This window comes from Cricetulus griseus, chromosome X, assembly GCF_003668045.3.
Source record: "Cricetulus griseus strain 17A/GY chromosome X, alternate assembly CriGri-PICRH-1.0, whole genome shotgun sequence".
In the NCBI taxonomy this organism is placed as follows: Eukaryota; Metazoa; Chordata; class Mammalia; order Rodentia; family Cricetidae; genus Cricetulus; species Cricetulus griseus.
In genome coordinates this window covers 12,322,839-12,591,914 of record NC_048604.1, presented here as the reverse complement: position 1 = coordinate 12,591,914, position 269,076 = coordinate 12,322,839, and the positions used below count along the sequence as shown (strand labels likewise).

At 38.6% G+C, this 269,076-nt stretch overlaps 3 protein-coding genes and 2 non-coding genes across 8 annotated transcripts in view; 1 reads left to right on the top strand and 4 right to left on the bottom strand.

Annotated features, from left to right (window-relative positions):
* The window catches only part of Mcf2 (MCF.2 cell line derived transforming sequence), a 95,823-nt gene extending 94,631 nt beyond the window's left edge, over positions 1-1,192 (bottom strand). Inside the window, exon 1 of the mRNA XM_035450134.1 lies at positions 1,168-1,192. Within this exon, the coding sequence (XP_035306025.1) occupies positions 1,168-1,192 (25 nt within the window). The remainder of the gene's footprint in view (positions 1-1,167) is intronic.
* A 46,795-nt stretch (positions 1,193-47,987) lies between these two features.
* Atp11c (ATPase phospholipid transporting 11C) lies at positions 47,988-227,551 on the bottom strand. Of its 4 annotated transcripts, none has more exons than XM_027433416.2 (30): positions 227,313-227,551; positions 154,561-154,680; positions 145,755-145,844; positions 142,881-142,961; positions 140,590-140,697; positions 133,262-133,390; positions 131,024-131,127; positions 128,553-128,603; positions 127,074-127,138; positions 126,669-126,750; positions 125,533-125,683; positions 124,701-124,898; positions 111,506-111,667; positions 110,704-110,855; positions 110,091-110,162; positions 108,637-108,710; positions 107,156-107,259; positions 106,333-106,514; positions 101,647-101,910; positions 95,121-95,295; positions 91,103-91,205; positions 89,663-89,808; positions 79,325-79,384; positions 76,011-76,138; positions 72,718-72,853; positions 70,389-70,454; positions 64,865-64,968; positions 61,782-61,935; positions 61,597-61,662; positions 47,988-50,512 (listed from the first exon to the last, which is right to left on the bottom strand). In XM_027433416.2, exons 1-29 carry the CDS (start codon positions 227,337-227,339, stop codon positions 61,633-61,635), a joined length of 3,318 nt encoding a protein of 1,105 aa, XP_027289217.1. In that variant the 5' UTR covers positions 227,340-227,551; the 3' UTR covers positions 47,988-50,512; positions 61,597-61,632. The 4 variants fall into 4 exon arrangements, with proteins under 4 accessions (XP_027289217.1, XP_027289215.1, XP_027289216.1 ...); XM_027433414.2 differs by lacking the exon at positions 61,597-61,662 and adding an exon at positions 53,909-54,013; XM_027433417.2 differs by lacking the exon at positions 47,988-50,512 and adding an exon at positions 53,911-54,013.
* LOC113837800 lies at positions 87,178-87,281 on the top strand. The gene has a single exon (XR_003488506.1). It is a non-coding gene; the product is annotated as a U6 spliceosomal RNA (small nuclear RNA).
* Positions 221,438-221,516, bottom strand: Mir505 (microRNA mir-505). Its single transcript, NR_105251.1, has one exon. It is a non-coding gene; the product is annotated as a microRNA mir-505 (primary transcript).
* A 34,080-nt stretch (positions 227,552-261,631) lies between the features above and the next one.
* CUNHXorf66 (chromosome unknown CXorf66 homolog) lies at positions 261,632-266,790 on the bottom strand. Its single transcript, XM_035450133.1, has 3 exons — positions 266,666-266,790; positions 265,960-266,094; positions 261,632-262,595 (listed from the first exon to the last, which is right to left on the bottom strand). Exons 1-3 carry the CDS (start codon positions 266,788-266,790, stop codon positions 261,632-261,634), a joined length of 1,224 nt encoding a protein of 407 aa, XP_035306024.1.
* Positions 266,791-269,076: the final 2,286 nt, after the last annotated feature.

The following is a 269,076-nucleotide window of genomic DNA, read 5'->3' as shown; positions in this document are numbered from 1 at the left end:
GTGTGTGTGTGTGTGTGTGTGTGTGTGTGTGTGTGTGTGTATGTGTGTGTATGTGTGTGTATGTGTGTGTGTGTGTGTGTGTGTGTGTGTGTGTGTGTGTGTGTGTGTGTGTGTGTGTGTGTGTATGTGTGTGTGTGTCCCTCCCAGGGCATTTCAGGATTGCACACAGTACCAGACTTAATCTGTCTCTTCTTGTTTTATATCTTGAGGCCTCATTTGCATCTCTCTTACCTTTTCTCTTTTTTAGTACTAGGTAAGGACTGAACCCAGTCTCAGACCCAGCATCACCCTATCCATTATGTTTTAGGTTTGGGCACCATTGTGAAAAAAAGGATTAGGACCTAGAAAGATGGCTCAGCAGTTAAGAGCACTGGCAGCTCTTCCAGAGGATCCTGGGCTGTTTCTCAGAATCCACATGGCAGCTCAAAACTATCTGTAAGTCTATTTCCAGGAGATCGGATTCCTTCTTCTACAGGTACCTCATGTATGTGGTATACAGACATCCATGTAGAGAAATCACCCAAACACACAGAAATAGTAAGTATAAAATGATAAATGGCCGGGTGTGGTGGCATGAACCCTTAATCCCAAAAATTGGAAGGCAAAAGCAGATGGTGCTTTATGACCTTGAGGCCAGCCTTGTTTACAGAGTGAGTTCCAGACCAGACAACACTACCATAATAAGACTCTGACTCTAGTTAGGTACACAGATAGACAGACAGACAGACAGACAGACAGACAGACAGACAGATTCATAGATAGAAACATAGATAGATACATAGATGGATACATAGGTAGGTAGGTAGGTAGGTAGGTAGGTAGGTAGGTAGGTAGGTAGATCCACTCCACACCCTTCTAAGACAAATACATTCCCCCATCATGTGTGTCTGAAGACTTAGTCTAAAAGTCAAGTGTACAAGAGTGCTAAGATTGGTCTTAATGGCATATTCAAAACTGTTGAAAAGTCCCTAATTATTCTGAGTGTCCACTTGTTTAGTGATTAGATGCCCAACATATAAATGATTATTACAACACTCTTCAATCTAATATATGCTTGTTTATATGTGTGTGTGTATAGATAACAAGCTATTTATGTAAGTCGCACATGAACTCGTTGACCAGTTCATGTATTTATCTGCCCTTAAATAAATGATGCAGTTTGCTTACCAGACAGGAAGGCAATGTCTTGCATTAAGAAATGATTGATGTCCTTTAACTGGAGGAGGAGCCCAGTTTCTATGACAAACAAGAGAAAAAAACAATACCAATGTTGAAGTGTAGCTAGAAGCATACAGAAATCTTCACTGTGCCCAAAAGAACTCTGGGCCTTTACAGATGTGTGCATACAGACATGCCAGCAATCATCTCATCTTTCCTCCCTCAGCTATAAGGAAAGACAGCCATGTTCTTTATGCCATCACAGGGTATATAAAACCCATGACCCATTTTAAAGAATCTATGTCGGGAACAAAACCTACTCTCACTCCTCAGAAAACTAAGAACAAGGTACAAAGAGCCCTGGCTTCTTTGAAGTGTGGTCACACACACACTGCAGCATAGTGTCTGTCTTCCACTCCCATAGTGACTTGCCTGCCATAGAACGCTAACAGCAACAACAAAGCACCTTTAGGGTTTTTATAAAAATTGTTTGGGATCCTTAAAATACCCCAAGGCAGGTATTATTAACCTGATTTTAGGAAGATTAATGGTACAGTGGTTCACAACATGTGTTTCTGAAGGAGAAAGACTTCAATTCAAATCCCTCTTACTGCACTTAGTAGCTGTCCAGACTTGAACAAGCCAGTCGAATAGACTCATTGAGACTCAGTTTCCTCAACTGTAACCTGGGCATCATAATACCTACCTAACAAGAAGCTGTGAACTATAATGTGAACCAACTCACAAAACAGTAGATACCTAATTAATAACTGCATTTTAAGTCACTGCCCCTGTATTATTTCATATAATCGCTTTAGTTGCCCTAGATCTTAAATGCTAGCTCACAATGCTCAAATATACCAAACACTACAGGGATCAAAACTAAAAGTCCATTATCTACCTCCAGTCCATGAACAAGGAAAACATTTGAAAAGAAAATGGGTCATTGAACTAGGGGATTTTGGACTGCTGATTTAATGCCTGTGGTTTCACATCTCTTATTGAAGCCACATTTTTCACTTGCTTTCTGATATAAAGGACCTTCAAAGTCATCATATTTGGTGGTGTCAGGCTGATGACACACCCTTCGTAGTGCTCCTGAAATCATTACATACAGAGGTGCTTTATCTAGAACAAGACTCCTTGTAGGGGAACCTGTGTAGCCACGCCTGCTTAGGAGCTGGCTACAGGTCTGCTTGACCACACCCTCGCATAGCAAGGAGAATCATATTTAAGCGAGGGAGAAACAGGAAGGGTCCTTTTTTCCCCGTTCGCCTCCCCCAACGGCAGGATGTGAGCCACCGGCAAGGAGGGACACCAATAAGGCGTCCGATAAGATAAGTCTTATAAAATATATAGATGTATGATAATTAAGACTGAGCTAGCAGATGAGAATCCTAGTCATTGGCCAAGCAGCTTTGAACCTATATTTATTTTCATAAAATACAAGTCATTAAAAACATAAGATTGAGGGCCCACAAAATGGCCTGGCAACCTGAATTTGGTCCCTGGGACCCAGATGGTAGAAGGAAAGACTGACTTCTTTAATTTGCAAATTGTCTTCTGACCTCTACATATCCACTGTGCACAAAGTAAATGCATAAACATGTACTAAACTTTTTTAATGTGATTGGTCAGAACATAAATTTGATTCTTAAAATTGTCTTATAATTAATATATATATATATACATATATGCATATATGTATAGATTTATATATATTTAGATTCCTGGCATGTCCCAAACCAAAACACACACATTAGCATATGAAATAGTTCTTTCAACACTGTGGTGCCTCAAATAAAGTAATGTTTATAATAGTCAAAAATGTGTCACACATTGGCAATTTTAGACACGGAGATACAGTAGAAAGATCACAGAATGAAAGACTCGATTTTCCTCTGTCCTCACATGCTTCCAAAAGTAGTAATGGCCCAGGGCTTGAATAAAAGAGCATTAGAAGCAGGTGTGGTGGCACACGCCTAGAATTTCAGCACTGGGATGTAGAGGCAGGTGACTCTCGAGTTCAAAGCCAACCTAGTCTACATAGTGAGTTCTAGGCCAGCCAGTGCTGCATAGAGAGAGCCTCTCTCAAAACAAACAGCATTAGAACATAGGGGCTCTTTATAAAATAAATCCAGATTTCTTTCCCTGATTTGAATAGAAAGAATATCTATTGAAATAAATTGATGGATTTTATGTCAGATGGCAAACTGGAAATAATACATATGCAGCCTGATTAGTTCTGTGCCATTCAGAATCTTGAATAACTATAAAAATTATTACTTCACAATTTAGACATTCACATAAAAAAAGCATCCTTGGGAATAAAACAAAAGGCTATTGGCTAACAATAGGAAGACCAGGATTTCATTTTATCTCTGCCACTGAGTTGCTCTGTAACCCTGAGCAAGTCACTCATGTACACTTCCCTCCATTCCCTCCATTTTAGGGCCATATGGCAATACTTTCTAATGAACCTAAATTTTAGGAAAGCCAACAATGGAAAATCACATACATAAGTAAAATATACTCATATTTTTGAAGCCTAACATGTCATCCCATTAAGTAGCATTTTCAAGCTGGGTAGTTGCGGCACATACCTTTAATCCCAGCACTGAGGAGGCAGAGGCAGGCAGATCTCTGTGAGTTCAAGACCAGCCTGGTGTATGGAGAGAGTTCCAGGACAGCCTCCAAAGCTACACAGAGAAACCCTGTCTTGAAAAAAAATAGCATTTTCATACTAAAAAGGGATGGGTTAAAAATTAGTCTAGATTATAGTAATTAATAAAGTCTTTTTTTAAAAAATAGTGTAGATTAACAATTGACTAAAGTCAGAGGAACTAACAATGGAAAGGCAAGAAAAGACAGATGGCTGACACAAAGCATCCAAAGAGGATAAGGTAAGACTGTTGCTAAAAACAGGGAAGTAGAGAACACTAGATTCTTAGATTCAGAGAAAGTCATGATGCTGAGTCGCACCCTGTTTTGACTCTGAGGTTCTTGCATTCCATGAAGATTTCCTCCTGTGATACAAAAGCGAAAATGAGTATGAGTTGTGTTTCTCTTGCAGACTCCTAAAACTTTTTTGAATTTCAAAGCATAAGAAATAAAAATATTGGAGACGTAGTTCAGTTGGTAGCATGCTAACCTAGTATGCAGGAAGCCCTGAGGTCCATTCCCAGCAACACAGGCATCTTGGCACACATTTGTAACCCCATTCTGCACTAACACAGGAAGAGGAGGAGGGAAGAGTACAGAAAAATTGAAGTCATACTTGACTACATCAAGATTGAGGCCACCCTTGGCTGCATGAGACCTTGTTTCAAAAACAAAACACCAGAGCTGGAGAGATGGCTCAACCATTAAAGGCTGGTCTCACAATAAAAAACAAACACAACAAACGCTTTTTTAAAAACTTCATCAAAATACTGGACCAAATTCACATTATAACATCTTCCATGACAGGAAGCTGGCCAAGCTACTCCATTACAGACAAATAAAAAAAAAAAAAAAAAAAAAACCATTCATTCTTCTCACTTGAAATATACAGCAAACCTCAAAAGGGCTTGGTGGGAGCTGAAAAGATGGCTCAGTGGTTAGGAGAGTATACTGCTTTGGCAGATGACTCAAGTTTGGTTCCAAGCTCCCAACTGCCTGCAACTCCAGCTCCAAGGGATGCAAGGCCTCTGAATCCTTGTGGGTATTGTACTCATATTATATGCACACACCCACACAGAGATACACATATACACATAATTAAAAGTAATAAATCTTCTCTGCTAAAACATAAACCCTTGTTTATATATAAATAATCAGGCAAAAAGTGAAAACCAAAGATGAGCAAATCTCTAGTACTTCACTCACATATGATAAGAAACTTCAGACTCTTAGTCTCTTTTATTTTTAAATGTGCATGATATTTTGCCTGCTTGCTTGTATGTGGACCATGTGCACATAGTACCTGCAGATGCCAGAAGAGGGAGTAACATCCCCTATAACTGGAGTTCTAGATGGTTATAAACCACCATATGGGTATAGGAACTGAACCAGTCCTCTGCAAGAGAAGCAAGAGTTATTAACAACCGGGACATCTCTCCAGCCCCTACTATCTTGATCATCAAGTTGTATACAACCACTAATTCTTTTATTGCAAATGAGGAGTAAGGTAGAATTCAAAGATTTTTTTCAAATCCTACAAGGTATCTCATGTAGCCCAGGCTGCCCTTGAATGTCTTATCTTCCTGCCTCTGCCTCCCAAATGTTAGAAGGATATGTTTGTGCCACCATGTTGGGCTTGCTTGTTTTTCCTTCCTTCCTTCCTTTCTTCCTTTCTTTCTTTCTTTCTCTTTCTTTCTTTCTTTCTTTCTTTCTTTCTTTCTTTCTTTCTTTCTTAGTTCCTTCCCTCCTTTCATTCTTTTTTTAAGATTTATTTATTTATTTATCATGTATACAGTGAGTGCCAAAAGAGAGCACCAGATCACATTACAGATGGTTGTGAGCCACCATGTGGTTGCTGGGAATTAAACTCAGAACCTCTGGAAGAGCAGTCAGTGCTCTTAACTCCTGAGCCATCTCTCCAGCCCCCCTTCCTTTCATTCTTTCTTTCATCTTTTTTGTTGTTGTTTGGACAGGGCTTCTCTATGGAGCCCTGGCTGTCCTGAAACTCACTCTGTAAACCAAGCTGACCTCCACTGGAGAGATCTGCCTGCCTCTGCCTCTCAAGAGCTGGGATTACAGGTGTGTGCCACCACGCCTGATTATGATTGGCCAAATACCACCTACCATTTTGGATAGATGTTCTAGGAAAAATTAAAGAATCAAATAAACTTATGAAACATTGAAGATTAAACATATTGCCATATTTCTTAACAAAGACACCTAACTCCTTGGATACAGGCCATATGTGCAATGTTCTCATTAGCTATCTGATCAAGAATTCCCTTGGTTGTTTGTTTGAATAGTTGGGTTTTCCTCTCAGGACAAAAAGGCCAACAGAAAGAGTATTGTGCAGAGGTACTTAGTTCAAAATGTCAGAACAGTCTACAGGCAAAAAGGCTACCTTGCAAGTTACAGAAGACCATTGCCACAGTGCTGTTAATTTCAATTTTCAGAGACCAAGCAGCTCTGTGGAGAATTGCTACAGGAGAGTCAATGTTCTTAGAGCTCTAATTTCTGAATGTGTGCCTAAATGATAGGAGTATAGATAACCATTCCAGACATTTCAGTTCTACTGACCTGAGTAATGGTCCCTAGAGAGAAAATTAGCATTTAAATAAGTAAGTAATTGATATGTACAAGCTTTCTCATTTTATAGAAAGCATTTGTATTTCAGATCCCAAATTATAATGATAATAATTTCCAGCCCTGGGCTTCTTTTCTTTTTTCTTTTGTGAGCATTTGTGCTCTGTCAAGGGTTTCTGTTCATATATGATAGACAAAACTGGTTGTGAACTCACTCAACATACATGACACCCAGCCAACACTAAAGGGTCAGGGCAAAGAAACCGCTTTAAAGACCAAATGCTTCCATTCTCATGCTTTCCTAAAAATAAACAGGAAGCAAAAGCAAAGCACATGTGAAAACACAAAAGAAAATTAATGTCAACCAGGAAGACCATAGCAAGCAACCCAACTGCCATCAAGAGGACAGAACTAGGAAATAAATGGAATCAAAGGTTAATGGTTCATGAGCTATTATCATGAAGCTCTTACCATTTGTCAACCACTGCACAAGACATTTAAATGCTATTTTCTGGTCTTCAAAACAAACCTCCAAAGTTGATATTAAAAGCTTCATCTTTTAAATGTTTTCATTAATTTATTTATTTTATAAGTAAGGCTGTTTCTCTGCATATATGTCTATATACCTCAAGTGGGCTCAGTGCACAGGAAGTACTCAAGAAGGCCTCAGATCATCTGGGACTAGAATTACAGATGTTTTGAGGTGCCACGTGAGGGCTGGGAATTGAACCCAGGGCCTCTGGAAGAGCAGCCGGTGCTCTTCACTGCTGAGCCATCTCTCCAGTCCCCAAAGCCCCATTTGAAGATAAAGAAAAGGGATTCAAGGCAACATGCACATATTCACTCAAGAATCTCCTATGAAATAACCACTAGATGCCAGTCACTGTCTCAACCTGCAGCAGAGTCTAGCATGGATTCAGATAAGGTTTCAGGCATCATTGGCCTGCTACCCTAATTTTTGACCAAGAAGCTAAAAATATAAAATGGAAAAAAGAAAATATGTTCAACAAATGGTGCTGTCAACACGTAGAAGAATTCAAATAGATCCATATCTCTCGCCATACAGAAAACTCAAGTCCAAATGGATCAAAAAGCTCAATATAAATCTATCCCCACTGAACCTCACCGAAGAGAAAATGGAGAATACATTTGAACGCATAGGCACAGGAGACCACTTCCTAAATAGAACATCAGTAGCACAGACTCTGAGAGCAACAATTAATAAATGGGACCTCCTAAAACTGAGAAATTTCTGTAAAGCAAAGAACATGGTCAACAAGACAAAATGGCTCCTTGCAGAATGGGAAAAGATTTAAACCAACCCCACATCTGACAGAGGCCTGATCTCCAAAATATACAAAGAACTCAAGGAGCCTGTCCTGGAACTCACTGTGTACACCAAGCTGGCCTCAAACTCACAGAGAACAGCCTGCCTCTGCCTCTCCAGTGCTGGGATTAAAGGCGTGCACAAGAAACCATGTCTTGCAAAAAACAAAACAACCTTTTTAGAAATATATGTAAAGAAAAATGTATGCATGTAAATATATTTTGCAAATATATGAAATACATATAAACATAGATTTGAATGGCATCATAGCACCAGCATTACCACAGGATTATGTATGTATCTGGCTGCCTTGGGTGACACACATAACATTAAATGCTGAGGCTTTGTTTGTTGTGCTGGGGAACAAACTCAATGCTTTGTGTACTCTAGAGAAGCGCTATCCCACTGAGCTGTATGTCCAGATACAACCTGCAATTCTTCAAGTAAGTGTTTCTCACATAAGCCATACCACATAGTGCTCATGAACTTGCACTCTAGGGGACAGATTGCTGGCTTCAAACTCTAGCTCTATATCTTTCTAGAGAGCAGACCTTCAGGAATGAGGTTCAGTGGTAGAGACCTTGCCTCGAATGCATGGGTTCCTGGGTTCCACCCTCATTAGTCCTACTAATAATGTTTTAAAGGGGATGGGGAGGCTATGAGATTTTCAAGTGTGAGAAACATGAAAGAGCTCACCTTATTGGTCATGTGGAACAATAAAATCTTCCTGCTGCAAAACACAAGGTGGAAAACAATAAAATCAAAGCCTTTTTAACGCTTACCTGGGTTGGTAGGAAAACTAAGAAAATCCTTGGAGGCTAAAACTGCTATGGGCAAATATACTGTGGGAGAAGTCAGCCAGCAATAGCATTTGCTTCATGGCACATCTGTCAATTCCCAGGTGACTGGAAGCTTGTGTTGCTATTTGTGTTTACAATGCTGTAGCATGAACTCAGGTGAAGCTCTGTACCACTGAGCTATACCTCTATCCCAAAAGCTTGGTTTTAATGGACACACACCAAAGGATTTAAATCCTTCATCTTTGGGAACTAGAGCAGAAAAAAATATAGGATATCATCTGTATAATCTATAGGGATTTTTTTCTTATAGAATGAAAAACACAACATATAAAAGAAATTCCTTTCACCAAAAGTCCTGATTTAAAAAAAAAAAGTGATGAGTGGTTTGAGAGTGTAGCTCAGTGGCAAACAGAGCACAGGAACCCTGGGTTCAACCCTCAGCACCAACATAAAGGAAGGTTATGAGGCAAGCCACAAACTGAGTGAAGATGGAAAACTAACAGAAAATTATAAGGATGTAAAGGAGTATAAGTCACTAAGAAAATGACAAACCTAATAAACAGGAAAAAACAACAGCCATTAAACAAAACTACTTGAAAAGATGCTATACTGTATTTGTAATGTAAATTTCAAAGGCAGTTCAATAACCATTGTATTATGACTTTTCTCAAAATAGGATCTCTTATTGCAGGGAAGGACCCATGCCCAGCAATAGCTGGCCAACACAATGAGATTTTTGGTCTCATTTTGCTTTGTTTATATTGATTTCTATTTTTCGGTTTGTGGAGTTTTCTGTACATATTCCTTATGCTTTTGTTTTGCTTTTGTTTGTCTTTAGGGAGTGAAAGAAAGGGAGGGAGATGGGGAGAATCTGGGACAATACAGAGAGGATCAAGCACATGATCAAAATATATTACAAGAAAACAAATGTTTATAAAAATAAAACTTTAATTCAAATCAAGACAATGCCTCATGTAGCCCAGGTTTGCCTTGAACTTACTCTGTAGCTCAGGGTGGCCTTGAACATATATGATCATCCTGCCTCCTCCACCTTCAGTTCAGTTTATGTAGTGCTGAGGTGTAAACAGAGAACTTTTTGCTAGCACTCTATCAACTGAGACATCACCAGCTCCAACTCAACCTTTCATGTGACCAGTTAAACAATGCTCTAAGCTCTTTAAGATTTTATTTGTTTTAATTTTTTCATTTTACATACCAACCCTAGTTCCCCCTCCCTCCCCCTCTCCCATCCCCTTAATCAAGTGTATACAAGTGTGTGTGTGTGTGTGTGCGTGCGTGCGTGCGTGCGTGCGTGCGTGTGTGTGTGTGTGTGTGTGTGTGTGTGTGTGTGTGTGTCCCTGGAAGCTAGAAGAGGGCGTTAGATGCCCTAAAGGTGGAGTTATAGGTGTTTATGAGCTGCAGATATGGGTGGGGGAATTGAACTCTGGTCCTCTAGAAAAGCAGCAAGGGCTCTCAACCACTGAGCCATCTCCCTAGCCCTAAACAGTACACATATTTTAATCTGTCATTAGCAAGTACCTATATATGCAATATGATCATTACAGATGTATTTTAGGGTTGGATGTGGCTCTTACTACAGGATTCCTTTGTATTTTTCACAAAGCATGTATTTTGAAAGACAAAATTATTTCAGTGATTACCACAAGAAAGTATGAAGTACATACTTAACAGTGATCAAAATTAGGAATCAATACTGCTTACATAATATAAACAGTCTAAAACAGGGAGGAAATCCTTAAATGTGACAACTACAAGATCAAAGAAGTTCTGAGATAGCCTTCAAGCTAAGCATCTCCCAGCTGGGTACAGTGGTGCCTCCATTCCATTTTAGCAGTAATTGAAAGGAGGAGGCAGGCTGAAGCACAAGACTTTCACAAGTCTGAAGTCAGTCTTGGCAACAGTGAGTTCCAGGCCAGCCTGAGATGCTGAAAGCTTGTCTTTTGAAAAGAAAAAGTCAGACATCGTATCAAAACAAATGTCTGCAAGTGTTGTCTGAGTACCTGCTATGCAAATGCCATCACTGTACCACCACACCAAGGCTTATGCGGCATACAATAAGGAAGAACTTCCAAATTTGGGAAGGAGATGTTCAACCTTTATTTGTGCTTTGAAGGAATGAATCAAGGGATTGAGTGGAATTCTAGTGAAAGTTGAGGAATGGAAGGAACGAGAGAGATGATAGAAAAAATAGGCTGCAAGGCAGTAAGTAGTTCATCTTTTCAACACAATTCTGTTGTTGTTTCATGTATCTTTCAGCTACTCTAATAATTCATGTGCTCAAAGCTAAAACCAGGTCCCGTTAATGTCAGTCTACAGAAGCCAGTTAGGCACCAACCTAGTTAAGGAGCACTCTTTCTCTAGAGGCAATTCCGGCCCAGAGTGATGAATGTTACAATTGTACAGATTGTAGGGTGCAGGGAGTACAGAAGAAAAGACATCTAGAACGAAACCGATAAGATACTCATGCAGAAAAAATGAAAAGCAACCCAATTTTCTAGCCTAGTCCTTGAGGACCTGGGGGAGGAACCCTTTCAGCAGCTCAGGACTTAAAGGATTTGAAGGTGGTCCAACCAGTTATCAATCTGTCCTGGGCCAGACACATTTGCATGAGCTGCAAGTGAAAAGGTAGTCTTTGCTGGCACTGATATTCACATGTATATGCGTGCATATAGTGCAATCAGATGCAAATATCAAGCATTGTGATTCAAATGGTCTGTAAACCCTTGAAAAGGCTAAACCCTCCACTGACTGGAGTTTTCCGATTACTCCCCTTCTAAAGCTCTTTTGCAACTTGATCAAATCTTTAAAATTGACAGATGATAAAATCTTTGATAAATGCAACATCTATGTTAAAAAAGCATTTTTTTTCAGAAATGTGTTTGCATCCTCTTCAAAATGATTATCAGGGAAAGGGTATTTTTATTGAAAAGAATTTGCTTCCTTGCATAGTTCTGAAAGCTTGCCTTAAAAACAAGTTAGGCACCAGTGGCTGCTATTGCAGCATTACTGAGGGCTGAGATGGGAGGATTTCCAGGCTAGTCTGCACTATAAAGTGATATCCAGGTCTGCCTGAGCTTCAGTGAGACCCCACCCCCAAAAACAAACGCAAAGCAAAACAAAAGCACCAAAGAAAGGAAAAAAATAGAGGAAGGAAGAAAATAAAGTAACAAAACAAAGAAAACTCTTCAGTACACAATTTTATTTATTTTTGCTACTTTTGTTTGTTCCTTTGTTTTTTTGAGACAGAGTCCAGCTAGTCTTGGCTGTCCTGGAACTCACTATGTAGATCAAGCTGGCCTCATATTCAGAAATCCAACCACTTTTGCCTCTTTTACATGAGCCACCACACCTGGCCAACACTCCTTACATAAGCCACCACACCTGGCCAACACTCCATTTTAAATGTCACAGAGGGTTCCTTAGCAATATACATTGAGAATGAAAAGAAAAGCCCTTTAGAGCCAGCAAAATGGTTCAGCAGGTAAAGGCACTGTTGCCTGCAAGCCTCAAAACCTGTCCTGTGTTTCTCTCCTAGAAACAACAGAAAGGTAGGAGAGAAATCTAATGCCATAAAGCTGTCCTCTGATCTCCATCAGTATGTGCCCACACCCACACATACACACAAGAATAAACTTTTACAGAGAAAATTTTTCATATATATATATATATATATATATATATATATATATATATATGAGGTTTTGCTGGCACGTATATTTATAAACCATGTGCATGCTATGCCTAGTGTCTCTGCAAGGCAGAAGAGGTCGTTAGATCCCCTGGAAATGAAGTTATAGCTCCCTGTGAGCAGTCCTGTGTGGCTACTGGGAATTAAACCTGGTTCTTCTGGCAAGTGCTCTTAACCACTAGCCAACTTCTCCAGCCCAGGAATTCCCGTTTTTGTAGTTTTTCAAGACAGGGTTTCTCTGTGTTGTTCTGGCTGTCCTGAAACTCACACAGATCCGCCTGCTCTTCCTCCTGAGTGCGGGGATTAAGGGCGAGTCTATGGATTTCCTCTCCTTATTCATCCGAACCAGCATTTGCTCAGTATCCACAGTGCAAATGAGTCTAGCCATGCTCAAAGATGAGCTAGCAGACGTAATGATAATCATAAACATGATAGTCACTGCCATGAACCAAGCGTTCTAAATGTATTAAGTGTTTGCATTCACCTCTTTTTATAATTTTATTATAACATCTGACCTTTTGAAGACGGCTATTTAAAGAACAAGCTATAAAAGTATACAAGATGGCCCACTAAAGTCAGAACCCACAATATCCATGTAGACATATAACTAAATGCCAACTCTCTTACTCCGTGGCTATTCATCACTTCTCAGGGTTAGAAAATCAAATTTTGAAATGCACAGCATCTGCAACAGTAAATCCAATTAAAATGGTTTACTTTGGTTTATAATTCGTGCAGGAGAACACACAATATCTGTTAGTGATCCTTCCAAGGTCACAACAAAGGAAGCAAAACTGACCCTCTTTTGTAAACAGTGCAAAATGATAGATCTAATGATGTGGCTTGCAAATGCAAATTCAAGAATGTTCCATCATATGCATAATCCTTCTAAGTACCATCAAGAAAGCTAAGAATAACTATACCTCATCACACCAGTTCGTTTTTAATACAGGAAGTCTTTTTAAATAACTCTAAGGTATTCCTTGTCAACACACTAGATACTCCATAGCTAAGGCGTCAGCTAATTAACCAATAGGCACAAGACTGAAAATGAAGAATCTAAGCAGCAGAGAACTTGCAGTGCCCCTGAATATAAACACAGGACTTGATGCTAACCTAGCTGAAGGATTATTTCGAAGGGGCAGGCAGCTCAATGTCTATCAGACTCCCCAGCCACAGAGATTTTCCAAATTCATCTTCTAGCAGAATGTGAACTTTCTCTTTCACCTAGAAACTTTGCAAAGAATCAGCAATAAGTTACTAAAAATAAACTCTGAGCCAGGAAGATGGCACAAACCTAGGATCCTAGCATCCAGGGAGGCTAATGAGAGGACAAGAGTTTGAGGGCAGCTGCTTTTTGGGACCCTTCCTAAAAAAAATGAGGAATATAATATATAGTTCCTGTTACATATAAGGCATAATTTAGTGGCATGCCACAAGCTTGGCATGCCCTGGGCACTGATTCCACACCACTCCCAGCATGCAATAAAGAAAAGAAATTGATGTCCATGAAGAAAACTACAGAAAAATGTTCACTGCTTTGGACACAAAACAAGTTTGTTTACTTATTTGAGACCTTGTCCCAAATAAATAAACAAACAAACCCACTAAATTGACCTGTATTCTAATCATAGCCTAACTAGATTTTTTATATACAAACTGACAAGCTAATGATAAAAAATAAAGTTCTAAAGATTGGCAAAGGACCTAGAAGAGCCAAAATAATGTTTTTATTAGTTTTACTTTTATTTATTTTGAGTGGAGCTGGAAAGATCGCTCAACAATTAAGAGCACTTCCTGTGGCCAGGCATGGTGGCACCTTCAATACTAGCAGAGGCAGACAAATCTCAAGGGAGTTCCAGGGCAGCCTGGTCTAGACTAGCTGAATCCATGGGCTCTGGGTTCAAGGGATCAGTGAGAGACCCTGTCTCAGAAAAATAAAAAACAAGGTGGAGAGCTACTGAGAAAGATGGCCAGAGTCAACATCTGGCCTCCATCTGCACCCATACAAGCATACAAAGTTCATATGTGTTAATAAAGGAAGACTTCCCAGACTAATTATTTATTTGTTTCTTTGTTTGTTATTTTCAGGTAGTTCTGCAGATTTAGGTTACAATGTTCCTTAGCTTAAACAGCACTTGAAAATGAACAGTGGAGGATGGAGCCTGGAGCAAGAGACAGTAAAAGACAGCAGAAAGAACTGACAGCAGCAAGAAATGACAGCTAACAGAGAAGGGATATATGGAAAGATTAGACAAAGCAAACATTATAAATTAAAAGGCAGAAAGATGTGGACACATTTGCCATGGAGACAAAGAGCCTCCACTGGAAGCCCTGAGCACGGCACACATCATGTTAAAGTAACTGATGCTGTCCTAAGAACAGCCTTGAGTCATCAGGAAAGGATGCAATGATTTCCAGCTTCAGGAGTCTGGAAGGTAAGTAATCTTTTTGAAAACCTTTCCATCTGAAATGCTTAGAAATTTGAGAAGAAAAATAAACCAGGCACCAAAAGTGCTCATGCACAGTTTCCCAGAGAATGCCTGGTTTCCCACAGAAGTTTGCCATGGGAAATATTCAATATAATGTGGTCTAGGGCTGGGGAAGTAGTTCCATCCGTTAAGTGCCTGCCTGACATGCATGAAACCCTGGGTTTGATCCACAGAACCACATAAAAAATGGAATGGTGGCTTATACTCGTAATCCCAGTACTGTGGAGGCGGGGGTAGGAGCACCATGAATTCAAGATCACCCTCAACTACACAGAGCTTTCCAGGGCAGCCTGTGCTACATGAGACTTTGTTTCAAAAAAAAAGTTTAGCCTCATAAAAGATCCATTATCACTGGAATACATTTTACAACATTGTGCAATGTACATCAAATAAGTGTTGTCATTTATATTCTATTTGAGCTAAAACTTAACGATGCCAAATTGCACTTGAAACCAAATTTGTACATGAACAGGTTTTCACAGCTCCTTAAATTCTCAGTTGGGTGAGGTTCTATTAGATGAATAGAGTTTACATTCTTCGTGGAGTACAACATATTTTTCCCTATTCATCGATAGGTAAGATAGCATGGGAGAAGAGAAAACTGTAAAAGCAAGCTCAAATGAAAAGTTATAATAAATGTGATTATTTATTATTCAGGCTGTGCTACCTATCAAGATAGCCCATGGGGAAGTATACTTAAGAGAAGACAAGAAGAAACAAGGTTTACTTCTCACTACTTCTTCCCAGTTCCAGACTTCTTGGCCAGTTCAACTGGAATGTTCCACAAAAATCACATACTCAATACTGAATCCTGGGGTTGGGAATGTTGTCTCAGTGGTAGAGCATGTGTTTAGCATGTGTGAGGCTCTGGGCACCATTCTGAACACTAAAAGAAAATGTTAAAATCAGTTCAACCCCAACTTGTCCTTCCTCTTCTATTCCCAGTCTTCTGTTTGTTTAGTTGGTTTTAGGTTTTTTGGTGTTTTTTGAAACAGACCCTCACTATGTAGCTGGCCTCAAACTCAGAAAGATTCTCCCTGCTTCTCCTTTCCCAGTACTGGTATTAAAAGTGCACCACCACCTGGCTTCCATTCCCAGTCTTTTCCTTTTTTCCCTTGGCTTTTCAAGACAGGATTTCTTTGTGTAACCATGGCTATCCTGGAACTACTTTTGTAGACAAGACTGGTCTCAAACAGAGATTCACCTGCCTCTGACTCTGTAATGCTGGTATTGAAGGCATGTGCCACCATGCCTACCTACTTTAATCATTTTTAAAATCATATACAATTCTGTAAACCAGCTATGTTCTTCCCTTTCTGCTTTGTCTTTGCAGAGGACAAGTTTACTTCCTATGCCTGGAATACCTTCTCTGCCTCTGCCACATCCATTCCAATCCCTGGTCTACCCAGAAAAATTTTAATTCCTCATGCCTTGTGCATATCTAGCCCTTTGAGACCTTCCCTCTCCAGAAGCAAAAGTCTATCAGTCATTTCTGGGCTGCCTCTGAAGAGAATCTGTGCACACACATGTAACTATGTAATAAGTAATCTTTCAAAGGGTTCTTTATGGCTGTACAAAGCTTCCTAAACACATCTGTAGATTATATTACTATTTTAAGTATATGAAATCTAGCCAGGCGTGGTGGCACAAGTCTTTAATGCCAGCACTTGGGAGGCAGAGGCAGGTGAACCTCTGTGAGTTCGAGACCAGCCTGGTCTACAAGAGCTAGTTCCAGGACAGCCTCCAAAGCCACATAGAAACCCTGTCTTGAAAAACAAAACAAAACAAAAAGTATATGAAATCATTTTTTACATTTAAAGTTATAAACTAGGTATGGTGGCACACACCTGTAATACCAACATTTGGGAAGTGAAGGCAGTAGGATCCAGAATTTGATATCAGCTTTGAGACTGTCAAAAATCCAAAAAAGGGCTCGTGTGATAACTCAGAAATTAAGAGTGCATTCTGGCAAGCCTGACTACCTGTGTAGCCACGTGGTGGAAGGAAAGAACAGATTTTTTTCAAATTGTCCTTTGACCTCCACTTATGTGCTAGAGCGCGCATGCTCCCATATACATGCACACAGAAAAGTCAAAATAAATAAATGTAATTTTGAAAATATCAAACTAAGGTTATAGTACAAGCTGTATGTGGTGTTACAAACCTATTGTTTCAGTTACTCTGGAGGGTGATGCAGGAGACCATTTCAGCCAGGCATTCAAAAGCTATCCCGGCAAAAAAAAAAAAAAAGCCCATCTCAAAAACAAAACAAAACAAAAAACATTAAGGTATAATATCCTATAGTGTGTGCCCCAGCCACAGGAATACTTTTCTCTGTGGGCAGGTAGAGGTTAACTGCTGAAAACAGTGAAAAACAAGTAAGAGCTTCCAGCCCCTCTACCCCCTATTCTACCCTAACTCTGTCCCCACTAAAGCACAGCAGTGACTATTATCATTTAAATGCCAGGATATGTTGCCATGTCTTACTGGCTGAGGAATGGCAGCATGCTAGAAACTTGCAAGGATCAAGAAAGTAAACCTAGAAGGAAGAGAAACACCTAGCAAAAAGAAATGTCCACTTGTATTTCATTCTTGTGATGTGGAGGGTTGTAGCAATGAGGTAGAGCATTTGCCTAGCATCCATCACAGGTCCTGGGGTTCAGTCCCCAGAACCTCTTTTTCTCACATACTTGTGCGTGTGTGCGTGCGTGTGTGTGTGTGTGTGTGTGTGTGTGTGTGTGTGTGTGTGTGTGTGTATTAAGAATAGTGGTTAACATGGGGGTGTACTAATCACAGCACTGAGGCCATCCTAAGCTACATAGTAAGACTTTGTTATACTTTTTTAAGTGTTTTTGTCTTATGAAGTTAGTTTTTAGCTCTCACTACACACTGCACGTGCACATAAAGTTTCTTTTGTACCCTCCCAAATCCATTTAAATTGCTCTTAAACCCCGAAGGAGTTTGCGCCCCATCACCACACTTCCCTTAATGATTTATTATTACACACAGAAAATAACTCTGACCACTTCCAAACAAAATACTCAAGACCAAAGGGTTCTTTGTTACCAAGAAGCTTTAGACAGAGCCCCGAGTTTCCTGTGGTTTAACCAAAGATGTCTGCGTGACCTCCTTCCAATATGTGGACAGCTTCGAATAAGAAGTGGAATTTGGGACACGCGCTGTGGCTACTTGATTTTTGAAATGAAAAACTGCACCAAGTTTAGTTTTCGATTCCCAAATTCCCATTACAAGAAACATCAGAGGGTAAGCACCACAGAGGCACAGAAGACATGGCCGGCAGCTGTAGCACCTGGCAGATATTCCCGTACTACCAGTGTTCCTATGTGGAACTTTAAGTCTTGGAGCCTCTGCATGCCCCGCGACACACCAACTCTGACTGTGTACATCAACCCCTGCTTTGCACTACTTTCAATCCTTTATCAAAGTACAGTGGCAGCAGCGATTTGTTAGCTTCAGTTTTGTCCCTCCAAGAAAACTAAGAAAGAGCTTCTGCCTTTGTAGTAAGAGCATCAGTGAGGCAGAAAGCTCGTGGGACCAAGCTGGAAAGATGTGGTGGTCCTGGCTGATAAGCGCAAATCCTTGGCAGCAGTTTGCCTACAAACTCCTCCTCCAACTTGAGGCCCGCGGCTTTCGGAATCCCAGCTCCTTTCTGACTTAGCCCTAGCACGTGTTAATGAAACAAACAGCAACCACCCACAGGCGTAAATAAACCTAGCTTTTTTAACTACAGGGAGTAGTACAGGGAAGTACATCCCCCGGGAGGTTGGTTCTGGGGTGCGGGATGCAGAGTGGGAAGATCCCTTGGGTTCTCCACTCCACCAGGAGGCACCTAGACCGGTGGAAAGTGGGTAGGAGTTGTGGGAATGTCTCACCTTGCCTGGCGGGCTTCTGGAAGTCCACCCAAGAGGCTTGAGCAGAGTTGAAAGTCATATAGACCTTCAGCATGGCAGCTAGCAGGAGAATGAGGACCACAGGATGGATGGCTCCATACTAGAGCACCACAGCAGTGAGTAGGGGCTTATAGAGTGAAGGGGGGAGGGAAAGAGGAGGAGGGTACGACAAACACCCAAACACTGAGAGCAAGGGGAAGACAAAGTGCACCCGCCCTGCAGCAGGCTGGGGAGGGAGCCGGGGAGAGGGGAGAGCTGGGTGTCCCAGGCCGCTGGGTGGGAGTGCACCGGGAAATGATACTCACCTGCAAGGAAGACTGCCTGCAGCAAGCAAAGGTAGTTCTTCCCGTATTTCTCTGCAATCCTAACACGATGCAGGGCCATGGCCATGTCAACCTGCACCGGGACTGTCTGTGTGAAAGGCACGAAACTGCAGCCGCTGCCGTCCGGGTTCAGCAGGAGATTCCCAGAACTTGGCGCCTGAGGAACAGTCCCGGGCAATGGCCTGTACGAGAGCCATGACGCGGCTGAAGCAGGAATAAGAGGGGACCCCGCTGGAGAGGGGCTTGCTTCCGCCATCCTCAAGACAGACTCTTGGTCGGGGACCCCAAACTCAACCCGCTGCTGCCGGGCTCTGGCCAGGGAGCAGCCCGCCTGAGCAAGCACAGACGCCGCCGGAAGGGTCACAGCCTGAGCAGTTCTGAGGCTCAGAAGACTAGAGCCCCCTAGCTGGGACCGACCAGCTCCAGGACAGAGAGCGCAATGCGTCCAGAGCCCAGAAACTCAGAGACTTCAGGACTCTGGCAGCAAAGTGCTTCTGGCCTCAGCCACTGAGAGTTGAGAGCAACTCCGCTCCCCCCCCCCCCGTGGGCGTGCACCCACATCCCCGCCTGGTTTCCAGCGGGATGAGCAGGGGCGGGACACTAGGAACCAGAGGGGACAGCCCCCGCAGAGACTCCCACGGAGGAATAGGGAAGGCTGGCGCACGTGGTGGTGGGAGGGGATAGCCCAATCTGGCACTGTGGGTAGTGGAAGCTGGAGCCCAGGTTCCTTGCATCCTGTTTCCTGGGGCGGGACAGGGGTGGAGTAGAGGTGCACAGTGTGGGCACCTGCAGATGAAACTGTTAAAGCACTTTACTGCTGCCAAGAGAGAAGCCCTACATAGTCAGAAAGGGTGGATGCTCTTATCGCCTGCAAGGGCTCAAGCACACTCAGTCAATCTCCACCCTTGCTTTCCAAGAGCTAGGGTCCTGGGAAACCTTGTGTAATACACTGAGCTGCCATCTTTTAAGGATTTGGAATCGTGGCTTGCTTTAGCAAGAACACAAGAAAACAGAAATGGGCCAATAAGATAGCTCTGAGGGTAAAGACCTTTACTGGGCTGGGCTTTGGTGCCATGCCTTTAATCTCTCACTGTAGAGGCAGGCAGATCTCTGTGAGTTCGAGGACAGCCTGGTCTACAGATTGAGTTCCAGGACAGCCTCCAAAGCTAGAGAAACCCTGTCTCGAAAAAAAATTTAAAAAATCAAATCAAATCAAATAAAAAGACACTGGGCATACCTAGTGATCAGGGTTAAGGGAATCCATGCAAGTTAAAAGAAGAAAACTGACTCCACAAAATTGTTCCAACTTCCACACAGACTGTGGCACACACAGACACACAAAAAGAAGTAACAGAATTAGAGCTTGGAGATAGAGGTCAATTGGTAGAGTACATTCCTAGTATGCTCAAAGCCCTGAGTTACAGCCTTCAGGAGATGGACTCTGGATGATCAGGGTTATCCCCAGCTACATAGCCCATTACAAGCCAGCCTAAGCTACAAGAAACTAAGTCTCAAAAATCGCACACACACACACACACACACACACACACACACACACAAAAAAAAAAAAAAATTAAAGGGAGGACAGCAAGAGAAGGCCCCTCTTGAAAAACCAAGTGGGAAAGGCTAGGAGGTCCCAGTCCTTTCCTAGTCCTGGGCTTGGACATCTCAGGGCTGCAGTAGGAAGAGTGAGGAAGCTATATAGCACCATGGATGTGACGACCAACAGGGAGGAGTGTAGGGGAGGGTTTGGAAGGAGGAAAGGGGAGAGAGAAATGTTGTGATTGAACTAGCATCTCAAAGGTAAAAAACTAATAAGAACTATAGCAACTGAAGTTATAAACTATGGAAGTGTGATCCTGTGGCTAAGTATGATGACTTGCTCCAATTTTACTCCAATACTGGCAGGCTTCATGGGAATTACAAGCACCACTCTTTTATTTAGCTATTGCCCTTTTCAAAATTTTCTGACAGGAGAATGTACTGTTACATAGACCAATCAATGTAAGTGGGTTTATTTTTTTAAGTGCTTTATGTATGGGGTACCACTGATTTGTACCTGAGGAGAGGCAATGAAGGCAACTATAAACTTTGGAATCGCAACTCCTGCCTCTTTCGTGTTAGCCTAAGATTAGTCATAGAGATTTGGTTTTAAATAGTGAAGTAGGAGTGTGGTAATGATTTCTAAATTTCTGTCATAAGAGTTCACATCATCCACCCAAGTCTAAACATCACTTCTTTTAGGTAGGTCAGAGGAAATTAGAATAAGAGAATATTATTGTATTGTGGTTTCCCCTACCATGCTGAACTTGTAGGCAATAAAATGAAAAGCTATCCTTGCTATCTGTACTTTGCAGAGGTGCTACAGAATTCAAGACATCTCATAATATATGAGAGGGTTACCAAGTAAAAAGTCATTTTAGAACAGGGATAAGAGAAACTTAAAGATTTTTGTAATTAAAATTTATTGATCTAAGCCGGGGGGTGGTGGTGGCATACACCTTTAATCCTAGCACTATCGAGGCAGAGGCAGGCAGATCTCTGTGGGTTCAAGACCAGTTTGGTCTACAGAGCAAATTCCAGGACAGGCTTCAAAGCCACAGAGAAACCCTGTCTCACACCCACCCTGCCAAATTGATTAACCTAAAAAAATCACATCAAATTCTTGGGCTGGCTTTTCTGCCATAGATGTAGGGAGCATCTTTCACTTTTGCTTATCTATTTAGTATCTCCATCCTGCAATATTCCTATAGAGAACCCGTTTGTCCCACTTTAGGTCCTTGTGACACAGCTAACAGTGTGAGCAAATCCTAGATTCAGGATGGGACTATGGCAATGGCTTACTAAATAATTGGAGTCTGTCTCCTTGGTCACTGAATATTTTTAAATCAAAGAGATATTTCCAAGAACTTTCTGGAATTAATAGAACTTTTTCTTCACTGGGTGGTTATAAAGTAAGCCTGAGGTTGCAGAGACATCTTACCTAAGTGTAAGGATGAGTTTTCTGGCCTGGCAGATCCTGAGGCCCTTGAACACCAAATGAACACCCAGACACTATATTAATTATGAAACTATTTGCTGATGACTAGGGCTTCTTATTAGCTACCTCTGTCTTAATTATTAACCCATTTCTATCAATCTATGTATTGCCATGAGTCTGTGGCTTACCCCGTAATGCCCAGCATGGTGTTATTCCTCCAGCAGCATGGCGACTCTGTCTGGTGGGCTCACTCTGCCTACCTTTCCCAGAATCCTCCTCCTCTCCTAGCCCCATCTATCTTCCTGCCTTGTCAATCAGTGTTTTATTCATCAACCAATAAGAGAAATATATATAGAAAAACATCTCCCATCACCTAAGAATGCAACCTAAACATGAAAGCAGTGCTGAGAAGAGAAAGAAATTGATCCCTAATAAAAGTACTTAAACATTCAGAGCCAGCCATTCCTGAAGAAATTCTCTACCTCTTTCCTAGATTTTTCAGTTATATAGATTGTTACATTTTCTTTTGTGTTTAAACCCATTTGCATCTGGAGTTCTATTGTTTGCAACCAAAAAGATGCCCTACTAATACATAAAGCAACATATAACTTCATTTAATTATACACTAGTAGAACCTTGGTAGGGGGCTGTTGCTAACTTCAGGGAAGTCACCTTGACACAATGTGCTAAGCATGCCCAAAGAAAAGAATAAGCCAAATGATCAGATACAGACACAATGTTTCTTCCTTCTCTAGAAGATCCTCAGGAAACATATTCTCCTCACTTGTTTTCATTTTTTCGGTTCCATATTTTGTGACTTTAAAAGCCAAAACTTTGCTTTCTGTGTAAAGTACTGTTTCATGGGTCAGTTTTTTTTTTTTTCCTGATGGTCATTAAAAGGAATGGGTCTTTCAAAACTTGCTCTTCTGATGATCACATATTTTAAGAACAGTTCCACTGGCACTGTACTTGTAGGGAAGAACTCTCTTCCACAAATGTTAGCAGTCCTTTCATGAAATGCTTTGAGAACGGTGAGGATATATCCGAAATGGAAATAAATGGAAATTCTACTGCCTGAGGAAAAGTCGACTCTAGAGTAGTATTTGAAATCATAACTCCCGACTCCTTCAATTTTTAGCTACAATTAGTGATGGAGCATTTAGCTCTAAACAGTGAAGTGAAAGTAAACAGGGTTGACTGCTGAATTTCTGTTATGCCCAAATAATTATTTACTAAGATGAATTAGAACTCAAGACTGGCATTTGTTAATCAGTGTAATCTGAGAAAAACAGTGTGACTACACTGGTTATGTAGGTTACCTGACAATAAAAAAGTTCACAATTGATAGATCTAAAGAAAGTACTATTGTTGTGCATATTACAAAGCTTATTTATTATAACACACACACACACACACACACACACTTACACATGCATACGCACACACGCACGCACACACAGCTGGACATAGTGATTTATGCTTTTAATTCCAGCACTGGGGAAGCAGAGGCAGGCTGATATCTGTGAGTTCAAGGACATAGGGAGTTCTAGGCCATATATGTATGTATGTATGCATGTATGTATGTATGTATGCATGCATGCATGTATGTATGTATGTATGCATGCATGCATGCATGTATGTATGTATGCATGCATGTATGTATGCATGTATGCATGCATGTATGTATGTGTGTATGTATGTGTGTATGCATGCATGCATGCATGTATGTATGCATGCATGCATGTATGTATGTATGCATGTATGTATGTATATTCATTCTAGCATCCATGTAGTCAGGCAGCTCACAACTATCATGACTCAGGGGATCCAATATTTCTGGCCTCCATGGGCACCCACCTAATGTACCATGTCCATATACACACACATACACGTATGACACCTAAGCTGATCCCATCCCTTTATTATTGTGAGGTGAAAATAGCAGCAATAATTATGGATATGCATGCAACTCTGTAGTAGAATAATAGAGTCATTTGAATACATACGTAGGAATAATATAATAATATAATATTCTCCTCTCTCTTTGTCTCTCTGTCTCTGTATCTCTCTCTCTCCAGACTCTTACACTATAGCCCAAGATGTTCTAAAACACATTATACAAGCCAGGCTAGCCTCAAACTCCCAGTAATTTTTCTGCCTCATTTTTCTGAATCCTGGGATGACAAGGATAAGCCACTTTACCAAGCATAAATTTCTTTACTGGGGAGCCTACTCCTCTTCTGCTATGATAAGTTTTTCAACCCAGAATCTTGGTTTTCTTTCATCCTATCTAAATAAAGACTATCCACCCCACCACCCCAGACACACAGCTTTATCCAAGCCTCCTACAGTCAGAGCTGCACACTGTCTTATCATGAGAATGATAACCATATCTTAGTTTTATTAGAACACTGATCTGGCACAACTTGAAATAACCTTGTAGCTGAGTGAGAATCTTGCCGAAGCTACCAGAATTGAGAGCAAGCCTGGAGCCAGAAGCATTGTGTGCTCACCTGATGTCTATAGCACTGGGCTTGATGTCTGCCTCAATAGCAGATTCCTCCCAGTTCATTGTGGTTCTCCAGAGTACAAAGAAAGACATTCCTTTCCCTCTTTCCCCCCAGGATTTAAGGGTTTTTTGTTTGTTTGTTTCAGTGAAAAACTTAGCCTAGGTAATGTGCAATAGCAAAAGAAGCACATATTATTTCTATTGTCTTCTTTTTAAATGTATAAACCCAGGGCTGGAGAGATGGCTCAGCCATTAAGAGCATGCACTTCTCTTGCTGAGGCCTGAGTTTGGTTCTCAGCATCCATGCTGGGCAGCTCAAAAGCACCTGCACCTCCAGCTCCAGGGCGATCTGACGCTCCAGCCTTCATGTGCACCTGCACTTAACTGCACCCACACATGGACATGCATACATATTATTTTTAAAATACATAGATTTATAAACTTATTAAGGTTTATAAATAAAGGCCATTGCAGGAGGCTCCAGCTTAGGTAGAGTAGAAGAAAGCCTCCTGAAAAGGCCCATGGACCAAAGGGAGCTAGTGTGATCTTAGATAACCCTGGACATCCAAAAGACTGAGAGATGCTCCATACTGTTGCAGGGCTGGAGGAAGACAAACATCTAAGGACAGTGACATTCACTGACTAACACAGAGAAAGTCTTTTGCATTGCTAGCCACACTTCCTACAGATGGACATTAGCACATTCCCCTAGCCAGAGAGCAGAGACTTCAGCAGGGATTGGGGGTGGGGTGACTGAAGAGCTCCCAGGGAAGGCTTCTGAAATTCTACTATTTCTTGGTTTCTGTTCCCAACATGGGATTCCCCTCTTCAGGAAAGCAAAGGCTGGCAGCCAAGAAGTCCCCTCTTTAAGTTGTCCAATCAGCAGTTCTGGGCCTCATTTTTAAATATAAACAGAGGCAAATCACCAAATGATAGAGGTAAGTCGCTCTGGGGGTTCCTTTTCGGTTTTCCCGGCCTCCCCCCAGCTAGGCCATAGTTATTCAAACACTTAATCTGACTGCTGCCTTGAGGTATTCTGCACTGTGGTTAACATCTGCAAATCAGTTGACTTTAAGCAAAGGAGATAATCCTTGAAAGCCTGGGTGGCCACATTCAATCAGCTGTAAGGCCTTAACAGCAAAACTGAAGTTAGTTTCCCTGAGGAAGAAATTCTGAGGCAAGTCTCTTAAGAACTTGCTTGAGAGTTTGCAGCACATCCACCCTCTAACTGAGGCAAATCCTTGAGAGAATTCCTCCCGCCCCCCACTCCTGCTTGCTCTGGTTTCCAGAGTACCAAGCTGCTTGGCGCTCTCTCTCTCTCTCTCTCTCTCTCTCTCTCTCTCTCTCTCTCTCTCTCTCTCTCTCTCAATAGATTATAGATAGGGTGTATGTGTGTGTATAAATAGACACACAGATACACACACCACAAACAGATTGTTTGTCTGATAGAACTATGACTGACACAAGACACCAAAGGCAAATGGCTGCCAACATGAACAGCAAAACTGATCTGGTCCCTTGCTACACATCTCTCCCACACAGTCTCTTTGTATTTTTTTCTCCAGCCACATTTGTGCCCTTGATAGTCCTGCAGCCTTGATAGTCATTTGCTGTCTTCACGGCAGCATAACCCTTGATGTTTCTCGGCACCATGATTGCACTTGCCTGCTCCTTTGTGGTCAAGTTTGTTTAAATGATATTTTCTTGATGACCCTATTGAAAATGCACTACTACCCACTGCCACGTGCTCTATCCCAGAACAATGAATTGTGTTCACTCAAATCCAGGATGAATTCCTTATATTTGATTATTTGTTGGTGCATTTACTAGTTTATTATCTGAGACTTTTCTTTTTTTATTTTATTTTATTAGTTCAAATTAGGAACAAGCTTGCTTCAGATGTCAATCCCTTCTCCCTCTCCCTCTCCCTCCCCTCCCCCCAACATCCCACCTGCCCCTAGCCATCTTTTTTTATGAGTCTTTGGGAGAAGGGAATTGTTTTGGTTTTTTGAGACAGGGTTTCACTGTGTTGACCAGGCTGGCTTTGAACTCAGATCTGCCTGTTTCTGCCTCCTGAACCATAATCTAAAGCAGTGTCTTGTCCTTCAGAGTTGATATATTGGTGGATGCGTAAGCGTTGGGAAGAAACAAATGTAAATCCAGAACAGGAGAATTTGCAAAACAAAACAAAAAGCTAATGGCTATATATGAAAATATTCAAGTCATTCTCGTAGTTTATTATAATAATGGATTATGATAACCAAAACCTAATTGGAAAATAAGAAACAAAGCTTCTATACCTGGGGACATGATTGATAACATTAAATTTTTTTTCCATGGTGTTGGGAATACAGTTCACTTGGAAGAGTGCTTGGCTAGCATTCAGGAAAACTGGCTTGGATTGCCATCACTGAATAAAAGTGAGTGTGGTGCATGCCTGTAATCCCTGAGGAGAATCAGTTCAAAGTCATCCTCAGCAGTGTGAGGCCAGCCAGTGTTTGGAGAAGGCCCTGACAGGCACAGAGGGAAAAGGGTAGAAGCTAAGCTGTGTCCTTCAGAACCTCCTTCAAAAAAATTCAAGGGTTTACTGTCCTATCCTCTGAGAGATGCCTGAGGCAGTTAGTGCCCATTAAAGATCTCCTCACTGTAGGAGATGCTTAGGTTAAGGTCAGCATCCTTTGACTTCATACCTCCTTGCCTCACATCAGAACCACTGTGAAATATTATCCAGCCTGTAGAACTTCTTGGAGCAGCTAATGGGGCTTCTGTTGGTATCTATCACCTTGGTTGTGACTTCTTCCTCGACTCAACCTTCTTCCCTCTTCTTCAAGATTTAATCTCAGTAACATACCTTAGAAAACCTTGTCTCCCATGTTCAATTTTCATAAATTGAAATGATTAAACAATAGTGGGAGGAAGGGGAGGAGTGGCTGTGGGATATTTGAGGAGAGACTGGGGGTGAATTCATCATTTCACAATAAGAAATTGAAGTTTTAGGAAAGTATATTGGGACTTTATGTGTTGTGAAAAAAAAAAAAAAACAGTGAGACAGTGAATTCAGGGGGTCCAATATCCGGCAGGAATTTGTGAAAGAAGGGAGACAATGGAGAAAGACATTTCAAAGAAAAAAAAAACTCCAAAAGAAAAAAAGATGGCTATTTGTATTTTAAAAAAAGACCTATCTGAGGTTTGGGACATGCCTCAGTGGTAGAGTGCTTGCCCAACAAGACAAAGGCGCTAGGTTCCATCCCAAGAGCAGTAAGAAAATAAAATGGCCTATCAAGTGCAAATATGATACTTAAAAAAAAAACTGTGTGGATACATATGCTTAAAGGGTTCCAGTGGCACAAAAGAACCTAGGTATGTATAGAGGGAAAGAGGTAAAAGCACTAGAAAAGAATACAAATCAAATGTGAACTCCTGGCTAGCAATGCTGGCTTTTAGAAACTAATGGACCAGTTGGATGGAGCTCAGTGAGCAGACTGCTTCTTTACCATGCAGGAGCCCTTGCCCTTCATCACCTGGGATTCTTACTGCACACCCCTGCAATCCTAAGTACTAGAGGAACAAAGGCAGAAGGATAGAGACAGCTTCAGGGTCATCCTTGGCTACATAAGAAGTTCAAAGCCAGCTTGGGTTTACATGAGTCTTTTCTCAAAAAAATAAATGGCCTAATGAAAAGTATAGTTGCCAGGCATGGTGGCACATGTCTTTAATCCCTGAACTCAAGAGGTAGAAGCAGGCAGATCTCAGTGAGTTCAAGACCAGCCAGGACTCAACTACGAAATAAGACTCTGTCGCAAACTAACACCCCTCCCACTGCAAAGAAAAAAAATAGTCATGAAATCATGGGGGAACCAAGGCACTAAGATCCTATCTCAAATACATAAATAAATCAATGCAAATGCTGGAGAAAGGTTTTTCAACTTAGAACTATTTTTTTCTTTTTCTTTCTTTCTTTTTTTTTTTTTTGTGTGTGAGGTAGGTTTTCAAGACAGGGTTTCTCTGTGTAGCCCTGGCTGTCCTTTGCGCTTTAAGACCAGCTGGCCAAAATCTCACAAGGATGGGCCTGCCTCTGCCTCCTGCATGCTGGGGTTAATGGCGTGCATCTCACAGCCAGCTCACAGAACTTCTTCCTGATCAGCTGAAATTCTATATTGAGCCAAAGTGTTCAGGAAAAATAACAGTAGTCAAAAGATTATATATATGCCAAAACACATAAATTCTTTTTGTGGGTGGTTGTCCTAGTCTGCTTGTTGATGCTGTGGTAACAGCATGACCAAAAGCAATGTGGGGAGGAAAGGGTTACTTGGCCTCCATTTCTGTGTCACAGTCAGTCAATAGTCTGTCATTCAGGGGAGCCAGTACAGGAGCTCACAATGTGAACCTGGAGGCATGAGCTGGGCAGAGAGCATGGAGGAAAGCTGATTAATGACTTAGTCACCATGGCTTGCTTCATTTGCTTTTGCAGCCAATCCAGGACCACCTGCCTGGAGTGGTGCTGTCCACATTGGCCTAGGATCCCCCACATCAATCATCTGTCAAGAAACTGTCCCTTAGACTTGCCAACAAGCCAGTCTGATGGAGGCATTTTCTCCTTCCTCTCATATACAAGCTCAGTGACCAAAGAAGAACCAGCACACATATGTGAATAGTCAGAAAGTTGATGATGTCATTGGAAGTTACCAGAGGGAATTCTAGATAGGGGTGTCCCTGGAGACAAAGCCAGCTTAGGTCTAAGTAAGACAGGAAGCTAACTTTGAGAGGGCCCACACTCATTCCTTTCTAGAACTTCCTAAACAATGAGCTTCCATTACGGCCTTTTGGTCCATATATGCACTCTCCAAGAACTTTACAAGTCACAGAAGGAAATAGTGGGAATCTGTACCTTCCTCATTTTTAGAAAGTTGTAAGCTTCCTTTTTTTGGTTTTTCGAGACAGGGTTTCTCCGTGGCTTTGGAGGCTGTCCTGGAACTAGCTCTTGTAGACCAGGTTGGTCTTGAACTCACAGAGATCTGCCTGCCTCTGCCTCCCGAGTGCACCACCATCGACTGGCGAACGTTGTAAGCTTCACAAAACTTTCCCATTCTTTCCACCAGAAACGGTCTGCCTCCTCAAATCTGCCTCCTGGAAGGTTTGCCTCAGGAGAAACCCTGTCCAAATATATGAGAGGTGAGCTGGGTGTGGAGGCTCAGGCCTGTAATGCCATGTACTTGAGAGGGTGAGGTAGGAAATTCATACATGTTTGAAGCTAGCCTAAGGTGAAATATAGCAAAAACAACATGGGAGAAATGTCACCATAATCTTTTAGAAGATTGTCTTCAAGAGGTTCTACTTTCATTTGCTCCTTGGGCCTGCTTCCTACTCACCTTCTGGGGACCAAAGAGAACAGAATGCTCCCCGTTGCCAGGAAAATTGAGCATAAATAGTAGAAAAGTCTTTTCTTCACCAAGAATGTATACTCTAGCATCTAAATGCGCCTAAATGAATGATTAGTCCTATGCAAATTCAGGTAACAGAGAATTATCTCATGGCACAATCATGACAAGGCTCAGAGATAGAAACTTGGATTCCATGGACCATCAGAAAGGTGAAGGCATCCATGTCTCTCTCTCTCTCTCTCTCTCTCTCTCTCTCTCTCTCTCTCTCTCTCTCTCTCTCTCTGTGTGTGTGTGTGTGTGTGTGTGTGTGTGTGTGTGTGTGTGTGTGTGTGTGTAATGTGCATGGTAGGAATGTGTGTATGCTACAGCATGCTTGTGGGAGTCAGAGGATAACTTTCAGAAATACGGTCTTTTCACCATGTGGGTCCAGAGGTCAACTGAGGTCAGGGTCAACGAGTGCCTTTATCCACTTGAGCTGTCTCACCAGCCTGGCAAAGGAGGAGTCTATCATGGAGATGGAATTAAGCAAGTATGGAGGATGCTGTTTTAAATAGGAATATCCCAATACAGGAATATTCTAGTCACGCCCCCATACTTTCCTTACATGAATTTATGGTAAATATACTCTTACCACAAATGTCTGTCCTTCAAACAGTTGTGGCTCATTTTGTGTCCCCTGCCAAAAGAAGTCACTGGACACCGAATCCTGCCCCAGTTAGCTTCACTTGAGATACATTCTTACTCTTCCCTTCTCATTATCATGAAAAAAAGATTTCAAATCACACTGAGAGACCTTGAGCTGAGTACATTCAGGAACAAATCTGACAGAAGCATACACTGTATCGTAGTAGAGGAAGCAGACCTAAAATTGTTTTTATTTACAAGGCCAAATTGGGAAGAAACCAACTAGCTCTGAAAGTTATTTATATACTGAATACATAAAGGCGTTTTACAGTTTAAAAGAAAGACCTCAGGCCAGGCAAGCTATGAATATCGGCAACAGTCTGGAAGCTGAAGAGAGAGAGAGAGAGAGAGAGAGAGAGAGAGAGAGAGAGAGAGAGAGAGAGAGTGAGAGAGAGACATGTCAGGCACTTGCCAGATAAGCAACCCCATGATGGGAAGGGGAAAAGCCGGAGGAGGACCAGAGAAAGTATACTTAGGTGTTGCTTTTGGCTAGCATCCCAAAGAGAAAGGAAAGAGAAAGAAAGAGGAGAAGCAAAAGGGAATGTTACACCTTTCTGAGGAGGAGCAGTAATGTTGTTAAGCAGTAGGTATTGTTAAGACTCAGGACATCAGGGTGACCCAAACAGAACCGAATTTGGCATATTGCCAAATATATCTTTTTAAATTTAAAAACGTTATAGCCAGGAGTGATGGATGCCTTTGATCTCAGCACTATTGAGACAGAGGCAGGTGAATTTCTGTGAGTTTGAGGTCAATCTAGTAGGAGATTTCTAGGTCAGCCAAGGCTACAGAGACCCTGTTTCAAAAGACTATATATGTATACCTAATGGAACGACTAATTCAAACCAATATCTATGTACATAGACACACATACATGCACGTGTGTGTGTGTGTGTGTGTGTGTGTGTGTGTGTGTGTGTGTGTGTGTGTGTGTAGTTTAACAATGCTAGAGATCAAATCCAGGGCATCATGCTTGCAAGGTACTATATCACACTCTGATCTTTCTTCCTGTCTTCTTTACCTTTCTGTTTTTGTTTTTGTTTTTGTTTTTGTTTTTGTTTTTAAATAGACTTGAATGGCCTGGAACTTGCCTCTGTCTCCAGAGTGCTGGGATTAAAGGCATGCCTTTTTGTTGTTGCTTTTGACAGAGTCTCTTAGATGCCATGCTTGCCTTGAACTCCCTAAGCAGCTGGAAATGACCTCGATGAATCACCATGTTTGGTTTCTATTATGCTGAGGATTGAACCCAGGGATTCATGGATGTTAGGCAAGCACTCTACCAAATGAGCCTACAATTGCATCCCCAGCCTACAATTACTATATCCTTTACCTTTTCTAACCTCAGGTTTTGTATTCTGCGCATGTGTAAAATCTACTGTCAGCAGTTTCACCTGTGCAGCACATGGTTACCAACTGTGATCATCACCATGTGAACTTGTTCCTCCAAACTTACTGGAAGTTTCTATCCTTTGGCCAACATTTTCTTACCTCCCTTCCACTTCCAGCCCAGTTAACCATGATTCTCCTCCTCTTTCTAAAAATTATCTGTTTATTTTTAAAATTTGTTTTATTTCTTTTTCAGGCAAGATCTCACTATGTAGACCAGGCTGGCTCCAAACTTACAGACATCTTCCTGTTTCTGCCTTCAGAGTGCTGGGGTTAAAGTTGTTCACCTCACCCTCATTTCACAGAACTTCTTTCTCTACCAAAATCTAAACTAGTACCCATTCTCACTCTTTGAAGGCTTGTGAAACTGTGTATCACTGGCTGGCCTAGAACTTGATATGTAGACAAGGCTGTACTTGAGCTCAAAGCGATCCACCTGCCTCCACCTCGGAGTGCTGGAATTACTACTGTGCAATCCTTTGTTTAGGTTTCTTATTCTCCTGCTGCCTGCTATTATGAAAAACATCAGAAATATATTTGCATTCTTGCCACAATTTTCTTGGTGGCAGGCAGGCATGGTGCTAGAGAAGTAGCTGACAGCTTTACACTTGATTGGTAGGCAGTAGCTAAGGATCAGAAAGAGATGGGCCTGGCATGGACTTTTGAAACCTAAAAGCCCACCTGCAGTGACACACCTCCTCAAACAAGGCCACACCTTCTAGTCCATCCCTAATAGTTCACCAACTGGGAACCAAGCATTCAAATATATGAGTCTATGAGGGCCATTCTCACTCAAACCACCAGTAGATTGTTTAAATTCAATATACTTTTTAAATATATTTTTAGAATATAAGCGCGCGCGCACACACACGCACACACACGCGCACACACACACACACACACACACACACACACACACACACACACACACAATCTTTGCTTTTTTAATTACATGAGTAATACATTTCCATTCTGGGAGCCAAGTGTGGTAATGCACACTTTTAATCCCAGCACCAGGAGGGCAGAGGTGGGCAGATCTCTGTGAATTGGAGGCCATCCTGGCCAACAAGCTTTAGGACAGCCAGGACTACATAGAGAGACCCTGTTTCAAAAAATTAAAAAAATAGAAAAGACTTTTTCATTCTTGAAGATTTGCAAAATATGGAAAAGCATAAAGGAACAGAAAAACAAAACCCAGTTTTAATCCCAATACTCAATGGAAACCACAGGTAATATTAAAGAGAAAGTTCCAGCCATTTTGAGATTATACTGTTTATTATTTTGAGTAGTTTTTAGTGAGAGCTACATTTTAAAATGTATTTTATGTGCATCTTGCCTGCATGCATATCTGAGTATCACTAGAATGCCTAGTGCCCGTGGAGGTCAGAAGAAGGTGTGTGAATCCCCTGAAACTAGAGTACAGAAGGTTGTGAGCTATCAAGTGGGTGCTGGGAAACTAACCCAGGTCCTCTGCAAGAACAACAACTGCTCTTAACCATGCAGCCATCTCTTCAGTCCAACAACAGCTTTTCACATCTCCAGCAGCAAGCAGGACACAGAAATTACACTTGGCATGGCTCCAGGCTTTTCAGCCTCAAAACCCACTCCCACCCTTGGTAGCATAACTTCATTCAATAAGACCACACCTCCCAAGTCTACCCAAACAAGGTTGCCAACTGGAGACCAAACGTCTGTCACCCCTTTCTCATAAGGTCCAAACGATAACCCTAGGCAGGATTCCACCAAGTTCATTCTGGGGAACCAAGGGATTTATTTGCTGGCCTTCCTTACAGAGCATAAATGAAGTTTTACTTACATGGATGCGGATGCTCCTTTCCCAACAGGCAGCACCTGGAAAGCTTTTACCCAACATGGACGAGGACTTCCCCATAGGCACATAGATAGAGCGCCCGTCTCTAGTCATGCTGGGCCTATATACTCTAGTCTCTCCTCCAGACCATGCTCAATTAAGGCCGGGTTGCATACAACAGGTGGTATAGAGCCACTGAATATCATGCCCCTCTGCAGGAAGTGGGCAAATGTAAAGCACCCACAAGCCCAGCTGGGATGATCTTTGAAAGGAGGCACAGCTGAAAGCCTCCAGGTAGCGCTTGCTTGGCTCTGGGGACGATCACTCATGACCTCAAGGATTCAAACATAAGAGCCTATGAGGGGCATTCTCATTGAAATTACCACAGTGCCCCACAGACATGCCCCAAGGCCAATCTTTTGGTGGTAAATCCTCAACTGAGGTTTATTTTTCTCAGGTGACTCTAGCTCATGTCAAGTTGAGAAAAACTAATCAGCTCACTATATATGTTTGTACATCAGGCATTTAAATTCCATTTTCCCTTTTATTTTAAGAATATTTTAGGGTCTGGAAAGATGGCTCAGACATTAAGAACACTTGTTGCTCTTACAGAAAACCAGGGTTCAATTCCCAACACCTACATGGTAGTTCACAACCATCTGTAACTCCAGTTCTAAGGGATAATGATACCCTCTTCTGACCTCTGTGGGCACCAGGCACACACTTAGTATACACACACACACACACACACACACACACACACACACACACACACATGCACGCACACAGACAAAACTCATACACATGAAAGAAATATATACAAAAAAGTATTTAAAATCACACAAATAACGTATTATCCTTTTTCCCTCTCTGAGTCAGGCTTTCTCCGTGTCACCCTGGCTGTCCTGGCCTCGAATTCAGAGATCTACTTGCCTCTGCCTCCTGAGTACTGAGATTAAACGTGTGCACCACCACTCAGCTTCTCCCCCCACCCCAGACAGGGTTTCTCTGTGTAACCACTCTCACTGTCCTGGTACTCACTCTGGAGACCAGGCTGGCCTCGAACTCACAGAGATCCACCTGTCTCTGCCTCCTGAATACTGGGATTAAAGGCGTGTGCCACCACCTCCCATTCTATTTGCCTGTATGCCTGCATGACAGAAGGCAGCAAGGATCTCATTATAGATGTTTGGGAGCCCCCATGTGGTTGGCGGGAATTGAACTCAGGACCTCTGCAGGAGCAGCCAGTTTTCTTTCTTTCTTTCTTTCTTTCTTTCTTTCTTTCTTTCTTTCTTTCTTTCTTTCTTTCTTTCAAGTTTTTCCAGTTTTATTGTTTGATTTCATTTTACATTCCAACCACAGTTCTCCCCCCCTCTCCTAGTCCACCCCTAGTCCACTCCTCCTCACTCCCATGAGGAGTCAACATAGTCTGTCTCAATAGGTTGGGGCAGGGCCAGGCCCCTCTCCCATGCATTAAGACCAAGCATGGCATCCCACCATTGGGAATGGGCTCCAACAAGCAGCTCATGTGCCAGGTTTGTTTCGTGGTCCTACTGCCAGGGAGCCCTCTGATAGTCCTATATGCACAATTTTCTCCCATATGTGGAGGGCCTAGTTCAGTCTCCTGGAGTCTCTGGAGTTTGTAGGTCTGGAGTCATGAGTTTCCATGAGCTTGGTTCAGCTGTCTCTGTAGATGTCTCCATCATGGTCTTGACCTCCCTTGCTCATATGTTCCCTCCTCCCTCTCTTCACCTGGATTCCTGGAGCTTGGTCTGGTTCATGGTTGTGGATCTCACAGCCAGTGCTCTTAACAATCTCTCGAGCCGTCAGCTTATTTTTTAAAAGAGTATTTTTATTTACTCTTTGATAGCTTTACAAATGTATAGCATGGATCTATCATATCCTGCTGAGAGTTGATATTCTCTTTCTTTCCGCCCCTACCCCCAAGTGTCTGTGTGTGTGTGTGTGTGTGTGTGTGTGTGTGAGAGAGAGAGAGAGAGAGAGAGAGGAGAGAGAGAGAGAGAGAGAAAGAGAGAGAGAGAGAGAAAGAGAGAGAGACCTAAGTCACTGTAGCCCAGACAGGCCTTGAACATGTCTCAGCCTACCAAGTGCATGATCCATCATGCCTTGGTGGACATTCAATTTCAATACAAGCTTTAGAAGATTTTTAAATAATTTTTATAATCAAAATTAGGGGTTTGAGAGACATTAACATGGCATCATGCATCCTTTGATGATGCATGGGTGGCTGACAGGAAAGCTAAAACTGCTATGATTGATATATATATATATATATATATATATATATATGGCTAACTTTAAAGATGTCATGTCTTTCTGAGATCTAAACAAATACAATACAATAGATAATTTAAATGTCAGGCGAAGATCTTCAAAAGATTCTAAAAATAATGGGTTGTATAAATAAATTTGTATGATTAAAATTTTTTGTGATTACATTAGCTTTACCTGTTAAATAATAGTACTATCCAACTAAAATGCAAATCAAATTTATATTTACATTTCACTGGTACATGTTCATATTAAAGGTTATAATTTGTTTGAAATAGCAGAACCATCTGTCCTGCTAAACTGTAATGAAATCATATTTTATGCCAATACATTTCTGTCTTACCAGGAAATTACACACTAGATTGATTTCTTTGTGTGTGGATCCACTATTGTATTCAATATTATGTCCTCCATTTTTTTGTAGTATAAGTCACTGGTATCTGTCACTTATTATTTATCATGTCACATATAGTAGTTATTTTATAATTCAATTACATATTTTTATCCTATACACATCTTTTTTGGTTTTCCCAGACAGGGTTTCTCTGTATTGCTTTGGAGGTTGTCCTGGAACTCGCTCTGTAGACCAGGCTGGTCTCGAACTCACAGAGATCTGCCTGCCTTTTCCTCCCGAGTGCTGGGATTAAAGGTGTGCGCCACCACTGCCCGGCTCCTATACACAATTTAAAAAAAAAAGTATTCACTTTTATTTTATGTGGACCTGTGTTTTGTCTGCATGTATATTTGTGCACCATGTGCATACAGTGTCTGAGGAGACCAGAATAGGGCAATGGACCCCCTGAAACTGGAGTTAGAAATGAGGTCATTAGCCACTATGTAGATGTTGGTTGCTGAACCTGTGTCTTCTGCAAGAGCAGTCAGTGCTTTCAACCACTAAACCATTTATTCAGCTCCCATTCACCATTTTTTATTTTTAAAATGTATTTTAATGAATTTTTTGAGACAAGAGTCTCTTTGTATAGTCCTGTTTGTTCTGGAATTTACTATGTAGAGCAAGCTGTCCTTGAACTCACAAGGATCGACCTGTTTTTGCCTCTCAAGTACTAGGATTAAAGGCATGTGCCATCACACCTGGCTCATTCACAAATTTTTATTAAAGGGTCTTATCACATTTATTTATGTATTTATTCATTATGTGTGCTGTAGAGCTCAGAGGAAAATTTGTGAGAGTTGGTTCTTTCCTTTCACCTTTATGTAGCTCTTAGGGATAAAATTCAGGTTGTCAGCCTTGGCTGAAAGTGAGTGAACTCCTGAGACATCTTGCCTTCCTCCATATTTTTAAAAAGTTTTATTTTAATTGTATGCATATGAGTGTTTTGGAGATGAACAAACCTCTACTCACTCCAGATAGGGAACCTACAACATATCCAAATATGGATACCACCAAAGTCCAGCTTGGTGAACCAATGGCTTTTATTGGTGTTACTTACGAATAATATGGTGAGGGATTACTTACAGGAATATGGGTGAAGAGTACAAAAGCAGAAATATCGCAAGGCAGCTGCATCACCAAAGTCCACCCAGCATGGTGACAGCTCACAAAGCTGGGAACCTGGAGCACACTGCACAGTCTGCACGCAACTCAACAGGTTGCAGAGTGTCTTCTGGGTGTCTCAGTTGGTCTTAAACATCTTCCGGAAAGTCCTGCTGGTTTCTGCTCTCAGAGTCTTCTTTGCAGCTTTACTTCTCATTCTGAGGGACTCTGCTTTGATTGTTTACTCAGTCAGGGAGGGTCCTAGTGAATCTGGTCAGTTTTAGGGTCTTCCTGACACTATCTTGAGTTATTTAACTGCCTGCTCAAAGAACTTCCTTGCAGCAAGGAATGTTTCAATCTTGAGGAAACTATTACACAACATTTGTCTGCCTGTATGTGTGAATACCACATGTGTGCAGTGTCCATGGAGTCCCAAAGATGTCAGATCCTCTGGGTCTGGAGTTACATATAAACTGTTGTGACTTTCCATGCTGGGGCTAAGAATTGAACTTGTGTCCTGTGCAAAATCAGCAAGTGTTTCTAACCACTTAGCCCCCTCTCCATGTCCCACATTAAAAAAGATTTATTTATTTATTTTTCTGTGTATGAGTGTTTTGCCTACATGTATGTTTATAGACCACATATGTGCCTTGTTCTCAGGGAACCCAGATGAGGGTACCAGATGCCCTGGAACTGGAGATACAGGTGGTTCCAAGCCTCATGTGGGGGCTGGAAATTGAACCTGGATCCTCTGAAAGAGCAATCAGTGCTCTTAACCCCTGAACCATCCTTTCAGCCCCATCCCACAATTATTTTTGTTTGTTTGTTTTTTTGAGACAGGGTTTCTCTGTGTAGCTTTGGAGCCTGTCCTGGAACTGGCTCTGTAGACCAGGCTGGCCTCAAACTCACAGAAATTGAACTGCCCCTGCCTCCCAAGTGCTGGGATTAAAGGCATGTGTCACCACTGCCCTGGCTCATGTCAAGTTTATAAAAGTGTTTATTGGGGGGAAGATGGATCAGCGGGTAAAGGTGCATGCTGTCAAGCTTGGTGGCTTGAGTTTAATAACCAGAACACACATGATGGAAGTAGAGAAACAGCTCCTGCAAATTATCCTTGGACCTCCACACAAATGCCCTGGCACACATGCCTCCCCAGGAAATCTATAAATGAAAAAGATATTTAGTAAGGATCCTATTGTGCAGCCAGCATTGGGCTGTGTCATGGGGACACAGAAATAAACAAGGCAAGTTTAATAACTGCCCTCAGTGGAGACCACTTACTATCAGGGAAGTAAGATGGTGTACACATGCTTTGGCATTCAGTGGTTAGAGGACAACTTACAGGAGTTAGGTTCTCTCTTGCCACTATGTGGACCTCAGAGATTGAACTCTGGTCGTCTGGTGTTTCTTTGAATGAGTGCCTTTATCCACTGAGCCATTTTGCCAGTCGAGGATATAACATTTTTTCAACCTTTTTTTTTTTTTTTGGTCCTCACTTTTCTTCTGTGTAAAATTAAGGAGTTGAATTGGATGGCTTGAGAAAGCATCCTTTAAATTTTTTTCTTGTCCTTGGTTGGTTACCATTCTATTGTTTAATCATTATAAGAACTTTAAGATGATTTACAATTTCTGGATATCTGGTATGTGCTGATGTTTGGGTCTCTTGGATTTTTAGTTTGTTAGTCTTCTTTTCCTTTTCCCTAGCTGTCTTGGAACTCACTGTATAGACCAGGCTAGCCTCAAATTTAAAGAGATCTGCTTGTCTCTGTTTCCAGAGTGCTGGGATTAAAAGTGTGTATTACGATGCCCTGCTGGTATACAATTTCTAAGGAGAACTTTCACATTAATTTTTATGGTTTATTACATTCAAATATGACAAAACTTCACTACAGTATACGGTAAATGGTATTGTGTATTAATGCAAAGAGTTGCAGAAGCAGAGAAATCTGAGTTCAGATTTTAACTCAGCCATGCAAGTACCAGTTGTAGAATATTGTTTGGTAAATCATAATTTCTGTGAACTTTAGTGTTCTAATCTATAAAATGAGTGGTAGCAAACCTATCCTGAAATGAGAAACTGCTTATATGAGATTATGCTTACTAAAATATCTAGTAAAAGAACTAAGGTGATGGCTAAGTGGGTGAAATGATTGCCCCAAAAGTCTGACAACCTGATTTTGGATTTCTAGAACCCACATAAAAAGCTAAAGAAAAATTGTGAGTTTGAATTAAGCTGAGATGCATAGAAAGTTCTAGGCCAGCTGGTACTATATAATGAGACCCCTTCTGAAAAAATCAAATGAGCTAAAGATGATGCTCAATTGGTACTCTGCTTGCTTAGCTTGTGTAAGATTCTATGTTTGATCCCATTAACACATAAATTGGGTGTGGTGTTGCACACCTGTAATCCCAGCACTTGGTTAGTGGAGGCTAGGGTCATCCTCAGCTGCCTAGAGATCAAGACACTGTCTCAAAAAGGAAGTTAGGCCTGCCTTTATACCCCCTCCCAAGGTCCTATTGGCTCAGGCAGCTGACTCTGCTCTGTTGTCTTTCCTCATTGGCGTCTCTGGGTCAGGTGTCTGTCTGTCAGTGTCTCTGGGTATTGAGGCAGGCTTGGCGGCTTGGCTCAGGGAGGCAGTGCCTGCTATGCATGTGCATTCAGTTGTGTCCACTTGTTAGCCTGACTGTAGCTGAGGTTTGGTAGACACTTGACAAGCTGTGCCCCACCCCCAATTTCTTGAGTCAAGATGTGGTAGAATCTTGACTTGGACTGTGGCTAGGCCACATCAAGCTTTTGTGAGAAGCCCAGCATGCTTGTTTTCCGAGCATACTTTTTTTTTTTTTTCAGGAGAGAAATGTACACAGTTTATGTTGGAAGGATTATTGCCCACTCCTAGGATAAGCCTGGTCCTTTGAGCTTGTACTCTCTTATCCTCATATCCATCCACCGCTGTGCATTGCCCCCGGTAGTTTTGGGTGTTGTCATGAATTCAAGTAAATTCAACTTCAGTATCCACCAAAGCCCACATATTTTGTATATTTGTAGAGGGACCAAGAAATTCCTTCTTTACCATAATGCCTCTGGTTGCTGTGTATGGGCCCCTACTCCTAGGCAACTTTGACCCCCCCTTTCAGAGGAGTAGCTAAAGTGGTTCCCACCCTAGAGCATCTTTCTCCATATCAGGAGGTACACTGGGGGAGTATCTGCACCTTCCTGTCTTCCTTTGAGCTCTCTTATCCTCATATCCATCCACTGCTGTGCATGGCCTCCTGTGGTTTTGGTGGCTTTAGTCTTTCAAAAACAAACAAGCACAGCATTTTGGTTTTTAACACTTTTTCCTTAGGAATTCCAACTCCACATTGTTGTTTTTTTCTTCATCTCCTTGGAACTTTATCACATTAATTGTCTTCACATCCTGGTATAGATGGTCCAGATCCACCAAAGCCTCTCCTCACAAAAATAAATAGTCACATCCCACCATGGAACTCACCAAAACCACTAACACTCCATCCCAGTCCTGAAGACCCCAATGAATCAACATCTTTTTCAACTCTTGGATGAACAGAGTCCTACCTGACTCAATGTGCTGGGTATCAGACATGTTTAAACAACAACAACAACAACAACAACAACAAACACACAAAAAAACGAACTTTAGTTCCCTTACTGCACTTTTTCTTAATTTCCCCCCCTTAATTATCTGACTTCTCTAACTGGTTCCAAGTTTTTGGATCCCAGTAAGCCCAGTGAGGTCTCTTCAGCAGGGTTAACTTGCACTGAAAACCCGAGTTTTGATTAGAAACTCTGTAAAGCCCCTCAGATGGTATCTGGATCTCCCTGCTCTTCACTTCTTGAAATACTTGTTGTGTCTATCCTCTAATGATAACTTGCCTTCCTATTTATTATCTCATTTAGTGCAAACTCCTTGATCCATTTGCCCTTCTCTTTGCATACTTTACAGTAGTGCAACCACCTACCCCAGGCTACTGTCTTTGGCAGCCAGTATGCTGTTTTTTTTTTGTTTGTTTGTTTTTTGTTTTTGCTCCCAGACTTTCTCTTCTCAAGTTAGACGTCAAGTATTGAGAAAGGTTCTGAATAAGGACATCATGAAGACTTATTTGTGTGGGGTGTGTGTAGGAGAAACTGCAGCCATCCTACCCAAGCCACAGTTGCCCTGCCCCCTGGTGCTCAGGCCAGCCTGAATTGTTTTTAACATGTTTAAATAATCCGAGATTTGTTGAAAAAATAGTGCAAAGGATTCCCATATAACATTCACCTAGATTACCCAAAATAAAACAGTGTATATGATCGATCTAACTTCAAATATTAGAAAGCTAACATTGATGTGGGCCTGGGGATGTGGCTCAGTTGTAGAATACTTGTCAAACATACACAAAGTCCCGAGTTCTAGCTCCAACACCACATAAAACTAGGCATGGTGGTTCATGCCTGAAATCTCAATACTGGGGAATTCAATAAGAAGGATAAGAAGTCAAGGTCATGGCCAGCTACATAGGTCAGCAGTTAAAGGTGTTGAGAGGTTCTATAAAATCCATTAACACCTTGAGAATAGCATATAATTCTGATTTTTGGACAGAATTATAAGGACTCAGATCCACTTTACTTAAATTTTCTGATCTGTAACCTGCTTTTTCTGATTTATTTGCATTGTTATAGAATGTAGGGGCTTCAGATATTGGTGTTCACCGTACAATGCAAGGAAGGATCCAGTTACTTCTCTTTATAAATTGAATTCTCTTGCTTTGGGGATATTTGTTGTTAATCTCTACCAAAAAATTACTTCAAGCTCTTTGCTAAGTGGTTCACTTTCTTCCCATAATTTGTCAATTTCATCATTGGCAAAAGGTACTACAATTTCTGCTGGGTCTATTCTGGCTAATTGATGAAGTCTCAATTTTCCTTTTAGAATCAACTCAGAGACCTTTTCCACATAAGTTTCTAATTTTTTACTTGATGTATGTGGTAAGCAGATTAATTCTATGCTATTATCTTCTCTCTGCATTAATATTCCTATATGAGAATGCTTAGAGGGTAAAACAACCAAAATGCAATCTAGCTCTGGATCCAAATGATCCACATGTGCATCCTGTAATTTCTTTTTCACCAAAGCCAATTCTCTCTCAGCTTCTGCTGATAATTCTCTTGGACTTAAATATTTAAGTCCTTGTCACCACCTAAGGTTTTCAACAAATAACTCAGCTCATCAGGGTGTACCCCAAAAGTGGGCCACACATAGATATCTCCTAGCAATCTTTGAAAGTTATTAAGAGTCAGCAGTCAATATCTCCTAATTTTCCCCCTTTTGGGGTCTAATTTTCTGTAGACCTATTTTATATCCTAAGTAATTAATAGAATCCCCTCTTTGTATTTTTTCAGGAGCAATTTATAATGCCCAACAAAGCAAACTTTTCTTTACTTGGAACATTCTTTCTAAAGTAGCTACATTTGAATCAGACAGTAAAATGTCATCCTGCAAAGGTAAATTACAGATAGAGTAAATTGCTTACATATCATTTCCAAAGGTTGCCGTACAAAATATTGGTACAGGGTGGGGCTATTTAACATTCCCTGTAGGAGAACCTTCTATTACTATCTCTTAGCAGGCTGAGAATTATTCTAAGTAGGCCCTGTGAAGGCACATTTTTCTGCATCTTTTTCTTGTAAAGGTATTGTGAAAAAACAATTTTTAAATCAATAACTATAAAAGACAATCTTTTAGATAATGAAGAAGGCAATGGAATCCCAGACGTAAGAGCCCATTGGCTGAATCACCTTATTAACAGCTCTTTAGATCTATTATCATTCTCCATTTTTCAGATTTCTTTTTAACAAAAAATACAGGATAATTCCAAGGACTGATTGATTCTTCAATATGCTGAGCATTTAGCTGCTCCTGTACCAGGTGTTCTCAGGCCTGCAATTTCTCTGTTGTTAAAGGCCATTGCTTAACCCATACAAGTTTGTCTGTCAACCATTTTAAAGGTTGGTGCTTTGAAAGATCAGCAGTTGTGTCCTGCTCTCATAGAACTTGAATGTCCAGTGACTGTTGTTTATAATAACGTCTAATATTTTCCCAGAAACATGTTAATATATGGTTTGTTTCAAAGATTGGAGGAGTGCTAACCTCAGTATTCCACTGCTATAACAAATCATGTCCCTATAAATTCATTGCTATGTTAGCCATTTATGGCTTTAATTTGCCTCTGTTCTTCTGGCCCTATACATTTGACCCATCTCACACTCTGTTTTACGTGAGATAAAGTTCCAATCCCTAAAAGTTGAACATTTACCTCCTGAAGAGGCCAATTTGGATACCAAGATTCTGGTGCAATCATTGTGACATTCACACCTATGTCTACAATCACAGAAGTTTGCCAAAATACTTGCTTTAGGGTATCTCCTGATTTTTTTGTTCTCTCTTTCTATAGCTTTTCTATTTGCAATAGTTTTTTTTTTTTTTGTTTTGTTTTTTTTTTTTTAACAATTGTTCTGGGAAGGAGTTTCCTCCACGATGACAGGAAACAATTGAACCGAATTTGATACGGGGCCTGCAAGAGGAGTCTCCAGATGGCAAAGGGTTACCATTGACTATTCCTTGTTGACCTACTTTCATTTGTCCAATGACTGCCTTTGCCATTCCTTCTATGTAATCCAGAAGGGAGAGGCGTTATGTTTGGATTATGCTTAGAAAAAAACATTGTTTCTAGGAATGCCTTGTTTATAATCCCTTTTTAGGTGACCTTGTTTGCCACAATTGAAACATCATCATCATGGTCATGAGACTCAATACTGATTGTATCTCAGACCCATTCCTCCAAGGGTGCTGATCTTGCCTTTAATGGCCTTATTACCATTTTGCATTGTACATTAGCATTTTCAAAAGTTAGAGATTCAAATATTATTTGTGTATCTTCTGAATTTGGTATCATTCTATTTATAGCTGAAGTCAATCTTTGTAAGAAATGCATGAAGGCTTCCTTTGGGCCCTGTATAACCTTAGTAAATGACTCAATTTTCTTCTTCTTCAATTTGTTCCCAAGCATTCCAAGCTGTGCAGCATAAAGCCAGGGCATGGTTATCATATAGACTTTGCTTAATCTCCCTCTCCAAGAAGTTGGTTTTGGGAAATTTCCATACCTCTAGTCCTTCTTCATTGTTCAATGGTCTTAGCCTTATCTTTCCACCAGGTCCTCCACTGTTTTTGAGGGCCAGGCTCCCAGCTGTAACCAAGTCTCCACTCTCTATGGATAATTCTGTTACACAGTGACCATGAGTTTATCATCTGCTTCTCAAAAGTGAATGCATGCCATATGAGACTATTGATTCCTTGAATCTCCTTAAAATCTAACATTTCTACAGGACTGTAGTGAGCTCTTACACAGGCTTGGGGATATCTGTCATTTGCAAGTTCCTGTAAGGTGAATGGACATATTTAGGCTGGTTGTTTGAAAACATTTGGCCATTCCTCTCTAACCTTTTAATGCAACACTGAAATTGTCTGGGTTTGAATATCTCTATGATCTGTTTTATTTTTTTCTAAAACTTGTATCTTAGCACTCACATTAACCAACTTCTTGGTGATAAAATGACAATGACAAAACTGATGTTTATAATTGACATTATATAAGTCCCATTTAAATTAGTTATCTATTTTCAAACCCTCTACCCTCTATCATATTATCATAGAGATCTAAATCCGTCCATTGTAATAGCAATTCCCATTTTTTTTTGTTTTGTTTTCAAGACAGGGTTTCTATGTATTATTCTGGAGTCTGTCCTGGCACTCACTCTGTAGACCAGGCTGGCCTTGAACTGACAGAGATCCTCCTGTCTCTGCCTCCCGAGTGCTGGGATTAAAAGCCTCTGCCACCAATGCCTGGCCATTTCCCATTTTTTAATGTGGGAAAAAATCTCTCTAATTCCCTCTCTAAGAGTTCCCAATCATTTCACCAAATCTGCTGATGAAGATGGTAGAATTTCAGGCTGCCTAGGACATGTGAATGGAGAACACAGGCAGCAATCAGAATAGTTAAAGGTGCTTGCTCACAAGCTTCCCAATGTGCGATCAAGTTCAAGAAGTCACAAGAGAAAAGTGCCTCACAAGCTGTCCTCTCCCTTCCACACTTGCACCATAGCTCGTGCATATCTATACAACTACATTCAAACATTTCAAAAGCTTGGGGGGAGGGGGCTGGAGAGATGGCTCAGAAGAGCACTGGCTGCTCTTCCAGAGGTCCTGAGTTCAATTCCCAGAAACCACGTGGTGGCTCACAATCATCTATTATAATGAGATCTGGTGCCCTCTTCTGGCCTTCAGGCATACATGCAGGCAGAACACTATACATAATAAGTAAATAAATCTTTAAAAAAATTTAAAAAATTTGAGGTAGCCTGGGCTACATGAGACCATCTATAAATTTTATATTAAAAGTACATATTATATAATGTATTAAGTATATATATATATTATATATTGCAGTCACTCAATTTGTAGTTCTAGATTCAACTAAAATCACACGCTTCATGGTTGGTTTCCTTTATCTGGGACAGTCTCTCAGTCTTGGTCTTTCATGATGTTAATAATGTTGAAGATTACATGTCCATTATTATACATAAGCCCTCTGCTTTGGGTTTGTCTGATGTTTTCTCATGGTTAGTTTTTGGTGGCTTGTTAATTTATGCCATGAGGGGATGGTACAATGATGAAAACACAGTGTCCTAGTTAGGAATACAGACTCTAGCCACAATACCTGGATTCAAATTTTGGCTCTAATAGACTATGTGTCCTTGATTTTTGTGACTTAGTTTCCTCATTGAGCATATGGGAAATAACAGTATGTATCTCCTAAGGGGGTTGGGATTAGTAAACATGTAAAAATGTATACTGTGGTTAGAACACTGTTACCTAAAATGAGGAGCTGGACATTTGATGGTTTTACTAATAGAACATTCATGGCAGTTCACAAAGAAACTAAAACAGCCGTAAGTGATTTGTCTTCCCTACCCAAAGAACAAGGGCCAAAGACTTACTGTCAGGAGGACTTCTGGCATACCATGATGTATACTGTTCATTTTAGCCACCAACTTGCTTCCAGTACTTCCTCCTAAGATCTCCAAGATCAAGGTCTCACTTAACCCATAGAGGAACATTTCTTTAGAACCAAGGATGACTGAACTACGAACTGAGCTCTGCTTCCTTGAACATCTAATGAATGGGAAAATGTGAATAAAAACATAGCAAATTAATGCCATTCCTTTTTTTCTGGTAACTATTCCCAGAACTCTGGCCTTCTGGCTTCATTAGTATGCATCCAGCACTTCACCCATGGATGCATTCACTGAATAACCATAGTGATAACCTCAGGCCCTAACCTTTGCATGTGTTTCTTGCTGAAGAGGTCAAATCACTCAGACCTCACAACAGCCACTGTATTGGCCAATCGAAGGCAAACAAAGCAGGGAGACAGCGAGTGACCCATAAGTTTGGGTGGGGGAAGGGAAGGGATCCTGCAAAGACGGACTTCAGTAAGTTAGAAAGCATGCATTACACATATGTGTAATGTTGGTAAATGACAAGTGTTCATTAACTAGTGTCAGAGCAATAAGCAAGTCTTTAATAGAAGAATAATTATGCTTCTATCTGGGTTGCAAAAGAAATTTTACAAAACAAGTCTGATCTCTTAACTCATTTGACTTCCATCACACTGGGTAACAGTATTTGAAACTTTAATTCAGATCCTGTTTCTGAATACAGCACATTTCTCACAACAATAAAAACGGAAATACAGACTAAACGGAGTACTAACTGAATTGAAAGGTTACCAAAATGAAATGACTGAAGTATAAAATGCAGCACAATTAGATTTAAGTGGGGCAACTGGTTTGACATCTAAGCACTTTTCCATAAAAGGGTCTTCCTCAAGGCTTGAGTGTAGCCTGAGCAATATAGGGAGGCATGGCGGGGAGATGGGAATATGCCCATGTTTGGACTCATTTTCAAGCTACAGTAAAAGTTCATCTCTGGTCACTTAAGAATCAAATAGTTTCAACAGGTCTTAAACACAGATCACACAGAATGTACACCACATTCCTGCCAGTGTGTGGGCAGCAGTAAAAGCAGACCAAGAACACATACATTTATTAAGCTGGTTGGGTTTTATACTTTTTTTTTGGTACTAGGGATCAAACCCAAGACTTTGTGCATGCTTAGTACACACTGTATTCATAGGCACATCCTGGCTTGGTCTTTATGCAACTACAGAATAGGGTCTTATTAAGAATTTTCACAAGTTTCTTACCCACCTCAAATTAGGTAATGCCATAAAACATGAGTTGAATTCACAGAGATGTAGCAATCTTTTGTGAACTGTACATGCAAACAGGAAATTAGAAACTTACTTCCTATCACTAAATTGCATCCATAACATTTTGATATCAAATTGATACTTAAAAAAGAGGCTCAAATATCAATCATATCATACCAAAGTTTATTGATTACATCAAACGAAAATTTTTGTAATGAAAAAGGCAAGTTGCATTCATAAAAGATGGCATTCATGTTCATTTTAGAAAGCAACAAAGTAGATGTAAAAAATTGCTTAAGTGAAAAATGTAATATTGCAGTTCCATTTTACAAGCTGAAAAATGATTTTATCAACATCTGCATAAAATTTGCACATTTATATAATGCATGTTATTAAAAATTCCATCACTAAATTATGACTTTTGCAAATTTAGGCTTACATTTCTACTGCTGCTGGTGTATATGTAGTACATATGGAATGAATATATTCTGTTTAATAGGCAACCTCCTCAAACACTAGACAACAGTTTGGAAAATTACTTGGACATTTTGATAGTTCAAAATTCATTCAAATTATGGTAATATAATCCTACTTTTTTCTGATTTCTTGCCCTGTTCCAATATAAGAGTGGTTAAATTGTAGTGCTAGGAATATTGGATGGCTCATTTCAGGTTACTTCATCTGCTAATCTCATGCTAGCCATGTTTTAAATCACCAATAAAAATCTTTCAAAATGCAAACCCAGGTTCCTCTGATTTGAGCTGAAGTGTACAATGCAATGTGTAACTGAGACATGACCCTAATACAGCTCACTTGCTTATCTAGATTTCTCTCCGCTGCAAAAGGTCACACATATTCAGCTTTATTTTCACTATCCTGGATATCCCGATTATAAAGACTCCTCAAATGTTCTGTATGAACTAAGCCTCTCTATGTGGCTCTTATAGTTATTCACAGTCCTTATAGTTCTGATGTAAAAGTAATAACAATACAGCAGCAACAACAATGACAACAACAACAACAAAAATAACAAAGCTTTTCTGGGTTAGATGTTGTAGCTCTTTGGAATTGGCAAATAGAAAGACTTTGCTTTCAGCAGATCACCTCAAATACAGGCTACAAGAGCACACTTAAGCTGTGAATGACACCTAACAAAATACGCAAATAATACTGATAGACAAGAACAAATTAAATTAAGTAATTATGGTTTTTGATAACTGAAATTATGACCTTTCTAGAATTTAAGAAAAATTACATCTAAACATCAACACAATATATATGGAAGAATCAAATGTGCCATATGGACTATATAAATATACTGGAATAGAATGAACCTAATACTTTCCTAAATCAAGGTACTATATAAACATCATAGTACAGGCATGTCAGAATGACAAAAATATTAGAAAATTATAGAAAAATATTTTCTAAATATCATTTTATCTTAGCTGTCAAATGTGGCCCTCCTATCAAATAAAGACATTCCACACTCACCTCATGGTTTAAGTGAACTTGTTAGGGGTTAAACCCTTTTTTTTTTGGTTCAGCAGTTTGAGGATCTTAGCAAGGTCCATCTCATAGTTTATAATTAGACCACTCCCCTGTCCCAGTTAGCTACAGGAGACATTCATGTCCAAAGAGTCATGGCTCTACAACCTCAACTGTTTTTGGAATGGATCTCTCCCCTACCAAATTGGTAACTTTTAAAAGAAAGTGCTGCATATATGCACAAACACAACCTCTTTCTAATAAAAACCGTTAGTAATTTAAAATAAGCTATTCTTCCCTTCTTTGCCACATAAAATTATAAAATGCCAATGCTAAGAATGGCGCTTATTTTTATATATTTAATCCACCTTACCTCATTACCCAGCAAAATTGACACTGGAAATATCTTTTTATTGCTTAACTGTTTTGAGGGGCTACTACCCATATGACTGAAGTGTTTTATTTTCAAGTTTAGTAGTCTTAAATACATAAGCAGTGTGTAATTCAGAAGGAAACACACCAAATAACCTTTTCCAACCCTGTTTCTATAATAATACCCAGAATTAACACTATCACACAAAGTACTCAATGTATTTTTTGGAAAGGATATTAGACCAAGACAATTAGTCTATGATTGAACAGAAGATGACTGATTTTGTCTGATGCAGTAATATCACTTAGTTTTTCTGTACTTTCAAGTACTTCTTTTGTATTTAGAAAAAATAAGATAATCATTTAGCAGGAATGAGAAATGTGACACAAACAGCCTATGTCTTTTGCCAGGCAAAAAGTAACACTGTATTAGCAAAATCTGTTCATTGCCATTGCAGGACTTCTACTTTATACTATTATATTTAAATCCATTCACAAAGTCAATGGGTTAAAAGCGCATCCATTTCATAATTACATTTTTGCTATCTAAATCCAGAATTATAAGTATGCTTACTTTAAACTTTCATATAATTCTTAACTTTAACCATAGTGGCTACTTACTATAACTGTAAATGGTTACAAGAGTTATTTGGTATTTTAATGGACATTTATTCTGAACCCTATACATGAGAGTGATTTTTGTTGCATATTGAGTATCCTGAGTTAATATCTTTTGTAGCTGTTCCTTCATGCTTTCTTTCTTTAGCTGCAATCAGAGTCAATATGCTTGTAGGACAACAATATGGGCAGTTCAAGATTCAGATTCTGAAAAGGTTAAAATATAGAGTTACAAAATTAATTTTGGTAACAATGTATAGTCATCCATTTAGCATTTGCAAAAATAAACAAAGTAGTAAATTTTGTTATGAGAGTAAAGCAACTGTTTTAACAAAAGTGCCAAGTTTTATTCACATGCAGGAGGGGAAAAGAGTGACACAATAACCAGATTTCTAATTTTTCCTTCATCTGTCAGCTGAATAGTTCAGGCTTGCTCTTTGCTTTTGGATTGCTCCAGGGTTCTCTTAATAGTAGGTTTTCCCACTGGGATTGCCTATTAAGCAGGGGGCTGCTGGAATACAGGAACATGACAGTTTTCTCTCTAGAATCTAGTAAAATGCTTGGGACGTGGCAGATGCTCAGGAATTGAAGAAATAAATTGCATTATCTTTGGGTATGTATGTATGTGAGTATACATGCACATGCGTGCATGAGCATCTAGAGGACAGAGGTTAACCTCTGGTTTCATTCACCTTTTTTATTATTTTGAGACAGGAATTCATTATGCAGCCCTGACTGGCCTTGAGCTCACAGAGATCCACCTACTTTTGCCTTCCAAGTGCTGAAATTACATGTGTACAGCATTACACTTGGCCCTCATATTTTTTTTTTTTGAGACAGGCTCTTTCAGTGTGATGTGGTGCTTGCCCATGTACTGAGCTGACTAGCCAGTTAGCTCCAGGAATTCTCTTGCTTTGTTTTCCAAGGAATCCTTTCATCTCTGCCTTCCCAGCATTACGATTACAAGTGCACCAGCATACCTGGCTTTTTATGCGGCTGCTGGGGCTTGAATTCAGGTCTTTATGCCTGCACAGCCAGCACTCTACTGCCCTATCCCCTGGATTTGTGAAATTTGAGATGTTCAGTTTTGGAAAATTTCTGTGAAAATACTCCTTTACTAAAAGAACCACCACCCATAATATCAAAGTTAAATTTTCTTTTTGGTAGATGATTTACTATTATTCAAATGACTCTTCTTTTTCTTATTTATCATTTATTTAAAAGAAGAACCAGGGAAATTTCCCTAATAAACCTTCTTCTCTCTTCTCTAAACTTCAATGCATACTGTGATCAGGATGGGGTATACTAGACAACTTGACCACTGAATATAAACATTGAAGTTATGTATAAAGAAGAGGGGGCATACTTTTGATTCTGCATGCTAAAATCAAGCTTTAAAGTTTTTAAAATGTATTTACTTAGATGTGTGTGTGCACATGCCATAGTGCATGTGTGGAGGTCAAAGACCAGCCCTCAGGAGTTGTTCCCTTCTTCCAACATGTGTGATTGAACTCAGATTGCATTCAGGTGGTCATGCCAAGTAGCAAGCACCTTTACCTGATGAACCATCTTAATGGTCTATAACTCAAAGAAATTTGAACTACACTTATGAAAGAAGGTCTTTTTTCTGATCAAGTTCTGTTTTTATTAAACGAAGGGCAGAGTTTTTATAGCGGTGGTGGGGGAGGTCTGAAAGAATGTCTTAACTATTTAGTTCCTATTCTGGGGCACTTTTCTTATCATATTGGACTATAAATCCAATAGAATACCCTCAATGTTCTAGTCATGTTCCTCACTCTTCAGGTCATAGTGATGTTAACCAAAATAAGGTTGCCACTCATCTTGAGAATATGTGAAAGATAATCAGGTTGTCCCCATAATTACAAAGGAACAAACAAACAAACAAACAAGTGGCTGAATTGCCAAATACTTTCCTTGGAGAAGAACTAATGCTACATGAAAATTAGTTCCTGGAAGAAATAACTACATTAAAAATTAAATGCTTCTTCTTAACTTCCTAAGTTCTAGATATTGTAGGACTTGAGGCCCTGGAGAGGCCAAAAGCAGTAGCAGTGTCTGCTACTCAGCAGAGCCCCCCAACCACAGACCAAGCTAAAGAAAGCAATCCAGGGGGATACAAAATTAAATGCAAATACTAGAGCTGAGATGCATCTCATGGCTTACTTTGGACAAAGCAACCTGGAACAAAATGTCCAAAGACTTTGGATGCTATTAAGAAGTAAACTCATTATTAAGAAAAAACACATGCAAGTGAGTCATTTAAAAAAATGTGTAACATGCTGACTGCAGCAAAAGAAGTCTGCTTCCAAAATACACAATGTGGTAAATAATAGGAAGTGAAAGAACCAACAGATTTGGGCTGGAGAGACGGCTCAGTAGTTAAGAGCACTGTCTGCTCTTCCAAATGTCCTGAGTTCAATTCCTAGCAACCACGTGGTGGTTCATGACCACCTGTAATGAGATTTGGTGCCCTCTTCTGGCCTGCAAGCATACATGCAGGCCGAACACTCCACACATAATAAATAAATAAATAAATAAATAAATAAATAAATAAATCTTTTAAAAAAGAACCAACAGATTCAATCTTTAAAATGGGCTAAGGTAGAGTAACAGATTCAAAGTAAATTGTTCCACAATATTATTCATATGATCACATTTCTTACGTGCACATTAAAAAACTAGCCCTACTTGTAAGTAGAAAAGTTTATAGGTGAATTACTTAGGAATTACTCCACATTCCCTTCAATGGATAAAATAGCTTTCAGGACCTGGAGTGTCAGAGACCTCTGCAGTAGGAAATACAGACTGCACATGAAAGGAGTCATTCCAAGTTCTAGGTTCCCTCTCATGATACATTAATTACGCTAAAATATTTTTGAGGTAAATAAACCAATGTTATAAAATAAATTTGTTTTAGAAACATGAACTAGGAAACATTTTGTCATTAAACATGCATCCCCCTGAATGGCTAGGAAAGATTTTACCTCTGATAGTTGAAACATTTAGCTTGAATAAAACTTGACATCAAATATGTTATAATTAGAGGACTGGATCATTAACATATATTTGGGGATTAGATGTTTACAAGGACAATAAAAGTGTATACCTACAAACACACAGACACAGCACATGAAGGTACAAACACATTTGATTATTTTCACATAGTTCCCAGAAAAAACATGCAATGCTAAACTGACTTGGTGTTATACAGATGCAGTTTTGGAATATTTGTTTCCAATTTTCCAAATCATTCTTATAAGTCATAATTATATTATTTCTAGATCAGTATGAAGTATTTTCACATAATGGCACCACCATGACAATTTGTCCTTCACAAATTAAATATATAGTATTAATATTCAGCTCTTAAAATGTCAAAAATTTCATTATGAGTTTCAGCAAATTTAAAATATAAATTTCCCCATATTCCAAGCAATGCATCTTTATATGTTTGCAAAGAATAGTATAAAGTTCACCACACCAACAGCAGAGAAAATTTAAAAAGTGATATTTTCATTTTTTCTTTATAATGCTGTTAATCTGTTTCTTTAAAGCCAGCCCACTTGTTTTAACACTAGGTACCTGTTACATTATATTAGATTCGTCTGAGAATGTTCGTAAAAGAAGAGGTCTGACTGAAGGTCTGGCGGATAATGAGTCAGATGCCCCTCTACAGGTCTGATTTCTCTGTAATAGTGAGGCAAAGATACTTAAAGCATTTGAGGATAGGTTAACCTACCTGGTGATAAAAATGCAGGAGAAAAAACGAAATCATTCCCTACAGACTACTTTCCGGGCCCCAGAGTACAAAATATTTTAGTATACAGCAAATGCATGAAATTCAAGTGAATACATTTAAAGGACCAAGAAAATCTCCAACTCGAACTGTTTTTTTGTGGCAGAAGTAAATAAACATCAGCAGTATGTGGCAAACTTGAGTTTCTGGGATGGCACTGGTAGGTTATATGATAAGATGAGTCAATATGGCTTGATTAGAGAACCTTACCATCCTTTTGGTGAACACCTCTGAGAGTTGTGCTGGTGCTCTGTGTCAAAAAGGAGAAATTTGTGCAAAATACTCTTGTCCTGATGAACAGACTAGTTCTAACATCATGGCTAATATATTGCATACCCCATATACAACGTTATAGTTTAAGTTTTTGAAAATTACTCCCTCTCCAGTAAGACAATTTAGAAGGTGAATAAATGATTAAAAGAAAGTGACAAGATATTTTAAGTATCAATAGAAAATATAAAATGAATTATGAGAAGTAACTTTTTATGAAGAATTAGGAATGGTGTCAGGCAATGAGAATGCAAGCAAGTTGGTACATTAAGAAAGGAAATCACCTTATTCACTCCAAGAGAAACTGTGATTGCTGGAAGTTTGAGAAAGCATGAAGATAGTAGAAGTTCCTGAGGAAGGGAGGCGTTTCGTTACCTTGTTCACAATTGCACAAAAGGTGGAAAATTGCAGTAGAAAAGAGAAAAATGCAGAAACCATAAAAAAGGAAGAAAAAAGAAAGAAAGAAAAGAAAAAGTAAATATTCTCTCAGATGTAAAACATTTAAAAAGAAACCTTGACAACTGGAAGTAGAAATGACATGTTAGTTTTGAAGATGTTACTTACTAAAGTAAGAGTAGAGTTAGTTAGAAATAATCTATTATATGTGCCAGTTGCTGTTTTCCTGTATATCAACTTAAAATTATTGTTAATGGGGAGGTACTATTTTAAATCAAATAATTCTAATATGCCTCTTGTTAAAAAGTTGATCACTAATTAATTACCTAAGTTTGTTTGGTCAGAGAGCTTATGTTCAACTTCCATGACAAATCACTAACGTACCTGAAGAAACTATCTTTCCTATTCAATTTACAGACAATTAGGAAAGGGCTGACTGTTCCGTAGGCAGCTACAGGTTAAAAATCTAACCAAAACCAATATAATGGGAAAACATTTGGTGGTACAACCTTTCTACCATTTAACTCTGAATTAGTGGTTAATTTCCGTTTTTCTAGCATAATTTGATCAGTTTCACTATTTTTCTATGTAAAAGACCTCTTTACAAAGGTAGGTTAAATTTTTCCTAGGTAAAGTATACATTTTTCAAACATGAATTCAAAGTTATAAAAATTTAATTAGAAAATCTAAGAGATTCTTTTTTCATGTCTGAAATCATGACATAACTTGCAGAGTTAGCATTGCCCACACAAGACAGAAGATGTGAGGTCATCTATGGATGGGGACGAACTCAACAACTCCACTAATCTAGATTACCCATGTTTGCCAGGTGTGGTAGTACACACTATAGTCCAAGCACTCAGAAGCCTGAGGCAGGAGGATTATTATGAACTTGACTCTGTCTCAAAAGCCAAAAAAACAACTAAACATCCACCCAAACAATTAAAGATTACCCTTATCTTTTTATTTATTAAAGAAAATAGGCTTAAGAAAAGAAAGCAGCTAAAGTGTTGTACATATCCAATAGTTTAATAACTAAACCTTTAAATACAAATACTTCTATTTATTTGTGTTTTGATATAAACATACTTCTTTCCATTTATATTTTACTTTAAATACAGAAGTTGAGGACATGCTGGCAGGATGCAAATTATCACTTGGTAAAACCAGGGAAATATTTCACATTCCAAAAGAAAAAAAATTATTTCCATCTTCTGTTTTGTGGGCAAAAACCTTGCAACAAGATTAACATGATACCATGTCCCCATTCCCAGGTTTAATGTGCAAGTCTATCTATTTAGACTGCAACTATAAGCACATTTGGTTGTATTAAAAAGTTTTATTCAACCACCAGAGATAAAAGTAGTACAGGAGGCAAAAATTTTAGGGGCTAATAGATTACGTGTTAAGAGACTTTATAAAGAAAAAAAAAGGAAATGTGAACATACAGAAAGCAGTAGAGAGCATGACATGAGAAAGTATCCAAAACAATAAAAAAACAGCTAGCAACTGGTAGTGGTAGGTGAGGACAGGTGATGATGAGCTAAAATAGTGTAAAATGTCCACATTCCTTTACAGTCATTTACAGGACTTTGAAACCAGCTCAAGTAGCAGTATGTCAAAGAGGCCAAGGATAAAGACTTGTACCAACAACTATGACATTAGGACTTTTCCTTACGACATTATTAGAATTTAATTTTATTTTCACTAATGTATTTTTTCAGGAGTACTGCCCTCTGAATACTTGGTTATATATGACACTTGTAAGTATTGTAACATGACTCATCATTATTGCCATTTTTTAAGATTATGTTAAATTTTCCAAAATGTATTTTCTGGGAATTTTAGTCAGATACCTGAATTCTTTCTTTCTCTGTGTTCTCTTCTTAAACAGCTTCATATCTGCACATTGGAATATTCCTTCATATTTTGTTTAGACATCTTATACTAGACATCGGGATGTTGCTGATCTATTTCCTAATAATTAGAAGACTCTTCTCATGTCTAGCAGGCAGTGAAGCCTCCTTTTAGATTGAGGTAGATTATATGAGAAAACATTTCATAAGGAAAGCTGGAAAATCTTCTTGCTGGTAATGTAAATTTAAGTAGTATTTACTACTTGCCTAGAGGGTACAGCGGTATTTCATTGATTTACACACAGGCTATTGTGTTTATATGAGGTATAGCTTTCTGAGATACCTCAAATCTTAAACCTTAAACTCATTTTCAGGTGTTATCTTGCTTCTTTACTGTTCAACATTCAATGGTAGTTCCATTAAACACTGCCAACAATATGATTAAGCAGTTGTGTCATTTCATAAGCTAAAGAAAAGCTTTAATGTTCCTTTTTTTGAGACAGGGTTTCACTGTGTAGCTTTGGAGCCTGTCCTGGAACTCACTTTGTAGACCAGGCTGGCTTCAAACTCACAGAGATCAGCCTGCCTCTGCCTCCTGAGTGCTGGGATGAAATGTGTGCACCACCAATGCCTAGTGTAAACTTTATTATCTTTAAAGATGGAGCTTCAGCACAAACATTAGCCTCCTTGCTGAAAATTAAGTTGAGAGGTAAATGGTTAAAGTATAACCCTTGAACTGAGTGACTTGAGCGAGCTTATTTTTAAAAATTCAAATTAGAAGTTTATCATGCTTAGGCTTTTTCATTAATATGCTTTTCTTCATTTATGAGTTCTCTGTTTTTCCACACAGCAGAAGAGGGCACCAGATCCCATTATATAGAGATGGTTGTGAGCCACCATGTAGTTGCTGGGACCTCTGGAAGGGCAGCCAAATTTTTTTAACTACTGCGTCATCTCTCCAGTCTTCCCCCTTTAATTTTTTTTTCTTCAAGACAGGGTTTCTCTGTGTAGCTTTGGCTGTCCAGGAACTTACTCTGTAGACCAGGCTGGCCTTGAGGCCTTGAACTCACAGGTATCTATCTGCCTGCCTCTGCCTACTGAGGGCTGGAATTAAAGGTGTGCACCACCACTGCCCAGCAAACAATATGCTTTTCTTTCTAATTTTTTCTTGAGACACATAAATAATTGCATTTATTCTTTGGTAATTTTATATATGAGTACAAGATATTTAGGTCACATTCGTCAACCCTTCCAATTCCTCTCATTTTGCATTCTTGATATTTTTTGAGATTTATTTTATGTGTAAGAGTATTGGCCTGCATGTTTGTCTGTAAACCATGAGCATGTATGGCACCTGTGTAAATCTGAAGAAGGCATCAGATCCCCTAGAACTGTAGCTACAGATGTGAACCTGGTCTTCAGTAAGAACACAAGATCTTAACTGCTGAGCCATCTTTCCATCCCCGTGAGCATTATTTATAATGCAAACATCATAACTGATCTCAGCAGTGCTGGGGGCTACCATTAAAAGCCTTTTTACTGGAGATTTCAGGAGGAAATGACTCTAATATTGTTATACTGTCTAAAGCCATATAATTGACCACATTATTACATTTTTTATCTGCCTACTGAAGTGTTCAGAATAAACATACTTTATAATGTAACTAGAAGGAAAGCTCCGATGAACTGGGGCCATGTTTGATTCATCCCTGAATTATCATTACCTACTACAATAGCTAATGAATGTATCATGGATCCTCAGACACTATAAATTGAATCAAAGGGAACCCAAAATAAAGATGCTTTTATAATTATTAAATACATATTAGTGGGCTGGAGAGATGGCTCAGTGGTCAAGAGCACTGAGTGCTCTTCTAGAGGGCCTGAGTTCAATTCCCAGCAACCACATGGTGGCTCACAACCATCTGTAATGAGATCTGGTACCCTCTGCTGGCATAAAAGCATACCTGTAGATAAAGCACTCATACACATGAAAACAAACGAACAAACAAATAAATAAAATTTAATATCTCTCTCTCTCTCTCTCTCTCTCTCTCTCTATATATATATATATATATATATATATATATATATATATATTAGCTTTTTCTTGAACATCATAGTGGCATGTTCACTACCTGCTTTTTAGTCTCCTTTTAAGAATAGCTGCTAAGACTCACTTGTAGATAGCACTGACAGGGTATCTGCAGCAGACAATTCTGGAGAAACTGCTTACTACAGTTAGGGGCACCTTTTTTTGTTTGTTTTGTTTTTTCTTAATTTACTTAATTTTATTTTATGTGCATTGGTGTGAAGGTGTCAGATCCGCTGGAACTAGAGTTATAGACAATTGTGAGTTGCCATGTGGGTGCTAGGAACTGATCCCTGGTCCTCTGGAAGGGCAACCAGTGCTCTTAACCACTGAGCCATCTCTTCAGCCCCTAGGGACACCTTTTATTCTAGAGAGGTACACACATTTCAATTTCACCCCATTACAGAGTCTGTTAGGGTCTGAGCATGACCCAGTGTAAAGTAAGCTTCTGCTCATAATGTCACACTACCAGTCATTAAACATAAAGACTAATATATTTTAGGAAAAGTAAGATACTCATTCTCCTTTATTTAAAAGTTGACTTCTGCTTGTTTATCAATGGCCTAGTGGAATCTGTTGTGAGCTATGGGTGCCATGATTCTGTTGGCCTGTATGCATTCATATATAGTACCTTTGTGTATATTTCTCCCTCCCTTTCACACACAGTAGCTCACACTCTCTCACATACAAAATCTCTCTCTCTCTCTCTCTCTCTCTCTCTCTCTCTCTCTCTCTCTCTCTCTCTCTCACACACACACACACACACACACAAAGATAGTGCAGCTTAATACTCACAACTGTTCTGACACATTTGTAACTCTCAAAATCTTATAGAGCCTGAAAAACAAATTAGTCTTTCAGACACTGGATATATAGAGAGATGTTCATCAGCAGGTGGCTGAACAAATGTTTACTGGTTCAAAAAGGTAGGAATAAATGAATGAATGACTGAATGAATGAAAATGATTATGGAAATTTTCCTGCTTGTTCTAGCACATTTTCATACCAAGCTATAGCACAGACATTAGATTCCTCCTGTCATGGATATAAACCATAACAAATTTCATGCTGACCCACTGGTAACATTCTATGCTTTCAGTTGAGATTTGGACTCTCCTGTCTACATGGAATAAAAATGCACTGAGTCTATGAATCTGTAAATTCCTAGCAACACCCCTACACTTAATGGCCTACACAAACATCACTGGATTTTCCAGCTGGTGTCTCATTTTTAGAGAGGGCCTAAGTAAGATTGGAATAATACATTTGAAGATTGTGAATTCTGAGATTTTTTTTTGTATCCTTAAGAGCATGAAGCTTGAGTGTGTGCCATTTTGCAATATGAGCTTCATTATCTCAAAGAGAAACATTAGAAGCAGCCCAAATATACTTTTCAGATTAAAAATAAATAGAATAATGCAAAGAGAAACATCCTTTGTAAATTCTGTATTGAAAAAGGATCTTTCCTTCCTTTTGTCCCTTCCACAGAGTCTCTGGGTATAGCTAAGGATGGCCTTGTACTGTGATCCTTTTTTCAGACATTATAGGCACGGGCCACTATATCCCTTTTAGGTAATGCTGAGGATGGAATTTTGTGCATACTAGAAGAGGACTCTATCAACTGAGCTATATTTCCAGTCTCTGAACCATTTTCTTCTGTTTTTTTCTTTTCTTTCCCCTTGTCATACTTGAACATTTCTATTTAGCTATGTGAAAATTGCCTCTTGAGCTAATCTAGGTGAAAACTGTTTTGTCATACTACTTTCCAACCTAAAACTAAACCCAGGATGAATGGAGCTAGTCAAAGGCCATTGGAAGGATTAAAGGAGTAAACAAATATAGCTTACCTATACTAAAATTGTGATCATTCTATCCCACAAGCCACATAAAAACAGGAAGCTCAGAGCAATTCTTGTCACCTAGCTATATACTGCTGTCCCTCCAGTAACTGAGGACTACACCTAGGGTCTCATGAATGTTTTCAAAGCTCTACCACTAAAGATGTATTCCTAAGCCCCTTTAAAACTTTGTTGACTTTTCTATTGCAATAATTTCACATCTTCATGTTTACATAATGTCATCCAACTGGGTTTTGTAATTCAATATGCAGGAAGACTCCTGTGATATACCAGCTTTGTGGCTCAATTGGTTGATAAATTTAATTAAATACAAAAGTTGGTCATGACTAAAGTATTTCCTGAAAATACTGCCTTAGAGGTGTTAGAAGAGCTAGTTAGTATCAACACAAAGAAATAGGACTTTATTTTAACAATGTGAGCAAGTGTTGGCAGAAATATGATATACTTAATTTGCTGGTAAAAAATTTGCCAGTGGTTTTTTTGGGGGGACAATTCTAACCCTTTCACTTCAAAAGCTCTTTAAAGAAATGTTCAAAAGATATCAGGTAATGTGACAGAGGGAAATAACTTCTCTCCACAGAAATATGATTTAATAGTTAAATATAAAAGCATACTTATAAACTATCATGAATTTTTACAAGTGTGTCCTGAAGAGTAAGGATATATTAAAACCACATCTTAGGAATTCTCTTTGGTTGAAATACACTGCTAGGACACAGGGCTAGAAGCAACACAGAGATTAAGCAGCACTATAATCAAAGGAAGAGGACAGGTTTGAAAGAGGAAAATTAGGATTATCAACTGAAAAAATCTGCAAACAATCCACAGGGAAATTTCTAAGGACAAAGCTAGAATGTTGGTGTGGAAATTCCTGATGTGAAAATTCTGAGATAAATACAAAATAAAGTCTTTTTCCCTTTAAAAATTCCATATGGAGCATATGAGATACTCCATATGGACTGCTAATGATCACATAGAACACTATTAAGGAATCTACTTACCACCTGCATTGGATAACGAAGTTTTTACTATACTTTTTATGCAGAAGAGGAAATTAAGTGATGAACCTGTAAGGAGGGGTTTAACATGCTGTAACTAATGCAATTCTCTAAATAAGAGTTTCAGTTCTCGGTAGACAGTGAAGCCTCTTCCAAATATTAGGCTAGAACACAAATTTAGTTCTTACCCTGGCAGTTCTTCTTCGTACATTCTTTACTACTATTAGGAGAATCTCAGGGAAAAGGCTGATAAATATGAGGAGAATTATGGCTAACCATGTGGACACAGAAGACAGCATTTGAGCAAACACAAAATACATTCTCTGTTGTTTCAGAAAAGGCCTGGAATGGAAAGAAAACACAGAATAGAAAAACCAATCAGTTCCTGTCTTTTGCATTAAAAAGCAATCTTCCTCGCACACATTAATGAAAATTATTTTCTCTAGAGTATCCCCCAAAGAATTAACAAATTTCATTTGCCAAATGTTTAGAAAGAAAAGGGATGTGAATCAAGGAGAAATATATAAAATTCATCTGACTTGGAAATAATCATGCAATCAACTATAAAGCTGCCAAATAGTGAATATTTATGTACACTGGAGGATGACAGAATTTAAAGATATTTAAGAGAAATGGAAGTTAATTTCCATCCTAATAAGCAGTCTATTTATTCACCTGTCTTAGTAAAACAAGAAAGGATTTTTGCTCTATGTTCAGAAATGTAAGTTTTTTAAATGAATTACCCAAATTACCCCCTTAAAATGTCTATAAAAATATAAAAAAGAACTATACAGTCTACAGTCACTCATAAATGAGAGGAATCTACTCTTCTTGTCTGCAAACATATATATTGAATAACAATTTGTGCCCAGGAGATAGAGGGCAGACTACTTTTATTAGGACAGTAAGCCTTAGAATCCAGAAGTCCAGGAAAATCCTTTATCTGCTATTAGATTTCATTTCAAATCATCCACTGAACTGTTGACAATTGAGAAACACATTCAATCTCCCTTATCCTCTAAATTATATAACACAAAATCTCACAATCTAAAGTTTTGTTCTAAACTGAGGTGAAGACAGTAACATCACACCACATGAACTAGTTTACACAGGCACTGGACTTACATGCACAAACCCACATTCACATCCCCCCCAACACCACATAATAATGTTTTTAGTTTTTAAAAGGGGGGGTTGTCTCAATGTCTCTTGTGTAAAATATGTCCAGAGCAATTAGCTGCAATTCAGCTAGTGTTTTATATAATTCGTAGTCACAATTTGTTTGCAGCTTTATAATTTTAAGCTCATGTGTAGTTTAAACTGAACCAGTTTGCTTAAGCACAGAATTTCAAGAAACATAATAAAACAAAGATTTAGTCTTCCTTTATCTATGTGATATATGTGCTTGAGTCCTAGCGGGTACCTGAAACTATGATTAGTACCCTCCCCTGACAGTTTCCAGTAATACCCATACTAAGATTAATTTATAGAACATACACAAAATTACAACAATGAAATAAAATAAGCATAGTAAAGTCACCAGCATCATTACTCTTGTACTCTGTTGACCCAAAATAAGGGTCAGTTGAATACAAGCATTGTGATTCCATGAGAGCTGACCTAAAAAGAGACAGTTACTAAGCAATTTATGGGGAGGTGGTATATATGGCTTGAATATATGGGACAAAGGGATGATTTATGTCTCTGACACGACAGAGCTGGGTGGTGTGCAATCTTATCACACTACTGAAAACTGCATTTAAAACTTAAGAATTGCCTATTTCTAGAGTTTTTCATATTTTTTCTTAGTGTATGATTCATTAAGAACAACTGAACCCCTCAAGTGAAACCATAAATAAGGGAAGACTATTGTACTATATTTTCAGTAGGTATCACTTAATGAACATAAGTGTGACAAAGTCTTTTCATTTAAATGACTTAATGAGGAAAAGTCTGTATGAAGGGTTCAAAATTGTTTAGGTTCTAGAAGCATTCTATTATGTGGAAATTTGTCTAACTTTCAGATGTTGACTATTGAGTCACAGAATTACAGTAGACAACCACATATTTCATTTAGTTAATGAATTTTGGTTTAGTTGCATAATTCTACTAAAGAAAACAAGGTTTTTTTTCAGTTTTGCTGTTCTTAATCATTAACTATAGAAGTGCCAAATATGTGCTATAATTACACTTTTTAAGGTGTGTTTTCTCCTTTTTATTTTATTTTTTTATTTGAATTACAAACAAGATTGAATTACATGACAATCCCAGTTCTCTTCTCCCTCCCTTCCTCCCCTACCACCTCCCCAACTAAACCCTACCTATTCCATATCCTTTCTTCTATTCTTCACCTGACTCAACCTTTCTGTTCCCTCATGACCTCTGCATCCTTCCTTTTCTTCCCTTCTCATTCTTTTAGCTCCCTCCCCCCTCTTCCCATGTTCTCAATTTGCTCAGGGGTATAAGTGATTCAGTGTGTGTGTGTGTGTGTTAAGACAAGTTCTCACTATTTAGCCCTTACTGGTCTGGAACTTCCTACCTAGACCAGGCTACAAGTCTCTACCTCCCCAATTCTGACAATATTAAAGGTTTGTGTACTACACCTGATCATGTTCTTTATTTTCTGATTTTTTAAGTGTTCTTAAATAGCTTTGCAAAAGAGAAACTCTTCCCCTTTTGGGGTGTGTGAAGGATTATACAGGGGCTCTTTTAGCCCAGGATGGCAACAATCTCACTATTGTAGCTCAGGATGACCTTGAACTTCTTCTGGTGATCCCACCTCTCCTAAAAATACTGAAGGCAAATGCTATCATTTAAGTGATAATAAGGTCTACCTCAGGTTCTCAACCTTCCTAATGCTGTGACCCTTTAACTGTAATTTTGCTACTGTTATGAATTGTAATATAAATATCTGATATGTGACCCTTCAAATGGGTCGTGATCCACAGACTGAGAGCCACAGGTCTAAATGAACAATAAAGTATATTTTAGCCAATGTTACCAGGTTGAGATTTCATAGGATGAGCATTTCTATTGGAAATCACATTCATAGTCAGACTATTATTTGTTTTATTTCACAGAAAGCTGATAATATATCTATAAATTTAAATATTTTGGCAGAGGCTATACAAATACTGAACGAATACTTGAATTAAATGAATGAACTAATAACATGCTTATATTTGCCGTTTTACCTAAAAGTAGCAACATTAAAAGGTTTAAGTAATATCTATTTTTACTTAATATTGATCACATATGTACATTTGCTTACCAAATAATTCCTCCCCAGAAGAATGAGAAAAAAACATAGAAGGCTAGAGAACCCCAAATTACAAAGTGATTTATCCATGTCCAGAATCGAGTATCCAAGGCGAGCTGAAAAGATAAAACACAAGCATTTTTCTGACAGGCACAAAATAAAATTGGCAATATATTATGGTATCTGATAATTTATACATATTACAACAGCTATGGGAGGATTTAGCCCTGATCATGGTTTTAGAAGGGGCTGTAACTAAAAAGAGCAGAAACTAGACTTTTCAAAGTACTAAAGGAAGAATGCTGAGCGCTTCACTGATGTCTCTAAATTCTGTAACACAGGCATGGAATTGTAGTTAACTCAAGTAATTTGTAGGTAGAGGGCAAGAGATTTCTGAGTATTGAGTGACAGGTGACAAATGAAGCAATGGTAATAATTGGGAGGCCAAAGTCCCAAATCTTCAGGTAGTAGTGACAGGGGATATAATGGCAAAGGAGATCTAGCTAGCTGAGGCAGGTGTGCCAAAAATCAGGAGTGGAAGAGTAGCTAAAAAGAGTAGACATGGAGTTATAAAAGCATGAACAGGTAAAAGAGTCATTATATTTCCAGGCAACTACCTGTATGCATCATACACCATGGAGCAATGAATCATGGGCCTAGATTTCCAACTACAAAACCAGCATCTAGTCCATTAAATTAATAAAATATTTAGTTGCCTTACATCTAAAAAACTCATGTTTCTATAAAGATTGATAGTGACTTTATTTTTAGATTGTGGCACCTTTGTTTTTGAGATGTGATCTAGAAACAGTATAGTCTCATGTGCTTACTTAAAATTTCTAGTTCACACAGGCTAATAACCAGAGCATTTAATTTTATTTGCTGAGACACCATGGTCCTTAGCTCTGTTACAATTTTTCATTCATAATAGGATGTTGATAACACTGTGATGCAGACCAATCCTGAGTTCCCACTCTGGGCTTCTAGGGAAAAATGATACAATAGTACACTTTGAAAAGAGGAGGGAGTGTATACCATGAGGCACACCTGATGCAATAAGTCTGACTTTAATTGTGAAGCAAAGGGCTAGAGCCATAAGCTTGGGAAAGCAGGACACTTCCATTTAAAAAGCATGATTTTATGAAACATAATAATAGTGACAATTGGCATGAATTATGATCTGTACATTCTAGATACTTCTATTCAAACATTTTGTTTTCATTAGTTGATTGACCTATCACAAAACCCCTAAGATGGGGGCAAGTGCTACTTTTAGCTCTATTTTGTAGAAGTTGAAATACAGAGAAGTGGAGTTACTTCCCAAGAACACAATGTTATGAAATAGCTAGCCTGAGATGAATTGTAATATTCATTTAAAAATCCCACAAAAATGCTGGCAAGATGGTTTGATAGGTAAGGTGCTTGCTTGACAAGCTTGAAAACTTGTTAATCTCCATTACGAAATGGTGGAAGGACATTGTCTTCTGATTCCATAGGCACGCCTTGGAATAGAAACACACACACACACACACACACACACACACACACACACACACACACACACACACACACAGAGAGAGAGAGAGAGAGAGAGAGAGAGAGAGAGAGAGAGAGAGAGAGAGAGAGAGACCGCTTGATCTGTTGGACAGGGGTGCTGGCAGTTGGACTAGGATTTATCCCTAGTGCATGAACTGGCTTTTTGGAGCTCACTCCCTATGGTGGGATATATATCCCTTGCTCAGCCTTGACACAGGGGGCAGGGACTTGGTCCTGCCTCAACTTGATATGCCAGACTTTGTTGACTCACTAAGGGATGCCTTACCCCCTCTCAGGAATGGAATGGGGGTGGAAAGAGGAGGGGCAGGAGAAGGGGAGAGAGTGGGAACTGGGTTTGGTATGTAAAATGAAATCATTTAAATACAAAATAGAAAAAATAAAAAAAACACATACAGAGTAAAGTTCTACTGAATTAGTAGATGAATAATAAAAATATTAGAACAAAAACAGAGAAAACAGAGAAGTCATATGATAATGATATTTCTGAATTCTAATTCAACCTAAGACTCAATATGAAATGTTACTAGAAGGATCAGATTATGCTTTTAACTACGCAAGTACCAATTCATGAGCCTCGAGGACAGCATTTAGCAAGGCTTTATAGCATTATTACATAGCTGCATATCAATGACAATGATTTTTGCCAAAATTATACTTCTGTTGCATGAATATAATTTTGTTTATGAGACATGGTCTTTCACTTAGTCCAGGCTGGCTTGGAACTTACTATGTAGGCCAGACTGGCCATGAACTCTTGGTGGTCCTCTTGCCCCAGTCTCCCAAATACAGGAATCATAGACACAGACAATTATGCCTATCCCTGTCACATATCTTTATATACTTCATTAACTAACATTTAGATAAATTTCAGTAATTAATAGATTTTATAAAATTGCATTACCACCAAGTTCTTTTGCATATATGTCTTATATAAACACATTTATTTAAGTGTCTTAAGCTCTAATGTTTTTAAATTTTATTTTATTTAAATTAGTAACAAGCTTGCTTCACATGTCAATCCCAGCTCCCTCTCCCTCCCCTCCTCCCCGGCCCCCACAACTCCCCACCCCATCCCCCTCCGCTCCCCAGGGAGGTTGAGGCCCTCCATGGGGGAATTTCCAAAGTGTGTCACATCATCCCAGGCAGGGCCTAGGCCCTCCCACATGTGTCCAAGCTGAGAGAGCATCCCTCCATGTGGAATGGGCTCCCAAAGTCTATTCCTGAACCAGGGATAAATACTGATCTACTACCCAAGGCCCCAACGGTTGCCAAGGCCTCCTTACTGATACCCACGTTCAGGGGGTCTGGATCAATCCCATGCTGGCCTCTCCCCCATTAGTCTGGGGACCATGAGCTCCCCATTGTTCAGGTCAGCTGTTTCTGTGGATTTCACAGGCCCTGGCTTGACCACTTTGCTCATCACTCCTCTCTCTCTGCAATTGGGTTCCAGGAGTTCAGTTCAGTGTTTAGCTGTGGGTGTCTGCCTCTGCTTCTATCAGCCACTGGATGAAATCTCTAGGATGCAGCAGCCCACAGAATGGGAAAAGATATTCACCAATCCCACATCTGACAGAGGGCTGATCTCCAAAATCTACAAAGAACTCAAGAAGCTACTCTCCAAAAATCCAATTAAAAAGTGGGATACAGAACTAAATAGACAATTCTCAATAGAGGAATCTAAAAATGGCTAAATCCTTAGCCATCAGGGAAATGCAAATCAAAATATCTCTGAGATACCATCTCACTCCTGTCAGAATGGCCAAAATCAAAAACACCAATGACAGTTTATGCTGGAAAGGATACGGAGAAAGGGGAACACTCCTCCTCTGCTGGTGGGAGTGCCAACTTGTACAGCCACTTTAGAAATCAGTATGGAGATTCCTCAGGAAAACGGGAATCAGTCTAACACAAGATCCAGCAATTCAACTCCTAGGCATATACCCAAAAGATGCACATTCATACAACAAGGGCATCTGTTCAACTATGTTCATAGCAGCATTATTTGTCATAGCCAGAACCTGGAAGCGACCTAGATGCCCCTCAACCGAGGAATGAATAGAGAAAATGTGGTACATTTACACAATGGAGTGCTACTCAGTGGATAAAAGCAATGGAATCTTGAAATTTGCAGGCAAATGGGTGGAACTAGAAGAAACCATCCCGAGTGAGGTAACCCAGTCACAAAAAGACAATCATGGTATGTACTCTCTCATATATGGATTTTAGACATGGAACAGGGGATTGTCAGCCTATATATTGTTTCACAGACCAGAGAGTCTGTGAAACAGAGAGGACCCTAAGGGAGACATGCATGGTACCCCGGAGAAGGGGATTGGGACAGGATATCCTGAGCAAATTGGGAGCATGGGAGAAGGGGAGAGGGGAGAAAGAGAGGGAGGAGAAGAGGAGGGGAGACGAGGACATGGGGAAGCAGGAAGTTTGAGTTGAGGGAAGAATAGAGGAGAGCAAGATAAGAGATACCATAAGAGAGGGAGCCATTATAGTTTTAAAGAGAAATCTGGCACTAGGGAGATCTCCAGAGATATACAAGCAGGTATGACACCAACTGGCAATCTAAGCAATAGTGGAGAGGCTACTTTAAATGCCCTTCTCTGATAATGAGATTGATGACTACCTTATATACTAAAATTCTTTTAGAGCCAGCCAGGGATCCTTAAACAGATGCTAATTTTTAAAGATTCAAGTTTTTTAAATTAAAAATGATTCAATGGCTGGAGAGATGGCTCAATAGTTTAAGAACACTGGCTGCTCTTCTAGAGGACCCAAGTTCAATTCCCAGCATCCACATGGGGGTTCACAGCTGTCTCTAACTCCAGTCTGAAGGAGATCTTTTCCTTCTTCTGGCCTCAGTGGGTATTTTATGCATATGCTATTTAGAAATACATGCAGGCAAAACATTCATACACATAAAAATACACAAATTTTAAAACATTTATATTTTATTTATGTGTATGTGAAAATGTATGCAGATACCAAAGAGGGTGTTAGACACCTTGCAGCTGATATTACAGGCAGTTGTGAATCTTGCAAAATGGGTGCTAGGAACAGAACTCCCTTTGCAAAACTAAGTGATCTTCTGAGTAATCTCTTCAGCCCTCTGATACAAGTTCTCAACATGGAAATAGTACACTATATAGTCACAAACTTTCAGCCTGTTCATATTTAATTTAGTATAATGCCTTAAAAACAATAGTTTTCCCTCTGCAAGTGTGTGTCAATTGAATACATCTTCTAGGTTAAGGGTGGAAATCCATGCCCACTTTGCCATCTGGCTTCCAATGTAGTGTTTTTGTTTTGTTTTGTTTGCCTGTTAGATTTTAAAGAGACAGAAAGAAAGGGCGTGGAGTTAAGTGGGAAGGGAGGATCTGAGAGGAATTACAGAACAGTAAAATCCTGATCAAAATATAGTGAATGAAAAATTTTTCAAAAAGTATGGTTGTAATTTTAAAAAGTGGTCCGTGAGACAAAGATTTGGCAGAGCTTGGGAGGAGGCTTTTTTTTTTTTAATTGGAGGAAAGTGAATGTGAAAAGGGGGGAAGGGAGAGGGGAGTCAGGCTTCTGGGGACAGCATCAACAGAGGAGAAGAGACAGAAGAGAGAGGCAGAGAGATGGAGGGAGGGAGGGGGAGGTAGAGGGAGGAAGGGAGAGGAGGGGGAGGGGGCAGGGCTCTTTTAAAAGGAAACATAGTGAATATGCACAGGTGGTGCTCTTAGTGGCTGCAGCTGAGGGCACCCCAAGGACAGGGCAGTACAATACTCACAGTGGTATCTGAATTTCTTAATACCAAAACAAAATAGCATAGAACATGTACTAGAAAAAATGATAAATAGTATACAATGTTAAAACACTTAGCATCATATACTTTTTAGTAAGCAGACAAGGGCTTGTATAACATACAGTAGCACAAAGATTAAGAGACAAAGATTACACAAAATATATTTGAAAAAATAAATCTAACCTTCAGAGTTACAGTGAACACTAAGACTGTAAAAACAATGGTTCCAAACGTCCAGTTTCCATATATCTGAAAAACATTTAACAATTACATGTATCATAAATACGGAAGCCTGCTGAAAAAAAAATCAGGTTTAATCTTACATGTAACTGCCAAAGATTTTTTTATGAATTATTTAGGAAAATAGCTTGTCAATAAGATTAAGTCACAATGCTAGACCTTCATAGATACACCACACCTGTGGTTGACTGAGTTCATTACCATGCAGCATCAAACAGGGAGCTCATTGGTTTGATACAGGAAGAGGGAAAAATAATATTCCACTAGAAGCACCATTCATCAAAATAAGTCATCTGGATGACTCATATTACTAATGAGTTTGATTATGTTTTTGTCCTAGAATATAAAGAAAGTGCTGATATAAACACAAGTGAACTCACATTTTAAAAAGTGAGTCTAATTATTACTACATCTGTTAGCATGTGCACACCAAAGAGAAGCAGTACCACTTACAAATCCAAACAATGGCAATGAATGGCTCATATGCTTACCAAACGCTGTCAAGATCTGAATGCATAACATTGAAACAGAAAATGAGATGTAAAACATTAAAAATAAAAACAAAATAAGGTTACTAGAAGAAAAAAGGATTCAACCAAATCATACATGGGTTTAGCTGCTGATAAAAATTCTTATGCTTATGTAATTTTAGCAAACACTTAAAAAGGACTGTAACACACACCATAAAATTTTAATTTGGACTTCATGAACTAAAAATGCATAATGAATTGGAAAAAAGTAGGCCAATGGTTCTTATGGAATGTTTGCTAAGCCCATGAATGTCAACATAAAGCAAATTTGAAGCAAAATTTTGTTTTGTTTTTTGAGACAGATTTTCTTTGCAACAGTCCTTGGCTGCCCTGGTACTCACTTTGTAGACCAGGCTGGCCTAGAACTCACAGAGATCCTCCTGCCTCTCTGCCTCCTGAGTGCTGAGATTAAAGGTGTGCACCACTACCACCACCAGGCAGAAGCATTTTTTAAGCACTAGCCAGTTACATACAATTTTTGTGTCAAAAAATAAAAAGCAAAAGTCGCAGAACTACTCATAGGTGAAGGATCTGAGAAATAATACAATTGAATCTCTACTTACTAGGAGAGAAAAGTTGACTTGGAAATCTAATGTGACTTTCCCAAGGATACCCAAGATTTAGCAGGACCTTTTGTGGCAAGTGCTTAGGTATTCTAAGGTCAATCATTATTTTTCTAATAGTTACATTATGATTGATAATTAGACAGGATACATACTAAACTAACTTGTTAGTACAAATGAGAAAGGCTTGACTATGAATCATTCAAATTCATTGGGCTTACACTTTTGTAAGTGATGTTAGTTGTGTAGGTTTCAGACAGTATATGCAGTAAATTATTTTCAAAACTTAGCTTTTTGCTTCATATTTATGATAAGTAAGAATGGCCATAAAAGAAGAGAACCAAGCACAGCAAAGGAGACCACAGTGAAAGCAACATGCAAGGCAGAAATTTTAGTTTCCCAGAGTGTGGCTGCAGGATGGCCTCTTCCCTTCTCCCGCATCAATATTTCTCTCCTAGAATATGGGTAGGCCAAAATCATCCCAGTGTAGCTGCTCACTGACATAGTCACTTTCTCAGAAGTCACTAGCAGAACCAACCAGCAATTTTTTTTTTTTGATTTTTCGAGACAGGGTTTCTCTGTGTACCTTTAGAAGCTATCCTGGTGCTCGCTCTGGAGACCAGGCTGGCCTCGAACTCACAGAGATCTGCCTGCCTCTGCCTCCTGAGTGCTGGGATTAAAGGCGTGTGCCACCAATAATCGGCTACAACATAGCATTTTTAAAAGAACACTGAACACCTACTTGGAAAATAAAGGAAAGACTTTCCTCTTTACATACTCATCTAATGCTACAAAGACACAGTAGCTAGCCCCTTCAACTCCAAACATGGAAGGCTACTAAATATGAATTAGAAATGCAGAGGGCCATGCTGGGCAGTAACATGGGAAAAAGCTTTTTTCCTATCACAACACTTAGGTATAAAGTCTAAAGTCATAAGAACTATCTTCAGCTCCTAAAAACTATAGATAAAATAAGATTCTAGAGGGTTCCCTCTCTTCCTAAACACACACACACACACACACACACACACACACACACACACACACACACACACGATTTATTATTTCATTACTTCCTTATTTTAAAGACCTAATGTTACAAAAAATAAGTTGCAAAATGACTACCATAAACGTGTGAGACAAATGCAGTGCCTATGGGAAAATACATGTTCTTTTTACCTTTCCATTTTCTTCTAAGGATGTATTTTCAAAAAGGAAGTAAGTTCCAAAGAAGAATACTGTCCCTTCGAAGGCAGCCAAAAATGTCCAGTATAAGAATGGCCCCAACTGTAACATAGCATTGCCAGTAATTTTCCTATGAAGAAATGGAGGGGAAAAATATCAAATGAATTATTGAGTTAAAGATACAAGAAAACACCATGAATCTGCCCTTGTTACAATGATAGGGCTGCCCTAATGGACAGAAAGTTCTTTTTAATAAAGGGACAGACTGACCACAGTTACATCTTCATGTAATCACTTTGTGACCAAAACATTGAAGTAAACTGTAAAATATTTCTAAAATTTTGGCCAAGAAACATAACAAAGTAACATCAATAATAATTATATTCCATTTAACAGTTATTTATAAAATGGAAGGAATGGAGTTAAGATTGATCATCCATCCCTCTGTCCATACATCATTTACCTACCTACCTATAAATAAATTATATATATTATATATATATATATATATATATATTTAAGTTAGTATATACACACAGATGGGGGCAGAGAGTGCAAAAACTAGGTATCATTATTCTCATCTGCAAATACATCTCAGAAAGGTATAACATAATGGTTCCCAAACTCCACACTTAATTAACCAGGTATCTTTCAAAGCTAGTAATGTATAAAAGACAAATAACTATATGTTCTCATGCATTTATGGATGGTAAAGAGCTGAGCACATAGAACTAGAGTTGCATAGAGGTTGTTAGAGACAAGGAAGGAAGGGAGGATAATGAGAAGGTGAATGATGGTTTCCAGAAAACTGTTGAAGAATGAGAGGTAACACCCTAGCATCTACCCCATCTAGGTCCTGCTGTAGCTCATGAAGGGACTGGTCCCATGGATTGATACCTCCAAGATCTCCAAGACAAAGGATACCCCAGAAGAGCTCCAGTGAAGATCCAGTGAGGATGGTGTACCAAAAACCAGAGGCCTTGAACCAGACCAATGACTCATTGCAATGGACAGTTGTCATTCAAGCTGATGGGACAAAGGTGCTATAAGACACACTAAAGCCTCTAATGCCATCAGGTGATGGAGAGGCAGGAGAGGAGTAGCAGAGATTTTACTGTTTTGGGTGTGTTTTTTAAAAATAACAAATTAAAAAGATCTTTTTATTCTTCATAGGACATGGAGTTGAAATCTGCTTCAGGAAGCAAGGTAGCATCCATAAACCTTCTGACTACAGCATGTTCCCTTAACATTTGCTCCAAGTCACAAGCAACACTCTTGGCAAGTACTTAGCCTGTGCTAACCCCAGACATACACCTCCCTCCCCAGTGCCTCAGGAGAGAACAGATGGCAGTATTGGCAGTGGTACTGTAATATCCTAAAGCGTGTTCAACATTTTCTTTTCAAAATTGGAATTAAAAGTATGTCAACCATTAACATTGTAATGCCAAGGAAGAATGGTTATATTTTTACTTCAAAGTCTCTCTAGTGCTCTAAAACCTATGAACTATTACTATTTTTCTAGACAGTGATTGTGGCAATTTCAAACAGTGTGCTGAAATAAGACCATCAATATCATTGAGAGAACAGAGGCGGCAGCATCTAAGTATTGTTTTTTCTGTCCCACATCCTCTCAGACACAGGGAGATCATTTTCTGACAAGCCTGACAGGCCTTTTTCACACCATAACCTTCTAAAGGTAATATGGGGAGTCCAGCAGAATAGCAATGCAAAGCCCTAACCCAGCTAAGGCACTCTATTCCACAAGTACAGACAGCATGAATGCATGCTCCCAACCAGCTCTGTATCACCAGGGAAAAGCTATGGGGGAAACTCACCCAAATGGAGTACATAAGCTTTCCGTACCATTTACACTGGGGAGGTATAGAGGAAGGGTGTGACAGAGACCCACAGAGCTCCTGAGAACCAAGTTCCATGTCCTCAGCTCTACTGCCACAACAAATGGGTCTTTTAAGATGCACCATCAAGACACAGGACAGCACACCTAGTGATAACACTACAGAATGTCATTGGGCTATATTTTCACAGTTACAGCATAAATGAAATGGTTCTTTACTTACTTGGTATAGAGAATGAAAACATGGTAAGTTATACAACTTTGTATCCTAGAGGACTTTTAGGTGCAAATCTGAAGTTCTGGGAATGCTGTTTGTAAACAGAAAAGTAGGAGAAGAAAGATGTGGCTGTTTCAGAAACAGGAAAAGAACCTCTCTGAAGACCCTTAAGAGTGAGTGCCTAGCAATTGCTAGCCAATGTGGATTTTCTAGTCACTTTGACTTAGACTGGGGCAAAGGAAACAAAAGCAGAAAGTGATTCCTGTCCTTGTAAAAATCTGTGGGAAAAGAATGGCCCGAATATCATGGTATATTGAATTCCCAGTCAGACTTTTTAGCCACACTAAGAAACTGTTAGAAACACAAAATGGGTTATCCAACATGAAGGAAAGCATAAAAACAAGAGTATGGATCTAGAGAAAGGCTGAACAGTAATGTAGCTTGAGAACCTCTACACTACATGTAGCAGATATTACCAGAACCTTTTCTTTTTGTTGTTTAAAGCTCAAGAAGTCAGCTACACCTACCCACTCTCTTAACAAAAGAATTAGTTCAGTTTTCCAATTTCTATTAAGATTATGAAAATAACCAAATGCTTCATATCAGTAGTTTCAAAATGTGAGTCACTAAGTTCTAGAGGTATAATGTATAACATTGTTGCTGAAATTCAGTAGGACACTGTAGAGGTCCAAGTACATAGACCAGGACTTCATGTTTATAAAGAAGTTGCCAGAGTAACAATAATCTGTTGTCAGAAACAAGCTAAGATCAAGGTTGAACAAAGGAAGTACTTATTGCTTACAATGTTAGGAAGGCAAGTTGCACTTTAGGCTGGGCCAGACTTATGTCAGTCTTTATTTTTCATATGTATTAAAGACTGAACAATAATTTATGACTGATACATGCAGCACAAGTATATCCATTTAAGTACAGAACTGATATCTAGGAAAGTATACTACTCTCCTGTTGAATGATCTGTTTTAGCTGAAAATTCACAACAGAATCACTTAATGAAGCAAGTGATCAATTCTGTGTCCTTCTTGTCTGTAGATTAAATGAAACCCACTATTTAAAACCCAGCACTGTGACTTATACCAATAATACAAGAACTGACACAAGAGGATTTCACAAATTCTAGCATGAGCTACACAGTTAAGTTCCAGATAAACCTGGATTGTAGAGTGGGAAATTGTCTGAACTATATTTTCAACTTACATATACAATCGAGGATCTGAGTTCAGAGTATCAACGTTGATGTGCTGTTCCAGTAGACTGTAGGCCAGGATGGGCAGGGATGTGAAACAAATATTGTACATTGTAAGGTAAGCAGCATCATAAAGTGGCTGAAAAGACAAACAGGAAAACAATGTACTGCAGTCATTCATTTATGATGTAATTATGTATTTGTAAAAACCTGTAGCTGAAGCAAGAACCCACAAAAGCATAGACTCACAAAGGCAATAGAAAATACAAGGCAGAATATTTTCTTTAATTTTGTCAAATGCAAATGGACTAAATACTGTAATTGTAATTCTTGCTTGATAACTGTTATATATGACTTTACTATAACACCTTCCTTTTTAATTATATAGAAAAGAGGAGATGACGTGGGATGTCCTTCTGTATGCCTCTAATATGTGTTGTTTTTATTGGTTGATGCATAAAGCTGTATTGGCCAATGGCCAGGCAGAATATAGCTAAACAGGAAGTTCAAACAGAATTATGAAGAGAAAGAAAGCGGAGTCTGGGAGACACCATGTAGTCACCGGGGAAACAAGATGTGAGGTAAAAAGCCACAAGCTATAATATAGAATATTAGAAATGGGTTAATTTATATGTAGAGCTAGCCAGTAGGAAGCCTGAGCCATCAGTTGAACAATTTTAATTAATGTTAAGCCTTAGAGTAGTTATTTGGGAACTGGCAGGTTGGATGAGAAACCTCCAATTACATGTAGCTAAACAACTTTTTTTAATGCTTTTTGGGACAGCAAAGGGTACTTTGCAAATGAGATCACCCTACCTGGTAAAGATAAAAATACTGAAAAATTCTGCATGTCATTATAAACAAACATGACCCTTTAACAATATTTGCAGGCTATATCTTATTTCTAATAGTCATTAACTATTAACTTTATTAAGATTTTTCAGTTGCTAAAAATGTAGATATTTAGTGTCTATTTTAGAAAAGACAAAGTAAGTACACGCCAGGAGTCCTTAGAGAAAGTAAATCATAGGGAGCAGCCAACCTATGTTGAAGATCTTTTCTGGTTAATACTTTATGTATTTTTGGTTAATATTTTATAAGCCCAAAACCTATAATAAAATTACAATTTAATTATAATAACAAATTATAATATTCCTATAATAAAGTCCTATAATAAAGCCATTTCCAGCAGCCTCTTCCTGAGAGCTCCTCTGGTGTGTGTTCTTATACCCCAAGGCCAAATAAACTGAATTTGATCAACTTAAGTATGAGCTTAGTGATCTTTGTCTTGAATACTTTGACAGTACTGAGTTTCCCAGAGGATGGAATCCTGAAAGCATTCAGTAAATACCAGATGATTGAACACAGAAGTCATACCACATTTGTAAAGGATCCATCTGGAATTATAAATTTTTTCAAAAAATATTCCTAAAGATTTAAAAATTATACATAATGTGTATCTGTGGTATGGGGAAGTTTATGTGAATGCATGGATCCAAGGAGGCCAGAGAGGGTGTAAGATCCCCATAAGCCAGACTTACACATGGTTGGGAGCTAGCCAACCTATGCCATGTAACATCTAGCTGTCTAACAGTATGCCGTCTCTCTAGCCCACAAAACTTCTATTAAAAAAATTAAGTTTTTTATGATCTTCATTCAGGTGAAAGTATTGAGTTCAGTGTATCTAGACACTGCTAGGTGTCATCATATAACCATTTGTGTTGTCTGATTAAAGGCATCCCTCCCACACACGAAAATGTCCTCTGACTAGTAGAATTCATTTAAATGTGACACTAATCAATACAATTACATATTTTCAACCAGTGAAGTAAATACACAATTACAATGAAAAGTGATTTGAAAGGCTGGAAACAACTTGAACAGAACTTTTTTTTGTTACTTTATTCACTAGTGGGTTGCGAAGCATTAATAGAGAACATAGTAAGCACCGAGTACTGAGGACAAACATGATTTATCCTCATATTTATCAATAAGTTAAAATTCAAGACAGAGAGTAGAGTTAGTGTGTAGAAGGAGCTGGTAGACCGAGGAGGGGAACGCATTCTTTGGTTTCAACAGTGAAAACCCATGGGATATAGGACATTCAACATTCCCAATGAAGTTAAAAGGATGGTTCTGCATAAAATATGGAGACAATTTTCATATAGTTTCTATGAACAAAGATTTAAGACAAGCCAAAAAATATTTCATTGAAATAAAAAACATAAAATTGTGCTATACTTCTTCTAATTTCCAAATGAAAGTACTAGTCCATGACATACAATACTAAGTTTGCTTTGGAAACTACACATTTTCACTAATGAGTAAATTAGAAGAGCAACTCCCAGATTGACTGGTATGTAATTTAGTCTTGAATTTACTTCAAACAAAAGAATCATCAATCTACTTTTGCTTCAGGATGGAACTTTAAGGTTACATGAGAGTTAATTGTAATCCTTGGATGCATAATTAGAGGTTGTAACAGAATGTCCTACAAACAAGGTTTAGTTGATAATACTGTCATCTTGCTAAACCTGTAACAAATGCATCATTTTCATGGAAAAACAGGAAAGTTTTTCCTAGCCTTACTAAGGAAAAAGAGCCTTTTGTTTTAAGTAGTGTGATTCCATTTCTACCATTTCTACATTTTCATAGCCCACTCTCTGAATTCCAAAGAGCAGCTAACGAGGCTATGGATTGAAAAAGACAGCCCATATGTATTTAAAAAAAAAGGCATGCTGCCACCAGCACTAACACAAGTCCAAAGTAAAAAGTAAAGATTTGTACTTCATGCTACCCTCTTCAGAGACCATCCCTTTACCTGTAACATTTTAAGATGTCTGCTTAGCTTTTCCCTAGGGTACTCATGTCTCTGTTTCAATGTTGCCTTATTAGAGAGATTGTTCCAGATAGCTGTATGAAAATAGTAGCCTCTCATGTTGTCACAGTATATGCTGTTACTATGAATTTCTATTTTTATTACACTTCATTTTTTTCTTCAGAGCACTGATACAGTATCCTACTGTATCACACATTTGTCTGCCTTTTCCCTATCACTATCTGTCAACTTTTAAAATCACAACACATTTGTTTGCATCATTCTAAGATCTTCAGAAAAACATTGCTTCCTAGAATTGAGAATCAAGAAAAAGAAAGCTTTTTCAAAGTATTTCTAAAATTTGGAAATTCAGTCACAGATACCTGTGACAATGTTGTTATCCTGCTTGTTAACACCATTAAATTGCTTATAGAATAATCAAATTTCTGACTCAGTCATCATTATAGTTCTTGTATCTGCTACACTTGTACTAAGAAGGGCACATACCTGTTGTGAGAATCCACAGAAGAATTGGTACAAAAACTGTGGCAAAATGAAACAAAGGTTCTGGAAAATATTAAGTCCAAGATTAGTATTTTCACTTAATCAACTTTAAAAACTAAAATAGGACAGTGTAAAAAGTCATTCCTAAATCCTTCTAATGTTAGAATGCCAACAACTCTGTTGCAAAGATGTAAAGAAGTTAGTTTAAAATGATTAATTGAAATCTAATGACTACAACAAAAAACAAAAACAAAACAAAAAAAGCAATCTAATGATTAACATATACTAAGAGTAACTTTTGTTTCTACTTAAGCAAAAGAGGCTCCTGATTATGAGAACCTCTTGCTATTTCCCAATTTCTTCTTTTTTTTTCCGTTTGAAGATGGAGTCTCACACTGTAGTCAAAGATAGTCTGGAACTTTCTATGTACTCCTATCTGGTCCCAAACTCATAGTTTTCCTCCTGACTTAGCCTCCCATGTCCTGGGATTACAAATGTGAGTTACCATGCCTGGCTTTCTATATTCTTGTTACAGGAAAAATGTGTTCATCTGACATGAACACATAATGTATTGTCTCTTAAATACCAAATGGATTTATAGAATCACTATAGACTGATAGAACAGCCAAAGTGTATATTTTATTTAATTTAAATATTTTATTTTCAACTGTGTGTGTGTGCATGTGAACACAAGAAGAGGGTCTTGGAATCTAACTCTAGTCCTCTGCAACAACAAGCACTGTTAGCCCCTAAGTTTCTGGCTTCAAAAGTACATTTTAAAGTTGATTAGTAGTAATACATACTCAGAATATTATTATAGTTTATGTTGACACCAACATTTCTTAACTGATACTTGCCTTTATTAATGCCTCATTAAACAACATGTTTAATGTTTCATGTAGGAGTTAAGCACCTCCTACATGAAAAGATGGCAACGCTGGTCAATATGAAAATGAGCAGCCCCGTGTAATGCCACAGGCCTTTGATCTCAGCACTTGGGAGGCAGAAGCAGGCAGATCTTTGTGAGCCAGACTGGTCTACAAAGTGAGTTTCAGGCCAGGTGGGGCTATACAGTGAGACCCCATCTCTCACACACAAAGGAAGGAGCTTCTCTTCCAAAAGTTATCCTCTGATAACCCACCATTAAATAAACAAAAATAAAAGACATAGTTTGGCCAGGTGGTGGTGGCTCATGCCTTTAATCCCAGCACTTTTGAGGTGAAAGCAGGAAGATCAGAGTTCAAGGGCACACTTGAAATTTAACCAGTCTAAAAGAGAAACAGAGATCACACCTTTGATCCCAGCACTTGGGATCACATGCCTTTAATCCAAGCTCTAGGGAGGTGGAGACAGGAAGTGATATGGCTTGGCAGAGAGAGGAATGTAAGGCTAGAGGAAACGAGCTCAGCCCCACTTCGGTCTGAGGGTTTCATAGAGTAAAAACTCTAGTGGCTGGCTGCTTTACTTCTTTGATCTTTCAGCTTTCACCCTCTAATATCTGACTCCAGATTTTTATTAAGACCAATTAGATTCATGCTACAGGCGCCCTTCTTGCAACAGTAAGAAAATACATTAAAGAAAACAACTGCATTGGTGAAGTTGTTCTGCAGGTGAAGGCACTTGCCTCCAAGCCTGAGGACCTGATTTCTAATTCCTGGGAGCCACAAGGTAAAAGGAAAGAACTAATTACCACAAGTTGTCTTCTCACATCCAAATGTGTGCCCTGGAACACATGCATCCCTACAAATATTACACTAAATAAATAGTACATGTACATTAAAAAAGTAAAGCTTCTTTCTTTAAAGGGGCTTACCATTTGATCTGGAGAAATACTAAAATCAAACATAAAAAACGGCAAGTGGAGAATTCACAAGGCCATTACAAGCCACTGAGGGTCACTATAAAATATTGAAATTAATGCCTTCAGGCAAATGTACCAGAACTATGATTTTTTTCCAGGACAGGGTTTCACTGTGTAACATCCCAGCTGTCCAGGAACTAGCTCTGTAGACCAGGGTGGCTTCGAGCTCACAGAAATCCGCCTGCCTCTGCCTCCAAAGTGCTGGGAATAAAAGCGGGCACCACCACTGGCCAGCCAGAACTACAAAGTCAGTTTTTCTACTCTCTCCCTGTCCCTTCCCTCTCTATTTCCCCTCTCCCAGTTTTTCAAGACAAGGTTTCTCTGTGTAACAGTCCTGGCTGTCCTGGAACTTGCTCTGTGGACCAGGCTGGCCTCAAACTCACACCAATCTGCCTACCTCTGCCTCCTAAACCTGTGTGCTGGGATTAAAGGCATGTGCCACCACATGCCCTTAGACTTCTCTTAAGGAAGCACTTTCAAACTCTCTATTTTTCCTATGTAAAGAAACCAGTGTTCTTCCTATTGCCATACATTTTCACTTAATTTACCAGAATTTGCCCTTGGAGACTCAGCTGTTAAAAAAAAATGAATCCTCAACATGGATGAGCATCTACTATGCTTTAAATCTTTAGATATACTATAGGCTCTGGAGGATACTCCTAAAGAAGTGTGGTCCAATACACGTTGAACATAAAAATAAAATGTCAGAGCATAACAATAAAATGTAGCAAAAAATGCCAGAGTCCTCACAATCATCCTAGAAGACCAGCATTCATTTGTATTTATCAGTTTTGATAAAACACAGAACTAGCACAAGTCTTAGAGTTATGCTGTACAGGGAAATTTTCTGAGGCTAGAGGAAGCAGAGTTCAATGAATATGGTGCACTACTTCTAAGACTAGAGGGTTGTGAGAGGATGTCTACCTTCCTCACCAGAATTTAAATTCCACAATAAAAAGGACATTTTACTTTGGAAGCCCATTCCACATAGAGGGATACTCTCTCAGCCTAGATACACGGGGGAGGGCCTAGGCCCTGCTCTGAATGATATGACAGACTTTGAAGATTCCGCAGAGGAATCTTCACCCTCCCTGGGGAGCAGAAAGGGGTTGGAATAGGGGGTCGGTGGGGGGCAGGGGAGGAGGAGAGGGAGAGGGAGAGGGAACTGGGATTCACATGTAAAACAAGCTTGCTTCAAATTTAAATAAAAACAAAACAAAAATAAATAAAAAGTGCATTTTGCATTTTGTGTTTAGCTATCTTAATCTATGGTGAATCTTTGGTTTCTAAAAAAGTTCTTGGCAAACAGCTACATATTGAAAACTTACTTTTTGATTAGCTGAATGAAGAATTCAGAACTTGAGCCGGGTGTGGTGGTGCATGCCTTTAAACATCAGAACTCAATAGGCAGAGGCAGGTGGATGTCTGAGTTTGAGGCTAGCCTGGTCTACATATGAGTTTTAGGGCAGACAGAGCTACATAGAGAGACCCTATGTCACTGCCCCCCCACAAAAATTCATAAATTGAAAGTGGTAGTGGCACAAGGCTTTAATCTCAGCACTGGGGGAGGCAGAGACAGAAGGATCTGAGTTCAAGGCCAGCTCAGTCCAGGAGGGCCAGGACTATACAGAGAAATCTTGTTTAGAAAAACCAAAAGAAGAAAAAGGAAAAGAGTATTCAGAACTTGAATTAGTTCCTAAGGATGGATGGGATAGTAAGAACCAAGGCAAAGCAGTATTCATTTTAAATATGTGGTAAAGCCAGGCATAAGAGTGCTGTAATCTCACAGCACTCATAAGGCTGAGTCAGAAGGATGGAAAGTTCAAGGCCAGTCTGATCTACAAAGTGAGCCCCTGTTTCAAACACACAGCAAGAAAAAAACACCCCCAAAACAAAAAAAACCACATCTAAATCCATATATGGTAAGATAGCATCAGACTGAGGTATTACCTTAAAAGAAAGATTAATGATCAGATTAGAAAGAGTAAAATCTTAAGAGATAAATTGGAAAGTAGTATATTCTAAAAGCCTGTTGTATTATGTGAGCACTGAATGAAGAAACAGACAGGCTTGTAATTAATTAATGGGGAAACAATTTGAAAATGAAATGATAAAAAGGTGGGGGATGGAAAGGCTGAAAAGATGGCTCAGCAGTTGAGGGTACAGCATCCACATGGACATCTTACAATTCCCGTAACTCCAGCTCCAGGGGCAGCTGATGCCATGGGCATCTCCAATCATGTGCACATACCCACACAAACACATATTATTAAAAATATATCTAAAAAAGAAAAGTGAATGCCTTTTTAAAAAATGGTAAGCCAAAGACTGTTAAAGATTAGAAATCCCTTTTGGACAAAGGACAGCTGTATATAATGAGTAGTGGTGGGTCAGGAATGTAGATGATAAGGAACACAGACAGCATCACCTACATAAATAATCTATGATATCCTTTGTTGTGAATGGGGTCGTAACAATTTTTGACTAATAGTCAACATTTGGTAAGTTAAGGCTTGTTTTGTTCTTTTAACAAACAATTCATTATACACATTGGGGTCAATTAACATCATCATAATTATAAATTTCCTTCTTCAATGTTTAGCCCAAATTAATATAGGCTGGCAAGGCAGGGATTTTAGCAAATCTGGGCAACCTAGGATCAGTGATATATAATACATTACACACACACACACACACACACACACACACACACACACACACACTACTTTTCCTACTATACACATAAATGTGTTTTTATAAACATATTCCTTTCTTGGCTTTATTTTATTTTTATTTGTCATTTTTGGAGACAAGGTCATCTTACATAACTCACAAAAGATCTGCCCATCTCTGCTTCCTGTGTACTGGGATTAAAGGTGTGCACCTGTGCCTGATTCATTTTTTAATTTTTTACTTAACAAATGCCTACATAGGAGCCTTGGCATCTGGTGCCATATATAGCAAGAGGGATCATGGTGCCATATATAGCAAGAGGTATCACTGATGATGACTCATTTGATGGGCAATAGATGACAAAAATGAATGAAGAAGTGAAACGAGAGATAATAGACAAGACGGTGGACATCATGTAGGCTTGGTCTCATAGATTATCTAGGGAATAATCTGGGGAAAGCTAGTTAACAGCTACCAGAAGAGATGGGTGATGGCCACAAAAATCTCTAGTCTAGTTCAAAGTAAAATAGAAAGCCTTGAAAATCAGAACAGAAAACATACAATCTGACCTGAAGGGATAGCATAGTCTGGGGAATTCTGTTCGCTCTGTTAGAGTGATCACTGAAACTTAAAAGACAGGGTGCCTTAAAAACTGGCACAATAATCCCAGTAAAAGACATTTATAATAGAAAAGAAAGATGGAAGAAAGGAGACAAAAGTCATGCATGGTGGCTGCTGAGAAAAGAGTTTCCGGGGGAAGGGGGAAAAAAAGCAAACCTTTTCCTTGGCAATGAACTGGAAAGTTGTAGAATATCAGTTTAAAAGACCCCTGCTGATTTACTTGATGGCTTGGCAGTCTTCAAACAATACATGATCTGCACCCCCTGCAAACTGAGAGTAAGTATTACAGAACCATAGGCTGAACCTGGCCAGCAGAATACCTCTACACTATGGTGAAGAAATATTGCATCAAAACCTCTTAGTACCCAGCTATGTAGAAACCTGGTCAGAGACAGTGTGAATGCAGACAAAGGTTACAATGCAGAATACTCAAGATACACAAACAGCTAAATGAAATAAGTAAACAGAGGTTATATGAAAATAGAATCCAACATGTTAGAAATGCTAAAATAAAAGAACAAATTGAAATACTGGAAAAAAAACATTCAATAAGTCAAATTAAAAGCTCCTTAAAAAGTCTTACCAATAGAGTGAATCAAAAGGAGGACAAACTATCATGGCTTAAAGACAAGGTAGAAGGAACTGAAACACAGGACAATGACAAAGATAAATTAATATGAAGACAGAGAGATGGCTCAGCCAGTACAGGCATCTGCTGTCAATTCTGGCAACCTAAGTTGGATACACAGGACCCAGATGGTAAAGGGAAAGAAGCACTTGTGTATGAGTGTGTACACAAACACATAACTGCAAGAAGGAACACACAAAGTCACCTATAAATAAAGGTTCATTTAAATAATACAAGGTTCCTAAACAAAAACTTTAAAAGTCAGGCCATCTTATACAATGATGCATTTCAAGCTCCGAAAGACAACAATCAACCAAGACTATTGCTTCCAACAAAACCGTCATAATTGAAGTAGAAAGACAAGTTAATTGTGATAAAAACAGGATAAAAGAATTCATAACCACTTAACCACCTACACTGAAGACACATGAAGGAATCCTTCGGCCTGAAGAGAAAGATAAACAGGGCCACAAGGCTATAGAAAAGCCAGAGTTAAGCAAACCTGGAATAGAAATAACAGGAATTAACATATTTCAGTAATAAAAATACTAATGTCTCAATTCTTCAACCAACAGACAGATAAGAAGATTGATTTAAAAATGGGATCTATCCATCTGTTGCCTCCAAGGAATACATCTCAGCATCCAAGACAGATACAATCTTAGGGTGTAAGGAGGGAAAAAGGTATTCTAAGCAAATGGAATTAGGGGGTGGAGGAGGCAATAATATCCAAACAACAATAACAGGTGCCTTTAATACCCTACTCACAAACAAATAAATATCTTTATTTAAAAAGGTGTGTGTTGGGGGAGAGGAATGTCTGGGTTAAATGACATCACAGATCAAATGGAATTAAAAGTTTTCTACAGAAATTCTATCTGAACACAGCAGAATGTAGTTATCTCAGCAGCTCATGGGCCTTTCTCTAAAACAGACTATACGGTAACAATAGGACACAAAGTAGGCTCCCCCACCTCCGAGACAGGGTTTCATCTCTGACTGTCCTAGAACTTATTTTGTAGGCCAGGCTGGCATTGAACTCACAGAGATCTGCCTGCTTCTGTCTCCCGAGTGCTGGGATTAAAGGCATGCACCACCACTGCCTAGTTCAAAGTAAGTCTTAATATATATAGGAAAATTAAAGAAATTTCTTGACAAAAATAGATTACAACTAGAAACCAATAGCAAGAGAAACAATAGAACACATACAAAATCACAGACATTAAAAACACTCTCTAAGCTAGGTGTGGCAGCACACACCTTTAATACCAGCATTGGAGAGACAGAGAAGCAGAAGAAGGCCAATCTCTATGAGTCTCAAACCAGCCAGAGCTAAACAGTAAGTTCCAGGCCACCTAAAACCACATAGTGTGACCCTGTCTCAAAAATCAAGACAAATCAAAAAAAAAAAAAAAAGGAAAGGAAAATACTCTGTGGAATGATGAATGGATCACTGAAAATCAATCAGGGGGGGGGATAAAAACATCAGAGAAGTGAATGAAAATAAAAATACAACATACCAAAACTTGGAGGCTAAGTAGTCCTGAGCTAAGTAGCTGCATTGCATATATCAGATGGGGCTGGGGATTTAGCTCATTTGGTAGGGTATATGCTCAGCATGTGTAAAGCCCTATGTTTAATCACCAATAGCACATAAAAACTCAGCATGAAGGCATATACCTATAATCATAGTACTTGGGAATTAGAGAGCAAAGGATCACAAGTTCAAGGTCATCCTCAGCTATACAGTTACTTCAAGCCCAGACTGAGAAACATGAGACCTTGCCAAATAGGGAAAACTCAGAGCTTTCAAATAACTCAGAATGTACCATAGGGCCTTGGAAAACCAAGTATAATCTGAATTACAAAGAGATTGTAATTACTCAAAAAGAATTTAAAGTTAGAACTTATTGAAATGGTCATGCGCAGTAGCACACACTTTTACACTTGTAATTCTAGCACTTGGGAGGCAGAGGTAGATGGATCTCTGTGAGTCTGAGGCCATTCTTGTCTGCACAGGGAGTTTCAGGCTAACTAGGACTATATACTGAGAAACTGTCTCAAAAAGTAACAGTGCTCACTTCAGCAGCAAATACACTAAAATTGGAAGGATACAGAGAAATTAGGATGGCTCCTGCACAAGGATGATATGCAAATTTATAGTGTACCATATCTTTAATAACATTTTTTAAATGTTGGTGGGTGAAGCCACTATGACTTCAGTGTGAAGAAATCACAAAGAGCTAAAAATAAAACTACCATATGACCCACTATACCATTCCTTGGCATATATCCAAAGGATGTGAAAACCTATTCCACAGGCACTTAGCCATGTTTATTGCTGCTCTATTCACAATAGCTAGGAAATAGAAACAACCTGACGTAAATTTCCTTCAACCGATGAATGGATAATGAAAATATGAGTACATATACACTATGGAATACTATTCAGATATGAAGAAAAATGAAATCACTATTTTTTCAGGTAAATGGATGGAAATAGACCCAGAAAGACAATTATTACATGTTCTTTATAAAGGGAGGCTCTTAGTTCCAAATCTTCAGACATGAGTATATATCCTAGAGTAATTGCAGAAACTACAAAAACAAAGAGGAACTATTGCCGGTGTAGGGAAGTTTAGGGAGCCATAGAGAGGGGAATATAAGTACAAGTGATCTGATTGGGGAAAAATGGGGGCTCTAACTTGGAGGGAGGGGGAGAAAAATAAAGGAAAAAAAGGGAGAAAGGTGAAGGTATAGTAAGGATGTTTGAAAAACTTATAAGGAATCATACTGCTAACTATATACCTAAAAACAAGTAAGTCTGTGTTTAAATATACATATACAGTTTAAATGACATTTTCTCATTTGGGCTCCCTCCAAGAGCCCAAGACGACCTAACAAAAACCCCAATAGGCATGAGAAGCCCTCTTTTGAGTTGTTCATCAACATTGTTCAGAAACATAGTTTATTACTGTTGCCCCCAAGAGATGGAAAAGCCCCTGAATTGGAACTGACCTGAATGCCTCTTCCCTGAGAAACAGCATTCAGAAGGTACCATGCAAGCTTCCAAAGGAGGGAGGCAATCTATAGTCCTAGCCAGTTATGATGCTTATGAACTATATCAAGAACCATAAGGGTACAATAGTGGCCCACATACCTTGGTAGTAACCAACAGCTCTCTAACTGGCCTTAAGACGAATTCAACAAGAGGGAAATGATGTCTGGTACTGGCAAGTTAGCTAACTACTCAGGGCTAGTGAAGTCATGGGTCTTGGAGGAGAACATCCAGTCGCCACTTTACTAAAGCAGTATTCTGACTACGTTCTAAAAATTTGCCCTTATACCCACTGATGAAGTGTAATTCCTCACTTCACTTCTCATCAAAGAAAACTGTTTTAGAAACGGAGAGATAATATTACACAAACAATCTAATGCAGAGTTATGGAGTTCAGTCCTAATAGACACATCTATAAAACAAGTCCCACACCTAAGGCACAGGGAACATCTAGGAAGAAGGGGAAGAAACTGTAAGAGCCAGAGGATGAGGGAATTCAATGTAAGATTATGTCTACTAGTAATATCAGAAGCTACACGCATATCACCACACCTACATGACCACCTATACAAGGACAACAATAGACATTCCAAAGTGGATGGAGAAAAGACCATGAAGCATCAATCCTACACAAGGAACTACAGGCAACTATGGAATGCCAAGAGCAGGAGAAATAGTGTTCCCCAGGGAAGAACACACCAATTGGTTATCTGATACCAAATGGCCAACCCTGAAAACATAAATATAACCAACATTATTGAGACCGAGCAGGTTATATTCAGGAAAAAAAATATATTTATATGCATGTACCAGTAATTAATGAAATATATGCAGGTAATAGCAATTAATGAAAAAAGGGGCCATGAATTTGAAAGAGCAAGGAGGGGTACATGAGAGGGTTTGGAGGAAAGGGAGAAATGATGTAATCATATTACAATCTCAAAAATAATAGAAGGAAAAAAATGAAATGAAAATATCCATACATAAATTAAAAAATAGAACAAATAAAACAAGCACTTGATTCTCTGAAAGGATAAGAAACATCCGTAAACCGTTAGCTAAATAAAGCATCTCTTTGGCCTGGATCTATATATTCTTAATGCATAAAACATTATATTTAACTTATACTTTAATAATGTTGACTTCAAAATTAATCTCAAAATTTTAATATCCCCAGTAAGTGCCTTGGTTTTGATTCACAGAAATTAAACCACAGAGCTCAGCACAGTGGTACACACCTGTAATTCCAACACCTTGGAGGCTGAGCCAGGAGTGTGTGTTAGCCCCAGTTACATAACAAGATTGATTCTTTTACTCCCAGAACTTAGGAGGCAGAGGCAGGAAGATCTCTGAGAGTTTGAGACCAGCTGGTCTATATAGTGAGTTCAAGAACAGCTAGACTGTTCACATAGAAACCCTGTCTTGAAAAACAAACAAAACCAAATTGATTCAAATCTAGGCACTGCAAACCAGCTAAATTATAAACATTTGATCACATACCTTATAGAAGAAATATTGTACAAGATGAGCTATTCTCACATAATACAGATGTCCATGAGCCAATAGCAATTTCTTTAAATGTTTAAATTTTGGAACAGAATAATCACTATTCCTGGCTGCTTGGCGACCTTCTTTTCCTTTAATACCTAAAGAGAGAATATCTCTGTATGGTGATAACTTTATAGAATGAGCAAACGCCTCATCTATTTTTATATTTCTAAGCTGTTTAAATGTTAGAAATCAAGTGTATAGCTTAGATTTACTTCTTTTAAAATAAAAAGTGGCTTTAACAGTGATACTGAGATTCACCAAATAAATGATGATTAGTTTTTTGTTAGTACAATATAAAACAATGAAGTAGACCATTATTTCAACCATTACAAAGCAAAAATTATCTGAAGGTGAAAAATACACTTGAAAATTATTCAAGGCATTCAGTATTGCTTAATAGTGCACAACACTAAACTAGATGTTATATTAAGGCAACTCAGAAGTCTGGGTTTTGTGGTCAAGGAAATCAAAGAGAAGACAGTGAAATCTTTCACTCTATGAAAATGAATAGCTACTCATGGATTTTATGAGCCATGGGCCATTTTCACATCAGATAATCAATGAGCAAAACTTAAGAATTCCATGGTAAATCATTCTATTTCTGAATGGGAGAAGGAATTTGGGAATCTAAACTTCACTTTAATAATTTCCAAGATATCAATTCTGCATGTGTTCCCAATCCATTGTCCAATGTTTCTTCTGTGTTAGGTTAGGTGCTTAATAACAATCGAATGTGTGAAAAACGTCGTGTAGGTGCTAGAAAACTGTTTGTGTTTGTCAACACAAGACTTTAACACCATAGCCCATTGAACCCATAAATACCATTGTGTGGAAAATGAGACAGCCAGTGATAGTTTCTTAACCTCTAACAGTTAACAATCTCAAAAGACAGAGAGAACACTAATAGAGTAGACAATTTGCCCAGAGGTATAAAAACTCAAAGTATCATGCATGCTGTCAAAAATAAGAGCTACTCAATTAATTGTGACACAGGAAGGTTTGAAAAATCCATTTTGTAGTCTGGTGGTGGTGGTGCATGCCTTTAAGACCAGCAATCTGGAGGTAGAGGCAGGTGGATTTCTATGAGTTTTGAGGCCAGCTTGGTTTACAGAGTGAGTTCCAGGATAGCCAGGGCTACAAAGAGAAACTGTGAAAAAAAAAAGAAAAAGAAAAAGAGTCCACTTTGTTTGGCAAATATAAGTACCCTCCAACTACTGTGCATAAGACCTTGGAATGGTCAATAATAGAAGAAATCATTCGTTAATTAACAATTATTCACAAGTTCAAATTCCAGATGAGTGATCAAAACAATCTAGAGTAAGATTGATTCAACATAGAAAGTAATAATGATGATACCTTATAGAGGCCATCATATTAAATGTTTCTTACCTATTCCCACATGGGATTCCAAAATCATACTGACATCATTGGCACCATCACCTATTGACAGTGTTATAGGGCTGCCTTTTAAGTTTTTCACCATTCTGACAATCTAAACATAAAATACAAGAGACAGAAAAGTCAAACCAGAATGTATAATAACTCACTGGGGTTGTCATTCACAAGTGTAACTGGAGGTTTTATAGACAGAAAGGTAGTTTTTGTATATTTGTGTCTTAAGTTGTCATGTGCAAAGTAACCTAGTCTTTTAAAATACAACTCTAGCATCCCATTTGTTTCTAGGTATGTACATGCATAAATGCTCAAAACCTTTCCTGCCATGCTTACTAAATGTTGACATGTTTCCTTCTTTTACCATCTTTCCACATGCTCTCTTTATATTATATTGTTGAATGTGTGAGAGTGGAAGCCATAAATTGGATTTCAAGTAAAATGTACAAACCACCAGACTAAGAATGGAAAAATCAGAACAATATTTTGGTTACTTCTTAAACCCTTCTTTCTAAAGATATTCTATTGCCCTCAAAAATACCCCAATGGGGGTAGAGAGAATTGGATCAGAGGTTAAGGGCACTAGATGCTCTTCCATTGGTCCTGAGTTCAATTCCCAGCAATTATATGATGGCTCACAACAATCTGTAATGAGATCTGGTGCCCTCTCCTGGCCTGCAGGGATACATGCAGGAGGAACACTATACACATAATAAGTAAATAAATCTTTTTTTTTTTTTTTAAAGAATACCCCAATGGTAATTATGGAACTTATGTTAATCTTATGCAGAAAAATGCTACTAATTTCATCACCTTCCAAATAGTATCTCATCCAGATGTGAAAACAATGCAGTGTGGTTCAATGCTGTGTTCAGGGTAAATAATGAATAAAAAATGTTCACCCATGGTGTTATTAAGTGACTTCTGCTTTAGGGGGGGTCTCCAAAACCTCCTAGGAAAGTCACTTGGGGAAAATATTTGAGTCAAATCTGTCTTTCCACTCTGTTTCAGAAAGTCATTGTTTGCCATCTACAATCAAGACTCCTCAGGATTCACAAGTCTTAACATGACATATATGTTTCAGCTGCTAAATAATGATTTTCAAAGTCTGTCCCCCTGGTTTCTCTAGCTGGTTATCATGAATAAAATTAGTTTTCAATAAAAATGAAATAATTACAAATAATCAATGCAAGTAAGACACAACATAGTGTTTCTTTAAATAAGACTCAGTAAGTTTTTAGTTGTGTTAAAATCATTAAAAAATCCTACATGTCCAATTTCATTCAATAGAAAAGTGAAGTAAAATGGTAGCTTTTGTCTGATTGTTCCTCTTAATTTGGCTCCTATTAAGAACTTTACAAAACATTATCAGAAATAATCTCTTATTTATATAAGTGAAAGAACTAAGTCCAAAGATAGAGAATCCAAACTCAATTCAGGTTTGATGGGCAATAATAACTGTTAACTAATTTGTACTTAGTATACTATGTGCAGCAGTAATTTGTACCTCAAGAATTAAAATTTGCAGCGTGGAAGGCAACATAATTACCAAGGTGACAAACTTTGCAAGAAAAATATATGTTATGTTGACAGATTACAATTTGTCATTAAAGAAAAAAAGATTTGTGGTTACTGATAACAAAAGTCATGAATGATGTGGTAAGGTAAACATGCAGTTTTTTTCCTAATCTCTTCAAGTTACCCATATTAAGAGTTTTTCTCCAAATTGTAGCTAGCTTTCAAGAAAAAAGAGGTAATTTAGCTAAAATCAGCTTTTCATCAAGTTTAAATTGATACAATATACCATTCAAAACAATATACTAATATCAAAAAAGAAGAGGTGTGGTTATTGGAAAGCATGTAAATGAAATAGAGATTAGCTTTAAATACAAGTATATTAGATAGCCAATAAATAATAAAGATAACAAAATATGGTATCTGCACAGGACTACATTAAATTATTCAGTTATCCATATAAAAGCTGGTGTTATGGCTCAGTGGGTAAGGACATCTGCTACCAACTCTTGAAGACTTAAGCTTGATCCCTGATACCCACATGGAGAAGGGTAAGAACAGACTTCTGCAAGTGTGTACCAAGGTACATGTACCTCACGATAAACAAACAAGTGTAAAAAGAAATTCCATGTAGGAAAGCTTATGATATCAAAGAAGAGGAAAGTATTTGCCAATTAGGCATTATTTTACAGAAGAAATCATGATCTAAATAATGAAATACTAGTAAAACTTGTGTGTTTATGGAAAGAAACGGGTATTCTTAGAGAAAAGAAATGGTATCCAAAAGGTACACAACGGAAGTAAAAATAGTAAACACTCAGAAAATAGTGTTTTCTGGTGTGACTAGATCAATGAGTTTTCACATATGGATCATGGGTTAAGATCAACATGGAAGGATATTTAGTACAAGTAGCAGAGTACAGAAGGTGCTGGTAGAAAACAAAATGAAGAGGAAATAAAGGGAAGGTAGGAGGTCACAAATAAAGTTTAACAAGCTACTCAATGTCTGGCTCTGGAAAGAAGAAGATAGAAACAATTAGTAAAAAAAACTAGTAAAATATACTATGAAACATACTTTGATAGCTAAAGCCACGTAGAAGAATAATAAATCATGAGGGCAGTCAATAAATAAAGGTTTTGTGTTTAGAAAGTTGAAACTATGGTAAGCTTGGCTATAGAAATAATAGGAGATGCCAAGAAGAATGAAGGTTAAGCTGCAGAGAAGGCAGAGTTGGGACAATCAAAGAAGAAGGGTTTAAATAGAATCCCAAAGATTTGGACAGAAGGTAATGACCTAAACATCACCTATATAGACACAAGAGATGAGATGTAATAGCCTAGAAAAAGTAACTATAGTGACAAAGATAAAATACACTGAGGCCTGAACCACAAGATACCCCATGTTCTGGGTAGGAGAAAAAAATATGAGTAACATCAAAAGGTTTCATGAAAATGAGAGCTGTGACGAAAATAGGTAGAATAAATAGACTATAATGTGAGACTTAGGGAACAAAGAAAAATGGCCCTAGTAACAGGAATAAAGTAAGACAAGGGATGAAACAAACTGTTCCAGAAAATTGTAAGATCTCTCTTAAGATACTAGAATTTAGTGTGATAGTAGGGAATCCAAATGGAGTTGTCCAGCACAAAGCTAGAAATAAGATACATAACCTTAAGCAAAAGTTAGGACTTAGAGCTGTATCAACGGAAGGCAGAGAAATGGAAGAGTTAATCCAGAGAGAAACAGCCGAAAAAGTGGAAATCAAAAGAAAACGTTACCATAGAAAAGGAAAACTATTAAGAAAATACAGAATAATGGGCCAGAGAGATGGCTCAGTATTAAAGAGAACTGGCTGTAATTTCAGAGGACTCAGGTTCAGTTCTCAGTACCAACATGGCAACACAGAGATGTCTGTAATTCCAGTTCCAGGGGTTCTGATGTTCTTGTCTGGCCTCTGCAGGGACCAGGAACCCAAGTGGTGCAGACATATACATGTAGGCAAAAGATTCCCACTCATAAAAATAAGATAAAAATCTAAAAATACAGGCTAACAAAATGAAAAAATAATCCAAAGAGGGGGAAAATGTCAGCGTTTTGAGCAAGCACAGCAATCAAGGAAGATTTTGAAGAGAATGTAAATGATAGTTGCAACTATAGTAAAGAAACAAGGAAAAGAATATTGCTTAAGGATTTGGGCCAGGTTCATTTGTAGCCAAGCCAGAAGAGTAGTACGAGAAGAAAGATCAGGATACATAGGGCTAATAATGCCATGAGGAGGAATGAACAGCAGGAAGAGGCAATAGGAACTAAGTACTCATAAGAGAAGTCTAGAAGGTAAAGAACTAGTCAACAAGTTTGAGGGTACATGGTACAGTACAAGTTTAAAATAATTTGGAAGAGACTGAAGAGTTTGTTCACAAAGAAGGAAAAGCCAGGGAGAGAAATGAGATGTGTAAAGAGGATCCAGAATGGAAAGAAAATTAACTAATATCCAGTTACCTGGGCTTTTTGTAATGGTGCCATCCGGCAGCAGAGCACTGCAGTACATTTCATACAGATTTGTAGGAAAATGTTTTTATAGTTGTTTGCACTAGAGTCTTGACTAGAATTTAGTATGAGTGACAATGTGGAGCCATCAATGATTAATCCATATTCCTGATGTTCTGTCCATGCTCTGAAAAAGATTTAAAAATATGTTTAAATCTATATATAATTAGAATAAACATATTGAAGATGGCTTTTAACTCCCTGATTCTCCTGTCTCCCCTTCTTAAGTCCTGGACTACAGGCATGCACCACCACACCCTGCTTGATTTTTGAGTTTCTTAATCACAGAGTTGAATATCTCAGATGAGAGAAGTCACAAGTTTTGGTTCTTTCATCTATCCATCCCAAAGAATGAACTGCCTCAAACGATTGCACAATTGTGACTTTTGTTCAGGAAAAGCTGTTTAATTGAGGAGAAAATGAAGATACTGGATTGTCAAAGAAGAAGAAAATGTCAGCATTTGGTGGACATCACGGAAATTAAGAAATTAAGTGTTTTTTAAAAAATGTATTGTGTGCCAGGCATTGGTGGCGCATGCCTTTAATCCCAGCACTCGGGAGGCAGAGGCAGGCAGATCTCTGTGAGTTCGAGGCCAGCCTGGTCTCCAGAGCGAGTGCCAGGATAGGATCCAAAGCTACACAGAGAAACTCTGTCTCGAAAAACCAAAAAATGTATTGTCTGTATATGCACATGCATGGCACATGTGTGAAGGTCAGAGGGCAAGTTTCTGGAATGGGTGCTCTCCTTTTACTATTGGTTCTGGAGATTGAACTCAGGTTATAAGGCTTCTATAACAAGTGCTTTTAGCTGATGAGCTATTTCACTGGCCTAAGAAGGAGAGTTTTAGGGAGGATGTAATTGATAATGTCAACTTCAGTAGAGAAATGAAGAAGAGAACAAAAAGAACAAATAGATTGTACCAAGTTTACCTATAAAGAAGCCTATAGAGTATTAAGAACAGAAATAACAGGGCACAAAGGGCTAGTAGTGCTATGGGGCCAAGGGCTGCCCAGCCCACAAAGTTGATTCTAAGTACTGAGAAATATAAAAGTGAAGGTGGTTGTGTAGTCTGACTCCATAAAAATTTAAAATGAGTCTTTTGAACTACAGATAAGTCAGTCAAACTATTATGAAACGGTGCAAAATTTGATACGAGGATAAATAATAAGTTAACTCAAAACTCCTAGGGAAACAGAGAAAAGATAAAATGACTTAGGGGCAAACAAATACAGTATCTTTGTCTGAGTGACAAAAGTAAGGTTCTATGTAGAACATGGTTTTTCAAATAGGGCAAAACAGAAGAACATTATATAGCTGGATGGTGGTGACACATGTCTTTAATCCCAGCACTCAGGAGGCAGAGGAAGGTGGATCTCTGTGAGTTTGAGGCAAGCCTGGTCTACAGAGTGAGTTCCAGGACAGCCAGAACTATACAGAGAAATCCTGTCTCGAAAAACAAAAACAACAATAAAAGAAAATTATATACATACATATATAATACATCATTTAAATAAATATTCTACATCATTTAATGGTTCTTAACTCTAGCCTACTTATACTAAAAACTTATCCACACAGTTTGTAGACCATTTGTAGACCAAGTAAATAAAATATTGGTTACAAATTGGTACTGCACAATTATATTTTAAAGATTCCTTATGTAGTTCTCATGCCTAATTATGACTAAGAGGTATTTAGGTGCCAAGAAAACAAATGTAAAGAGAGATGGAGGTAGGAGGATCAAAGTTCAAGGCCAGCTTGGGCTACATGAGCCCTTGTCTGAAAATATCAGTTTGAAACCCATGGTCACAAAGTAGTTCTCTAAAACTAACAAAGCAAGCAACCAACCAATCAACTAACCAAACAACAAAATCATGAATATGGGAAGGGAAATTTGGGTGGCTCACAATCTGAAGCAGTAGGTACAGGAAAATTTCGTAGTCATGGATTCAGTTGTCTACTTTAATGCTACTCAATGTTTACTGTGCAGAGGGGTTACTTGGGTATGTTATTAAAATATAGATTCTTACTCCATAAGTCTTGGTGAGATCTTAAATTCTGCATTTTAATCACCTGCCCATACTCTTGTATAAACCAAACTTTGAATAGCAAAAACTCTAATGTACTCATTGTTTCTTTATTCTATATTTCTTTGTATTTATATAGTATTTTATATTTATCCATATTTTGTTTCATAATTTTGTAAGCAAACTTAGTAATTAAAGGACCATTAATCATGTGTACTCAGCAAGTCAGATAGCTCAATATGTAAAGGTACTTGCTGCCAAGTTGATGACCTAAGTTTGATTCCTGGGTCCCACATGGCTGAAGGACAGAATTGATTCTCATAAATTGTCCTCTGATCTCCACACAAAGATACAGTGGTATATGTGTGTCCCTCCCATAAACAAACGCAATGAAACAGAAAACAATAAATGAAGAAATATCTGTAAACACCAGCTAAAAGTAGGTCATAAGGAGGAACTTATTATATATATATATATATATATATATATATATATATATATAATATATAGTTGGTGCTATAGTTCAATAAGTGTTTCCCTAGCAGGTAAGTGGCCCTAGGTTCAATATCCATAGTAAAATGAAAAAGAATTACTAATAATTCCTCCACAGGATGACAGAAGTACATATAAGGGAACATATACAAGCAAACAACATAATAAATGGTAGACACTCAGTTACTGGGACAAAGAACCCACACAGGAGGTCATTTCTTTGTGAGGTGAGATGCTTGGAAGTCACACTTAAGGCAGTGGAGAAGGAAGTGAAAGGAGAAAATGTATGCTGAGCACACTAGGAAGAAAATTAACTCCACTTCAGGCTTTGCTATGACCTGAGTATCTGCGCCTAATGGAGAATTACCAAAGGGTTCAGGGTAAAGCTGTGATATGGACACTGTTTTCTTTAAAGACCTTATCTGGCAGAGGGGCTTAAGGTTTTAAATATATATAATGCTAGGTATATGATCTGAAATATCAGTGGTAACTGAAGCATGGCTAAGGCTTGATGGGTAATGTGAATTGGAGAAAGGAAAGGAACAAAGCTGGCAAAGGGATTCTGGATCTGAAGTCTATTAACTTGGGAAAAGACTATGCCTAATTCTAAACACATAACCAGAAACGGAGAAAAAAACATGAGGTAAGTTTTCCATAATGCCTCACTTATTCAAATTGAGTACTACACATTGTTATGGACTGACTCATTTCTTTTCAAAATGTATTAAAAGCCTATTCTCACTGTGATGATGTTAGAAGGTGGGACTTTTGTAAATTGATTAGGTTTAGATAAGATCATGAGAGTAGGATCTTCACAATGGAACTTTTGCCTGTTACGAACTGAATTTGCCCTCAAAAATTCTGAAATATAACCACAAATGTGATCTTATTAGGAGACAAGGCCTTTGGAATTAAATTTAACTGGGTTCACGTGTTCGGATAATTGCTTTCATTTGAAGAAGAGACATTAAAATAATCTATCATCTGGAAGTACTCACCAAATCATGGCGCTCTGATCTAACTTTTGGTCTCTAGAAATGTAAGAGCTATACCAATTCACTGTCTATGGTGTTGCTACAGCAGCCTAAGCAAACTCAGAAAAACTGACAAGAAACATGCATTGTAATTTGGACTAACCATATATGTTATCTGACTAAAGAAAGAAAGGAAATATTTCTCATAGGCAACTAATATGAATATGCAATCTCATTATCAGGTACTGGAACAACAGTAGTTGTTTTAAAATGGGCCACAGCCTAATGAATATAGTTTATTAATTTTTAAGCTTATTTAAGCATTAGATATGTAGACAGAATATGTATAAGCTTAACTGTTTTTTTCTAAAGATCAGGCTCAGAAACTTTTTCATTTCCTTACCAACTGTATGATTTTGAGGAAGTTACTTTATCTTGATGAGCCTCAGTTTCTGTCTATAAAGAGAATTAAAACTGCCTAATTGAGTTGCTAATAAAGCTTAAATGAGAACAATCATACAAAGCACTTAATAGTATTCCATTAAGAAATGGAAAATACGGTTGGAGAGATGGCTCAATAATTAAGAGTACTTGTTGCTGTTGCAGAAGACTTGGGCTCAGTCCCAAGCACCTACATACCCACATCAGACAACTTGCAACTGCCTATAACTCCAGTTCTAGGGAATTCAGTGCCCTCTTCCTAACCTATACTGACACAAAGCACACACAATGCATAACATACCGATAGAACACTGCTACACATAAAATACAAATAAATACAAAATTTAAAGATTTATTCCATTAATATATGTGTGTGGGTATGTGCACATGAGTGAAGGTGCCCACAAACGCCAAATGAAGTCATCAGTCATCGGATCCCCTGAAGCTTATGTTGTAAAAGGTTGTGAGTCACCCGATGTAGGTGATGGTAACTGAACTCAGGTCCTCTGGCAAAGCAGTATGTACTAATCTATGTGCATAATCTTAACCACTGAATCTCTTCAGCCCGCTAAATAAATCTTGGGGGTAAAAGGGAGAAAACAGATTTTTTTCACAAGAGATCTCTGCAATTACTGCAGGTACAACTGCTGATATTCCAGAAAAGGAATTCAACTTACTTATGGCTGCCCTAAATTCAAGCAATTAACTTAGACAATGAGAAGAATTCAAGGATGTCTTATCTCTGGGCAATGGGTTGTTGTGAATCAAAAGCTTTTCTTGAAACCCTTAGCCTCTATAAATCTTTTCTGGTTGAAGACAGAAAGTTTATTTATTTGGTTCCTATTGGAGTACTGAGGCACAAGAATCCACATGGAAAGTGGCACCTCAAACTTTGTGGAAGCTCCCGGGTGTTGGTGGTGCATGCCTTTAATCCCAGCACTCAGGAAGCAGAGACAGGCAGATCTCTGTGAGTTCGAGACCAGCCTGGACTATAAGAGCTAGTTCCAGGACAGCCTCCAAAGCCACAGGGAAACCCTGCCTCGAAAAAATAAAAAAAACAACAAACAAACAAACAAACAAAAAAACCAAAAATAATTTGTGGAAACTGTTACCAAGAATGATGTTTCTGTATTCCAGATTTTACATGTTTAGAAACTGAGCTATTTAAAAGATTTTTTAAAAATGAAAATGAAAACAGCTACTGTTATAATCCAGAAATCTCACTATTGATTATACATAAGAACTAAGTGAATATCAAAGAGACACATGCACTTTAGTGTTTATTTCAGCACTATTCACAAGAGCCCAGAGATGAAAACAACCTAAGTATCTATCAACTACTGAACAGATGAAAAAATATGGGACATACATAATACAGAACACTATTCAGCTACAAAGAAATGAAATTCTGTCATTTGCAACTACATGGATGACCTGGAACTCATTATATTATGTGTAATATAATAAGCAAGTAAAATAATCCAGGCACAAAAAGACAAATAATATATGATCTTTTTAACATGAATCTCAAAGCATTGAACTCAATGGAATTTGAGAATACAAAGGTAATTACCAAAGGCTGGGGAGTATGTGGATATACAGATGGGGAAAAGCTGATCAAAGGGATTGAAGTTGTAGTAACATCTTACTTGTACAAATAAAGCCTGTCTGAGGGTCAGAGAATGGAGCTAGCCACTAGAAAACCATAGAGGTCTGGAGGTCTGTACAGACAGACAGAAAGTGAGATAGCTGGGTGGAAACAGGATCTAAGCAGGGAGAAATAGGAACCCACTCTCTTGTCTGCTGAGAAGCTAAGGAGGTAAGGTGTGGCTGTGGTTTGCTCCTTCTCCCTGATCTCTCAGCATTTTCCTCTATATTTGACTCCAGGTTTTTATTACTTAGACCAATTAAGAACTCCATTTACATAAAGTAATATTTAGACAGGATAAAGAAATTTTGCTACATTACCTGTGGGGTGACTATAGGTAACACTAATTTACATAAATTTCAAAATGTTGAGAAGGAATGATTCTAAAAGTTTTTACTGTAAAGAAAGGTACTTTGCGAAAAGTATATTTATCTATAATTTAAACATCATACAGTGTATGCATATACCAAAATATCATATTAAGTTATTAGTATGTACAATTCTATGTTTTTTGTACATGTGAATTATTATAAATTCATTTAAAAAACCCTGAGAACTGGAGATAACCTAGTGGTAGAGCACTTGTCTAGAATGTGTGAGGCACTAGGTTCAATTTACAGCTCTGCCAATCGCCCCCCCCAAAAAAAACCCCGAGTTTTCACACTGAATCTTAAGAAATCTACATTTCTTTTACATTAAGAGAGGTATAAAGTGACAAATGATCTCAAATGGACCATTAACCAAGTCCTCTGGGAGAAGGTTTTAACTTACAAGAATAAAACATCAACAGGGAATGATAAATTACAGCAAATAGAGCATTCTACAAAAGCATCTGTTACTTATATTTGTATCAATGTATGAAGAAGTAGAAAAAATAAGTAGATGACTTTCTTACTTTTTAAGGCTTCTAGTGTTTTTAGGAAAATCACTCAGCAACTTCTTACGATATTCTAGTAACAATTCATGTAATCGATCTTCTTTCCTTTCAGTTTCTTCAATGGTTTTTGTGGTCAGTTCTAAGAGCTCAGTATTGGTTTGGAAAAGGCGGCAGGCATAACAGGTGGATTTGGCTGTTTCCATCTTGTCTCCAGTAAGCACCCAGACTTTCAAGCCAGCTGCATGCAGAGCTTCAATGGTCTCTGCAGCCTGATCTTGCAGCCTACAAACACAAAGAAGCCTTGTTAACCTCTAAAAGTCATGACAGAAGAACATCTATTGAAACAAACATCCTTATAGCTCACTAGCAATTCTATAATCTTGACTCCTTATCAGAGTTGTGCTGTCTCTGGCAAAGCTTTTTTTACTAAATTGAATTTCAAACAAATTTGAAGTTCGGAAAATTTTCCTATCTCTTGAGATAATTGGTAACCAGTGGCAGAATAAGATTTGAAACTCTAAGCAAAAATATCCAGAAACTCACCAAATGTCTGTATTCAGTGTCACTTTAAGTGCATTTTTATGATATCTCACCATGCAATTTTTTTTCTTTTTTGAGACAGGGTCTCACTATGTAGCTCCAGCTGTTCTGGAACTCACAATGTGAACCAGGCTGGCCTTGAACTCAGAGAGATCTCTGCCTCTGCTTCCCAAGTGCTGGGATTAAAGGCGTGCACAACCATGCCTGGTGAACCACACAAATTCTTAACATGTTCCAAAATGGAAAGAGCTAAAACATTCTAATTAGATTTGGGACTATATTAGTAAATTGCTATCTTTGAGGAGTTTTTAAGATTAGGGAAGCTGCTCAGTAGGGTAACCTGTCTTTAATCCCAGCACATGGGAGGCAGGTGCAGGTGTATCTGTGAGTTTGTTACTAACATGGTCTCTATACTGTGTTCCAGGTAAGCCAAGGCTACACAGTTTAGATCCTGTCTCATAAAAAGAAAAATAAATAAATAAATAAATAAATAAATAAATAAATAAATAAATAAATAAATAAATAAGGATAATTCTAAAAGGTAAAGGATAGAAGACTCACACATTCTTTGGGTTCCTTCTGGCCACCAAAATATCAATGAAATTTTACAAAAGAAATTTTGTTAAGAGGAGGAAAGGAAAGGGGAGCCACAGGAGGTAGGAAAGAAAAACAAAAGTAGGGAATATGATTAAGATATATGCATGTATGGGAATGTGACATGAAACTTCTTATCTTTTTGTAAGGTATATGCTAATGAAATATTCAGGAGGGGGCTGGAGAGATGTTTAGGGGTTCAAAGCATGTATTACTCTTCCTGAGAACCCTATCAGGTGGGTGCCAACAGTCCATGGCTCCAGCTATAAGAGATCAGATGTCTGTCCTGCCTGGGCACTCCCACATACATGGCATTCTCACCCTGTCTCTGTCTCTGTCTCACACACACACACACACACACACACACACACACACACACACACACACACACACACACACACACGATTAAAAATCCATCAAAAAATTTCTGGACAGAAATTGAAGATGGAAAGGTTTAAGGGGAGATGAGAAGGAATAAAAAAAGAGGAGATTGGGCAAAAAGGTAAATGAAAAATAAAGGGGTGTAAGGAAAAAGTCATATTGAAACTTGCTAGTTTATACGTTAACTAATAAAATATAATTTAAGAGAAACATATAGAAGTTCATTGAAATGTATAGTAATTGGGTTTTGGCAAGTACTTGTTTGAGTACTTCAATGTACCTGCATGGTATTTTGTATTTGCATGTTGTTGTTTTTTTTAAGTGATGATATGAGTTGGAATGGATGGGTAATGCTGCTTCCACAAGTCATGGGTTATTAAATGAAAATCCAAGTGCCAAATGCCACCCTTTAAGGTTTTAAAAATTATATTACATTATATCGTATTATATATGTATGGGGGTTTTGTGTGCATGTATGTCTGTGCACCACATGCATACAGGGTCTGAGGAGGCCAGAAAAGAATGCTGGATTCCCTGGAACTGGAGGTCCTCAATGAGAACAACCGATACTCTTATCTGATGAGCCATATCTCTGGGTCTTTCCTTGTGAATGTTGAAGTCCCAGAGATCCCAGAAAACAAAACAAGCTCTTGCCATGGTTCTTGATTGCTCATGAGGACTAGATGGTAAGACCTTAGTGCCGAAGATACCATACACAATGCTCGCAGGACAGAGAAATCAAAGCTAGAATGAGTTGCAAGCTTCCTCCCTGCTTGCTAGCTTTCAGTGTGCTTGAAGGTGTTGTGTAGGCTGCTATAAGACAAACACTACCAAGAGTCTTATGTGCCCATGAACTCTTTGATTTACAATACCAACTTGCCAGGTAAGAAGTGTCCATTGATGCGAAATAGTATGAATATGACTAATAGGAGTAACCAACTGTTTTTTTAAAAGTTGTATTTGAGGGAGCTGGAGAGATGGCTCAGCCGTTAAAAGCACTGGCTACTCTTGTAAGGATCTGGGTTCAATTACCAATACCCGCAGCTTTCAATTGTTAGTAACAACAGTTACCAACACATGTGTAGTCAAAACACCCATACACGTAAAATAAATAAATTGTATTTGAAGCCCATTCCAATGGAAGGAACTCATGTCTGCAGCTGGGGAGTTCCTAGGCCCTAGGAGATAACCCATTTTTTTTAAACTAAATGGAAATGGTCTCAAGCTGTCTTTTAAATATTCATGTTTATACTCATAGACTAGTGCTGCTCTCAATATTTGTTAGAGAAGATTCTCTTTACAACGGATGATAATTAATGAAGTGATTCATAACTGGTCAAAGTGCTGAAAATAAGTGAGAGTTCATAGCTCAGACTCAAATGAGAATTTTATATTATCCCTCCATGGTTTCGGGAACATCATGAAAGAGGGGATGGGAAGAATATAAGGTCCGGAAGAGGGCGAGGAATACTTTAAACTGTATCTTCTGGACATGGCATAGCCACTGCACTCCTGCATTCACAGCAGATGGGTTTACTTTCACAAGGTTGGGCCTATCAATGATTCTATCATGGGTGGTAAAGGAGGACATAGTTACTCTCTGAGGAACTATTGGCAATTATGGTTGCTGGGGTAGGATAGTCATTTTATTTAATGGCATAACCACCATCATGTTGCCCTTGCTCAGCTAAATGACCATACTATTCATGCTCATGCAAGCAACCCTAACTGAACTCAGTAGGTTGTAAAAACCAAAGATCAATCAAATCAATCAATCAAACAACAACAAAACCAGAAAGACAGACAAGGAAACAGACATGAAAATAGGAGGAAACCTTGTTCTTAAGAAGGGGGTCAATGGGAGCAGGAACTAGGATGAGAGAGATTAATAGGGATGAAGTAACTAAATTACATTAAATACATGTATGAAAGTATTAAACAAAAATATTAAAATAAAAACTTTAATACTTTCAATTGGTTGAATATATCTGTAATTTTCATAAGTAAAATATTTAATTAATGATATATATATATATATATATATATATATGCACAATATATATGCACACTATGTGCATGCCTGGTGCCCAAGGATGGCAGAAGTAGGCATCATATCCCCTTGGGATTGGAGTTGCAGATAATTATGGATACCATGTGGATGCTGGGAATTGATCACAGGTTCTATGGAAGAGCAACCAGTATGCTAAACCATGGAGCCATCTCTCTAGTCCCTTTCTCATAATTTATAACTCTTTGAAAACTTCTAAAATACTCAGAAATTAAATAGTATTTCAAGAAGGTCACTGACCAAGTCCTTGGTCAGTTTGAAAGAGCTGTTTGAAAGAGCTCAGCTTATATATTTAAATCTTATTTTAAAGTATGCAAAAATATATTCTGGCTTGTTGAAGCAGTTTAAATTCTTGTTCTGTTTACTATGAATTTCCTTTCTGCTTATTTACCAAAATCTTACCAATTCTTCTAGGCAACAGCTCAAATAATGGCTCTAGAACTCTGCTTTATGCACTGTAAGGATGGTTTTTATAAAAGTTACATAAACAATTACACAATTTAGTAAATATTTAAAAAACTATATTGATAATAGACTCATTTTTCTAAGATACATGTACTTAATTTGAAAATATTTCTAAAATGCAAAATATGCTGTATTTTTTATACTTGGTAAAATAAACTTTAGGTTTACACAAATGACAATGCTAAATGAGATATTTCAAAATATGTGAATAAATTACTAATCTGGTTCATACTTCCTTAAATGACTCATTATTAAAATAACAAGAATAGAACTGAACAGAGACAATAGATATGCTAATGTGGCCCAGGGAAAGCTCAGGAAGAGATAAAGAACTACAAATAATTAAGGAATGCTGACTAAGGGAGGAGAAATAGTCTTCCCCCAGGGGAAGTGCACACCAATTGGCTATTCAACACCCGATGGTCAGCCCTGAAAACAAACATACAAGTAACATTATATAGACTAAGTAGGCATTTATATATTTAGGAATATACACACAAGCAGCCAATTAAAGGAAAAGAGGCCATGAATGTGAAAGAGAACAAAGTAGAGATGGACATGGGAGGTTTTAGAGGGAGGAAAAGGAAGGGGAAATGATATAATTATATTATAACCTCAAAAAAATAAAAAAAAAATTAGCAAGAGTATCTAGTTACTTGTCTTCCACAGCAGTGGCTCCAATTAAATTCATGTTTGTCTCAATCTCATCAAAAATCTTTTCCAGTTTTTCTTCTCTATCTTGTAAGGCCATTTTTGCCTCTATTAGTTGTGTATTAATTCTTTCAAAATCATCTGGAGCAATTTCTTTGAAGGCTACACAAAGAGTCCGATACCCATCCTAGAAGAAAGCAGATTTACAGTATCTCTGATTGAACGTCATACTCTTTCTAAAGATTTCTTTTTAATTATGTGTTGAGTGTGTGTCAGTGTATATCTGTGAATGGTCATGTGCACATGAGTGCAGGTGACTGTGGAGGCCAGAGGGGCCTAAGATCCCCTGGAGCTGGAGTTATAGGTAGTTATGAGCCACCCATTATGGGTATTGAGAACTAAACTTGGGTCATCTTCAAGACCAGAGCATGCTCTTAACTGCCAAGCCATCTCCCTAGCCCCAGCCATATTCTTTAAATGCATTTGCTTTACCTATCTGTACAAGAGAAATTCTGACAATTTAATTTTTTAAAATGAACAGAATACAACTATAAAGTTAACATTCAGTCAAGTTCTGAATAACTAATAGCTCTTTTGAAAGACCCTTGAAACATCTTTACCAAATACTAGGTCTGACCACAATATTGATCTAGAATGATAGTTTTTATTAAAAAAAAAGAATATAGGAATATAACCAAAAGTCCAAGTACAAGAAATAGACCACAAAATAAACTAAAATTAACTTTAACTGACTTATTTTAAAACCATGAAAATAATTATAGCTAGCATTTTTCCATTTACTTATTGAAGGGAGGGGCATAGACTCACCATTGCATTACGTTCCACATGGGCTTTAGTTAACTCAATTTCATGGTTATGCACCCTGGGAAAAATTGACGAATCTGCTCCTTTACAAAAAAGTAGTATATCTCCTAAAATAAAGAACCAAAGTACTCAACTTAAAATTTGAAGACTGGTATTAGGATTTTAAGAAGAGGTAACTTAGTTAAAATGGCCTCTCTCATGCAGCTGCTATATAATTTGAATCTGTTTTGCAATGTTCAATCAAATGGAATGAAATATCTAGAGTTTTAGTTTGTCAGAAGAAAATCACCACCTTTCCAGAACATTATAGACACAGTAAATAAACCAGATATGACTACGTGCACCCTGCTATAGTTCCTCCCAGTAAATCACGAAATACTAGGCTGTATCATGGAACTCCAGGTTTCTTGTCTTTGAAAATGTAGCTAGTCATGACGTAGAGACAAAAACCACACTCAAGCTCCAACAGCTTGAATTCATTTTGTATAAACTAGAAGAATACTTGCTTGATGGGCTGTACTGAGAACTTGAGAATATTTTTACAGAATGCTGATATTATCAGTACAGTTTTAGATTATGTACTGTTGAACATTAAAAGGCACTTTATCCTTATGAGGCAAATAGCTGAGCAAATTAAAAGTGTAGCTTTGGGACCACTGACCTTTGCATATCATTTTTGTAGGCATTTTTACCCTTTGCAGAAGAATATAGGTATAGATGTGTACACATAAAAGCAAGTATTTAAATGCTAAATGTTTCATTTCTAATCATACATCTGAAGTGTGTTTAAGTCATAAACAAATTTCATAGAAATATACTAAAAGTAATCTCATGACTTTGCAGCCATCCCAAAAGAATGAGTAAAGTGAACCATGTTTCACCATGGGTTTGTCTCCATTCTCCTATTCTACTCATTAAAGAATCTGTAACAGAATTAATACTAAGAGAAATCAAGGATATTTTGAAAATAAACCTTTTAGGACAAAGAAACACATCTGCACACATATACACACATCGGAGAGTTTGAGAAGAAAGTAGGAGTACTCTCCCATGGGTCTTCCAGAATCTGAACAGAAGGCAAACTACCATAGTACCTTCCAAAGACATCGAAGAGCCTAGAGATGATGGTATCCATTTCTCTGAAAAGGCAAGTTTTATTCTTTCAGAGTTTTTAGCTCTAGAATGAAACAAAAATGCCCTTTCCCAGAAACGTGGGCTGATCATACATCTGTACTTCCTTCCAAGGAGTGTAAAGCAGTAGGAGAATAAGAGAGGTCAGAGAAGGATTGAAAAGCAGCCACTCTCTGAACTCGACTTCTATAATTGATAATTCCAGACCACTCAGTAACAGAGGTGCTGTTGCAGTAAAATCTGCAAGGCTACTTAATCCTAAACTACATAAAATGTTTCTTTTTCTCAAAAAGTTGATAACCAAACCTTACAATTAGAAAAACATACATAAGTCTAATTTTAAAGATGCATACCTCCTTGGGTCTTTACAATCACACTCATACGTCGGCGAACAGAATCAAAATTTAAGGTGTGGAGAAGTTCATACCTTTAGGAAATGAAAGACAAAACAGTGAAATACCAATACCTCAACTACACTGAATAAGAAAAATACATGGCTGAAACATTTTAATGAATACAAAGCTTTGCTCTTTGGAAATGGAGAGCTAGTTTTGTATACTACTGGTACTTTCACTTTTCTTTGGAATTTCTCTGCATGTAGAGCATGCTGATAATAGCAGCAGAAGTTATTTTTATTCTATCACTGTATAACTCATTTTTAATAATTCATTTATTTTGATTTTATGAGCATTGATTGGTGTTCTGTCTGCATGTATATCTGTGTGAGGGTGTCAGATCCCCTGGAATTGGAGTTACAGACAGTTGTGAGCTGCCATGTGGGTTATAGGAATTGAACCTTGGTCCTCTGGAAGAGAAGCTAGTATTCTTAACTACTGAACCACCTTCTCCAGCAAACTGTATAACTTATAAAGAGAGTGACTATGTAGGAATGGAAAACAAAGAACTGGCTCACCAAGCTAGATCTGGAGGGTGTATAGTGTGATTGTAATTTTGGAGTGCCTATTATAGGGACAGGCAATGTGCCAGGTTCTGAGGAATTGAGATGAATCTGCCAAAGACTCTTCTCTCCAAGAACTTAACATATAATAAAGGAGATAAAGGATGATGTAACCTAACTACATTCCATGTCCATGAAATACTTCAATCAAAAATACTCAAAAGGGAGAAACTTGAGCACAGAATAAAAGGCCAGTTGAAAGGATGTTTCCTGGAAAAGGGTATATGCTGGATTCTAAAAGAATGACATTGTGAGGAAATGGGGCTGACTTTTAGAGCATAGAGGAGAAAATGTGCGAGCATGGCAGCATATGCTTTATGGGGAGTTTGCAATGTCTGGAAAACCCAGTGATAGAAAAGCAAGAAATGAAGTACCCAAGTAAGCAAGGGCTGAGAACTGGGAACTTTGGTGCTGTTTCAGAAACGTGACATTTTATCTCAAAACACTAAGAAGCCATAGAAGGGATTAAAGGGTTCTAATAACATTATGAGATGGCTTAGATTTGTCTATGTATGGATGAAGTATTAATTAGATTAAATCATGTAGAAGAATTAAAAAAGAAGGGACTTGTAAGTTAATGTATTCATCTACATTTCAAATAGTTCAGCAAGACTCATCGTGACTACTGAACAACATATAAACCAAACTGGAACTTATACTTCAAATCCTCATTTTTGACGTTCTATGAAAACTAGCTTTTCCTACTCCAACCATATTTGCCTAAAGCTGTAAAATTGGAGAATAAAGTTCAATATTTATAGGTACAGAAGTTTTCTTTCCTTTTTGAATCCATTTAATGTTCACAATTGGGTTAAAAAAGACAAACATCACAACATGGGAGCTACTTACTCTTCTATTTCTTTTCTTTGGTTCTCTACTCTCATATGTCCATTCCAATTTCCCAAAAATGTGAACCCAAACCTATCAAAAACAAACAAAATCTTGTTTATCTTCAAGAAACAATTAATTTTCTCTTCCACTCATTACCTACCCTTATAAATTCCTTTCTTCTATTATATGATCTCAATCTCCAATTGCATTTATGTTTCCAAGAGGAGCAGACAACAAAGAACAAGCCAATGACAGGCTACTACTGTAAGAGGGACTCAACTTGTAATTCCAATTTTACAGAAAACACAGTATGTGACCTTTTAGGTACTTAGTCATCTTGAATCCCATGATAAACTGTCAGTTACAAAATGACATCAAAATGGCCAGCAGCACTCAAAAGCTGCCACTGCTACATGACTTACAAAATAATAGGACAATTTGGATTGCTGACTAGGATGCATAAATAAGGCAAGGAAACCAACACATCACTATTTTCTTTTTGAACTTATATAACAGGAGAGGCACATGATAGAGTTACTGAAGCAAATGGGAAAAAAAAAAAAAAAAAAACATCAAATGAACTCCTACCCTGCTGTGGTTTCATTTTCTCAGCAGTATAAGAAAGGCTTACTTTTTTGCTCCTTTCACCAAAGCTATTTCATCTGGTGAGGAGGAGATATAGGTGAATTCAGCTGCTTCTGTAGGTCCATCAACAGCATCATTTGTTTTAATTTCTACAGTGTGACATAAACACAGGGCACGCAGAAAGAGTTCTTCACGGTTCTGTAGAACACAAACCAAAAAATGACTATTATTTTTATTTTTATCACTAGGTAACCAGACAGTGAACAAATAAATTAACGTGACAGAATGTTATAATCTCTAGGAAATCAACGAAAGAAAATGTATAAATTCCTAAGACTCAAACAAATGTCTAGGAACTAACAGAATTACTGATTCCTAGTCTGTATCCCTGGAATATGTATTAACTCATCCAGGTAAGTGTAGTACCACCTAACCCTAAGGTGGTAACTTCTTCATGACCTAAGAGGTAGTTAGGTATCTAAGTCACTATCTGGCAATTCTTCATGTGTAAGAAGACTTTGATTAGTTTAACATGTAAAAACCAGAACTGTAATGATTTGGAGACAACATTCTTAGAGGAGCTGATATTTAAAAAGAAATGTGAATCTACATATAACCAAGCTTATATTTTGTTCAAATGTCATTTCCTATAATTCTACTTGCAAGTTCTAGTTGTTTATAAATGGTAAATGTGTTAATAAAAGAAAGGTGTAGTCATAAGAACAAATGATTATTTAAAGGTCTGTATCATGCACCCATTGGAAAATTCTGTATTTCTACTATGTAAGGACAAAGCATGCCTACAAAGACTGATTTCTCAAGTAAAATATTAATTGGGAAAATGCCACCTCATCTGCTTTATCAGAACTGGGTAAGGGCCCATCAGTTTGAGATGATCCATCAACTTCCTGAGTAGTGCTTTTATATTTGTGCCCGTCAATGCAGCATTCAATGAATTCCATGCTATTCTCAGTGAGTGTTCCAGTCTTATCTGTAAATACATAGTCCACCTAAAAACAAGGACATAAATACACACATGTTCTTAATATGGTTTATTTTCAGCCAGCTATGAGAAGGTAGTCCTATTTCCATAGCCACAGAAATAACCTCTTCTAAGACTTGCCAAATGTTGGAATTATAAGTACAATATTATCAAATGAATGAGAAAATTTTGAGCATTTTCAAAGACACTGAAACTTACTTAAATGTAGAAGACTAATAGGACAGAAAAATCATGACTATTTTATTAAGCTAAGCACCTTTAATGTTTTTATAAGGTAAAGTAAAAATTCAATTTCCAAGAAAGAAAACAACAAAGTAAACATCCCCCCACTGGCATGTACATAATCCAATGGAAAAAATAATAGAAATTTACCTGCCATATGATAAAAGAAAAACTGATACAGTATTTTCCTCCTTGAAAAGCATAACTAAAATTTTATTATATTCTTTAAATTCATCGGAAGTATGTGTGCACGCCATAACAGAACATACATGCCAATATACAGATACACGTTGGAGGACAACTTGTAGAAGACAGTTGTCTCCTTCCATCATGTAGGATCCAGAGATCCACCTTAGGTCATCAGGCTTGATGACAAGCACCTTGTCCTGGGGAACTATCTTCTCAGGACAATTATCAATCAAAATACCTCACTGACAGCAGTGTGGGTGGGAAGAGATACCCCCTTTACCTATCACTACTTTCAACAGATGAGGGAGCTGACCCTCCCCCTTACTAGCTGCAGAACTCAGGAAAGTGAGCCCTGCTCCTTGCCTGGGCAGCATAGCAGAGCTGACCATGTTGACAGGGGCGTGGATGAGCTGGCCCTGAGGGGGCAAGAATGGGATAGCTGGCCACACCCCCCTTGTCTGTAGTGTGGTGGTGAGTGTGGTGGTGAGGGAAAGATGCCCTCCCCCCTTGCCCCTACCACCTGTGGTGGCAAGGGAGCTGACTCCCCCCCCCACCCCTCGCCCTTACCAACTTCACCACTTGGGAACCTGGCCCCTGAACTCGACCTAGGTGCACCATAGAGCTAGCCCTGAAGATGTAAGTGCAAGAGAGCCAACCCTGAAGGCATAAAAGCAGGAGAACTGGCCCCACCCCTTGCTCACTGATATTCACCCTGGTGGTGAAGACAGGAGAAAGCTGTCAGGCTTACCAACCTTGCAACTATCTAGGTCCAGAACCAGAGTTATGAGTTAGCCCAATGTCTGCCGATCTGCTAGAGCACATGAAGGGGCAGGTCCTGCAGACCCAAAGCTGCAGGATCTCCACGATACAGGGCAACAACAGGATATCCAAGAGGAGTTCTAGTGAGGGTCCAGCATTGACAGTGTAGCAGAAACCAGAGGCCCAGAACCAGACCAGTAACTCTTTGCAATGAACACTTGCAAGTGAAGATATATAAATAAAAGGGTTTACTGTGTGACTTACTGTGTCACACTGCAGCTTGCAAGAAGAGATTTGTCCTCTTTTTTTTCTTTAATATATTTTATTTTGGGGGGAGGATGCAAGGGCAGAGGGTGGACATGAAGGCATGGGAAATGAAAGGGATTGAGATTCATGTTGTGGAAGACACAATAAATAAAAAGAATGTTTAACAAAAATACTGCATTGAAGTAAAAAGCATTACAATTATAGAACATACAGAAGAGGAATGTTGACAGTTATCTAGTTAGGAGATACGACAGATAAAGGGTGATTAAAAAATTACAAAATTGTCCATGCCTATTTTCTCAGATATTCCTAAAAATGTTTCTAAATTTTAAAAAGCAATTAATAGGTTAAAATAGAATATGTATGTATATTTTTACAAATAATGGAAATATGCTAATGAAATAAAATTTCCATTATAATAAATCATTTTGAGCACTTACATTTTATCTCAGTTTTTATCTATTCTATTTATAACATCTGGCTTTTAGAAGCCCACAATTTTATCCTCCTTTTTGGAAATGTATGCTTGAATAGTTAAAATTATGGGCTGACAAGAACAAGTATAAGCACAAAATTAAGGTTTTTATAATGTACGGGAAAAGAGATGAACTCTAGCAGTATTTACTTTCTAATTCTTTTTCAAAGCTTTTCATGGTAGCAGCACTGACACAAATAAAGCATTCTAATCTTCTTTTTTCCCTATTATATTAGCCAGCCAAGTCTGAATTCTCTTTTTTACATTGATCCTAGATGTATTACTTGTGCATCATTTAGATTTTTCTAAATAAACTGAAATTCTTGATCAAAATATTCACTTTCATTTTCTCACAAATCCTGGGTTGTTTCACATCATGCATTTGGATTAGCATTAGCCCATTTAGAATCACTTTTATGTGTGCATGTATATGGAGGCCAAAGGAGCACTTTGGGTGTTGTTCCCCAGGAACTGTCCATCTCTCTTTTCAGCTAGGGTCTCTTACTGACCTGGCACTCCCCAAGAAAGTGAGCCTCAGGATCCTCCTATCTCTACCTCCCTAGTGTTTGGGCTAATGTGCATGTCACTTTGCTGGGCCTTTTCTAAATGGTTCCCTAGTAGAAACCTTGTATCCTTTGCTTTTAAAGAAAACACTGCACTGATTGAGCTACTTTTCTAGGCCCCTTTCAGAATCTTAAAGCATTAGTACTAAAGGTGGTAACTGAAAAATGTGTAATTCTTTTGCCTCTGGGGAATAATATGGACAGTAAAGGTCTACAAACACCAAATATCAAAGGTATAGGCCAACAAGCTATAAACTAAAACATGCATATTTTTTAAAATTTTCAATCCCTAGGCAATGTTGATTCTGTTGGCTCTGGAATCAGAATACTTATAAAGCCATTCTCATATGCCATGTCCACTCAGGAAAAGTGGACAGCTGTGTAGTTTCATATTTAAAGGCCAAGGATAAAAGGAAGGAGAGATTGCTTCTTGGCTCTGTCTCACGAACAGATTCTTTAAAGATAGCTCTGAGAGGCTAGAGAGATGGCTCAGTGGTTAAGAGTACTGCCTGCTCTTCCAAAGGTCTGAGTTCGATTCCCAGCAACCATGTAGTGGCTGACAACCATCTGTAATGAATTCTGGTGCCCTCTTCTGGCCTGCAGACATACATGCAGGCAGAACACTGTGTACATAATAAATAAATCTTTAAGGATAGCTCTAAGAAGGATGAAAAGACTCATCTATAACAGCAAAGTCAAGTCATCATTTTATGGCTAGAAAAGCCTACCTGAGTTGTATATTGTAAAATATACATTTGGTCTGCTTCTCTATTTTCTGAAATTGCTTCTAACACATATGGCTTCTCCAGACTGGTAAGACTGTTATTTTGAGATGACAGGTCAATGAGTTTGTGCTCATACTCAGCATGGTGTGACAAAAGGAGTCATTCTTTTGTTTTTCTGATGGATGTATCAAGAGAGGCGAATGAAGACAGAGGACTATGCAATACCTGCTAATACAGGTCTCCTTTCACAGACCATCTCAATTTTTTCTTTCGTTTTTAATCTAATACAATTGTTATAGGAGTAGGGTGAAATTATTAAGTGCTGAGCTTGGTTGTACAGGCCTATCATCTCTGCTGCCAAGGGGGCTAAGGTGGAGGGGGTATTGCCAAAGTCAAGGCCTGTCTGAGCTGCTGAGTGAATTCAAGGCCAGCATGGTATTTTGGTAAGATCTGTTTCAAAAAAGGAAAATACTACAGATACAGCTTACTGGTAAGAGACTTTACTAGTAAGTGTGAAGTACTTGGTTCAACTTCCAGTATTGAAAAAAAACAATCAATCATATATTCAAACAAACAAGAAACCCCATAAGTGCTGGAAGCATAATGATTCTGAAGCAAGAAATTTCAAGTTTTGTATTTTTTTCTGTAGGGAATAGAACTCAAGATTCTATAAATACTAAGCAAACACTCCATACTGAAGTACATTCACAGATCCTATGTTTTAAAACCCTTTAAAACACCTATGGGGCTTAACACAGTGGGTTGTGCCTTTACCACAGTTGGAAGTAACATTATAGATAGCTGAATACATCTGCAGGTAACTTTACCCTATCTAAATGGTAGTAGACTGAGGGAAGGGCTCCTCTTGACTAGCCGCCTATAGTCTAGATAAGCATGCTAGACAAACCTAATCACCCTTCCCAAAGTGGGAAAGTCTGGATATAAACAAAAGCAGGCATCATAGTTGTGGGTCACAAATGAATAAATGGGATTACACAATGAGGGCAATCTAATACTATTTAATACCTTTAAAGGGGCTCAGAGAAAGAGATGACAGTGTCTCCTAATTTTAGAATTAGAAAAGTTTTGGATGAAGCCTATATTTCTCAATATTCTCACCCTTGGAGACATTCTAGATCATGAACTAGGGTAATTATTAATGATTAAATAGGATTCTAGTAATGTCTCATTACCATTTGAGGCTTTATGTCCTCGATGTAAAGGGATGCGTATCCGAAAATGGGAAAAGACTGTTACATTATGAAATGGCTAATATTAATAATCTCTTGTCTCCTGAATACAACTTAAAAACCCTCTGGTACTTGCCAGAAAGAGATACATATCTTTTATGTGCTAATGAGATGACTTGTGCCTTACATACCTAGATATCCTTCTGAATAGGGGCAAGTCACTGGAGAAATTAAGGCATTAATTTGATGGGAGGAACTTTCACCTCCACCTCATTACCCCTGAGGGGGAGGATAAAAGAGCTGAAGGTTAAATTATCACCAAAGTCCAAGGATTTAATCAGTTATATTATATTTTGTTATTTCTATTTAACCCTCAAAATAAGACAAGACCACCTTTCAGATAGCTGATCATGTGGAGATTTCCTGAAGGCTGGCACACTGGAAATGGCATGAGAAGTCTGCACTCCTTCCCATGTATCTTGCTAGTTGTCATTTGGCTATTCTTCTGTATTCCTTTTCATAACCACTTAAATAAAATGATCAGCAATATTATGTTTCTCTGAGGGTTTTGGGTCATGCTGTCAAATTAATGAAATTCAATCAGGAGTCTATGTAAATTTATAACCATCTGGTCAGAATCATAAAGAAGAATCTGCACTTTTGACTGGCATTTGAGTAATGACAGTATTGTGGGACTTAGCCTTCAATTCGTATCTTCAGATGGACCGTCTCAGAATTGGAGCTCACTAGAGAATTTTGCTTGTCATACTTCCACATATCATAATGGTGTTGTGTTGAATTGCTCCATGAATAGTGAAGGAGAAAATTTTTTCTGCTCTTTCAGTGAAATTGGTTGCTACACAGAGGTTAAAAAGTACTCTTGAACTAGACTGAACACATGAAGTCACCTATTTTGTAAGTGAAAATTGATGAAACAAAACAAATAACAAATGGTTTAACCTAAAGGGACACTTCAGAGGACTGGCTTGACCACTCATAAATCTTGAGGAAAATCTCTTCCTTTGTCTTTAAAGTAAAATACTTGATGTATAAGACTATAATGACTAAACATAAAGCTTAACAACAAATATGTCCTGTCTACTACATATATATTGGTTAATACTGTGATTCACTTGACCCAAATTAGTCTTAAGATTCTTTCTACTGCCCCCTACCATCTAATATTTCTGATTAATTATAGTTAGGTCTAATATGTCTGCCCAAGCGGGTAGTAGATAATTTGACTTACTTTTAAACTTCAAAATAGTAATTTTAGTACATATAACACATCCCAGGTACATGTTAGGACCTCAAAACAACAGGTGTAGTGAATTAGTGGAATCAGAATTGATATTTAAGAATGATAATGTTGCCAGGTTGTGGTAGCACATGCCTTTAACCCAGTATTTGGAAGGCAGAGGCAGCCAGGTCTCTGTGAATTAGGGGTCAACTTGGTCTACATACTGGGTTTCAGGACAGCCAGGGCTACACACAGAGAAACCTTTTATTGAAAAGCCAAAAAAGAATGATGTCACATAATTATATATATCCACAAGACTGAGGGATATAAAGGTGGAGGCTAGTCCCACAACCTTTTCAAGAGCCATTAAAACCATTCAGTTTTATGAGATTTGTTCTTTATCAAAAATATCTTATAACCTTCTAATTAAATTAAGCAATCCTTGTTTTGTTTCTTATACTAAGCACTGTCCCAATACATACCTTTCTATACTTTTTAATACCAATGGGTCACTAAAGCAATTATTTACAATGGCCTCAATGGCAATGAACTGATCTTACCTTTAGTGACATAAAAAGCTCTACAGTTTGAATTATGGCTCATAAAAGAAATTAGTTACACTTAATTTTTTGTGTAACAGTCCATTGAATGTCAAATGGCCTAAGAAACTATTTCAAGACTTCTTTGCATTCTCATTCTAAACATACAAGCTAATAATGATTCCAAATTGTTTAGGCATCATACTAATTGAAGGAGTGATCTACCATTAACTTTGTGATTTGAAGAAATGATAACCATAACCAGAAATGCTGAGTTTGGCTGGGGAACTGAATGGTAATTGAAACAAAAGCAGTAGTTTCTTTCCACTGATCAAATTTACCAGATCATTACCCAAAGCTCTACTTTACTTCTTGCAATCTTAATACGATCTAGATGATAGGAGCCAGTTAAGACTATTGTTATAGGTAACACAGATACAGATGAAGAGGAGATTTGAAAGAATGAGACTGGAACCTGACCTGGGAATTCTGTCTGCCTCTAAGATCCATTAAGTTTCAACTATGCAATGATACCTGTTATATTCACATTAGTAGTTGAGGCTAGCCTTAGGCTAGGTAATGTCCTGCCTTCTGCTTCTAGATAGAAAAATCCCTATAACTAGGCAAAAAACATGACACACATTTACTTGGCATCAAGAATGAGCTGGTAGCTTGTGCATGCAAGTGTTTTCTCATGTGAAAAGCTGGTAGACTGATATCTTTCATTAGTATTAAAGTAACTCTACTCAACCTGGCCCCTATGTGCAAATGTGAGGCTTAAAAAAGCTGATACTGTGGCAGCGCGAATAATGAAATAATTTTCTAGAAATATCTAAGAAAAATGTAACTGTTCCACTTATTCCTTGTACTGTTTCAGCATTTCCAGAATCTATTAGGAATGTAGACTCCCAGGTCTGAGCTACCAGTATCCTGAAGTCATTTATAAATAGAACAGTATATGTAAAGTGCTTTTGCCCTTTCAATTACAATTGTGAAATGGTACTTTGGTTTAGGCAAAGGTTGTGTCAAGTGTGGAAATAGAGGCTGAAAATATAGCAAAGTGGTACCTTGCTAGGTAGCAAGCTCCTCAGACATAGCTTGCTAGGTCTATATTCAATGTGGTAACAGATGTACTCTAGAAAATGTCAATATAGGACAACCATGGTTAACAAAGAAAACTGACTGGTCTTTTAGGGAACCCAGGTTCAATTCCCAGCACTCTTGTGTCAGTTTACAACCATTTGTAACTCTAATCCTAAATATAACACCAGTAGCACAGACACTGAAAGGAACAATCAATAAATGTGACCTTCTGAAATTGAAAAACTTCTGTAAACAAAGGATACTGTCAATAACACAGAATGACTGCCTACAGAATGGGAAAAGATCTTCACGAACCCCACATCTTACCGAAGGCTGATCTCCAAAACTTATAAAGAACTGGAGATACTAGATATGAAAATACAAACTAATCCAATTGAAAAAGAGGGCACACAGTACAAGACTGATCCAGACCCCTGAACATGGATGTCAATAAGGAGGCCTCTGCACTCCAGGGAGCCTCTGATGATGGATTAGTATTTTTCCCTGGTGCAAGAAGAGACTTTGAGAGCCCATCCCACGTGAAGGGTTACACTCTGGCCCTGGACACATGGGGAAGGGCCCAGGACCAGCACAGGAAGATTTGGTGGACTTTGCAGAGCCCCCGTTGAGGGCCCTACCCTGCCTGGGGAGTGGTGGGTGGATGGAGTGGGGGGTAGGCTGGGGGTGGGGGAGGAGGGATGGGGGTGAGGGGAGGGAGAGGGAGAAGGGACTTGAAACAAGCTTGTTCCCTAACTAGAACTAATAAATAAATTTTAAAAAAAAGAAAAAAAAAAGAAAAATAGGGCACAGAGTTAAACAAAGAATTCTCATCAGAAGAATCTCAAATGGCCAAAAGACATTTAAGAAAGTGTTCAACATCCTTAATTATCAGGGAAATGCATATCAAAATGACTCTGAGATAGCATCTTACACCTGTCAGAATGACTAAGATCAAAAATACTGAGGGCAGCTTATGTTTGAGAGGATATGGAGTCAAGGGAACACTCTTCTTCTGCTGGTGGGAGTGCAAACATGGTCAGCCTCTTTGGAAATCAGTATGGTGGTTTCTAAGAAAATTGGGAATCAATCTACTTCAAGACCCAGCAACATCACTCGTGGGCATTTAACCAAAGGACACTCAATTATACCACAAGGACATTTGCTCAACAATGTTCTTAACAGCATTATTCATAATAGCCAGAACCCAGAAACAACCTAGATGACACTCAACCAAAGAATGGATAAGGAATATGTGGTACATTTACACAATGGGGTACTACTCGGCTGTCAAAAAGGATGACCTCATGAAATTTTCAGGCAAATGGATGCAACTAGAAAAAACCATCCTGACTGAGGTAATCCAGACTAAGAAAGACAAACAAGGTATGCACTCACTCATAAATAGATAGTAGATGCAAAGCAAAGAATGACCAGACTACAATCCATAGCTCTAGAGAAGCTAGCTAACAAAGAGGACCCTAAGATAGACACATGGATCACCCTGGGAAGGAAAATTAGATGACAGATGCCTTTTACCTGCCCAAACATAGAGCAGAGAATCATCTTTACATCATCTGTATACAATGCATATTCCATACTTGTGTTAATGCAGATATATATGTTACCTTTAAAAGTTTGAGTGTTTTCAGAAAAAAAAAGTACCAGATACCAATGAAGACAAGTAGGTCAGGGGATCCAGCCTCTCAGAATGCCTCTGTTGCAGTTTCATCAAAAATCTGAATCCAGAACAACTTCACAGCAGCTAGCTAAGATGGTTCAACCTCACAGACTACTCCAGCCAGGACTTCAGTTAAACCTTGCACTTTCCCCATCACATAAGAGACTGGACAACAAATGATACAGCTACTTCTCCCTGGACTTGACCATTATCCCATTTTTTCAGGATCACCATAAGATGCCATCATTCCTAGACATAAAGAAGTAATTTTAAGAACATGACACCCATATTCCCAAGAGGTTGGGTGGGTAGCTATTTGTTGTTAGGTGGGTTATGGATGTTTGTCATTGTTTAGCAGGGCTGGTTACAAGTTGTTATTGGTAATGGTCAAGGAGGAAACTTGACAAAGGTTGGATTAAAGGATTTCTTTCTTTTTCTTTCCATACTATCTAATGAAACAATGGGGGGGGGGAGATAGAGGAACGATAGGATAAAAGGGTAGATTATTGGATCTACTAAAAAGCAACTACTAGTCTCTAATATTTTACATTGGTATGGATTTTTGTATATTGATACAAACTTAAGGTTATTTTTATTAGAAACAAGCTTATTTTACATGTCAATCCCAGTTCCCTCTCCCTCCCCTCCTCTCCTGCCCCCCCATCCCCCATTCCAACCCATCTCTGTTCCCCAGGGAGGGTGAGGCCTTCCATGGGAGATCTTCAAAGTTTGTCACATCATTTGGAGCAGGGCCTAGACCCTCCCCCATGTGTCTGGGCTGAGAGAGTATCCCTCCATGTGGAGAGGGCTCTCAAAATCCATTCGTATACTAGGGTAAATACTGATCCACTACCAGAGGCACCATAGATTTCCCAGACCGCCAAACTGACATTCTCACTCAGGGGATCTGAACAGTACAAACTTTAAGGTTATTTTTGTTAGAACATACTGTATACATGTTCCTATTCTTGCTTAAGCAATTTTACCTATGAAAGTCTTTTTAAAATGTAATGTGAAGTTCTAGTCCTTGAAAGCTATTATTGCAAATTGTTTAGGGTAATTAAGAAATTCAGGTTAGTATTTAGTCATCTGTAAAAATCAAATTTGTAGTCATGTTAAGTATGTTTTCAAGGTTAATATACTTTAGATAGGTGGTCTTCAAAAACCTCTGACATCTACAGAATAAGATACTTAAAATGTTTTCATAACATAAGGCTTTTTATGACAGTGCGATACGTCTGCTCCTGGCAGCACCAACCAACTGCAGAGAAGATGATGGGCATCAAAGATATCCATATGGGGTTTTCTTCCAAACTCTGATTGGAAGAGCAAGCCCTTTGGAAAGAAACTTCCTTTGCCTTGACAGCTGACAGTATTCTGTCCAATTGGACAAGTAGGACACAAAAGAAGCTGACTGCTAAACTTTGCCAAGACAAGGTAAAACAGTCCTTCAAAATTCCTGCTACACAGAAAAGTCTGTCAGATATTCTAGGCCTGTAGGCTGAGGATGGATGTTCCAATGTTGCAGAGGAACCTTGAGTGACTCTACAGGCAGCCAGATGTCTTTGTCATTTCTGTAGTTTTGAAAGTTGCTTGCTCTTGTAGTTCCTATTTACTCAGGTAATATTTTATCTTTCTCAGGTGGGATTGAAGACCAGATAGTTAGTTTTACCATTTTTTTCTTTTCCTTCTTTTTATATAATCTTTGTGTCTTTCATGCCATGCACCTCCATCTCATTCATTTCCCCATCCCTTTGTATCCACCCTGTGCCCTTGCTTCCCCCAATAAAATAAGATGAAATTTAAGAGAAAAAGTAAAAAAGAGAACAAAAAAATCAATCTTGCCATGGAAGCTATAGTGTGACACAGTAAACCATTTTATCCATGTATCTTTACTTGCAAGTGTTCATTGCAAAGAGTCTTTGGGCTGGTTTGAGGCCTCTGATGTCTGCTATACTACCTCTGCTGGGGCCTTATTGGAACTCCTCTTGGTTATCTTGTTGTTGAATTGTATTGTACAAATACTGCATCTTTGGGTCTACAAGACCAGTCCCTTTATGTGTTCCACCAGATCATGGATGGGGTGTATATGAGAGTGAGCCAACTCATGATCCTGGTTCTAGGCCTGGGTAGTTGCAGGGTTGGTCAGCCCACCAGCTCTCCCTTGTCCTTACCACCACAGTGAGCAATCCTGCATTGTCCTGGTAAGGTCACCCCTTACAGCAATGAACAAGGGGAGAGGTCCTTTTGCCTGATTTTATGTCCTCAGGATTAGATTTCCCACACCTACATCTTCAGGGGCAGCTCTATTGTGTTGCCCAGGCATGGCATAGCAGCCACTCTCCTGAGTGCTGCAGCTGATGAGGGTCAGGACCAGCTCCCCCGCTCTTATGGCCTCAGGGCTAGCTCTGCTACCTGCCTTAGGCATTGATGGGCCAGGCAGGAGGTATCTCTCCCCGACCCATGCCACCACATGAGAGATGGGTAATAGGGACAACTCTCCAATATTCACAACTTCAGGGCTGGCTCACCCAGACCTCAGCCATTGGGGTTGCTCTACAGTGCTGCCCATGGAAGGTGCAGGGCCTGCTCTCCCAAAAAAGAAAACTCACTAAAGAGATGTAAGCTTACAAAGGTTGAGAGACATAAAAGCTTAAGTTGTTTATGTAAGAAAATGTTTTATGGTCTAAAAGGATATTTTTAGTCTAATAATACAAGTTATGATAGAAAGTGTTTTAGGTATAAAACTTTTGAATCACCAAGATAATATAGATAATACAGTACTTTCTCTGAATTTGCCAAATACAGATGGATTGGACATTGTGAATGCAATTCTTACCTGGTAATTCTTCTTATTATATACAGTTTTACTATGTTAGAGTTAGATTCTTTCCTTTTTATTTAGACAAAAAGGGGAAAATGTTGTAGGATAATCTTTTTCTACACATTAAGATCTGTTTCTGCCAAGGCACCTTCTGATTGGTTTAATAAAGGGCCGAATGGCCAATAGGTAGGCAGGAGAGGATAGAGTAGACTAACATGGGGAGAGAGAAGAACTTGGGAGAAGAGTCGGAGAGACAGGAATTCACCAACCAGACACGGAAAAAGTGGGACATACTATACTGAGGACAAGTAACAAGCCAAGTGTCAGTGCATAGATTAATATAAACCTATTAAGTTAGAGCTAGTTGGAAACAAGCCTAAGCTAGGGCCAAGCTTTCATAATTAATAAAAAAAGTCCCTGTGTCATTATTTGGGAGCCGGCAGTCCAAAAGAAAGTCCATCTACACCTGCCAAAGTATTCTGCTAACAGGGAGTGGAATTATCCCAGAGAAGTAAAGGATTTGGAGATCTGAAGAGGGCTTTGACATCAGACATGGAGATGTAGAGTTTGGAGGTTTTTGGTCCCACTTTGGGCCAACATTTCCCTACCATGCTTCCTTTCCCCCCTTTTGGAATGGTAATGTATATCCTGTGCCATGACATGTTGGAAGTGTATGATTTGCTTTTCATTATTATTTTATGGGAGATTACAGTTAAGAGATTGAATGCACCTCAGAAAAGACTTTGAACTTTGGATTTTAAACATTGCTAAGACAGATATACTATGGGGACTTTTGAAGTTGGACTAAATGCATTTTGCACTGTGATATGGCTACAAGTCTATAGGGGCCAGGGAGGAGAAGGTGGTGGTTTGAATAAAGATAACCCTACAGGTCCATAGGTAGTAGCACTATTGGGAAGTATGGCCTTGTTGGAGTTGGTGTGGAAATCCTGGAGTCAGTGTGTCACATTGGAGCAACGCTTTGCAGTCTCATATGTTCAAGCTATACCTAGTGTAGCATTCACTTCTGCTGCCTGTTGATCAAGATGTAGAATTCACAGCTCCTTTCTAGCACCATGTCCATGTTTCCCACCATGAAGACAGTAGACTAAATCTCTGAGACTGTAAGCTAGCCCCAATGAAATGTTTTCCTGTGAAAGAAGTGCAGTGGTTATAGTATGTCTTCATAGCAATAGAGACCCTAACTAAGATAGTTAAATATATTGGTATTCCAGACTAGAAAATGTTTTTACTGTACTAATTCAAGCAAAAATCTGTGTTCTCACCTGACCAAGTTCTTCATTAAGGTCTGATGTGTTAACCAAGGCTCCTTCATTAATTTCTTCATCAAAAAAGTCTTTATCCCATGAAATAAAAAATGAGCCTAAGAATTTCTGCATTTCTACTGTGACATACATGGAGACAGGAATAATAAAGTTGAAGAGAACCATGAATGATAAAAAGTCGGTGAACATTTTCAAAACCTAAAATAAGAGATGGTTCATGTTAATTTGATTCACAGCCAGCCTCTTCAGATGAATACAATATAAAGTGGCTTTCTTTTACTTCCAATGCTTAACACAAAATTAATATAAATAATTTCCTAATAACACTATATCCTTATAGTCAAAATTACTAGTATTAAGCATATTTTAGGTTGGGTAGTGGTGGTGTATGCTTTTAATCCCAGTCCTCAGAAGGCAGAAGCAGGTAGACCTCGAAGTTCAAGGGGAGCCTGGCATACAGAGCAAGTTCCAGACAGTCAGGACTATTATACAGAGAAACCATGTCTCAAAAGAAACAATCAAACAAAGAACATTTTAGAACACTGAATTTTCACTTTAATACTTTTTCACCTGATTAAGTTCTAAGTTCCTCCCACATGTAGATGGGAATATTCAAAGTTTATATGTAGATACTGTTTAAGTTTATGTTGAATTCAAATGCTTGAAAGCTCATTATTTTTTCCAGTCTTTGAGTTAAAAACAAGCATAGACATGTATAAGGTAAGCAATAAAATTAAATCTAAGTCCAAAGGTCACTTTTTTTCTGAGCAGTGGTTTAGTAAAAAATGGCTAGTTACTAAAGAGTTAACACTTCTCATAGCAATTTAATTACCTTAAAAGTTTCCCGTTCCTTTTGAGTCTTTTGGTTATACCAAGGTTCATCATTGTATGGGGTACTTTGCCAAACATACTTTAGAGTTGTGCATACTGCAGCTTTGGTCAGTAAGATAAATAAATAAACAATCAAGAAGGCATTAATAGATCTGAAAAATAAGATATTATGTCCAATTACTTCATGCATAAACAAAATATAAATTGTTTAATTTTTAGTTTAATCTTAACTAATCTAAAGATTCTCCTGTATGTGTTATAGTAATCACACCCCAAATTGTCCGTAAGAACCTTTGTTAAATGGCAAAATGGAAAATCTAGCCCTGAACTGTTTATTGATCACTAATGTTCCCCAAGGTACAATGTCTACCTTGTCAAACACACCTTTTTAAAATATGTGGAAACAGACATATCCATATGTCTGTACCTACTTAACCTCTATGGAAAGTATAGTTTGTATCTTCTGCCCAGAAGACTAAACATTTCAAACTGAAGGTAGAATAGCAAATGTGAAACTCAGCATATATTCTTTTAGCATTATTTTAAAGTAGTGTTCTGGATAAGGTACAATCAGTCATATCCATGCCTATAAAGAAAGAAGAGTGTCTGGCATGATGGTACCTATGATCACAAAAATCAAGATCATTCTCGGTTCATGTCACTAGTTTAAAACACACACATAAATAACCACATAAAATTAAAACAGAGAAACCCCTGGTAGTGGCACCTGCCTTAATGATCTACCAGGTACCAATCCATGGTCTACTAGAACAACATTGTAAAACCAACTTGCACATACCAACTAAAGGACCCCAAATTCAGTAACAAAGGGAAATGAATTTACAGTTTAGGTAAATGGTGCCACTTAAACCTTTACAAGCTTAATTAATTCATTATCTTGGAAACCTTTTCATCTGTATAGTTGAAAAAGTCTAACATAAATTACATCATAGTATTATTCAGAGGATTGAATCAAATCAAACAGAAATCAGTGAGGACCATTTCAGGAACAAAATCAAGTGCTTAAAATGGTAGCGGTTATTATTGTGGATAATGAATTTCTGTATTGCTATTTGCAGTTACTGAAGAAGTAACTATTTCAATCAATAATGACTTAAAATTGTGGCACATACTAACTTTTCGACAGCAGAACGTTTCTGAGATTTCCCTTGGTAGTTCAAAGCCATTTTGGTTTCCATCCCAGTGTAAACAGCAACTCCTAAAGAATAGCAGAATAGAATAACAACCTGGTTATAGGTAAATCTGTTAGCCAATCTCTTACCTGTTTGGTTCTGTGAATTCTTCAGTCTATATGGTATGAGTTGTAAGTCTTTCTACTCATTAGCTGATATATCACTTATATTAAAATTTAAATTGTAAAAAGTATCATTCATGTTAGTTTATTATCTTGTAAATTATGAACACATAAGTATACATTGATAATAAAGGAGCGGTATCTGCCATATTCACTTTTAAACATGCACTATTTATTCATAGGCTTTATGAAACTCATTTTAACAGCATATTTTTAAAGTTGTTCACCATATATCTTCTTGGTATTTTTAAGTGTAGCTCCTTTCAGCAAAAGATTTTCAGGTCCCAAAGACCTAAAAGAAAAATAAGCACAGTTTATTGAAACAGTGTACAATATCATCCATGCTGGGAACAGATTTTGCCCTGAGACACATCTATCTAAAAGGGGTTCAGAATGTAACTATTTCTACCATATGCTTACTCCCTAGGATAAGCAGAATGATCCCTCCATCTGAAGTGACTTGAGGGTACAGCCAGATGGAAGCATAGTAAGGAGAAGCCAGCAATATGCAAAGGTAAAGAAATGCACAGAAGGACCAAAAATTATGAGTTATTATACACAGCAAGACAAGATCTAGAAGAATTGAGAAATAGAGGGTCACAGATAAAAGACTGGGAAGGAAAATGCCAAGCTGCAAAAATACAATGACATCTTTGTATAGAATAAGCCTGACTTGGAAGATTAAGGCAAAGTGAAAAAGCTGAGACAATAAACTTCATGATAAAAGAGGAAAGAAAGCATCCTGTTTGTATGAATTGCCTCGTACATGATTAACCGTAAATTTTATTTAGGTCCACGTAATTCTTCTAGCATTTTCCTTACTGCCTAGACCCTTAATTATTCTCCCATAAACCACTATTTTCCAACTTTATTTTTAACCTTGTCAGCCACTATACAATCAAGGAAAAATATGCAATGTAATGTCTACAACAGGTTTGGAAAAGCAGTCAACAGGTATAGAGCTCTGTTCTTTATTTTTAAACTAAAACTTATATATATATATATATATATATATATATATATATAATATATATATATATTGTGGTTATGTGGGTGCATATGCCACAGGGTATGTATGTGAATTGATCAGAGGATAACTTTATGGAGTAAGATCTTTCTCCTTTAAAGTGGATTCTGGGGATTGGACTCAGGATAACTAGGCTTTCATGGCAAGTGTCTTTATTGGTTGAACATTTGGCTAGTCCAATGGTGTGATTTAACAAAGGAGATCTCAGCTCTTGGGATCCCATGCCTTTAATCCCAGGATTTGAGAGGTAGAAAAGGAAGAAGCACAGTGTTTCAAGAGAGAATTTGTCTCCAGCCACATTTAGGAGAGCATAGCAGTCTGGGATTGCAGTCTGAGGCTTGGTGAGCACAGGATTGTCATTTCAGCTTAGTAGAGGTAAGAGCCAGTTGCTGGCTGCTTTGCTTCCCTGATCTTCACCTTAAACCCCTTATCAGGCTCTGGATTTTTATTTTCCTGTTACACCATGAGCTCTCTTCTTTTGGAAATGCTATACATTATTTCAATAATAATCTCCTGCCCAATAGAATGAGACCTTACCACCACAACCAGACTAATCACAAGGTTACTTAGTTATCTTCTTTGTACTTAATTTAAGGAAAGGCATTTGACTATTTTAGTGGGTTGAAAAGAGATATATCCCTCCTTCCAAAAGGATAAATAAAAGGAGTAACAAACTAACCTGGCAACAGCCTCAACACTATTACTATAGATACTGATTCGCCCAACAAACCTGTTAAAAACAAAAACAAAACATAGTAACAAGTGAAAATTCAAATACCAGTAATTGGAAATGCTTCAGATTACAAATAATGAAAAAAAAAGGAATGGATTTAAAATTCTGTGATGCTTCTGGAAAATAGTTACATTGAAATAATAAATTATATACCATTTAAATACAACCTTTAAATAATATTATAAACTGTAAGAGTATAAAAATCATTTAAAATTAACTGAAGTTCTACTTGGTATATACAAAGAACCTTATATATCTTTTTATAAATAACATGGCTTTTAATTTAGATACATGTGAAGAATGCTTTCTGATACTATACACAATTTTCAAAATGATTAGTTCAGTGGTTTTTACATATGAGCCTGCTTATGAATTACAGGTGTGGAAAGAAGCTTTTTAAAATAGACTTCTGGGTCCTATCCTTAAGGTTCAGTGTCAGATTTTCAATTGATATGGTATGGCTAATCTCAGGTCCAACTTTTAGGAATTACAGACAAGGAGCACTTGACTATGTCACATTAAAAATGTTTGTATATGGCAATTGATCTGATCCAAGCACTTAATATGGCCAGACACAAGGTAACCTACATTTTTGCAAAGTAGGATAAAAAGGCCTAACCCCTCCTTAACAATACTTCCATACTTACTTTGTAATTTGCATTATAGTGTTTTCTTTATAGAAAATAGTTTTACTATAATATATTATATAGTTCACATACCTTTAAAACATTTAGATTTTCAATATATTTTAATTCTTGAGAATTTCATACAATGTATTGTATTTTGATAGTATTTACCCCTGCAATTTCTCCCTATCCACATCCCTACCCCTCAAAATCCATGCCTTCTTTTAAAAACTTATTTATTTTTAATTGTATGAAGCTAAGTGTATCTTTGTGTTTGTGCATGTGAATGAATGTGCACAAAGTAGCCGGAGGCATCAGACCCCCTGTATCTATAAGTGGTTATGAGGAGTCTAATGTATGTGTGTGTTATGCATGCTCTTAATCACTGAGTTACCTCTGTAGTGCCTCAGTTTTAACATTTTTATATACAAAATAGGAAGCTCTATCCATTCACTTTATGTTAATTGTGAAAGAACTGAACTAAATAGATGCTGAAGATACAATAAACTGAAAAGGCATATTCTTTGCCCTAGGAAAGGTAAGTAAATTTCATAAATACAGTACAAGTGATCAAAGTGGTAGAAATACTTGACATTCTGAAGTCACACTGTAGGGATTCAACTTAGGTAAATTAGAATAATCTTGCCTACCCTAAAGGCTACTGTAAAATCTGGGGTTTTCCCTTATAAATATGCAGATATATATGTGTATGTATAGATGTGTGTGTATCATATTGTAACATATACACATATTCTCAGGTAGAATAAGCCACTCCCTCTTCTGTGATTTCATGGACTTCACATACATCTTTATTAATGTACTGTAAGCTTAGCTTTAACGGCTAATATTCTTTGTTTATTGAGTTCCTTGAAGATGGAGAAAGTTTTTTTGTTTTTGTTTTTGCTTTTTTTTTTTTTTGCTTGTGGCTCTAGCTCTTAGTATCAAGGTAAACATAAAAAAGAGAAAGAGGAAACAAGGAATGAAGTGTGTGTGTATGTGGGGTGGGGTCAACATTCTCATAGTAGGATGTATTTCTTTACTGTGCCATATTTTGAGTAAACCAAATCCAGCCATTTGGTCCTCCATTGTGACCAGCAACATGAATGAGCATGATGGTTTGCCTGTATAGTGAATGTTCCCTGCAACAGTGGTAGAGAATGAAATTAATTAAAAACGATTGCTACCCCCTCAGCAGTACCATACCCTAATTAAACTAACCAGTCCTAGAAGCTAATGACAAGCTCTTTGACAATCCACAATGCATGTTAATCAGAAAACACACATCCATGAGCCAGAAGAAAACATACCATATTTTAATTGTCCTTGAACTTAATGGCTTATTGTGAACAACAAATGGCCTATTGCAATCTTCAGTTCATCATAATCATTAATAAGAAAGATGCTGTGCTTACTAATTGCATTGTCCCGTATCCTCTTTCTTGTTTCATGTTGGGTAAGATGCAAAAGGTTTATTTTTGTTTTAATTAACTCTGGGAACTCCATTAGTCTAATAGATGATGCTTGGGGTAACAATCTAAAAAAAACTGATAGCCATGTTTACAAGTAACATAAAGAAAAGAAAACATAGGATGCCTGGGCCCATAATGAATTATCTCAGGCTGGTAGTGAGCAATGCTGATTTGATTCATTTCCTTTCCAGGAGGAAGAACAGCTCATAAAAATATATGCAAGAGTAGACTGGCAAGTAAGTAGTGGGTGTTTCTTTGCTATACTGGTGGCAAAAAAGAAGCAGAGCCAACAGACAGCCATAAAGTTAAACAAGGTGCTTACTTGTAGAGGTCAGGCTGAGGCTGTTCACATTCAATTGTTGCTCGGAGGTTATCAATGGATTCGGCTGTACACAGTGCAATGGTATCTCGGACTGCATAATGTGTCTATATGAAAGCACAAAATAATAAAATATAAAGTTATTTCTTTTTTATAACTGTATAGCCAACTGATTTCAGAAACAGCACATTTTAGAGTAAGAGGGTTAAGCAGAACATTACAAATGTTGATGGATATTTTACACCAAATGAATCGCAGGATACCATTCTTAAAATACATTACAAATAACTAAGTCAACCTGCTCCAAAAGGATTTCAAAGGTAAAAGAAAAACAAAAACTTTCCTTTGCACTGACACTGGAGCATATATTACATTTGTAGTTTGCATATAATTATGTGAAATCCCCCTGAAGATTTTAATATATTTTTTCTTATATATAAAACCAAGATTTGAAAAGAAACATTAATGGTTTTATTACATAAACAGTTTAGAGATTTTTTGAAACTGTTCAATATGGGCATATTTTATATAGGAATAGAAAGATAATGTCTTATATTCAATGATTATGATATTCCACACACACACACACACACACACACACACACACACACACACACATATATATATATATATATATATATATATATATATATATCATGCTCTTAATTGATCCGTAATGCAAGACAAGCTCCAATGATCCTATTTACTGTGAACAAATGTTAATGAAGATTCAAGTATTACACTACCTATGCACAAGGGAAAGCTGTTGACACAGTCTTTAGGGATATTAGAGAACTTCTTGCTTTACATTTAAAACTGTTACCTGACTTCTGACTTATTGCCATTTAATGAATAAAAGAACACCGAAAATTTTCTTCCTCTAAACAGTATTTTCAATGTTAGAGAATCTTTAGGTAGATTTCTCTATCTTGCTAATTCCTAAAAATATAACTCAGTTTTTGAGCAGATAAGACACCAGTAATTTGGTGTCATGTGCTTGACACACAAAATCAGTAAACAGTAACAAGCAAAGCTTTTATTTCACATTCTGAGTCCTATTCCTTAACTCCACAGGGAAAGAAATAGGAGACCTCCCCAAAGATATGCCTGGATGTGAGCTCATTAATTAGTATTACTACGATGCAGTACTGGTCCAGAATCCCCTATGTAGATCATGCTGGCCTCAAACTCAGAGATTTATTTGTCTCTGTCTCTCAAGTTCTGGGATTAAAGGCATGTGCACCACACTGAACCAGAATTACTCCTTCAATGCAGCATAGAAAGAATAAGTCTTTATGCCCTGTGGAAAACTGGATCACAACATCCAAAAACTGGCTTTGTTAGAAAGTACCAGCAGAGTAAAATTATCATCTATTTTGATTAAGTTGGCTATAACATACTTAAAACTCCTCCTAGTTACAATAAATAACACATTGATTAAAGTATATCCTAAGGTATTAAATCATGTAATCAAATTACTCCACATTAAACTAGCTATATCACAGGAAAAGCTATATTTATTTTCATTGGTGTTTTGGCTATATGTACATCTGTGTACCACTTTTGTGTCTAGTGTCTGAGCAGATCAGGGCATGCCAAAGCAGGTCAGGGAGTTGGATTCCCTGGAACTGGAATTGGAGCTGGCTTTCAGCTATTATTTAGGTTCTAGGAACTGCACCCATTTCCTCCAGAAGAGCAGTCAGTCCTCTTAACTATAGTACTATTTCTCCAGACCCAGAATAAATCTTTGAAACAAAAATATGCCACCCTCTAAAAATAAAAATAAATGAATTATAAAGTTACAATACTTAAAGTTGTTTTTGTAGTTATATAGTTTTAGCTCACAAGTATTCTCATTTATAAAAACATAGGGTGAAAAATAGCTCAGTAGTAGCTCTACTGTGTATGTAATGAGCCAAGAATTCAGTCCTAAGTACAACAACAAAAAAAGCCTAACTAACATGTTAATTGAATTTTATCAATATTAGAGTGGTGCTATAAAAATTGTGATGGCTTTTTGTTAGGGCATGGTTCTCTACCCCTTCCCAATGTAAACCTATTCTCCAAGGTGGGTGTTTACTTAGAAGCTCGAATACAGTTACATAACCACTGTCTCTAAATATAAATATACTTACATGAATGGTAAAACTGAGGTAAAGGATTAAAGAGTATTAGCAGACAGTACTGTCACATTAACCATTCTTAGAATAAAATGCTCAAGTCAGATTTAAGTCTCATTACCTTGCAATTAGATTCACCATCAAGACTGGCTGTAGTGACATAACAGGTTCCATCAGTTGTGCAGGATGACAGAAGAATAAGATCACAGGGAAAGGTTTCATCTGCCTGTACTTCTACTACATCACCAACCTAAAATAACAGGATAAATATTTTAAATTCTAAACAAATCATTCTGTATACCACACATTAAAGCTAAAACTTTACTAAGAGACATCTACAGATTTAAGACTTTGGGAGTATCTTAGCATTCTACACCACATGCAAAGAAATGAATGGCTATTACTGAACATTCAGAATCCTCTTTAAGGTCATAAGGACTGAGGATGCTTTCAAAGTATCTTAGCACTGTTGTGTAGTAAGTAATTCTGACATCTATGTGTTCTGTGTTCTCTGATATTCCTGAAACTGATATGTAATAAGAATTTCTACTGTCATTTCAAGAATGAAGCTAGAAAATCTATAGGTTTCAGGTTACTTATTTCATGACCAGAGTCCTCCACATTTTCACTTTGAACCACATATATTTTATCATATTTTGCCAGCAGTTATGATTATTGGGTTCCTTCTTTAGTGTTCAAACTACTTCAGCTATTTGAGAAAAGTATCAATTTTCCTCATAATTGGCGGGGAGAGGGTGTTCTTAGGTCAGCTTTCCAAGAATTCGTCCATCAAAGAACCAGTTAATATAACAACAAGAATCTCTTATCATCAAGCATCCTGAACCCAAGTAAAAGAAAAACTTAAGAGATGAAATCTTGAACAATTCAATGATGCAGAGAACAATGCATAAAAGTGAAGACTTTTAAACCTGAGTTCATGTCCCAGCTTTGTTACTAAATAATATAACCTCAGGTAAATGTCTTAGATGATTCCAATGATTACAGAAGACTGATGTTTAAAATTGTGAAACAAGCAAAACATTAAGTAATATGCACATATTAACTATCTGATGGGTATCAATAATACTTATTAATGCAATGTAACCATTTTATTCACAAATTGAGAATACCAGAGTATATTTCTTGAGAAAGACATAAGAAAGTCTTCAGATAACACTTCCCAACAATTTCCATGACAAACTACAGAGAAAAAGACCCTGTTTTTTTTTAAAACAAAACTTAAAAAAAAAACTCAAAAATCTATAAGACTATTACCACTAATCATAAATACACTATAAACAATCTACAAAACAATATTTTTAAGTTCATCAGAGGGCTGAACATACAGGAGAGGTAAAGAGAGGCAACTGATGATCATAGAATGCAAGTCACATTCACAGAAGTCAAAGCCTGTCACATTGACCTGGATACACTGACGGTGAATGCTCAACTAATATATGAAATTCTTTTATTTTTGTAGTATGATTTGGGATATTATGGTATGGATTTTAGGCCTATTCAAATGGAAAAATGATTGTCTTTGTTAATATAAATAAATATCCAAGAGTGCCAGAATGAAAAATTATAATTAAATTATTTTTAAATATTACTTTATTTTTCAAATGTTTCCTTCCACAGTTACATAAATGCTTAGGTTATGATATAACAATAGCTATACTTAAATATACAGAAGAAATACCACAATGGGATAGGCCAGGCAGGCTAAGGAATTTAGGCTTTACCCTGAAGCCAAAGGAGAAGGCAACTGTTAAGGAAAGAGAATGACTCAATCAACTCATAGTTTGTTTCTATTTATCATTTAAAAACATTTCAATAAATGTGTATCTGTGTTTTGCATACATGTATGTAGGTGCACTGCATGCATGTCTGGTGATTGCAGAGACCAGAAGAGGGTGTCAGAACCTCTGAAGTAGAGTGAAGGATAATTGTGAAGAGCTATGTGGGAGTTAGGAATGGATCCCAGGTAATCTGCAAGAGTAGCAATTGTTCTTAACCTCTGAGTCATCTCTCCAGTCTCTCTTATCATTTTTAAAGGGAGCTGGCAAGATGGCTCATCAGGCAAAGACACTTACTACCAAATGCAATGGCCCCAGTTCAATCCCTAGGACCCACATAGTAGGAGAGAACTGAGTCCTACAATTTTTCCTTTGATCTCTTTACATGAACACCACAATATACATCCATGTATACCACATACACATGCAAATATATATATATTATATATATATATATATATATATATATAGAGAGAGAGAGAGAGAGAGAGAGAGAGAGTGTGTCTCTCTGATACAAAAGGTACTATTAGCTTTCCCTTCATTGGTGGCTATGTAATATTGTGTGATATTTTGTTAGTGTTCTACAAATAAAGCTTGCTTGGAGTCAGAGGGCAGAGTTAGCCACTAGCTGACCAAAATTAACCACAGACATTTTGGAAGGTGGAGGACAGATAGGAGAGGAAGTAGTAAGGCAGGGTGGAAAGGGATCTGGCTCTCTGTTTGAAAGAAGGAACAAAGCAGGCAGGGAGGACTAGTGGCTTTTCTGCTTTGCTGATCTTTCAGGCTCTAACCCCAATCTGATTCCTGAGTAAAGCACATGTGCAGTGCCCACAAGCCAGAATGGGGCATTAGATTCCCTGAGATTGGAGTTATAGATGGTTGTGAGCTACCATGTGAATGCTGGGAATCAAACCAGGGTCCCCTGGAAGAACAATCAGTGCTCTTAACCATCTTCAGCCCCAGATGACCTGTTTTATAATACCAAGGGAACACATGAGGAAAAATGTGTAACAGGAATAACAAAAACCCAGAGACAGATATTGGAGTTCAAGCTGAAGATCAGAAAAGCAAAGTAGCCACCCACTAGAGCATTCATATCTCTACTAAGCCTGGGATGATCCTGACCTCAAAGTGGCTGGAAACTAACTGCCTTCCTGTCCCCACTGTGACTGGAGAATGAATGTCAGCTCTGAGACCCTGCTGTTTCCTTATATACCTCGCTACTGCTGGGATTAAAGGCATGAGCTCTGCATCTCTTTTAGACTGACTTATTCTCATGTAGTCCTAGGTGGCCTTGAACTCACAGAGATCCATCTGCCTCTGTCTCCTGACCCTGGTCTCTATGGCTGACTAGTGTGGCTGGTTATGCATTCTGGTCTTCAGAGGCTTTACTAGATCATAAACAATTTACTACCATAAAACTGACTATCATAAAAGTGATTAATAAGAAAAGAAACCAACAAACAAATGAACAAAGTAGAGCAGCAGAAATAGCATACTCACTAGGGCTTTATGTATGATGGGCAAGTTTCTACAACTAAACTATGAGCACTATAAGTAGTACAGACATTAAGAGATCAATAAGTTGCCCAACATGTTCTTGAACTTGCACTGTTTAGGGCAGGAAGGACTTAAACATGTGAGGTCTCTGCATCCCGACTGTCAGAGATTACAAGTCTCTAACACTAGAATCAACAACAATTTTTAAATAATTTTTTATATTTTAATTAACTTATTGCATGTATATGATGCATGTGCGCACAACCACAGTTAATACTTGGAGGTCAGATGAAAACTTTTGGGAGTCAGATCTCCTCTTCTACCATGTGGATCTTTGGAACTGAACTTAGATCATCAAACATGGTAGCAGATGCCTTTACTCACTTAGCTATCTCACTGGCCCTTCAATAAATTATTTTTTTAATTAATTAAATTATTCATTTATTTTACATCCAGAACACAGTTCCCCTCCCTCCTCTGTGGAATATTCCTTTACATTGTGTGAATATATGTCACCGTGATTGGTTTAACAAAAAAGCTAAATGACCAGGATTCTCAGGGCAGAGAAAATGATGGGGAGGAGAAGGGCAGTCTGGGGAGTCATAAGGAGATGCAGAGAAAGCAGGAGATGAACTTGTCATACTCAGAAAAGGTACCAAGCCACATGGCAGAGCATAGATAAGATATATGGGTTAATTTAAGTTAGAAGAGCTAGTTAATAATAAACTGAGCTTTAGGCCCAACATTTGTAATTAATAATAAGTCTCTGTATGGTTGTTTGGGATATGAGTGGTGGGACAGAAAAGTTAACTTACGCTCCTCTGCTCCCATTCCCTTCTCTCAATAAACTCCTCCTCTGTTTCTGTACAGAAAAGGGAAGGCCTCCCATGGTAGTCAACAAAGCATGGCATACACATCAAGTTGAGATAGGACTAAGCTCCTCCTTCTGCGTAAAGGCTGGGCGAGGCAACGCAGCATGGGAACAGGTTCCCAAAAGCCAACTAAAGTGTCAGAGACAGACTTCACTCCCACCGCTAGGAGTCCTACAAGTAGACCAAGCTATACAACGTTCACACATATGTAGAGGGCCTAGGTCAGTCCCATGTGGGCTTCTTAGCTGTCAGTCCAGTGTCTGAGCTCTTATGAGCCCAGGTTAGTTGTCTCTGTGGGTTCCCTTATAATGACATTGACCCCCTACCTACCCGTTGACTTAAGGATTACCAGAGCTCAGCCCAGTGCTTGGCTATGGATCTCTGCATCTGCCTCCATTAGTTACAGAAGGAAGCTCTCTCGTGACAATTGTGTAATGGGGACCATTTTGGGGTCAGGTAGAAACCTGGTGCAAGGGAAACTCCTACAAATCTACAAGGATGACTCCTGCTAAGACTCCTAACAATAGTGGATATGTAGCCTCAATTGACTATCTCCTTTAAGCAATTCTTAAAGGCTAGGTATAAGCTACTATGACAGTTTAGAATCAACACAAGCTTGAGAGTTATGAGTGCACCATTTCTCAGCTCTTTTCCACAGGCTCCCACTGTGCTCATGAGAAGGTGTGAGGAACTAACAGGACCATCTTTACTGATCAGCCATAGGAGTGATTAGCTGCTATGGGGAGACAGGCAGGCACAAGGCATGCCAGTATCATGGACCCTTCTCTTATAGGAAGCAAAAAGCTGATTTACATCTAGGGCAAAGGTAGGGAAGAGGCAGAAGAAAGAAAATGCAAGCAAGCTGCTGCATGAGATAAGATAGGAAGCCAATTTATACCAAGGAGCTGAGTACCATGAGAGATGGAACTGTAAGACTAGAAAAGTACTATACTGTATAAAACTCAGGTGCATAGTGCTTGGCCAATGTTGAGATTGGTACAGGAGAATGAATAAATTACTCTGTTCCTATCTGGAGTTTCATAGTGAGTAACAAATAAAAACAGCAGTATACTGTTTTGAGAGAGAAGCAAGGCAATGGAAAGAGGCATCTACTGTTGTTAGTCAGGCCATCTAGAATATGTTAAAGGAAGATGGTGGAAAAGTAACATTAGAAAAAAACACTAGCACCCCAGGTCCAACACAAAACGCAGGATAACTGCAATCAATCTTTCAAAAGAATGTAAAGCCCAGTAGTGTATTAAGATAACAATAATTGCGGGGTGTTGGTGATACAGGCCTTTAATCCCAGCACTCGGGAGCCAGAGGCAGGCGGATCTCTGTGAGTTTAAGACCAGCCTGGTCTACAGAGCTAGTTCCAGGACAAGCCTCCAAAGCCACAGAGAAACCCTGTCTCGAAAAACCAAACAAAAAGATAATAATAATAATAATAATAATAATAATAATAATAGTAATAATAATAATAATAATACCTAACTCCTGACTAGACTGACCCAAATACCAAACACTAAAGGTCTGACAGGAGCAGAGCAGGCCTATTTCAGAAACCATACACTACTAATCTACATATAAAGATATGACATCTAATGAAGTGAAAACTTGAATCCACATAAAAACCTATATTTGAATGCTTGCAGCAACTTTATTCAAAAGTGACAAAATTGGAAGGAGTAAAATATGTTCCTTCTCTAGAAGGTAGATAATCAAGTAAACTGGTACATTCAGAAAAATTAATTTCACATCACTAAAAAGAAATAAGCTATCAAGCCATGAAAAAACATGGAGGAAACTTAAATGTATACAAAGTTAAAGAAGTCAAAATTTTAAAAAATGGCTATATATGGAATAGTTTTGGTATGGTTTCTACAATATAATATTCTGGAAAATGCAAATGCATGTAGTTGTAAATGGACCAGTGACTTCAAAGATTAAGGGAAAATGAAGAATAATGAGGCAAAACAGATTTTTTTAGAGACAGTGAAATTATCCTATATGATTTTACAAGGTTAAACACATGTAATGTTTTTGTCAAACCTCATAGAATGCACAGAACTAAGAGTGAACACTAATGTAAAGTAAATTTTATGTGCCAGGAGTTTTACTGATGTTCCTAATAAAAAAAGGTGCTTGTGTGGCAGAGCATTGGCTATATAGCTATACTTTGTTACATTTTACTGTGAACATAAACCTGTTCTAAACAGCACTGTTCATTATTTTAAAAAATCTACTGGTAACCAAAAACGTTTGATGTGGTAAAATCTAAATGTCATCTGGCAGGGATCTTATTTGGTAGAGGAAGCAAACAATGATTAATTCAAATAAAATATGAATATCACCTTGCTCTGAAAATATAAACAGTACACCCTTTGTGTAAAAACAGTTCTGTAGTTCATTAAAATTACCATAAGATCAGCAATTCTCAACCCAGACACATACCCAAAACAATTGAAAACTGATATTCAAACAAAAACTTGTCCTTGAATGTTCAGAACAGCAATATCTATAGCTTTCCCCAACAGAAACATTAGCTAGTGAATAAGGAAAAAGTGTTTTACACATAGACTATATTATCATCCAACCATCAAAAGAAATGAATTATTGATACATGCTAAAACACAAATGGATTTTAAAAATATTCTGAAAGATGGAAAATACACAGTTCATGTAGTGGATGATTTCATTCATGTAAAATATTAAAACTGTAAATTCATCGAGAAAGGTTAGTGTTGACAGTCTTGTGTAGAAGAAATAATGTGTAATGATTATGGAGTTTCCTTTTCTGGTGAAGTAAATAATGATGGTGGTTATATAACATTGTGAAACTAAATGATGCTGATTCATATACTTTCCTTTTTTTTTGAGATGGGGTTTCTCTGTGTACCCCTGGCTGTTCTAGAACTTAGTATATAGACCAAGCTGGCCCAGAACTCACAGAGATCTGCCTGCCTCTGCCTCCTGAGTATTGGGATTAAATGGCTGCACAGTTACTACCCTGATTTGTATACTTTCAAATGTACAATTTTATCATGCATGACTGAAGTTATCTTGAGTGAGGGACAGTGAGATGGTTCAAAGGGTAAAAGTGCTTGGTGTGTAAGCATGATGACTTGATTCTGAACCACAGAGCTCATGTCAGAAGGAGGGAACTGATTCCAGAAATTTGTTCTCTGAACTCCACACATGTTCCATGGCATAAGATTGTGTGTGCACATACACACACCATTAAGAGTTGTTTTAAAAGGAGTGATCTAGTAAAATAATACCTTGATTTTTTCACTTTCTTTTCTCACTCGTTTTGCATTTTCAATAATGTAAACAATGCTTTTGTTAACTTCATTATCAGCTCTGTGTCTAAGCCAATCTTCATATCCCTATAAAGATAAGAAAATTATTATATTTATAACTTTATAATGTTAATTTCAACACAGAATGCCATAGATACAATTATAAATATATTGTTGCACGCCTTTAATCCCAGCACGTGGGAGGCAGAGACAGGTGGATCTCTGTGAGTTTGAGGCCAGCCTGGTCTCCAGAGCGAGTGCCAGGACAGGCTCCAAAGGTACACAAAGAAACCCTGTCTCGAAAAACCAAACAAAACCAACCAACCAAACAAAAAAAATTAAGAAAAAGGAAATCTGAGGCTCACTTTAAACATACTCCTTAGGCAAATAGCTTTATTGTGTTATAGAATTCTTTAATTCTTGAGCTATATATTAAAGACAAACCAGGTATAAGATTCTTCATTGTGAAAAACTATGACTTATTCCTGTAGTGCTCTATGTTGTCTTTAATATATGTCTGAAGAATTTTTTTAATTTTATTTATTTATTTATTATATATACAACATTCTGCTTCCATGTATATCTGCACACCAGAAGAGGGTACCAGATCTTATAACGGATGGTTGTGAGTCACCATGTGGTTGCTGGGAATTGAAATCAGGACCTCTGGAAGAACAGCCAGTGCTCTTAACCTCTGAGCCATCTCTCCAGCCCATGTCTGAAGAATTAAGGAACATCATAGCTACTTCTACTTTGTTGGGAAGATTGATTTGTTTATTTTATGTGTACTGGTATTTTGTCTTCATGTAGAACTGTGTACCATGTGTGTACAGTGACTGGGGAGGCAAGAACAGGGTGTCAGATGCCCTGGAACTAGAGTTATAGATGGCTGTGTGCCGCTACAAGGGTGCTGGGAATAGAAACTGGGTTCTCTGGAAAGGAAGCCAGAGCTCTTAAATAGTGAGTTATCTCCCCAGCAGATGTTTCTACTTTTAATTTGAAAAAAATAATTGTTCTGATATTTTATTTTCTGATAAAACTAATCACTTAGAAATGCAATTCTTCTCATGCAGAAAGTAGGAAAATTTGAAATTGTTTTGCCAGAGATTTACATATTGTAGAGAAAACAATTAAATTCTCCACTGACATAATGATTAAACAAAACAGAAATTGGTGTTTGTTTCTAGAATGAAAAAGTAATCAGAGAGATTTAATGTTTCATTTCCCTTTGGGCTTTTTGTGTGGAATAGATTTAAGCTAACAGAGCTAAGGAAGCAGGATGTTCATTTAAACATGACCTCCTCTTTTTATAGCCAATGCTTTTTTCCCTCATTGTAATATCTGTGTCTTTTCAAATAGATCTGTTTGAAAAAAAAATCCCTTGGTTGCTTTTTCTCTCCTCTCCCTCTTTTTCTCCTCATTCCTATGCTGTCCCTCTTTATGAAAACACTAGGCTATCATTTCATAGGGTACATTCTGATGCTGATGAAGAAAGGAAGGTCATAACATGAACTATTACTGGGCACAGAATGCATCAGTAAAGTCCTTTGAAAACCCTGCATGTTATATTTAGAACTAAAAATTTATGATATTCAAAAAATATCTAAATAGCCAAAGGGAAAGAACATTCCCAGTCTTTATTTAGCAATGAAATACATGATAAAACTATTTGTATAATTCCTGATACGCAAGAGAGAAGATCAAATAACTCCAGGCAGAAAGGTAACCTTGTTCCTGCAATCTACAAGCGTCCTTAAGGTACTTTCAGAAAGCATGTTGATAGGTACTGTCTAAAAATGTGTCTGCAAATAAGCAGATCATGTGGTCTTTTCCTATACAGTTAACCCACACCTCACTTAAAGTTTTCTGTTGATATTTTCAATTTCATTTGGACAATTTTAGAGGTACTAACACATAAAATGTTCAAAATATTTTAAAGACAATAACATCATAATCTGTGGCAGCTTATTGGCTCTGACAAGAAAGTCTCCCCTACTCATCATTCCCCTCCACAGTATTACTGATGATAATGAAATTCAAGTATTTGTGTTCTTAAGTTCTGTGCCATAGGCAACAACAACAACAATTCATTGGAATTGGAAATCTTAAGACATACCACATTAGAATAATTAATGAGCAGTAAAATCCCACTTATGTTTATACCTCATACACATAGATATTGAAAAGGAAAAGAGTAAGTAAACTAGAAAATTTACAAGAAAATTAACACCTGCTTGCATTAAAGGACAGGTATAATTTAAGAAATTTACCTGTTTGATTGCTGTAACAGTTATAACAAAGAAAAGTGGAAGTCCACTAGTAACTGGGCTGGTTGGTGTGTCCACTGTGACCTAGGTAAACAAATTAAATTGAAAATAAAATTAGCCATTAACTCATATGTAGTATTTACATGTTGCAATAATTTGAAACAAAATACATTCCATTAATGAGATGAATACTAACTTTAATTACAACAAAATAATCTATACAACAGTTAATTTAAGAAAATTCAGTACTAGTTTTCATATCAGATTAGATGATCTCCTTTCTTGAAATATGCACTGGTTTATCAGCTAATGGCTGAAAAGTATTCTACCATCTAGCTGCTAGAAATCTTTCTTAAAAAAAAGAAAAAAAGTCTTTGCTTTCACATAGCTTAAGGCTTACAAGGAAAATAATACATTAAAACCAGTGTACAGATGCTGATGATCTATGGGGTAGTTAGGAGTTAACTATCTCAAAGGAGGCTTTCAGCTATAATGGACAATATACACAAAGTCTCTCTTCCAAAAGGGAAAGTGACACTTGTACAAGAAATAAAACAAAGCAAAACAAAAACATTGCCAAAAGAGTGTGGTGTGAGATAGTGTTAAAGAGGCAGGCATGAGTCAAACTGTGCAGGGAAAGCTGTTGACTTTTGATTATTCATTCTGCAGTGGGGAATCTGAAAAGTTTACACAGGGAAAGGTAACATGAAAATGTATTTTCAACAAACACTTTGTAAGAGTAAGAATGGAGGACAGGAGTTTACTTGGGAGGCTGTTGCTGTATTCCAAGCGAAAGATGATGGCTTGCATTAGGGTAGAAATAACAGACGTGGAAAGAAGCACTGGAGATACTCAGGAAGAAAAATGGAAGGACTGGTAAGTAATGAGCTGTAACTATCGGTTGCAGATATCGTGTAACTGTTTGGTTAGCATGCCTGGGTGAATGTTGCTGTTATTTGCCAAAATAAGAAACATGGAAGGAGAACTAGATTTTTTTGTGGGGGATGGGGTAGTGGCTACAATCTGTCTTCAAATTGCACTACCATCTCCAGCCTCCAGCCAGGACCACTCTCACACTGACACAAAGAAATACATATACGACTTTTAGACTTTTACAAGGTGTATGCCTTTATGCAACCTGCTCTCTATTCCTGTCATGTAGACCTCTTCTACCCTTCAGTTCGGGTGTGTACTTTTGAAGCCCCTTCAATCTATTCTTGAGTTAAGTGAATACATGACTCTTCACAACTTTAATATAAATTCCTTATGGGTATTTTGATCTTATTTTGTTTTGGGGACTACTGTATAACACACTGTAGTTGGTCAGCATATATTTGCTTAAATGAACTTAATTAAATGATCTCTTTAATAAACTGAATGATTCTTGCAAACAGAATTGGTGTAGTTTTAAACATCTGACTATGGATACAAGAGTGCCTTTCTAAACATTTCATCATTTACAACTGCAATTGACTCTTTTCTATATTCTGTCCCAACTGAATTATATTGCCATTTAGTCAAAGCCTCAGAGTATACAAACAAAAGCATTCAATGTCGACTTATTGGCATTTTTTTGGTTTCTTTTAAAAAGATGAAGGGGTATCATTAAAGTAGTAAGTGAAGGAAAAAAAATTTAATAGTCTATACACTTAAAGGTGTAAGGTATTATTTAAAATGACTAAAATTTAAAATACCAAACAGTAAAAGGAACACTGAAAAGCAGATTGATTCACTACTGTGAATAAGGCAGAGAGAAAGGGGTAATCAGGAAGAAAAGTAGTAAGTGTTCAAACAGACTAAAACTGGTGATTAACCTGGATGAGTCACCACATGGATACTGGGACTCAGCCTGCATCTTCTGCAAGAATAGCCAGTACTTTTAACTGTGGAACCATCTCTCCAGCCTGAATTTTTATTTTTTTTTTGACATACCTCTTCTGCATTACCTTAAAATTATTCACTGTTGAACTGCTGATGAACTTTTGGATGAACTACAGTCTAGTCTAACTCACATCTTTAAAACAAAATAACAAAGTTTCTTAGAATGAATGGGGAAAAGCCTAGGCCTGGTGGTACATACATTTAGTCACATTATTTTGGAAACTGAGCTGGACTGGTTTTGTTTTCTTTTTTCCTTCTTCTTCTTCTTCTTCTTCTTCTTCTTCTTCTTCTTCTTCTTCTTCTTCTTCTTCTTCTTCTTCTTCTTCTTCTTCTTTTTGGTTTTTTGAGACAGGGTACAAGCTCGTTTTATGTCAACTTGACACAAGTTAGAGTCATCAGATAGGAGAAAGCCTCTAATGGGAAAAATTCCTCCTAAGATCCAGCTGGAGGGAATTTTCTTAATTAGTGATAGATGCGGGTGGAGACCCAGATTCTGTGTTCTATAAGAAAGCAGGATGAGGAAGCCAGGCAGTAGTCAGCATTCCTCCATGGCCTGTGCATCAGTTTCTGCTTCCAGGTTTCTGTGCTGTTTGAGTTCCTGTCCTGACTTCTTCAATAATGAACTGATACGAAAGTATAAGATGAATAAACACTATCCTCCCCCACCACGCACACGCACATGCACACACACACCCTGGTGTTTAACAAAGTAAAACTGTTAAACTATTTTAATTTTGATATATACCAAAATCATCAGGTTGTTATACAATATATATTTAAGATAAAGATATGAAATCCATGAAAAATTAAACAATAATAAAATCTTATTTCTAATATAACTTTAGAAACCTAAAACACCATAAAATTCTTGAAGTCAAAAACATATTTCTACTTAAAAATAATAATCACATTTTTTCAGTCACAGGACAACTTAAAACTATAAATTGAAACCACCAAATTTCTCCATGTTTAAGTGTCAGTTCATGGAGTTCTTACCTGTACAAGGAAAATGATGAGAAAATAAAAATTTGCAATTCTTCTAAACTGTTCAAACAAATTCTTTGGGAGGAAATTCCAAAGTGTATACTATAAAAGAGGTTGAACCAAAAGTATTATTGGAAAAGATACTTGAAAAAACTTATTGTCATATAAAGTAGCATTTAGCATATCCAACAATTGAAAATACGCACCATATGTTATTGTTACAACAGCATATATTTAGAGGAATAGAATACATTCTTTTCATAAATGAAGCACCCCTGAAAAAGTCCTGCATTTTTAATTTCTCCAACCCAATCTAAAACAGATTCCTTGCTATATGCTCTTATATCATATTACATGAACTTTGACAGCATTCATTACTATAAAAACATTAAATATTAGCTTCTTCTGAAAACACTGTCAAACCTTTGTTTACCATTAAAGAGTTACATCATTTTATCTCTCCCATTTTGTAAAACCTGTATGCAAATGTTTTAATCTCCTAACCTGACTGAGTAAAACTTTTGTTTGCTGAGTTGCAACTCTTTTAATTAAACTTAAATGGGTCATTTATAAACGATTATGAGGTCAGACCCCAACCAATGGGAAAAAGACACAGTCACCATCGCTATTCCACTTTTGTGAGTAGTTTCAGTTTTCTGATCAAAAGTAAAGTTTTACTTTGTCAAGATACTTTCATTGGAATGATGGTCTGTTTTTAAGACCCTGAACTGATTTCCCCTCAATAGGCAATGACTCCTGCAGAAGTAGGCTGTTCAGTTTCCTTCTAACAGTTTCTGTTATAGGTAAGTTATTTGGATGAATGAATGAGCATATTAGTTCTCTTGGCTTGGGCTGATCACAGAGTTCAGATGATTTTCAGTGATAAAATTTTGTCTCTATCATTAACACCTATCTTCATGACAGCCGAGAATGTATACATAGATGAAAAGGTATACACACAATCTGAGCAAATACACAACATGTAATTTCTTATTAATGCTTTAAGCTCAATGATTGGGCCGTTTAAAAATCAACATAAGTAGGACATGTCATAACACAGAAGACTAGAAACCAGAATGAAAAAAAATTCTTTTAAGGTAAAAGTCTAAATTTATACTTGAAAAGTCTCTATCCCAATCATTTGCATATCTTGATATCCATTGATAAATTGACTGGAAAGTCAAACTTTAAGAGCATGACAGAGAAAAAAAAAGAGCATGACAGAGTATATGTGAATTTATTGCTAAATAGCTTTCAAGCTTTTAAAATGTATTTTCAACAATTTTCTGTATTTATTTTGTGAGTGGGGGGGTGAAGGTGCTATGGTGTGCATGTTGGGGGCAGATGATAATTTTGTGCAGGATCTCTCTCCTTGCAAAGCTTTATGCATGGCCCAGGTAGAAACCTCTGGTTGCCAGACTTCAATGAAAGCCCCTTTTACTACCTGAGCCATTTTGTTGGCCCCTAATACCTCCTTTAAAGAAGGCATAGGAGCTCTTAAAGTTCAGAGAATCTCAAGAGTAAGCAAAAATGGAGGTAAATAGCTACAGTACAACTGTGCTGTATTGTTTTCTTGTCAACTTGACACAAGCTAGAATAACCTGACAAGAGGGAACCACAGGTGAGAAAATGTCCCCATCAGAATGCCCTTTAAGGAAGCCTATGGGTAATGGCATTCCAGGGCAGGTGGTCATGGTCTCTATAAGAAAGCAAACGGAGAACTCTAGGAGGAAAAGGCCCTTAGCAGCATTCCTCCAAAGTCTCCAATACCTGCCTCCAGATTCCTGCCTTGCTTTTATGCCCTGACTTCCCTTCATGATGATCAACTGTACAGTGAAGGAAATCCTTTCCCCTCAAAGTTCCTTTGCTCATGATGTTTTATCACAGTAATAGAAAGCAAACTAAGATAACAATCAACAGCTAACTGAAAAATAATTCTGGGGTCCAAAAAAGTACGTCAGAGAAGACCAGGGAATTGGGACATGGCTCAGAGGTTCAGAACACCTGTTCTTGCACAGGACCAGGGCTCAGTTCCCAGAACCCACAAAATGACTCACAACCATATCATGTCCTCCTCGGACTGTCAGGAGGCACCAAGCATGCATGTATATAGTACACACACACACACACACACACACACACACACACACACACACACACACACAGAGGCAAAACACCCATAAAATAAGTCTTTAAAAATAGTATATGAAGAATGCCAGGGCCACCTTTAAGCCCATCACTGAGGGTCAGAGGCAGCCAGACCTCTATGAGTTTCAAATATGCCTGCACTACATAATGAGTCTCTGCCAGCCAACCAACCAATCAAAAACTGAAGTGCTAACTAAGCATGGATGGATATGATTTGAGAGGAAGTCCACATTTTTTGTGATATTCTCAAATTTTCTGGTGATAAAATGATAAGCATTTAAAACCATCAATACAGTAACTTTGAAAACAATATAATCCAAAATTGGCATTTCACTGCCTCATCAATTCTAAGTAAATTAATAAATAAAAGCTAAACTCTAATAAGCTGCTAATGCTGAACTTCTGGAACACTGACCTTCTGTTCTCAAACTAAACATTTTTTAAATAATTAAACAGATAAGCATTAAGGCCACTTAAATGTCCTGATTGGGGTAATATTAACAGATCAAAGGGAACTTCTTTTGGATCTGGTTCTGTTAGGCTACTGCTGTTGTTTTGCAATGCTCGGGATTCAAATCAGGTCTTTACATAGCTATGCCACTGAAATACATGCATTCCCTGTCTCATTACTGTTTTACTTAACCAGATCGACTTTTTCCTTAAGAACTTTGCTTAGGCCTTTCATTGGAAACTACTGCTTCTTTATCACGGTATGAGCCAAGACCTCAGGATGTTGTACCTTCGCTTACTATAATATCTTGGCAGCTGGGTGATGGTGGTGCAGGCCTTTGATCCCAGCACTTGGGAGGCAGAAGCAGGTGGATCTCTGTGAGTTCGAGACTAGCCTGGTCTACAAGAGCTAGTTTCCAGGACAGCCTCCAAAGTCACAGAGAAAACCTGTCTTGAAAAACAAAAAACAAAAAACAAAATATTGGCATGGTGTTTGGCAAGAAACAGAAGGATGTTTGTAAGTTTGTTTCAGGCAGGATTTCATACTACATATAGCCCAGGCTAATCTCAAAATCAGGGCAATCCTCCTGTTTTGGCCTACCAAGTCCTAGGAGTACACTTGTTAAGTCACCACTGAGACTTTTAAATCAAGAAATCAAGAGTAAAATTTGTGCACTGGACATTTAAATCACTGATTACATTAAAAGGCAAATTAAGAGCCAGGTGGTGGTGTTGCATGCCTTTAATCCCAGCAATCAGGAGAATCTCTAAATTCAAGGCCAGCCTGGTCTACAGAGTGTTCTAGGCCAGTCAGGGCTACACAGAGAGAAACCCTGCCTCAAAAAAAAAAAAAAAACAAAGGTAAATTAAGATAAAATCATCTATCATATATACTAAAACCAGTATTTTATGACAGATTTAAGAGAATTCTTTTTTAAAAGTTTTCTAATTAGAAGCAAAATGGAACTACAGACACATATATGAAGTTAACTAAAATTTAATTGTTTGCCGGGCATTGGTGGTATACGCCTTTAATCCCTGTGCTCGGGAGACGGAAGCAGGCGATCTCTGTGAATTCGAAGCCAGTCTGGTCTTCAGAGCGAGTGCCAGGATAGGCTCCAAAGCTATACAGAGAAACCCAGTCTCGAAAAAACAAAAAAAAATTTGTTTATCTAAAAACTGGACTCTCAGACTTGGTCTGCTGTTACAAACCAAAAACAGTGCCAATCACAGGATAAAAGTGTAAATAGTAGCTGTTTAAACACAGTGATGAAAATGGATTTTTCTGTCCTAAGTTCTTGCCTAGAGGATTGAGTAAATAAATACTTATGCTATTTTTAGAAATAATTTACTTAAATTTTGTGTATATAAGTATTTTTGCGGTGTGGGGTGTGTGTGTGTGTGTGTGTGTGTGTGTGTGTGTGTGTGTGTGTGTGTGTTGCTTATGGAGGCCAGAAGAGGAATTTGAAGTCCCTGTTGAGCTGCCTGTCTAGTCCCCCTTTATACTATTTTAATATGGAACTATAAGGTTAAAAGCCAGCCCAAATATTTAAAAACATGTTTAACTGTTTCTACACAAAAATACCAGCACTGCAACTTTTGTTTTGTTTTTCCAGACAGTGTTTCTCTGTGTGGCCCTGGCTGTCCTGGAACTTGCTCTGTTGGCCAGGAAGGCCTGGAACTCACAGAGATCTTCCTGCCTCTTCCTCTTGAGTTTTGGGATTAAAGGTATGCACTACCACCACTAGACTAAAATCTCTCACCCAGCCACTTAGGTTTTAGTTTTTTTTTAATTTTTTACATTTATTTAGGTATGGGCGTTATGTGTATTGGTGTTTTGTCTGCATGTGTGAACACTGTAAGAGGACATTAGATTCCATGCATTCTAATCAGGTTGTAAACCACTATTTGGGTGCAGGGAATTGAACTCTTGAAGAGCAACCAGTGCTCTTAACTGTTGAGCCATCTCTCCAGACTTGCAAATATTTTTTACAGAGAGTATTTTCACTTTTTTGTTAGTTGGTACACACACATGGCTTCTAAAACTGATACTATATGAAAAAGTTGTGTTACTGCCTCAAATATCTATTTTCTAAAAGAATTTAAAACCAAATCTATCAAATAAAGCTCCCAATGTATAAAGTAGGGAAGTTGAAATGAATTTGAACTAAGAGACTGAAGGCTTTGAGATTTACTTGATTTGGGCCTGGAGTATGGGTATATATAGTTCAGTGATACAGTGGTTATCCAACATGCATGTCATTTTATGCTTGATCCCAAGCAACAGAGATAGGAGGGGGAAAAGCTGTTTTTATGTTAAGTTCACCAAGCTTTTCACTGAGCATTAAGAATGCTGAGGATAAAACTCTAAGTAAATGTGTTCTAATATATCTGTATAGGACCAGCAAAAGGAAAACAAAACTGGATGTGGCCACACATGTCTGTAATCTTAACACTCAGGAAGGTAAGGTAGGAGGGTTGCTGGGAATTCAAGGACAGTCTGGGCCAAATAGGCAAGCCAATTTGGGCAAAATTAACAAAACTTTTAAAAAAGTAAACAAACGACTAAAAGAAATAGAGACACAGGTAAAAATGAAATAGTAACTATTTAAAAAGTAACCAATAAAGTTACCAGCAAACCAAACTACACAAAGAATACCTTCTCTAACTACTAGACTCATCTGAGTGCAACAGAAAAAAAGCAAGATTAATTATCAGTAGGTTCGATATTGGTAACTATTCACTTTGCTAAATTACTATATCCATGTTATTATCAATTTTCTTTTATAATGGCATTAAATGGAATTTTGAGCTTTGTAGTCTACCTTCATTTTCACTACTTAACAACGCCACACAGAACTTTATTTTTCACACTGTTCTATCTACCGTAAATTCCAATCTCTAAAAAGCAATAAAGGCTCTGACTAAAACTGAATGAAAAGTTAGTAAAATTGAAAGGTTACTTTTAGTGTGTCAGTCCTCTCAGTTTTCATAAATTCCACTATGGATGACTGTGGTATTTATCATTTGTTTGTTTGTTCACTGTATGTGTATGCAAGAGTACACATACGTGTGCCACAGTGTGCATGTGGAGGTCAGTGGACAGACAACTGATGGGAGTCAGTACTCTCCTGATTCCATATAGGTTCCAATGATTGAACCCAGGTTATCAGGTTTGGTGAGCACAGGCCTTGATTTGATTTTTTAAATAAGGAAAAATGATAGTGTAAATTTAGACCTAAAACTCTGATCCAAGCTTAACTTCCTAAATGCACTGTATGTAGCTCATTGCTTATTTCACTAAAGGCACAATGAAGCTCAGAATTTGTAAAACAAATAAACAAAAACCAAACAACAACAACAACAAAACCCCAAAACTAAAGTTAAAAAAAAAACCCTAAAGAACTTAAGAGCAGTAACAGTGTAATTAATGCTTCTTTTGTTAAGGAAGGGTATTTCCAATTTTGGACCAGCTACAAAATTCTGGATAAACAAAAATCTCCACAGAGTACTTTAAATTAGTATCGCCTCAAGGAACATTTTTTCCCCTAAGGAAGTAATTATGTTCCCAGAAGAAAAGGAGACACTAATTTCATAAGTAAATAAAATTTAAAGGTCAAAGTGTTTTCTTCAGTGCTCCCTGTAACAACATTCATTCCCTGTTACTCTAACTTTACGGGGGATTATTTGTAAAGAAAAACACCAAAAAACCAAGTTACTTTTATGACAAAGTAGAGAAAGGAAAATAACACTTGCTACAGAGTTGGAAAACAGCTAGCATACTCTATGAACTGTATATTTCGTCAATTAAAAGAGTATGATACAAATATATGGAAACAAAAGGTACTGTGAGAAAGATAAGGTCCAATTATAAAATGGTTGGTTTCTCCAAAATAGATCCAAAGTCTCTGTACTAAAAAGGACCCCTCTGTTCATTCAAATCACAAGTGCAAGAATATGAACATTAATGCACTGAAAAAATCCCAGAAACACAAATAACAAGAACAGATAACATTTACTAGGTGTTAATACATTCCAAACACAGTGGTAAATGCTTTATGTGTATATTTCATTTCATCCTCATTACAACCTCATGAAATCAACAGTTCAATATACCTATTTTATGGATAAGAGAATTAAGGTTTGAGTTTCAAAATTTTAACTTCCTATTCAAGTTTTCTAGCAGGGCGTTGGTGGCACACATCTTTATTCCCAGCACTTGGGAGGAAGAGGCAAGCAGATCTCTGTAAATGTCTAGGTCTCTAGGTCTACATAGTAAGTTCCAGGATAAGCCAGGGTTACACAGTAAAACCCTGTCTCAAAAACAAAGACAAAATAAAATAAAAAACCCAGGGATGAGGCCTTCATCAACAAAAAAATTGTACACTATTTTTATCACTCATTATACTAAAGTTACGGTATTGCATTCTTTCCAATGCTGACAAAAATATGTAAGATCATTCTATTTAATACATAAAAAATTGAGAACTAAACTGAAACAAAATGATTATCACTAATTTAATCTAAAGTCACCATCAGCCTATCATTTTATCATCTTCCACATAAGATGTTATAGAAAATCATAATTCTTTCATTTTGATGTGGAAAGAGAAAACATGAGGAGGGTGTGCAAGTAGCATAATGTAAAAAGGGCTTTTCAAAGTTATTGGCCTTATACAACAGTTCCGTTTCTGGATTTATCACTAGGTGCTTGCTTATCACGATGGGAACTTTCTCTGGGTTTAGTTTCTCTACCTAAGTCAACAAGATGAACCTCATAAGACCTTTTACCTCCATGAACCTATGATTATGAGCCAAAGGTCTATAACTGAATGCTTAGTTGGGTAACAGAGTAAGTCAAAATCTTTAGAGAAAGTACCATTCCTTACCCCATATACGAGTATATAAGCCCCTGACTGAAGATAAAATTTCTGAGACATGGCTTAAAAGTAAAGAAAAATCAACATTTTATCTGATATATCAGTGTTCTACCCTCCTACATATATATCTGTTGAGTGGGCTGCTCAGTTTTCACATTTATATTTACATATTAATCTTTTTTTGTTGAGACAAGGCCTCACATAATATTATCGTGCCTGTCCCGAAACTCACAGAGATCTACCTCCTTCTGCCTGTATTTCACATATTAATCTTTAAACTAAAAACAATCTCCATTATGCCATCACCTAAAGGAGAAACCAAATGAATATTTGAATACCAAAATGTGGTGTATTATTAAAGGAAGGAAATGATTTTGTGCTTCAGGTCCTAATTGACCGCAGGTGTACACTGAATTAAATGTCAATAATGTTTCAGCTCTCCTTTGCCAGGCTGCATTTGGAAATCAAGAACATTATCAAAATATGTTCCATGCTAGAAGAGATGATAGTAAGCCAGCCATCTACTACCTAGCGCCTTGCATGGCCTGTCAGCAATAAAGATCAGTAAATTAATATTAGGAGAGTGATGACTACTGGGTACTAAGAGCTTTAAGAAGTGTTTTCACATATGAAGCATTAGCCATTTCATAAATTGTATTGATTAATTTGACAAAGGTGATATTGCTAGTGAATAGTTTATCAAGACTTAAATGCAGGTATTCAAACTTGCAGGCCACTGCTCTTAGCTTATACCACTCTGAAGTAAGACACCTATTCAAAAAGTGATGGCTAACGTGATTAAACTTTATAGGTCATAGGTCAAACAGTATACAGGCAATATGTACCCTTTTAGGAACCCGAAATACGAGTCAGAAGATAGGAGAGAGAAGAAATGCAAATGAAAGTCACCAAGCACCCTCCAAAAGAATGTAAATTATGTACAGCCTAATCCTTTCAAAGGCGATTTAAAAACCTTTATACAAGTAAATAATTACTAAGCCCCCACAAACGGGCAAAATGTTGGCAAATGTTCCACCACTGATAAACATCCCTCCTCAGCACAATAATAATTACTTGTAGCACATTTTAGGCCTAAAGTAATATGCACAATCAACAGGCACTGTGAATCATAATGGAAGGCAAGTGAAAGTTACAACCAGACAAAAAGATGGGCTTTTTAAAAAGTAAACTCCCTTTCAGAGGAATAATGACTACAGTTGGTCTTATGATTTATATAAGTGTATGATCATGTTTGTATGCTTCCTTAGAAGCATAGATAAAATATGCAACTTTATGTGAGCATCCTGAGAGTTTGAAAAAAGAAAAGAAACATAACTTACCTTAGATGAGACTATTCTATTATCACAAAATCTTTGTGCAATATAAGCTTCTGTTCCTGAAACGGGATGATTGCCAACAAATACTGTGCGCGTACCAACTCGTTTCTCTTCTCCAGCACACTAACCAAGAGGAAGAAGGAGAAGGTCAGCTTTCACCATATTTCTTCATGTTTTTACTGTGCTTAGAATTGGGGGGTCAGAATAGCAGGGAAAGGTGAAAACCTTGTCAAGAAATTTAAATTCACAACTGTCTTAGTTGTTGACTTAGCAAAACTGTTGTTTGAAAAATCTGGTCTAAAGCCAACAGTACAATTCTAAAATAATTAAAGAAAGCATCTAAAGGCATCTAGAGAAATTCGTCTCAAAATATGCACCCTGATATGCTGATAATTTAATAATAAAGGTTTTTAGAAAGAAGTAGAAGTGTTTACGCTAGTACTTTGCTGAATACTTCAGAGAAGAAAGTAATTGCATTTAGTCTTCTCAAGAACTTTTTAAAACTAAACTCATATATTCACAAAGGAAGATTGAATAATGAACAATACCTGGACAGATTTTGATAGAAACTTTGCATATCTCTTATGCAGGCCCATTCAATTCCAAAAACAATAATGTACTAATCACTGTGTAAATCCTAGACCCATCCATCCACTTTGAGGAGTAACATGTGAGTTACTCCTCAAATTGTCACATTCTTCATCTTCTCATTCCCTATAAAGCAGGGTTTACAAAAGGCTGAGAGGTAGTTCACACTTTCATATAAATATGTAGGAGGATTGCCACAAGTTTGAGACCAGCTTGGTCTCATAAACAAACAAAACCAAATAACTCAGAACAAAAACAACTGCACAAATATAAGAGTTTATAGATACCTGGATCTCATTTAATTAGTTGAGTAAGTAATTGCGATTCTTTGGTTCTCCTAAAATCATGGTAAAATTAATCACTCTACTTTCAACTATGCTCGGGAAATTTGGGAGGGCATCTTAAAGAAACAACAGTTTTTACTGCCAGCCATATTATTTCACCCACAGTCCAAATGAAGTTCAACTATTACAACAACATGCTAACTTAGAAAAAGTTAGACTGGGAATATTTATTTATTATAGAACTTCTGAGGGTCTTCTTGTCAATGAAGATATCAGAGAACAGAAAGGACAATGCAAATTATTTCTAAACATGAAATAATTACTTATAAGTATATAAGTCAGCAATCCTATTAATAGTAGAATCATCTTTTTCTAGAAACAAACTGTATGATTCTTTGCCTTTATATGAAAGTTTCCTTGTGGTCTCCCAGAGTCTATTTTCCTAAAGTCTCACTTATGACAATATATTTCTAGTGCTTGTTTTATATCTTTTAAAAGTAGGATCACTGTATCTAAAAGACCCCAAGTAAAGGTATAGTATATGTAAAACTTTCTGGGACTTCACAGTTCTCCCTCAAAAAAATTAAAATGTTTAATATATTTGTATGTCTGTTGCACAGTGCCCAAGGAGGCCAGACTAGAATACTTGATCCTCCATAACTGGAATCATGGATGGATGTGAGCTGCCATTTGAGTGCTGGGAACCAAACTTGGGGCTTCTGTAAGAGCAGCAATGCTCTTTACCAATGAACCATCTCTTCAGTCTAATGTTCTTTGCTTAGAACAGAATATATTCTCTTATAAATACAAGATAGTCTTTGACAATATTATGTTACAACAGTTTCTAACCATAGTGATAAGAAACCAGTATCTCAGATCCTCATTCTTATTTTTTTTAATGATAATTCCTCAATTACAGTATTTTGAAATACTAGCCACAAAGACTTTTTGGTGAGTTATTCAAATGTTAAAGATGTAAATTTTTAAAATAATGTTAAAAAAAGACTACTTAGAATTTTCAAAGTTTTCTAAATGTCTACTGTGTTTGTATATATTACTGTCTGCATTGTGTGTGCCTTGTGAAGATATTATTTATAAAATTTACCTTAAAATGTAATAATCAGGCCAGGCAGTGGTGGCGCATGCCTTTAATCCCAGAACTTGGGAGGTAGAGGCAGGCAGATCTCTGTGAGTTCGAGGCCAGCCTGGTCTAAAAGAGCTAGTTCCAGGACAGCCTCCAAAGCCACAGGGAAACCCTGTCTCGACCCCTCCCCCCCAAAGTAATAATCACCCTGAGTATAAAGCATCTCTTTTGCTATTTTAACTTAAGTTTATGAAATAATTAAGACACTGCCTTCACAATTTGTATAGGATCAACAATTAGAAAACATTAACAGAGAAACTCAGGCTTCGTGTTTATCTCCTTAGTAGAATACTTGCCGATCCCTAGGTCCCAATGCCTCAGACCAATTTGACTAGCAAAGCTTTCCCTGAGTCAGGCTCAGGGAAATTACAAGCCTTCCCCTGGATCATGTGTGGATGTTGACAGTGTGTACAGAAAATGTCCACTGCAGCTTCCTCCTCCTGGATGTTTTCAGCCTGAGATTGCTTCCCTATAGTGCCCTGCTCCCTACTAGATCAGCTAAACCAGCTTCTTCATTCAGCTACATACAACAAACTCACTTCCTCAATTCAGATGTATAAAATAAATATGATGTGTTTCCTGATGGTGGTTGTTGATGTGTCTCCACCAGAGCACACAGTCTACCCAATCCCAGATTTTCTGAATGTGTATCTGTTGTTTCTTTATTCCCTACCCTGTTGCTCCAGATTGTGCACATGGTATACTGACCGACATGAAGACAGTATACACATACAAAGAAAATAAAAATAAAAGATTAAAGCAGAAAGACCAATGATGAATAGGAAAAGGAAGGAGAGAGGATCAGTAGAGCAGGCTGTTTCTTGCACTACCAATATTGCATCTCCCATCTACAGTGAATACTAATTAGCTTAAAAGGAAAACGAACTAGCACTTAACTTCTTTGGTCCTAGGAAGAAAACTATAAATTTCAGGCAATGTTTTCATGAATCCTCTACAGCTGAATGGCATTAATTTTACTAAGACGTTTCCACACACATATTACCTCTCTGATCTCTTTTAAATACAGCTCAAGTGATAAGTATCTCCATAAATTCAAGAAAATGTATTGAAACTATTTGCAAGTAGGTGTGTTTATGTACAGATGCTAGAAGTGATTGCTTGGTGGTAATACGGAACCTGAGACAAGCTGTATAATACTCACTTTCCAAATTTTTCAAAGTAGGCCTTTTATTTTAGGGAAGGTTTGGATTTGAAGCTGCCTGAGGACTGGAGATGGGGTGACATGAAGCAGGTGTCTTGTCCATGCTTATTTTTACCCTAACTGATGAAACTGGAATATCTAGTTGCATTTCCTCCAGCTGTGCAATGTAGTTTAGCTCACATAAAATGACAACTCTGAATTTGTATAAATTCACTGTACATTTCAAGTGGTTGCCCATGTAGAGTGTTAAAACTGTAGTGTTACTTCCCATGATTTTGAATAATATAGGTGCTTTTGCCAAAGTAGAGAAATCCAAGAAGGAAACACTAAAAAACAATCACCTTTGGATGGCAGACAATGTAATCTTGGTCTAGAAGTATGTAATTCTTGTCACTGATACTATCTTTAAGTTCATTAGGAGTTCATTCCCTGTTGGACTGAGTCCCATCCAAATGTCTCTAGGAATATTATTGTATAAACTTGAAATAGGTTAGACCAACTCTACTTTACTGACACATCACACACTATTTTATAAGAACTATTCTTTTTTCTTTTTCAGAATTTATTTTTACATACATTGGTATTGTCTGCATGTATGTCTGTGTGAGGATACCATATCCTCTGGAACTGGAGTCACAGTTATGAGCTGCTATGTGGGTACTGGGGATTGAACCTGGGTCCTCGAGAAGAGCAGCCAGTGCTCTTAACCACTAAGCCATCTCCCCAGTCCCAAGAACTATCTTTTTTTTGGTTTTTTGAGACAGAGTTTCTCTGTATTGTTTTGGAGCCTGTCCTGGAACTCGCTCTGTAGACCAAGCTGGCCTCGAACTCACAAAGATCTGCCTGCCTCTGCCTCCCAAGTGCTAGGAATTAAGGCATGTGCCACCAACGTCCGGCTCCCAAGAACTATTCTTATAACTGTAAAAATATTAAAATTATACTTAAAATATACGTATTAAAAAGAATGAAGCTTAAATTTCTTTCTCAAGATAAAAATCACCTTCCTGAGGCAGAAAATGGGAGGGAAGAGAACTGGGAATTCTAGGCCAGTTGGGCAACACAGAAACACCATCTTAATGAACAAACAAAATCACCCCCCACTTCCCTAGATATTAACACACACACACACACACACACACACACACACACACACACACTTTATAGCAAAAATAATAACTCAATCAAAGCCAGAGAAAAATGCTATTCTTAATTATGACCATCTTTGGCCCACGCCTTTGATATTTATTTTTAAAAAGGATGCTATTGGAAGTATAATTTGTTTCTTGACTGCATCTAGACCTTTGACTGGATAGTAACTAAGGATCTTAGCACAAGACTGTCATTATAAAAGCTAACAATGGAGTGGAAACAAAGCCTCCCTCTCCATCCTTTTCAGGTTTGGCAAACAAATGTATTACTCAGCCATATGTCTGTGGTTATTAATCTTGACCATGTATCACCTTTACATTCACACTGATACATGGGCCTACTGTTTAATATTTAGTTTTTCTGGGTACTTTACAGGTGAAAAAATTATACAACCAGACCTGAAAAGTACTGCTAACAGAGTCTATTAAAACTATGCTTATTGTCAACTATCATCCTATAAATTTTCAGTATGGTAGTCATAATCCTGTCTGCATTTTCTTCAGTTTACAATACTTAAAACAATTTGCATTTACATGGAAAAACTCAAAATAATAATCAAATATTTAAACTGTTTATAAAATTAAATTCTCCCTTAATGTATTTTATATGTGACTAGTCTTCCACTCAGATCATTAATAATGAAACTTATAGGCACTGATATAATGCAAAGCTACCTGTATTATCAGCACATAACCTTAGCAGATGTTATCCTTGATAATTACATAATTGTTTTTATTGGTCAACCTCCTCTGTAAGTTTCTATAATAAAAGAGAACAAAAATACTAATTAAATCTTTAAGGGAGCCAGAGAGTTGGCTCAGCAGTTAAGAGGACTGGTTGCTCTTCCAGAGGACCTGGGTTTGATCCAGTACCTACAGGGCAGCTTCCAGGAAATCTGATGTCCTCTTTTGATTTCCTCAGGCATCAGGCACATACAGGCATACAGGCAGGTAAAACAGCCATACATATAAAATAATTAAATATAACTTCAGCTAAATATCATGAAGACATGGAAATGATTTTAAATTATTCACACTCCAACCCAAATCTATTTTCTTTTTTAAAGCATTAGTATATTTTTAACAGCACAGTAAGACTGAAAATAGACAAATTATCTCAAAGCTGAAAAAAACACATTTGATCAAAAGTTAAAATGCCTATTTAAAGGCTTCCCAAAGTCAGAGTACTATCCCAGGCCTTGTGGGGAGCAGTGCAGGGAGAATAGTACACTGCCAGGGAATGACTGCAATATATTAGGCTTCTTGGTTAAACTTACTATAATGTGTCTAATGGTCAATTAACTGAGGTTTCCAAGCACACTCCACTGTAACAAACCAAGGTGAATAGTCCTGACATTAATTTACAGTTATAATGCAAAAATGAATCTTAAGAATGTACATTTCATAGTATGCTTTTACTGCAACTTCTTAAGTAATCAAGCTGTTTCTTCCTCCTTTACCACAGGAAGTAAAGCAAACTTTTAGATAGGAAATTTTGTTTAGCGGGGTCCTTACAGTTTAATTATGGTCTTATTTACTGAAATTTGTAAACATCTTATCAAAACACAATTAAGTTCATGAAATTCTTATGTATATACAAACTTGGGCATTACTTATTGGCAGCATATTTAACTGAAAAAACTGCTATAGGTAATAATATTTTAGATCTACATAAAATCTGCCAGCACAATACCTAGAAAAGGAACATGAGAACCGAGATAAGAACAACACCTTGTTGGAAGTTTACAGTTGGACTTTCATGACATCAATATATTCTAATGAATAGTATAATTTCACCAGGAACAACAAATCTTAACTGTTTCCACACCATAAACATCCTGTTTTCAAGAACTCAGAGCTACAGAAATGCAAATAAAATTCAGCTTTCCTAAAAGACACTTGGATCGAAATGCTATAAGCATCTTGTGATTCACAATTTTAACAGGAATTAAAAAAATGATTCAGACGTTGCCTTATTTAAAAATGTAGACTGTATATCCCAACGTTCCTAACATACACAGCAACTTAACTTCATCAGTAGTGTCTTTTATAACTTGGATATTGCCTGGCATAAACAGATTTCTCCAAGGTGACCAAGTTATCTTTTGTTCTTGCTACCCATATCTGCACACCACCTTTCATTCCAAACACTTTTAACAAACCTTAAAACTAAACTGGAAGGCAGTTAAGTTCTAAAATCAGAGAAAGAGAAGCTAGCGATCCAGCTAAACACTGATGAATACCCTTAGAATAATGGACAAATACGCACACAAAGAGAAAGCAAGAAGGCTCCTGAACTAAGCTAACCTGGGTAACAAGAAAACAAAAAAATAAATAAATACAGATCACAAACCTCAGAGGCAGAAGTAAAAGATGGGGCCATCTGCATACTGACTTGAAATTTAACAGAAAAGCAGCTAAATTGCAGAGAAAAGGCTGCAAGTCATTAATAAGTTGTACCAATCCTCATGATCCTTGCAAAGTTTCCTGGAACTTAGGATGAAAGCCAACTTTGGTTTGAGGTGTTTATGTACTTCTGTGGGAGGCGCCAAAGGAAGCATTAGAGGCCCTAAAAGAGCTAGAAGCAGGACTCTGGTGGCCAGTGCTCTGTTACTGTGCCACTTCACATCTGCCTGCTACTCTTCTCTAAAGATCGTAATTTGCCTTGGCAATATCACTTCAAGCATCATTTTTTTCAAATATCAATATCCTGGCACAAATGAGAAAAGCACCGTGTTCTTTTCTCATTTTGGAATGTTTATTTTTTTCTTCCACTAATCCCTATTATAATAAGCCATGATGGCAATAACATTTCTTAGGACACTTTATTAAACTTAGATGAAAATATACATACACACACACACACTTGATTTTTTGAAACTAGGTCTCACTACATAGCACTGGCTGGCCTAGAACCAGGGAAGCCTAAATCACACGGAGATACACCTGCTTCATCCTACTGCCCAGCTTAACTGAAAGTTTAGTTTTAGATCTGTGAATAGTTTTGAGATACAATCTAGGTATTTGTTATGAATTACTGGGGTTTTCTTCAAGAAAATGACTGTACATTCTGAAGCTTCAAATTTGTACAAATTTGTACAAAAACACATGGTTTCTGTGAAAAGTTTATTTAAGACTGGAGAATTCTCATTATTTTAGAGATCTCATTATAGATATTAGAGTTTTGTATCTCAGAATCAAACAGCAATATCTAACAAAAACAACTACCAGGTATGGGGTGGGGTACCTTCAATCAATATTATTACCTAGAAGAGATAAACTCTCATTTAAGAACTACTTTTTAGGTCATTTTGAAAAAAATATTACAGTGTAAGAAAAGTTCTGGCAACAGCACAGAGAGTAAAGAGATATATGATGACGTGAACAAGGCTTTATTTCATATTTCAGTGGCAGTGTCATTACTGCAAAAGTGGTATAAAATTTCTTAGAAAGGTCTACTGGTTAACATATATACTGGGGCAAACCAGCCAGGAAAAAAGTCCAACTTGTAAAAGTAACTAATAAAATAACATATTCTAGCTATTATCAACTTATTTTTTTAACATCCCCCAAAAGTTAGGCGTAATGTTCCTGACTGGGGGAAGTAGCTCTGTAGTAGAGTACTTTCCTAGCATGTGTAAGGAAGGCCTTGGGTTCAATCTCAATCACTGCAAATACCTTTTTGAAAAGAAAGGAAGGAAGGAAAAGAACAGATTTTCATTCTGGCATACAGCTTAAGTTGAGATGGCTTTGACTTTTGACTCACAAAGGATAGCCAGTGATAGTCAACTTCTTTGAACAGTTCTTATTAAAGAAAAGTCTGTTCTTGAAAAAAAATCTTCCCTTATGTGAAGGATTTGGGAGCAAGATACAGAGTGAACAAAGCCAAAGAAAATATGCTCTTGGGAAACATTTACATGTGTAATTTTTTCAGAATGAAACCTGAGGAAAACAGTTTTTTGATTTTGTTACTCAAAAAAGGTAACACAAACTAAAGACTACCTATAGCAGGATTAACTCAATAGTCAGAGATCACCTTTTATGACTGTAAATTACTCATGTGAACAAAGGATGAGGTTTTGCGGATGTTAAATAAGTACAGCAATAGAACACTTGAAACACTGGGCCAGCACAGATTTAACTTGGGCAAATAACCACTCTAAGGTTTAATATTAATTAAAATTATTTGACTAATGGCTCAGGCATATATACTGACTAGCTCTCATAATTAAATCAACCAATTTTTATTATTCTATATTTTACCATGAGGATCATTGCTTCTTATCTCACATCTTGCTTCCCCTTGTTTGGATTTCCTGCCTAGCTAATTTCTGCAAGGCCATTGGCCAAATCAGCTTTATTTATCAACCAATAAAAGCAACACATAGTCACAGCCCAGAGAAGATATCTCACATTAGGGCAATACCTATGTGTTAATGGTAAAAGAGGGCCACTCATGTACTCTTTGAAGGATGTTGTCCAAAACACACACAGTTAGTCTTTTAGAACTGTCAATCTGATACCTTGGTAGCAAAATTAGTAATTACTCTCTCCCTTTATGGTAGAGTTAACAATCACTTGAGTACTGTTGCAGAATTAAGGCCATGTTTCTACATTCCCTTACCTTCTCCAAAGCTTAGGTTTTGAAGTTGCTGTACACCAAAGGGACTAAATGCTCAAACCCCACCCCCTACCGGCCATTCTTGTTTGTGAGACAGTGTCTTACTATACAGTCCTGGATAGCCTGAACTCATTATGTAGACCAACCAGGCTGACTAACTTACAGAGCTCTACCTGTCTCTGCCCTCTAAATGCTGCTAAGATTAAAGGTGTGTACCTGGCCTAATTTTTTAAAAGATTTATTTTTATTTTGTGTCTGAGCATTTGCCTGCAGGTATGTTATGTACCACACATGTGCCTGGTGATTACAAAGGCCACTAAAGGGCAAAGAATCACCAGTAACAAGAAGTACAGACAGCTGTGAACCACCATGTAGGTGCTGAGAACCAAATCTGGTCCTCTGCTAGAGCAGAAAACATTCTTAAATGCTGGACCATCTCTCCAGTCCTATAGACTAATTTTTTTGTAAAAATCTAAAGAAAAATACTTTGATGCGTATTGGTGCTCTGCCTGCATGTATATCCATGCACCATGTAAGTGCCCTGCAGAAGAAGCCGGAAGAGGTTACCAGATCCCCTGGGACTGGAGTTACAGATGATTGTGAGCTTCAGTGTGGGTGTTGGGAATTGAACACATGTCTTCTGGAAGAACAGCCAATGCTCTTAACTGCTAAGCCATTTCTCCAGCCCCAGTTTAATGATGGTTAGGGCTAGAGGCAAATGTGTCAAAGAAAACAAAATAAAACACTGTGACACAACATTACAAAACAATGAGACAAAGAGCCTCCAAAGATGCAGCCTATACTTAAAGTAGTTTGTTTCCTCAGTGAGACTCCCTTGGAGGAAATACATATTCATTTGAAAGTGGTTATCAGTTGGAGATTGCTTCTGGGTTAGGGATGGGGGCATGTGTCCACTTCTCTTTTCAGCTCTAAGACTGGAATTCTTCAGTCTAAGACAGAAATAGTCTTCAAAGTGAAGGTCTCCTTTCAATTGCCAAATCTTCCCAAGTTTCTTTCTACCCTGCCTCAGATTTAGATTCTGCTTTTCTTCTCTGTGCAGCATTTCTTCCTCTGTGACATGACAGGATCACTTCTGAAATTGGGATCTTATGAGCTACTGTCAAGCAGAATAGCTAATTTCTTTAGTTCTAGCTCCAAGACATAAAGATGAGAGAAGATTAATTTCCATGACTTGCTTTGGAGAAAAAAAAAAAACCAGGAAACATGGAGAAAAAACAAGAGAAGATATGTATTCTAAACTCATACAACTAAATAACAATGAAGTGTTTGGGTTGGTGGGATGGCTTATCATATATAAAGGCATTGCTAGCAAAGCTTGATAGCCATGTGGTAAAAGGATGGAACGGACTGCCACAAATTGTACACTGATCTCCATACACTCTGGGACTTACACACACAAACAAATGTAACAAAAATGGTTAATTTTATATTGTGTGAACTTCACCTCAATTTTTAAAAGTAACTCTTTTGTCTACTAGCTAGGAATTGAATTCAGGGCCTCATACATAGTAGGCACAGATCTTCTTACTGGAATATATATATATACATATATCCCCAGATAACAAGTTACTAATGTTAATAGTTTCACTAACCTGTATTAATTGATTTCCTACTATATACAAGGCACTGGAAACAGTCATGGATTTTACACAGTGTCTGACTGCAAACAGCTTTTTGTTGTGGGAAGACTGCTCACAACCAAACATTCACAATAAATTAGGTAAATGTCAACAGTGAAAGCTGACACAGCCAGTATCAGCCAATATTCACATAATACAAAGCTGATTACACCAGTCCTCCAATCCTACTAATAATGGTTTCATGTCAATGTTAACACATTTAATCTCTACTGCAAGGTCTTACACAGTCTACTTGTTTCCTTGTCTAACTTCATATATTGCCTTATACGTAGTTACTTCATCCAAGTGAGCCTTAAGCTTCCTCCTGCCCCAGAGCTTCTGTTCCACTGCACAGAATACTCCTATTGCTTCTCAGCACATAATACTCCTATCGCTTCTTTACCTACTTATAATCATTGTTCAGATCACATCAGCCATCATTTTCTTTTCCCATTCTTTTGGTAGAAGTGTATGTAACCCAGTGTGGCCTGGCCTTGAACTTGCTAGGAAGCAGAGAATGACATTAAGTTCCTCCTGTTCCTTCTGATTCCACTTTTGAAATGGTGGGGTTACAGGTATGTGCCACCATACTCAGTTCACCATTACTTTCTCTTAAGGGAAAAAATCAAGTCAACCTACTAATAACCTGTTCTATAAAACTTGTATGCTGGGGGTTGAGACATAGCATTGGCTATCCTAGAACTCACTGTAGCCCAGGCTGGCCTTGAACTCACAGACATCGAAATGCCTCTGCCTCCCAAGTGCTGGGATTAAAGGTGTGTCCCACCACACCCAGCTCTGTTCTATAAAATCCTCACTACAGAGAATATACAACAAGTGAAGCAAAACACAAAGTTTCAGCAAATTTCTCAAAAAGCTGTTAATTGCCAGTTTCTACTAAAGTCTCCTCAAAAACACCAGTTAAACTCAACCCAAAGAAATCCTATGTGAATCCCCTGACTTTGTAGAAAATGCTTTAAAAACTCCTTTTGATTAAAGAGCCAGAGAGATGGCTCTGAGGTTAAGAGAGTATACTGCTCTTCCAGGACCCAAGTTCAGTTCCCAGCACCCCCCCCCCAATTAGGGAACTCACAACTATTAAGTACAGCTCTAGCTGAACCCAATACCTCTTGCCTCTGTGAGCATGTACACACACACACACACACACACACACACACACACACACACACACACACACACACACACAAAGCTCACATGTATTCTAAGTAAAATTAAAAGAAAACCTTTTGGATTAGCTTCAGAAAAAAAACAAGACAGTGGTTGTGGCAATAGCAACATTTTATAGTGATTTTTTAGTGCTTCAAACATATTTTCATATTGTTGGTTACTGATAATTGATTTACAAAGATTTTAAACAATTTTATCCTAAGCAGTGTTCAAATTAATCATATCCAGCTGATTAAACAGTTGATTAAAAGTGGTAGCTAAGGCTGTTTCTACTTAGAAAGTCAGGAATTAGGCTAGAAATAATCCTTAACATAATGCTGTTTTTATGAAGAAAATCAGATTAGGTTTATATTACTTTGACTTACAGGTAATGGAAAACAAGACTAGTATGCTTGTTTTTAACACTATTTGTTACTGATATATGCCAAGTGCTACTAAAATCCAACTATTATTTCTATTTGGTCACAGCAATTGTTTGATCCTATGCTAGTACCCAGGGCGGTATGGAATTGGGAAGGAAGACAGTAGGCTGAAATGACGACCACAGTGGGCCAGGAAAGAAGGCTGTCTGTTCACAGAAAATTCTAAATAAGTAAAAGAGGCTACCATGACCACATTCTTTTTCTTACATTTCTTTCTAGATTTATTCACTTTATTATATGTGTAATTGTTTTGCTTGCATGTATATGTCTGCATCATGTACGTGTTTGGTGACCGAAAGAGGTCAGGAGATGGCATCAGATCCCCTGGAATCGGAATTACCAATTGTTAAGTTTCAGATCAATGTGAACTCCCTTGTGGGTGCTGGGAATCGAACCAGGTCCTCTGCAAAATCAAGTGCTTTTTAATGCTGAGCCAGCCTCTTCTCCCACTCTTGTGGTGTACTCTTTGGCCTCTGTTCAGGCTGGACAGAAAAGGCCTGATATGCTTTTACCTGGACAATGTAAGCATACCTGTGAGACAGACACTGAATTCCCAAGTAAGAACTACAGCTATGTGAAGGAAAAGAATAAAGAATGTAAAGAACAATGGGCAATACACTAATATGCAAGCTGTCCCCCAAAAATCACTTCAAATAATAATGGTAGAATTCAGACTCTGCCCTGGTACCATGGTGCCTTACCCCTCCCAGTATCTCCTCAGGTGGCTGAGGCAGAAAATAATTAAGTTCAAGACCAACCTGGCCTGGGGAGAAGTTTCGATTCTGTAAATTGCTTACCTCACAAGCATGAGGATCTGAGTTTGATTCCCAGAAACCACATAAAAGTGCCATGAATGGTACTATTTCCTTGTTACCCCAGTGCTAAAAAGTCATAAAAACATCTCTGGACTACACTGGACAGCCAGTATTGCCTAACTGGTGACATTCCTGAGGATGGCAACCAAAGTTGTTCATACACATACACATACCCATACACGTACATATACACACATGCATAGCCAGAGACAGACAGACACACAGACACACACAGAAAAAAAATAAACATGAAGGATGAGGAAAATATTAAAATTCAACATGGAAAGGGTATTTAGCTCTAAGGAAAACTTGTCATTGATAATCTCAAAGCAGAATTTTTCCCCTTATTTTCTGATATCCCTAATATCTTATGTGGAAAACTACTCAGACATCTAACTGCTATATTTTAATCACAAAATGAATACCATTAGTTTTTTGGACACCACTATTTTAAGTAGAAGAGGTTACAGTGAACTGTATAAAACTTATCAATCTCCTCTTACATACTAATTAATAAAGATACACTTTCTTACTCTAGAGATGACAAATAGATCCTATTAAGATTTTGTGCTGGGATGGTGGTGATACATGCCTTTAATCCCAGCACTTGGGAGGTAGAGATAGTCGGATCTCTATGCGTTCAAGGCCAGCCTGGTCTTCTGAGTGAGTTTCAGGACAGCCTCCAAAGTTACAGAGAAACCCTGTCTTGAAAAGTAAAGATTTAGTTGTTGTCGTTTTTTTAAGACAAGGTTTCTCTGTGTAGCCCTGGCTATCATTGAACTCATAGAAACCTGCCTGCCTCTGCCTCAGCATACTGGAATTAAAGATGTGTGCACCACCATCACTAGGTAACCCTCCCTAATAAGGTTTTGAAAGTTGTTTTTTTTTTTTCCTTTGGTTTTGAGACAGGGTTTCTCTGTGTAACAGGTCAGGTTGTCCTGGAACTTTCTCTGTAGACCAGGCTGTCCTCAAACTCACAGAGAGAGAACTACCTGCCTCGGAAGTGCTTGGGATTAAAGGCATGTGCCACCATGCCCTGTCTAAAAGATATTTTTAATGAATTGGTGACTTTCTTAGCAAAGTCTTTCTAGTTTCCTTAGATAATCATATGCTCGCTACTAAAAAATTACCAAATACTCAAGGGCAACATGTCCCCATGGTTCTTAAGGTTCTTACCTTGCTTTGGTCCTTTTCACAGTACATGGGCAGGATTTGAATTCCATGACCTCTACATACGCTCTGAGGTTACCTGCAATTCTGGGGATACTTAGCTATCTAGGAACTCTTATCCTTTTGTTTTAGTCATTCACCTTTAGTCATTCTACAAGGTTATTAGTCGGCAAATAAGAGCAAACCTGAGGCAAAGCTTGATCACTTCACTCTTTCTGCTTACTCTCTTATTGACCCATTTTAGATAGGACTATTCCAGTTCCTGCCATGCACGAGTTTTTAACACTATGGGTTTGACCACATATCCAAGCAGGATTTAAATGAAACAAACATATAAATACATTTGCAGCACACTGCTAACTAAACAGAGGAATAAAGGAAAAGGGATCACTGAAAGGAAAAAACTGACTAAGGTCAGGGTTAGTTTAAAATTTTTTGAAAAATAATAAAGGTTTATCCAAGTCTTAGGTAATTGTGGCATCTTATTTGGAATTTTATTAAATGAGTTCTAAAAACTGTAGATTTCACAAATGTTTAGCTACACAGCTAGACTTACATGCTATGACAAAAGAATTTTACCTTTGGTCATATGCTGTGCTTGGTTTTAGAACTAGTCTAAATATTGCTGACTTCTATCAGCCATTCTAACTATTCTCTCCACTGGAAGTCCCTATTAAAAGGTCCTGATCTCACCGAACTGGTCTTCTGTCTTATTTTCTATACAAGTATCTCAGTTTATTTTCAACTGCTGTTTTCTTTGACTGAAATTACTACCTGGTTGAGTCTCCATAAAACTAAACTTAAAGTCAATTAATGACAAATCCAGAACTCAAAAGCACTAGTGACAAATGGGGAACCCTTTGCACTGAGTAGCTTCCCCCAAAGTAATCACAATCAGTAACTTTTGGAGCTCTGTTGTCTTATTCTCTCAGCACAAAACTGGAATCTGCAGCACCTAAATATATGTTATGAGCAGATACAAAATCTGTGGATATATTAATACAAGGATAGAGGGATTGAAATATTATAGAGAAATATGGCTCACTTACTTGACTAAACAAAACTAGCTCCCAAATCATAGTATCATTTGGAGCCAATCTGTAAAGACATGAGGACTATTATATTGAAGAAAATACATTTTGATCAAGGCTGTGCTGTGGGGGCTGTGCATGCATGTGAAGGCCAGAAGTCAATATTGGCTATTATTTTTTGAGACAGGCGCTCACTGAACCTGGAACTTACCAATTGTCAATTCCCAGAGTTCTTTTTTCCATCTTCCCAGTGCTAGGATTATAAAACAATGCCATGGAACTTGACTCTTACATGGGTGCTAGATCCAACTTCAATTCCTCAAGCTTACATGACAATCACTTTACCAAATGAGTCATCTCTCCCCAGCCCTGCTCATCTTTTAATAGGTATATCCCTTAATATTCAATGTTCAAATATCAGAGATACTCTGATTTTTGAGATAATGACATTCTTTCAGAGGGCATGGCAATTATTACAATGTTTCAGAGTAGACCACATGTAAGATATGGTAAAGCAGGGCTGGGAGGATAGCTCAGTTGTTAATGGCTAGGCTCACAACCAAAAATAGAAGATACAGTAACGTAAAGGAGGATACAGGCTAATTATATGGGTAACTGAGTCAGATGTTTTGGTTCAAGAACTGAGTTTGCCACTTATTAGCAAGTTCACTAACCCCCATCATGTTTCAGCTTCCTCACCATCTAAATGGAAATGGTGGGGCTAGAGAGATGGCTCTGTGGTTAAGAACCCTTGCTGTTCTTACAGAGGATGTAGCTTTGGTTTCCAGCATCCACATGATAGCTCATAGCCACCTGTAACTTCAGTTTCAGGATGTGTAATGTCCTCTTCTCATCTCCACAAACATTGAATACATGTGGTACACTTAACACCCATGCAGACAAATACTCATACATATAAAATTGAAATTTAAATGGAAGTGGTGATGACGTATAATAAGAGCACAAAACAGTGTCTTCATATAGTAAACACTAAGAAAAGGATTATTATTATCATACAGCACAATGGAATCATTCTTTATTTGCCAGTTGCTTACAATACAGATTTCAAAAATTAAGCATATTACCAATTGCTCACAATACATAATACATGTAAAATGTAATAATAGTACAAATAAGTGAAATATATCTACAGGGTTACTATTCTTTAAATTCAGTGGGTACAAATAAAACCAATATGTTTTATTTTTCTAACAAAAGAGATAAAGTTCTTATGAAAGAGAAAAATACTAAGGCTATAAGATCAAAATGACCACAAACATTTCATTATTGTATACTAATGAGAGAACAACTTATTAATTTTCTTGTGTATGTGTAGGCAAGCAATGTACAAATGTATACACCTCTGGGGAAAGCAGAGGTCAGTGTCAGATGTCTTTCCTCAGGACCCATTCACCTTGTTTTCTGAAACAGGATCTCATACTGGGAACTGGGGCTTGCTAATCAAGCAAAGCTGGCTGGCCAGTGAACTCCATTAATCTTACCTGTCTCTGAGCCCCCTAAAGCTGGAATTACAAGCACATGTCATCAAACTCAGCTTTTTATATGGGTGGAGATGGAACTTAGTTCCTTCCTCATGCTTGCTAAACACACGCTGTATTTACTGAGCTATCTCTTCAAAGCTTTTCATTAACATATAAACAAAGGCAAAATGATATATTGTGACTTTATTCATAGTCATGAAACATTCAACATGTTTTCAAAAGGAGCAAACCAAACTTCTCAAGGCTCCTCAAAGGTTATAATAAATGACTTAGCTCATGATTGTATGCAGTAGCAAACTGGAGGGGCTTGGTAGGCAACAGACTAGGAACAAAAATAAGCAGCAAGTATAATCAAATGAATATACGCTGTAATACCACATAGCTCTGCAATGCTTGCCATGCAGGAAAGGCTTGGGTGCTGGGCATAAAAGGGAAGTATCTACACAGGCAGGCAATAGGAAGAAACCTCCCATCCTGTCCTGGAAACACCCTAACTAACAGGAAGAAGGCAGTTAGAGTAGTGGCTATGCAAAGGTCCACATATTTAGAAATGGAAATAATTGACCTCGATCACTTTCCCCTATGATCCTTTCCAAATAAAGTCAAATAATCTGTGCGTGGAGACATGTATTGTGAAATCCTACAAACCAAAGGCCTGTTCCCACTGAGACCAAAATTTCAAGAACAAGAAATATGGAAGGCAAAATGATAAGCATCACTCTCTTGCAAAATTAGGAAGAAGCTTACCTCACTAAAAAAAATCAACTTTGAATGTCAGTTCTCTTTTGAACCTCAGTTTTTCTATCCATAAGATACAGGAGCCAAATGAGAAGGAGCCAAAGGGTATCAAAATTCAGATGTACAAAAATAAACATGATAGAGTACTAAAGAATGAATATTTAACATGCTTGAATGAACATAAGCAGTATGTACTTAAAGGACAAATGTTTTCAGAGAAAAGGTTGAGATTATGAGCAATGTTAGGTGCTGGTAGATATACCTGTCTGCATCTCCTCAGTTTCTTCAATATCTTAACCCTCCCCATCCCACTGTGCTCTCACTACTGATGATAAGCCTCAATATCTCTTTTGGGGGCCCATAGCCTTTAGTAAGTCATCTCAAAACCAAGCCTCACCTGGTATTTCAGCAATCAAGCCACTTCTGTTAGGGAGCAATGGCTCTTGTGTTTCACTATCATACTCAGAGCAACAAAAGAAATCAAGAACTCCTCCAGAACTTGTGGTTATAAGAAATTTAGAAAAATTAGTATAAGTATTCCAGCTTTTCCATGAATGTATTTACTAGTAGTATATGTTTAAAGCAATTTAGTTTTTAGGATCAAAGGTATGTCAGGGATATTTCAGAGAACAGTATGAGTATATCAAGTGGGAGGAGTCTGAGCATAGTTCACATATTTAAGCAAGCAGAAAACAAATGGACAATGTGCCCCATACATGTGTTGAATCCTTACAACCAAAACATTAAGAACAATCTTTGCATTCACTTTTAAAACATATGCTGTTTCAATCTCTGTAATACCTGAATAGATTTGCTTTGGAAATAATTAAGTTTATGAATCTACCACCAAGAAGAAAGCAGGAGACTACTATAAAAATTGTAGACTGTTTTATAGGTATCTGTCTCATATTACACTACATTATGAATTAGCTCAGTTTACTGTAATTTTAAAGATTGTATGACAAATTTATGTTTATGATAAAGCATGATTTTTTGTTTGACTTTTTTTCAGGCAGAGGTGGCACACGTCTTTAATCCCAGCTCTCAGGAGGCAGAGGCAGGCAGATCTCTGCATTTGATGACAGCATGGTCTACAGAGTGAGTTCCAAGACAGCCAGGAATACACAGAGGGGAAAAAGCAAAGAAAAAAGAGAGGGAAGGATGGAGGGCAGGAAGGAAGGAAAAGAAAATAAATACTTCCTCTTGTGCGAACCAAGTAACTTTTGATTTTCACCCAGGATGTTATATAACAAAATGAACTAATTCTTTCCTAAGGAGTTTCAATTTTACCAATGTCCAGTTTTTTTCTGAGCTGTTAAGCATTAAGTTTCCTTCTTAATAATCCTCCTTTGAGTAAATTCCTAAACAACTAAATTTATACAACTTTGTGTTATAAATGGCAATAAATCTTAGTAAGGATTACCTCTGGGCTTGGATTCATATACTAGAGTCTGATAATCAGAATTTAAGTAATCAAAAACAGCTTTGGCACATTCATACAACAAGGACATCTGTTCAAAGATGTTCATAGCAGCAGGATTCGTAATAGCCAGGACCTGGAAGCAACCTAGATGCCTCTCAACTGAAGAATGGATACATAAAAATGTGGTACATTTACACAATGGAGTACTACTAAGTGGGAAAAAAATGGAATCTTGAAATTTGCAGGAAAATGGATGGAACTAGAAGAAACCATTCTGAGCAAGGTAACCCAATCACAAAAAGACAAACATGTTATGTACTCACTAATCCGTGGATTTTAGACATAGAATAAAGGAATATCAGCCTACAATCCACACTGCCAGAAAAGCTAGTAAACAAGGAGGACCCTAAGAAAGACATACATGGTCCCCTGGAGAAGGGGAAAGGGACAAGATCTCCTGAGCATTTGCTCCTGGGAGCATAGGGGAGGGGGAGGGAGCTAGGAGAGTGAGAAGGGGAGAAGAGGAGGGGCAAAGAAGACATGAGGGAGCAGAAAGGTTGAGTCGGGGAAAGAGTAGAAGAAAACAAGAAAGGAGATACCATAATAGAGGGAGACATTTTAGGTTTACAGAGAAATCAGGCACTAGGGAAAGGTCTGTAGATCTACAAAGATGACACCAACTAACAATCTAAGCAACAGAGGAGAGGCTACCTTAAATGCCCTCCTCTGATAATGAGATTGATGACTGACTTATACACCATCCTATAGCCTTCATCCAGCAGCTGGTGGAAGTAAAAGCAGACACCCACAACTAATCACTGAACTGAACTGGAATCCAGTTACAGAGAAGAACGAGTGATGGGCAAAGGAGTCCAGACCAGGCTGGTGAAACCCACAGAAACAGCTGACCTGAACAAAGGGGAGCTCTTGTTCCCCAGACTGATAGCTGGGAAACCAGCATGGGACTGATGCAGACCCCAGGAACGTGGGTTTCAGTGAGGAGACCTCAGAAATCTACGGGACCTCCTGTAGTAGTTCAGTACTTATCCCTAGCATAGGTGTGGACTTTGGGAGCCCATTCCACATAGAGGAATACTCCCTGAGCCAAGACACATGGGGGTGGGCCTAGGCCCTATCCCAAAGGATATGATAGACTCTAATGACCCCCTATGGAAGGCCTCACCCTCCCTGGGGAGCAGGAAGGATATGTGATAGGTAGGGTTTTAGTTGGGGGGGTGGTAGGGGAGGAGGGGAGGGAGTGGGAACTGGGATTGCCATGTAAAACAATCTTGTTTCTAATTCAAATAAAAGAAGAATTAAAAAACAGCTTTGGAAATGTTTAAATAAGAATAGGTTGAGCAACTGTCCATACATAACACAGGCATATAATCCACTCTTGCACTGTGTAACTCTTGGACCTGCATTATTTGTGTCACTGTTCTTTCCTCCTTTTTCTTTAGAAACAAGTAGATAAATACCCAGTCATCCACTTGCTATACTAAAAGGAGAAACTGAGCCCTAATAGAGACCAAAACCTACTACAAAGCAATGCTCTCATTTACTCCTGGGAACACACATTTTAATTTTTAAAGTAACCTAAATAAGTGTCATTACAACTAAGGTTTCTGGCTAAACTTCTAAAACAGCATGTACACTGTTACAGTTATATTTTGTGCAAAGCAGACTCACATTAGAATAAATGCCAGGAGATGTGGATTAGGAAGTATATAACTGTAGACAGTCTTAGACTCATTTTTTTGCAGAGAGAAAAGATTGATAGAGAAATTACAGGGTATTTTGAGGCACCCTAAACTGCTCATATGGGATAGCATTTGGAGGGACGAAATGGGAGAGGGACAAGAAAAAAGAGGACTGTCAGGGAGGAAGTGGAATGGAAAAACAAATATGAATGAATGAGTGAATGAACGAATCAGAATAAATAAAGAATAAAGAGCACTGCATCCTAAAAGCCAATTACAACTACCAATGACAGTGATTCCGCTGCCTATCTTCATATTACCACTCTATATTTCTTCCTATCATATTTTTTATTTTTCTTTGAGATTGTAGCTTAGGTAGGTCTGGAGTATATACTATGTAGGCCAAGTTGGCCTCAAACTCATGGCAATCCTGGTTTCAGCCTCCTAAGTACTGGAATTATAGGCATGGGCCATCATGTTCAACTCTTTCACTGTATATTCATGACCTTACTATTCCCTCTCCTCCCCTCACTCCCTTTCCATGACTTTTCTATGCCCTGAAGAATCTGCTAGCCCTGTTAACACTTTTTCCTCAGACTTATACTGAAAATTCTTCCCTGTAAGCAGCCATATATTCTGCAACATGCCTCTAACGTCTACCATCCAGAGTTTCCAGTAGACTCTGCATTGTTTATAGAGTCTACCAATTCAACCTCATCAACTCATACCTTTGGGCTCACATAACGTAAAAACGCCCATCTTCTACTTCTCATATTTCCATCTATTCAGCCCAAGAATATGTGACCTCATTCACTTGGATCATTAGCAACTTTTCCATTTCATCTCCTTCCAGCATCTGATGAAACTGTCATGTTATTGTGCACAGTCAGTTCTTTGACTTCTTTATCTCTAGTGACCTTTAACATCCATCTCATCATCTCCATCCAAAACAGATCTTTGGTCACTTATTGACAGTGAATGAAGACTTTGAAACTTGGCTTTAAATCTTGTTCTCTACACTAACTCTTGCTACACTACTTGGAAAGTCCATCATGCACACAAGACACTCCACCCCCCACATACTTTGATCCAAAAACCTAGAAGAGTCTCAGAACTTCTTTTCTAAAATCTCACTTTCCACCTAAGTATACATTTCAAAGCTCTATAAATCCCCTCAAGGTGCCTTCCATACTTCTCCCTACATAAGCCCTTGCTCCTGCATCCTGCAATCAATGCCATCTAGTCCGGAGAAGCCCCTCCCATTTTCCCTGCATGTAGTTTGAGAAAAGGGCATCTCTTCTGTTCAAGACTGACAAGAGACTTTACCTACATTTCTTTTCTTCCTTTTTGAGACAGGATCTCTCTTATATAGGCCTGGTTGTCCTAGAACTCACTATGTAGACCAGGCTGGTCTGAAACTCACGGAGATCCACTTGCCTCTGCTTCTCAAGTGCTTAGATTAAGGGTGTTCGACCACAATACAAACTTGCCAATTCCAATGAAAATTTATAGTTTAGAATTTTCTTCTGATCTTGCTTTTCTGTTTTATAGCATTCTACAAACAAATCCAGGACTTTATACATGCTAATTAAGCATTCTATTACTGTGCCAACCCTAGCTCTATTTTCTAATCTTTAACTCCTAACACTACTACTAGCATCGATAAAAACTCTGTTTTATCCTTTGTTTCTATGACACCACATCTCTCTGACCAATCATCTTCATTTTCCCTTTCTTGATCTCCTCCTGCCTATATAATAAATGCTGCTATTCCTCTCACTCCTCTACCTTTCACTAATCTACATATTCTTCCTGAGTAACCAAATCCTTCTATGTGGCTTTCATTTCTCATCCATATATTAACCATACCGAAATTGAGTACAACCACCCTAGGACTTTTCTTCCAAGCTCTATATATGATTAAAAGTGCCAATTAGTACTGACATCTGAAGTTTATGTTCAAAAGCACAATTGGAAGTTCTTAGCACATATTTCTTCATTTAATTCTCATAACCAGCTGACACAGAAGATTTTTAACAGTATTATCCTTACTAGACATTTAAAGAAGCCAGGGTAAATCATCGAAAGCAACTTGCCAAAGGATACACAGTCAACTAATAAAGCAGTTATATAATGATTTATGTACCCCTTCAAACTGCTTTATTGATATGTCACTAATATATTCATAGGACCTATTCATTTTTCATGAAATAATTTTTAATATATTCACAGCATTATGCAACTATCATCACAATGCAATTTTAGAAGCTTTTCACCATTCCCAAGAAATGTAGTACCTTTTGGAAATCACTTACATTGAAAACTTTTAAACTTTGATTTCAGAAATTAAAATTATATACAGTATAATTCATAATAGCTAAGAGAGTGAATCAGCCTAGGTAATCTCAACAGATGAATACATATAAAGTGTAGCATGCACACACACACACACACACACACACACACACACACACACACACACACACACAGAGAGAGAGAGAGAGAGAGAGAGAGAGAGAGGGAGAGAGAGAGTAGACTGTTATCAGTCATAAAAAAAATGAAATCTTGTCTTATACTGGATTAAGTTGAAAGACAAAATAATAAGTGAAATACACTAGATAAAGACAAGTACATTTTCACTTACATGTGGAATCTTTAAGAAAACTGACTTGAAAGTAGAATGTTGATTAGTAGAAATTGAGAAAATGGTAGGGTGAGAAAAGGAAGGTTGAATGTGATTAGTGATATATATGATTATATACATCACACATAATATTATTGATTGAATTTGATTAGTGATATATACACACACATATATATGGAAATGTCACACTGAACTACACTAGTATGTACAATTAATATATCAATAATTAAAATCAATTAATGTCCCATTTTCTTCAGTTGCACACATAATAGTTTAACAAGGCAAAATGTAATGTGCTTAAAAGAGTATTCCATAGGATTACATTTATCCATGTGCTGTGCCAAGTCTGAATATGATCTAAATATATTCCTACAACCAGACAAATATTATAGTCATAATAAATTACTTACCAGAATGTGGACACAATCAACCCCCATGTGAACAACAGTAGTAAACAGAATACCTTAATGGAACTGAATACAAAACGACCTTTCCTTACAAGCACAATTTTCTTTTTTTTTGTAGATTTGTTTTATATGCATGAGTATTTTGCTTGCATGTATAAACCTGGTGTCCATAGAAATCATGGCTTTGGATCCCCTGGAAGAGGAGTTATGGAATGTTGTAAGGCACCAGTTTCTACAATGTATGTGTCCAGTTTCATGGGGGAAGTAAGCAAATGTTTGAATCTAGAATGATATAAACAGCAACTATCAGTAGCATATGCAGTACAAATAAAGAAGGTGTTTAGAAAAGGGAAATAGAGATTTTATAAAACAGAAGAGTTCATTAGTTTTTATAATGACTATAATAAGAGAAAGTATCTATTTCCACGCCATTCCTAGAGGCCTAGAGGGATAAGACAAGAATAAAACTACACCACTGATTCCAGCTGTCTTTGCCCACTTGCAAATCACTAATGAGTTATTTCCAATCTAATTTAACTTTATAGACCAGGGAAGAAATAAGAGGAAAACAGGTGTACACATAGGTTTTAAGAGGTAAGAGAAAAGAGTATCAAGTTAAGTAAAATAAATAAATAAATAAATAAATAAATAAATAAATAAATAAATAGAGTGATCATTAAAGCATGTATCTCACTGCACAAAGAATTTTTTCAAATGTCTTGTTTCCAGTTCTTCTTTCTCATATATCATAGACTCATTTTTAAAAAATTGTGTCTGCAAGTATGTCTGTGCACCACATGGGTCAAAATATACATAGTAAGTGACTGTGGTGTGGTGTGGTAGGAGAGAACCATCTCTACAAAGTTGACACTGTAGCACAAGTATCCCCCATCAATGCCCACACTTCCACTACCACCAAAATACACTAAGGAAGAAAGGAAAGGGAGAGCTAGAGAGAAAGAGAGGGTAAGAGAGTATGGTGATATCTTTCTTGCACAAATAAAGCCTGTCTGGAAGTCAGAGAGGAGAGTGAAAGGCATGGTTGAGCAAGGCTTCTTCTAGGTTGAGGATTTTCCCAGAAAGACAATTCTTGTATTAAAATCCAAAACATTAAAAAAAAAACTAGAAACCCTTACTATAACTATGTAACAATACTTGCTAATTTTCTTTTCTTTATCTTTCTTTATTTGAGACAGTCTCATGTAGTCTACACTAGCCTCAAATCCAAGGGTTACCTTGAACTACTGATTCTCATGCCTTAACCTCTGGAGTGCTAGAAATGCTGAAATTAGCAGCATGAACCATTATATCCAGTTTTATGTTGTACTGGTAACTGAACTCAGGGCTTCCTATAGCTTAGGCAAATATTCCACTGACTCTACCGATCCCTACTCCAAAACCCATTTTCTAATTATTTTGTTTGTTTGCTTTTTTGAGACAGTGTCTCACTCTATGCAATTGCGACTGGACTATTTATTACTCAGTGTGTAGTTGAGGATGGTTCCAAAATCATGATCTCCCTGCTTCAGGCTTCCCAGTAATGAGACTATGTGTAAGACACCATGACTGGCTCTATTTTCTAAATATTAATAACCTGTAGAAGATTCACTGAAAAATGGGAAGAAAAACTAAATAAGTAGAGCATTTAAGCTTTCATATTCAGTGTTGCATAATACTTTGCTGTCTAGAGCATCAAAAAATATATGTCACTATTTAAAGTTACTGAGCAAAATGGACTTTTTAGCCTAATACAACAATGTGCATTAACGCATATGACAAGACTTGTGTTTATTTTTCAATGAAACCTCTTTGCCTTGAATAAAGGAACAATCCAGAAATAGGGCTTCATTTTTCTTTCAGTGCAGTTATCCTGTGTATGTTACTAAATACAAGCCTAGTTGTTTAGTTAGGGTAAAACTTGAGTTAAGACATAAAACTGAATTTTTATTTTTATTGACTTTAAAGATAGAATCTCACTCTTCCCTGCAGTTGAGGCTGTCCTAGAACTCACTATATATCCCCTGCTGTACTCATGTACAGTGATCCTCCTAAGTCCTGGGATTTCAGGCATGAACCACCATGCCCAGCTCTAACTACACATTTGAAAGGAAAGAAGAAAGGGAGGGAGGCAGGGAGGGAAGGGAAAGAAAGGATAAAGGAAGGAAAAGAAGGAAGGGATTTAGGGAAAGAAGGGAAAGAAAGAAGGGAGGGAGGGAGGGAAGGGAAGGAGGGAAGGGAGGGAAGGGAAGGAGGGAAGGGAGGGAAGGAAGGAAGGAAGGAAGGAAGGAAGGAAGGAAGGAAGGAAAGAAGGAAGGAAGGAAGGAAGGAAAGAAGGAAGGAGAAAAGAATTCCTACTGGGGCTGGAGAAATCATTCACTGGTTAAAAGCACTGGCTGGTTTTACTAGAGACCTAGGTTCAATTCCCAGCACCCACATGGCAGCTTACAATTCCAGTTCCAGCTGATATTGACACTATTTTATGGCCTGCATAGGCACTCTGCATAAACATACAAGAAGGCAAAATACCACATACATAAAAATGAATCCACAAAATAATTATACTATCATCAATCATGTCTGTGTTAGTATGTGAGTGAAGGTGTACAGGATGCCAAAAAAGGGCAATGGATTCCTGGGAGCTATAGTTACAGGAAACTAGAAACTGCCTGATATGGGTGCTGGGGTGCAAATTCTACCCTGCAAGGGCATCTAAGTGCTCTTAGCTGTTGAGTTGTCTCCCCAGCCTCTTAATCACATAATTTTATATTTGTTTCATTGAGACAGAGTCTCCATTATGTAACTCAGGCTGACCTGGAACTCAATATATAAACCAGATTGAATTGACCCAACAGAGACCCACCTGCCTCTGCTTCAGGAGTGCTGGAATTAAAGGCATAGGTTACCATGCCTGTCCAATCACATAATTTTAAAAACATGCTAAATTCCAATAAAAAATGTCTATGAGTTCTTGTTTCACTATTGAGTGCATGTTTTCAAATACAACTTTTTGTAATATTTTTATTTAAACATTAATTAGAAATTGTTGGGTGTAGAGATTAATATTACACCCTCAAAGAAAGAACAGACTGTCTCAGTTGATGGTTTCTGGTGAAGGGAGAGGCAGTTTTCTTTAAGGTTATGGCTCCTGGTAGGTTGACCACACCCTATTGGTTGGTGGCCTAATACACATGAGCATGTGGTCAGCACAAATGGGATTCTATAGATAATTAAAAGAAAGAAGAAAGGAAGGAGGAGGAAGAGGAAAGAGGAGGAAGAGGAAATAATGAGATTGAGAGGGGCTGAGGAGGTAGGAGGTAGATCTTGGAGAAGTTAGAGGAGGAATGGGAGTTGAATATGACTAACTACATTGTATGAATGTATGAAATTCTCAAGGAATAAAGTGTGTTAGTGTGTAGGCCGACTTTCTTCAGAGAAAAATTTCCAGGAACAGTTATAGTAACATTTGACATATTTAAACACTTTCTAGATCAGTGTTTCTCAATCTTCCTAATGCTATAACTCATGTTATAGTGACCCCCAACCATAAACTTATTTTCTTTGCTACTCAATGGTAAATTGGATGCTATTATGAATTGTAATGTAAATATTTGCTATGCAGGATATATGATATGTGACCCACGTGAATGGGCCCTAGGGGTTGCCACTCACCGGTTGAGAACCAGAGCTTTAGAAATACAGGAAATGACAACTTTTAAAAGTCAAGATCATTGGGACTGGAGAGATGGCTCCCAATGATGGTTAAGAGAGCTTCCCATTTGTCCACAAAACTAGAGTTAAAATTCCAACACCCATTTTGGATGGCTCACTACTGCCTTTAACTCCAACTCTAGGAAATCTGATGCTCTCTTGTGGCCTCTAACATGGCATACATGGACATGCATGTGTGCATACTCTCACGTGTGCTCGTGCGTGCACGCACACACACACACACACACACACACACACACACACACACACACACACACAATTTTTACAGAAATTTGAAAGTTAGGATTACAGCTATTTGGAGGGAGGGGTTGATTAAGATAAGAATATATGGAGGGCTATCTGGGGTGACTAACAATGTTCTATTACTTTATATTAATAATGTCTTTCACTATGCTAGTTGTAATATTGTTTGCAAGTTATACTCCTTTGATTTTTTAAAATAATTCTTGTACCATTTTATAATAAAGAAAATCTGAAAAAAGCACATCATCATGGTATAGTGTGATGGCACATGACTTTAATCTGCACACTCTGGAGGTATAGGTAGATGGAGCTCTTTGAGTTTGAGAATAGTCTGATCTATACAGCAAGTTCCAGGACAGTAAGGCCTTGTCCAGAAAAAAAAGAGACTGGGTATGGTGGCACATGTCTTTAATACCAGCACTTGGGAGACAGACATGGACAGATCTCTGTGAGGTCAAGGACCACCCTCAGACAAGGAGAGAAGGTAGACTTAAAGCAGCTTCAGAAGCATACTGAAGTTGACTGCTACAAACCTCTTGAAGGGTTCTCATAGGATCTCGTTTATAGGAAAAGACTCAGGGAGAAATTTCAGCTTTGGAAATTCTGAGCAAAAGACACCGTTGGGAATTCAAATGTTAATTTCTCAATTTCTTAATTTATGGCTTCCCCTTGCCTTGGTAAACATGTGTATAAATAGCAGTATTATATTAGTCATGATTCAATTCATGGTTTTGGCTTTTAAACAGACATAGAAGTGAGGTTTTTTATTTATTAATAGGGCATGACAGAAAAGAAGGACAGTGATTAAAAGAGATAAGTATAAACATACACAGACAGGATAAACTCTTTGGAGAAACTACCATCTTTGTTGACATTAAAATACAAAAGTAAAATGGATAATCCTGTATAAATAATGCCAGTTAAAGCAAAGAGGATATAGAAGAACTAGTGGGTCAAGTATTTCCTGACCTAAGCAGCAAAACTCAGGCACCATGCATTCATTTATCATATTTTCATATGCCTGGGACTTTGTGGAGTTAGGCACATACAACCTAAAGAATTGAAATTTGAAGACGATACAAATTTGCACATGAAACATGACGAGTCACTGAGGAAAAAGGGCGGAAAGAGGATTCGGTACAAGGCTGGAACACAGTGGAGGAACAGGTAATCTTATCCTGTAAGTCAAAACAAATTGTCCTCAGTTGGGCAGAGATATTCAACAATTGTGTGTTAGATAAATTGCAATACAGGCCATGACAACTAGAGTCTTTAGACTACTGTGGTGAGTTATCACAGAATGGATGTTCAATGAATACATGATCATAACACTCTCCTAGAAATATTAAGATTTTACTCTCAGTTCCCTGTCTCTACTATATAATAAAATATAGACACCATTTATTGAGCACACTCGAAAACCTCAATATGCATTCTCTATTAAATCCTTATACCAAGCCCATTAAATAGTTGCTGTTTTATTCATCCCCATGCTACAAATGAAGGGACTTGATTCCATTCAAGAGGTAACTTGGGAAACAAGACATATAGAGACTACACAGGATTGATGCAAGCCTGTGTAAAAAAGATAGCACCTATCTTTCATAAGGTTTAATTCAACCACAGTAGAACATTTTAAGAAGCCTTAACCTGCAGCATGTTTATGTCCTGTAGCAGTATGTGGCAGTGGTAGGCGGCTCATAGTGAACATCTGGGCTTCTGGCCAACTGTTTCTTCTTGTCATCAGAAATATGCCTAACATCTGGCAGAGTCACCAAATGCCAAGATGAATGGACCTTCATTAATTTATATATCACAACTGGACTGTCAAAATTTGTCAAATTCTCTTACAGAATTATAGTTCTCTTACACAGAATATTAAGTATATATGAGCCATTATCTAAGACTTTGAATTCTCTTTGCTCTATGGAAATTTCCATTCTGGTAGTAGTTGTTATATGAGATGTGATTCTTATCACACTTTCCTTGGCAATAATAAAATTCCATTTCCATCAACTGTGCTTCCTCTCAAGAAAAGTTTTTCTCCCAGAAATATTCACTGTTTTCAACAATAAATCATTTTCAACTACCAGGAAGATACTTTTCTCTCTCACTGTTTTACCTCATACTTTCCCTAAGATGTCAGTTTTAGGACAATATATTCTTATTTAATAAGGAAAAGAGAAAAGGGGGAAGGAACAAGGAAAAGAAAAATTAAATCATTTACTCTTTTCCATGCATGACTTTGCTCAAGCAGTTTACTCTGCCTCAATAACTATCTCTTTACATCTGTCTGTGCCCTAAAAATGCATTCCCTCACTATTTCCCAAGCAGCTATCAGGTATTTGATCCTATAGCAACAGGTGGTAAAGACACAAACTGAGGAATCAATGAGGCACATGATAAGGGTAATCATTATAGGGGCCTGACTGTGAACACTGAGACTTTCTTTCAAGGAAACATTTCCCAAAAGAAATGTGGTGATTTACGATCTAACAAATAAACCTTGCCTGAAGATCAGAGTGACACCAGGCAATGATGGTACACACCTTTAATCCCAGCAGCCACATTAGTTAGCCATAAAGGCCAGGCAAGGGTGGCACACAACTTTATCCCATCACTCGGGTGCCAGAGGCAGACAAATCTCTGTGAGTTCAAGGCCACCCTGAGCTACATGAGAGTGAATCATTCTAAAAAAGAAACAGCTCACACATAGGTGATCCCAGCACTTGGGATGACATGCCTTTAATCCCAGTACTAAAGAGGTGGAGACAGGAGCAATATGGATGGGCAGAGAGGAATATAAGGCGGGAGAAAACAAGGGAGAGATGCAGTCCAAGGAGCAGTGCAGTCTAAGCCATCTGTGGATGCAGTCTGAGGAGAGGGCCACTTTGGGCTGAGCAATGGAAGAGGTGAGAACTCTCCAGTGACTGGCTGCTTTGCTTCTCTGATCTTCAGCTTGAACCCCAATATCTGACTCGAGTTTTTATTACTAAGAACAATTAGAATTAGTGTTATAAGAAATGCTTACGCTGGTTCTTTTAAGGACACGAAACAAAAAGAAAAGTCATTTATGGAAGTCAAGTGGGGGCAGATCAAAGCCTTACAACTACGAGGAGCATAACTGATCATGGACTCTGTTCCCCAAACCCCACCCCCAAAATCATGCTAGTATTTGTGATAAAAATCACACATAAGTAGGGAAAGGATATGATTAAAAAAAAAAAACAAAAACTGTAGCACTATAGAGGATGAACTGGATATGGCAGAAAATACAACAATCCCTATATATACTTCAACTTTATCTTCTAGTTTGTAAAGTCCTTTAGAATGGAATTATATTTTCTCTTCATAAAAAATCTATTCCTGCCAGGCATTAGTGGCACACCCCTTTAATCCCAGCACTTTGGGGAGGAGGTAAGAGGCAGGTGGATCTCTGTGAGCTCAAGGCCAGTCTGGTCTACAGAGTGAGTGCCAGGACAGGCTCCAAAGCAATACAAAGAAACCCTGTCTTGAAAAACCAAAAAACAAAAAAAAACAAACAAACAAAAATTCTATTCCTTTCTAATGTTTAGAATTCTGTTGAACACAAAGTAGCCTCTGGTGATGTCTAGCTAAATTTGCAAGGCTTGGCCTCACCTTACTGCTTAGTATTTCAGTTAGTTACTCAAAAGTTTAGTTACCAGTGTTTGCATATTCTTGCTGGGACACTGGAACCCACTGTTTAGCCAATTGAGAGGGGGTATTTACATGTTTGATGGGTTAGAAGTTATTCACAATACTTCATCTCTCTTAATAACTCAGTTTTTTAATTCCTTGAAAGATGAACAGCTAATCACCTTTATCATAATCATGAGAACAACGGTAGACAACAGACATCCATTTTTTGAATATCTACAACATCAATGAGATTAAAAGAGTCAGAACATTTTCAAGGCTCAAAGAACTTTTCTAATGAACAAGGAACAAGAAACAGAATCAGGTCCCGGATAACAACTAAATAGTCAATGATAATCAGTGGTAGGAAAAAAAAAACTCTTTAGAACCTACTTTTCTCTTAATTAAAGTGGAACCAAGTACCTGGGAAGTGGAGTCTGTAGAATTGAGAGTTCAAGGCCAGTCTTGGCTACATAGTGAGTTTCAAGTCAGGCTGGAACACATGAAAATTTGTTTCAAAACAAAAACAAGAAATAGAAGCAAGACCTATTCTCAATGGTTATAAAAAGGAAATAATTAAATGAAAAGGTGTGGTTCAAGAGCTGGAGAGATTGCTCAACATTTAAGAGCACTGGCTGCTCTTCCAAAGGACCTGGGTTCAATTCCCAGCACCCACATGGCAGTTCACAACTGTCTGTAATTCCTCTTCCAAGGGATCCAACACCCTTTAAAAAAAGAAAGTAAAGGTGTGGTCCATGTACTTTTAATTCAGTAAAAATGCATTTTAGGTCTTGGGTTATGGCTCATTTGGTAGAATATATATTGAATTTGCATAAAGTGCTAAATTTGAAATCTAGCATCCCTTGAACAAGCAATATGGCATATGCCATTCATATGCTTGCAATCCAAGTAATGGCACATGCTTGTAATCCAAGTATTTCATAGGCAGAATCATTAAGATCAAAAGTTCAAGACCACTCACAGCTACATAGTGAGTTTGAGGCCAGCCTGACATATGCTATACCCTGATCCCCCCAAAATGTAAAATGAGTCTTTTACAAAATAAATTTACCACTTGGGGGACAAGAGAAATCAAAAGAACCAAAGGGTAAATACTACCTTAAAACAAGAAAAAAATTCTGGATTTCTGAACAAATGTGATAAAACAATAATAATATTCACTGTGACAACAGCTTGCTTGAACTGCATTTTGAGCTATAAGCTTAACGTATTTACTTAAGCACTATGGCAATAGGACTGCATTCAAACAGACTGAGGATAAACTGACTTTCAGCAACATCAAGTGACCTTGTAACATTATAAAAAAAAATCTCCAAATTCTATTGATTTTCCATATTTTCATGTATCAAGCAGTATACATTTGGTTGGTTGGAAGAATACTATTAGGAAATCAAACAATGATAGTAATCAACTTCCAGAAGGCCATAGATTGGTGGACAATTATTCTCCTAATGTCCTGGTCCTGCCGGCTTTATTCACTTTCTTGAACTCAGTTGCTTTTTTTTTTTTTTTTTCTGATTCCTACCTCCTTTGAACTGACTGAGGAAACACAAAGTTCTTGGGCTCTACTTCTGATAACCAAAATAACTTTACTGGAAAAGCAATCATTACCTTCAGACAGCCTGAAATGGTTTGTGTTCATTAAGTAAGAGAATCTCAGGAATAATAAACAATCAGACATACATGACTCAGGAAATAAAATGTCATCTCCAGTCCTCTGGGTTGAAATAACAGTAAAAAAGCCTAAAGCACTCAACTGTAGTTTTAAAAATGTTCCCAACCTGGGCTGGACATGGTAGCATATCACACGCCTTTAATCCTAGCACTTGGCAGGCAGAGGCAGGTGGAGCTCTGTGAGTTAAAGTAGAAGGGCAGCTTGTTCTACATAGTAATGAGTTCCTGGACAGCCATGGCTACATAGAGAAACCCTGTCTCAAACAAACAACTATCCAAGTTTATCATTATAGAAAACTGACATTGTTTTAAGAGCAGTAAAGGAAACCATGTTCAAGTTGCTCAAAGCTATTTTGGCAAAATAAATAACTACAAAATCATTCAAAAAGTTTCATTTGGCAATCTTTAAAAGCTAATTATTTTCAGGTGTGAAATACATTTCATTGAAGGAAAAAAAAAACAATGATTACTGAGTACCACTATGTTGAACAATTTCCACGTGTGAAATTATTTAGATACATTATCTATATTCCTCATAATAGCCCCATGTTGCTGGAAGTAGTATAGAATTGTCACAAGTTCCAGGCCAGCCTGGGCTCCATACTTCCAGGCCAGATTGGTCTGTGATGTTAGACTCTGTTTTGTTTGTTTTTTCAAGACAGAGTTTCTCTGTGTAACAGTCCTGTCTGTCCTGAAACGTCCTCTGTAGACCATGCTGGCCTTGAACTCACAGAGATCATCCTGTCTCTGCCTTCTGAGTGCTGAAACTAAAGGCATGCACCACCACTGCCCAGCAAGAATCTCTTCTTAAAAAAGGAAAAAGAGGTAGTTACTAGTCTATAACACATTATTTAAACCTGGACCATAGAGATGACTGTGTCATAAATTTTTATGTAAATGACAGAACTTAGTATACATCCACAGGCATCACCAGGCATGGTGATGGTATACACACATACATGCAGGCAAAACACCCATATACATTAAATATAAATACCAGTAAATTCTTAAAAAGCATATAGTAAAAGGACATGGAGCAACTAGAACCATATATAATGTTGTTAAGCACCAAAAAGGCTATGGTCACTTTGTGAACAGTTCGGTAAATTAAATTTCTATAAAGTTAAACCTGTACATAAGAAATGACTCAGCTATCACATATATTTCTACGTTTTCACCCAAGAAAAGGTAAATGCCTGCATAAAAACATAAGCACATATATTTTTTCAATTTTATGCATAATCACTAAAACATGAAAATACTCCAAATGTACATTACCAGGGGAAGAGATAAATGGTAATACAACAACATAGGGGAAAGTCCTACCAGATGAAAGAGCAAACCAGATAAATGGGACAAGCATGATTCTTAGAGCATTGCACTAAAGCTAGATGCAAAAGGTTACATTTTGATTCCATTAACATCTAACTCCAGAAATGAAAACAGACACAAATCAATTTAGTGATTGTCCAATGAATATGAGTATTATAAAAAAAACAACAAATACTGGCAAGTAAGCAAGGGGTATAGGGAATTGGAGCAGAACTTTTTATGCATTGATGGTAGGAATGAAACATTATTTTGTGCACTATTTACAAAATATTTAAAATCACATTAAAAAACTAGAAGGGCTTGGCAATATTGAAACGGAACTGACTACAAAAGAGCACAAGGTGACAAATTTCTATTATTTTCTTTCCACTCTTTACAAATTATATAATTTTGCTCAAATGCATACACTTGCATAGTACTAAAATACTAAATATTAAATGCTAAAATTAATCAAATACTACAATACTTAATACTAGAAAATTTTTTTTGCCACATGGAAACTATATACATCAATAATCCCGAAAAAATAAGTATGGCCTCAGAGATATCTGTAACCAATCAGAACTAAAAATGTTGATTCCTGATCATGAATTTAAGATCAAGGATAAGATATGGATAGTAGACAAAGTTCATGAGAGCTTTATCTACACATTTCTGATTACTAGTTGATATGATTATGCAAAATGGGTCTCTAGTAAGATGTCAACATATACATATTTTAAAACTCAAACACCCTCATTTAGTATGTAACCAAAACAGGCCAATTAAAGATAATAAATACCATTTTTGTCTTTTTTCGACTGGGTTACCTCACTCAGGATGGTTTTTTCTAGTTCCATCCATTTGCCTACGGATTTCAAGATTCCACTGTTTTTTTCTACTGAGTAGTACTCCATTGTGTAAAATTTTTCTCCATCCATTCTTCAGTTGAGGGGCGTCTAGGTTGCTTCCAGGTTCTGGCTATTACAAATAATGCTGCTGCTATGAACATGGTTGAACAGATGTCCTTGTTATATGAATGTGCATCTTTTGGGCATATGCCTAAGAGTGGAATTGCTGGATCTTGCAGTAGATCGATTCCCATTTTCCTGAGGAAGCACCATACTCATTTCCAAAGTGGCTGTACGAATTGGCACTCCAACCAGCAATACTCACTCATACATGGATTTTGGATCTAGAGCAAAGAAATAGAAGCCTACAATCCACACTGCCAGAGAAGCTAGGAAACAAAGAGGACCCTAAGAGAGACATACATGGTTTCCCCCGGAGAAGGAAGAAGGGACAAGATCTACTAAGCTAATGGGAAGCATCAGGGGAGGGGAAAGGGAGTTAGAAGAAAGAGAAGGGGAGAAGAGGAGGGGAGAGGAGGACATGAGGGAACAGGAAGATCTAGTCAGCGGAATAATAGAGGAGAGCAAGAAAAGAGATACCACTATACAGGGAGCCATTATAGGTTTAAAGATAATTCTGGCACTAGGGAAATGTCCAGAGATCTACAAGGTTGACCCCAACTAACAATCTAAGCAATGGTCGAGAGGCTACCTTAAGTGCCCTTCTGCAATAATGAGGTTGATGACTGCCTTATATGCCATCCTAGAGCCTTCATCCAGTAGCTGATGGAAGAAGCAGCAGACACCCACAGCTAAACACTGAGCTGAACTCTGGAATCCAGTTGCAGAGATGGAGGACAGACAAGCAAAGGGGTCAAGACCAGGATGGAGAAACCCACAGAAACAGCTGACCTGAACAAGGGGTTGCTCACGGACCCCAGACTGATAGCTGGGAAACCAGCATAGGACTGTTCCAGATCCCCTGAACGAGGATGTCAGTTTGGAGGTCTGGACAATCTATGGGGCCACTGGTAGTGGATCAGTATTTACCCCTAGTACACAAATGATCTTTGGGAGCCCTCTCCACATAGAGGGATACTCTCTCAGCCTAGACACACTTAGAGGGATGGTCTAGGCCCTGCTCCAAATGATATGACAGACTTTGAAGATTCCCCCATGGAGGGGATCCCCATGGAAGGCTTCACCCACCCTGGGGAACAGAAAGGGGTTGGGGTAAGGGGTGGGTGGTGGGCAGGGGAGGAATGGAGGGAGAGGGAACTGAGGTTGACATGTAAAAGAATCTTGTTTCTAATTAAAATAAAAAAGATAATAAATAGCTAGTCTTTAGCAATTGCTTGAGCTTATATATAACTCATTCAAAGCCATTCCCAAAGATACAGGAATCTATTCAAGCACTAATTCCCCTTACTTTACAAGTGTTATGATTTAGAAGGGAAGGGAAAAACATTTTGTTCTTTGTAATTTCTTTCTCTAGATTGAAGTTCTGAAGAGACCCAGCAGACTTTGTCAACAGATGCTATAAGATGGGAGAAGGTGAATTGTTGTTGTTCAAAATCCCTGATAGGCCTTTCTTGCTATCAAGGTATTCAAGCAGTAACAGTTACAAGCAGGTGTGTAGCCATGGGTAAGCCAGTGTCTATAATCATGGGTTTGCAGAGTGCTTCAGCAAATTAATAAGAAACTTAACTAGTACTCTCAGAGGCCCCAAGAAAATACAAACTCAAAAATACACTATTGAGTTATATTTATTTATTCATCCAATAAATCTCTACTTGTAAACAGAGTTAGTGTCTCACCAGGTCCCTCTGCTGTTTAGCCCCAAATAAACACACTGAGGCTTATATTAATTAGAAACTGTTTGGCCAATTGCTTAGGCTTCTTATTTGGCCAGCTCTCTCTTAATTATTAACCCATAACCACTAATCTATGTATTTCTAAATGGCCTTATCTTACTGGAGAATGCTCCAGCATGTTACTCCTTTGTCGGCTACATGGCATCTCTCTGGTGGCTCCTCTATGCGTCCTCTCCTCAGAATTTTCATCATCTGGTAGCCCCGCCTATACTTCCTGCTCAGTTAACTGGCCAATCGGTGTTTTATTCATCAATCAATAAGAGAAACATATATACAGAAGGACATTCCCCATCATTTACTGGCTGCTCACTATGAGGCAGGCTCTATGTTAGGGTAAAAAACATAGTGATAACCAGGTTTGGTGTCTTCTGCAATCTTCTGGCAGGTAATGGTGGGAAGTGAATGACCTGAGTATCAGGCAACAGGCCAAATTACTTAACAGAACAAGAAAGCTATAGCTGTGACTCAATTCCTTATTGCATGCCCAAAGTTCACTGGATATACAAGTGTGGCAGTCACTCTAGGCAACACTAGAATGTAGACAAGCAAGCATAGTGAAAAAAACTGCACAAACTTTTACTGACAAGACTTTAGATGGATAGAGCATCAGGTACTTAGAGGTAAGCCCAAGAGTAGTGCCTTGGAAGAAATTCCAAACAGGCAAAATGTGCATAATTAGAAATAGACAAGACATCAAGAACTAGAGGCACAGATAGGTAAGTGGCATGCATGAAGACACTGAGCAAGGAGAAGGCAGACAACTTAATGGAAAAGTTGTGACAGTCAGCTAGTTGATAAACATCAACAGTATGAGAACTGAACAGTGGAAAATCCAATCACAGTCATGGTCTAGGTAGAAATCAAGTTCTGAGAGAACTGGCTCAAAGAAATCATATTTTTACTCTTGAAAGAACAGATGCAATAACTTTATACAGATCAGGACCTTACAAGGCTAGATCAAACCAAGGCCTAGTTACTGGCAAAAAAGTACAAATCTAGTCAGTCATAACAACAAGGAAGTAGTAAAGAGTAGCCTTACCAAAACACACAAACAATCTTAGCTAGCAGCCTCAGGTTTCCAAAATACTTTTGAACTTAGGATGAAATAGAGAACAAGAACAAAGCCTTGTTCAAAGCTGACCTGCCTCAGCTCTGTCTACAGGAAAGCTGTATAAAGACAGAAATAAAAATGCCATTACAGTCCTTCCAATACTGACAGTATGAAGCAAGTCCATGAAGTTACTAAGAAACTATGGAAGAAAGAATGTAGGCAGGTGTGGTGGCTCACATCTGTAATTAATCCTAGTATTCTGTGAGCCTGAGGTAGGAGTCTCAGTATAAGTTCCAGGTCAGCCTGGGCAACACAGTCAAACTGCCACAAAACAACAACAAACAAACTAAAACCCAAACAGAGAGGGGGTGTCATATGGGAAGACATATGGGTTTTCATAGAAGAAAAAGAATTAGGTCCAGGGATCTCTCTACAGGTTTTCTATCTATCACTACTTCATTAATCTAGAATACTTACCATAAAAAGTTCTACATCCCACAGGCATCACACCCAAATTAATTATTTTTCATATTTATAGATTATATTAAAAATACTAATTCTGTAGGGGGCTTCAGAGTCTGTCATATCCTTTGGGATATAGCCTAGGCCCACCCCCTTGTGTCTTGATTCAGGGAGTATCCCTCCAAGTGGGATGGGCTCCCAAAGTCCATTCCTATGCTAGGGATAAGTACTGATCCACTGCAAGGGGCCCCGTAGATTTCCAAGGTCTCCTTCCTCACTGACCCCCACATTCAGGGGGTCTGAATCAGTCCCATGCTGGTTTCCTAGCTATCAGTCTGGGGACCAAGAGCTCTCCCTTGTTCAGGTCAGCTGTTTCTGTGGATTTCACCAGCCTGGTCTGGACCCCTTTGCTCATCAGTCCTCCTTCTCTGCAACTGGATTCCAGTTCAGTTCAAAGGTTAGCTGTGGGCGTCTGCTTCTACTTGCACCAGCTGCTGGATGAAAGCTATAGGATGACTTATAAGTTAGTCATCAATCTCATTATCAGGGGAGGGCATTTAAGGTAGCCTCTCCTCTTTTGCTTAGAATATTAGTTGGTGTAGTCTTTGTAGCTCTCCAGACATTTCCCTTGTGCCTGATTTCTCTTTAAGCCTATAACGTCTCCCTCTATTATGGTATCTCCTTTCTTGTTTTCTTCTATTCTTCCCCCAACTCAACCTCCCTGCCCCATCATATCCTCCCCACTCCTCTTCTTCTCCCCTTCTCATTCTCCTAGTTCCCTCTCCCATCCCCCATGCTCCCAATTTGCTCAGGGGATCAGGTGAGGAAGGCCTCACCCTCCCTGGGGAGCAGAAATGGTATGGTATAAGCAGGATGTTAGTTGGGGGGCAGGGGAGGAGGGGAGGGAGAGTGAACTGGGATTGACATGTAAAATAATTTAAAAATTAAAAAAATACTAATTCCTCATCAGGACACTGGTACATATGCCTCCAATTATATACAAACTGTCTTGTGAGAAAGTCAGTTACCTTCACCAATTTTGCCTTCTGTATCTCATTATAACTATAATATGAAATTAAGATGACAGTCCATTTAGCTACTTTTAGTTCCCATTCTGAACCACAGACTTCCATAGTTTTAAACGGTTTAAACAATGTTCAGTTCTATGTGTATTGTTACTATGCATAGGAAAATCTAAAGACCACTGAAGAGATAAACTACAAAAAAAAATTACACAACAAACTAGCAACAGACCTAGCCAAAAAAAAAAAAAAAAAAACCAGATGGCCTCTGTTCCTTCCATGTTTACAACGTTGCTAAATTTGGTAGAGATACCTATCATTAGGAAACAAAATCCTGTTAAATGCATTCATTTATAATTCTTAACTCTTCCTAATGAGCTCATGAATAGCTCAATGGAAAATATTATCTTTCCATCCTCAGAGATAGTCCTTCATACTTGACACAATGGAAATCCAATGGAGGTTACACAATTTAGATTATCCAACTGCAAAGCAAGAGAAGGCACAAGAGGCATCTGATTATGAGATTTTGCTGCTGAAGAAAATTAATCAAATTTATCCTTCAGGCTCATCTGCTGTGTGACATACTCATTCCTTGATGTTAAAAATTTCCTAAGAAATTTCAACACAAGATGTGCTTGTGATGTTTATTCCCAGCATTTTTCTGATCTTCATCTGTTACTGTGATTAGTATTTGAGGGAATGTAACAAGCAGGAGGTTGCTCAACTTATTGCTTATACAGTCTATTGTATTTATAGTGTATTAAATATATGAAGACAGAAATGCTCTTATTTAGGGAAATAATTTATATTTGGAAGTAACTGAAAAGTAGAGAGAACATGAAAATTTAATAACAAATAATCCATGGAAAATTGAGTTGGTGAAACATGCAAATGTATTTCAATCACTTATTTATATTGTCTTGTAAAAAAGAATTTTGTTGAAAATTTCAGTATATTCATAACTGCTAAACAAATATATATCAGCTACTTGGTCAACTTTTGTTATGCATAACATATCTGATGTTTATTAAATATGACTTATTACCCTAATTAGTAACCATAGACCTGAAGGAAAATATATTTGCCTAAGAAACCCATATTTTGAATAAGTAAATTTCTCCAGAATCAAAAGATAAAATCATCACAAATCTGTATTCTAATAAAATGGTAGATTTACAAGGGAGAAATGTGACAGACCCTATTTCATACAAGTAAATGAAGGTAAAGTTTATCAGTGACAAGTCACACTGATACTACGCATCATGGATATGATGTGATGAGAACAGACTACTTGATTACCAGCACAAAATTGGATCCTGCTAATATTCCATCTTGGGTTATGGGACAGTTTGACAGGCTCCACCCCACTCCACCCTACCACTGAGGATTCATAAGCAATGAACAGTTGCTGGGGGGGGGCAGCTTATAAGATTCTTGCTTCCCTGAAGAGCTACTGGCAGTTTACTGTTACTGGGATAGAGGAAGTTTTTTTTTTTTTTTTTTTTTTTTATTGGTTGGTATAACCAGTGGTAAATTGACCATGCTCATGTAAGCAACTAACTAATTAAATTCATTGGGTCATTTTACCAAACAAAAGTCCAATGGTATTGTTAAAAAAACAAAAAAACCTCCTAACATCCAATCAAAAAAAATAGACAAATTCTAGTTATAGGATATTCTACAAAACATCTGACCAGGATTCCTAAAAGCTATCAATATCATTAAAGTTAGGAAAAACCTGAAAAACTACTATAATTGAGAGGAGTCATGGAGATGGTGAGGTTTGTCAGTGGTTAGGAGTCCTGGCTGCTCTTCGAGAAAATCTAGGTTCAATTCCCAACACCCATAACCATTTATAACTCCAGTTTCTAGGGATGTGACACCTTCTTCTGGCTTCTGTAGGCACCAGGCACCCCCATGGTACACAGACATACATGCAGGCAAAACACCCATACATATAAGAAATAAATTTTAAAAAGTAATAGTGTATAAAAACGAGAATCCACAGCTAGGTGATAGTGGTGCATGCCTTTAAGCCCAGTAGATCTCTGACTTCGAGGCCAACCTGGTTTACAGAGTAAGTTCCAGGAGAGCCAGAGCTACAAAGAAACACTGTCTTGAAAAACAAAACAAAACAAATTCATGATGGCTAAGTATAATGTTATTTTAGATAAGATTATTAACAGAAAAGGCATTATTAGGGACTGAGGAAATCTGAATAAATTACGAAGTTTAGTCACATCAGTTTTAGGTAGGCATGGTAATGCATTACAGTAATCCCAGAGCATCCGTGAAAGAGGAAGATTGGTAGGCATCAAAGGCCTAACAGGCTTAATCAGTAACCTCCTGCCCAGTCAGGGATGGAATGCCAGGCAGAAGTGTGTTCAGATCCCCCAGATCCCACATAAATGCTAGGTGGTCATGGCAGCTCACCTCTAATACTAGAGCTCAGAAGGTGAAGAAAAAGGATCCTTAAACAAGAGGGTTAGCCACACTAGTCACATCACGGAGTTCTAGGTTCATTTGAGAGATCCCAACTTAACAACTGAGTAAAACTGCTGACACAAGTGTGCATTCATGCTACGCACACAAGCATATATACCATACACACATTTGAAACTTGTTAAAAAAAGCAAAAGAAATTAATATTGGATCATTAATTGTAAAACATGTGCATTAATCTAGTAAGATGTTAATAACAAGGGAAACTAGGTGTGATATATACATTGGAAACAATAACCCATTTTCAAATTTATAAGTATATAAAGTATACCAATAAAAATTAAAACAAAATTTAAAAATTAGTACTAGATCCTTCCACATAGTAAACATATACAATTAGATACTGGTCAGCAACACTGACAAAGTAACTATATAAAGTATAAATATTCTGTACCTTCCTTTTGTAGCATTTCAAATTTAAGAAGTATAAGACCTCATTAGCTACCACAAATTAATAAATTCATGCAGTAAAAATTCCTATTTTTATGTATTTGCTTTTTATGGCAGATATACAACCTTTCATTGTTTGAAATATATCTAAACACAGTGAGTTTTATTACTCCTTATTTAATGAATTAAATAGGAATCTAAAATTACTAATAAGAAGCTTCAATGAAAAGTTAATTGCTTAGTTCCTGAAAGCTTTTTCTTCCAGAACAGTCTTTCTGGAAAGCACTTTAAGTGAACATTAGGAATCAAATCATGAATTATGGATAGGATGAATAGGAAGGAATTAAAGAAGGAAAGAAGGAAGGAAGGAAGGAAGGAAGGAAGGAAGGAAGGAAGGAAGGAAGGAAGGAAGGAAGGAAGGAAGGAGACAAAATTCCTATGACACAGCTGACCCTGGTCAACAGTCCTTAAGCAAATATGAATTCCAACTCCCCTCATTCTTTGCTCCCTGTAAATCTGATAATTACTAGGGGTGATATATTGCTTTATTTATAACATCCTCAAGTTTATGTGAAGTAAAGTTATTTTTCAAATCCTGATAGCCTGGTTAATACAGCAAATGCTAGTCCAGCAGTGGTGGTACATTCCTTTAATCCCAGCCCTCAGGAGGGAGAGACAGGGGGATCTCTGAGTTCAAGGCCAGCCTGGTTTACAAATCGAGTTTCAGGACAGCCAGGTCTGTTACACAGAGAAACCATGTCTCAAAAACTCAAAAAAAAAATTCTGCAAAATGCACATTTTCAGGTTGGAAGTATCTCCTTCTCCCACCAAAGACATTAATTAGTGAAACAAGTGATCCTTTTGTACTGTGTGTATTTCAACAAAAGCATAGTAGAAAGGCACAAACATTAAAATTATTTTAGTGAGTTCATCTCAATCAAAAAGACTCTAGGCTACAAATATACTCAAATCTTTTCACAGAAACATACTTACCAGTCAACTAAATTCCAATAACACGGGCAAACAGAAAAGGCTTGGAAGGTGATGAGATTAACAATCAGTGTGGACAACTACTAGTAACAAGTACAAATGCAAAACTACATAGAATTCCCACATAAGAGCCCCAGAATAGTCACCAGAATATCAATTTTCATTTCAAAACCATTCACCAGCAGAATATGCTTCACAACTAGAAAAAATTGGTTATTATTTTATGTTTATAGGTGTTTTGCTGGAATGTATGTGTATGTGCTCCACTTGTGTGCTTGGTATCTATAGGGGTCTGGAATTGGGTTACGTATGGTTCTGAGTCACCATGTGGGTCCTGAAAATTGAACCCAGGCTCTTAACTGCTGAGCCATCTCTCCAGTCCTTTTACTTCACAATTTATACAAAAAATTTTAAATATACTAAGTACATATAACCATTTCCTAATTAAAGGTGTTAGTAAAAAGCAATGTACAGAATATGGTATGGAAATAGAAAAAGATTAGTATCTTTTCAGTAGATAAATCTCACAAATGCTATCCTACATAGGTGACTTAAATGCAGCATTGTGTTGGTTTGCTTTTGTTAACTTGACACAAAATAGAGACATTAAGAAAGTTCAACTGAGGAATTGCCTCCCCCAGACTGGCCTGTTAGGCATGTCTGTGGGACATGTTCTTGATTGCTGATTGAGGTGGGAGGGCCCAGACCACTGTGGGTGGTGCCACCCTTGGGCAAGTGATAGCTGTTTAAGAAATCATTATGAGCAAACCAGGAGCACTCCGCCTGTTTCTTACCTCTCTGGCTCCTGCTAAGTTCCTACTGTGCTTTCCCTCAATGTTGGACTGTGATGTGAAGTGTAAACCAAATAAACTCTTTCCAACCCCCAAATGCTTTTTTGTCAGTGTTTTTTCATGGTATCAAAAAAGAAACTGGGATAACATCAACAGTGGTAAGTCATGTTGGTGATGTACACCCTTGATATGATGTGACATAGATGGCACCTTACTACCTCCCCAAGATCAATAAGACCTATTTAAACATGAAATTAAAAAAAATCAGGCTGAGCAGTGGTGATACATGCCGTTAATCCCAGCACTTGGGAGGTAGAGGCAGGTACAGGCAGACCTCTATGGATTCCAGGCCAGCCTGGTCTACAGAGCTAATCCAGGACAGCCAGGTCTGTTACACAGGTGCAGCTGGATGTTTTCTATTCTGGCCATCAGTTCCCACAGCAGTTTATGAAATAACATTCTGAGGCTTAATATCAATTACAATTGTTTGGCCAATGGCTCAGGCATATTACTGACTAGCTCTCACAGTTAAATTAACCCATTTCTATTAATCTGTGTATGGCCATGAAGCTGTAGCTTACCGGTGATGCTCCAGCATGTTACTCCTTTGGCAGCTAAGTGGCATCTCCCTGACTCTGCCTACTTTTTCTCTGTATCTTTGTTTGGATTTCCTGACTAGCTATATTCTTCCTGGCCATTGGCCAAATAGGCTTTATTTATCAATCAATAAAAGCAACATATATTTACAGCATACAGAAGGACATCCCACATCGCACAGAGAAATCCTGTCTCAGAAAAAAAAATCAAATTCCAACCAAGAAACATTATACAAAATGTCAATATACTTCATAGAACTGTCATCAAAATGAAGGAAAGTCTGAGAAATTGTCACAACAACTAAAAGCCTAAAGAGACATGATGACTAATTATGCAAAGACAAAAAGTAACATTAAAGGAAAACGGTATTTATGTTAAAGTAATAGATCAAGATTGGTTTGCGGAGGCACGGATAATGATTCACGGGACTAGGTTCAAATATTAAATATAATTTCTTTTGGAGAGAGGTCACTTACACAAGAAGCAGATGGCCGCTGCAGGTTCCTGCTCTAAGGATCCACTCAGGCTGCTCCCTGTGACCCCCGACGGGAGGCAATGGAGAGCTAGCTACCTGCTGGGACCCCAGACCTAAACTCACTCCCCTTCACATCCTCACCTGTGACCATGCCCAAAAGGGTGTGGTCAGCACTACAGGTGTGGCTATCTCACTACATTGGTTCATGTAATGTGTATATTACTAAAACTGGTTGTAGGGTATCTATGGAAATTCTATGAACTATTCCTAACTTTTTCTCTCTCCAACCCCAGAATATAATTTATAGCTTAATTTTTGGATGGTTCATCAATTAAAAGCACTTATTCTTACAAAGGACCTGACTTTGATTCCCAGAACCTATGTGGAAGCCCACAACCAACGATAACTCCAGTTCTAGGGGATACAATGCCCTCTTCTGAACTCCAAGGGCACCAGGCCTGCATGTGGTACACAGACACACATACAAAGCAGATACTTAACACTAAAAATAAATAAATAAACAAACAAACAAATAAATAAATAAATAAATAAATAACCAAATATTTTAAAATCTTTTATTAGTTGTCTTTTTCCCTATTCTAATCAGAATGATAATCGGTGAGGACTGGATGCCTGCAATATGAGAGGAAAAGACCCTACAATTAATTTTCTGTGGCTCACCTAACAGCATCCAGTAAAAACTGGTTTTGTCAAAATTGTGTCCTTGAGTCAAATATGAAGCACATTTAGAATCAGTGACAAAATTGGGGATGAGTGACCTTTAACAATGCAGTTAATCCATCAGCCTGATGATGATGTGGTACAGTCCTGGTGTTTCAACATGGTCGAAAATGTACACATGAAAACACTGTTGATATTGCATGATACTTAAGTTTAAAAAGAAGCCTAATGAAACAACAATACAATAATCTTTAACAAATATGGAGATATTTTATTATCTAACAAATAAAGCTTGCCTGAAGATCAGAGAAGCAAAGCTGCCACCCACTAGAGAATTTTCACCTCTACCAATGCTCAGACCAAAGGGATCCTGTCCTCAGATTGCATCTCCAGACTGCATCTGTCTCCACAAAACCTTAGACTGCACCTAGCTCCTGTCTCCCTCCTCCCTTATATTCCTCTGTAGTGCTGGGATTACAGGTGTGGGATCCCAAGTGCTGAGGTCACATTTGTGTGACCTTTTAGACTGGCTCAATTTCGTGTATCCCTGGGTGGCCTTGAACTCACAGAGGATCTGTCTGCCTCTGTCTACCAAGTAATGGGATAAAGGTGTACACCACCATTGCCTGGCCTCTATGGCTAACTAATGTGCCTGCTGGGATTAAAAGTGTGTACCTCCACTGCCTGGTTTCTACAGCTAGCTAGTGTGGCTAGCTTTGCACTCTGATCTTCAGACAAGCTTTATGTGTTAGATCATAAATAAAATATCACTACAAGCAATCAAACAAAAAGACATATCACTTGAGTGTGATAAACAAAATTTAAAACCAAAGCCTCGAACACTTACTAAAGATCATGGATACTGTTTTACAATCACTTTCTGGGTGTAACAAGATAAAAGTTAGAATATAGAAGGAATCACAAATGGAAAACCCTTTTTTTCAACATCCAGGTTTACGTTGAATAGGCAGACCTTGTTTACATTTCATATGACATCTGACAACATGTACTCATTTAATATCCAATGTGCTCACAGGAGCTGGGCCCTTCTGAATAGATTATAAAATTGGATCCTCCATGAAAGGTAAATAACAGCCTAGCCACAAACCCTTATCTACAATGGTGTCCTCCCTGCAAGATACAATACTACAATGGTAGCACAAAGCTTGTGGGAATAACCAAACAATATCTGATTTGACTTAAGGCCCACTCCATGAGATGGAACCCATACCTGACATTGGTTGTGTGACCAAGAACCTGAGACTAGATAGCCCAGGGACATAGGGTAGGACCAAATACTACCTGTCTACTAAAAGAACATATCCATAAAATGACTCCTAATGACATTCTGAGATATTCATACATCAGTGCCTTGTTCAGCCATCATCAGAGAGGCTTCTTCCTGCAGGAAATGGGAGAAATACAGAGCCAGACAATATGCAAAGTGAAGAGATCTTGGGACACTCAGTCCTAAATGGGCTGTTTCCATCAAATTCTTCCCCTCAGGCCCAGAGAACCTGATGGAAGAGGAAGCAGAAACAATGTAAGGGCCAGAAAGGATAGAGGACACCAAGAAAATAAGGCTTTCAACACGAGCAATGCACATATGAACTCAAAGAGACAGAGGCAGCATGCACAGGGCCTCCATGGGGTTACCAGATGGGGTCCTAGTGCTGAAAGAGGTGAACACATGCCCCATCCCTAACCCAGAAGTTATGTAGCTCCAATTGATAACTATTTACAAACAAAAGTTTTCTCAAAGGGCGTCTCACTGAGGAAACAAACTACTCTTATGAGCAGGTTATATAGCCAACAGAAAACAGCCTCAATGGCAACATTGGAGGTTCCTTGTCTTATAATGTTATGTCAGAACTTCAAAAATGTTATTTTTAATTTTAATTATATAAGATATCCCCCCTCTTTTTATCTTACAAGTCCTTTGCATATATGTCTGAGGGTTTTTATTGCTGTGAAGAAACACTATGACCACAGCAACTCATAAGGAAAATATTTAAATGAGGGTGCTGGCTTATGGTTTCAGAGGCTCAGTCCATTACTATCATGGTAGGGAGCATGGCGGCATGCAGGCAGACATGGTGCTGGAGAAGCTGAGCATACTACATCTTGTAGGCAACAAGAAGTTGACTGAGACATTGGGCAGTATGCTGAGCATAGGAAACCTCAAAGTCTGCTCCCACAGTGACACATACTTCGTCTAACAAGGCCATGCCCTCTCCAACAAAGCCACACCTCCTAATAGTGCCACTCCCTATGAGATTATGGGACCAATTACATTGAGACTACCATAGTATATATTATGTCTTCCACTTTTATGTTTTTGTGGGATTACTGAGTATGCTAACAAGTAGGTCTCTGTATAGATGTTTCTTCTGCCTTTTCTTGGGTTCTTTTCCTTCTGCTTCTTTTGTCCTATTCTGATGTGTTAATTTCTGTACTATCTTACTATATTTTACTATTCCCCTTAGAAGCCTGTTTGTTTTCTAATGAGACAGAAATGGGATGGATGTGGAGGAACTGGAAGGAGCAGAGGGAAGGGAAACCACAGCAGGGTATATTATGTGTGTGTGTGGGAAGCTAGCAAATGGGGGGAAACGTCTATGTTCCCACACTGAAGAAAGTGGACCCATTGTTAATGGGACCAGAGGCCACAGAGTTTAGAACCCACCTCTTTTTGTTATCACATAAAGATAGTATTTGTTCTTATTAGATACAAGATCTACCAGATCCTTGATCTTGGACTTTCCAGGCTCTAAATAAAAGAGAAGTAAACTATTGTTATTTGAGCCACCTAATCTGTAATTCTGTAACTTGGAAATTTTTGGAAAACACACTGCCAAGGCTTATTCCCAGTTTCTGATACAGAAGGCATCTAAACCAGAGGCCGAAGAGTCAAATTTCCAATGCCTCTAGGTGATGATACAACTTTTATCTTCTGTAAACATTCCAACAGTTTTAAACAAATACGATCAAATGTAAGGACTTAAATTTTAAGGTTCAAACTAAGTTTATGTGATTTGAGAATCTTACTGTTCTTTTTCTTTTACAGCAAGTGATTTTGAGGTCTGGGCACTGTACTAGAATCTGGCATTAGGTGTATAATAAAAGTATGTATCCTTTTAAATTTTGCTGTAGGTGGCAGGCAGCTAACAACTGGTTCTATATGGTTCATTATTAATTATAACTGCCAGAACAACTATATAATTAAGAGAATTACAAGGTACTTTAACAGCCTGTGAGAGTGAGTAGTTTGAGCTCATATACCATCAGAGATAATTTCCTTAAGGAAGTAGCACCTGAGTTTAGTTCTGAAAGAGGAGAAACAGGGTCCCAAGGCAAAGCATTCCATACCATACAATATCTGTCTCAGGTACAGTGAAAATGGGATGCATTAAGGGAGGATAGCCCAAGGAAAGGATGGTATAAATACAGTATAGAAAAGATAAGATGTCACACAGGTAGGCAGGGCTTGACAGTAACAATGTAGGTATAAAGGAAACCACTAAATATTCTTGGAATAAATTAGTGTGTTTTAAGATGCATCAACCTAATTTCTTTGCAAAGACAGATTGTGAGCAGAATTTAGTAATGGACAGGGTAAGACAGAATGACATTTAGTAATGGACAGGGTAAGACTAACTTCCATGCTGCTATAAAATGCTGAGAATTGATCATTAGCCTTTTCCAGACTGACCTGACCTTTTCTCTATGGAACAGCATGAGGCCAAAACTGGATTTTATTTGTGCTTAAGAAAAGAATGGGCTTATAAAAAATTTTAAACAATAGGATGTCAGGTCAAATGCCCCTCCTTTCTAAGAACGGAAAATCTTTTTAGAACATTACATTTAAGCTCAAAGTTAACCTGTTGCCTCTTCACAGCCATGGAAGCAAAAATTGACAGTAATTCATCTCATTCCACTGTCTCTGAAGCACCTTATTTTAGATTACTAGTGGCATTTATTACTTTCTGTCATGTGTTTTCATTATACAACTATGTATCTTCTCTCTCTAAACTCTGTAATGAAATGTCATAGTTCAACAAAAATAAGAAAACCTAAAGCTATGTACTTCAACATAGATGTGCTGGAGCTAGAAATGACATTTAAAAGAACAGGCAGAAAATTGTTTCATTAAAAAATGTTTTGTCCTTCAAAAAATAGTACAGAAGGAATAGTGCTTACTTATTACATTCATACTTAAAAGAGCACTCAAATATAATTGAAGAAAATAGTAGGGACTGGGGAGATGGCTCAAGGTTTAAGAATATATACTGTTCTTGCAGATGACCCGCGCTCAGTGGGGATCAGATGCCCTCTTCTGGACTCTTGAAACACCTATACTCACATGTGCACAGTCCCACACATACACATACATATACACACATAATTAAATTAAAAACAAAAATAAATCTTAAGAAATGCTTGAAAAATACTGCCTTCTGTAACTGGAAGGACTACTGAATAAGAAAAAGTTGGAGAATTTAGGGTCAGGATGGAAATATTTCCATTGCTTTATGTCACCAAATGCTTAAAAGTGCACTGGCAATGACAATTAACATCAACTAGAATTCTGCAGCAGATTCTGATCATAAATAATATCTGCACTTACAAGAGAACCTACACTTCAACAGTCTGAATTATGTGCTAGGCCAAGATCTTAGTTATTCCCTTTTAGGAGGCTAATCTTATCATCTACTAAAGTACCAGGAGAGAAAAGAAACTCAGTCCAAAATCTTCTATAAATACCTTAGCCTTGCTCCTCACATTCTAACTCACTAATATACCATTCATTATTTAAAGCCTTTTTTGTGCTGCTTGCTGTGAGTGACCCTGTGGCACAGTCATGCCTTTGTACTAACTAAACACTTTCAAATGAGATCTAAGATTCTAGACCGTTAAAACTATTCCTGCTTTGTGGTATAAGAAACCACCAGTCTTGCTCACAATACGACAATTTTGTCAAAGGTATTTTGAAAACTAGGGTCTCACTGTGGCTCAGACTGGCCTGAAAGTCACTATAAAACCCAACCTGGCTTAAAACCCTTGGAATTTCTCCTGCCTTGGCCTATCAATGGCTAAGATTAAAGGAAGGTGCTACTACACCAGCTCAAACGATACTTTCTCAAGAGGTCTTCTTTTACCACTCCATGATTAACTCCAGCCAGGCATTTCTATCTTCATTCTCTGTTTTAGTTTCCCTTCATTATTCATCACTAATATGTTCACATATTACATATCATACCACATTACAATTCCTGCTGTCTACAACCTGAATACCAAATGTTGAAGAAAGCAGAAATAACCTACTTAGTCTAGAACCCAAGATGGTCTTATGGTCTAGAGATTGCCAACTTGCCCTATGTTCTTACATAACAGAGAAACAAACACTTTTTTTTTCAGGCCACTATTTTAGAATCTTTGCTATTTCAGTTTACCCTTTTGTAAACTGATATCTTCTCTCACATTAGAAAGTAAGTTAAATGAGGGCAGACTTCTGTCTGATTCACTCACCAATGCATCTCTATCAGTAGAACACAATATATGGCATATGGTAGGGAACTCCATGAATATGTACAAACTGATTAAACATACAACTTTTTATCATAACTACATCAACAAATCACATTCATTATATCAAGAAGTTAAGTTCACAAAAATCCACATTGTACACAGATGAGGAGGCCCACACCTGTAAGCCCAGCATGTGGGAGACAAAGACAGAAGGGGTGCAAGCTGAAGGCCAACCTGAGCTACATGGTGAGACCCTGTCAAAAACAAACAGATCCCAATTGCTCCCAAGACAGTGCTACCAAAATTGGTATATCTTTCTCTCACTGCCCTACCTATATCAATGTTATCTCCTTAGAATTTTCCTAGACATCCTACCACAAACAGATCTAGAGCCAGGTATGGTGGTACACACTTTTAATCCCAGTACTTGGAGGGCAAAGATAGATTTCTTTGAGTTTGAGGGCAGTCTGGTCTACTCATGAGTTCCAGAACAGCCAGGGCTACGTAGAGAGACCCTATCTCAAAAAACAAAAGAAAACAAACAAGAAACCCAGATCCTAGGAGCTTAGGAGACTGCACAGCAGGCAAAGGGCTTGCCATTTAGGTTTGGGGATCTGAGATCAGCTAGAAACCACATGAAAGCTGTGTGGGCATAGGAATCTGAAGGTGGTAGAGGCAGATACAGGGGATTCTTGGAGCAAGCCGGTTAGCTAAACTAACTGAACAGGCAAGCTATGGATTCAAATGAGAGACTGCCTCAATATATAAAAGTAGAAGAGCAAATAAGGAACACACCCTATGTCAAACTCAGTTCTGTCCGTGTTCTCGTGTGTGTGTGTGTGTGTGTGTGTGTGTGTGTGTGTGTGTGTGTGTGTGTGTGTGTGTGAATTACTTCCTCCTTTCCACTACTATTTTTAGCTGCTAATAAGTACACAGGATTTTCGTGATTCTTTTTGTTTGTTGTTTTCTGCCCCATGTACTGGGAGTAAAGACATATATCACTGCATCAATTAATAGCACTTAGTCCTCTTGCAGAGGACAGGAGTTTGGTTCCCAGCATCCATATCAGGCAGCACACAACTGCCTGTAATTCTAACTCCAGGATCAAAAGGCCTTCTTTTGATCTCTGAGAGCACTGTACACACACACACACACACACACACACACACACACACACACACACACACAGAGAGAGAGAGAGAGAGAGAGAGAGAGAGAGAGAGAGAGAGAGAGAGAGAGAGAAATGGGAGAGAAGCCTGGAAGCATGCTGCAGCTCCCCCTTTTCAGCAGCTGTGGTTGGTAGCAAAGACCCTTCAGAGAACTCTTCAAAACCAGCCACTCTATATCTCTATCTCCAATCCCCAACAGTCCCATCTTCAGCTGCAGCTTTGATGGGGCCAAAGAAACCTTCTAGCAAGACCAAGGGGAAAAACTGCCATCCTGTTAAAGGCTGTGAGAGATATATATATATATATATATATATATATATATATATATATATATATATATATATATATATACACACACACACACATAGGAATGAGCTGTAAGACAAAAGCAAAACATCCAAAGACTGACTTCATAAAAAAAATGTCTTAAACTTGTGGACAGTTGTTTGTTTATGTGAAGCAATCCTTTCCCCTTCCCCAGACAAGGAAGTTGGAATCTTGCCGAGTGTTTTGAAAGTGGTATTAAACTGGCCCAACATCACTGCAAAGCTTAGCCATGGGAATATACCACAGAGAGAATTTGTTACAATTTGCTATTTTCAGAGAAAAGTCTCAGACAAGTTTTGATACTGGGACTTAATGGATATCAACTATTCAACATGTACTTACTACAACTTATTTATGCAGAAGAAAACATCTCCATAGTGGATTCACAAAAATGAAATTTATGTTAAGACACAATACAGCCTAATAGCACAGTATGCCTATTGCTCCTATCCATTATAGATGTTTGAGATCTTCCTTCAGGGTGAGAAAAGATAATAGATATATAAATTTCTTCATTACCAGTTCTCAAAAAAGCAGCAAATAAATAAATGGTTTTCTTTTAATAAGAAAAGAGACCCCAAAATTTTACATTAAAATCAGAAACGCAGGCTGGGGAGATGGCTCAGTGGGTAAGAGCACTTAGTTGGTCAGCAAGCAAGAGGAACTGGGCTGAAATCCCCAGCATCTACACGAAAAAGCTAAGTGTGGCCATGCACACCTGTAACTCAGTCATGGTTGGGGGAGTAGACAAGAGGATTGCTAGGGCCTGCTGGCAGCCAGCCTAGATTCAAGGAGAACAGATACACAGCACAAAAGGATCAGGAGTTCAAGTTCAGCCTGAGCCACACGAGATACAATCTAAAAACATGAAGTAAAATAAATGTAAGACAAATGTGGTGCTCCACACCTATAATCCCAGCATTCTAGGAACAGAGGAAAGGATATCACCTTTGTCTCTGCACACGCGCGCGCGCACACACACACACACACACACACACACACACACACACACACACACACACACACACGAGAGAGAAGAGAGAGAGAGAGAGAGAGAGAGAGAGAGAGAGGGAGAGAGAGAGAGGTGCTGAGGGAGGGGGATCATTTATGGTATAAGCCTGGGTAAAATAAGCAAGACACTTTAGCCCCCCCCCCAAAAAAAAGAGACAAAAAAGTAAAGAATAATTTTTTTAAAAAGATTGGGGAAGGGCAAGATGACTCAGCAAAAAGTGCTAGCCATCAAACCTCAGAATCTGAGTCTGATCCTCAGAACTCAAATGGTGAAATAACTAACAAGTTGTCCTCTGACCTCCACACCTGTGCTGTGGCAATCCTTCACCCATCTTCACTCACAAAAGAAATAAACAATTGTAAAAAAAAAAAAATAGAAACTTCCTGTGAGTTATTCTTCACTGTCAACTTGACTAGATTTAAAATCAACATGGCCCACAAACATAGAGATAACTGATTTCTACAATACTCAAAGAAACATGAGTTAAGATCAGAAGGAAGTAAAATTTCTTTCTTTTCTTTTTTTTTTTTTTTATTTTGAGACAGGGTTTCACTATGTACCTCTGGCTGTCCTGAAACCCACTAGGTAGCCTGGGCTATCATCAAATTCCAAGTGATCTGCCAGCCTCTGCTTCTCAGTTCTGGGATTAAAGATGTGTGCCACCATGACAGGCAAAGGGAAGTAAAATTTCATAAAACAGATCTGCCAAAGGAAAAAAATCAAACAAGTGTTGAAAAGATATAAAACAGCCAGGCACGGTGGCACATACCTTTAATCTCAGTGCTCAGGAGGTAATTGACAGGTGGATCTCTGTCAGTTTGAGGCCAACTTGGTCTACACAGTGAATTCCATCTAAGACACCAGGGTTACGCAGACATATCCTGTCTCAATCCCCTCTCCAATTTATAATAATGGAAACTTTAGCTATAATTTATGAAGTTCAAGACCTATCATTACTAGCAAGTATGAAATTTCCACATGCAAGTCTGAGTGTATATGTATATAAGCATAAATCCTACAGATATACATACACACACCTAAAGACATACTGTTCATAAGAACAACCAAAACCCCGAAGAACACTGGTCCACAAAAATAAGAATAGCCAGGAGTCTGGAGAATGGGCTCAGTTGGTAGAATGCCTGGCATCCAAGCAGGAGGACCTGAGTTTGATCTCTATACAACAGAAAAGCCATGGTGAGTACCTGCAATCCCAGTGCTAAAAAAAGCAGAGACAAAAGAATCCTTGAGGCTTACTGGCTAGCTAGTCTAGTCAAATCAACTAGTTCTGAATTCAATGAAACCCTGCCTGAAAAATAATATGAAAACCAGTTGAAGAAGATAGCCCAGCACTGATGGCTGGCCTAGACATGCATGTGCACATACACATATGTGCATGTACTCCCCTAACACTAACAATGAATAAATATTAAAAACAACAATCAAAATGAAGAGGAGGGACAAATGCAGGTATATTCCTATTATAGCTAATCTTGAATGTCTACTTCATGGGCTTTAGAATGACTATGGAAACAAATCTTTGGGTATGTCTATGAAATATTTTTCTAGATTAGGTTGGAGTAACAAGAACCATCCTGACTACAGGTTGTCCCATTCTACAGATTGGGGTCCCGGCAGTATATAAAAAGAGAAGGCACACTGAATACAAGCTTTGTGCTCCCTAACTGTGGATATGTGATCAGCCTCTTCGTCCTCCTGCAGCCATGCCTCCCCTGCCAAGACACACTATCTCCCAGGACTGTAAGCCAAAATCAACCCTTAAATTGCTTATGTCAGGTATTTTCTTGCAGCAGTAAGATGAGTTAACTAATTTACTTCCTAAAGTGGATTATTACTCAGCATGAGTAAACTACACCTGTATTTTAAACAAACAAACAAAACCCAACAGAACTTTATAGGGACTTGAGATAATAGTACAAGAGTTAAAAGAATCTGTTACTCAATCATGAGAACCAGAGTTCAGATTCCAGCACTGTTCAGATTCCATAGAGCAGCTCAAACACACCTTTAATATCAGCTCTGAAATGTCCCAATGCCCTCCTTTTGGCCTCCATGGATAACAACACACACACATGCACATACACTAACAGACACATAGACACAAGTGCGCAAACACATAAAAATCTTGTAAAAAAGATAACACTGAATTAAAAAGTTATTAGGCATTTTCTTATTTAGAGGTATTTTATTATAAAAGTTATTAGACTTTAAATAAGAAAAGAAATAATGTATTATGAATGTGTGCATATAAATGTGTTTAAGCATTTTTAGATGGTGTCTCAGTATGTAGCCCAAAATGACCTCAATTTACCATTTAGCCCAGGCTAACATTAAAGTCCTCTTGCTTCATTGTGAGTGCTGGGATTATGAGAGTACATCACCACAGCTGGCTTTAAAGTAGTTGTTTGTAAATAATGAATTAATTATAAAAACTGAAAGTTTCACTGAGAGTGGTGGTGTACACCTTTAATCCCAGCACTTGGAAGAATGAGAGGCAGGAGATCTCGAAGCTTGAGGCTAACTTGGTCTACAAAGTAAGTTCCAGTAAAGCAAGGACTACACAGAGAAAAACTGTCTCCCAAAACAAAACAAAACAAAACAAAACAAAAGCTGAAAGGTTCACAATAGTAGGTAGGTAGGTGAGATATGACAGTAGCAATATAGGTAAATAACATTATAATTTAAGTTAGGCAGTTGACATTTAAATGTTTATTATTATGCACTGTATTTTTATGTATTCTGTATGTATCAAATATTAGTTTTTAAAAACTTAAATTTAAACATAATATCTAGGGCTAAATAAATGGATCGGTGGTTAAGAGCACTGGTTGCTCTTCAAGAAAAACTAGGTTCAAGTCCCAGCATCCACATGGTAGCTCGAAGAGCCCTGTAACTCCAGTCCCAGAGGATCCAACATCCTCTCATCGAATCTGTGGGCACTGCACACACGTGGTAAACAAGCATACATGTGGGCAAAACACCCATACACATAAATTAAAAATAAAGTTTAAAAATTAAGTGATTTTATAGGGGTAGTTTGTGCACCATTAAAAAAGAAAGTCCCTGATGGTGCACGCCTTTAAGCCCAACACCTGGGAGACAGAGGCAGGCGAATCTCTGTTGAGTTCGAGGCCAGCCTGGTCTACTAAGTGATTTCCAGGACAGCTAAGGCTATTACACAGAGAAACTCTGTCTTGAAAAATTAAAAAAAAAAAAAGTCCTGTAACTTGCCTGAAAAACTTGCACAATGTTAGCTACATATTAGAAACTAAATAGACACTTGTTAAATGCAATGAAAATTTCATAATTACTTTAAATAATTAATTCTAAACATGAATTCTAAAAATCAATTATGTCTTCCGATTTGATTACATTTGATTTTATTTTGATTACACTGCTTCATTAGTATCTTTGAAAAGTAATACATCTAAATTTATATAAGAATATTTAATTACATTCCTTTACAGCTATTCTCTTATTGTTTTTCATCAAGGTCAATAGTCTAACCTAATTTCCCAAATGAAAATGACTTTTAAAAAAATAAGTTATTTACTTTTATGTGTGTTGGTGCTCTGCCTGTATGTTCCTTCCTGTGTGAGGGTATCGGATTCTCCTGGAGGTAAAGTTACACGGTTGTGAGCTGACACGTGGGTTCTGGGTGCTCTTAACTGCTGAGCCATTGCTCCAGCCCCAATAACTTTTTAAGCAGAATGCACTTACAGAATTCATTTCATGAAGTGAGTCTTTGCTTATGGCTGCCATCCTTTTGGATGAATTCGACTATAAGAACCATGGAATCCAATCCGTTATTGGTTCTCAAGTACATACATATATCAACCATCCATTCACTTCCTACTATCTACTTACTATTTCCTAGCAGCTGCTACTCAGCTAGCCAATCCATGGACTGCCTCTCTCTAACCACCATTTGTAGCTAACTATCCATGAAAAGACATGGTATGTACTCACTCATATGTGGATTTTAGACATAAAGGATTACCAGCCTACAATCCACACTGCCAAAGAAGCTAATAAACAAGGAGGACCCTAAGAGAGATATACATGGTACCCTGGAGAAGGGGAGAGGTTCAAGATCTACTGAGCAAATTGGGAGCACGAGAAGAGGGGGGAGGGAGCTAGGAGAATGAGAAGGGGAGAAGAAGAGGGATACTGAGGACATGAGGGAGCAGAAAGTATGAGTCAGGAGAAGAATACATGATAACAAGAATGGAGATAATCATAATAGAGGGAGACATTTTTGGTTTACAGAGAAATCGGGCACTAGGGAAATGTCTGGAGATCTACAAAGATGACACCAGCTAACTATCTCAGCAACGGAGGAGAGGCTACCTTAAATGCCCTCCCCTGATTATGAGATTGATGACTGACTTATATGCCATCCTATAGCCTTCACACAGCAGCTGGTGGAAGTAGAAGCAGACACCCATAACTAATCACCGATCTGAACTGGAACCCAGATGCAGAGAAGGACCAGTGAAGAGCACAGAGGTCCAGACCAGGCTGGTGACACCCAGAGAAACAGCTGACCTGAACATCCGGGAACTCTTGCTCCCCAGTCTGATAGCTGGAATACCAGCATGGGACTGATCCAGACCCCAGGAACATGGGTTTCTGTGAGGAAACCTCAGAAATCTATGGGACCTCCTGTAGAAGTCCAGTATTTATCCCTAACATAGGTGTGGACTTTGGGAGCCCATTCCACACAGAGGAATACTCCCTGAGCCAAGACACACGGGGGTGGGCCTAGGCCCTATCCCAAAGGATATGAAAGACTCTGATGACACCCTATGGAAGGCCTCACCATCCAGAGGGAGCAGAAAAGATATGTGACAGATAAGGTTTTAGTTGGGGGTGGGTAGGGGAGGACGGGTGGGAGAAGGGAACTGGGATTGTCATGTAAAACAATCCTGTTTCTAATTCAAATAAAAAAAGTTGGGGGAAAAAAAAGAAAGATGAGTATCTCTTGGGAAATAATTGCAGGCAGATACTAGTAAAAGCAGTAGTCTTGTTCTCTAGAAACCCTGCCCAGAATATTCTAGCACCAAAACTGTCCTTTCCATTAGTATTGTCTGCCAAGCAAGTAACACATTTGGGCTGAGTTTAAAACTGAAGAGAAACTAACCAAGACATGGGTCTACATTTGATTTCCACTCATTCAGATCAGTGTAAAACTGAAAAAGTTTAATTATCAAAAGCCCATGAACAGTACTTTCTAAAACATGTCAACTGGAACACTGACACTGGGAACTGTGGGTGACCAGCCTAACAACTGCAATCTTAGGACTTGTCAGAGAACATAATTCTGGGAAAAAATCCTACAATCCATTTCTCCATATATGTATGTATCCATTGCTTTTTATTTCTCTGGAGAATCCTAATACAATATGCAGATGTATATAAGGGACTAATGCTTCTAGAACACATAAAATAGGTCCTGGTATTAGTCTACTTTTTGCTATTGTAATAGTCATAAGAAGTTAATAAAAAAAAACCTACAGCTAAAACCACTCTATAAACCTGCAACTTACTGATAAAATCATGCATCAACAATTCAAGGTTGTCTAAAATAATTATTTCTCAACACTGACATCTTAACAGAAGACAACTTCTCAAATGGTGGTAAGAAAAAAAGGGGGGAAGGAACAGCTGTTTGAGGATTTGGGGTATACAGCAGATGACAAGGCAGGTGATCAGGCTCTGAGTCCAATCCCCAGCACCAAAACCAAAAATATTTCACTGTAAATTTTTACATATATGAACTAAGATTATTTCTATCTTTATGCAACAAGGGCAATATTATTATTTCTGAAAATCCAGCCCCATTAAAATTAGAATACAATCACAAAAATAGCAAAGCACAAACATTTCAATAAGGCTTTTAAATTTTTAGACAACGCACAAAATACTTACATAAAAATTAAATCTACACCTGTAATTCCAGAACTTAGAAGGTGGAAAGAGAAAGAGTTCAAGGTCATCCCCAACTATCCAGTGAGTATGAGGCCAGTCTGAGCCACATGAGACCATGTCTTAAAAAATAAACACAAGAAAATTATCAATTCAACCTGTAAACTGAAAAAAGTTCTATTCACTATATTTGATTATTATAGCAAATACCTTTAATATATTAAGGACAAATTGCTTGAGAAAGTCAATGTTGTAAATGTTTAAAACTAGGGCTTCTTAAACTCTATTTGTGATAACTTTTGCTTGAAAGACTTTTACCTCACCATAGATATACACATACATAAAAGATATATAAATCAAGAATTTGCTAATAAAAAGTCATAAAGGAACAAGAATGGGGAGCTGGCAGGTTTCACTTTACAGATCTATTGCACTAGTCAATGATACACTTAGGTTTAAGTTGGAAAACTTTATGCTGTGTGTTTTTAATTGCTATTAAAAAAACATTTTCCAAAATCTACAGAGAAACCCTGTCTCGAAAAACCAAAAAAACAAATCAAAACAAAAATAAACATTTAAGCTGGTTGTGGTGGCATGAGCAATTGGAAGGTAGAAGCAGCAAGGTTAGGAGTTCAAGGTCAGCCTGAGCTACATGAGACACCATCTCAAAACATGAAATAAAATAAACATAAGACAAATGTGCTCCACACCTATAATCCCAGCATTCTAGGGGCAGAGGAAAGGGCATCACCACAGCTCCGAGGTCAGCTTTCTACACAGTTAAGTTCTAAGTCAGCTTGAGACAGAGTGACACCTTGTGTTAGAAAAAAAAAAAAACCCAAGTTATTTGAAAAGAACTGCGAGAGACAATTTGGCAGTTTCTAAAAAGAAAAAAATCAAAAAACAAAATTATATAGCATGGTCTAGAAATCACATTCCTATAAATTCATGAGAATTGAAAACATGTCAACACAAAGACTTTCAAGGCAGAATTATTTATAACAGAAAAAAAAGTAAAAGTAAGTTAAATATCCATTAGCTGAAGAACAGATACACAAAATGTGGCATATCCATGTGATGGAATATTTTCAACCTTAAAAGAAAAAAGTACTGAGATATGATACAGTATGTAATAAAACACTGAAAATATGCTAAAGAAAGCAGTTATAACAGAGAATGCACTGGGGTCTCACTATAGAGGCTAGGCTTGTTCAAGCTTACTAACTTCCTGCCTTAGCCTCTTGAGTGCTAGGATTACAAGTATTCACATAAAACTCAGTTATACAATTGTAGTTTTGGGAAATGTCTGGATTTGGCAAATCTGGAAAAGAAATGTAGACTGCGGACTATCAGACACGAGTGTGGGAAGACAATTTGGGATTAACAGTTGATAACCACATGGTTCAGTTTTAAAATGGTGGAAATGTATTGGAGTTAGAGGATTGTACAAAATTGTGACAATACTAAAAACCACTTAAATGTGTACGCCAAAATGCTGGATTTTTATATGAATTATATCTCTATCTCCATTTTTACAAGGAAATGACAAATACAAAGGAACAATGAGAGCAACAGCAGCAAATCCACAAAGTAGTGAAAGCCTTGAGGTATTCATTTGTAAAGAATCCCTCTGGTGTCGTACAGAAGATAACTGAAGAGTACAGAAATGGATAAGACCATCTATTACAATGGTCCAGATAAATGAGAGCCCAAGTTTGAACTTGGATGGTGTTGGTAATGTTAAAGAAATGGGCAGGTATTAAAAGCACCTTTAGATAGGGAAACTATTAGGATCTGCTGATACAGTAAATGTAGAAGATGCAAAGAAAGAAGGGGCTGAAGAGATAGCTCAGTCAGTACAGCGCTTGCTATCCAAGCACTGGAACTCCACTTTGAATCCCAGCACCCAAATGAAAAGCCATAGTACAGAAGCTTGTATAAGAGTTCTGGGGAAGTGGAGACAGGTGGATCTCTGGAGCTCACTAGCCAGCCACCCAGCCTGCTTGCCTAGTACACTTGGGGAGCCCCAGGTCCCAGGAACAGACTCTGGTTCCAAAACAAAAAAAAAAGGTGGATGGCTCCTAAGGAATGATACCCAATGTTCACTGCTGTCCTTCACACGCATATATACTTGCACACATGCATACCCTACACATACATGTAGACACAGATAGATACAGAAAAAGGGGAGCACAAAAGATGGCTACTCCATTTATTGTTAGTACCACTAGATGGGAAATAGTGCTATTTATGAAATCACAGAAAACTAAAAGAGCAACAAATATGAAAAAAGCAAATATGAATTGAGACTAGAATGGCAGTTTTGAGAAAAGTGGCACCAGCTAGGTGTAATAATACACTGGTCATTTAAAAAAACACAATTCCTACTCCACTCTTAGAATGGTATAGTCCTAAATACCTATTCCATAGCCATGTTATCTAATACACCAGAAATAGAAGTGTTAAAGAATCTGCTCTTAGCCTGGCGGTGGTGGGACATGCCTTTAATCCCAGCACTCAGGAAGCAGAGAGGCAGGCAGAGCTCTGTGAGTTCGAGGCCAGCCTGGTCTACAGAGTGAGTTCTAGGACAGCCAGACTATACAGAAAAATCCTGTCTTGAAAAAATGCTCTTAAATAAAGGTCTGACTCCCAGTCTTTAAAATAAATGACCACCATAACTAAAGAGATGGCTCAGAATTCAAGAGAACTTGTTCCTTTTCCAGACAACCTGGGTTCAATTTACAGCACTCACATGGTAGCTCATAAGCATCTGTAACCCATGTAATCCAACATCCTCTTTTACCATCCAAGGGCACCAGGCATACACACACATAGAGGCAAAACTCCCATGCACATAAAATAAAAATAAGTCTTCAAAATTTTTAAAATGAATGACAAATACTCAAGATTATAAATCACTACCCTGCACCACTGAAGTTTCTAGAGGTATCTATCCATTACTTAAGCCACATAACTGAAGAACCCAATCACATAATTTTGTATGAAGTAGTGATTTATTGACAAATACTCAAGATTATAAATTACTACCCTGCACCACTGAAGTTTCTAGAGGTATCTATCCATTACTTAAACCACATAACTGAAGAACCCAATCACATAATTTTGTATGAAGTAGTGATTTATTGCCTCAAATGTTAATTTCATTTCAGTCTCCAACTTACTGTTCCAAATCAGAAGAGTAGGACATTGGAATCATGATTTCAGAAGCAAGTTTATGAAAAAAAATGTACCGCTGTTATAGAGACCCAAAGCTGTCTGATATCTAGTTTTATCATCACCTTTTATAAACTCTAAATTTTATCATAGAAAACAAAGCACTGGAAAAAAGGGGAAAAAACAAAGCAAGGCTGTACTCTTCCTGCTATGTTATAGACTAGATGCTATTGTCTCTTCCCTCCCAAATTTATAAGTTGAAGTCCTGGCCCTCATCATGATATTATGGTGAGACTTTTGGGAGAGAATTAGGTAATATGGGTAGAACTATGAGAAATGGGATTAGTATTCTTCATCTAAAGCAAAATCCAGTGCCTCTTTCCAAATGTCTACTTCATTTGCTATTCAAGGTACAAAGGCAAGCATGATGATGTGTGTCTGTGATCCCAACACTGAGAAGGTGAAGGCAGGGGAATCAGGAGTTTGAGACCAGCCTGGGCTACATGCAGTCCCAACTCAACCAACCAACCAGTCAATTAATCAATCAGATACTATGACTTATTGGCTTCACATGAAAATTGATCTTATATGTACATCTTCCATCTCAAGAACAGAGCGTGTATCTTATAATCCTCTTTAGCCCTTAATAGGATGTATTTAAATAAAAGCTTGAGTCATATAACATTTTCAGAAAAGAAGCCTAAGCTAGGCACAATAGCACATAACTACAGTCCCAGTTACCTGAGAGGCTAGAGCAACCCCTTCCCATGTGTGTGTGCACCCATGTGCATGTATGTATGTGTGCCTCTACATATGGACAAATGTCAGTCCTCACTTTGTATCTTTGGGTTTCTATTGCTGTGAAGAGACACCATGACTACAGCAACTCTTATAAAGGACAACATTTCATTGCAGTGGCTCACTTACACTTTCACAAGTTCAGTCCATTATCATCATGGCAGGGGGCACGGTGGCATGCAGGAAGACATGGTGCTGGCTACAATTTGATCAGAAAGCAACAGGAAGTAAACTGTCACACTGGGAGTTACCTTGAGCATAGAGGAAACCTCAAAGGCCACTTCCACGGGTGACACACTTTCTCCAATAAGACCACACCTACCCCAAGAAGGCCATACCTCCTAATAGTGCCATTCCCTTTAGGGGCCATTTCCTTTCAAACCACCACAGACCACTCCCTGGCCCCCAAATGCTTGCAATCATTTGCATTTAGTCCAAATTCAAAAGTTCCCATAGTCTATCACAGTCTCAAAAATATTTGAAAGTCCAAAGTTTAAAGTCTCTTCTGAGATTCATGCAATCTCTTAACTATAATCCCCTATAAAACCAAAGTCAAAAAAAACAGATCACATACTTCCAACATAAAATGGCACAGGATATACATTAACATTCCAAAGCATAGGGAAGGGAGCATAGTGAGAAAATACTAGACCAAAGCAAGACGGAAAACCAGCTGGGCAAAATCCAAATTCTGCATCTCCATATCTGATGTCAAAACACTCTTTAGATCTCCAATTCCTTTCAGCTTTGTTGACTGCAACACACTTCTTTCTCTTGGGCTGGTTCCACTCCCTGTTAGCAGCTCTCGTCAGCAGGTATCCCATAGCTCCGGCATCTCCAACATCTTGGGGGCTCAAATTCACAGCTTCATGCAATGGCCTCTCTACTAGGCCTCCGTTCAGGGACACCCCTGACACATGTCTGGCCTCAGCAGCTTTCTTTAGGTGAGGAGGCAAATTCCACAACCTATTTCTTCTATCCTTAACTCTAAAACCAGAACCATGTGGCAGAACTGCTGGAACATGGCCCCCTCGTTCAATTACATCTTCACCAGCTTTCTATTTTTCGCTTTCTACACTTGGTTGTCCTGAAACTATAGACCATGCTGGCCTCTGACAGCCCAGTGCAGGGATTAAAGGCTTGCAAATCATACCAAGCTCTAAGCTTTCCTTTAATTCCTTTTCACAAATTGGAAATTTAGCTGGGTGGGACCTTGCCCTAAGGTCACCATTCCCTTTATTCCATTTCTTAATCTGTTTCTCTCCTTGAAAAGAGGATTTAGCTCTATTCCACTTCCTGGTGTCCCTTTTCTCAATCTGTACATTTTGTATTTTTATTTGCTCAGTTCGTTCTTTTGCATTATAAATCTTCATCAGAGTTAACACTAATAACCACATGACAGAGTCTATTCTAGGCTGTTTTGAGATTTCCTGTGCCAAGAGAATTAATCCAGAACTTCACTTTAGCCTTGGTCAAACTTTTCAGACATGGTCAAAAGCAGCCACACTACACCAAACTATCACAAGACTGGTCTCTAGACCACATACTAAAATTCTTCTCCTCTGAAACCTCTTGAGGCAGCATCTGACAGTTAAATCATTATCAACATCATTGTTTTTCATGACCCTACACTCCTACTAGTATGGCCTGCTGCTTTCATAACCCAAGTACCAAAGTCCAAATTCCCCCAAACAAAACCATGGTTAGGCCTTTCCGAGCAATACCTGAATTCCTGGTACCACCTTCTGTCTTAGTTAGGGTTTCTAATGCTGTGAAGAGACACCATAGTCACAGCAACTCAAATAAAGGAAAACATTTAATTGGGGCTGGCATACAGGTTCAGAGGTTCATGCTGGGAAACATGGTGGCATGCAGGAAGACATGGTGCTGGCTACAACTTGATCAGAAGGCAACAGGAAGTGAACTTCCACACTGGGCAGTACCTTGAGCATATAAAAGACCTCAAAGACTGCATCTACAGTGACACATTTCCTTCAACAAGACCACACCTACTCCAACAAGGTCATACCTCCTAGTGGCCACTCCCTTTGGAGGCCGTTTTTTCTTTCAAACTGCCACCCCTTGTTTGAAACAGGGACCACTGCTTTGCTAAGTGGGCTTCTGGAGACTCTCCTGTCTCTGTCTCCAATCTCCCAGTGGGGTTGCAATGGGATTATAGACACTTGGACTACTGCATCTGGCTTTTATGTGGGTTCTGGGAATCTGAATTCAGGTCATCAATCAAGTACTTTTACACAGTGAGCTATTTTCCCAGTCTATGCTTTCTTTAAAATAAAATGGAAATGAAAAGGAGCTGAAGTTGTGTACTATACTACAGACACCTTAATCCACATTGCCACAAAGTAGATTAATTGTGAAGCTCAAAGGACATCCCCACTGTTCTCACAACAGGTATAGCTTACATAATCTTCTCTAACCCAGCTGTTATTTGTGACTGTTCCCTACTGGCTTCTGCTCCCTGGCGATCTACTAGCTTGCCGCAGAATTGTTACATTTCCTTTACAACAGTAAATAGCCTGAAACTTGAAACTAACCAGAAATATATTTTGGAGGATTTCCTTGATTACCCAACTTAAAACTCATCCTGAAATAAAATAATATTTATAAGTACTGCCTTAAATTTATCAGCCCAATAATTTAATAATTTCTCCCCCTCTCTACCCGCATATATGTGTATTACAATAAAAATATATATGGGGTATTACAATAAAAATACACATACACACATATAGGGGTTATTACAATACAAATACAATACTCATCAGCATGCTTACTATATGGAATTATATTGACTAAAAGGATATTTATATTTATTGTCTATGAACTAAGGTATGTATAGAATGAGATATGAGAAAGGTGCAAATGAATGTTGGGAATGTAAACAAATATATGGAACAAGGAGAGATTTGGGCAGTTATGAAAGTCCAAATAGAAATCCACGAACTTGGTGATACTCCAGAGAGGAAACCAGCAAGTGTTGACGCTAAACTGGCAGAAACATCAATACTTCCTGGCTCCCCCACTGGGTGCATCAATTTATTACAGGCTGGTTGCTCTTCTGCTGCAAGTGACAAAGAGGGAATGCTGTCAACAATATGAAAAGAAATGACTCATTATTAGGAAGCATGGTTGTGGTAGCAATGAAAAGATAGGATTTCTATTAGTATCAGAAACAGATTCAACTCCAATGCTGACTAGCTTACTGACCTTGGAAGTAATTTTCTTTCAGTATCAATATTTCCTAACAGCCTTCAAACAGGGTTGAGGTTTATTTCACAACACAATTGTAAATCCTTCATGATCTGCAATTCCTCTGCCCTATGTTCCTATTTTTGGATATGGGAGACAGGGTCTCCTATGGCTCAGACTATCCTAGAACTCAATGTATAGCTCAAGTTGGGGTTTGAGCTCATTATCCTCCCATCACTGGGTTTGTAAGGCATGCACCACCATGCCTGGTTGTTCTGCCTTTGTACTACCCTTACATTCTCAGTACTAAATACTAAGTAGGGTTATTCTGAATTTAGAGAAATTACACTTGCCACAATGAGTAAAATAACATAAAGCAAATGGACATGGTGGCGCATATCTACAACCCTGTCCCTTGGGAAGCTAAGGCAGGAGGATTCAGCATTTGAGGTCAGCTCGGGCTAAATGATGAGTCCAAGTCACTCTAAGCTGTAGAAACAACCCTATCTCAAAAACAAACAAAAATGTAATACAAAGCTCTTCTAGAATTAACACTGCATCTTTGGTTTTCAAAACAGATTTGATGTGTTAATGACGTTAGAAAAATGTGTTATCAACTGTACCTAAGAAAAAAGCATACAAATGTACTTATAATTTTAAAAGCTGAAGATAGTATATCAATCACAGTTTTATGAAATGGCAGGAAAAGGGAAAGGTTTAAGGGTTCTCTTTCTAATGAATAGAGAAAAATAGTTTCAGTAAAGGGCAAACTTTTCCTGACCACTTAGTGGGACATGTAATGTTATTTTTTTTCTCATTCAAAATAATAGCATAGCACACTATCCAGTGAAAAGGATATTATTCCTCTGCTATATGCTTTTTTTTTAGCTTAGTCTAAAACGCAGAGGCTTCTCAGTGGCTGCTTTTTCAACTAATAATTAATGACCCAGTTTATGTTGTTAATTCAGTTCAAAACAATTCACAAGCACTTACTGAACATCTACAGCTTACCTGTACTAATGTCAAATCATTGTCAAAACAGTTTTGACTTTTTCCAAGAATATATTGGTGAAGAGGATGGAACTGGGAAAGTACTGTCACATTAATACTTCAAGATAATGTGGACTAGAGGAGCCTAAGGAACAAATGATACCCGTTTGAGCCAGGTAGACTTCTTCAGCCTTCTCACACTCTATTAAATATTTTGGGCATGATATCAACGATAGCCTGTATATTACAAATACAAATCATCTTCCTAAACCAGATATTGTTAATCTAGCACCATCTAAAAAGTGCATCTTCTATAATCAAGAAGTCAACCAATTTGCAATCCATCCATACACTGCAGTAATTGAGGGGCTGACTGCCCACGTGGAAAGGGCATCCAGTGCCCGTCCCTATCTGCAGTGCTGAACACTCACTCATCATTAATCTGCACTAGTATTAACATATGCTGCAGCTGTACTAATATGTTTGCTCTATGATCACTGCTGATCTTCTCTTATACCAGGTCAGAAAACAAATCTTAAGTGAATAGAATAAACCTGTGAAGCATACCAAATTTGCCTGGAAAACCCAGAACCTTCTTCCATCCAACCAGTGAAAGCATCCCATCTCAGTGATTTCAGACATCTCAGAGGCTATCTTTTTAAAGCAATATAGATATACAGGAAGCTCACCATCGGCAAGAAAAAATGTATTTTTATTTTCCATCCTATATGTCTGCCCTCTTGGAAAGAACTGATTAACCATGGTTGATAAGCAACCAGCCTTGACTTCTTCCACTCAACAAAACGGTATCTGAACTCACAAAACAAGCTATCCTTTGAGTATCATGAAGACAATGGGTATCTTCCTGGGGCCACTGGTTGTACTGCCCCACAGGGTGGTCTGACACCCCATTTAGCTTCCACAGGTACTAGGCACACATGTGGTACACAGACATACATGTATGCAAAACACCCATGTCCATAAAATTAAAAAAAAATATGGAAAATGTTTGCTCTTACATACACCTTCATGCCAGCACCGTTAGCAAGAAATAATTTAACAACTAAAAGAGAGAAATTTGTGACAGACTATCAATAAACCTTTAAGCCCGTGGATTATAAAACTTTATACAAAACTGTAAAATTCATATAATCACTACAAAATGTGTTAAAAGACAGAATGACTTCAAAGTCCATCCTAAATCCCAACTAGTCCAGACTTCCAATTAAATACACCTTTGTAGCAAATTCATTGAACAGGCAAAGCTATTATTACATATTTGTTGTTTTTACAGAGATGTTGACTAGGGACAAGTAGTGTTCTTAAGAAGCCCCCACAGGTCTAACTCCCAAAATGCTGTACACTAAATCCACTAATCTCCTGTCAAAACCTGGGCATAATGATGCAACTCTATAATCCAAGCACTAAGAAAACTAAGGCAGTGGATGGAGAGAATTCAAAGCCAGCCTAGACTATGGAACAACACTATCTGCAAAAAGCAGTAAGAAGCTAGATGCGGCACATGCTTTTGATCCCAATACTCCAGAGGCAGAGGCTGGTGGATCTCCGTGAATTCAAGGATAGCTTGGTGTACACAGTGAGTTCCAGGACAGCTGAAGCTAGATAAGAGATCCTGTCTCAAAACAACAATCAAGCAAGCAGAATCTCACAAAATGCTGTCTGTCAAAAGGAAGTGACACTAGCAGTTGTAGAAAACACCTGCAATCCCAGGACTTGGAAGGTGGAAGCCAGGATCAGAAATTCAAGGTCATTGAGTCTAAGGCCATCTGTGCTACGTGAGACCCAGTCCCAAAATGTTTTTAAAAGTTGTAATTTATCAGAAAGGACAATTATTAGTGGCAAAGATGGCCATGGCCATGTCTTTTTTTTTTTTTTTTTTTTTTTTTTTTTTTTTTTACCGAGACAGGGTTTCTCTGTGTAGCGTTGGAGCCTATCCTGGCACTCGCTCTGGAGACCAGGCTGGCCTCGAACTCACAGAGATCCGCCCGCCTCTGCCTCCCGAGTGCTAGGGCCATGTCTTTTAAAATAACAATTAATCACTATTTCTTTCAGCTGAAAAAGAGAGGAGCTGGGAAAGAAATGACATTTTAAAAATGACTCACAAACACAACTGTGCTATATGAAGATGATGAGATTCCTAAGTGATTTGTGCCTCCCATAACAGGTTTAAGATACAAAGAAAGCCTTACTTTAACATATAGTCCTCTACTGTTCAATGGCCAACAACTATAACTAACACTACTATACTTAACATAGCATCCAAAGTCAATTTCAGATGCACATGACTGCCAAAAAAGCATAATTGATTTTGAAAGAATTCATAGCCATATCTCTAAAATATTAAAACAATTGTAGAATTTGGACTACATCTACTGGGCTGTGTAAGTTCCAATTACTTTAATTTACTGATCTAGTGATTTAAATGTGTGTACTACTAAAAGAATGTGCTCCATGTAGATGACTATAGTGGATGATTTACTAATGAAAGGATTTAAAATTTTCCCACTCCACCCCCCAAATTTAAAGCCACTTTTAGCTGTGAGAATTTGAAAATGTTTGATGGTATATTCAGAGCAATGATTTGCAGTTTAATTCCTTGCTCTAGGCCTAGGGCTCAGACAGAAGTCCTAAGAACCTTCCAGCTTATGACACTGGAACAAATTCCTAGGACTTACCATAGTCAGGGTTGTGCAGTAAAATGCAAGCAGCTGGACATCTTAGTTGAAACAATGAGGTCAAAGCTCCCTTTAGTATTAGCAAAAGTGAGTCTCTGCAGAAATCTGGGAGAAATGGGAAGTACCAGCAGGCTGGCACCTTAACAACTGCTGCAAATTCTACTGCATGCCCTAGCTTTGTGGGCCAGCACTGCTTAATTTTTACAGAGGCGATGCAGATCACTCTCAGCAAAAGAAAACTGCATTTGGATCAACACGGATTGTTTAATCTCAATTGTCCAAAGCCTTAAAAATGGGAATGGAGGTGTCAGCATCTTAATTTTGTGCTAATGAATTTAACATGACTCGGAGAACAGTTATTTTCTAACATATGAGTGCCATGTGAAAAGATTACCCCTTTTCCTACGCATTACAATTAGCTTTCTTATCACCTTTCCCTTTTTATCACCCCCAAACAACACTTCAAAATCACAAGAACCTATGTGAAACAGAACTAGGAGGTACAATGCTCTTTTACAGTCTCAGGCTAAATGTGAGAACAAATTTCAGTCACTTGCTTCAGCAAAGCATCCAGGACAATCCATTTCCCATGGCTCCTGAGATCCTTGATATGCACAACCTTTGCTGCTAAGTGCCACAGGTACTAATCACCTCCACCTTCGTTGTCGTGTTTCTTTCTGAGTGAAAGAAACATTCAGCAGAACCTCAACAGAGTATGTTATACTGATGATATCCTAAAATGGAACTATTAATTGTGATTATTAAGCAGGGGACATTTGTGAAAGTTTCAAATGTAGGAAAAAAAATAAGGGCAAATTCATCCGACCTAAGAAAAATATCTCACCAATGACTTAAGTAGAAATGACTCCACAAAAGGTACCAAATTGTCAAGTTCTTAAGTCTATCCTAAGGGTGACGGGGAAAGCACTCAGCATTCCGCCGCCCCCCCCCCGCCCCTTAACTACAGGAAAAAAAATGAGGATGAACGCTTTCTTTCATATCCCGGGCAGAAATAAAATCCTATTCCCGCCTCCTCCTGTACAAACGGCAGCGTGTAAGAAAGCTGCTGTACTTTCTCCGTTCTTAATGTACCCTCTGAGGAAACAGGTTAATCCAAAAAGTCAGTAGCAGTCAGAAATGGCTCCCCCACCCCGGGCAGGCCAAACTCCCCACAGAAACACAATTCCCCTTTCGGGGATGGGGGGCTAGGGAGGGGAAAGGTGGCCAGAGGAGCTCAGCTGCAGGTTAGTGTCAAGCAGACGGTCCTCTGCGAGGCGGAGCCGGGCTCTGCAATGCTGGCGCAGCCTCGGGCGGTCGCTGCTGGCCCCAGCCCACCCTGCCAGCGGCCCTGGCTTTTCATCTTGCCCTCAAGGTGAGCTGGGAGGCTGAGTCCTCAAAGTTTGCCCGGCCTCCGGTCAGCAGCCGCCCTCCGGGCCGAAGCTGGGGCGAGGCTGAGTCCTGCTTTAGCCTGGGGCTCTCTTGGCCCCTACCTCTCTCCTTTTGGGCCACAGTGACAGATGTGGGTTTACCTCCATGTGCTTCTGGCAGAGGAAACAAAAGAAAGCTTCCTCCCTGGTAATCAAACGCCATCTTCCATTAATTGGGAAACTGACAGATCCCCGGGGAGCCCCCCCCGCGCCCCCCCACACACCCCGAATTCCCCGCGTCTGCCTCTGTCTAACAAGATCGCTAGTCTAGAGGCAGAGTTCCTCAGAGCCCGGGGGAGCCCAGGCTGAAAGGTCCTGGAGGCAGGGCTGGGACACCAGAGAACCCCACCTGCGTCCCCACCCAGGCCACACGAGGCGGCATGCTTCCGTTAAAATGGAAAGGAGGGAGGGTGGCTAGTCCCACTGGTCCCACTGGTCCCCCTCACTCGGCGACCAGGAAGGAGCGAAGGGGCCGGTGAGCCGGCTCCCCCGGTCCGCCTGGAGCAGCAGCGAGTGGACTCACCAAACGGTTCAAGGTCCGGCGGAACATCGCGTCCGAGGCTGCGGGCTGCCGAGCTGGGCTCCACCGGGCTGTCTGGGAAGGCGCCGTCCACAAAACACACTGCGGCGTGGGCCCGCGGCGCAAAGCGGACAGACAGCTCGCTCGCTCGCCCGCTCGCTCTCTGGCTCGCTGAGCTGCCCCGCCGCCAGCCCGCCGCCTACCCTCCTCGCCTCTGCGCGCCCCCGCCCGCCCGCCCGCCCGCCCGCCCGCCAGCCAGCTCGCTTGCTCGCTCGCTCGCTCGCTGCGCGCTCACTGCCCCGCCTTCCCCGTAGCCCGTCCCCCCCCCTCCCCGTCCCCAGCCCCAGCCCCGGCCCCAGCCCCGGCTCCGGCCCGCCCGGCCCGCCCGGCCCGGGGGCGGCGACCCCGTCGCTCCCCTTATCTGGCCCCGGCAGCGCCTGGCGCTCCCGCCACAGCCCGCCTAGAAGCGAGCCCGGGGCGCGCGGGGGAGGGACGGCGGGCGAGCGCCGGGCTCAACCTGCGCGAGGAGGGGCGCTCCAGGCTCCCCGGCAGTGCCTGACACTCGTCCTGCCGCGGAGTCCCCGCCCGATTCCCCGCTAGCTTCCGCGGACGCCCCTCGCGGGTGGCCCGCGCCTCGCCTCGCCTCGCCTCGCCTCCTACTCCCGGGTGTCTGCGGGAGCCGCTGCCTCTCTCACCCCGGCCCTAACTCGGCCCGCGCTTTCGCCCGCCACTTCGGCTGAGGGAGAGGGGGGGGCGGAAGCCTCGCTACGGCCCACCGCGCTGCAGACGGCCGCCCCCGTTTCCTGGCCGGGAGTGGCCGCTCTCTGAGGAAACGGCTCGGGACTAACGGAGAGACGGAGGAGACCTAGCGCGCGCGAGCGGGCGAGCGGGGCGGGCGGGGCGGGGGCGGGGCGCGGGCAGCCCCAGGAGTTACAAAAGCCGCCCCCTCCCGGGGCTACAAACTCCGAGGCTCCCCTCTCGGCTCCCACCTCCACCGCCTTGCCCTGCTCGGATTTGGGGTGTGCAGTTGTTCCCCTGGGCTTTGCTTTTCTTTCGTGCAGCTCCCCCACCTAAGCTCCCTTACTTCCACTTTCTCTGGGAGGTTGTAAAGTCGGGCTTTGTGTCGTGGCTGCTGCGCAGCGGGGCGGGATTTCCCTGCCACCCTCTCCTCCATCACCCGCCCTTTTCCATGTTCCCGGTGCACCCTGGGAGTTGTAGTCCAACAGTTCTCCTAGCCTCTTACTGCGAGCTGGGAGCTCCCCCATATGCCCGGCTAGGGTTTGCTCACAGTGTTGCTTCTACAAGGAAGCTGAGGGGATGAAAGGGCTGAACCGGGGTTCTCCTTACCAGCTGCATGTGGAAATGTGAACACTGGGTAGATTCTTAGCTGTGGGAAATGTGATAAGGAGGATAAATAACATAAAGCTCTCAATGCTGCAAACCTTACCCAGAATCGACATTCACTCAGCGTTAAATCCTACACGCCCTCAACCTGCTAACTGAAAACTGCAATGTACAAAAGTTTCAAACCTAAAAATGAAAGCTTGCTCAAGAATCCCCTTGGGCCTCAATAACTCTCCCCTCCCACCCCTTTTTCCACCGCCCTCTGAGGCGGGGCCCCAGGCTGTGAGCTGAGAACTTTCGAATTCTTCTATAAACACTTGAAAGTGGGTAAAGGGTGTTTGTGCTGTAGAAAGAGGCAAGTTCTCCCTCCAACCTAGAAGGGTTCGACTCTGCTGACCTAGTATGAAGTCCTGAAGGACTTTTATTGCGAGGCTAGGGTACTTCCCATTTTCCCCCCTGAAGGTTAGCTTAATTTCAACAAACATTTACTGGGTGTTTTCTTTCTAGAAGCTGGACAGTGATGTATTAAAAGAACTCCCCAGCAGGCTGGCCGCATTGAAGTTACAAAGTACAAATACATGCAAACTACACTTTAGGATGTAAAGGTTTCTAATGCCAAAGGACTCAGAGGAGAGGATAATGCCTTTAAAAAGGATCCAGAAAGTGTTCCTGAAAACCATGAAATTTTCAATGGGCCAAGCCTATAAACAGAGCTGCTGTAGATTAACCCAGGTCTTGGAATGTGGGAAGGTTTTGAAGGAGCCTAAGGAACAAAGTCCTGGCTAGAGAGGGTGAGGTCAGTTGGAAAGCACAGGGCAACCTAAGAAAAAAACACAGCCACTCGGTCAAGGCAGGAATCAGGACACATATAGGTGAAATATTACAGATGAAAGCTAAAACCCCAAAGCATCCTTAGAAACAAGCTATGAAGTTTGATCCTGTTTCTGTGATCAAGGAGAAGCCCAACCACAATAAACTGCAAATGTGGAAGGTTGAAATTAGTTCCTAAATGGTCCTAACTGCCTAGAGGCAAAGTCAACCATTGCTACTTTTCCTATACTATACCTCCAGTTTCCCCATTCTTAAGGGTATGTCTAATTCTTAAGGGTATGTCTAATAAAGCTGAGAGCTGGTGGTGCAGGCCTTTAATCCCAGCACTCGGGAGGCAGAGGCAGGCGGATCTCTGTGAGTTCGAGGCCAGCCTGGTCTACAAGAGTTCCAGGACAGCTTCCAAAGCCACAGAGAAACCCTGTCTCGAAAACAAAACAAAACAAAACAAAACAAAAAACCCAAACAAAACAAAACAAAAAAGATATGTTTAATGATTTTTAAGAGCTCTTACACTTGTAATAATAAGGTAGTAGGATACTTAATTGACAACACAGATCTAAGATCATGCTCTCTACTACTCCAAATAATTGGTTTTAAATAGTTGTTTTTCCCCTAGCTTTACTTTTATTGAACATACAAACTATTTTAATTTCCTTTACTAATTATTTGCTGAATAACTACTATGCTGAATACTGGAAAAGGAGGTGAAGGAACTTATTACCACTTGTTCTGTAATGTATGTGGTGAGAAATGGGAATTTAACCAGGAATCTTATACTTAGTGAAGGAAAACCCCAGCAACAGCGTGAACTTGTTCAGATAAAAGATTGTACACAGTTCTAACAATTTGTCAGACCACCTTAAAATATGCGACTGAAGTCCTGACAGTGACAGGATGAGTCAGTGTTCTGTGGAACCACACTTTGAAACTGCTTTTCTGTGCATGTCCTTTGGGGAGAGGTAGTAGAGGGGACTGCCACTAGATTTCTTTGTCTTTTATCAATTCGACCTCATTAAATGATGCTTTTTCTGCTTTCCACTTTTAATTTGGCTCTTTTATTTGGCTCATTGAGGATGGGTGACCAGATCTGCCTTGAGTCACAGGTAATGACCCACAAGTTTGATAACATTCCAGGCAGTGGTCTAGAATTTTTATCAATGAAATACAAAAGTTTCACAAAAATAAGTAGTAGAAAACTAATTCAGACAGTTTGAGATGGAAGTTCTGACTAGTAAATATTTTTTCCACATCTAGTTTTGTTAAAAAGATGGAAGGAAATGTACTCTGCTTATAGATTTGTAAAGATAAGCTTTAAAACTGGACATTCAAAATTCTCAGTGTTCTCTCTCACTTTTTTTTTAAAAAATATATTACTGCAGCTTTAAAAGCAGTGACTTTAAGATCCCTCAGGATATGAGTAAGAATTGTCACTCATATTTCATTTGTTATTAGAATCCCATTATGTCTTTGTCATGCTAAATTATTTCAGCACAACACCCATATACATGAGTCCTGACTAATTTGCTCCACTAAAAAAAATTAAATTCTAGCAGGGCTTTGGTGATGCACGCCTTTAATCCCAGCACTCGGGAGGCAGAGGCAGGCAGACCTTTGTGAGTTCGAGGCCAGCCTGGTCTCCAGAGTGAGTGCCAGGATAAGCTCCAAAGCTACACAGAGAAAGCCTGTCTCGAAAAACCAAAAAAATTTAAATTCTAAAACAAACAGTGCTTATCAAAACATGAGATTCATGCAAAAGCAATTTTTCTTATATCTCAAGCTCAACCTGAAATTAGAGTTGCTCTCACACATACATCCCATGGAGTCACTCCTTTGTGACTTTTTTTAAGACAAGAAGAATTTAATTTTGTTCTTTTTAGTACCTCTTCACAGTTTCCAAAGAAAACCTAGGTGTTGTGGATGACTACGAAAAGCAGACCATCAGCTAATATTTCTATTCAGCCAGCTCCATAAACAGCTGCAGAAACTAACTTCCTCCTGCTGAAACTGTCACAGCCAGTAATGGCACATAATGCCTACTCTTTCCGAATGTCAGCTGACTGCAGCAGAAGCCACAGTTTTCAGGGAATACAGCAAGGAGTCTTAGCTCTTCTCAACTTGACTAGAGAGAAAGCTTGAAGCCAAAGGATGGAAAAGAGCAACAAACTATTTGCCCTGTTTCTAGGCAAAGCACTCAGGAATCATTGCCTTTTGCACATTCTCACGTTCTACTTTGAAAAATTACCAGAAGGAATGCAGAACAAATCCTAGGGTACAGCATGCTAACCACCTGATGGAGGAGATCAAACTGGAATGCAGTAAATTAGCAGGAAGTGAACGGTGAGATAGAATAACATCTTCTCATTAGTTAAAAGTTTTTTTAAAATAAATTTTATTTAAATAAAAAGCAATCTAATTTTACATACTAATCCCAGTTCCCTCTCCTTCCCATCCTCCTATGCCCCCACCAACCCCTATCCCACTCCCCCATCCACTCCCCAGGGAGGGTGAGGCCTCCCATGGGGGATCAGAAAAGTCAGTCCTAAAAGTTTTTAAAGGAAAAAATGAAACTGTTAGCTCCAAATCTAAATTGCCCATTATCAGCAAGTTGAAATCCAACTAGATATGCTGTGCTTTCAGATACATTTCCTGTGATGACTTTTGCATATACAAAATGTCCTTCTCCTTTGCAAGGCTGGCCTTGATGTTTAAGACCAATTTTGTCCATATTATCCTTCCTGTTGATCCTTTCCAAATCACTTTTCATGTAACAATCACAGTAATCTTTGAAAAATAGATCAAATCACTCCCCTCAAGGTGGCATAGTGGTTCATGCTTGTAATCCTATTTCTTGGGAGTATGAGGCAGGATTATTGCCTCAGGTTCAAGGTCAGCCTGGGCTATAGAGACCCTGTCTCAAAATGCTATAAAAACAACTGTCTGCCTTATGACTTTTCAGGGGCTTCCCTGTTGTGGAATATTACTTTAACTATGTAAAGATCTCTTACATTTGTTTATGCTGCATTTGTTTAATTATGTAAAGATTTGTTGCTGTTATATTTTGCCTGTCTAAGGCACCTGATTAGTCTAATAAAAAAGCTAAAGGGAAAATAGCTAGGCAGTAGAGGGGTTAGGCAGGACTGGCAGGCAGATAAATAAGTGGGAGGAATCATCTAGACACAAGAGAAAATGAGAGAGAAGAGAAGGAAGGAGAAAGGGTGATGCCCAGGGCCAGACAGACAAACATGGATTAAGAGATACAGAATGAAAGAAAGGTAAAAAGCCCCCAAGGCAAAACATAGATGAAGAGAAACAGTTTAAATTATAAAAGTTAGTGGAACAAGTATTAGACAAGGCTGAGCATTCATAACTAATAGTAAGTCTCCATGTCATGATTTGGGAGTTGGTTGGTGACCCCAAAGAAAGTCTGTTACACGTCCCTTTGCTTTGAGCAAAACCCAAAATCCTCCCAAATATCACCTACAAGATCTTGAATTCTCTAACCACTGCCCTCTTCTCTAGCCTCAAGTAGGAAACTGTCCCCCTGACTTACATAACTGGACTCAGTTCATTATTTAAGATTCCCAGGCTTCCTCCTTCCCAATAGCATTTACACAGGCAACCATCTCTGCTGCTTTTACTTATGTTAGCTATTCATACTTCAGATCTTAGCTTAAATGTCACTTCTTCAGATGAGATCAAGGCTCCCTATTATTGTGCTCCAAATAGACTACATTAATTACATCCTAGGGTACCGACAGATGACGTTCATAATCATAGAGAATGGCACAAGTCCAAGGAGACTGAGGATGATCTAATATAGTTCTGCTTTCAAAAAGGGGGAAGCAGATGTATTCTAGTAATCACTCATGGTATGAAAGGCAAGCAAAGTTCTAGAATTACCCATTAAAAGGATGGGGCCAGGAAGCAAGAAATCATTCCAACCCAGAGAAACATTAAATTTGGAAGTAAAAATACTTCACTAAGTAATATAAATAGACCTGTCTGGAAGAACAATGACTGCACACTGAGGAGAGGTAGTAAATGGTGTGTGTGTGTGTGTGTGTGTGTGTGTCTGTCTGTCTGTCTGTCTGTCTGTCTATCTGTCTGTGTTTTGCTGGTGATCAAATCCAGGACATCATGAAGGCTACACAAGTGCTATGCCACTAAATTAGCCCTCTATCCCAGTTATAGCCTAATATAAAATTTGAACCTCCATTTTTAGGAAGCTACTGTAATATGCTTTCCATCAAATAAGAATATACAGCAAGAAAGAAGACATAGGACCTAGAAAACAGGTATAATAAACATAAAAGAAAAAGAAGAGAATTCTCTGGATGATAATGAATGAAAATTCAAGGCAAACAGTTATGTGGCACATCTGAAGAGACTAAAGGAAAGTAAAAGGAATATCCAGTAGGGATTATCTAAAGGAGAAAAGAACATCCTTATTACCTGATGTGTTTGACTATATAAAGAATGGTATTAAAAAGAAAGGGCTTAAAGCCCTATAGAAAAATTAGTAAAAAAAAAAAAATTAGTGATGGACACACCTCCACACCAGAAGTAAAGCAAGAAAACAAAAAATCTAATTTTTCAAGTCTGAAGTAAAAAATAAAGAAAGTTGCTTAAGAAAACAAATGAGTCATAATAAAATTTTACATGGTTCCACAGTGATAGAAATTTACATAACCAAAACTGTTTAAATAGGACATCAGGAGTGGGGATGGAGCAGTGTTAAAGTGCTTGCCTGTGAGTTTACTGACATAGCATGATGGCAGAATGAATTAGAAAGAACTGTATTGTGTTAAACCCAAATCTTTTTCTCCATACTAAAAAAGCAACTAATACTTTCTAATAATTGAATGATCAAGAAATAGTGATGGTTTAGATATGAATTAGCTCCCAAAAGATGTATGAGTTGATTTCATGGTTCCAAGCTGGTATATCTATGTATCAAGAGGTGATAAAATCATAAGGCCTTTCACTTCATCAATTGATAGACTCATATGCTGATGAGGAGGTAGTGAGTGGTGGCTCCTGGTTTGGGGAATTTAGTCTCTAGGGGATGTTACTTACTGGGGGATAAGAGTTCCTTTGAAGAGTATGACATCCCTACTCTTCCTCTTCCATATAGCATGAAGTAAACTACTATATTCTGAGCACCACATTCTCCATCAGTGGTCTATTGGCCATAATGCCTTCAGTGTGTGCTTGACCAGAGGCAGAAACCTCTGAAACTGTGAGTCAAAATGAACATTTCCTTCTTAAAGTTGTTTTTCTCAAATCAGTCGTTAACAGCAACATAAAGCAAAGGCATTACTACAAGGACTTTGTGTGGAAATCTATAAGTAACCAGCTAAAATCAGTTTAAGTTATCACTCTAGAAATACAGATCAGAAGTGGGTAAAAGGGGAACAAGAGTCTGACCTTTTATTTGTAAGCCTTTGAAGTCAGTTTAGCTTTTGAATTTTAATTTTAAAAAGATAATGTAGCCTTTTAAGTCAACAGAAAGAAAGAGCCAGGTGGTGGTGGAGCATGCCTTTAATCCCAGCACTCTGGAGGCAGAAACAGGCAGATCTCTGTGAGTTTGAGGCTAGCATGGTCTACAGAGTGAGTTCCAGGACAGCCCAGGCTACACAGAGTAACCCTATCTCAAAAACAAAAAAAGGAGAACAAAATAGAGAATATTTCAAGCCAAGATGAGATTTAGTAAGTAAATCTCCCCCTTGGGGAATGTGAACCTACACTAGGGAGTAATGAGACAATTTTCAATAGCTGTCATTTCTTGAACACTTGCTATAGGTCATGCTGTTGCGTGCACTATACACTATCTCATTTGTACTTACTAATCTGGTAAAGATAAGTACAGCTATTATTCTCTGTTTTCTAGATGGAGAAACTGATGGGGCATGAACCTTAACCCAAGTCCTAGCTAGAAAATAGCAAAGAAAGGAGTCAAAGGAGTTAAATTGATTCCAAATCCATGATACTAAAATTTTGGAGACATAATTTATGAGTTTTGATAGCTGATCTAGTATACATGTCAAATAAAAGGAGTGAATCCAGAATGATTCTAGGAAATTAAGGCTTCATTAGTGGAAGAATGGTATTCATTTATGACTTATTTTAACAAATACTGAATATTTACTATAACAAGTAATGTGATGGAAATAGCTATGAATGTGAGAGGTATGATCCCTGAATTTGCAGAGGTACCTTGGTCATGTCTCTTCACAGCAATAGAACAATGACTAAAACAGCAGGTATTTTGCTACAACATGGAGAAAAGTAAGAAATGCAAGAACTATGTGAATGTTTGAACTAAATATATAGACTGGGGCCAGTATGGTATGGTGGGGTAAAAGTAGAGGATAGTAGTTGGAAGTAAAAGGAGGCAGAAGCATAGAAAAAATGAACTACGTGTCTGTAATAGGTAATTTTATATATCAACTTGACTATGTCAAGGTTTGCTTAGTTGTTGATAGGCATCATCCAGTCCATTGAGGGACTAACAGAACAAAATGGAGAGGAAGACTGCTTGAAATTGGTGTATTCCATCCTCAAAGTCACTGACACCCAACTGGTTCTCAGACCTCCAGCTTTTGAGTGGAAATTTTACTTTCTAGTCCCCTGACTCTCAGACCTTCTGAATTCCAGCATGCAGACAACAGATGATTGAGTGTAGTACTTGTCTTCTTGTATAATTAATTGCATGTACCCAGTTTCCCTACTATTTTCTCCTTTTATTTGATACAGATGTTCTATTTCTCCTATTGGTTCTGTTTCTCTGGAGAACCCTGACTCATGCAGGAGACTTTAACAGAAAAATCAGGCCATTTTACCTTCTGATTGCTAATTAAAGTTTCAACTACTCTATGGCCTGACTGTACTTCATAGTCCAGATATTACCCTTAATATTGTCTGTTGTACTTTGTAGTCCAGTTTGGCCTTGCTCTTAGAGCAATCCTCCTGACTTGTCTTTGCAAGTGTTGAGGGTAACATACCCAACTATCTGTTGTATTCTTAATAAACCCCCCTTCTTGAGCCAGTTTGAATCAGTCTCTACTCTTTAGTTACCCTACTCAATGACTAAAACAATGTGTCCTATGACTTCATATCAGTTACTTGAAACCTGAAGAATTAAGGGTTTTTTTTTTTTGGCTCACAATTCAAAAGAATATAGTCTATCATGGCAAGAGCGGCATGGTCCTTGGCATGGCCCTTGGTGCTTATGACAGAGATAATGGGGAATGCCGGTGATTCTTACATTTTGTTCATGCTCTTCTTTTAGTTAGTCAGGGTATCCAGTACATGGGATAGAGCCACTCACATTCATAGTGAGTCTTACCTCCTTAGTCCCACCTTTCTGGAAACACCTTTACAGACATGCCTGAAGGTGATTCCTAGGCGATTCTAAATCTAGTCATATTGACAATAACAATGAACTACTATATATCTAAAGCCAAGAAGATACTGACAATTGGGTTTCATTTCAAATGACTCTCATACAGTAACATGGTATATACAGGGTTAGATTTGAAAAAACATACATAGAATTACTTCCAAACTAAGTGACAAAGACTTCCAGGATTGAATTTAGGAATAGGAAGTGGTTATATCTGTACCATGTACTTGCCATCTCTATAATCAATGTGGAAATTGAAATAATCATATGTGTGAATATATTATATATTACATGTACTATATATTATACATTGTGACTACATTTTGGAAATATGTGGTAACTCAAAGACCTAAAATGCACACTGTCTCATGACTTATAATCACAGCAGTTTTCCCAGCAGCTTTGACTAATCCTAGCTATTCTTTAACTTATGTAATCCTTAGATTGGTAATACAAGTGAATAGAAATCAATTATTTTCCTGGAAGGCTTTTCATTCTGACTATGTTGGTATTTAAACAGCTCATGGAGAATATGCCGTAGTTATAAATAGGTTCTCTGTACATTTGAGTTCATGAATATTGTTTAAGACCAGTGCCTCAAATTCAACGGAAGAAACTGCTATATAAATTCTTGAAACAAACAGTAGTTTAAACCAAATAAGAGATGGACTTTTCTCACTAAATTATAATATGAAGCAGCAATAATCCATTGTGATCTGTGCATAATCGTATACAATTGTAATCCAAGCATTTGGGATGCAAAAGTAGGCAGTGTTAGATCATAGATGCTGTCCCTATAGAGATTAGTCATGTCTTATAGCCCATCTACTACCTTCCCTAAACTACTAAGCTCCTGTCAGAACCGATGTAGACTGGATAAAATGATTAGTTTCCTGAAATTTGATCTTATAACCTATCAAGTATATTCATTAAACCGCTTAACTCAGAGATGTCTCCTCTTTAAAATCTTAAAAATAATGAATTTCCTTTGTCTTTAGGTTGCTGTTGAGTCTCTATCCCAGCTTTCTCCACTGAGAATGACCAACCTTACTAAAAGATCTTTTATCTGAAATTGCATCAGAGCATCTCTTTATGAAATCTGGAAAGAATCTTCATAATTAAAAATGTATTGCTGGATGTAGTGCTGCATTCTTTTAATCCCAGCACTAGTGAGGCAGGCAAATCTCTGAGTTCAAGTCCAGCTTGAGTTCAAATCCAACTTGGTCTACACAGTGAGTTGCAAGGACAGCCAGTGCTACATAGTCAAACCCTATAGTCTCAGAAAAAAAAGTAAAGTGTTGTAGCATGAGTTCAAATAGGTCTTAATACTAAAAGCCTGGAGTCAGATATAGGGTTAAATGCTGAAAGATCAGAGAGATAAAGGAGCAAACCACAGCCACATAACCTCCTCAACTTCCCAGCCGAGAAGAGACTGAGCTCCTGTTTCCTCCCGCCTTATCACTTCCTCTCTCTGCCCAGCCATATCACTTCCTGTCTGTCTATACAGACCTCCAGACCTCTATGGTTAACTAGTGGCTAGCTCTGCCCTCTGATCTTCAGGCATTTAACCCTATGTTAAGATTTCACTACAGGAGAAGAAACTGATTGCTTATGTCAAGCCTAGGCTACCTAGTTCTTATCTTAGAAATCATAAACAACCAATACAGCAAAAAACAAAAAAATAAAACGAGAAATAAAAAGCAGCCAGATATGACATACATGCCTCTATTCCCTAGCTCTAAAGGATGAAGCAAAAATGATTGCCATGAGTTCAAAGCTAGTATGGACGACGAGGTAAGACCTAGTCCCAAAATAACAGTAACAACAAACCCCAGCATCAATATGGTACTTTACAGATTATCAAAAAGTGAAGCAGAGGGGTGGAAACAGGTCAGAAGTTTAAGAGTATCTGTTGCTCATGCAGAGAATCTGAGTTCCGGTCCCAGCACCCACATGTAGGCTCACAACCACTTGTAGCTCTAGTTCCAGAGGATCTGACACCCTCTTCTGAACTCCACGGGCTTCTGCCTGCACAGGGTACACATGCATATTCAGTTTTTAAAAAGTGAAACAGGGCTGGGGATATAGCTCAGTTGGGAGATTACTTGCCTAGCATACACCAGGCCCTAGGCTACACCCCAGGCACCTCATAAACTGGATGCAGTAGCACACACATGTAATCCCACCACTCTGGAGATGAAGGCAGAAGACAAGGAGTTTAAAGTCATCTTCAACTATATAGTCAATTCGAGGCCAACCTGGGATACATGAGACCCTGCCAAATAAATAAATAAACAAATAAATGACAAAAAATGAACACAAAAGTAAAAATTAAACACAAAGTCCCATCTGGAAGCACCATCTCTAGAGTGGATAAGTCCGAATCTTTATCAAGAATTCTGTACTTTAGGGAACACCCAGTTGTTGATGGACTAAGATATAAATAGGGTAGGCACTCCCTACCTAACAATCTAGCGTTAAAAGAGGAAAGAAAATAAAACTAAACTGCTGTCTAATAAAACACACAAAGTTTCCACAGAATCCATTCCATCCTTTTGTGACCGTTTCATTCCTTTTAGCTAATTTTATTTGGATATCAATGTTGATGTAGCAATGGGCTGGATAGGCCAGAGACTCACAGTGATTCTTGTGGATGCCGGGGGTCATTTGGAAATAGGCTTGTGTCATGGTAAGCTACAACAGGTAGTAATGATAAGAGATTGCTCAGCAATCAAGGAATGACGGTTACCAGAGAAATCACTTAATTATTAATTATTACAGCAGAGCAAAAATTGAGACATTACCAATTATACTGTTAGTAGTGTGCTTTAGGAGAAGAGCTAGTTAGGTTTTTTGTGAGGGATGACAAAACCACTGTGTCTTTGAAGTCCAATATTCTATGTGGTTGCCTGGGTGATTCTAGGCAATCAATATGGAAACACACAGTGAAGAAAACAGCTTTCCTCTGTATTTTAATGTAAAGTACAATGTAAGTATGTATTTTGTGGTTTTAAGCTTTCTTTTCTCACTGAATATACTAGGCTCATATCGGAATATATTAGAAAGATTCTCATAAAACACTGATTAAAGTAGCATAGTATAGGGAGAATGGAGTGAGAAGGACATATTGGCAGGTAAAGGAGGCCAATTGGGGCAGAAGACCACTTCCTAGACAAATCTGGTTTGCATCAAGTTGACAATAAACTAAACAGTATACGATACTTCATGGAACTGGTAACATGTTGAAATGTAATTGGGGTAACCTTGAATCTGTGTTACTAGGCAATGGCCACTCACATTTGAGACTAGAATAAACCTTCATTCCCTTTGAGGTAAGAACTGTGTTTTACATCAACAACAGAAAACTTCCAGAAATCCTCAAATTCTTTTGTTGTTGTTGTTTACTTTTTAGACAGGATTTCTCTGTGTAGCCCTGGCTATCCCGGAGCTCTCTCTGTAGACCAGGCTTGCCTCGAACTCAGAGATCTGCCTACCTCTGCCTCCTGAGTGCTGGGATCAAAGGTGTGTCCTACCACTACCCAACAAAATACTCAAATTCTTGGGGGGGAGAGATCAGATCTCATTTTCCTGTTCATAAGGAGAGGATTGTAGAAGAGCCCTGAGCATTCCAGGAAGGGTTTTTAAAAAGGTTGTGCTTAAATGAGGGCCAGCAAAATTTCAAGAAAATCTAGTAGACACCTGCTGAGATAGCTGCCTGTTCACCTAGATTTTCTCTCTCTCTTCTTTCCCTGTCTTTTAAAAAAGTACTTCCTGGTTTACTGAAGGATACTAGTAGAGACTAAATGCCTATCAGGTAAGGATCAGACATCGTCTGCCCATAACAAAAATGAATGTTATTTCATCTGTTTGTACGTAAAATCTGGTGTACCTCGCAGTATTCTATCATCTTGTAGAGGATTACTGTCATTTTCTGTATTGCTTGGGTCCCAGAACCCTGGCTGTCTGCAGTGAGGGATTGAAGAAAGGACAGATACACACAGATACACATCCAATGAAGCTGGGATGAAATGCAGAATAGTGCAGTAACCCGGAACCTCCATGTCTTGACCAGTTCCAGTCCACATGGAGAGCTTGGCTAGTCTCAGTGGAAGGTCGCTGGAGGCAAGAACATTCTCAGCCTATAAACATCCCAGAGGAGGAAGCTGCAGTTGCTGGTCTTTGCAAGCACTGATCAAGCATTCACAAACAGACTTCCTGATGAAAGCTTTGCCATCCCTCTTGAGCCTGGGACATACGGGTAATGGCTTTGCCAATTTACCACTGGTCAATTAGTCTTGGAGTTCTGGTTTACTGGTCAATTAGTCTGGAGTTCTGGTCTAAATACACATTTAGTCAGGACATCATTGACTCAGAAATTCCTTCGGTCTGTATATGCATGTGTGATAGATAGGGTCTGGTTGAGATCTGAGGGCATGCTAGTTGAATGAGCAAAGGACCCATACTCTTATCATACTACTGTCCTTCCCTCAGTCCATATCTGTGACCTCTATATCCAAATGACTGAAAAGAACTACATATCTGAATAGCAAGCATATCTAGATTTCTAGCATACCTAGGAAAGATAGCCTGATGCACAGGCTTACTCATTCCTTGCTTTTTTTAGTTGGCGAGACATTTAGTACAAGTTTCTACAGTTGTAGTTAAATGTTTTTTTTTCAGTTATGCAATTAGAAACTAGGGCCTTGTGCATGCTAAACAAGCAGTCTACTGCTGGGTTACTAACCAGCCCCAGTTCAAGCTTCTCATAGCAATCAAAATAGTGCTACTGGAAAATTGAAATCATATTTGCTTTAAAATAGCATGTAAATATAATAAAATTGAAGCCAGGTGTGATAGAATATTCTTGTAATCCAGCACTAGGCAGGCAAAATTGTGGGTATCACAAGTTCAAGACCAGTTTGGGTTACACTTGGTTTTAGTCAAAAGGCAAAGAAGCAATTGGTTTGTTCTACAAATTATATTTGATGTCCTGTCTCAACCAAAATCATAGTATTTTCACCAGGGGCAATTTAATAAGTTATTCAATACCTTCATCTTCATATTAGGTCCAGAATGTTTATGTGGTTTGTACAAGAAGCAACTAGTTCAAAGCCAGAATTTATACCTCTTAGACAGTTTAGGGTCTTTCCTTAGCAGCACATGGATATCTATTAAATCCTTAGTCTACATTTTCTGAGCTTTACCAGTGTGCCATGCTCTTCCCAAAAAACAAAGACTAAGATCACTGGGACATATATGATCCTGATTTACATATAACTTTCCACAGCCCATACCCTCAAAGCGCTCATATGTTTGCTCTATTTTGTGCATGTTACTGCTTTTGAGAATGTTGGTGTACTCAATTATATCCTGTGACAAGAAATAAAGCCAAAATGGCAAATTCTTTAGCAAGTAGAGCAGACTAGATACTTGCTCAAGTGTGCCAAATGGAATTACAAATGTTAGAAGTACAGCCAGTAAGAATTATACAACTTAAAATAAAACAGACACCAACAGAGATATTAATTAATTCAAGGTTGGATTTGATTGTTAAGAGGAGTTTGCATCTCTATCACTGCTGGGAAGAGAGCCATTTTAAATGGATTTTGATGGCATCCTGCCTGAATCTTAGCACTTTAGTGATGGCTTGGATGAGATAAAATTTGAATTAATTGATCAGGAATGCTGCATGTGCAATCTGTTATTATTTTAAAACAATGGAAAGTGGTGGAAATAGAATTGTAGAATACCCACACAGTTTGTTAATTTTTAGGTCTGCACCTCAGATTCCATTCTATTCGTTATGAAGTCTCATCTTCTTTCCCAATTTACTGTTCTTATGCAAATTAAGCATTTCTTAACCCCCCCCCCGGAAAAAGTGGACCTGCCCAGACCTGAAGGCCCACCCTGAGTCCAGAAACACCTCACCGCTGTCTACACCCTGCCCTCTGTCCTGCGGTGGCTACCCTAGCCTCAGGTAAGTCTGGGCGCTGCTCTGCCCGCCCCCAACCTCCTCCATCAACTCCTGCTCGCTTCTGCCTGAGCCCATCCAGACAAAAGTGGACCAGCCCAGACCAGAAGGCCCACGCTGGGTCCGGACACACCTCTACCTGTGTACACACTGCCCTCTGTCCTGCAGTGGGTGCCGGAGCCTCAGGTGAGTCTGGGCGCTGCTCTGTTTCCCAGCCTCTCCCATCAACCCCTACCTGCTTCTGCCTGAAACACCCCACCCTGGACAAAAGTGGACCAGCCCAGACCGGAAGGCCCACCCTGAGTCCAGACACACCTCACCCCTGTCTACACCCTGCCCTCTGTCCTACGGTGGCTGCCCTAGCCTCAGGGGAGTCTGGGCGCTGCTCTGCCCGCCCCCCAACCTCCTCCATCAACTCCTGCTCGCTTCTGCCTAATCCCACCCGGACAAGAGTGGGCCAGCCCAGACCAGAAGGCCCACCCTGAGTCCGGACACACATCACCGCAGTCTACACCCTGCCCTCTGTCCTGTGGTTCGTGCCCTAGCCTCAGGTGAGTCTGGGTGCTGCTCTGTTTCCTAATCTCTCCCATCAACTCCTGCTCGCTTCTACCTGAAACACCACCCCCCTCCCCCCGGAAAAGTGGACCTGCCTAGACCTGAAGGCCCACCCTGAGTCCGGACACAACACACCCTTATCCACCGTCCACCCTCTTCCATCCTGCTGCCCTCTTCCATCCTGCTGCCCTCTTCCATCCTGCTGCCCTCTTCCATCCTGCTGCCCTCTTCCATCCTGCTGCCCTCTTCCATCCTGTTGCCGCCAGAGGCTGAGCCCTCCACCAGTCAACTGAGAGAGGAAGAGACCCCACCTGCACTCACTGGAAGAAGGGATGGGAAGAAGACAGAGTAAGAACACACTCAACAACAGAAAGACCAATATGACACCACCAGAATCAACAGAAAAACCAATATGACACCACCAGAATCTAGGGACTCCACACCAGCAAGACCTGAAAAGCCCAACACAGAACATGAAGAAGAGATGAATCTCAATTATCTTAGGAAGATGATAGAGTTCTTTAAAGAAGAAATAATAAAATCCTTCAGAGAAATAGAAGAAAAAACAAGCAAAAAAAATTACATGAGATGGAGGAAAAGACAAACCAAAGATTTCAAGAAGTAAACAAATCTCTTAAAGAATCTAAAGAAAGTCAAGAAAAAACAACCAAACAAGTAAAAGAAGCACTCGAAACAGTTCAAGGCATGAAAGCTGAAATAGAAACAGTAAAGAAAACACAGAATGAGGCAATGTTGGAAATAGAAAGGCTGGATAAACGATCAGGAACTAAAGATGTGAGTATAGCCAATAGAATTCAAGAGATATAAGAGAGAATCTCAGTTGTGAAGACTCTCTAGAGGACATACAATCATTGACCAAAAAAAATCTCAAGTCAAACAAATCTTTAACACAAAATATCCAGGAAATATGGGACACAGTGGAAAGGCCAAATTTAAGAATAATATGTATAGAAGAAGGTGAAGAAATACAGCTCAAAGGTACAGAAAACATATTTAACAAAATCATAGAAAAAAAGTTCCCCAACCTACAGAAGGATTTGCCTATGAAAGTACAAGAAGTTTACAGAACAACAAACAGACTGGACCACAAAAAGAAGTCCCCTTGCCACATGATAATCAAAACACCAAACCTACAGAATAAAGAGAAAATATTAAGAGCAGCAAAGGAAAAACGCCAAGTACCATATAAAGACAGACCTATCAGAATCACACCCGACTTCTCAATGGAAACTCTGAAAGCCAGAAGGTCTTGGATAGATACCCTACAAGCACTAAGGGAGCATGGATGCCAACCCAGACTACTGTACCCAGCAAAACTTTCAATCACTATAGATGGAGAAAACAAGATATCCCATGACAAAACCAGACTTAAACAATACATATCCACAAATCCAGCACTACAGAAAGTTCTAGAAGGAAAACTTGGCAAAGATAACTACACTCACAAAAACATAGGCAATAGATAATCCAATTCTACCAAACACGAAAAGAAACAGGAGGGCGAAATCCACACACAATGACACCACCAACAATAAATCCAAAACAAACAAGAACAAACATTCAATGGACATTAATATCCCTCAATGCCAAAGGTCTTAACCTGCCCATAAAAAGATACAAGCTAACAGAATGGATAGGAAGAGAAACCATCCTGAGTGAGGTAACCCAGTCACAAAAAGACAAACATGGTATGTACTCACTCATATGTGAATTTTAGACATAGAGTAAATGATTACCAGCCTATAATCCTCTTCACCAAAGAAACTAGGAAACATGAAGGACTCTAAGGGATAAATGCATGGACCCCAGGAATGGGAAGTGGCATGAACTCCTGAGCTAATTGTGAGCATGAGGGTAGGGGAGGGGGAGCTGCCAGAATGAGAGCAGAAGAGGAGAGGAGAGGAGGAAATGGAGGAGCAGAAATATTGAGTTGGGGGAACAATAGAGGAGAGCAGGATAAGAGATACCATATCAGAGGGAGCCATTATAGGTCCGAGGAGAGATTTGGCACTAGGGAGATCTCCAGAGACCTACAAGGATGACATGAACTGACAATCCAGGCAATGGTGGAAAGGATAACCTAAATGACCTTCCCCTAAAATGAGATTGATGACTACTTTTTATGTCATCCTAGAGTCCTGATCCAGTGGCTGAAGGAAGCAGAGGCAGATACCCACAGATACACACTGAACTGAACTCTGGAACATAGTTGCAGAGAAGGAGGAATGAAGATTAAAGGGGTCGGTACCAGGCTGGTGAAACCCACAGGAACAGTTGGCCTGAACAAGGGGGAACACATCGACCCCAGATGCTGTCTGGGAGGCCAGTACAGGACTGATCCAGACCCCTGAACATGGATGTCAATGAGGAGGCCTCTGCACTCTAGGGGGCCCCTGGTAGTGGATTAGTATTTTTCCCTGGTGTAAGAAGGGACTTTGAGAGCCCATCCCATGTAAAGGTATGCACTCTTGCCCTGGACACATGGGGAAGGGCCTAGGCTCAGCCCAGGATGATATGGTGGACTTTGCGGAGCCCCCGTCAAGGGCCCTACCCTGCCTGGGGAGTGGAGGGTGGATGGGGTGGTGGGTAGGTCGGGGGTGGGGGAGGAGGGGTGGAGGTGAGGGAAGGGAGAGGGAGAAGGGAATGACATATGAAACAAACTTGTTCCTAATTTGAACTAATAATTTTTTTTAAAAAAAATTAAGCATTTCTCAGATGACCAAGATCACTCATTCTCATGTGTCCTGTTGGCCTGAAAACACAAGATCCATTCTCTTCTCCTTTGACAGTGTTCTTTCTTGTCTCTAGAAAGAATGCTCACCTCTCCTCAAATCTGGGTCCTGCATTCTCCACTTCTTAAGTTGTCTTCTCTTTATAAAATATTTAGCCTTTCTACAGAATTCTTCTCTCTCTGTTTCATTGGGTGTTATTCTGGATCCACTCCTTTTATTTGACATTTATATTAGATCAGTTATCAAAACTCATAAGTTATGCCTCCAAAATTTTAGTATCATGGATTTGGAATCAATCCTTTGACTCTTTTCTTTGCTATTTTCTAGCTAGGACTTGGGTAAAATTCATGCCCCATCAGTTTCTCCATCTAGAAAACAGAGAATAATAGCTGTACTTATCTTTACCAGATTAGTAAGTACAAATGAGATAGTGTATAGTGCACGCAACAGCATGACCTATAGCAAGTGTTCAAGAAATGACAGCTATTGAAAATTGTCTCATTACTCCCTAGTGTAGGTTCACATTCCCCAAGGGGGAGGAGATTTACTTACTAAATCTCATCTTGACTTGAAATATTCTCTATTTTGTTCTCCTTTTTTTTGTTTTTGAGATAGGGTTTCTCTGTGTAGCCTTGGTTATCCTGGAACTCATTCTGTAGACCATGCTGGCCTCAAACTCACAGAGATCTGCCTGTTTCTGCCTCCAGAGTGCTGGGACTAAAGGCCTTTCCAACCACTGTCTGCCCCAAGGCAACTCTTATAACTGAAAGCATTTAATTGGTTGGCTCACTTACAGTTTCAGAGGTTTAGGCCATTATCATCATGGCAGGGAACATGGTGGCATTCAAGCAGGCACTGGAGTAGATGCTGAAAGCTGCATCTTAATCCATAGGCAGAAAGGTATAGAGAACCTGGGCTTGGCATTGGATTTGAAGCCTCAAAGCCTACCCTCAGTGACACACTTCCTCCAACAAGGCCATACTTCCTAATCTTGTCAAAGATATCTACTCACTGATGAATGAATATTCAAATATATGAGCCTCTGGGGGGGCATTCTTATTGAAACCATCACATCTGCCCAAAGCAATTTAAAGTAGGAAGGGTTGATTTTGCCTCAAGACAGGGGGATAGAAGTGTTAGACCCCTAGTCACACTTTGCATCCTTAGGAATCAGTAAGTGATGAATGCTGGAACTCTTGATTGCTTTCTCAATTTTAGCTAGTTCAGCCCATGGAATGGTAACACCCATATCTGCATTAAACCATTAGCTATGGTTTGTGGAATGGAATCACATTGTTTTGTTTTTTCTAAGATTTGTTTTTTTATGTGCATTGATCTTTTGCCTGAATGTCTGTCAGGGTGCCAGATCTCCTGGAACTGGAGTTACAGACAGTTGTGAGATGTCATGTGGTTGCTGGGAATTAAACCTGAGTCCTCTGGAAGAGCATCCAGTGTTCTTAACCACTGAACCAACTTTCCATCCCCCTGGAATCAAATTCTAAGAAGGCTGTTGTTCCTAGAGCTAGTACTATGCCAGGCTAAGCCTGAAGAAATTGTGTTCTGGTAGGCAAACCAAACATTTAATCTGCTCAGACAATTTATCTTACTTAGTATCCTGATTATTGTTGCCAGATAATAGGCAGGATGTAAAATTAAAGTTTGTTTCATATGAAATATGAATAATACTTGACTTATACAAACAAAAAGTTATTGTTTTCTCAAAATTCAGATTTAACTCATTATCTTGTTACTATATTAGTGAAATCTGACTAAGCTCTTCCTGAATGTTGTCATAAATTCACTTCTTGAGCTGGCATAGTACATTTTTTTCTAGAAATTTCTAGAAATTTCCTCATAATATGGATGAGTATTCTAAATTAATATATCTCTGAGTTGTAGAGACTTGGTGTGGCCACAGTAATAGTATAAGCTTACATCTTTTGCTATTGTCTCTACTTGTAAAGTCTTTTTCACTTATGACTTACTTTAGTTGAGAATATTGTTTTGTTTTATATTCATGTCAATCTCGTCTACCAACTAAAAGCTGTTTTTGGGTAGTCTCTGACTAATGCAAATTTTCTTTATTTCACTTAATATAAAGAGTTTGGAGTTCCATGAGTATATAACAAATGTTACCATTTCAAATAATTTACTATTTTAGCAGAGTCACTTCAAAGATTTGTGGAAGTAGCATTGCCCATAGCGTGTGGCTTTTGGACAGAAATCCCACCTTGATGGTTTTCAGAATCATTCATTCATCTTCAAATTACTAAATTAAAAGTATTGGTCACACATAATTGATTTATGCAGAAAGGGCTGTCTGAGATCCAACCAACCAACACAGAACTACTAAAAACTATAAATTATCATGGGGCATGGTAGCATAGGCCTGTATTCCCACCACTCAGGAAGCTGAGACAGGAAGCCAAGCCCAGCTTGGGCTTTATGGTGAGTTAGTGGCCAGTCCATAATACATACCAAGAACCTGTACCAATATGAATTCACAAAGACTGAAGCAGCATGCACACGGCCTGCACGTGTCTGCCCCAGGTTCTCTTCATATGTGTTAAGGCTTCCAGTTTAGTGTTTTTATGGGACTCCTGGGTGTATGAACAAGTGGGTGTCTGATACTTAGGCCTTCTCATGGGCTATTTTCCTTTTGTTGATTTGCTTTGTAAAGTTTTGATGTAATAGTTTTTGTTTTATCTTGTTATAGTTCATTTTGTTATATTTTTAAAAATGAGTGAATGAAAACCTAGCCACTAGGGGAAAGGTTAACAACTGAACAGTCACTTATACCTGCAGGGAGAAGGAAAATCAGTTTTCTCCAATGCAGCGACACTGGGTGTATCAACTGTTCCAGGACAGGTCTCATGTTCAGGAGGTAGGTGACCAGCATATAATGGAGTCCATAGGGGGTTTGTTTTGTTTGTTTTGTTTTGAGGGTAAGTTTTTTTATTTGGTTACAGTTTGGTGCTTTTTTATTTTTTAATTTGGAGGTGTTGTTTTGTTTTCTTGGTTTGGGGGGATTTTGTTGTTGTGTTGAGATTTTGATGTTTGTAGTTGTGTTGTATTTTTTGACTTTTTAAATTAAATTTATTGTTTTGAATTTTATTTTACATTCCAACCAAAGTTCTCCCTACCACCCCCCCTTCACATCCATCCCCCAGGTCACCCCTCATCCACCTCATCCACTCCTCCAAATAGGTATGGGTTTCCATGAGGAACCAACAAAGTCTGGCGTATTAAGTTGGGGCAGGACTAAGCCCCTCCCCTTTGCATTAAAGCTGATCATGGTATCCCCTCATAGGGAATGGGCTCCAACAAGATAGCTCATGCACCAGGAATAGATCCTGGTCCTACTGCCAGGGTTCCCTCAGATAGTCCAGGTTTCACAACTGTCTCCTACATAGGGGAGGCCTAGTTCTGTCCCATGCGGGCTCCACAGCTGTCAATACAGAGTTCACGAGTTTCCATGAGCTTGGTTCAGCTGTCTCTGTAGATTTTTCCATCATGATCTTGACCTTCCTTGCTCATATATTCCCTCCTTCCTCTCTTTGACTGGATTCCTGGAGCTCGGCCTGGTGCTTGGTTGTGGATCTCTGCATCTGGTTCCATCCATTACTGGATGAAAGCTCTATGATGATAGTTGCAGTATGTACAAATATGATTACAGGGGAAGGCCAATTCAGTCATCCTTTCCACTATTTCTAGGAGTCTTAACTGGGGTCATCCTTGTGGATTCTTGGGAATTTCCCTAACACTAGGTTTCTCCCTAACCCCACTGTGGCTCTCTCTATCAAGATATCTCTTTCCTTGCTCTCCTTCTCCATGCCCCCACAATCCTGTTCCCTTATATTCTCATCCCCTATCCCTTCCCCTTTACCAACCACCTTACCCCCAGTTTACCTGGGAAATCTTTAATTCCCTATTCCAGGATGCTCCATGTGTCCCTCTTAGGATTCTCCTTGTTACCTAGCTTCTCTGGATCTGTAGATTGTAGTCTGATTATCTTTTGCTTTATATCTAATTATGGCGGGAAATTACCAATATGGAGCCAGGTAGAAATACAAGGGATTTTAATAGGGAAAAAGCCTTAGTTACACAGTGACCTAGCCAGATGGTGCGGCAGCAGTCTGTACAGCAAGCCGAAAGGGAAACCAAAACCAGAAACCAGCCACCTAACCAACTCTTACTCTATGTAACCCTGACCACGCCCTCGCCGGCATGGTCAGACATACCTTTAGCCAGCCCCTAAGCAGGCGTGGCTACAGCTTCCCCTACAATTCCCTTTTTAGTCTAAAAGAGGATTAAAACTTAACAATGTAAAGTATCCAAAATTAACAATCATAAAGGTGAAATATAAGAAGACACAACAATCTGCTTATGTCACATCCTAACTACCTATTTTAACTAAACCCTAAAGTCATCTGAAAGAGGTGTCCAAGCCTAAACACCTCCTTTCAATCCGAACCATAAACAATAGGAAGCTATCCCTAACTAGGTATATACACTATCCTAAGTGACAACAATGGGGGAATGGGGGTGTAGCATCCTCCAAGTTACTTCCTGCTGAAATGGAACAACAATAGTCATGTGGGGTCCTGTAGGAAGAAAATGTTATTGTATCCAGTCCATGTTAGATGGGATTCACTTGATTGAAGATCTCGCTTGAAATCCTCAACTTGATTGAAGTCAGTACCCGAACCTCTGGCCAGAGTGTCAGTTGAAATGGAGCAAGTTGGATCCAGTGCAGTTGAGGAGGTGTGGCCCATTTTCTTTCCAGGGTATCCAGGGATTACTGTCAGGCAAGTCTTCATTAGCTGTGTGGGACTCAAACATAAACAGCAGAGAAATGTTTGCTTGTGTATGTATACATACTGGGAAAGGCAACCATGGGAGAATAACGATTATGAGAGGGTGTACACCTTGAAAGAAAGAGCCAAGAAAAGACAAAGACTGTCCCCCAATTTTTCTGTTATTCTGTATTACATCAATTGGCTTATTGATACAATACAGAAATTCTAAAGTTTAGTTAAACAACGTGCTTGGATTTTAGAGTAGGAAAGCCAAGTCTACCTCTAAATCCAGCATTGGTTTAATTGAATAGGGACTAGGAAATAAAGAGAAATAGAGTTCTCTGAGAGACAGCTGTAAGTTTACCATATGGCATGTTCCTTGTTTGATGGTTATAGCTACTTTCTCTTCTTAATTATCTACCCATGCAGTGTCCTTTGACTTCTGGAGATGAGTTTTCCTGTGAAGATAAAAGCAAAACACTTCCCTTTCCTTTGGGAGGTTTATATTTAGTTTATGAGATATACCATAATAGAATACCTGCCATTTCTCCTCATTGAGAGGTTTTTCCTTTTCAACTCGAATCTTGATCAACTTTGGTGGTATCTAAAGTTTTTCTTCTTTTGTGGAAACCAATGCAAAACCCCTACCCCAACGTAACAGATGTCCTGGTTTCCATACAGAGGTTAGTACATCTTTGAAATATACCAGTTGATTCAGTTCAGCAGTTTTCTCTGTAGTTCAGTGTCTTTCTGCAGCTGTTTGACCTTTCTCATTGACATTAAGAAAGTTTAGTGTTAATAAAGCATTATGCAACCTATGTTTGGGGGGTTTAGTCTTCCAAGCTTGTTTGTTGAGCATCTCCTTTAGTGTTCTATTAGATCTCACAACCACTGCTTGTCCTGTAGGATTGTGTGGTATACCAGTGGCATGCTTTAGGTTATAATATTTGAAAAACTGTTCCAATTTTGTAGAGACATATGCTGGACCATTGTCAGTTTTTATTTGTGCAGGTATACCCATAACTGCCATCACCTCTAGAAGGTATGTAATAACAGAATCAGCCTTTTCAGAGTTAAGAGCAGTAGCCCATAGGAACCCTGAGAATGTGTCTATAGTATGATGCACATATTTCAAATTTCCAAACTCTGCAAAGTGAAAGACATCCATCTGCCAAACCTCATTTCTCTGAATGCCCTTAGGATTACAGGCCTTCTGGCAATGGAGTTTGGTTATAAAAAGAATAAATAGGACAGTTTCTCACTATTTTCTTGGCTTGATGCCAAGTGATGGAGAAGTCCTTTTTCAAATCTTTGCTATTTACATGATGTTCCTTATGAAATTCTGAGGCTTCTAGCACACTTCCAATTAATAAAAGATCAATCTCATCATTGCCTTGTGCTAGTGGGCCTGGCAGACCCGTATGGGGTCTGATATGTGTAATGTATATAGGATTACTTCTGTTTCTGATTGTTTCCTGTTTTCTACCCATTGTAACTCTTTTTCTGCCTCATTGGATAATATTCTAGGACTGCTTAGGTCATTATCACCTTTAAGGGCCATTTTAAATGCTTTAAGTCATGTCCTTCTACCCCAATAATCGTCTGTAGTTGAGAAATTTCCCCTAATAATTTCTGAAGAGAATTAAGAGTTTGATAATGATCCCTTCTAATTTGTACCTTTTGAGGTCTGATCCTTTGTAAGTCTATCTTGTAACTTAGTGAATAGAATCTCCTCTTTGTATCTTTTCTGGGGCAATCTGTAACCCCCAACGAGGCAGAACTTCCGTCACCATTTCAAACATATGTTCCAAAGTTTCCTTATTAGAATCTGATAAAAGAATATCATCCATGTAATGATAAACAAGATATTGTGAAAATTTCTTACGAATTATTTCCAAAGGTTGATGTACAAAGTGCTGACACAAAGAAGGACTATTTACCATTCCTTGTGGCAAAACCCTCTACTGATATCTCCTAACTGGCTGTGAATTATTAAGAGTTGGTACAGTAAATGCAAATTTTTCTCTATCATTTTCCTGTAACGATATTGTGAAAAAACAGTCTTTTAGATCAATAACTATGATCAGCAATCCTTTAGGTATTAAAGAAGGTAATGGCATTCCAGGTTGCAGAAAGCCCATTGGTTGAATTACCTTATTTATAGCTCTCAGGTCTGTCAGCATTCTCCACTTACCTGACTTATTTTCGATAACAATACAGGAGAATTCCAAGGACTGGTAGATTCCTCTATGTGTCCAGCATCTAGCTGTTCCTGTACTAACTTTTCTAAAGCCTCTAGCTTCTCAGAGGTCATAGGCCATTTTCCTACCTAAACAGGTTCATCTGTAAGCCACTTCAATGGCAGGGCCTTTGGCTCCTCTGAAGGTCCATCATTTGTACCTAGTTTCTGTACAGCATGGATGGTTGGTAAACATTTTCCATAGTGTCTTACCAGATCTTTTCTACTATCTAAAGATTGTACATAATTTGTATCTGACACTGGAGGAATATTAATCTGCGTATTCCAGTGCTGTAAGAGATCATGATGCCAGAGATTTATAACTATATCCGCCACATATGGTTTCAGTCTCCTTTTCTGTCTTTCCAGTCCAATGCAGACCACCGAGTTAACACTCTGTCGAACTCTAGATAGAGTTCCAATTCCTAAAAATTGTACATTTGCCTCTTTAAGAGGCCATTTCTGAGGCCAAGACTTTTGGGTAATAATAGTCACATCCACCCCAGTGTCTACTAAGCCAGAAATAACTTTATTATTAATTTTCACTTTTAATTGAGGTCTTTTATCATTAATAGAAATTTGCCAAAATATGAGTTTCTTGTTTTGTCCAGTCACATTTGATTCTTCATCGCTATTCAAACTATCATCTAGAGCAGTATCATTTTTCACAATAGGCAAAGAACTATCTATTCATCCTGTGAGAGATTGTCTCCCACTGCTACTGGGAATGACCAGATCTTTCTCGTTGTGGGGGCCTTCTTGAGCCCTCCTCGGGATTTCCTGGCCTTAACAGGTTTCCTTGCATGTTCCTGGTCGATCTACATTCATTTGTCCAGTGTCTGCCCTTACCACATCTTCTACACAATCCAGAAGGCAGTGGCCTTCCATATGAGACATTGTTAGAATTCATTTGTCTACAATTTCTCTTGATATGTCCCATTCTACCACAGCTGAAACATCTAGGTTCCTTGCGCCTTCGTGGTCTCCTGGGGAAGGCTCTTCCTACCCAAGGTTCTGGTTCATAGTAGTAGTAACCTCTAGCCTCTTGGTACCTATGTAGACCTCTGTAAGGTGCTTACACTTCCCAAGCCCTTGCATCCTCACCTCTAGAACTTTTAATCTCCTGTTGCCTTTTTAAACCTTTGGAGATGGCTTCTCCTACCCAAGCTCCAGTATCTTGCACATTATAGTCAATGTTGGCTGCATGCAAAACCCATTCTTCTAGCGGAGCTGATCTGATCTTTAAAGGCAAAAGTATTCTTTTGTATATTGGGTTTGCATTTTTATAAGCTATTGTATATATAATTGATTGTCTTGTTTCTGGATCTGTTACCTGTAATTCTACTGCCTAGTTAACCTTTGTAAGAAGTCCTGGGACTGTTCTGTAGGTCCCTTGTTCTATTCAGGTATAAGCTTCTAGGCATTCTCCTGGCTCACGAACCTTATCCCAAGCATTTAATGCTGCTTTCCTGCACAGGGACAGTATATAGTCATCATATTCAGCCTGACTCTGTGGGTTAGCATAAATACCCTCACCAAGAATTTTATCTAGGGGAACTTCAAAATCTTCCTTAATGCCTTGACGCTCAAGGAGATTCGCTTCATCCCTGAACAATGCCCTCCATTGGATTTGGCATGAATTCTCAAGTACAACTGCTACCAGTCTTTCCCAGTCTGTGGATGTCACCCTGTTAAAGGTTGCCCATGAATGTAATGGCTGTTTTACATATGGGCTATGGCTCAAGGGGATTCCCTTCATCCCTGAACAATGCCCTCCATTGGATTTGGCATGAATTCTCAAGTACAGCTGCTACCAGTCTTTCCCAGTTTGTGGGTGTCACCCTGTTAAAGCTTGCCCATGAATGTAATAGCTGTTTTACGTATGGGCTATGGAGACCATATGAGACAACTGATTCTTTACTATTCTTAAGATCCTTCAGCTGTATAGGTTGCCATACATAAGCCATTTGTCCCTGAGGGTGTTTCTTAGAAGCTGGCTTTTCTACCATGGTAGCTGGGTAGACTAATGGCATTTAAATAACAACCTTAGAGGGATAGTCATGATACCTGGGTGGAGTAGGTGCCTTGGATTGGAATGATTCTGCTTCTGAGGCATCCCAATGATCTTTAAGCCTAGTAATGATATCCTTATGAAAAGTTTCAATCTCCTTAATTATAAAAGATTCCAAGCATGTTAGTGAATCTGTAAATTGCTCTGACTGCTCCTCTACACGTTTTTCTAGGTCTTTAATATGGTTGTCCTTAGGCAGCACCTGCATGGTATGGAAACTGCCTTCTAGGCATTGGAGTCTAGATTTGAGGTCATGATTTGCTGATTTTGAGTCCTCAGCAATCGACCGTATGGGCCTATGTAATGTTAGCCCTGTACTGTAAATTATCTTCCAAACATTCGAATCTAGAGTCAAATTTGTGATCTGCTACCTTAGATGCTTCAATAATTGATTGAATGGCATTATCCAATTCTTCAACCCTATGCTGGTTATTTTGCACCTTTGCATCTAGTTTCTAGATGCAAAACCTATCTGAGTTTCTAGCTGGCTACAGATATTCTTTAGTTCATCACGATCTTCTGACTGCCTAGCCTCTAATGCCTCAGACATGGAGGATCTCTCTGTGTTTATCTTATCATAAATACGCTGCATCTCATCTTGGGTAACAGATAGCTCCGTCTATAGCATATTGGACACAGAGCCAAGCTCATCATCCAATTTCTGTTCCACTTGCTGCATAATTGTGGTCTGACCTAATCTGTTCTCCAAAACCTCATTGCATAAAGCTGTTATTTCCTGTAAGTAGGTGGTGAGGTTATCCTTGTCCCTGTTCCTGAGCCATCTGGCTAGTAATATTTTTTGTACCAGCAAGCTAACTGCCATTATGGCATATAGGCCGGTAATTGGCAGATTAACATCCTCCTCAAACATTGAATTCACATTATAAGCAAAAATATTACCAAGTTTAGCTAATGATAATTATTCTGCCATAATTTACCTGATTTCTACTCCAGGTGCAGTAACTATCTTTGACCCGCAGGTGGCGCAGGCATTCAGCTACTCGGCATGGCGTTTGGCAGTGCTCGGTCAGGCAAGATGGTGACAGCGGTGGAGAGAGGTCACAAAAGCAGTTGCGCTTATCTTAGAGAGTATATGGCCTTGCTTCTGCAACCTCTGAAAGAAACAAGGCTTTACACTGCAGCTGCCAGGGGGAGCCACTGCTGAAAGCCGAGGCCTACTCGAATCAGGAGGCATCAGGGTGCAGGTAGGCCGGAGTTCGAGCTGATCCCATGTCTGCAGCTAGAAACTGCAACAGTAACTGTGGGGAGGTCTGTGGAAATCTCCCAGCTGGGCAGTTGGTTCTGAGCAGCTCAGCAGCAGCGGGAATGCGCTTGTGTGGTGCATCGGGGCCGCTGCAAGCTGAGAGCACCTGTGGAGAGAGGGCACTTTCCTGGCCTAGGCCCGCAGTCCCAGTGGGACCCGCAGGCTGTTCCAAATGGGGCCAAGATCCCACTCCTGACACCAGATATGGCGGGAAATTACCAATACGGAGCCAGGTAGAAATACAAGGGATTTTAATGGGGCAAAGCCTTACTTACAGAGCAACCTAGCCAGCCGGCATGGCAGCAGTCTATCCAGCAAGCTGAAAGGGAAACTGAAACCAGAAACCAGCCACCTGACCAACTCTCACTCTATGTCACCCTGGCCATGCCCTCGCAGGTGTTGTCAGGCACACCCGTAGCCAGCCCCTAAGCAGGCGTGGCTGCAGCTTCCCCTACATCTAATATCCACTTATGAGTGAGTACATACCATGTTTGTTATATTTTTTAAGAAATAACTTAGAGTTAGGTGGGTAGTGATGGGGAGAGGATCTGGAAGTACTTGGGAAAGGGGAAGGATATGATCACAGAGATCCACCTGCCCCTGCCTCCGTCTGGTTTCAATGCAATATTTTAAAAGTAGCCAAGCCAACTAATCCTAGCACACAAGAGGCTGAGGCAGGATGATTAGGAGTTCCAGGTTAGCTGGGGCTACATGGGAAGTTCCAGGCCAGTGTGAACTATACAGTGAGAATGTGTCTTAAGCAATAGCCCATTTTTTTTTCTATGAAAAGTTGTCATGGCCTGGCCGGTCTGGGCTCCAAGCCACAACATCCGTGAGGTTCTGCCTGAGTGGGGGAGCCTGGGCTTGGAAACTCCTAGCAACCCAGCGGCGATAAAGACCAAACACAGGCATCTTGTCATCTTTAGAGTGCTCTGAGTTCCATGCTGCAAAACTAGAGTCTCTTGTTTATTTAGCACCTTCTTGGCTGTTTCTTAACCATACTTCTATGGCTGCAAGGATGCCATTTCTGTCCTTCTGTTGACTCTTCTCTACTAGCTGGCACCTAACTCTCTGTTCTCACTTGTTACTCACACACCTAGCACGTCCACCCAGGTGCAGACCTATTCAGATACTTAGGCCTGTAGAGATGCAAACTAGGAGGCATTCTATACTGAGGCTATGGTAAACAATAGCAGACCTGCTAGCATTAGCAATATAATAGTGGGCTGGGGCTTTTGAGTGCTCCTGTTTACTGAAGCTGGAGGCTGGACCTTTTGGCATTCCATAAGGGAACTATTTGCTATTTGGTCCTTGACAATACCTCTTTCTTAAATTAATAAAAAGAAACCTGTGCCTCTGCACTGGGACAGATGACCGCACCTGTCTTTGGAGGTTCCCTTCAACCTAGCAGGGGTGCCCGTCATGGAATCACGTATTCCATCATGCGTGTTCTGTCTTAGGATTCCCTGAAGGCAAGGAAAACCGTACCCATCTCTGGCTGGAACCAGTCTCTGTAAAACAAATAAGATTAGTGGGGAATGGGCAATGGTCCAGCTCCCAAGTGTTCCTGAATCAGAAAGAATCCTCTGGGAGGTAGCACCTGAGCTTTCACGGCTGCAAAGGTTCTCCTGCAGGGTGGAGACATATAAAGGTTAAAATGCCCTTTTAAAATCTGCATGGGAATACCTCTAGTGCCTCTGATACAGACCTTATTAAGTTTACTCCCTAAAACATACTTCTATCCTAAGGCTTGTAAATTACATGTTACATTCCTGTTAGAATGAACTTTGACTTCTAGTTTCTTATAACATTTGCATAACATATATAGCAAGGTTACAGACATTAACAATTTCATCACGAACATACATTAGGGAGAGTTATAATACAATCAAAAGACAATAAGATATTCTCACGATCTGTGGGGTGTGAACAATTTTACAATTCTAAACGTTTTTTTCCTTTATTCCCTGCCTGGGACTCAATGTCCTCTGAAACTTTCTATTTCTTGCTTAAAGTCCAACATTTTGAAATATGTAAAGTTCTGAAATCAGGCTTGTAACATCATACATAATCGTTGAATGTTAGCTGAAAAGTCTTTCGACCATATCTCATTTAAGTATTGTGTAAGGGCTTCTGCCACTCATTCTGGTTTATGCCAGTATCCGACTGTCCTAAATGGGTCCTTTTTCCCAATGGGAAAACTGGCAAAACAGTTTTGTGTGTCTAGATGTGGCAAGAAGGCAAGCTGTTTGTTGTCCAGTTCTTAGTCTGCTCCTGGATGAGTACTCACGGATTCAGAGAGGTGGATGTAGTCCGTCTGTAGAGAAGCTGGGACTCTGGAAAGCATCTCAAAACTGGAACTGGGTGTGTCTCCTTTCTTCCTCTGGCCGTAGGTCGGATGTCCTCAAAGTTCAGGAACACAGGTTCAGTGTTTCACTCCAGCTGGTTCAGATTCCCAAGGCCTCAGGTCCAATTCCTTTCTGCTCCATGCATCTCATCGAGCACTCCAGCAGCTAGTATGCCTCGTTCTCCACCTTTGAGAAAACACAGACATGCCCTCGACCCCAAATAATTACAGGGTCTGGTCCCCTCTATTGAGTTCTCCATTTGACCTGAGCAAGATTCGCTCGAGTTCCTTCATGCCAGAATCTGTCTTCAGCAGATTGCTCATTGGCATCCACATTTAAAAAGTTTAAGATAAACAGTGCGTGGTTTAAAGATACCTTTATCCAGATAAATACCAGCCAAACGCAAGCCAGAGCGTGCCCAGGGGCAGCAAGGCAGGGAGGCCAGAGAGAAGGGGCAGCCGAAGGGGAAGAGACCATTCCATGTGCTCGTGGTTCTTAAGAGCCCATGCCCAGTCACTCTGACCTCACCTTGACCACGCCTTAGGAGCATGGTTAAGGTGTCTCCCTACAGATAGTCATTTGCCCACTAGTCATCATCTTTTCTGATATCTTGATACTTATGCACTATACCATGCTCTCTTTGTTCTCACACTTTTGTGGTCAGCTTATAGCTTTACCATAGAGATAGCCCTAATCACAGCTACCAAGTTGTAACTGCAGTTGTTCTTGGCTATTTAATATTTAAGAACTTGCTCACAGAGCAATCTGGGAGTTTCTTTCCTGAAATGTATGGATACTTTCCACCCATGATTTACTGTTACAATTAGCTGCATCAGAAGCAATAATGTGTGAAAAGGCAATAGTGTCTAGCATACATTCCTTGGGGAATAGGACTTAGGGGAACCAGCAGTCCTACTAACACTGGCTCAAAAACCCATCTTTTCTCCCATCTGTTTGGTGTTCTTATACCCAGATGCAAGCCCTTTTGTTTTTTTTAGTGTTCCCAATTTTACAGTTCTTCTTTTAAAAGATCTACTTAAAATTATATGTATATGTGCTTGCCTGCATGAGTTTGTGGATGTCACATATGTGCAGAAACTGGTAAAGGCCAGAAGAGGGAGTTATATCCCTTGGAATTGGAGTTAAAGACCATGTTGAGTAGTCATGTGGGTGTTGGGAATTAAATCTGGGTCTTTTGATAAAGTAGTTCAGTACTTTTAATGCTGAGCCATTTCTCCAGCCCTCAACTTTACTGTTTTGGTCCTAGCCTTCCTTTGGACCTCTCAGCATGTGTTTTCATTGTAATATTTATAATCAATGTGTAGTTTGCACCATGGGCCCCTTGCCATTACTATTTGCAGTAAGTTAGTTGTGACTTAATTACAACACTTAGAGTTCTTTGAGTTCCAAGAATGTGTGCTGTAGGTTGGGCCCTCCATGGTGGCAATCTCTAGAGGAGTTGATATTCTTAGAACTGGTTGTTAGGAATTTTTCTAAGTCATTAAGAAGCAAGAAGTATTGAGAATCTTAGTCAGTTTGGAGTCCATACATAAACCGAGTGTCTTGTAAGCAGCAAATTTATTCCTCATGGTTCTGAAGTATGAGAAGTACAAACTTAAGGTAGCAGCAGATGTCTAGTGAGGGCCAGCTCTATAGTTCATGGATGGGAACTTTTTGCTGTGTCTCACAGGGCAGAGGTACCCTCTTCAGCTCCTAATAAAGGTACGAATGCCACTCATGATGTGCACTATTTTTATGACTGCACTACCATCCAACAACTCTCTAACCATACTATACAGCATTAGGTCTCAACCACAGGAATTTGGGGCAAATAGAAGCATTCAGTCCATAGTATAGAGCAATTTCCAACAAGTACTATGTCCTATAGAGAAAGACACAGTCTTAAACCATGCATTTTCCACATAAATATTAAAAAATAAAGCTGGGGATATTGCTCAGTGGCAGAAGTTTGCCTGGCATGTGCAAGGTTCTAGATTCCATTGCCAGTACCACATATCTCACCCCCAACGTAAAATGACTTCAGATGCTGGGAGTATAGTTCTATGGTGAAAGATTTGCCTAGTATTCAAAGTCCTGTGTTTGATCCCCAACTCTGAAAATAAAAATTTAAGAATAATTTTTCAGGGGCTGAAGAGATGGCTCAGTGGATAAGAGCTCTCTCAAGGGATCCAGTTTCTATTCTCAGCATTTACATGGCAGCTCATAACTGTCTGTACCTCCACTTCAAGGGCATCTCTCTTCCTTGGCACCAGGCTCACAAGTGGTGCACAGGCATATATGGAGGCAAAACACTTGTACAATAAAGTAATAATAAAAATAAATACATTAAAATACATTTCCAAGTGATAACAAAGTTCATTGGTAGACCACTTGGGTAGCGTACAGGATACTCTGGGTTTACTCCTCAGCACTGAAAAACAGCTATGTAAATAAGGTCAAATTGGTCCCTTCATTGAGAGCTAATTCAGGGGAAAGAGCAGTTCAGAATATCTATCTTAAAATTTCTTTCAAGATTTTTATGTACATGAATGGTTCCCATCTAAGTGACCACATATAAATATGATAGATACACCAAATGAATCTTTTGCCAATGAGATGCAATGATAAATACAACAATAATTTGTTATGGCATGCATTTAATTACTTTCAAGATATATAGGTCCATTCTTGATGGTGATCACATGTGGATATCCTGGATGTAGACTAAATTGTTTTAAGTCTTTAATAATTTGAGTTACTTCTAGTCATGTCATCCTCGTTATTACTTGTGTCACAAATAATGACTATCTCTGCATCACTGTCTTCAGTATCATATGTTTTCATAGTATCATTACTCTCATCTTGATAAGAATAGTACTCTGTTTCACTGTACGAGTAATCTGTTTCGGAAAATGGCTTGGGAGAGGACTTCATTTTCCTTGAAACTTGAAGAAGTCCAGCATGTTCTTCCTTCTTGGGCTCCCAAAGATCATTGAGAAGAAATTCAGGAGTATTACAAATGAGGCATTTTTCATTATAATGTCGGCAAGTTTTGGCTGCTGGATACTTGTGTAACATAACCTTTCCTCTATTCCCTGGCTTTTTTAGATCATGGTATACACGTGACTGGTTTGGCTTCTTTATTCTGGTTGGTTTGGTGAGCAAGACTTGATTAAGTGAGGCTGATGAACAAGATTCTGTGGTTAGCACAGATGAAGTTTGCAGAATAGCTAGCCAAGATGGTATGGTTTGTGACTCTGAAGAGGATGAATTGGCTTGACTAGTTAATTTACAGGCATGGGTGAGCTTATATGATTTTTTAAGGCTGCGTTTCTTATGTGACTTATCCTGGTGAGATGACTTATGTAATCGTTGGGGGCTTGATGACTTACTTGACCTTTTTGAACCTACATGCCTGCCCAACTTTTTTGTACTACCTGGTGTGGATGACTTATCTGTATTTGAGTATCTCATTGTTTTCTGTGCATTGGGTGGTGTGCATGGCTTTTCTAGACTTGAAGGCTGAGTTGATTTTACTTCACTGTTTGGTATAGGTTGTTTTTCTTGACTTGGAGGCCCACATGCCTGGTCTGAATTTAATAGCAGAGGCTGAGTTTCAAGAATGTCCTCAGTTATCACATCAGGTTGACAAGCTGATACCTTGGATACCCAGGAAGATATAGCAGCCATATTTTCTTTGTTGAGCCTGAAATGCAGAAAACTTGGGGATGTCATATTTTAAAACCAAAGTACTATTGCTATCATTAGAAAATATAATGCTAGTTTAGAGTATGGATGTTTTTCCATAGTAAAAGTAAACACAGTAACAATTAGAATGTGCTGACAGCTCTAACTCATGTTACACATATGAACTCAAATAATGTTTCTTAAAGAATATTTTTACTACTTCAAAAACATTAGATAACTTATAATGTATGGGATGGCACAAAGTTGTCAATAATAATAAAGATGTGGTGCATATTTATAATAGAATATTACTTCAATATAAAAAATTAAATTTATGAGAGAAGTGAGTGGATCTATACAAGCGTAAGCCAGGATAAAAGGGACAAATTGCACTAGTTCTTTCTCATCTGACGATCCTAGCTTTGGCGCATTCTATTTAGCGGAGTACCTGTGTAGAAGAGGAAACAAAAAAAACAAGTGTGTGTGTGTGTGTGTGTGTGTGTGTGTGTGTGTGTGTATGCACGTGCGGACACATGCGGGAGGGGGCATGGTGCCTTAGGGAGGGAGGGTCGTAGAGTATGAACATAAAGGAGGAGAGACTCTTAGTGAAAATGTTTAGACAGGGAGCTGGAGAGAGGGGAAATGGGGAGATGAAGGCATGGGATGGAGCAGGATTAACTGCAATAAAGGGAGTAGAAAGAAACCTTTGGAAAGCTTGTTACACCTGCTCTAATTGGTCTTAATAATAAAACCTGAAGTCAGGCAGTGGTGGCACACACCTTTAATCCCAGCACTCGGGAGGCAGAGGCAGGCGGATCTCTGTGAGTTCGAGGCCAGCCTGGTCTCCAGAGTGAGTGCCAGAACACGCTGCAAAGCTACAGAGAAACCCTTTCTGGAAAAATCAAAATAATAATAATGATGATGATGATGATGATGATGATGATGATGATGATGATGACCTGGAACCAGATATTGGGGTAAATGCTGAGATCTTGGAGAGACAAAGGAGCAAGCCACAGTCACCTCTTACCTTGCCAACTTCTCAGTCAAAAAGGGCCAAGCTTGTATCTTTGCCTCACCTTATCAATTCCTGTCTGTCTGTACAGAACTCCAGATCTCTAGTGGCTAGCCACTAGTTCTACCTTCTGATCTGCAGGCCAGATTTGTTAGAACACAAATAAAATATCATCACAAAAGCTAGATCTACCCACCTATGTAATAACAGCTTTACTGTTGGAGTAGCAGGAGCTAACTAACTGCTCTCTGAATGCATTCTAGATACTCTGTATGGGGGTATGGGCAGGGGACCAGTAAGCTTGGCTAACAACTAAAGTAGAGGAGGTAGTATGCCCACAGGAGGAATTTACTTGTGATGGTTAACTAAACTTATATTGCAGCAGACTGTTTTAAAATACCTATGTGTATACCCATAGACAAAAGCACCTTCATCCTTAATCAAAGAAGCCTCTCCTTACATCTCCTACAGTAGACAATACATAAAATAAGTCCTGGATGTGGATCTAGCCCCAGGCAATCCACTTATACCACCACCTCTTAGAATCAGAGAACATTGTGGAAGAGGTGACCAGAAGTATTTAAGGGCTGGAAGATAAGATGAAGGGCTAACATGAAAGGCCATTCCCTACACTTAGTGATGCAGCTACTTTAATCATTATCTCATCAACTGTAGTTACCTGCACTAAGACCATGCCAAACACCACTGTCTCATTGTCCATCCACACTCAGGCAATACTGCAACATCTATATCCATCTATCTTGGTCCCCTTGATTAATCTCCAATGTATGAAAGTCAGTAAGAGTGGGGACCCTCAACCCTTATATACCATTAATTTCATCCCAAAGTCACAGAGTGACTTGATGTCCATCTTCTAAATGAGTTTAGGGTCTCAACTCAAGTGGAAAATGTGCAGCAGTTAAACAGATATTAGTTCTGCAGGCTATTGAAAAGGGACCCCTCCTTTCCATCATATTCCTTTTCCAAAGTTTACTATACTGAAGATTTCCCCACATCACCTCTTAGGAGGATATAGACCATGTCCATCAAAAGATACAAAATGGCAACTATTGCCTGTTTTTCACCTGTATAATCAAAAGTCAGGAAATGTTATCACTAGTCACGACATTTTGCAAACCTCCTACATTTTGATTAAACGGTGACAATTTTGGAAACTAACAGTGATCAGATTTCTAGAATGAAAGTAATTTCCTTCTCTAGATTCCTGCCTTCCTTTCTCCATCAACCTCTAATAAGATGTTTATTAATCACCTAACACCCTTTAACTAGCTCACTGGTTATCCTGGGCATTGACCAACTGTAAGTTATAAGAGGAATTTATTTGTTGATTTTTTGTTTGTTTTTTTTGAGACAGGGTTTCTTTGTGTGTAGCTCTGGCCGTCCTGGAACTTGCTTTGTAGACCAGGTTTGCCTGGAACTCACAGAGATCTGCCTGCCTCTGCCTCCTGAGTGCTAGGATTAAAGGTGTGCACCACCATACCTAGCTATAAGAAAAATTTCAATTAGCCCCTTCCCAATTTTGTGTCCCATAACTACTACAAACTGTAATCAGACAGTGAGCTCTTACTCTTTTTTATTACTTCAAAAATTTTCATTTTACATATCAACCCCAGATCACCCTCCCTCCCCTTCTTCCACCCCTCCCCCTCATCCTACCCCCTCCCACCCTCTCACTCTTTTAATTAAAAAAATAGGTTAATTTGATGTATATGGGCATTTTGCTTGCATGTATGGTTTTGCAGCATGCATGTGCTTGGTGCCTGTAGCGGCCAGAAGACAATTTTTATTTGGATCCCCCAAATAAAAGCCTGTACTACTGGGGCTGGAGAAATGGCTTAGTGATTAAGAGTACTTGCCGTTCTTTCACAGAACCTGTCCTTAGTTAACGGTACCCACACGGCTCACAACCAGCTTTCACTCCCATTTCCAAGGGATTTGATGGCCTCTTTTGACCCCTTTGGGGACGGCATGCACATGGTACACATCTGTATATGGAGACAAATACTCATACACAGAAAGTAAATCGTTTTCAAAAGCCTGGGCTATTTTTCAGTTGCTTGTCCCCTTGTCTGTCTTCCTTTTCGTGGATCTTTCACTGAAAACCCATGTAAAAAGCTGTGTATTTTAGCACATGCCTGTATCCCACAAATGTAGAGACAGAAAGATTGCTGGTGACATGCCCTGTATCAATGCAATAAGGCAGAAAATGATAGAGCAGGACACGCCTGACATCCTCTTCTGGTTTCTGCATGTGTACGCACACCTGTGCACAACTACCCCACACACATCCACACAAATACATGAACAACATACTCATACTTTTCATTTTTAAATGTATAAAACTTACCCTCCTGGTGACTGGACCTCTTCAATCATACAGTTATAATGGAGTAAACAAAAACAGGTAAAGGTGAAGGCTATGATCATAATTCCAACTATGAAACCAAGTAGACGTTTCCTAAAATCGTCCATTCCTGCTCCTGTCGATTCAGTAGTTTTATCAACTGCAAAAAGATTTTGAGTGTTACTATGTGAATGTATGTGATAGGAAACAGGACAGGATAACAACACGCCATGTTCATAGTAAGTAAATGGTATATTAGGAGCAACCACTTCAGAGGCTAAGGGCGAAGGGTCATTTCAGGCCAGGTACTTGAAATAAGTCAGAACAACACAGTAAGAACCTGACTCCAACAGCCAAACCCAAATCAAAACAAACTCATGCTCCTTCAGTCCTCCAGTACATTTATTCACATAATATTCTCTACTTTGGTTGGCCGACTCAGTGTGAAAGGGAAGTCAGAAGGGACTGTAACTGTATTCTTTAGGTTTAGAATTTTTACTTAGAACTTAAAAATTAGCTATTATCCTCAGAATTCTGAACTACCTCATAATGGATAATAATGCCATTATAACAGCATATTTCTTAATCTACCACTCTTAATAAGACAGATGAATAATGTAACAGATAATACATTTTAAACATTAAGCTTAGGCTCGTACCTGCGGGATTGGAGGTGGTGGTGGTGGTGGTGGTTGTGGTGGTGGTGGTTCGGATGGTGGTGGTGGTGGTTGTGGTGGTAGTAGTAGTAATAGTAGACGATTCATTGTTTCCATTGGGAGCTAAACAATTGATTGTCCAAATGGACAAGAATAGGACAGAAATATGAACTTTCATGGCCAGAGGACGGCCAAAGTGTTTCTTTGGCTACAGTTCCTGCTGTGTATTGTTTGCCTCAGGCTGCTTCTTGGGGTTTGTGACATCACTGTCTTTTGCATCACACCCTGACAACATAATCTCCCTGGTAATGCAGCAGATTTTGTGCACAGATATTATCAAGTGACTTTTTAAAAAGTTTATAGTTTGATTTTATGTCCATGATGATGTGGGATAATGTTCTTGTTCACTGTAAAGATTTGTCACTCATATTGCTTTAATAAAACGCTGATTGGACAGTAGACAGGCAGGAAGTATAGGTGGGCTACCAGAATAGGAGATTTCTGAGAAGAGGAAATGTGGTGGAAAATAAACATACATGGAATATGGATATAATGGTTAATTTATGAAGGGGAAATCACTTACATGAGGAATCAATGACCCAGGTTAGTTTCAGCAGCCCTCCAAGACCCGACTGGAAGCCAGTGAGAGGAGGAGCACCCCTCTCCTCAGCTCTTTATCCCACATACCCCATAAGCACCTGTAGCCACGCCCAAACGGGCATGGTCAGTGCCACAGGTGTGTACAGATCTCTCCCTACAAGGGAAGACAGAGAAGCAGTCACAAGCCAGACACAGAGAAAGCAATATAAGGATGCTTTACTGAGAAAAGGTACCAAGCCCCGTGGCTAAATGCAGATAAGAATTATGGGTTAATTTGAGTTGTAAGAGTTTGTTAGTAATAAGCCGGAGCAATAGGCTGAACATTTTATAATTAATATAAACTTCTGTGAGTTTCTTTGGGATTTCGGACTAAATGGATGCAGGACCAGGTGTGACAGAAACTCCTGTCTACACCATGAATATTTTGCCTACATGTGTGTCTGTGTACCATATTTGTGTAGTACATACAAGAACAAAAAGAAGGTGTCAGATTCCCTGGAACTTGAATGGCAGTTGTTAGCTGCCATGTTGGTACTGCAAATTGAATCCAGATCCCCTACAAAAGCAGCCAGTGCTTTTAAACCTTTGGAGTCATCACTCCAGCCCTCCAAGTGACCTTTAATCATTTTAAATCAAATCTTCTATCTAATTGAAAACAAGATTAAAGGATTTTTTGTTTGCTTTTTTGAGATAGGGTTTCCCTGTGTAGCCCTGTCTGTCCTGGAACTCAGAGATCTGCCTGCCTCTGCCTCCTGGGTGCTGGGATTAAAGGTGTGCATCACCACTGTCCAGCAGATTAAGTGATTTTTAATCACAGACAGTGTTCTGGTTTGAATGAGAATGGCTACCATAGGCTTATATGTTTGAATACTTGGGCCCCAGCCGGTGGAACTGATTGGGAATGATTGGGAGTTAGGCCTTGTTGGAGGGATTCTGTCACTGGGATGGGCTTTGAGGTTTTACTCATTCCCAGTGAGACAGCTTGCTCTCTGTGTCTGCCTTGGCTTGTGGTAGGATGTGAGCTCTCAGCTACTACTTGTTTGTTATTCCTCTGGTCTGCTTCTATGCTCCCTGTCATGACGGTCATGGACTGTAACTCCCTGGAACCATGAGCCCCAAATTGAATGCTTTCTTTTATAAGCCATGCCTTGGTTATGGTGTTTTGTCATGGCAATAGAAAAGTAACTGAGACAGGTGTGATAAATAGTGTTAGTTGTCAACAAGTTCTAGAATCATCTTGGAGATGGGCCTTTGAGCATTCCGGCAGGAAGCACTTACCTTGGTTATGTTAATTGATGTGGGAAGATACATTAATTGTGATCAAGAACATTCCTTGGGCAAAGGATCCTGGACACTCTCTCTGTCTCTGTCTCTGTCTCTGTCTCTCCATATATATATATATATATATATATATGCATATGTACACTATGTACATTTATCACTGTTTCCTGACTGGAGATGTGGTATGCTCACCTGCTTCAGATTTCTGCTGCTTTGACTTCCCTGCCATAATGGAATGTAATCTTGAACTGTGAGCCGAGATAAGCTCTTTCTCCCTTCTATTGATTTTGTCGAAGATTTTATCAAATTAACAGGAAAAGGAAACTAAGATAGTTATGAAACAGAATTTTGTTTGTTTGAGACAGGGGCTCTCTACATATCCAAGGCTGTCCTGGAACCCATTATTTGACCAGGCTGGCTTTGAATTCATGGAGTGTTGGGATTAAGGCATCTATCACCATGCCCAGTTTGTGAAGCAGAGATTTAATCAGACGATTCCCATCAAGAGAACTTCCAGCTAGAACCTAAAGAACGAGGAAAGACTATTGAACAGAACCATAGGACTATTTGTTTTCAAAAGGCA

Excerpts from the sequence above, each read along its gene's own strand:
- Atp11c (XM_027433414.2), bottom strand. The coding sequence starts at position 227,339 with ATGTTCCGCCGGACCTTGAACCGTTTG. Across the intron at positions 125,684-126,668 it reads AAACGTTCTGCTGTCGAAAA|ATCTATTAATGCCTTCTTGA; the intron begins GTTAGTATGTGC and ends CTTATTTTTCAG. Across the intron at positions 70,455-72,717 it reads CCTTAGAAGAAAATGGAAAG|ATATATGGAAACTGGACGTT; the intron begins GTAAAAAGAACA and ends AATGTTTTTCAG.
- CUNHXorf66 (XM_035450133.1), bottom strand. The coding sequence starts at position 266,790 with ATGAAAGTTCATATTTCTGTCCTATTCTTGTCCATTTGGACAATCAAT. Across the intron at positions 266,095-266,665 it reads ACCACCACCACCACCATCCG|AGGAGCAGGAATGGACGATT; the intron begins AACCACCACCAC and ends TACTGAATCGAC. Across the intron at positions 262,596-265,959 it reads GAGGTCCAGTCACCAGGAGG|GCTCAACAAAGAAAATATGG; the intron begins GTAAGTTTTATA and ends TCTGCATTTCAG.